Genomic DNA, 288358 nt, shown 5'->3' on the forward strand with positions numbered 1-288358 from the left:
GAATGTAAAGAGGAGGAAAGGGGAGACCTGCCCGGGACAGGAGCAACAGAAGGGGGGAGGAAGACAGACAGGCGGGGCAGAGGAGGAGGGAGGGCAGGGAGGAAGGGGGAGTTAAAAACTTGTAGCATGGAGGGAAGTGTGGCTATGAAGAAGATGAACAGACGTGGGTGCGGGGAATGCCACTGGAAGTGACGGATCTAGAGAGACCAAGAGTCCTCATTTTGGAGCTTGTTCATATGCAGAACTAGTCCATTGCCCTTTACTAAACGTTGTGAAGTGCCTGCTTGTTCGTGGCCTCCCAGAACCGAAATAATCACACAGAAACTGTATTAATTAAACCACTCCTTGGCCCATTAGCTCTAGCTTCTTATTGGCTGACTCTTTCTTTTTTTTTCTTTTTTTTTTCTTACATCTTAATGTAACCCATCTCTGTTCATCTGTGCATCACCACGAGGTCGTGGCCTGCCAGCAAAGTTTCATTATGTCTGTCTCAGGCAGCAACTCCACGGCTTCTCTCTGACTCGGCCCTTCTTTCTCCCAGCATTCAGTTTAGTTTTCCCTGCCTAGCTGTTCCCCTGTAGCTCTGTTATAGGCCCAAAGCAGTTCCTTTATTAACTAATGGTAATCACAGCATACAGAGGGAAATCCCACATCACACTGATTCGGAAATAACATTATTATAGGTCCACTTATTAGGTATGTGTGTGAGCCATTCTTGCTGAGTTGGTCAACTAGGCACTTTGGTAAAAATAAACAGAAGACAAAATACCTTAAAAGTAAAATAGAGTTTCAGCCATTAACTATTGTCTGATTTATTTAGAGGAAACTTTCAAAAACTAAATCTTGGGTCTGCGCAGGGAATAGAGGAAGGCAGGGGAAAACTAAGCTGAATGCTGTGAGAAAGAAGGTGGAGTCAGGGAGAAGCTATGTAGCCCCGCAGAAACAGAAGCCAGAACTTTAGCCAGTAAACCACAGCCTCGTAGTGATACACAGATTAATAGAAACAGGTTAAATTAAGATGTAAGACTTAGCCAATAAGAAGCTAGAGTTAATGAGCCAAGCAGTGGTTTAAATAATAAGGTTTCTGTGTGGTTATTTCTGGTCTGAGCTGCCGAGCAGCGGGGAAATGAACAAGCCGCTGCCCTCCAACATGGCAACAGTTGCAGTTCTAGTGGGTCAAACACTGCTGTTTCCAAATGCAGCTGCTGCAATGGGTCTTTAGGACTTGATTAAGACTCAGTGCCAGGAGAAATCCATTCCTCTGGCACCCACTGCAGTTCTTCCTGAGCCTTCTGTACAGCAGACAACAGCTGGGCACATGCATCTTGCAAGTTGTCGTTCACAATCACGTGATCAAAAAACTGGCCAAACTGACTCTCCATTTTTTGGGCTAAATCCTCCATCTCTTGTAGGTCTTCATCCTTCAGGAGAGATTTAGAAATAAGAATACAACAGGCAATAAGACACCAGGTTGTTAGCTGTGGTGGCACACGCCTTTACTCCCAGCACTCGGGAGGCAGAGGCAGGCAGATCTCTGTGGGTTCGAAGCCAGCCTGGTCTACAGAGTGAGTTCCAGGACAACCAAGGCTACACAAAGAAACCTTGTCTCTAAAATACATACATACATACATACATACATTCATTCATATATATATATATATATACACACACACACACACACACGTGTGTGTGTGTATATGTAGTAAAGCTATATATACACATATGTATAGTCAAGACTACTAAACTGTATACAAATTTCTAAAATTTATACATCTATTTACTCTGTGTGTGTGTGTGTGTTGGTATACTCATTACAGCATTTTTAAAAATAAGTAAAAATAATTCAAAAATACAAATATGCTTATAAACAATTTGTTTGGCTTTGCAAAATGTTGCTTATGAGTCCTTTTGTTAAGCTAGGAAAAAGCATCACAGAATTTATTAAATCTTATTTTAATATATGTAATTAATACCTAATAAAATTTGTTGGTGATTTCGGGGTGTTTTTTGGTTTGGTTTTTTGTTTTCATTTTTCAAGACAGGGTTTCTCTGGACATCCCTAGCTGTCCTGGAACTTGCTCCGTAGACCAGACTGGCCTTGAACTCAGGGATTCACCTGCCTCTGCTCCCAAGTGCTGGTAGAGTTAAAGGCATGTGTCACTACCATCTGGCTAAAAATGATAACTTGTAAAGACGTTACTCATTAAAACCTTCAAAGGATTCTGTAGAAATAACTAATTTTTTTAAAAAACCATTTTATTGATGTGCTCCTGAGGAGAAATTCCTCAGCCCAGCCTGACCATCTTCCACCTAGCCACTGAAAGTAATGCCAGGATTTCTACTTGATTTACCTTGAATTTCATGTCCACAAAGTAGTCAGTAATAATCTTAGCATTTTTCCGAGACTGTTTCATGAAACTCATGTTAGGTGGTTTAATAAATATGACATAGGGCTTCAGTTCGTGAGTCCGAGCCAACTGAATGTCCTACACAGAAAAATCAAGTGCACAGTTAGAAGACAAATGTGGGCCAGCAAGAAAGCTCAGCTGGCAGAAGCACCTGCCGTGCAAGCCTGCTGAACCCAGTCCAATCCCTGAAATCCACCATAGAATATAGAACTGATTCGTGAAAATCGTCCTCTGGCTTCCACACGGCACATCCAAATACACGGTATACGTTTTTAAAAGTTAAATCTAGAATTCCTAGCTTCCTGTAGTCGGTGTGATCATAGTCCCATGCATCCCTGTCCTCAATTATAAAATCAAAACAATTTAATAGTAAATATGGCTCTAGAATCAAAATTAAATTAGAATCCTAGCCTCTCCTCTTCCTAGCTATGACTAGCTATTGAATTATTGAAATAAATATTATACATGACAAAATGCTGTTTACTGAGAGTAGACTCCTTTGCATGACCTCACCTCCCTTTCCTCTAGCTAGCAGCTCTCAACGGACACCAAGTCTATCTTCATAACCCCCACCTCTGACTCAAGAAAGAACAAACGCTTTCCCCCCTGATTGCAAGTATATTGTTAAATAAGGAGAATGAAAGGATCAAAAAGCTGAGTCTCCACAAATACTCAGCTCTTTTTCACGCGTGGTTCAGGCGTGTAACACATTTATGCCAACACCGTTTAAAGCAATATCCTCCTCCACAAGAAGTTCCCTTGACAAGTTTGCGACCAGTGTCAAAGCAGGAAAGATCGGGACTGTTTTCTTAATGGCTGTCCACTCAGGTCCTGGTTCTGAGTGTGAGGAATAAGACTTCCTCTCCAACCAAAAGCAAAACGTTGCCAATTTACATTCCGAGGAACAACCTGACCCTGAGATGCAAGAGGTGGTCTTACTCTTAAAAGTCTATCTGAACAAAAGGTCTCAGTTACAGCCTGGGGCATGCGCACAACATAGATCACATGCATCTGTGCCTTTAGGGTGATGGGAAATATTCTACACAGACCCACCTGAGGCTCCAAATCCATGACACAGATCTTTCCTTCCGCAAGGACAGCGCGCACAGCATTCACGCTAGTTCCGTACAGGTGGCCTTTGTATTCACCATACTCCAGCATGCTGTAAACGCAAGACAGAGGAAACGATTCTCCACAAGTAAAATATTAGCGGTAGTACTCGGATCTGTGTTTGTTAGGTTTTGCTTTGTCAATTTGACTAAGCTAGAGTCACCTGGGAAGAGAATCTCAGTTGAGTGATGGCTTCCATCAGGTTACCTTTAGGCAAGTCTGGGAGGGTGTTTTCTAAATTAATAAACGACATAGGAGGGCCCAGCCTGCTACAGATGGCGTCACTCTGAGAACGTGGTCCTGGGTTGTGTAAGAACGAGGAGCAAGTCAGGAGGAGCAAGCCAGTAAGCAGCTCCATGGCTTTTCCTTTAGCTTCTGCCTCCTAGCCCATGTCTTGACTTCCTGTCCAGGCTTCCCTCAGTGGTTGGCCGGGACATGGATGTGTTAGCAAATAAACTCTTGCCTCCCCAACCTACTTTTGGTCATGGTGTTTCTCACAGCAATAGAAAGCTAAGTAGGACACAAACATGAGCCCCCATGGGATGCATGGATCTTGTCATCACAGAAAGAATGACTGGATATTCAGGAGAAAACAAAAAACAAAAAAAAAACAACAAGAACAAAACCACAGTAGACAAACAAGGACTTATCTACTTCTTCAAATCCACTGAAGCTCGCAGCTCAAGTCTGCCCCCTTCCCAAACCTGATCACATGGCTCTGGTAATTAATACATATTCCTTTCTCGCTTCTTCAGAAATGAGGGGTTACTGCCGACAGCTTTGGCTGATGCCTAAAAAACGGACTACTGTCCAATAACTGGAAGGAAGAATTGGCTTCTGAGCCTTACCTGTGTCCATACATGAGGCTTTCAAATGTTTCCCTTGACACGTAGTGATACTCACGTCCGTCCACTTCGTAACTCTTTGGGGAACGGGTGGTATCTACAAGGGAAGAGGATACAGCTTTTCAGAATCTTCTAAATATTTTGGTTTGTTCCCAAATGTATACTTGGATTGAGATTCCCAACTAAAACAAACAAACAAAAAAAAAACACAAATGCATAAACAGACAAGATGCTGGAACCAACGTGATAAGAATTGGTGAGATAAAGCAGGAGCCGCCATATCAAACTCCACCAATTACAAACCTTTATCAATTGCTCGTAGTGCGGGAAAGGATGTACCATATATATATATATATATATATATATATATATATATATATATATATATATATATATCAGCCAGGGAACACCTATTGCTATGTCAAAACAGGTAATGCTGACCCAAAAGCAAAGACATATCTGCTCCCTCACAGGGGTACCACCAGCATCTTCCGTTTAGATAGTGCACCGGTCGGCTCATGGTATCTCACACCGCTCTCTGGGTACATTACTATTTTACCGAGAAGTAACTGCAACTTTAGAAGACTAAGTAATTGCTCACATTCATCGACTAATGCTTCTTCTAGACTGCTTTCTATTACACCAGGTTGTCTCAGATTTGAAGGTGGAAGAAAACCCACGACATTCTGCAGTCTTGGCAATTCATTAATACCAACGTAGGAGGTTTCAAAGATACAGAGAGGGGAAAATAGCCAAGTCTGGGTTCGGTTTGATTCTTTGATGTGACCTCTGTAATTGAGACTCTGCAATTTTATCTTTCAGTGGCATCTGGTACAGAATACACAAGTTCTCCCAAATATGTAAAAGGGATTTATTTATTTGTTCAGCTAACACACACTGTGTGCCTACTTATTCCAGGTACTAGTCTGGGTTCTAGAACTCAAGAGTGATACACCATCATAATTCTGTACCCTACATGATGTAATGCATGTTGCTCTATGTTTTCTGCTACAACAAATTCCCCTCATCAATTAAGAAGAAATCTGTTCTTGCATTTGACAAAGTTTAAGGATAAACTAGAAAAGCAAAATGACACACAAGGAGCATGAACCCTAGTAGAAACACACAATGGTGGGGCTGGAGAGATGGCTGCTTCTTCCAGAGGACTCAGGTTCAATTCCCAGCACCCACATGGCTGCTCACAACTGTCTGTAACTCCAGTCCAAAGGGATTTGACACCCTCACACAGACATGCATGCAGGCAAAACGTCAATGCACATGAAATAAAGATAAATATATCATTAAAATACACAGTAACATATTAGTGTTGCAGTTTTCCAATGTATTAAAGATTAAACACGCGGGGCTGGAGAGATGGCTCAGAGGTTAAGAGCATTGCCTGCTCTTCCAAAGGTCCTGAGTTCGATTCCCAGCAACCACATGGTGGCTCACAACCATCTCTAATGGGGTCTGGTGCCGTCTTCTGGCGTGCAGGCATACACACAGACAGAATATTGTATACATAATAAATGAATAAATAAATATTAAAAAAAAGATTAAACACAGGCACATAGCCCTCCAGATGGAGGAAAGTCTGGAAGACTAGTTTTTAGAAGCTAGGGTGGACGTAAAGGAGTCACGAGCAAGAAAATAAGAAATGATTTGAAAAAGCCATAGGTATGTGATAACAGTGCTTAAAAATTTATATAAAATAATATCAAGCCGGCGGTGGTGGCGCACGCCTTTAATCCCAGCACTCGGGAGGCAGAAGCAGGCGGATCTCTGAGTTCGAGGCCAGCCTGGTCTACAAGAGCTAGTTCCAGGACAGGCTCTAGAAACTACAGGGAAACCCTGTCTCGAAAAACCAAAAAAAAAAAAAAAATCAAAATATTAAAAGCTTTAGATAAAAATAAATACCATAAAAGTCAAGCATAATGCCAGAAAGATAATAAATACTAGATGGATGTTGGCCATTATCATAAATAATATTTCTTATCTGAATATTTCTTATCTATATGACTGCTAGAAAAGGAAGGAAGAAAAGAGGCCGTGGGGATGGCTTAGTGGGTACAGACGCTTGCCACCAAGCCTGACCTGTTGGGGCTGCAGACCCTCAGACCCTTGACTTTCTGTGACTTTTTGCCTGCCGGTGTGAACAGAGCAAACAACTTATTTCCTTGTGCCTGCAGCTGCTCTGAGCACGAGACCCTCAGGAGTTCCTGATGGCAGGGGAGTGGTTTCTGGTGGGTTTACAGCTGAAAATCCCAAGAGCTGGGGCGTGGCTATCAGTTAAGAATCACTATATAAGCTTCTGGAGCACAATAAAGTTGGCACTCTTGTTTTTTTTTGTTTTTTTTTTTTTTTTTTGTTTTTGTTTTTCGAGACAGGGTTTCTCTGTAGCTTTGGAGCCTGTCCTGGAACTAGCTCTTGTAGACCAGGCTGGTCTCGAACTCACAGAGATCTGCCTGCCTCTGCCTCCCGAGTGCTGGGATCTTGTTTTAAGGACGACCCATCTCCTCTCTCCCTCTCCCTCTCCCTCTCCCTCCCTCCCTCCCTCCCTCCCTCTCCCTCTCTCTCTCTCTCTCTCTCTCTCTCTCTCCCTCTCTCTCTCTCTCTCTCTCTCTCTCTCTCTCTCTCTCTCTTCCCTCCCTCTCTCTCTCTCTCCCCCTCCCTCTCTCTCCCTCTCCCTCCCTCCCTCTCCCTCCCCTTCCCCCTCTCCCTCCCCCCTCTGCCCGACTCCAGCCCCTGCCCGGCTCACGAACCATCCAGTAGTACAGGCTCTACACTGACTGGGTTTGAATCTCAGAAGCCAATAGGGCAGAAGGAAAGAACTGACTCCCACAAGTTGCCCACTGACTTCCACTTAAAAAGAAAAGAAAAACCCATCTCTTGAAAGGCTAGCCTAGCGTGCATACTACATGCTAGTCAATCCCCACAGTTACTGAAACAAATATCGGTAGAACTACTGAAGGTCCAGTCCTTACACTTTTCCAACAAGGTGATACGGCATACTTAAGTGACATCAGTACAATCAGAGACAAAGGTTTTACCAAAACATGAGCCACCAGGAAAGAAACGTAACGTACGTGGCACGGGGCTTCGAAAACGGCTGGGATTAAGCCCGATGAGTTGTCTCCTCAGCTCGTTGACTCCAACACCAGACGGTCCTGAACACAGACGGAGCAGAGAGAATCAGAGGTGGGTACACGGGGTCGCATGCTACACCATCCCCCAGTCGGTCTGCAGCAGGCGCTTGAGAGCCAACGCCGGTCTAGGAAAATCTGCCGAAACCCTTCTTCTGAACTGGAACAAACCAGTGACCTGTGAAATGACTCAGACCACTCCAGGTACGGGGGTGAAATCACGGGGTCCGCTACTGTTGACGTCCTGAGACTTCAGCGGGCCCTTCTTTAGCTAAAGTCACAATCGGAATGCAGCGCTGTCCCGCACAGGTGCAGGGACATTTCTAACAGACGGTTGAGCAAGCACCCTCGTGTTGTCCTGGAGTTGGGACTGGCCGCACGGGCCGAGAGCCTGCACAGTTACACAGGGACCACCCTTAAAATAATACACTCTTGGAATAAGGTCCTGCTGTCCTACCCGAAACACAAAGGGCTTTATAATTTCTTTTTTTAATATTTATTTATTTTTATTATGTATACAATATTCTGTTTGCGTGTATGCCTGAAGGCCAGAAGAGGGCACCAGACCTCATTACAGATGGTTGTGAGCCACCATGTGGTTGCTGGGAATTGAACTCAGGATCTTTGGAAGAGCAGGCAATGCTCTTAACTGCTGAGCCATCTCTCCAGCCCAGGGCTTATAATTTCATTTCACAGTCAGCACCACCAGAGATGTAGCTGCCAGGCCCCTTCTGTCCTGCAAGGGCCTGACCTGCTCACAACTCAACAAGCCACGACGGCAGTGACATAATTTTTTTTTTTTTTGGCTGTGTCTATACCTACCAGGGTAATCTTTTTGTTGTTGTTGTTTTGTTTTTGTTTTTGTTTTTTTCGAGATAGGGTTTCCCTGTAGTTTCTAGAGCCTGTCCTGGAACTAGCTCTTGTAGACCAGGCTGGCCTCGAACTCAGAGATCAGCCTGCCTCTGCCTCCCGAGTGCTGGGATTAAAGGCGTGCGCCACCACCGCCCGGCAGTGACCTCATTCTCTACTTCTCTACGGAGACAGTTTTGCAGAGGTCTTGGTCACAAAGTCAGATCACCCAAGCCCTTTCATGTCAAAGTTACCCCCAGGAGATTTAGACACTTCCTAAAGAAAAAAAAAATGGCTAAACGTTTCTTAAAGAAATGGAATTGAAGATTATTTTTCTACTATGGAGTAGTGACCACCCATCCATGCTTCTAGAGAAAATTCTAAACAGATAAAAGTAAAACTCAGGGGGAACCTCATCATATGAGAACAGGATAATACACGGTTCTTACATATGATACGTTCATACCATGTTCAAATGTAGGTCAAAGGAGAAGAGGAGGCAGAGAAGGCAAAGAACGCCGGCCTTGGAAAGCTTCCTCATAAACACAAACAGGCTTTCAAAACACATCTACACAGAGGTCTACGAAGAGTCCCACTTTTACTGTTACTGCCAACACAAACATTAAATCTAGAAGGACAACCTCCCCGGCTGAGCAGCGCGCATTACAGGCCATACCCACGAGCACAATGAGGCGGTGCTTGTCTGCTGGCTGCCGCTGGTACCTGGCCACCTCCTCATAAGGGGCACCCACTGCGCCGTAGCAGCTGCAGGAGCAGCCGGTGCTGGCGTGCAGTCGGCTGAAGTGCGACTTCCTGCGGCACAGGCGCATGCTGCGGCGGAAACCGGCTAAAAAAATGGGAGGAAATGCACAAAATGTCAGAGGCGAGACAGCACAGAGACCCAGCTGGAAGGAGCAGTTAGCGAGCCGGGTGCAGGGGCGCATGCGTTTAATTCGGGCACTCGAGAGGCCGAGGCAGCAGGCGGGTCTCTGGGAATCCGAGGCCAGCCTGGTCTACACAGTGAGTTCCAGGACAGCCACTTGGTGAGACCTTGTCTCAATCAATCAGTCAACAAATAAAAATTAAAAGAATTAAAGTCAAACCAACCAACCAAACAAACAAATAAATAAAGCCAAACTAAACGAAACGGAAGAAGCAGATAGTACTGTTCCACAAAGTATCTGTGAGTGCCGGGACAGCCACATATTGAGACCTTGTCTCAATTAATTAATTAAAAATAAAAAAGCCAAGCTAAACAAGATGGAAGAAGCTGATAGTGACGTTCCACAAGGTATCTAACACCCACTGCTAGGTGCCAGGGATGTACTGAGCTGTGCCAGGCCACCATCGTCCAGAGTCCCTCCTGGCCCTGCTCAGGATCCTCAGTCCCCACCTTTGCACGGTCGCTCACTCTGCTCTCAGCCTTACTTAATGGCGTCGAGGTTGATAATTCTGGAAGCGAGGCACAAAGGCAGATTCTGCCAATGATCCCAAAGGGCACCCAGGCTTGGAGCCAACTTTCTAGAGTTTAGACTACAGCTCTGTGCCTCTCCCCTGCCTTGAGAAAAAGGGGGGCAGGTTTTAATCGGGGAGGCCTGCTCCTTTAGACAGCTCTGCCCAGGTGATAGATTCTAGAAATGTGGACATGAAAGATGGATTTTGCAGCCATGAAACTGATCTCTTGAGAGTAAGACAGAGAGGTTGTAGTATAGTCTGGGGGGGGGGGGGAATGAGCAGATGTATGTTTGACAAATAATTAAAAGATATTCAGTGAATTTAGATAAATAACAATGAGTTATAGATCAGATTATTGGCGAGGAAAAGCAGACAGAGGGAAGTCTGGTGTGGGATTCCCCTCTGTATGCTATGAATATATTTTATTACCATTGGTTAATAAAGAAGCTGCTTTGGCCTATAGCAGGGCAGAACATAAGCTGTCAGGAAAACTAAATTGAATGCAGGGAGAAAGAAGGTGGAGTCAGGCAGACACCGTGTAGCTACTGAAGGAGAAAGATGCCAGAATCTTACTGGTAAGCCACAGCCTCATGGTGATACACAAAGCAAAAGAAATGGGTTAATTTAAGATATAAGAGCTAGCTGGGAATATGCCTGAATCATTGGCCTGTGTTATAATTGATATAGTTTCTGTGTGATTATTTGGGTCTGGGCAACCAGGATACAGAAACACAATCTCTATTTACAGTAGTCAGAATAAGAAGCAGTTTGCAGAGTTCATCAGCAAGGGCAGCTTTCAAGAAGGTATCCAGATAGCAGGAATAGCGCTAACAAGCAACAAGCCCAAACCTCTTATCAACCATCACCTACCAATAAAGAACTTCTGTCCATTGCCGACAAACTCCTCTTTAGCTGGAACACAGAGAATGGAGAATTTGTGAGGGGACAGACAGGGATCCAGCAAGCAAGTGCATGGCCTCATCCTCTGGTTTCTAGAAATGCTTTCTGTAGGTCTCAGCCAGCTGATGTCACCCTAGGACATCTTGGAGTGTCCTCTGCCCTCTCCATCCCTCTGCCCTCACACAAGCATATACACATAAATAAAAATTAAAACAAATCTGAAAAAGAAGAAAGCAGCTTTATCAATCCCATCTCCTAGCGACATTTTTCTATGCTATGTAAACATATTCACAGGGAAATCTCACTAACATGGATTCATAAAGCTTAATGGCCTACATCTCGTTTAAAATGTTTTCTATGACACTGACTAGTTACTAGTCATCTGGCCTTTAGAAGTCATCTCTTCTTGAAAGTTATGCTGCCCCCTTGTGGCAGTGAAAGACCTTAGCTGTAGCCCTACGTGGTCTAGGCAGGAGATAAAAATAGACACTTACCTTCTGCAAGTTCCTCTGGATATTGGAGCAAGCACAGAGAGAAATGTGAAAAATCAATCTTTGCAAATATCAAGTTAAATGATTAAATAAATGTGAATGACATCGCAGGGAAGACATGTAGCCATTAGCAACAGCTCTAACTTGGCAAGGCAGATGAACACCACAAAGTTGGGGCTGAGAAACTTATTGGATCTGACTCTACTGTTGGGGCACAGTAATTTATCCTGCAAGTTGTGTGTCCAGACTGCCCGTGAAGCTGTTGTTCATCCATGAGGACTACTGATTGGCACAAAAAAAGGGGATGTAATGACTTGAAGCCTCTTTCCTCTCCCACAGCCGTATTGCCACATTCCTGAGAAGGGTGTTAGTTAGGCAGACGGGCAGACGCTACAACAGCCTGACATACACACACACTTTCTTCTCCAGCTGGTCCTGTGAAGACTGGGGTGGTGGGGTGGGGTGGGGGGACTGTCTGAACACAAGGCAAATTGTTTGGGTGTTTTTGCTTGTTGTTTTCTAAACATATTCAAGTGACTGGGTTTTCTGCTGCTGTGGTTACGTTGTTTTTCTAGTTAAATAGACTGTAGCATCACTGCCGCCCTGGAGAAATTCAAGAAGGTTACAATTCTATTTCACTCAGAGACAGAGATGAAAACTGACGAGCTCTAACGAGTCACTAAGCTGGCCAATCAACAGGAGCATCACCAACGACTGCCAAGGGTCATCTACTTAGCAAGCATGCCATCTGGGTACTAACTGTTCCTTAATTGAGCTCTTAAGAGAGCAGAGAAACTGGGAATCAAGTCAATAGCGTACCCAGACAGGTTGCCCATTTAAACACAGAAACCAACCACACTACAGGAATCTATTCTGCTACTAATGAAGTTAATGGTATTCGAATAACAATAGACCATAGAAACTGCCTTGATTATTACAAGTAATAAATTAACAAAAAGAAAGTGTGTTCTTCATAAACACTGGACTTCCATCTTATCTGCTGTCTATGTGGAGTAGAGAGTGTGGAAAATAAAGGCTTAAGTAACTACAAGGCGATGTCTTTATTACATCTTTCATCAGAATGACTGACTGCCTTCTTTGTGTGACTGTGTGTGGTGTGTGTGTGTGTGTGTGTGTGTACAGCCACACATTCTTGAGAGAGGGCAGGTATGCCACAGTCACGTGTGGAGGGATGATTACAGCGTGAGAGCTGTAGGTCCTCGCCTTCCACCCTGTTTGAAACGATCTCTCTGCTGTTCTCCATTGCCTGGGCCAGGCTGGCTGGGCTCCAAGCTCCTGGAGATTCTCTTGCCACTGCCTCCCATTTCAACCAAGCAACACTCTGATTACAGACACATGCCACTGTGCCTGGCTTTACATGAGCTATAGGGATTCACACTGAGGTCCTCACGCTCGCACGGCAAGTTCTTGGTCCATGGAGCCCTCTCCCCTGCCTTCTACACACGGGGATTATGAGAGTTCCCATCACTGCCATGTATTCAAGAGATACTTATTTATACCTGCCATTATTGCTGCCCATCCGGAACACATGAGGGTCTAGAAATAACCCTTTAAAGTATAGGCTGGTTGCACACACCACAGGACACTGGAGTTCCTAATCCTACCAGTTAGAGGATGTGGCTACTCTCAGTGAACGCAACCATCAAAAAGTGCCCCGCAGAAATCCAGCTGCACATCCATCCCTGGTACAGCCCTGGTCCTACGAGAAGCAACTAATTCAATGGAAATTAGAGTATCCCATAAATAAATCTAGTTTCAGTTCGCATCTGAAGTCTGCAGCGTATTTAGAGCCATGCATAGGCAATACAAAGTTACTGTAGTGAAATTAAATAAACCTAGCTGCCATATCACATGGTTTTAGATTTTCTATTATCTTCCTAATTTAAACAGTTGCCATGTTGTATCTCTAAATATGTTTACATTACATCAAAACATGGAATATATAGCTAAAAGTTAGTACTAAGTATGCATGTTTTAACTTACCAGATTCAAAGGTTTCTTCATCTGTGGTTTTCAGTGGAGGTGAAAAGCAAAATTACCATTACATGATTGTCCTCACCAAGTCTACATCCTAGCAGTGCAAGCCTGGCCCATGCTTCTACCCATACACTGCCTTTAAAATGCTTTTTATTAGATCAAATCGAGTCAGTGTTAGCTTTATGGCACGCGTAGGTCTTACATGAGATAGACAGCATTCAATCGTTGGGGCTAAGATCACCAAGAGAGAAGCAGCATTAAATAAAGAAATAAAATAATTGGGGAGAAGAAAATAAATTTACAAATTGGAACAGCATAAGAACCTCCTCCTGACCACTGGATGTGGCGCAGGGGACTGCCCCAAGGGTCATGGGGTAGGAGATGTGTATGCTACGTCTCGCAGCTAGAGGGCATACGAAGGAGGAATAAGTTAATGAATGTCTGGCTTGAGTGACCAACTGAGAGAAATGAGATAAACCAACTGTCAGCAATTAAAACAACTTTTGCTGTTCTCATAAACTTATTTATTTAGCACTGTATTGTGAGAGAGGGGAGAGACGAGGAGAGAGAGAGAGAGAGAGAGAGGAGGAGGAGGAGGAGGAGGAGGAGAGAGAGAGAGAGAGAGAGAGAGAGAGAGAGAGAGAGAGAGAGAGAGAGAGAGAGCGCACTGGCAAAGTATGTGTGCATCTGTTTGGGGAAAAGGAAGAAAATGACCCTCAAGCAAAAAAAAAAAAAAAAAAGATTATGGATCCTGTTTTGTTTTGTTTTGTTTTTAAGTGTTCACGTTATTCTCTGATTATTCACTGGTCTCAGAAATATATAAATGAATCTTTCAAAAGCATTTCTTTCCTTTCTAAACACTACAATAGCCCATAGCGTCAAGATAAAGTCACCCGTTAGAGCAGGGCATGATCCTTATAATCCATGCACTCAGAAGGCTGAGACATGAGGATCACTGAGTGTGAGAAGCGAGCTACCCTAGGTGGTGGGTACCAGGCCAGCCTGAGATACAGAGCGAGAGCCTGTCTCCAAAGAAAAACCAAACAAGCCCACCCATCAGGCCAATGCCTCTCCAACCTGTTTCCTCACAAAACCTAGTGGCTCATGAGCCAGTCCTGCTACCGCCGCAGAATTTACAAAAACCATTAAGTATAGAAATGGAACCCATTACTTTCTACCCTGACTAGAATCATTCAATATAATAACAAAAACATATTTTGCGTTTTCAGTATTTGGTATCGCCCTGTTTTTGTCTATTCCACAAGGAGCGTGGGCATTTCTGGCTGTGCCCCCACCTCACTGGCTAGCTCTGCATCTTGAGATAATTTCCAAAATGGAACCCTGGAGATTTGCAAAACCCCCAGCTTTGCTTCTCCTCCCAAGTGCAGAGCCACAATAGAGACCCACGGGTGGGCTCATTGCACACAGGTCTTCCAGAGGAAGGGGCCGGTAGCCCCTTGACACCTCCGCTTCTGGTCCTCTAGAGCTGAGGGGCTTCACGTTTCTCCTCATGGTGACTCTGTCGGGGGGAAATGTTACCTGCTTCCACCCAGGTCTCGTCAATCCTCATGTTCTCCTCTACAAAAGAGCACAGACAGGAGACCTAGAACTTAAGATGTGCCCGCGCTAAAAACAAAATCCTATTGAGGCTATGTCAGCCAAAATCAGAGCATCTTTGAGTCTTACCCTTCGAACTACTGCTTACTTGGAGAGAGGAGACAAATTCTACCGTATCAGAGGGGGAAATGCATGCTGCATGCTGTGAACAATAGGACATGAAACGCTACAGTTCAGGCAGCACTGGTTAGGGGTCACAGTGCCAGATAAATGCGCCTCCTGCTGGAAAAGGCGTGGACAGGATCGCCCAGCTGTGGATCCTGAATAGCACAGTACTGGCTGGCCAGGCAAGGGCCCCACTGCTACAACACCAGCAGCATTGCTTGGGGCTAGCCAATTACTTCCTGATTGGATTTGAAGCCAGTTCCAGGGAAAGAAACTCAAAACTGACAACCTGGACCAAAACCTATGGCTTGGATGTCATAGGCCCTAGGGCACAATTTGCTATTGATATGTGGCCTAACTACCTTCTAAATAGTTATTTTTGTACCCTGAGACTAGCGCTACTAGCCATCTTGGCCAGAGAAGCTTCGTGTGATGGGAAACACTTAATAGCGTCTCATCGCTGGTCAAAAGGCAAAAGCTACCTCCCTCCCTCATTGCAGCAGAGAAGGAGAGAGAGAGAGAGAGAGAGAGAGAGAGAGAGAGAGAGAGAGAGAGAGAGAGAGACAGAGAGAGACAGAGACACAAGAGAGACAGAGACAGAGAGACACAGAGAGAAAAATAAGAGATAGGAGAGAGAGGAGAGAGACAGAGAAATAAGAGAGAGGAGAGAGTCAGAGACGCACAGAGATCAATGAGAGATAGGACAGAGAGGAGAGAGACCGAGAATTAACATGCAGATGACTGAGCAAGAAGAATGCAAAGGTAATCCCCAAAGGTTCCATTTATCCCCAACATGGGGCCTCCAGATGGATGCTCAAATCTCTAGACTGTTTGTTTCCAATTTCACACAGCATCCTCTTCTTCTGAACCTCAGTTTTTCACACAGAGGTGAGAATAATAATTTCCTTATGATGTCAGGACCTTTGGATCCAACAGTTGAAACAAAACCTTGCACGTAACTCCCACTGAGCTCTGAGCCTGTGCTGTTAGCCGCTAAAGCTAGAGAACGTGATGAACAAGCCCCACGCCTCCGTCCTTGATGGCTCAGATCACGATAATCGCCTTTCTTGTGCCCTCCTGCTACCAGATGCGCAGGGAAAGCTTCCCATAGCCGAGTGAGCGGGAATGGTAAGGGTGTTTTCCTGAATCCTGTTTCTTACCTTCTTCCATAGAGAATGCTAGCGATGGGGAGAAAAAGGAATAGCGTTCAGTTTCTGGCTTTTTTTTTTTTTTTTCTCTCTTCAGGTTAACTTACAACAAGAAGAGCAAAGCGTCAACATTGCAATTAGTATTCTGGCATGCATGGGGCTCCTAATGATTGCCCTTCAGAAATGAATACGTGTTCACGAACGGCTGCACGTGGGATCTGCTTGCTTCTGGCAAATGTACTCCATGTCCTCTCAACATGCTCTGCAGGAGGCATGTTCTTCTCAAGACTGAGTTAGTGGAGCATATTGTAGGAACCCAGCTGTAGGATGGAAGGGAGGGAGGGAAGGAGAGAGGGAAGGGAAGGAGAGGGAGGGAAGGAGAGGGAGGGAAGGAGGGAGGGAGGGAAAAGGAGAGAGGGAAGGAGGAAAGGAGGGAGGGAGAGAAGAAAGGAAGGAGGGAGGGAGGGAGAGAGGGAAGGAGGGAGGGAGGGAAGGAGGGAGAGAGGGAGGGAGGGAGCGATGGCATGAACCAAGGATGACAATAAATGCACTATAGTAAACAAGTTTTTACTAATCGTGTATAATCTAACACAGGACTAGAATTTTCAAAAACTTGATTAATCAAATAGCCTATTCCTTTTCACTAGTAACCTGGCCGTGACACATGTTTCTACATGGTAAGATTTAAACAGAGGAGAGAGAACGTTTACCGCAGCATCGAGCATGACAGCCCAAAGAAATGGTCCAGTAGTTTGGATGCTGCGCCATCCAAAGCATTCCCTGAGAGACGTGATCTTACGAGTCAATGGCTCTGGCTTGCGGTTCCCAGACTCGGGTCTGGGCACCAACACTAACAGCGCCAGGCAAACAGCTTTCTACATGGACTTCTAAAAAGCATTATAAAGCGCACTTAGGGCCCACGGGCAGATTTCACGACAACGTCGGGTCACACTAGTTATCAGAGAGTAACTGGAAACCAATAGCATCTTCATGAGCCTTTGCAGAATGAGACAGGAAGGTGAACTAAAGGGTTAAATCAATCTATATCGGTTATTTTTCCAAAATAAAATAAAACATCACTAGGAAAAGTAGGCTGTGAAAATACTTCTGGAGAGAAATTAAGAAAAGAAAAAGTGTTATGAGAGGCTGTAAGCATGCAGACACGTGACTGCAAAGGAAAGATAAGTCAAGCGCCAGGAGAAGGTCCTGCATGAATGTTTTCTCTGTGAGCTGAGTGGGTGCACAATCATAATCCAACACCAGGAGGAGGAAGGAGGATCAGGAGTTAGAGTCACATAGCCAGTTCTAGGCCAGCTTGGGCTGCATGAGACACTGTCAAAAACAAACAAACAAAACAAAAAAAACAAACAAACAAAAAACCAAAAATCAAAAAACAAAAAAAAAAACCAAAAACCCCAATTTGTGTTCATTATGACATTTTCTTCAATACAAAATTAAAGGAAAATATAATCGTTGGCTTGAAAAATTGGAAAACAGTAAGTGGGAAGATTGCAGATCTGTGTTACTAGTGATGCTATTCTTCATGTCTGTCTGTGTCCCATCTCTCCCCTGCCTCAACCCTTATACGGCTGCCAGAGGGCCAATCTGAAGGGACCTCTCAACAGCTTTCTATCCTCTGTCACCCTTCCTGGGCCGCTGTCTCCCACTGTCAGAAGCTTTATGAAGAAGGCCTTACTTAGGTCGTTTGTAAGCCCAGGACTGGTGCTGGAGATGTTACCTAGTGGGAGAGTCTTATTTAGTGTGCATTAAGTCCTAGGTCCCATCTATAGCACAAAAAAAGACAAGAAGCAGGAGCTGGAGAGATGGCTTGTTTGTAAGGACACTGGCCACCCTTTCAGAGGACCTAGGCTTGGATCCCAGCACCCACATGGAGTCTAACAACTATCCGGCACTCAGTCCCAAGGATTCTGCCACCCTCTTCTGGCTTCCAGGGGCAGTACACGCATGTGGTAAGCAGACATTTGTGCAGGCGAAACACCCCTCCCCCGACATACAAACTAACAATAAGAAAATAAACCTTCACATTATAAAAAGACACAAACGGAGATTTGCACTAAACAGCCACAGGCATGATGTGTCCAGGTGTGACACCCACAGAGATGCGGGGGACTTGGGGGACTCGAACTGGTGTGGGGGTGTGGGTGTGTGTGTGTGTGTGGGTGGGGCGGGGGGGGGGGGACGACGACTCAAGCAGTCTTCACACTGAGGCCGTGTCTGGCTTGTGCTGGTTGGCTTTTGTTAACTTGACATAAACCTACACCTATCTGGGAGGAGGAACTCCTGTTGAGAAAATGCCTCCATCAGTCCGGCAAGTCTGTAGGGGGCAGGTCTTGATTAATGATTGACGGGGGAGGGGCCCAGCTCACTGTGGCTGGTACCATCCCTCGGCTAGTGGCCCTGGATTGTATAAGAAAGCATCCTAAACAAGCCATAAAGAGCCAACCAGTATGCAGAATTCCTTCTCTGCTTCGGTACCTGCCTCCAGGTGCCTATCTGACTTCCAGCGATAACGGACTGCGATGTGGAGCTACAAGCAAAATAACTCTTTCCTCCCCAAGCTGCTTCGGTCATGGTGTTTATCACAGCAATAAAAAGAAGCTAAGACTCCTTTTCATAAACTGAAAACTAAAGGAATGAGAGCCTATGGTAGGATTTCTGAGGGCTGGGTGCGGAGGGGATTATCTTGGGACGGTGAAACTCTTTAAGCCCCTCCCTCAGGCAGGAAGCGAGCCCGAGATCTGGAGCACCCTCCCCGGGATGTGCGTGCGTGCTGAGTCGGAAGTCTCTGCGCGCAATCGCGTACGCACATTCACATCGGGTGGACTTGAGGCAGGTGTCAGGCTGGTACGGCTGCGACCACCAGAATTCCCGCTGCTTCCTAGGCAGAAAGAAAGCAAAGACTGGTTGACTCCACAGGGCGGGTTCTCTCGGGGCCGTGATGCTGAGTCTGCCTTCAGAAGGCACAGAAAGACGTCATCTGGCTCCAGCTCACCATGGTGGCTCTAATCCACTGAGTCCGGGGCAGCAGGCTCACCATGGGTGGCTCTATTCCTCTGAGCCTGGGGCAGCAGCTATACCGGATTCCCACCATCATTTCCAGAACATTCTTCCTTTCCTTTAAGAGTCCCCCACTTAGAATGCCAATCCCCATTCTTCCTGGCTGTTCCCATGCGCTCAGCAGAAGTTGTAATTCTGGGCTTTTTAAGCAGGCAAATGTCCTTTCTAATACCTCTTGGGGCTTTGATCTTTTATCCAACAGCTTTGGGCTCATTCTACCTCTGCCCCACCTCCAACTGCCACGCCCTGGGGCCGCTTAGTGCAATAGCTACAAACTCTACAAGATTTCAATTTCTCACACATCTTATTCCTGCCAATACCCCCTTCATCGCAATCTCGATAATCTGCGGATGCTACAATCCATTAATCTCACTTCATGACCCAATCAGTTCCTAAAGGCCTTGACTTTTAGTGCTATTGCTTTGGGGATTGCATTCCATCACACAAATGAGGTATTGGGTCGATATTCAGACGACAAACATGTTTAGGTTTAATCTAGTCTCACGAGCGCTTCTCTCTCCCTTCCAGCTAATATAATGCTCCCGGCCCTTTAGCGTTTAAGAAGCTGTAAGTCTGTCCAAAAACTGACAGTTTGGTTTATAAACGTTGGTGTCTATGTTCTTCCATCTTGCTTGCGTCTTTATCAGACATTCAGAAAATCCACGTCCCAGGCACAGCCCCATGGTCTAATTCTGACGCCGAGAGCGACCTCCCTTACCTCTTCAGGAGTTGGTTAGAAGGAATTAGGCCTGCACAGATGGCAAGGTCTGAGATCTTCCGGGCCTGCCACCAGAGGGCGTCATTCTGGTCCACGATCTGTAGAATGTCTCCTTTCAGGAAAGGCAACCCAGCATCCGCGCAAGGGATGTCAGGATCCTCCTGGGGCCAGTAATCGATCATGGCGCGCACGTGAACCTGGCCGCAGGTGCATAATGGTACTATCAGCAGAATGCTCGCCCAGAAACCATCATCCCATACTCCTCTGCTTGTTGCTCTTATCCTTCTTTTCTACCCTAACCATAAGAGAGAGCCGCTCTTCTAAACTAAACGCCGGAGGGGGAGGGGTGCTGTTGGTGTCTCAGTCACAGGGCCTGGAGAAGTCAGACTGGACCCAGGCTGGAAGCTTCCTCCCTGCTAGCGAGCACTAGAAGGGACTACGCAGGCCGCTGAGGAGGACCTGTCACCAAGCTGTTCTTATCTGTGGACCCGTATATAGAAATACCAACCAGCCTGGCAAAGTGAGCTCTTTGGTCCAACAGTGGCCAGTTGGGTGTGATGGTCATTCCACAGAGAGAATCCACTTTCAGTGCTGCAAACACAGCCCAAAGTCTGAAGCTGGGGAGGTCATAGGCCCTCGTGGGAAGCCACTGATAATGTTTTGCTAAATGGGCATCATGTGCCCATCAAATCACTTTCCCAATAACTGTGCTGATACCCATAGATCAGCTCTGGTCAGAGACATTGCTTTTCGCAGTGGCCGGCGGTTACTGCAAAGACTCTTATGTGGTCAGAGGACAGAGACTAGATGATTAGCAAGTGAGTAATCATAGATGGGCTGTCTATATTATCCACTCCGTGGCTCAGAGACCATTGTAGAAGACGCAGGAGTAATGCAGGAGCGAGAGGAAGTGGGGAAAGAGCTGTGGATTCTGAGTAATGGGTGCGATGTAGCTGCTGCTCTCTGGAACTTGCAGCCCCTGCGATCACCTGCATGACTGGCCAGGTGGACACCCTGTGATAGAGCTCATGCAGTTCCACCCCCACCTCGAGATTTACAGACAGTCAAGTTGATGGGAAGATTGAGACGTTTTCTCCAGTTAATTAACAACTCCACTGATCTCAATGACACACACATGCATACACACATAGAGACACACATGCACTGCACAGACACACACACACATGCACACATACACAGAGACACACATGCACACAGATATAGAGACATGTACAGATACACAGACACATAGACACAGAGACACATACACACATACAGACAGACAGACACGGATATACACACAGACATGTACACTTACACAGAGACACACAGACACACACAAAGACACATAGACATGTAACACATACAGACAAACACATGTACACACACAGACACATAGACACACATAGGCACGCACACGAACATACGGACACATATACACACACAGACACACATGTATACACATAGACACACATACACAGACATACACAGAGATGCATAGATACAGATATGTACACACATACATACAGACATACATACACACAGAGAGACACACACATGCACACACACAGTGACTCATAGACACACAGACATGTACACACATACATACAGACACACAGACATACATACACACAGAGAGACACAGATACACAGACATGTACACACAGAGAGACACACACATGCACACACACAGCGACACATAGACACGTACACACAGAGGCACACACAGAGACACAGAGACACATAGACACATACACACACCAAGTACACACAGCTATGACGGTAAAATGACGCTAGCTGGGGAGATAGAAAAGATTAACGGGAGTGGGGATTGAGAGAGTATTGAAATAGATTAAATATGGTCGAAACACATTATAAATTATTGTAGGAAAATATCAGAGAAACCCATTATTGTATACATTAATATATGCTAATAAAATACTTTAAAGTGTTCTGTAGAACAGAATCCCTTAGTTCTGAAATATTTCTGTGCAAACTTCCACCGTTTTTGACGTTACGTCTTAAATACCACGGTGTCTCACTCCCTTTGCTCTGTTCCTTTACCCATCCTCTATTTCGGGTCATCAGCACTGAGAAACGTCTCGAAACGTGAGCTGTTGTCCAAAACAGTAGCGTGGAGAGGACTGTTATACATCACACTCAGTAACCGCCATGGGGTGGGAGGCCGCGAGAAGCTCTTACCGGCTTCTGGCTGCTCACAGGCGGGGCAGACACGGGCACCACCTTGAACACGATCGTACCGCAAGCCATTGCCTGGAAGACAAAGAAGGACCAAGTGTGGACTCCGCCGTGCAGAAGACAGAGCAGTATCTGACTGTCCAGGTCTCATGACGGCAGTCACCACAGCGACTGTCACAGCGGTCCGCAGCTAATTGTCACCACCCAGAAATGGAAACTGGGAAGCAGTTTATCCCCATCTGTCTCCTGGCAGGGCACCAGGGTCACCGGCTGCAGAAACACACATCGAGGTGGCCTCCCACACACCTTGGGGAAAAGACAGCATCTTTGCCATCTCTCCTACTCAGTGAACATTTCCCAGGCACTCGTTTCTAAGCCAGCTGCCCCAGCATGGTGGGAAAGATAAGGGGCTGCCCAGAGTCTTCTCAGAGAGCCCACAAGCTTCCAGACTAGAAGTGGAGAAGAAACCCTCCTACTTGATGTGAGCTACCAACCCCGTAACCCGTCTCAGATTAGCGAGATCTCATTCTTACTCCCGGCAGCTTCCCCAGCATCGTCCTGGCCACTCCACAGCTGGAGCCAGCCAGGAGGCCGAGGCACAGCCAGGAGGCCGAGCCAGGAGGCTGCCGATTGAAATCTAAGATGGATATACTTCGAATTCCCTTTAAGGAACCTTCCAGGCTGCGTGGAATCTTGAGGTAGTAGCTTACAAAATATTCATCTTATCACTCCGACCTCAGTCTCTTAGCCACCACTGTGAAAACCCAGAGTGGACCTAAGGGGTCCCTGCAGGGGGGGTGTATCTTGGGGAGAGCTGTAGCTGGGGAAGGGGCATTGCCATTCCTCTGTCGGGGAAACGTGCTGAATTATTGACACAGGGAAGATCCTGATAAGTGAGAGCAGGAACTGGAGATGATGCGTAGGCATACAGACACGGGGCCCACCTTGACACTTTGATTTCTGAAACTCCCAGCACCGGCCACCAAGGAACAGGAGCAGATACACACAAACATTATCCCTGCCCACGTGATGCCATTTGGTGACTCCTCTCTTCCCCCACCCCCACCCAAAGCTGCTCAGAGACAGATGACAGGCAGGCTGAAGCTGTATGAACGTATTAGGGAGGGAGGGACGTCTCAGGGAGCAGACGGTCTCCAAAACCTCACTCAGCCCGGGCTCAGTTTCCCACTGAACACAGGTAATGGGGGACTTGTGTGTGTGTGTGTGTGTGTGTGTGTGTGTGTGTGTCGGGGGACGGCTGATCCTATGGGGAAGAAGCATGTGAAGGGAAGTGTGCCAGCCTTTGCCAGGACTTCTGGGAGTTAAACATGAGGTTTGGTGAGTCGCACGGCAACAGACAAGGTACAGGGATGAAGACGGGAAGTTGCCCAAAGGGACTTAAGTGCACACACACCACGGAGCTTGGCATGACACTAGGTCAGTCACCAACCAAGAGCAGCAGTTACCAGGATGTGGATCACCTGCTCCGGCTCCAGGCCCTCTACCGAGACACCATTAACTTCCACCAGTTTGTCCCCAGCGTACAGCAGCCCTAAGGAACAGAAACACAAACAGAGGAGGGGGTCCAAAGGAATAAGACAGAGGCCACTATTAGTTCATGACCCCAAGTGTGTTTGAAAATTTTAAATAAAAAGAAGAATAAACTGTTTACGCTGACTTATATCGCCATAACTGTCTGTTATGTTATCTACCTCCTGGCCCACACCAAGAGTGATTTGGTACTTTTTCTACTCTGACTGTAAAATGGAACCAAAACACCCGTCAGAAGGACACTAAAGATACCAGGGTAGTGAGTAAATGACATATGAAAAGAAAAAGGAATGGACTATTCTTCAAAAGATCCAGTGTGGAGGAAGTTGGGGGATAAGAGGGAGTCTTGAACTAGGCATGGCGACACTTATCTATAATGCCACCTCCGGGGAGCCAGAAGCCTGGAGCAAGTGAGTTCAAGGTTCAAGGTCACAGCTCAGTGGTAGAGCACCTGCCTACCAGGTTCAAGACTTGAGTTTGGTCCCTAACAACACACACACACACACACACACACACACACACACACACACACGTATACACATGTACATATAAGCATACATATATACACATATAAAACACACGCAAACACATACATACATCTAAACATACACTAAAGAGATGGGAATTCGAGTTCCACACTTAATAATGCTTGGGTGGCCAGAACCTGAGAGCAGATAAGTCATGGGCCTAGGGCAAACCAAATACATTGCTCCACTAAATGAACACAGCAATAAAATGGCTCCTAACAACATCCTGCTATACCCGTACGTCAGTGCTGTGTTCAGCTATCAGCAGAGAAGCTTCCTCCTGCAGTAGATGGGAACACCAGAGACCCACAACTGCACAGTGTACAGGAAGCAAGAGACCGCGGAACACTCAGTCCTAAGCGGGATGTCTCCACCAAACCTCTCCTCTCTGGGATCCTCAGGGGAATCGAGGCAGAGGAGGGGGAAGAGTGTTAAGAATCAGAACATGGCTGATACTGAGGAAAGTGTCTTCCAGACACACCAGGACTGACACATCAACTCAGAGACCGTGGCAGCGTGCACAGGTACAATCCAGACAGGGTCTCGGCGTCGAGAGAGGAAAACAACAGGAGCCCTAAGAAAGACGGTAGCTCCAGGGCACAGCTACTGGCAAAGGAATGCGGTAGGAATTTTTACCGCCTGTAGCCTTTAAGTTACCCGCCCACTGGGGCGTGGCCTCTTATACTATTTAAGCCGATGTAAAGAATGCGTCCAGCCTCTTTTCCTGGGAAAACTTAGTTTTTTCCAATGGAGTCTCACGGGGTATACAAACCACACTTAAAGGCAAGCCCCACATCCAGCAGGAGATGAAACACCCAAAACAAACTCAAGGGTATTTTTGTAGTATTTTGTTTTGTTTTGTTTTGTTTTGTTTGGCGTTATAGTTCTTGGTGGGACATTTTCACCTCACTGGTCGATTGCTTATATATTGTGGTCTCCAGTTTTGTGTTTTATGAGTTGTGTGTGTGTGTGTGTGTGTATGTATGTGTTTCTCACGCCTTCTTTTTAAAATTTAATTCTGGTTTGTTTGTCATCTAAAGAAAGGAGAAGGAAAAAGAAGGCTTGGAGGTGGATCGGGGGAAGATGGGAGAGGGAAACTGTGATCAGAATATACTGCATGAAACAAAAATTATTTTCCACTTTAAAAAGAGAGACCAGCAGCATCTTGATCTATCACCACACGTTGTACGCGAGTTGTATTTTCACACTGTAGCTTGCTAATCCACACGACTATCATGTGTTGATATTTTTTAAAGCCTTGAGAACTATAAGGGGGAGGGTTAGGAGAGCTGAGACATTCTGAGAGAAATCAAGAATAATGATGGCCCTAAGAGTAAAAGAGGAAAGAAGGGGGCGGGATTAGCAGTGAGAGACTCCTTAGGATCTTCCAGCAGGTGTTAGGCTCCAGAGGGCAGAGGGGAGCAAGGACATGAGGCAGGTGTGGAATCACAGAGGCGAAGGAGAGCCGTCGCGGTCAGTGGGAAGCCTAAGGCAGATCAAGATGAACAAGAGCTCTGCCATCTTGGAGGCAGCAGGGTCAAAGGGCTGGGAAGACAGAATCAGGGACTCGAGTCCCAACTCAAACTGCCCCAACCCCAATCAAATTAATCACTAAAAACCTCCACGAGGCCCGGTTCTTCTGTCTGTAAAATATCATGATAATGCTTGCTTTGTCTGGTTGCCTTAAGAATGTTAACAAGACTGTACCTTGTGGAGTCTAGCGTGTAGGGTTTCTCTGAACACGAGGGGCTGGAGTCCCTTCAAACATTTGTCCTTGGTTTCTTTGCTACACAGCCAAGCAAAGCAACATCTGAAGGCCCTGACTCAAGTGCAGAAAGAGACTTCTTGCTTTTGGGGGGAAAAAATCACAGAGTCCAGCGTCCCCTTTGTCTGGCTTATACCATGCCACCACCCCCCCAGCTTACCGCTCCTCTCCACCAGCCCGCCATGGATGACCCTGGCTACCAGGATATCCCCTGTTAGCTCATGTCGCTTGATGGTGGCTCCCTGCAGAGAAAACACAGTGGGTCCTGGGCTTTCCTAACACAACTGGCTTTTTTGGCAGCTTCTCTCAGTCAGCACAGGGGTTTTCTTAATAGCTGGAAGGGGTCCCCATCGCTCTGTGGCCATCGGTCACATCATGCCGTCAAAAAGGAAAGTCCACCAGACCTTGGTCTCGGTAGGCCTCCATGTAATATACAGACATAAAATATTTAGAACCTTCTAAAAGTTAAGTGCCCATGATTGTAACCTAATGGAAAGAAGTGTCCATAGAGAATCAATTAATGTCTTACCCACCTCCTATTAGTAGAAGAGAAAGATGTAGGCCAGTGTATTAGAATTGAGTAAAATATACGAAAGACAAAATATATAACATAGATGTCTTGCTTTCACAAAACGTTTATCATATATATATATGCATATATATATATATACACACATCATATCTTGTCTTCTCATAAAAGAAATACACTAAACAGAAACCTTTTGGTCTTGAAAACATGACCAGCAGTGCATCTGAACCACAGGAAAGATTATGCTGACTATCACGCCACGATTTCCACTCTGTGTGTGACCGAGACAAAGCTGCCGTTCAAGTTAACTATCAGATATGACGTAGATCACCGTGAACCCCGGCACAACCCTAAACAAAACATGAAATGTTCTCCTTACCAGGGGCTGTTGGTTTTTCACCAAACAAACAATCCTCACGGCTTCTTCGCTGTCAGGGATGTTGTCGGGCAGCGGGGGGAGAAGGGGCTCAAAGTCTTTCTGAGCAACTGTATCGTGGGCACTGAGCAAAGCCTGGGGAGAGAAGGGGGAAGCTGAGCAAATGTCACGTGTAGCACACGTGCATCTCAAAGATGGTGACCGGATGCTGTATAAGATGTACAACCACAAATACACCTATGCGTCATGCACAATTCCAAGCAAATTCTCTGTCATAGTCAGGTGTACTCATTCTCCCTGTTTACAGATAGGGGGTCAGGGGATACAGAGGCTAAAAAGCATACAGTGACCTCTTTCAGGGGCTGGAGAGATGGTTCAGAGGTTAACAGATTAATAAAAAGCTTTTTCTCTTTCGGTGAGCCTGGATTCTGTTTCCAGCACCCACATCAGGAATCTTATAATTGCCTGTGGCTCCAGTTTCAAAGGCTCTGATGCCCCCTTCTGGTCTCTGCAGGCAACTGCACACATGTGGTGCACATAAACTCACAAAGACACATACATGTATATGCGGATAAATGTATATCCCAAATAATTTCATACCTCAAAATCTTCCCAATGTGGAGAGAAAGTATAGGGGTTATTTCTTTATAACCAGGAGCTACCCTGGATGGCTGCCCAGAATTCTAGAGGGATAGCATCCTTTTGGGAGAACAAGACACCCTGGAAAGTTCTGGGTGCCCCTTCATACATGCGATAGCAGTGGCTCGATGGTCAGTCAATCACAGGTGAGTCCCACATCTTCAAGTATAATCTGTTGGCCGCTCATGTACAGAAATGGAATATATATATTCATAGATAATGTTTTAAATCTTTTTTTATTTACTCTCCCCCACCTCTGTCACATGCCAGATGAGCAAACTCTGTCCATTTTAGCGAGTGCTTACCTTGCAGTGTGGAGCCTGAAGGACTTGTCTTAGCTCTTGGATCTCAGGAGAACTGGAGGCTTTGCGTAGTAGCTCCAAGACCTGATTCATGATGGAAGAAATACAGCATAAAGTATTTGTGGGGGTTTCAAGACATGAGTTTCTACATGCAACAGCCCTGAAACTAGCTGAAACTAGCTCTTGTAGACCAGGCTGGCCTCGAACTCACAGAGACCTGCCTGCCTCTGCCTCCCGAGTACTGGGATTAAAGGCACGCGCCACCATTGCCTGGCCAGTATAAAGTTGTTTTTTTTTTTTTTTTTTGATTTTTCGAGACAGGGTTTCCCTGTAGTTTCTAGAGCCTGTCCTGGAACTAGCTCTTGTAGACCAGGCTGGCCTCGAACTCAGAGATCCTCCTGCCTCTGCCTCCCGAGTGCTGGGAGTGCCACCGCCGCCCGGCTAGTATAAAGTATTTTTAAGCCAGGTGTCTTATACCTGCAATCCTAGCACTTGAGAGACTGAGTCATGAGGGTCACCTAAACTTTGAAGTTAGCTTAGCTACAAAGTGAGCCACAGAGCACCCTGGCCTACAGATGAGACCCTGTTCCCCAAAGGCAAAATGAAATGAAATCTTCATCACTTGGGGCTGGAGAGATAGCTTAGGGGTTATGAGAGCTTGCTGCTCTTCTAGAGGACTCAAGCCTGGTTCCCAGCATCCACTCAGGTGGGTCACAAATGCCCACAACTCCAGCTGGCCTCTGAGGTCACCCCTCACACACATAACATCCACTTACACAGACACATAGACATAAATAACAACAATCTTTAGCTCCTAGCTGACTCCTCACAGGCTGAAAAGTAGATGTGCTAACACGTGTTGATCTAAGAGACATTGTTACTGAAGCCTTCTTCTCGGTCTCCAGGGCGGGGCCTGGTGTCTTTTCTTAGTTATTCAACTTTTCTACTGCAGATAGAAGCCATGGCTCGAGGTAAATGGGGTTACAGAGAGTGAGACACCACGTGTATGTTATCCTGCAGACATCTGGGGATGGTTTGATTGCTGATTGCTGGAACAGAGGGTACAGTCTCTTCTCTTCTCTCTGTCTCTGTCTCTGTCTCTCTCCTCTCCTCTCTTTGACTTCTTTTATGGTTTTGAACACATTTTCATGTAACATATAAAAATTGTCAGCCTCCTGGCTAGGCAATCAATAAAACAGAAATGAACATTTTTAAATGTCTGACGTAAAGAGTTAAGAGGAAAAATAAACCAGGGAAGATGGCCAGGGAGAGTGCCAGGAAGGGGTCCAGTTTTAGATGAGTGGCCGGGAAAAACTTCTGGAAGGCGGCCTTGGAGGAGTAGATTAGGAAGATCAGGAGGATTCGGGAGCAAGGACACAGCAGCTTAGGGAAGGGCAGGGGCGGAGGGGCACAACGGGAGCTCATCAACCATCAGGCCAACACGGTTGGAGCAGAGAGAGCAGTGGAGGAAGAAAGAAGTGTGCAGCACCACCGGAGAGGCCCAGGCATGTACAAGAGTGTCGGAATCTTGGTATTTTTCAGAGATGGGAGGTCCTAGAGGACTGGGGCAGAGAAACTTCTTTGGCTTCTCTGTTGGAAGAAGACACGGAGGAGCAATGGGGGAGCTGGAAGAGTTGGAAGTGACACCCAGTTATTTGTGTAAGGCGTATCAACGGCTTCTACTGGATTGTGTTAGGTGGTCCAGGACCAGCGAGAGACCAGATTATTTGGAAGTGGAGCTGACAAGGTTTGTCACAAGGTTGGGTGAGATACCAGAGAGAGAAGAGACTCTCAGGTGACCTCAAAGATGCGGGCCTGACAATGGCACTGAGTGACAGAGCTGTCTGTCATTGACTGGGACAGGAACAGCTATGGGAGGAGGAGTTGAAGGGGTCATGCTGCAGACAGGCTAAGCTTGAGGTGTCCATCCAACATTGAGCAAAATGGGGAGGAAGGAATTGGAAAGCAAAGACGGGACTCCAAGCAAGGTCTGAGTGAGAGATAGGAACTAGAGAATCATCACTGCAGTGTTCTCTTGTGCACAAAGAGTGTAAAGGAAGGGGCCAAGGCAGAGATGGTCACGTGCTAAAAATATGCATACCCCCAATGTGCATATATGTGTGTGTGCATGTATGCAAGTGTGTGAGTTTGTATGCAAGCGTGTGAGTCTGTGTGTGCGCGCGTGTGCATTTATGTGTGTGATTTTGGGTTTTTTTGGTTTTTTTTTAAACATTTATTTATTTATTATGTATACAATATTCTGTCTGTGTGTATGCCTGCAGGCCAGAAGAGGGCACCAGACCCCGTTATAGATAGTTGTGAGCCACCATGTGGTTGCTGGGAATTGAACTCAGGACCTTTGCAAAGAAGAGCAGGCAATGCTCTTAACCTCTGAGCCATCTCTCCAGCCCTATGTGTGTAATTTTGGAAGACAATTTCTCCCTTATACTAAGCTCAGTTCAGAACATTTATTAAAATGTATGCTCCTTGATCAAGCCCTCCCAACAGAAACCTCCATTCATTTAAACAAACGCTCCAGGCCGGAGGGCAGCAGCAGCAAAGGCTCTACGGGTTTCCGGGTAGAGCCACCTCACCTCACATGATAAGATCTGTGCATGAGTTGTCACAGGAAGCAGTTTCCGTTCTTTGAACTTCTGAAGGCAGTCGTAGACCTGCGGAAAGGGGCAAAAGCGTGAGAGTGACCCTGATCCTGACACGTGACCAGGGACATTTCAGAGTAAAAGTCTCAAAGAAAGGAATGGCCGAGGTGGCTGAACACGTGACACTGAGTGACTCCAGCGGCTGAGTGGAGGTCCCAAGGCTTCAGGGGCCTCATTCCTGGCTGCCTCCAGGAGACTGATATCCCCAGAGCCCTTTCATTGATAAAAAGTATGCAATGTTTCCCTTGTTAAGGTGAGGGAGGCAAGAGAAGATGTCTGGCACTGACACCAACAGGGAGCTTCTCCAGGAGAGTCTATGGGGTTGAGACCCCTTAGGACCTCTGTGTGGTGATGTGGGAGTCCCCTCTGTGTGCTGTGAGTACCATTAATAAATAAAGAAACTGCCTTGGCCTGTTGATAGGGCAGAACTTAGGTAGGTGGGGAGGAATGAACTGAATGCCGGGAGAAAGAAGGGTGGAGTCAGAGAGATGCCATGGATTTGCTGCCAGTGATAGACATGCTGGAATTTTGCTGGTAAGCCACAAACTCGTGGTGATGCACAGATTAATGGAGATGGGTTAAATTAAGATGTAAAAGTCAGCCAAGAAGAAGTTAGAGCTAATGGGCCAAGCAATGATTTAATTAATACAGTTTCTGTGTGGCTATTTTGGATCTGGGCGGCCAGGATGAACAAGCAGGTCCCCCTCCTTGCAACAGTGCTGGACACGAATTGTGTGACTCACAACCTGTCAAGGGTTCCAGATAAGGAGCCAAACATTCTGAATGTGCTCGTGCTCATTCGTGCTCAGTGTGGATGTTTGAAGCTGTTCAGGTCTCCTTCCTCAGGCAAGTCTCCGGCGTGAATTCATTTGTGCAAATTCCAGCTTCACCTCCCCTGAATCCCTTGGGGATTCTTTTTCTGTACTGGGTGAGGAGTCAGGCTGGGTAAGCAAAGCTCACCCAGCTTCTCAGTGATTCCCGTCATCTTATTCTGGGGTCAGATTTCTCTCACAGATGGAGGAAAGAGGTCCAAGAGGCAGCTCAGCCTTCCCATCTACATCTGTGATGAGTGAGCTTCCTGCTGAACTGTAGGGCTGCTGGTACTCAAATGTACGTGGGAGTGGGATTGGGAGCACTGGACACAAAGAATCCATGCTCACCAAAGATGGTGAGCCGTGGGGGGGGGGGGGGGGGGAACATTTATAATGAAACCCAAACTCCAGGCCCTGGAGGGGAATGTGAGTGCAGGTGCTTGTGTGTATATGTGTGCATGTGTATGTGTGTTTGTGCTTGTATATGTGTATGTGTGTGTGTTGGAGAGATATTAGGGGTTAAGTGCTACCTAGGCATGGTCTATACAGTGAGTTCCAGCTAAGGCTTCAGCTTGTGAGATCTGGGATCCAGTGATTTAAAACAAGTGATGTTTATCTATGGTCATTCAGAAGCTGTGACCGCTTCAATTTTAAAGATGATCACATTAGTGCACATCCTAAGGCTGGCCATATTTCATGCCTATTTGGAAGAAACACCCATATGCCCAAAATAACTTCAAAAGGATGCTTCCTAAGAAAACTTGGTCAGAACATCTACTCTATATGGTGCACAAATTTTAATCAAATTGTAAAAGATTTTATCAGGGTAAGGAAATATTAAGAGTGTCAACCACATCCATGGATATTTTTGCAAAAGATTTTTGCAAAAGAGGAAGTTTTGTTTCTTGAGACAGGGCTCTACTATGTATTCCTTACTGCCTGAAACTTGCTATGTAGGTAAGGCTGCCTCACACAGACCTCTGCTTCTGCCTCCCATGTTCTGGGGCTAAAGGCATTCAACACTACACCTAGCCAGAAGTGGCTTTTCATAAAAGCATTTTTGTTTGTCCAGAGTTGGCCTTAAGGACCAAGGATTGTGGGGAGATGATATGGAGTTGCTGGTGACCATTGTGGTCACTGGTTTGTCATCATAAGGACCTCTAAAAAAGTAAGTTGGGGACAATAAAGAAAGGAGCAGACATAGTTTTTCATTCTTAAATGCTTCCAAAGCTAATAGGGTGTGTCTATGTATGTCTCTGTCTCTCTGTTTGTCTATCTCTCTCTTTCTCTATGTGTCTTCTCTCCCTACACACATACTTTTTTTTTCTTTCTGGAGACAGAGTCTCATTGATTTCGGGCTGGCTTCAAACTGACTTTGTAGCCATGAATGACCAACTTCTGATTATCCTGCCTCAGTTTCCTGAGTGCTGGAATTACAGGTGTATACTATCCTGCCTGGTGTGGTGGTTTGAAAGAGAATGGCTCTCACAGGCTCATATATTTGAATGTTTAGTCACTAGGGACTGGGATTGTCTGGGAAGGATTAGGAGGTGTAGTCTAGCTGGAGGAGGTGTGTTACTGGGATGAGCTTTGGAGTTTCAAAAGCCCATGCCAGGCTCAGTGTCTCCCTCTCTGTCAGCTGCCCATGGATCAGGATATAAAGTTCTCAGCTCCTGTTCCAATGATGTGCCCATATGCTTCCTGTCATGACGATCATGGATTAACCCTCTAAAAATGTAAGCAACCCCAAGTCAAACGTTTTCTTTTATAAGAGTTGCCTTGGGGCCGGGCGGTGGTGGCGCACGCCTTTAATCCCAGCACTCGGGAGGCAGAGGCAGGCGGATCTCTGTGAGTTCGAGGCCAGCCTGGTCTACAAGAGCTAGTTCCAGGCCAGGCTCTAAAAAAGCTGCAGAGAAACCCTGTCTGGAAAAACCAAAAAAAAAAAAAAAAAGAGTTGCCTTGGGTACGGTGTCTCTTTGTAGCAACAGAACAGCAACTAATGCACCTGTTTTACACAGTGCTGAGATCTAACCCAGGGCTTTGTGCAAGTCAGGCAGGCACTTTACGGAGCTGGCTGTACCCCCCAAAGTGATCCTTCACCTCACATGACACCAAGCAGAATAGAGAAGAGACTCAAGAAGGTGGTGAAGGAGGGGATGGGAAGAGCCAGGTCTCTGTGGACCAAGATGGTCTAGAGCTACCAGGAGGACATTGAAGAGAGTAAATCAAGTTTTGAGAATCTCTGTAAGATCACGAAGGAGATCTTTGACACTTCTTGGAGAAGGCGACAGTCTCGGATAGGCACGTGTCTTCACTCTGCTTGGTTATGAAGAGCACCTGTATCTGGCCAGCAAACACAGAACAGTTCAAGAAGGCTCAGGCACTGTGAGACAGCTCTCATGGTAAAAAAAAAAAAAAAAAAAAAAAAGGACCTGGAAAACAACCCGGACCACCTGGTTGTGGAGATCCTGCAGCAGCTGACCGGGACTGTCACAACAAGGCCATCAAGGAGCCTGTGGCATTGCTGTTAAAAGCTACATTTTGCCTTCTTGGCTTCCTACTTGCGGATCCTCAGAACAACTCCAACCATGACCACAGTTGGCTCCCAGATGCTGGCCTCCTAGGTGAGGATGCTGAGAGTCGAAGCACGATTAATAAAACTCAGAGAGAGAAGAATGGGGTTCAACCTGAAGGTCAGAAAAGGAAAGCAGCCAGCCACTGGCGCTTCCCTCTACCTCAGTCCGAAATGGCGATCCTGCCTCCAGGAATCTCAGAATGAGACTGTGTCTGAGAGCTCTCTTCCCTTTAGTTCTGGGATTAAAGGCGTGCACCACAGGGATTAAATGCATGCACCGCCCTGTTTCTATGGCAACTAGTGTGGCTACTGGGATTAAAGGAGTGTGTTATGGGGAGTCTCTCTTGGAAGCAGATTAGAGTACCCCCCCTGGGAAGACTGCTAGCTTTGCCTTGTTTTTCCTATGGCTCCTCCAGCAGCCATGACTGGCCTTCATCCATCCGGCTCTCTGCCCATTTCTTCTTTCCTGTCCTTGTTTCTCAAGACAGGAAAATCCTCCCCTCCCCTGACAGCAAGATCGAGTGTTGTGTATTGAGGTTTTATGGAGATTTTTGTTGCTGTTGCTGCTGTTTGTTTTTAGTTTTGTTTTTGCTCTGAAATTAAAAGTATGCAAGACAAAGACGATGCAGTTTTACTTTAAAAAAGCAAATACATAAACCAACACTTTTGGCATGCTTTTCCAGCAACCTGAACCGACCAAGGCATCGGCTTTTGCCAACCAGAGCCAGCAAAGGCTCCGCACTCACCTTTAGCAGAGCCTGCAGCCACGGGGAGTGGAGGAGGTCATACAAGAGATATACGCCATTCACATCTCGGCTGTAGAAAAGACTCAGCTCCTGCAGGAGGAGCCTCAGGATCCCAGAGAGGCCTAGGGGAGGAGGACAGAGGCCAGCAGGTGGGTAGAGGCGGCAAGGAAGACAGTGTGACCGCTGAAGCTGCTCACAACGCTGGGCTTGCCAGACACTCTATGGGTGGGAATAACGCTGGATTGAAGGCCTGAGGGTGGCTCCAAGCCCTATCCCATCATCTAGGCTGTAAATTTCAGAAGACCATGTGACTGTGTGGAAAAATTCCTTTTGGCAAACTGCCAATAAGCTAGCTTTCTCATAGGGCTGAAACTAACATCAGATGTGGCAACGTATAGACACACGATCCCATGAGAATAATGCGATCACGTTCCCCTCTAACCCCTGACCAGACAGGAATTTACCCCTAAACCCAGATCCAGTTGTTTTGGGGACCTTCTCTCCGTAATCAAACACAGTTGTCAATTTGCACCCTTTCTGAAAATACTTATTGAAAGTGTTACTGAGTACCTCTTCCATTAGACTTTAAAGTTTTAAAATTACATCGAGTTATTTATTTATTATTTATTTGTTTGTGTGGGGCAGGGGCATGAATGCCATAGCCTTTGTGTGGAAGCCGGAGTATAACTTGTAGAAATCAGGTCTCTCGTTAGGCCATGTGGGTCCCAAGGATTGAATTCATACCCTCAGTCTTAGCAGCAAGTTTATCTACCTACTGAGCCATCTGGCTGGCCTGCCCACTACAACATTTTCACAGTTATTTATTTATTTATTTGTTTATCGTGTGTGTGTGTGTGTGTGTGTGTGTGTGCGCATTTGTGGAGGTCAGGGTATGTGTGTATGCATGCATGTGTGTGTTCGTGTGTGCATTTGTGGAGATCAGGGGTTGTGTGCATGCATGCATGTGGGGGGGGCAGCTGTGGAGGTCAGGGTGTGTGTGTGTGTGTGTGCACGTGCATGCATGTGTGTGTGTACATCTGTGGAGATCAGTGTGTGTGTGTGTGTGCATCTGTGGAGGTCAGGGTGTACGTGTGTATGCGCGCGTGTGTGTGTATGCATGTGTGTGTGCATCTGTGGAGGTCAGGATGTGTGCATGCGTGTGTGTGTGTGTGTGTGTGCATCTGTGGAGATCAGTGTGTGTGTGTGTGTGTGTGTGTGTGAGTGTGTGTGTGTGCATCTGTGGAGGTCAGGGAACAATTTGGGGGAGTTGATTCTCTCCAACTCAGGCCGCCAGCTCTGATGACAAGCAGCCTGACTCAAAGCAACCTCGCCAGCCCCATCTAGGCTTCCTAACATAAATTTCAACATTCTGCAGAGTAAAGGAACTACATACATAGTAAATCTTCAATTTTTTTCATCATAAAAACAAAAATCTTTGAAGTGTTGCTCTGCGTGTGAACAACTGACCCAGTTCTGAGTTTATATAAAACAGGGTGGCCTGGCAGGGTGCTGACTCTCCCATGGCAACTGTCTGTCTTCTGACAGCCGCTCTCGTGATTATCAACAGTATTGCTGGCGGGCAAAGGCGCAGAATAAGCCCCCCGGGGAGGGTCACAGCGAGCATCCCAGTGTACTTGATTGCATACTCGGATATTACTATAAGTCTTCTCTCGTCTAGAAAAGGAATTCTGGGAGCACATACCATTCTCAGGACTGGGTACCGTGGAAACTGTCCCGTCCTTGCCGGCCAGCTCCGCTCCTTGGTCTGACTGTCTCATCCTCCCTGCTGGCGCTTGGAAGTCAGAAACAGGAAACGGACTGACAAAAGGCATATCGCCACTTGGGCCACAGCAGCCACACAGTGCTCAGCACACTGGAGTGTATTTTCAACAACAGATATTATTGTAAGCCACACACTAGGTAGGCCACACATACTGGGGTCCACATCAGATAAAACAGACCTTGCCCTGTGACACTTCCTCTCCAAATCAGCTGCTGCTAAGTGTGTGAAAAGAAAAACCAGTATTCCATAAACACTCCCCTCATCCATCTTTCCTAGGATTCTTTTAAATTATGTTTAAACACGCGCATGCACACACACTCATACGTGCATGGCTCAGCTCAGGTTTAGAGGTCAGAGGACAAGGTGTAGGGGTCAGTTCTCTTCCTCCATCACGTGGGTCGTGGGGACCAATCTCAGCTTGTCAACCTTGGTGGCGAGGGCCTTTATGCACTGAGCAGTCCCACAGTCCCGTTGTCTTTCCCAATATGACTGACAAGTCATATCCTGTCTACTTGCTTCCCGCCTGTTGGGTAACTCATCCTAGGTGAACGACCCACTGTTGAGAGCTCAGAGGGACTCCCTGTTTTGAGTGCACACTGAGGCTCCCTCTGGATCAGTTCTTCACTGATCTCGCTAAGCAGTTGCAGAATTCCTGTTAGAAGACAGAACTGAATCCTGCAACACAGATAACTGTCCTGGCACAGTCTTCTAACCTAGAGACAACGTAACAGTGGCTTGACTCCCCACCTCGGGCAACAGCCTTCCTGGTTCACGCTATAACTTGTCTAAGACCTAGACAAGAGTCCTCCGTAGATTTTGTGCAGGTTCGAACATGTGGCAAAACTCGTTATATCTTAGTCCCATCAGTTTCAATACTCATCTTTAACAACCAATTTGAACCGCTAATTTATATGTTTTTTTTTAAAAAAAAGATTTATTTCTTATGTATACAGTGTTCTGCCTTCATGTATGCCTGACAACCAGAACAGGGCATCAGATCTCATTACAGATGGTTATGAGCCACCACCATATGGTTGCTGGGAATTGAACTCAGGACCCCTGGAAGAGCAGTCAGTACTCTTAGCCATTCTTTAGCCTGAGTGGCTCAAGTCAACGTATTTTTTTTTTAACAGCATTGCTTTAGATATATTTACTTTCACAAAATAGAAATCCAAAATAACAGTGGCCTAGAAGGATAGAAGTTCCTGCGTTACTTATTTGACAATTTAGAAACAGAGACAATTCAGACTTGGTAGACTAGCCTCAGTCCATAAAGTACTGAGGTAAGGGGGTCCTACCAGCTCACTATCCCACCCCGGGGTGCATATGGCTCTTGTCTATCTGCTCCAATATGGCGGCATGGTTTCCAGCGATCACTTCTGCATTTCAGCCAGCAGGGTGACGAAAGAGTTAAGAAAACAACTTCAGGAAAGGTTTAGAGGAAGTTCTACTAACCCTGTAGAGGTTTGACAGGAAATGGCCCCCCAAAGAGAGCCGCACTATTAGGAGGTGTGGCCTTTCTGGAGGAAGTGTGTCACTGCGAAGGTGGGCTTTGAGGTCACATATATATACTCAAGATACCGCCCAGTAACTGAGACCACTTCCTGTTGCCTGCAGGATGTAGGATCCTCCGCTACGTCTCCAGTATTGTGCCTGCATGCCGCTGTTATGCCCAGATCACGAGTGCCCCCCAAACCAACTGGAAGACCAAGTCCTGTATGTAAAAGCAAAGAGCCTTGATTCTTACACAGGTTTGCAAACTGGACTCTCCATGTGTCCAACGTATTAGAGTGATTGGAGAGCCTCGCAGTCAGTTGGGCTGACCGCTGGGCAAAACTGACTTTCATCTAAACCGAGGATCACCAGACAGTGGACAGAACTGCTGGAATCGACAGCCTAGCTGCTCAGGTCAAGGTAGGCTTGCCTCCCTACAGATTTCTCAGCCCACAGAATCTTCTGGAGCCTGGCAGGCCCTGCACTAAACAGCAAAAGAAACATGTGCCCCTCAGCAACCATGGAGGACCCTAGGAGGAGCTCTAACGTGTGCACCTGTTATAAAGCCTTTAAAACAGCCATGGTGTCTCCTCACAGCAACAGAAACCCTAACTAAGACAATCACGGTGTCTGCAGAACTGGCAAGCATCTCACTGAAATCACATGTCACTGGAGAAACAAACCCAAACCAACCCTAGCATGATCTGAGCTTAGAACTCAGCTTTCTTCATAAACACAAAATAGTTTGCAATTTTGAAACGCATTAAATTTGGGCAAATGCTACCACCACGATTGGGGAATTAATTTAGTTCATTTCCACATTACGTCTTACCAAATAGTCCACCAAATCAGAAAATCATTTCATCAGTGGTACTAATGCGTGTGACCAGACAATCACTACAACACGCCATTCTTGGATGGCATCTGCACCTGCATTCCCAGCTGCTACATCCTTCCAGGGTTTTGTGAGTTTTCCACTGGGTGTTAAAGGTGATGTTCCACATCCACACATTGAAATACACATCTTATGATCCGATATTTCAGCTTGTTTTTGTTTTTGTTGTTGTTGGTTCGTTGGTTTCTTTTGTTTTGAAGCAGGGTCCCAGGTGGCCCATGCTGACCTCAAACTTGCTAGGGACCTAAGGAAAATCAGATGATTTTTTTAATTCCTCCTGCTGCCGTATCTCAAGGACTGAGATTACAGGTGTGTGACCACATCTGGTTTATGTAGTGCTACCCTAGGCAAGCACACTACCAAGCTATGTACCCAGTTTTGCTTTCTTTAACTTGTTCTTTTTATTATTAGTAGGATATTATGTGGATTTAAAAACTAACCTTATGTGTATAAGTGCCTTGGTTTAAGTATCCCCAGAATGAAGGATTCTAGACAGGTGTAATTTATAGGGTAAAGAGACAGGGACTATGAAAAAGCCATTAAGAGCTATTTTATCAAGCAAGTGATCCTTAGGAACACCTGGAACTTGAGAATTACCTTAAAAGTCAGCTTCGGGGCTTCAAGGTGGCTCAGCAGGGGAAGGCACCTGCCAAGCCTGATGACCCTGAACCCACAAAGCAGGAGAGAACTGTCTCCCGAAAGTTGTTCTCTGACTTCCAAACACTCTGCAGCACTAGGGCCCCCACAAACACCTATGTGAGCACACACACACACACACACACACACACACACACATACAATAAATGTAATTAAAATATTTTAAGTCAGCATTTCTGTCTGCTTTAAAAGACACACTAATTGCTATTCAAAGTTCTGACAACCTACACATTATGAGTACTTTCCAAACTACTTTCCAATATGGAGATCCTGGACAAAGCACACATATAAACATGAGCAAGGGCCTGCTGGCTTCCTCTTGCATCAAAGGACCCCAGAGAAGAAGGAGACAAAAACAGTGTTTCTCTTGAAGTCTGTGATAACTCACTGTGTAACCTGAGGCGTCTGAGAATCAACCACTTGAAAACAGACTACCCAAGATTCTGCTAAACTAAGCTGCTGGTGGTGCCTTCGGGAAATGTAGGATTGCAAGCTGTCTAGACAGTCTCTTACCTGTGAGGACGGAAACACGCAGTATCACCGGCCAAGAGAAAAGCAAGCAGAAACCCCCTGCAGCTGCCAGCTGGAGTCACCTGGAGGCTCTGGATAAAGACCCTGCACGTCCTTGGATTTAATCCTGACCTTGCAGCCTAACCAGTGACTCACGGGCCGTAAGCCTCCCCCGCCAATCCTCCCCCCCCTTGCTTTATCCTCCACCTCACCAGGGTTTTCTCTCACCCTGCTACCACACTCCGCTCCGAGCCGCTGGTATTTCTGCTCACAGTTTCAGGATAGCGATAACCTTTTTTTTTGGAGGGGAGGGGGGAATGGGTCTTCTGTAGCCCAGGTGGCCTTGGTTACTGTGTGTGTGTGTGTATGTGTGTGTAACCAAGGCTAACTTTGGATTCCTCGTTCTCCTGTCCCCGCCTTTTTTCCCCAAAGGCTGGATTACAAAAGTGTGCCACTACACTCATCTGAGTTTTTTTCCTTTAAACTTTTTCTTTTTTGTAACTGATCTCTATATTTTTCTCTGCTCCCCTCCCTGTCTCTCTCCTCCCCTCTCCAGCCCTCCCCCAAGGTCCCCATGCTCCCAATTTATTGAGGAGATCCTGTCTTTCTCTACTTCCCATGTAGATTAGATCTATGTAAGTCTCTCTTAGTGTCCTCATTGTTGTCTAAATTCTCTGGGATTATAGGCTGGTTTTCTTTGCTTTATGCTTAAAAACCACCTATGAGTGAGTACATGTGATAATTGTCTTTCTGTGTCTGGGTTACCTCATTCAAAATGATGTTTTCTAGCTCCATCCATTTGCCTGCAAAATTCAAGATGTCATTATTTTTTTCTGCTGTGTAGTACTCCACTGTGTAAATGTACTACATTTTCCTTATCTGTTGTTCTTCGGTCGAGGGGCATTTAGGTTGTGTTCCAGATACTTTTTTTTCAAGTCTTAATGCAGAAATCTGCTCTGAAGGGTCATCTGGCAAGAAAGAGCAGGGGCAAGCGGTTCCAGCTTGGATACAGAGCAAACCTCAGCTATTCACTGCTAAAAAATGGGGAGGCCTGGGATTGACACTTGTGACGGCCTCTGTGAGCATCCATTGGGATCTTTTCATGAGTTACATGGGTGCTAGGGCTCCTTGCAGTTAGAAGGAACCCTAGCGGTTAGGAGTCATCCTAGAAGCCTGAGTGCTTCACTAGGACTGAACTGGACGGAGCTGCAATGTGGTATCGGAGGGCACGCTGCCATCTGAGGGTTTCTCTGGTTCCATTCTCTGAGTTTTCACTCATTTCCACAGTGATCCCATCCTCTTCCTCAAGGAGCTAGATGTTTAACTACCTTGTCTTTACTAGCCAAGTGTGGCCTTTGTGTGTTGATCCACAGTGTCAAAAACAAAAAGGGAAATCCCCAGAAGGGAGTGAGCACTGGTCCCTTCCCACAGGGTGCGGGCTCATTCTGGCAGAAGGCAGCAGGTGGAAAGGTGGGGACAGCCTCCGATCCTCTCTACCCCTCCCTAAAGACAGAAAGGTATCCTAAAGACAAAGATAACTACCAAATGTCTTTTATTCAAGGAAACAGATTCCCCTTAAGACTCTCCTCCTTGGGTCATAGGGTCAGAGAGTTCTTCTCTGTGAGCAAATTGGCTGCAGTTAAAAGTGAGCTACAGAGCCTGCCCCCGCACCATTTCGAATAGTCACGGAACAACTTCACAGAGATGAATGTCTTTTATTATGAAAACTGCTGTTACATTACAGCCAACATCCCCAAACAGTATTTTAACAAACACTTGTCTTGATTATAAAGTAGCTCGGAAATCATGATCCTTTTGGAAGGTAATTAGTGCCTGCTGAGTCATCTCACATTGAGCAGGACACGGCTCACCAGGGAGCACAGCAGATGAGACTAGAGCACCTGTGTTACCCAAACCACACGCGGTCCTGCTACAGCCAGGGTTTGTAGAAGAGCAGACAGTAGAAACGTGGTGGGGTCACAATACTGTTGAGGTGGGGGCAGCCAAAGTGTGTTTTTCCTTTCTTCCCTTCTGAGTTCAGGGTGAGGTACTGGGAAGGCCACACGCTGGGCTGGGGACCCTTGCAATTCCCTTCTTCCTTCCTTCCACAAAGCCAGTCTTCCTTCTCCACACAGAGCCTGCACCAGCCTCCTGGGACCAGTGGGCTCTGTAGCAGCTCGGCATTAGAGTTTGGATTCCAGTGTATCCCTACGTCTTTTCTAGACAGCAGACGGGGGTTCCTATGAGGATGCATTCCATGTTAGGATCAGGATGTGGAGCCCCTCATGGGACCTCTCCCAGCACCAATACCTGGGGGGGGGGGGCTTATCAAAGCCTAAAGCTGCAGTTTAGGAATTCTTCCTCTTCCCCCGGTGAAGCAGCATGCTGCCCATGTGGCTGGAAGGGATCCTGGAAGGCAAGGTATGGCTGCTTCAGTCTCAAGTACAGCCCGCTCCTTGCCGGGGGACGTGGGGTAACCGCGGATGGATCCGGACAAACCAATAACTTAGGAACAGCCAGCAACTTCTTTCACGTAAGCAGCTTTCTTGGGAAATTTCCCTGCAACGTCATGGACCCCAGTGAGCCTTTCCCTATAGGAAAGGGGTAACCGGTTTCCTCTTCTAAGGAGGTGTGTGGATCTCAGCACAGGCCAAGACCAGCTAAGCGGATTCCTATTTCCTTTTCCGCTCTCCATCTGAACTATACAGTATGTTTTCTGCCCTGAGCTCAGGGCTCTAATTATTAGTAAGGCTCAGAAATAACACACAGTCCATTCCAGTTTCAACACGGTCTCTGCCACCACCGGGCGACTCCAGGTGGCGCGGCAGCCTCCACAGATAATCCAGCTCTCAAGCTGGCAGGTGACCTAGTTAAGCTTCTCACGCTGAATCTGGTAGTAACAAGCCTGAAAAAAATTCAAAATAAATTCAAATTTTCTTTTTAAGGCCAGTGAAAGAACAATCCATTATTAACACAGATTGTAATTAACAACAACAAAAGTGTACACATATCCTGTTTCAGCTGTGCCCTGTTCACAAGTCTGGAGGTACACAAGGAGTGTGTGATCACAGATCCCCGACACAGGACAAATCAGGGCTCCAAAGAACGCACTTCGGAGAAGCACGTTCAGCGGTCCCTCTGCCTGTGCTCAGGGTGACACCCGCTTTCCACTCTTGAAGTTGATTTCTTAGGATCAATCGCAAACACACCAACACCTTGCTGCTGTTGATCACGAAGGTAGTGATCTCGTCTAGTAACTGTTCACAGGAGAGCAGCCTAGCCACCGTCTACCCCACGGTCACCCACGTGGGGAAGTGACCTCACTACAAACGCACCGGCCCTGGGTAAAGCTAACCACGGTGCCGCTGGTATTCCAGGCACAAGCTTCAGTCTGGACTCCGGTGACTCTGAGCGTCTGTCCTCGTGTGCATTTCCCTATTTCCCTTTGGATCGCTGCATGCCCCCCACGGAGCACTAATAAGTAGTGTGTTGAAAAGTTAAGGCAGGCCACAAACCTGGCACTTGGTTCTAAGCTTTTGCACACTTTTGGGGTTCTGCCTGTCCTTCGCTCCTCCTTCTCGACAAACCCCACAGCACCCATACCTGCTGCCTCGGTCTACCCCCAAGACTGCTGCATGACAGCAATGCTTATTTTTACATTTATTAAATATCTTTAGCAGTTTTAGCTAGCTCCTTCTATTTCTAATGTGAAAATTTTATTACTATATTGTTAATATGAACACTGTCCTTTCCATTAGGGACTTTCTATTCATGTGACCATAACATAATATTTCATATTAAATATTATAATTTTATAAGATTTTATTACCTGGCAGTGTAGGTCTGATTTCTCCTAATTTAATGCATTATTTTGCTTTTAGTACCAACAACACATATTCTGAAGGTAGTCTACTCAGAAAGGCAACTCAGACCCAGAAAGAGAAATATGGTATGTGTTTGCTTATACGTAGATGGTGGCTGTAAAGTCATTGATAAGCAAGCTACAATCCATACAACTACAGAGATCAGGTACAAGTAAGGGACTGGGGGACAGACGGCTCTCTCTAGGAAGGGATGGGAGGATCAACAGGGAGGGGATTGGGAAGTGGGGAAAGACAGGCAAACTAAGGGCCATGCGAGGGGCATATGGGAACCTAAGACAATAGAAGCTTCCTAAATGAAAATGTACATATAAAGGCAATTTAAACGAAATCACCAAATAACGGGAGACACGGCTCCAAATGAAGCTTCCGTTACTGGGAATGGGTTATCTAACTGAGCTCTTGGCCAAGGGGCCCCACAGGAACCCCCAAACAACTCAGGTTACTGCCAAGGCTTTCAGCGGTTCTTCACAAGCCAGCGGTAAAGCCCTACCTCTTGCTGAACAGGGGAAGTCAAGCTGGTGCCCGCCTGGAACCTTCACCCCTAGGGACTAGTGTTCGGGGTACTAGAAGGTGCTTTGCACACGGCCAGAGGATGAAGATAAACATGAGCCCCCACAAGCCCAACACTCTGTAAGAGTGACCTGCCTTCAAGAACGCATTTTGGAGAAGCATCTTCAGTGGTCCCACAGGGCCGGCACGAAGATCGTGGGAGCAACTAACCAATATCTGATTAGAGTTAAGGCCCGTGTGGGGGTCTGAAAGAAAACGGCCCCCAAAGGGAGTGGCACTACCAGGAGGTGTGGTTGTTGGAAGACGTGTGTCACTGTGGAGGCGGGCTCTGAAGGTTCACACATATTCGGGCCACACCCAGTAAGAGCCAGGACCACAACGGTCGCCTTCTCCAGCACCACATCTGCCTGCCAGGACAAACTGTAAGCTGCCACCTCAGTTCAAGGCTTTTCTTTCCCAGAGTTGTGTGGCCACGGTGTCTCTTCGCAGCATGGAACCCTAACTAAGAAAGCCCACATCCAATGCTGCTTGGGTGGCCAAGACGCTGATACTAAATAGGCCAGGGACCTAAGGAAAAACCAAATCCTGCTGTTCCACTAAACAAACAACAAAATGACTCCTAATGACATCTGCTGTACTCGTGAACCTGGGCCTTGCTCAGCCATCACCAGAGAAGCTTCCTCCTGCAGCAGATGGGAACAAATACAGAGACCCAGACAGACATTATTCAGAGGGTGAGAGACCTTGAACACTCAGCTCTAAAGGGAAAGTCCCCATCAAATCCCTCCTCTCAGGGCTCGAGGACTCTGTAGAAGAGGAGCAGAAAGACTTTAAGAGGCCGGGGATGAAGACACCAAGAAATGAAGGTCTTCTAGACACAACAGGACGATGCACGTATGAACTCAGAGGCTGTGGCAGACACGGGGCCTGCACGGGTCTACCCCACGTGGGGTTCTAGCACTAAAGGAGACATGGACTCAGCCTCCACCCTAACCCAGAGGCCACCTCCAATTGAGAGTCACTTGTCAGTGAAACATTAGTTTTCTCCAAGGGAGAATCACTGGGAAAGCCATGACCAGCAGTGGAAGTCAATACAGAATGAACCCAAGAGAACCACTGGAGTTTCTTTGCCTCATGATGTTAGCAGGGCATTTTTTTTTTAAACCTACAGATCATTTCCATCTGTATTGTGGCTTCCAGTTTTATGTTTTTAGGGGATTCCTGTGTGTGAACAAGTGTGTCTCTGTGTCTATATGTGTTTCTTGTGCTTTTTCTTGTCTGGTTGTTTTGTCCTATTTCAATTTGCTTGTTTTTTATTTATTATATTGCATTTTATTATTATTCCCTAGAGGCCTGTCTGATTTCTAACAAGAGACAGAAAGGGTGGGGGTATGGATGCAAGGGTAGGTGGGAGCGGGGAGGATTATAGGGAGGGGAGGCCATAATCAGAATGTTATACTGCAAGTGCCATAATCAGGAAAAAAAATCTATTTTCAATAAAAGAAAAAAATAAAGTCTACCCTGAATTCTTCCATAAAGAAGACAGTGTGTCAGGCAAAGTGCTCAGCCTTGCATTGTAGCCTTTAGGAAGCACTGGCACAAAGGCCACTAAGAGCTCCAGGCTGGGCTGAGCTGTAGAGGAAGACCCTGTTCTCAAAACACCACTCCCCCCAAAGAAAGAAAGGAAAAGCAGCTACGGAATGGCAGACTGAAATTAAAACCTGCCTCCACTCACCTTCAGGGTGGTGAACATTATGCCTTGCTCGCCGTGCTGGAGATAGGGGTCCATCAGGTCCTCAATGAGGTGGACTTCAGAGCCTAAATTCCTAATCCTGGCCAGAGAGAAAGAGGTGGGAAGCTCATTCTGCTTCAAGTTCATTCTGATTCTTTGGAATCAACTAATAATGGCAGAGAATAACAGCCTAACACAAAGACAGGACCATAGGGCAGGGAAAGAAGAACCTAACACAGAGACAGGACCATAGGGCAGAGAAAGAACAACGTCACACAGAGACAGGACCATAGGGCAGAGAAAGAACAACCTCACACAGAGACAGGACCAGAGAGCAGGGAAAGAACAACCTCACACAGAGACAGGACCATAGGGCAGAGAAAGAACAACCTGAAACAGAGACAGGACCATAGGGCAGGGAAAGAACAACCTCACACAGAGACAGGACCATAGGGCAGAGAAAGAACAACCTCACACAGACACAGGACCACAGGACAGAGAAAGAACAACCTCACACAGAGACAGGACCATAGGGCAGAGAAAGAACAACCTCACACAGAGACAGGACCAGAGGGCAGAGGTTCTCAGCCTTCAGCACAGCTCCTGTCCTGGTGACCCCAACCATAAACTTATTTCATTGTTACTTCATAACTGTACTTTTGCTACTGTTATGAGTCAGAAGGTAACTCTTAGGAAAGGGTCGTTTGACGCCCACGGGGGTTGCGACCCCCAGGCTGACAAACACTGCCGGTGTGGCCTGGGTTAAGAGAAGTGGCATTCTCCTCTAGTGTGGCACCTGCTATCACCAGTTCAAGAGAAGCAAAGGGCAGACCTGGAAAACAACAAACGGAGCCAGACCACAATGCAACGACGTCAGAAAAGCCTGCATACCTGGCCCGTAGCACCACATACAAGAAGACGGGGAACAAGTCGTCCATGGACCACAGGAAGTCCTCCTGCAGGGAGGCCAGGACACTCTGGGAGATCTCCTCGAAGGTCTGCTGAATGACCTTGAGCTTGTCTGACGGAGTGAATGTTGTGCTGTTGTGGAGAGAAGTGTAGAGCATCCTAAGATTTTCCCAGGAAAGCCATCTCTAGTCATTTTTAAAAAATAGTTCCTCTTGGGTCTCGCATGCCTCGGATCAGACACAAGAGGCAACCACAGTGTGGTGGGGAGGCCTCTGTAATCCTAGTGTCTGGGCATGAGGCCTCCGGCTGTCGGGGAACCCGGACAGAATGTTTCCTCTGGCCCACGGGATCAAAGGAATCTCTTTTCTGAATTAAAAGTTGGTTAAGTTCCATTTGGCTGATGAGAGGGGTACACAGATATATCTCTCGACTCCTTGAAAACACAAGGACACTTTAGAGCAAAACAGCCCGGATGTTTACAAAGAGAGCTTGTGATCTTCACGAGAATTCTCACAACCTCAGGAGTGGAGAGGAAAATGACACAGCCAGGTCTTGTCTGGAAAAAATATTGGCGAGAAAGGGGTGGGGACATGTTCCTTTTCCTCGCTCTGACGGTGTGGCTCTTCAGCAATGCCGGGCATTACCTGATCTGCTGGAGGCATTCCACGGCAGAGGCAAAACAAGCATCCTTTGTGGTGGGCAAAACCTGCGTGAGGAGAATGACTGTCAGAAGAGAGGCATCTTCTGCACCGAGAAAACGAGGGATCCTGGGGGGGGGGGGCCAGTTTGCTGGGGAAAGCCGACATTAACATGACTATATGCATGTAAAATGGAACACCTCACAGCAAAGACAAGCATGTTTGGTGAGAAACTAAAATCGGCTTTACCTTTTTGCTCTCTCCAAGGATTGACAAGGTTGCTGGCCAAAATTTCCTACAATGAAAGCAAAAAATAAGTCATTTTGGTAGGTATACCCCCATTTTTAAAAGGGGGATCATTATCTTGGTTTCCCTGTTCCCATTAAAAATAACTTCTCTACAAATTGGTTCTGAGTTTCATGTTTTTATTTATGTTTTTCCTAGGTTTAGTAAAGAGTCTGGAAATGATTTAATAGTGTGAATGAAAGTTCCTGAAAAGAAGCTGTGCCTAGCTGTGGATAGTTTGCGGCTGCAGAGCCTGAGGGACTGACTGGATTTTGGTACTACAGAAACACTGAACTCTGGGGGTTCAGAGACCGATCACTTTATCCTGGACTAGTCTCAGCCTTCCGGAATAGCCATTTGTGGCCCTACTCTGTATCTGAAAAAGAAAACACCTTATGATAATAAATAAAAACCTCTTAGAAAGTATTAACTCAGAACAACGTGATAATAAGTAAAAAAAATCTCTTAGGTAGTATTAACTTAGCAGAATACTCTCTCTCCAACCCAAGAGCTAAGACTGTCACCAGACAGCATCTTGGGTCTACAGCATAGCACCCTCATCTCAACGTCCCTGCTCCCTGGGGCACCCACCAATGCATTTAAACTTGCCTTGACTTATGACTGTCTTTGTTACTCTGTAAAACTGCTTCCATGTTGGAAGACTGGGTTTGGGGTAACCTAATTAAATCTGTGTTCCCAGGCCACGGTCACTGTCTCTTATGTCCTGTAAGACGAGAGCTGTGGTTTTTACGTTGACAATGGCACCTACGATATCCCAAGAGCTTGGCATCTATAGCCCTGCGCCCTCACACTGCAGCCCGGGGAGAGCTCTGGTTTTTATGTTGACAACGGCACCTACGATATCCCAAGAGCTTGGCATCTGCATCCCTGTGCCCTCACACTGCAGCCCGGGAAGAGCTGTGGTTTTTATGTTGACAACGGCACCTACGATATCCCAAGAGCTTGGCATCTGCATCCCTGCGCCCTCACACTGCAGCCCCGGGTATTTCCTTCACCTGCTCTCATCGCATTTTTATTACCAAATCACTCAATTAAAACTGCTCAATAAAAGTGTGTGCACTTTTTTATATGATAATGAACACGTTCAAGATGGATAAGCAGCTTCATAACCATCTTGAGTGCTCTCTCTCTCTCTCTCTCTCTCTCTCTCTCACACACACACACACACACACACACACACACACACACACACACACACACGCGCCAAGAACTTCTCGGCAGTGCCCAAGGGTTTTCAGCTCGGTACCGACCTCTGCACCCCAAGGAAGCCCAGGAGAGGGAGGTCCGGCTGCTTGTTTAGTCGGAGCACACACTCCCAGTAAACGTCCTCCTCTCGGTCGTTGTCCAGGGCGTACAGCATGAAGAGAGGGGGGTAGAGGCGAGGCAGCAGCACAGGGAGCAGCAAGCCGGAACTGGTTACCACATACCTGCAAACAGAGAGGGAAGGCAGGGGCGTTAACGCAGGCGGAGACTGCACTTCCCTTCCTAGATGACACGGCTCCCAGGACCTGCTGAGTGCTGCTCTACACACATGGAGCTGACTGTCTCAGACCACGTGTCAATTCTACACACGTGGAGCTGACTGCCTCGGACCACGTGTCAATTCTATCGGATGTCTGGAAATCAAACTGAAGATCTCTTTTGCTTCCATCTTGAGGCTGCTTTTGTAGGGTCACCTAACTCAGCAGCCTTCATGCCTGGCTCTGTGTGGCTGCTCCTTCCTGGACAGTGGCCAGGAACCTTAGAGGGGCCACTGAAGAAATGTGGAGCTGGGAGTCACGCAGCCCTCACCCTAACCCTTCACCACCCCACTGAGCCCACTCACCCTGGCTCTGGGGACTCAGATCCGGAATCTGACCTCCCAGTGCAGAAGGACCTCCTTCCAGTAGGCTGAGGAGCAGACAGAGGAATTGTGCTGCCCTCTTCAGGAAGCTCAGGAAATAAGAACCTAAGCAATAATTGAAAACAGACCAGAAAATTCAATGTCCAGAACGGCCAGAAAGTAAATATCAATTTCAGTAGCTGAGCTATCTAAGGGCCTATGACATCAAAATCCACCATTAACCAACTCTTCTAGCCCCGAGACTCTCAAATGATGCTCCTTACAGACTGGGATGGGGTGGCTGTAAAGGGAACTCCTACACAGCGGGTCCCCTTCCAGACACACCCAAACACCCGTTTTCACAGAAAGATCCTTCCTAAAGCAGGGAAGGAAAGTTAAAGTGGCTGCTTTCTGATTCGGGCAGGAAAACAGCAGCAGATGACCTCACAGGTGTAAATTGTAAGAGAGAAAGGGGAGGTCTGTGTTAGAATGGGTTAGGGCGCAGAGGTGAAGGAGACAGAGGGTGAGGGAGAGAGGGGACAGACGTGAGGGTACAGAGATGACGGACACAGCGTGAAGGGGAAAGAAGGGACAGAGGACTGCCTCTGGAGAGGGGGCTGACGTGGCACACAGGCAAACGGCAGTTTATAAACCCATGTTAGGATGAGGTGTTTAATTTTAATTGGGCATGTTGATTAGGTGAACCAAAGGGGGCTTCTGACTGATGGACCTTAGTAGTCAGCCTCAAGAGGAGGAAGTGGCCCAAACGGGGAACAGACGCAGTGGGTGGGTTTAGGAATGGAATCTGATGGTTTTCTTACGGCAAGGGAATGGGGAGAAGAGCAAGACCTGCCAGAGCCATGTGTGAGCAGGCTGGTGTCCCTTCCCAGCAGCCCCCCGGGAGGGTTCAGCCAGAGGGATTCTCATCTACCCAGGACACACGTTTCTTACTGGCAAGTCTCATCTGAGGTCAATCTGCATCAGCTCTAACTGGAAACTCGCATTGACTCTAAACATCAGTTTCAGAACACAAGACAACTCCAGAAACCTCAACGTGAATCTCAGAAGTCTTTTCTAAAATGCACTTGTACTAAGTTAGTAGGGGTTTCCTAGTTCTGTTTTTCCTCTGTGCCTTGATCTTTTTTTTTTCTCTAACTCAGTGGTTCTCAGCCTATAGGTCGCGGCCCTGAACTGGTCCCAGGTCGGACATTTACATTATGATTCATATCAGTAGCAAAACTACAGTTACGAACTATCAACAAAACAATTTTATGGTTGGGGTCCCCACAACATAAGGAACTGTATTAAAAGGTCGCAGCATCAGGAAGGTTGAGAACCACTGGTATAGGCTGCCATCTTTGACTCCTGGTACGTTGGTGGGGTCTACCTTAAGTAAGTTTATTGCCCGGTTTATTTCAGAGGCTTAAATCTTGACCTATCAAAGGCAGCTTGTAATTTGCCTGTTTTTGTGGAGTTATGCTTTGCCACCCACCTCTGCTCTAATTTTATAGTTGGGATTACAGAGACACAAAGTAAAGAAGCTCCTTCCCATGGCACACACCTAGCTAAAGGTGGCACTGTAACACTCCCATGCAGTGATCCTGTCTAGACACCCAGCTCCCTCCACACCCACATGTTCCAAATGTGCTTGGCAACACAAGGAAGTTTCTGGGGCAAATTCCTAGGTGACTCAAATAGAGAACTCATTTGTTGGTTTAAAACCCAGCTTCCAAGCTCCAAGTTGCTGCTGTCTGAATCTGTCCCCTGGATGACAGTTACTGGTTCATCTAATCGCTTCTCTTGGTTCCTGCTCAGGCATCCAGAATCAGCCCCTCCTCTAGCCCAGCTCATCACCCTTCCTTAGTGTCCTTCGAGCGCTAATCTTGCTGGCACACCGCACGAGTTACCTACTCTTCCTCACCCGGGCTCGGAAGCCGAACGAAACCAGGGCCATTCCACTTTTCAGTCTTGGTTAGAGACCGGAGCACTCAGGACAGACGGAGCTGCTGTGAGGGTCCCAGTTTACAGTCAGCTGCCTGTCCTGTGCTTAGGTTGTGGAGATAGGCTTTAGCCTTCAAGTTCAATATGAATAACACTGCTATATTTTACACCAAATCAGACTTGGAAAACCAAACGTATATTTGTTTTCACCTTCAGTGACATCAATGAGTGAGAACACTAATGGGCAGGAATATCAAGGGCTAGGTTCATCTTTTTAAAATATGAGCATGAACACATCAGGAATGCACGAACACGTTAGAAATTTACTTCCATTATTTAATCTGCTGAAGAATTTGCGGCATAAAAACCATCTTCTCAGTGAACACTTCCTATGATAAAGGGGAAACAGGCATTGCATAATGCTGGGTTAGCAGAACAGGCCAGAGTTTTCAAACACCAGTGCAGGGCTCTCTTACCTCACAAGCTGGAAGATCCGCTTGAGATAGGACTTAATCTCCTTCACAGCTTCCTGCAGTAACCGGCGGTTGGCCCCCACGCCCACGTATGTCATTCTGTACACCGCCACCAAGGTCTCCACAAGCCTGCCCAGTGGGTGCAGCGGGGTGTCACAGGCCTGGGCAGCAGGAGCAAGGGCGCTGGTCAATAGGCAGCAAGGGCAACGGCAGCAGAAACCAGCCCACAATAAACCCATCACAAATGATAAACCATTTCTGCAACACCAGGAGTCGATTTGGGGTCAGGGAAAAGGAACTTTCTAACTATTGGGCCTATCTGAACTGTAGGGAGAACCCTAGGGAGCTATGGTTTGGGGTTTGAATACCCACCGCGACTGTGGGACAGGCCTCACACTGTGGCTTTCCTGCAGGGTAACATTCCACATACACTTTGTGACCTGTTTTACTTTTGCTTTTCTTTTTACGCATTAAAAAAAATTTTTTTAAAACTGTGTGTGTGTGTGTGTCTGAGTACAGTAGCTCACGGAGGCCAAAGCTGCAGAAGCCCTGGAGCCAGAGTTACAGGCAGTTGTGAGCTGCCAGATGTGGGCGTTGGGGACAGACTTGGGTTCTCTGCCCCTGAATGTTGAGCCATCCCTCCAGCACCTACTCAACACCTGTTTTGGACACAAGGTCTTGGTGTGTAGCTCAGGTTGGCCTCAAACTTATCCTCCTGCCTTAGCTTCTCAAGGGCTAAAATTAGAGAAATGTGTCACTGTGGCTGGCTGACTCTTGTTAGTTTAAAATGTTAAAACCCTTCTTGCAATAGTATTCCACATCAGGAATTTCATTTTGTCCTTTTTTATGGCTAAACAATTTTCTACTATGGAAAAATTAATGTTGGCATTTGTTACAGTGGGAGAATTATAGTTAACAATACGATACAGCTCAAAACAAACAGAAGAAAGGATTTGGATTTTCATCACAAAGATATCTAAGTGTCCTGAAATGATCACTATGTAATATATAAGTGTACTGAAAAAAAAATATGTGTACTGAAATATCATACTATTCCTACAAAAATGTAATTATCATGTGTTGATTACAAAACCAGTCAGAGGCAATAACCTATAGTGGCTAGAGCCTATAAGCTGGCGGAGGACTGCCCTGAGTTCAAGGTCAACCTGGGCTACGGTGAGACAATCTTTTCAAAAAGTCAAAGATTTAGCAAACAAAACAGAGAAAGTAAAACCAAGATTAGGTTAACATTTGAATGATGATTCTGTGTGTTTTGGAGGTGAAGTGGGGGTAAGAGGGCTTCATAGCTTAGGCTGGCTTCAGGTTAGCAGGCGGTCTTGTCTGGTCCTCCAGCGAGCGCGCTGAGGTTTCAGGACCACACCCAGCTGATCTACAGCCTTTCATGATTAACTCACAGAAGCGAGGTCGTTTGACTTGTTTACCTTGATTAAATACTTTCTGATGTCGTCATATTTCTCCACAGAGAAGGCGCCCACATGCTGGGGAATGTACTCCAGACTCTCTAGCGTCTGAGTCTGTGAACGGCTCAGGATTTCCGGACTGCGGAGAGAGGAGGAGAGCCCAGCATCTCACATGAGAAAGCAAAACATTGTAGAGTCGCCAACTGAGGAGGAAGGGGAGCATGTGGCACAGACCCATCTTGCTCAATGAGGCTGACCTGCTACTCTGACCCAGCACAGGCCTGATGCCCTCAATGTGGCTGGCCTGCTACTCTGAGAGTCCGCTGACCCAGCACAGGCTTAACACGCTCACCTATGGCAGTCGACCTGCTGTTACATAAATCTACTCGAGACAGCATTTGACATTACTTCATCGTTGTAAGAAACCGTGAAAACTGTACACTGTCCAACTGAAGACGCAGTGCCGGGAAATCCTTAACATGAACTTGAAATGAAAGCTGGTGCCAGTCTTGCCAATGAAAAGAAAATAAGGGAAGAGCTAAAAATAATAAATGAACGAGCAAAGAACGAGATGAAAATGGGGAGAGAAGCCAGGCCTCTGCCCACAGCAAGGAGCATGGGTAACTGCAGGGCCCCATCCGTGCAGGAAGCCCATGCAGCTCCACTCTCGTTTACCTTCCTCACATAAATACATAGTATCATTATATGATGAAAGTCAAAACTTGAATTCTCTTTAATCGTGGATATTGGAAAGCAACTAACAGATGCAAATGAAAAGTAGCACAAAACTAATTGTTGAAAGATCAAATGTGTGCGTTTATGTACGAAGATCAAAGCGAGCACTTTTTGATATTTCACAGCAAAGGAACCACACTAACGACTACCTGCAAGCAAGACTGCTTCAGGAACTAGAGATTCCGTTTAAATGCTCAGCAGTGCTTGTGGGCATTGGGAAAGAAGAAGAGAGGCGGATGGAGAAAGGGAGAAGAGGAAGGGGAAAGATGAACGAAAAGTTCATCTGCGATTTTCTTCCACTGTTTGGGAAATGCTGGGCTGCAGGCTCCTGCTAAGACTGAGCACACCCATAGCTCCTGTGGCGCCCTGCGTGTGATCCACTCTCTTCTCTAGCCCCGCCCGCGTGTGATCCACTCTCTTCTCTAGCCCTGCGTGTGATCCACTCTCTTCTCTAGCCCTGCGTGTGATCCACTCTCTTCTCTAGCCCCGTGTGATCCACTCTCTTCTCTAGCCCTGCGTGTGATCCACTCTCTTCTCTAGCCCCGCCCGTGTGTGATCCACTCTTCTCTAGCCCCACCCGCGTGTGATCCACTCTCTTCTCTAGCCCTGCGTGTGATCCATTCTCTTCTCTAGCCCCGTGTGATCCACGCTCTTCTCTAGCCCTGCATGTGATCCACTCTCTTCTCTAGCCCCGTGTGATCCACTCTCTTCTCTAGCCCCGTGTGATCCACTCTCTTCTCTAGCCCTGCGTGTGATCCACGCTCTTCTCTAGCCCTGTGTGTGATCCACTCTCTTCTCTAGTCCCGCGTGTGATCCACTCTCTTCTCTAGCCCCCTTCAAGATCTTTCTCTTTCACTATGAAAGTGATGTTTCTGAATGTGATTACCTCGGACTTCTCTTCCCAATAATTTGCTCAGCTCCTTAAATTTACATGTTCATGTCTTTCCAAACTACAAGCCAGAAGAGTCCACCAAGCCTGGCACCCCAGGGATTCCTGCCACCCACATTTCTCCCTGAGCTGGCAGGCCATACCATACCTTTCCCCAGAGAGCCTTCTATGATTCAGCCGTGACTGATAATGAACTTAGTTCCAAGTTCAAAATATAAAACACGCTTCCCTTCCTTCCAAATGGCATTCTTCTGCTAGGGACAGAGCAGACCAAGCTACCCACAATGCACTCTGTGTGGCAGTGCTGCCCCCTCCCACGGACTTTCAAACCATATTAGACATTACATTGGCAGCTGGATACACAAACCCGACTGCTGCCTGGTTTCGAGTCTCTGGCTTAACACGCTCTGCCACAGGCTCTGTCACGGGCTCTGCCACAGGCTGCCGGACATCTGCTCACCTGTCCCTGTGCTGGCGGCGACTGGTGGTCAGGGCCACGGCAATGTTATCCCACGCCTTCCACACCTCCCCTTGGCCTGGGCTCTCACAGCCCAGCTGGCGCCAGCACTCATCAAACACGGCTCTCCACTTCTCATCCGCGGCCACCGCCAAGTTTCCCAGCTTCCTGCTAACAAAGCCACACCAGCCTTTGCTTCACCAACGTTGGTGAAAAGTCATCCCCAAGAATAAAAACTACACACAATTCAAAATGCTTTGTGAGCCAAACTGCCAGTACACCAGAGGGAGTTCTATCTTAAAAACACTGGAGGAAGATTTAGAAGGGATTCACTTGAATAACTGTTTACTGGATACTAATGTACATGGATTGTTAGACATAACAGTATTTGCTGTGGGAGCACATTCCGCTCCTTCAGCCAATAGCATTTACAGCACGAGAGACCATGCCTAAGGGGCTAGTACCTTAAATACCAGTGGGAGTCCTTTTGTCTATGTTGCTTTATTGGTTAATGAATAAAGAACTGCTTTGAGCCTATGGCAGGGAAGAACTGAACTAGGCGGAGAAAGCTAAGCTGAATGCTGGGAGAAAGAGAGAGGACTCAGGAAGAAGCCATCAATTCGCTGCCAGAAACAGACGTGCTGAAACTTTACCCGGTAAACCACTGTCATGTGGCAATACGCAGATGAATGGAGATGGGTTAAATTAAGATGTAAGAGCTAACCAATAAGAAGCTAGAGCTAATGGGCCAAGCAGGGATTTAATTAATACAGTTTCTGTGATTATTCTGGGGCTAAGTGGCTGAGAACCAAATAAGAGGTCTCCTTACAACATGTATTGACTCTGATGTCCACAATTCTACAGAACTGACTTTGGGAAATAGACTCTTGATAAAACAATGGTTTTCTGTACTTCAAACATTTTACAAAAATTGTGAAATTTATTACATATGGGTTTCTAAAAATACAAATAAAACAAACAAAACAAAAAGTCAACATGGACAGAAAATGCAGGGAGTTCTCATTGGAACAGAGAATATGAAATGATACCAGAATGTGTGAACATGGCCCAAGAACGGGATCCTGTGAGAATTCTAAGTGCTGGTGAGGACACTCCAGGGGTAGGACCTCTGTGACCTCAGTTTCTCCCAAACGTGGTATCATTCCCAGAAGTGAGTGTCCTCCACACTGTGGTGGTTGTTTGTTTATAAGACTCTACGGTCTTCCCATGTGCAGCTGGTCTGTCCTTGTGACATACACTTTAGTCACGAAACTGTTCTGAACCCTCAGAATAGAAACCAGTGGTTCTCAGTCTTCCTAAGATGGTGACCCCAACCATAAAACTGTTTCTACTGCTACTTCATGACTGTAATTTGGCTACTGTTATGAGCTGTAACATTAATGTTTTTGGAGACAGAGGTTTTGATAAAGGTGTCGGGACGCAGGTTGAGAACCGCTGGTATGAACTGTCTGATATCTGAATAAAGGTGACTATTGCATGAGACTTTAGCCCGCCTCATTATCCCTTATTCATTCTCCCAGATCCCCGGCCTCGACAGCGGTAAACACCAACAACTGTGTGCAGTGCACAGCTGTCAGCCTAGTCCTCAGGAGTCTGAGGCAGGGGGACTGAGTCCAGGGCCAGCCAGGGATACACAGTAACACAGCCCAAAAAACAAGGAACCCAAAGCTTAAGATGAAATCAATAGGGAAAAGACAACCCAAAACTTAGATTCTGCCTTTTCCTCACTGATGCAGATTGTACTGGAGTGTGTGTGTGTGTGTGTGTGTGTGTGTGTGTGCATGTTTCCACACCTGCACCTCTGAACCACCTCTGCCTTCAGTCAGGACTACAGATGGCACTACCTCTACTGGAGGCAGTCGGTTTACAGAAGCCAGAGCTTGTTTAAAAAGGACAATGGTAACACTTGAATTTGCTTTACAATATTAACCCACTCTGGTGAAAGCAGGACAACTGAGAACGCCCAGGAACTACGCAGGGCGAGCACTCACAGGGCTTTGGGCTTGTCAGGACAACTGAGAACGCCCAGGAACTATGCAGGGCGAGCACTCACAGGGCTTTGGGCTTGTCTCTGTCACTCTCGTAGAGGCCAGGTTTGAAGTAGGTTCCGGTGATCTTTATCCCAGACCCCCATTCTCCACTAAAATAACCTTCAATGTAGTCTCCGTTTGGCATGGTCAGTGTGCCCTGGGTGAAGTGAAAGAGGAGTTAGAAAAGTGTTTGTTAAAACTACAAAATTAAGAGGAAAAATACTAAATACTTAACACTTTCCTTTTTAATTTGTTCTTTGCCAGTCTGATAAACAAAAGATGTGTGCATGTGCCTGCCCAGGGAGAATGTATGAAAACAACTCATGGGTAAAAGGGAGAAACTCCACAGGAATACGGGAAATTTCCTTAGTTGGGTGGAACGCACGGAATTCCACTCACAGGCTGCTGCTGAAGCCGTGGTCAAAGCCATGGCTGCTGATGTTTGTCTTAGAAAACTCTAAAGTCCCTAGCCTGAAATCTGATCTCAGAGAACTAGGATGGGGAGCGAATTAACCCTAACACGAGAGGGATCAGAACAGGCGTCAGCAAGAAATCAAGCACTGAGGGAACATACGTATGCACTACATCCAAGTGAAGCTGAGGATCACGGTGCACTCCCCAACATGCGAGATGGAGGAGGAGGAGGAGGGGCAGCAGCAGCATCAGCAGCTAAGTTTGTCCTTGACTCCTTAGGGAGTTTACAGCCAATGAGTTCTAACATTTAATGGGAAAAGGTGCTGAGGCAATTAGATATTAATGCACAAGAAGAAGTTTAGTCTCTTTAAAAAAATTTAAAAGAGCCTATGAAGAAAGAACCAGGCTGCTTCCTGACCTTTCCACTGAGGGTCCAGTCGTCGGAAAATTCCCCTTCGTAGACAGTGTCATCTTCTGAAAGCAAAACTCCATTTCCCTGCGTGGAGAAGCACAAGTCACAACACGGACCGCAGAAGGCCTCAGAGTGCACGCAGTCACGCCCCAAAGCCTCACAGCGCCAGACATCCCAGATCAGGAAGCAGAAGCAGTTTTTCCGTGAGCCCCAGGCCAGGCAGGCAGTTAAGTTATACAGTGACCCAGTTGGCCCGGGTTACAGAGTGAGACCTCATCTCAAAGCAGCCAAAACAAAGTCAAACAGTAACTGAAAGGCTTTAAAGGTCGGGGACGTGGGAGATTCTAAGAGTCAACGCGAACCACGCAGGCACATCCCACTCACCGCCATCTTATTCAGGTGGAAGTTGCCTTCATAATATAACCCAAACTGGGTAACTACCACCCCATTTCCTTGGCACACATCATCTTGCCACATTCCCATGTACTTCTCTCCCCTGTACAGGAATAAGAAAGAAAGATGACCATCAAATAAAAGGGCAGAATGGAGAAAAACCATTCTTACAGGGATCTGAGCTATGCCCCTGCTGCAGTTACTCCAGTCAGCGTGGTTCACGCCACCTCTTCAGACACAAGACGGTGCAAAAGACACCTCAGTCAGAGCAGTGTTCACGCTGTGTTCTACCCAACAGACTGAATACACTCTATACACTTCCTTGATAACACTAAAATACCCTATTAAATCAGGTGTGGTGGAGTGTACCTTAAAGCCCAAAACTCAGGAGGCAGAGGCAGGCAGATCTCTGAGAGATCAAGACTAGCCAGAGCCACACAGTGTGACCCTGTCTCAAAATAAAATATGCAATTAAAAAAGAACAGCACAAATTTAAACTATAATAGGATAAAACTTTAAATAATTTGTCATAAAAGGTTTTAACTTTCACCCACTTAAACTCAGAATATTCTTACTGGTGTATTTAAAAAAACTGGTGGGAAGGAGTCTTGACATAAATAGGGCTTACATGGGAGGTTTATTGGAGGGAGACAAGGGGCAGAAAAGGGGACAGAGACCGGTCTCTGGGGACAAGAGTGGCTGAAGACAGAGGCGGGAGGTGGGCACAGGAGGTGCTCTTAGTGGCTATAGCTGAAGATGTATCCTGGCCGGGTGGCTCGGGAGGCAGAGGAAGCGGATCTCTGTGAGCTCAAGGCCGGCCAGGTCTACAGAGTGAGTTCCAGGATAGCCAGGGCTACACAGAGAAACCCTCTTCAAAAAGAGGGAAAAAGGCCGGGCGGTGGTGGCGCACGCCTTTAATCCCAGCACTCGGGAGGCAGAGGCAGACGGATCTCTGTGAGTTCAAGACCAGCCTGGTCTACAAGAACTAGCTCCAGGACAGGCTCCAAAGCCACAGAGAAACTCTGTCTCGAAAAACCAAAAAGAGGGAAAAAGACTCCTGACAACTGTTCCCTTACGGTAAGCTCTTTTCCTTTTCTCTGGCATGGTAGGTGTCCTGCCTCAGCCTCCCTCAGCTGGGATCACAGACGACAGGCAGCACTAGGCCACCCCTCAAGCTGAAACGTCCCCTCAGTGTTGTCAAATCAGAGGCTTAAGTCAACTGCTTCTTGGTCTTCTGGCTAAGATCAGATGTAAAACGCTCAGGTCTTCATAAAAGCATCACGATTTGAGGGGCTGGAGAGACGGCTCAGCAATTAATTAATGCTCTCACAGAGGACCCAAGTTTGGCTCCCAGTGCCCACACCATCAGCTCACAACCACTGGTAACCCCACCCCCAGGGTATCCAACGCCCTCTCCTGTCCTCCCTTGGCAATAGATGGACACACACAGGTGCACGCGCATGCGTGTGCATACACACACACACACACACACACACACACACAATAAAAAACAAACGGCATGAGGGCAGTCTATAAGCACCGTCTTCTCACTGTGCACACGGAGGTGGAAGCGGAGCATGGTACCTGGTGATGTCATCAAAGACGCCGTATCCTGCCTTCTTATCCATCACCCACTGGCCAATGAACATGCTAGGAGAAGAAGAAGTCAGTTTCCCACTTCGGAGGAGACCATGGCCGTGGCGCATGTTATCCTGAAAGCAGCCTTCAAACACTTCACCGGAGGCGTAGCTGTGGGCGGTAGGGGCAAAAAGATAACATGTGCATTACAAACTGCAGGAAATACAATGCTGTGCTTTTATGGGTGGCTATAATTATTCATTTATATAAGCATAGAAAAACAATCCAAAACCCTCAGTTTGAAGGACTAAGCCTCAAACATTAAAGGTAATATAATTAATATTTTGCATTAACATGAAAAATTATGTGCTTAGTCCCTTATGGGAAATGAAATAATGAGCTAGAAAGAATGCAAAAAAAAAATTCTGTTCAAATTAGAGCCAAGCAAAAAATAAAGTTAGACTTACAGATGAGACTTGTATAGAAAGTCATGGTTTATTCAGCAGGTAAATGGAGACACAAGCCACATTTAATAATACTATCACACCGTAGACGAGGGCGCGCTTAAAGGAAGCTTTTCACACAGCTTTGGTGAAAAGGCAACACCAGATCCACAACCTTTCCCGTGCACACCATTACCTGTAGACCCCTTGGCCACACATTTTCCCTTCTTTCCAGTGGCCCACATAATGGTCTTCTTTGTTCAGGGCCTTGTTTGGGATTCTGTATTCACCATATCTGCCAAGGAGAAGGAAAAGCCTAAGAAGATGCAGAAGTGACGTGCTCACCTTTGGCATGCGATTACAAATGAGCATCTTAGCAAGGAGGACGGAGAAGATGGTACCTATAGGACCGGGGTGAGTGGGTCTTGGCTGAAGTCATATCTACCAGCTAAGCTGTGTGCAAAGGCTGGGGAGTGGGACCCAGGCCTGCTCCCTGGCCACCGAGAGATGCCCGACTCTAACGCAGCCTGTCTCCCTGGGGACGTCAGGGCACGCGCTGCTCATGCGTCTCTCTCGTGAGTGGGGTAAAACAGAGGGTCCAAGTCCTCCTTTCATCCTGAAGGGCCTGAGACCACAAACCGTGACACCCTCACTTTAAATTTCTTAACAGGACACAAAGTATTTAACTGAGTTCAGACCCTCAGTAGTCACAGAGCGGGAGGAGAGGACTGCTCAAGTTGTCCTCTGGCCACATGTGTGACACGGCACACATGCATCCACACGCGTGCATAATGGACGGACTCCGGAATGTGATGAAAAAAAACAGAACAAATTATCCAAAACCGCTGTCAGCAGAGTACCATTTCCACAACGCCCCTTCGTGATTTCCCTTTTAACAGAGAAATAAAAAAAGTAGTTTTGAATTCAAGACAGGGTTTCTCTGTAGCTCTGGAGCTTGTCCTGGAGCTCGCCCTTGTAGACCAGGCTGGTCCCGACGCGCGCTGGCCTGAGGCAGCAGCTCAGCAGCGGAGCACTTGTCCAGCCATCCCAAGGTCCTACAGTCCATCCTCAACACAGCAAGAGGGGAGAAAGCTATTTCTGCAGAAGTACTGAAAGTAACGTCTCTACGTCCTCTGTGCCCCAGTGACACTGCCGGGTCAGGTGACTCTCATAGATTCTGCCCCAGCTCATCTTCTGCAGGGATCCAAAGCACCCTAATGCCTACACAGCAGAAATCCACGGCTTGCTTGAAAAGCAACTGCCAACGGTCAATAGCTTGTGACCAGATTTCAATTCATCTTCTACTTTACACAATTTCCTTACCCATCTTCCAGGCCATTCCTGAACATGCCAGAATACACCTTTCCATCCGGCCACTTCAGAACACCCCTGGAAGGCATAAACAAAAAGAACAACCATCAAGTCATGGTTTGGATAAACAAGGCTTTCTCCACAATGTGACTGCCACCCCCTTCCCAGGAAAAGGACGGAGCGCCCTTCACCTGCCATGAGGCTTCCCCGAAAGCCAGCGCCCGTCGTAAGTGGCATCCTTCAGGCGAGGATCCTTGTAGAAAGTGTACTTGGCGCTTCTTGAGATGGGTGGTTCCTGCCTCTGAACACCGCTGCCACCTCCATAGAGTGGAAAATCGGATGTCCCCCTCAAAGCCTGATCCACGGCTTGGCTGATAGCCCGAAGCCACTTGGTCTAGAGGCAGAAAGTCCACATCAGGAAGCTCAGGGCAATAATCTGTCAAGTACTGAACTAAGTTTTGCTGGTTTTCTTGCTGTGCCTTTTCTGTCACCTATCACTTTTCTCATTGAGTGATGTGAATCAGCTCTTAGAATTTATTGCTATTGGTTTAAAACTGAGTCACACTTTATAAAGCAGGAAGGGCTTCTGTGAGAGTTTCAGGCCAGCCTGGACCATTCAGTGAGTTCCAGGTCAACCTGCACCACACAGTAAGATGCTACCTAAAAACAAAACAAAACAAAAAACAAATAAAAAGAATCACAAAGACCAGCCAGGCCTCATGGCACACTCCTACAGTCCCAGCACTTGAAAGGTTAAGGCAGAAAGAATTCGTGAGTTCTAAACTAGCCAGGGCTCACAGCAAGTCACTGTTTCAGGAAACAGAACAAAAGGGCAAAAATCTAGTTTTGATTTAAGGGTTATGAACGAAGCAGCTACGACGTGTGTTTCTTGTTTACGAACATAAAAGGCCAAGTTGAAAGGAAACGCCACGCAGAACTGACCTTTTCCTGGGGTGTTGATGAGATTAGCGTGAACTGCTCTTCAGGTGTGGTTATCTTCAAGCCGTTCCTGAAATACCCAAGGACGGAGACCAGCGCTAGGGCAGCCCGCCATCCCGACAGCAGCAGCAGCTAGAGCAGCTAGAGCAGCCTGCCATCCCAACCCACCATCCCGACAGCAGAACCCTCCCCACCCTCCCCATGAGCGCAGCTGCCCTGCTCTAGACTGAGCTCCACACAGGGAGGAGATCCAGAAGGGCAGGGCTGTGCCACCACAGCGGCCTGAGCAGTGAGGACGTCCACCACCGCTCACCGCGACCGTCACCAGTTTCCTATGTCCCCCCCCCCGCCCACCCCGCACTTTTTCCTGACCACCCCACTTGAGGAAAGAAGAGGAGCAGGAGAAGGAAGCACACGTACACGCTACCAGCTTCTTCGGAAAGAGGCTCTGCCCACAGTGTGGCCAAAGGGAACACGTGATGCGTGGAGAACTGGAATGGAGAACACAGGGCACATCTGTGAGGAGCCCACAGCAACCTTGGGTCTCTGCTAGGTCCCTTCCCATCACCAGCTCACGTGGGCCCCACGGCACAAACCCCTTGACTAGGTCCTTTCCTGTCACCATGGAACAACCCCCCCTCCCCAAGAGGATAAAGAGCAGGTGGTAGGACATCCCTGCTGCAATCCCCATTCCACAGCCAGCTATGCTGGGCCTTCCCACCCTGCACACACTGACACTCATTCTCAAGCTAGAAAATAAAATCTTGGCTATGGTGTAGCTTAATGGGAGAGGAGCTGTTTCATATTTAAGAGATCCTGAAGTCAGCCCCTAGCAAGAGAGAGAGAAACTCTCAAATGTAGCCAATACCCAAGGTAAACATTCTCTTTTATTCAATAATTACAAAGAAATCACAACAATGCTTAACCTAAATTGACAGTACAGATAGCCATGTACTACATGACAATGTATCTATGAGTCAATGACATAATCAACTCATAGACAACCTATGAGTCCCAAAAACAACAGAGCTGGCTGAAAAATATTCTTTTTGCCTAGTGATCTCATGGCTAACACTAACGCTTGTTACTCCTGTGTTACAGCTGCTAGCAGTGTTCCCTACAATAACCTGCTGTGTGCTCTGGGCCTGGCAGCACAGCCTGTACCAGACAGTCAGGGCATATCACAGGCAATCCCTTCCGGATCCTGTGAGCCCACCGGCATTCAGGGAACAGTGGAATTGCCCAACACCACATCTCTTGCAACATAGCCGGCCATGGCACGGCTCACAACTGCCCGCTAGGGATCCAGCCTACCTGAGCGTGGACCAGGGCGTCGTTGAAGAGGATGAACCAGTTCACGGAGAACCTGCCCGCGTGCTGCAGCGACAATGCCCGGTTACTGCTCTCACACAGCAGTCTGCGCTCCGGCTTCCGCAGGGAGTCCTGCGAGGAACCACGCGGGTGATGTGAGCCATCAACATCACACAGACGGACGCGCAAGGGAGGGCAAACTAGGCTCAAGGCACATTTAGGGAGACCTTCTGGTCAGAGCTTATCACAGCTTTATACCCTTCCTAAAGTCGGAGCCCAGAGGGGCCTGAAACAGCAGCAAGGGAACCCAGGCAGCGGAGTGTGCGGAGGACCCCGGGAACCAAGGGATGCACTGGGACTAGCAACACTCACTGCTCGGGTTCTCAGGGCACCATCCCACGCTGCCGCTAAAGGAATGGAGCAGCAGAGGGAGGCTGGCTGGTGGGACAGCGGCAGCGGGCAGGCTCACCGTCATTTTCCCGGGAAAAGTCTTCCAGAAGCCCAGCGTGTACTCTGCTTCCTTCCTCTTCCTGCCGAGATGGAGAGCAAGAGATTCATAACAAGAACTGGAATCCTGCAGCATCTGATATTCTGGAGATGCCTGGAGACCAATAAACAAGGGGGACGAGTACAAAACATTATCCACACACTGCAGCCTCGGTGCAGGTCAGGTGTGTTATAGCAGCAGGAAGAAAACTCAGCCTGAGGCCCATTGAAGGGGGGGGGGGGGGAACTGATGTCAGAGAACTCCACTACCATGCATGGGAGATGGGGTAGACCCTGGTAGTAGTCAGGAGAAGGGAGCTGCTGTGGGATAATGCTCCTGTATACTGCAAAGATCTGTCACTCATATTAATTTAATAAAACACTGACTGACCAGTAGCCAGGAAGGATAGGTAGGGCAACCAGACTAGGAAAATTCTGGGAAGAGGAAAGGCAGAGTCAGTCACCAGCCCGATGCAGAGGAAGCAAGATGAGATGTCTTACTGAGAAAAGGTACCAAGTCACATGGCTAAACACAGATAAGAATTATGGGCTAATTTGAGTTGTAAGAGCTAGTTAATAATAAGCCTGAGCTAAGAGGTCAAACAGTTTATAATTACTCTAAGCCTCTGTGTGTTTCTTTGGGCAGGACAGACAGTTCCCTCCACAGGGAGCCCTTCTCAGCTGTGCCTCCACTCCTCCACTCACTCATCTATAACGATTGCAGCTGCTCTCCAGGGTTGATGGTGGTTAAACAGAAACACAGAGCACGCTCACAACAGTGACTGAAAAGCCAGGCAGGCGCATTCTTTAATCCCAATGCTCAGAAGGCAGAGGCAGACAGATTTCTGAGTTCAAGGCCAGCCTGGTCTACAAAACAAGTTCCAGGACAGCCAGGACTAAACAGAGAAACGCTGTCTTGAAAGCCATGCCCCCCAAACCAAAAAAGGAAAGAACAGGGACAAGAATACGAAATGCACTTCTCTTCTTCTTCTTTTTCTCTTTGCCCCCTTTCCTCCTGCCCTTTCACCTCACTGTGGAACACCCCCTTCCCTAATAAACAACCTTTCCACGAAAAAAAACATATGAAATGCACTAAATCATGTGACTGAGACCTTCCTGAAGGAGCAGCAGTAGCAGCGGACACTCTAGTCTAGACGGCTTCACAAGGTGAAGGTCTGAAAATAAGGTCCGGAGTGGAAATGGAACCCACAGCTTGCTCTACCCTGCTTATCCTTTCTCCTTCTACTTTCTCATACAGAAGGAAATCTTAATTAGACATACGTAAGTATTAATTTAATGGGGCCCAACGTCTTATGGTTATTTCATGCAAACAACCTAGCCCCAGTATTCAAGGGGGCACGCAGGGGAACCTACCACTTCAAAGCAGGTGGCAAGCTTCAGCAAAACCTTGGCGTAATTATGAAGTCGCCTGACTGGCAAGAAAAACAGTGTGTTCAGTATTTCCATCAACTGGGTGTTCTCTTCATTCACTTCCGACAAATCTTGTAGGAGTTCTTGGTTTTTATTTAGGAAATCCCTGGAAGAGAGGAAACGAGATCCTGTGGATCATGTGGGATAAACAATATCAACGGTATTACATGGGAAGTCTCACGGCAACAACTGTTCAGAACGCATAGCCTTGGTGTTATGGAAATGAATACAGGCACAATAAAGTGACCCAGGTGTAAGGAACAGAATTATAATTGTTAACCTCTAAAATAGGACTTTAAAGTGCAGGATACAGCAATGGTAGCAACAGCAACTCTAATAAAAACGGTTGGTAACAGACTTTCCTCGTGTGTTTTGGGGATAAATGATAAACTGGCACCATTCCGTTACTTTCACAGCCCACTGACGGCTGTTGGGAGAAAGTCCACTTTACTCAGCCACACCCCATGGCAGGCCCCGTGAAGCAGCTGAACACAAAATTGTCCCCATGTTTCTTAATTTTTTTTTAAGAGAAAAAGAGATAAAACTGCATGAGTTTTGGGGAGAGGGATCGGAGAGGAGCTTGGGGAGGGCAAAGAATGCAATAAAAATATTCTGTATGACATTCTCAAGAAATAAACAAAAACCCCAAACGTGTGCTCTACGGCAGTTAGAAGGGTGAGTGGAAGGTGCTTACATGGCAGGCTTCGCGAGGAGCTGGAATCCTCCCATCACCAGGAAATTTGAGACTGATGTGCAGTACCTGGCGGAAAAGAAGACACACCAGTATTAGTAAATTAGCTCTGTGCAGTTTCAAATGCCTATCTAGACACTTTCTGAAATCTCACCCACAAATTTCAGAACTTTTGAGACATCAACGTAACAGATTCTTACCACAGGAGAAGAATGGGCAGGCGGGTGCCGCAGGGGCATGGTAGGAGCAGGGCAGTAGGAACGCTAACAGAAACAAGATTCACAAGCCTTGGGCCGAGCAGGTCTGCCAGGCGGGTGGCACTTACTAACCTAACAGGCTGGAGAAAACGTCGTTCAAACTGTAGGGTTTTTAATGCAAACTTAATCTTCGTTTAAAGTTCTCCAATTAAGTCTTCAGAAGGGAACCCAGAAGGCTAAGTAAACACTAGGAACTGTGTGGTGCTCCAGACGCTCCCAGCATTTCAGACTCCTGGGCTAGAAAGTGACTGACATTGCCAGGGGCGGGAAGTTCTTCCTAAACGGAGCCACAGTGGTAGAGGCTAAAAATGTAAATTACTGAGCCAGGTGGTGGCATACCCAGGAGCCAGAGGCAGGCAGATCTCTATGAGTTCAAGGCCAACCTCGCCTCCAAAGCAAGTTCCAGGACAGCCAGAACTGTTACAGAGAAATCCTGTCTCAACCTCCACCCACCAAAAGTAAATCAGTTTTATCCTACCTACAGAGATAACTACTGTGCTTTAAACAGTAGCTCAGGACATCAAAAACTTCATTTTAAAGCAAAAGGTCACGAGTAATCAAGCGGGGGTGGGGGAGTTGGGGGTGGTGGGGTAAATAAATACAAGACGAAAAAGGGGGGAACTGCACTAATAAAAGCTGAAACCTTCATACAAATAACAAAGTCTAATTTTTAAAATAAATCTGTGTCAAGTCCTATCATTGTTTTTCATGTCTGATGAGTTAGAAGAGTAATGTCAAGATAATTCTTCCTGGGCTGGAGAGATGGCTCAGTGGTTAAGAGCACTGCCTGCTCTTCCAAAGGTCCTGAGTTCAATTCCCAGCAACCACATGGTGGCTCACAACCATCTGTAATCAGGTCTGGTGCCCTCTTCTGGCCTTCAGGCAGAAAGAATATTGTATACATAATAAATAAATAAAATAATAAAAAAACAAAAAAGATAATTCTTCCTAGACAATAGCTTCTGATATACTTAATTTGCCTGGGGCTGAAGTCTGAAAGGGAAATAAATACTAGGTGATTGCAGGCTATTTCTGCTGGTGGGAAGGAGGGCAACCTTAAATATCCTTTTGATTAGCATTGCCAGCAGCTCTTGATAATAAACACACATCAGTCCTGGGGTTATTTATAGCCCAGGGAAAACACAGGCCAGACAGGAACTCCCTGGCAACAGGTGCTCCTCACTGGCCCCATTCTGTAACTCTGTGTAGTGCCTGGCACTTGGTGGCACAGAGTCAATTTCTGGCAGATAGATGGAGAACAAATAAGCTACGCATAAAAACAACACAACCTTGCAATCAACAGCGTTAACTGGTATACATTAAAATAACACTTAAATTATTGCCTCAAATCATATCAAAATACAAATCAAGAAAAAGCGAGAAATAGTTTAAGATTACAAATATACTTGGTCTGTTTTACTTATAAAACATTCTTGGTGTTATTCAGAAAACACCATTACGTTAAAAGTAACTAAAATGTCCTGTCACACAGCAGTAAAAAGCAGGCTCACACTTTACCTACTCTTTAAATACACTTCTTCATTTCCTCAAATTCTGGTCTAATTTACTTATGTTAAAAATAAATAAATAAATAACCAGATTTACAATGGGACATTGTATGTAAATAAAATGCGCTATCAATCTCTGTTGGGTACAGAAGGAAACTGAACTTCAGCACTGCGGAACTCTGGTCTGTGGCCAAGTGCACTCTCCCTGGGCACTCTCCTGAGGTGCGGCTCCCCTGCTCATCCCCGTGCTGAGACTGATACTTGCTCTGTGTAACTGTCCAAGAAAAGACTCGAGTGCTTCATGATGACCAGGCTCCTGGCTTCCTTCACGCCCTGCAGGAAGCTGCTAAGCGACGCCCCGTGCTGCCCAATGAGGTAACACAGCTTGCTGAACCGACTTGCGACTTCCTGCAACAGCTGGACAGTGGTCACAGTGCCCAAATTTTCTGCACCAAAAATGATAACAACATGAACACCAAGAGCTTTCCTATGGTGGCCCCCTTTCTGAAAACCCTCTCTCTGCTGAAACACTAATCTGTGGGACCCCAGTCACTACCACAAATGTTACAGAAACCTATAGACTGTGGGGTCCCTGGTTCTGTAGATTTGGTATTGCTATCTCTGAATGGGTGTTTCTTTAAAGGTTTCCCAGGTGATTTTTTAGTATCTCAGCCAAACTGCAGACCCGCTGAAGCTAACACTTGTGAAATTTTGAAAACAGTCCCTTCTCTTGCCTAAGTTCTGAGCCCACCCTCTGGAGGAGATGTTACACAGCTGGGGCTCGACACACTGTATTCACAGACACAGTTAAACTGGTCAGGAGGGGTGGTGCACGCCTGTAACCCCAGTAGTTGGGGAACGGTATGAGAAACAGGAGTGCAGAATCATCTTTAGCTACACAGAGAGTTGAAGAGTAACCAGGACTACACGAGACCATAACTCAAATCTAAAGAAACAAACTCCAAATAAATAAAAGTGAATTGCTAACAGCTGTTTAAAATAGGCATCTTTCCATTAGGAACAAGAAGCGCACCACACAAGCCAACATTCCCTCGATAGGGTAAAAGTCACGTGCTAGACTGCCAGCCTAACTTCTGAGTCCTAATTGTGGCCAGCGAGACAAAGAAAGAAAATCCCACCTCAAGTCATAAGTCAGGGAACGGCTGTTTGGCTGTTTGAGGTGGGGGCGGGGTATTGGTTTTGAGACAGGGTCTTACCATGTACTGCAGCTAATAGCTCCCAACCCTCACTTTGCAATCCTTGCTGATGTCCTAGAAACCCCAGATACATGGATACAGGCGTCCCAGTGGAGGCCATGGGAACTATCTCCTCTGTCTTACCGCCTCACTTCCAACTCCTTTTTGTGATTGAATAAACATTTGGTTAAGTCCTACTAATGGGGAGTGAGACCCTTCACACTCTGGTAGTGCTTTTAAGAGAATATAAATACAAATGAATATATGAATGAAAAAATAGAAATTTATGCCCTGGCAATGCTGAAGCATGCATGGGCAGCCCGTATATGGTGGCCATTGACTGCCGTGTATGTAGTGTATTTAAGCCTACATGGTGTTAATAAAGAGGGGCTTTGGTATCAGTGTTTAAAGGTCTGTGTGTCGGTCTGTCTCTGCGTGTGTATTCTCAACCTCCAGCCCCTTGCCCGAAGCTTGCAAACTGGGTTCTAGCGCACAGAGCGCAGACACGGGGGGGGGGGGGGGGGGGGGGGGGGGGCACGGTGTCATGGTCTAAGCAGATGAGGACTACTAACCAGGTCTCTTCCTCCAAATGAGCACACACACACACACACACACACACACACACACACGAGATACAATTCTAAGAACTATAAGGGGAAATAATCCCATGGAAGCTATACAGTATCTTAAGGATGAGGATGCAGAAGTACAATTGCTCAAGTCTAGTTTCGAGGATAACTTTTTCGAAGAATATACCTTTGTCTTTAGCCACATCTTCCCACAGCTCCGATTTCTATGAGTGCAGGAAGACGGTGGAGGTGAGGCAGCCTGGCTCCTGAGGAGCCGCAAGGAGCATGTGCACTGTTGAGTGTGCGTGTGGACGGGAGGGAGCAGGAGTAAACCATTAACATAAGCAGCTTTCTTAATGCAAGGCACAGAGATGCATGCTTAGAGACCCAGGTAATGCTGAGACAAGCATAAGAGGATTGTCTGAGCCCACAAGTTTGAGGTCAGCCTGGGTCTGAGAAATAAAATAACAACGATAAAACCCAGCAGGCATGGTAGGTGGACACCCTTAATCTCAGCAATTGGGTGATGGAGGCAAAAGGATCAAGAATTCAAGATCTTCCTCAGCTACACAGTGAGTTGTGCTCAGTCTGGGCTACTGGACACCCTATCTACACAACTAATCAACCAACCAAACGGGCTTCCTTTTAATACAGAAGAACAGCTAAAACGAGATGATGATCTAGGGGTGGGGGTGGTGGACGGTGACAGCTTACCTAAACTGAGAAGAGGCCGAAGTATCTGAGATTTGATTTCACTTAGTTTTGAGTAAAACCGTCTTTCCGTAGTAGCCAATTCATGGAGACTGGCGATATATCCCATGATGTTCTTGTCCACCAGGGCGAGATAACTATCTTTTCCTGCTGTTACTCTGCTTATATATCCGAGCTGAAAAGGGGAAAATAAAAAGATCACTGATAAAATGTAATGTATGAACAATGACCGGGTATGCTGCACGGGCTCATAGCAGCAGACGGGGGCTAAGGTTAAGATACCCAGGAGTTGGGAAGCAGGTTATTCAGCTCCACTGCCTTAACAGTGAAGATTTACAAATGCTGCGTATAGAACTCCTTTGTTTTGGAGTTGGTTTATGCACACACCACTGTTAAATGTGAGTAACTGTATATCCTTACTTGCATTTATTTCAAGATACCACAGGCATATTAAAGAGTCAACTGATAAGAATTACATATCTCAAGACTCACTCTGCATAAAATAAGATTAATGAGAACAAAGAGGGGCCCTGTGCCGTACCAGGGGTCTCTGTGTTACCTGGTCTCTTTTTTTTTTTTTTTTTTTTTTTGGTTTTTCGAGACAGGGTTTCTCTGCAGCTTTTTTAGAGCCTGTCCTGGAACTAGCTCTTGTAGACCAGGCTGGCCTCGAACTCACAGAGATCCGCCTGCCTCTGCCTCCCGAGTGCTGGGATTAAAGGCGTGCGCCACCACCGCCCGGCTTTACCTGGTCTCTTAAAAGTGCCAACATAAGGGGATTTTCTTTAAGAAAACACAGAGCCAATGTTTAATGCCTGTAATTCCAGCACTCAGAGACTGAAACAGGAGGCATGCTGGGAGTTCAAGGCCATCTTGGTTACACAGTGAGTTCCGGGTTAGTGTGGGCTACAGTATGTGAACCTGTATCCAAAACAGTGAGTTCTGGGTTAGTGTGGGCTACAGTATGTGAACCTGTATCCCAAAAAAAAAAAAAAAAAAAAAAAAAAAAATTGGCCAGTGCTGCCTCTGGCAATTTAAGGTCTTGTCTCAATACATTCAGAGCCTACTAACCAGACAGTCAAAGACTATGTGGTCCAAAACCACAGTTTTCAATGAGAATAGAAAATCTAGGATGTACCAGCACTGAGGGTTACATTCCCTGTTGACACGTCTCTCTTTGAGGACGTGCGTTGCTTTAACAGGAAAAGCAGAAACAAGCTTATGTCTCAGTGTATAAAGACAAGGCAGGAGGTGGAAAAGCAGACACTGATTTAGATCTTCAAAAGAGGAAGAAGTGGCTAAACCGACAGAGGAGCGGGGACTCAGCAGTTGGTTCTGCCTGTGGCTTGCTGGGACTTTCTCCGTGAGCACAGCTCAGGACCCTCAAGTTAGCAGGGTCCGAGGAGAGTTAGAAATGCGTCTGCCATAATTCACCCGAAGGCTCCAGGAAACCTCACTGTGGAGGGTGCTTTTCAATACTCCTGCATCGCAAAACAGAAATGAAATAAAAACAGCTCGGGGCTTAGCTCAGTGGGAGAGTTTTTGCTCAGTGCAGAGAGAGCCCCGAGTTCCAGCCCTAGCATCATGAAACAGAAGCACACAGAAGCACAGGTGTAGCCTTCCTCCATGAGAGCTCGCTCAACAACTGCTTCTAGACCTTGCGGTATGCAGGCGCTTGATCACAGGTGTCAGTAATCCCTGTTACTGGAGGCCTGTGCAGCAAGCCCCAGGCTACCCAGAGCTGCATGTTGATCGAGATCTTGCCGCAAAGAGATAATGAAACCAGCATGTGTGCTGTGCAGACACAGCAATGGATGAGGAAGTCAGAAAGCCCTACACACAGCAGAGAAGACCACAGCATCTGACGTGCCGACGGGTGTGTTAGGGAGAACAGAGTAGAGAGATAGGAAGGGGAGGAAGAGGAAGGGTTTGCGGTTTTACATGAAGCGGTCAGAGGACTTGCAGTTCAAAGGCTCCTGCAGCTACACAATGTGGGCTTTAGGCTCCAACTCCTATTCACCTTGTTACAGGAGAGAAGGACGGGAGTCTTGGTACCACCGGGATTCTCCGGAAGGGTGTCACCTTCTGCAGGGTCCTGTCGGCCACTGTAATACAGCCCAGGCTGGAAGTCTTTGGTGTCCACTAGAAACAAGGAGTAATCCTGGCCTGCGGCTACACTCCAGACTCCGTTTTCACTGCTAACCTGAAATGACAGAAAGACAGTGTCTGTCCGTCTGTCCAAAGCAATTGAGGAGAATCCAGTTGCAGGGAACAGATTACTTAAGCAGGCACAGGCAGTCAGCCATACCTTAGAGAGTGAACCAAACCCAGCAAGGTACCCAGTTACTACAGAACAGAGCAGAAGGAAAAAAACAGCAACCTGATGTTCAGCTTTTAAACTTGAATTGGATTTTTATAAAAATCTGAAAAAGTAGAATACGGAAAGGAAAAAGTATAGTTCTTGTTAGTTTTTAGTGTTATTTTTGTAGGTGTCTATAGGCAGCTTGTTTTACAGGGAGGAGGCTCTAGAGCCCTGCTCTGAAAGTCGCGCGTCAAGTGTACTCTGTCCGTCCACATTCAGCTGTGTGCCAAAGAAAACATCTAAAAAGGCTAAATCTCGACCGCTATCTCTTTTGACATGACACTGTTCTCAAAAATCAAGCCGTCCACATAACTGATTTCTAGTTCGTTGAGAGAAGAATGAACTACAATGCTTACAAGAATCGCCCCGGCTGCGTGTCTGAGACAGGGTCTCTGCTATGCGGCCTAGGCTGGCCAGGAGGTGGCACTCAAGTCCAACTACCAAGTCCCACAAGCAAGCAAGGTATTGACAACACAATCTCTAATCAAAACAAGTCCAGGGGCTGGAGATGGCTCAGTTGTTAGGAGCACTTGTTGCTTTTGCAGAGGACTTGGGTTCAATTCCCAGCACCCACATGATGGCTCACAACCATCTCTAACTCCAGATCCAGAGGATCTGAGACATGCATGCAATGCGCTTACATACATACCAGCAAAACATTCATACAGATAAAATAATAAGTAATTTTTAAAGAGACTCACAGAAGAGGGTCTGTGCCATGGTTCAGAGGACAAAGGTGCTTGCCTCTAAAGCCTGAGTTCACTGCCAAGAAACCACATTAAAAAACAAAAACAAACAAAAACCAGTTTCAGAACTGGGCATGGTGTGGCACACGCCACTAGTAGCCTCAATAGTCTGGAGGCTGAAGCAGGGGATCAAGAATTTAAAGCCAGCCTGGGTTTTAGAAAGAGAGAATGCCTCAAAAAACCAAAAATAAATAAATAAATAAATGAACAAAACTCTAACTCGAATCTCACTGGACTTTTAGCTTCCATAGATCAGCCAGGATGATTTCAAAGTCATCCGTGCTTGGGCTGTGCTGTGACTGGCGTGGGGCTGTGGCTCAGAGTTAAGGAAGGCCTTAGGTCTCATTTCCAGACCACGAGAAACAAATACATCCCAAGTGCTGTATTTCTGTATGCTGAGTTCGAGACTAACCGCCTGACAAGCCAGACTTTCGGGTTCTGACCCCAGGAGAGCGTTTCTTCTGCCAGACTTTTGGGTTCTGACCCCAGGAGAGCATTCCCTCTGGTAAGGGTTCCTTCTGTTTGCTTTTGGTCACTTTGTTTTTCAAATGCTGAGGACGGAACCCCAGCCTCGCACTTGCTGTGTGTGGTTATTCCCAGTGAGTCAGAGCCCTAACCCTTTCTGGAAGACTTTGAAACAGGGTTTTTCTGCATCGTTCTGGTTGACCTTGACCTTTCTCAGTGGCCCAGTCAGAGCCTGAGTTTCAATCCTCCTGCCTCGGCCTTCTCAGGAGCTGGGACTGCTGGTTTGAGCCACCAGGTCTGGCTTCCAAACCTTTCTTTCCCTCATATGAATAAGAGGGCTTTCCATTTTATTAAATTTAATAAGTTTATTAAAATGACAAGGATCAACCATTTGCTGTATGTTTGTGTTTCAGTAACAGGAACTGGGACAATGTTGAGGAAATGTTTTATGCTAAAGGCAGGGCTGGAATCATGGCTCAGCAGTGAATCACATGTAATGTCCTGACAGAGGACATCAGCTCCCAGCACCCATGTCAGACAGCTCCCAGTTATGTGAAATCCAAGCTCCAGGGAATCAGATGCTCCCTTCTTGACTCTGTGGGCACTCACACACCTTGATAATTAAGGTTTTCTTGAACTGTTTGCTTAATCCTTTAATCCCAGCAGTTGGGAGGCAGAGGCAGGCAGATCTCTATGAGTTTGACGTTAGCCTGGTCTACAGAGTGAGTTCCAGGACAGCCAGAACTGTTACACAGAGAAACCCTGTTTGGGGGGGATGGTAATTAAAGCTTAATTAAAAAAAATTACTACTAAAACTATAAGCAGCAACGTGATGGCGTTTTACAATGTTCTCTTCAGTCTTTTTGTTCAAGCAGCATCAAGCTCACCGAAGGGAGGCCACCAGCGTGGGTCTTGGGCATTGATGCTGTTCCCAGATTTAAGGCAGCTCCCCTCTTACTCTCTGTTACTCTCAGCAGAGGGCGTCTTGGGCAGGGGATGCAGCAGCATCAGCACCGTATCCCAACCCCCTGTGCCCCTTGCTCACACCACCCTCCTTCCAAACACCAGAGCAGGAATTAGCCCTACTGGCTGCGTTCTGGCATTCCTGAGACGTGTTAGGGCAAGGGAAAGGCTGGGAAACATATCAAGGATGAAACAGAAACGAAGAGAAGCTACTCTCTCAACAGTGTTATATAAATGAAAACCAATTTATAAGCCAGAGACGGGGTCATCTGAACCTGTAGTTTTGCTGCAGAAGAAGTGTTACAAAAGGTTTACTATGATGTAAGCTATAAACCATAACATCAGAAAATTAAGACTTTTCAAAACCAAATTTAAGAGCCAGAGTAGACATTGTTTGATGGTAACATAGCCCGGAACACACTAAAGGCATAAAATTTTGTATAAAAGAACCTTTTCTTTTCTTTTTCTTCTTTTTTTTTCTTTTGCTAAAAGAAGGCAGAAGTACTGTCAATATTCAACAAACAGACAAGGCTGTGAAGTAAAAACATTTTTGAAGAATTACACTTAGCTGGAAAAGGAGTGGCTTCATGATATGAAATCGTAATTTAATCAATGTTTTAGAAAAAGTATATTTATAAACTAAATTTGTCTACAAAACAATTTCCCTAGACACACAAAGTACTATAGCACAGAATTCTGGAATACACTGCTATTGTGTTCACAAGGTACCTTGGCGAGCCGAGGGACTGTGGTTGGAAAGTCAGAATGCCCAAGCTGACCGAAGGTGTTACTGCCCCACGAGTAGACCTATCAGAGACAACAGGAGCAAAGGTGAGACGTGTGCACTTGACCATGACTACGTCAGCTCCAGACCTTTATGAGACTATATCTATATAGGCACAAAGATCATTCACTCATTTTCTATACTTTAAAATAGCTGACATTAGCTGGACACGGAGGCTCACGTTGAAATCCCTGCACTCAGGAGAACAAGGTGGGAGACTCCCCTAGTCTGACCTACAAAGTGAGAGCCTGTCTCCTCCCATTTCGGAGGAGGAGGAGGAGGAGGAAAAAAGACAACAGAAGCGGAGGAGGAGTAAACAGAAATGAAACCTGGCATGGTGGCACAAGCTTATCATCAGAACACAGTCAGGAGGCTGAGGCAGGAGGATCTCGGGTTTGTGGCCAGTCCGCCTGCACAGGGTCTGCCAACACCCTGCCACAGATGAGGAGGAAGGCACGGTCCTCCCACGAACACCTTTCCTTCAGTGGTGCAGGCTCTCTAAGGTGCATGCGCTCCTGTAACAACCGGACGTACACGTAAGTACGTGCAGGAAGGAGGGACACTGGCTGTGAAGAGGGAGGGGACGAGTGGGGAGTTGGAGCAACGTGGTCCCTACAGTGAAAATGTCCTAAGACTCATTGTTATGTGGAATATATGCCAATATAACAGAAAACAAAACCAAACTCCATATATCAAGGAAATCATCACTATGTCTTTACTCCAGGACATTCTGACTCGGCATCCCAAGTACTGACATGTCCAGCTAAGTCAACGCTTTTGTGATAGCTCACCTGTAAGTCAGCACCCAAGAGGCTAAAGCCACAAGCTGCTGAGCCAGAAGTTAACCTGAGCTACAGGTAAAACTCATTTCAAAAACAAAAAATACAGCATGATTTTAATAGCTACAGAAAACTCCACTGTGGGTACGCCTTCACTAATTACCTGCTGGATTATTAGTGAGTTAACAGTTTTAAGTGATACTGAAACCCTTCAATGGGGCCGGTAAGATGACTCGAATCAGGAAAAGCATTGGGACAGGAGGAGCCTAGTAGCAGGATTTCCATCCTCAGGGCCAAGTCAAGGTGGACGGAAGCTGTTCTCCAACTTCCACATGTGCCGTAGCATGGGCAAAGCCCCACATCACACAGACATGCACATACAAACACCTACATATACATCATACAGACACATCACATAATACCTACACATACATCATATATACACATCACATACAAACACCTACACATACATCATATATACACATCACATACAAACACCTACACATACATCATATACAGACATCCACATCATACAAACACCTACACATACATCACACAGACATGCACATCACATACAAACACCTACACATACATCACAGACATGCACATCACATACAAACACCTACACATACATCATACAGACACATCACATACAAACACCTACACATACATCATACAGACATCCACATCATATACAAACACCTACACATACATCATACAGACATCCACATCATATACAAACACCTACACATACATCATACAGACATCCACATCATACAAACACCTATACATACATCATACAGACACATTATACACAAACACCTACACAAACATCATACACAGACACCCCCACATCATACGAACATCCCCCACATACACCATATACATATGCACAATAATAACACATTTTCTAAATTCTCGCCTATAGATATTTATAGATATATGTGTATCTCTGTCCTTAGGAACTTCCCCAGTCAGTGAAAACGCATATCATCTTCCATTGAGGTCCCACTCAGATTTCTGCCACTGCTCTTTTCTCCTGTCCCAAATAGCACATGAAAATAAATGCAGTGTCACCTATCAGGAGAAAATAGTTTTAAAATTGTTTGCTAAATTATCCTTTGGCATGGACCATTTCTATTTTGAAATTCTTCATTTGTTTGTTTTATTGTCTGGATGGGGGGCAGGTGCAACTCCACGGACAACTTGCAGAAGTAGGTCTCTCTGCCACCTTACGGGCGGGATCCAGGGAAAACTCAGGATTCAGGCCTGAGGACCAGCACCCCTACTGGCTTCTCTCCATCCCCTATCCTACTCCCCTACTCCTCAAGTTTACCATGCAACAAAGGATGGCCTGGGATGACAAGCTTGTGCCACTAGGCCTGGTTCATGTCTGGGGATGGAGCCAAAGGCCATGTGCGCACGTGGGTGTGTGCTAGGCTACAACCTCAGCCTGGCTGGCTCCTTTGAGACAGGCTGGGTACCTTCTCTTGCTTTCCTCTTCACCGCCACGTAAAAACTCAAAGCTCAAAGGAGACAGGCAGTGTTGTCTGACAGTACAGTGCTCAGAGACAGCGGAACACCTGACCTGACAGTAGTCGCCCAGAGACAGCGGAACACCTGACCTGACAGTACAGTGCTCAGAGACAGCGGAACACCTGACCTGACAGTACAGTCACTCAGAGACAGCAGAACACCTGACCTGACAGTACAGTGCTCAGAGACAGAGGAACACCTGACCTGACAGTACAGTCACTCAGAGACAGCAGAACACCTGACCTGACAGTACAGTGCTCAGAGACAGCAGAACACCTCACCAGGAGAGCTTCCCTCCAGTCAGTACAGGAGCTGCTGCACTCGAGTCTGCCCTTACCTGAGACTTCGCAGTAAGTGCAAGGGAGTGGGAGCCACCTGCCTCCAGGTGAATCACCTCTTTACCGTCCAGACACTTGACACACAGCGGCTGAAGCCTTGAAAGAAACAAACACAGGCGCACAACAGAGTCAACACACCTTCAGCAGAGTAACTTTCCCAAAGTAAAAAGAAAGTCAGGACTGTTAAATAAAAATGTCAAAAATAACGAGGATATGTCCGAACTACTAAACATTATACCTAATCTTCATTCGTTTTACTTGATCTGTCGTCATTAACCAACCCTTGTAATTTGGAATCGACTAAGATCCGCAGAGTTGAGCTGGAAGTGCTGCCCAGAGACAGGAGGATCCCCGCCAAGTCAGCCCAGTCCAGGTCACACGGTGTGACCCCGTCTCAAACGGAAGTAAAAGAGAAATGTAAAGACTGGACTAGATGGGACTCGGTAAAACGCAGAGGGCACGGGAAGTAAGGCAACTTTTATTCCAGTTCCCTTCACTCCGCTAGGATAGACAGTCTGTTTACACATCTTCGAGCTTCAGAAATCAAGCATGCTAACAGTCTGAGAATGCCTGTCAAAGAAAATGACCCTGATGTACGCATAGCCCAATGCTTTAGAGACAGTTGCTTTAGAGAGCACAGCTACATCTCTGGGGTCAGAAACCTGTGCTCCTCTTTGTAAATTAAGATGTAACTGTTCAAATGTTTCAATAAAATATCATCTTATCCCTAACACCATTTTCTGCATTCTAAGATGAACGCACATCAAAACAGAACGGACAAGTTACGCGGATGCTCCAGTCCTTTATTGGCTTGTGATTATTTGTTTTGAGACAGGATCTCTCTATGTACCCCTAGCTGGCCTGGAACTCATTATGTGGACCAGACTGGCCTCAGACTCATGGATCTGCTTGCCTCTCTCCTGAGCGCGAAGATTAAAGGCGCGCGCCTCCATTCACGCCTAGCCTCCAACCCTGGACTGTGAGGCACCGAGGACTAAGCCTTTAATCAGCACTAATGGTGCACAGTTACCTGCCCTGTTGGCTAAAATGGATGTGTGGAGACCCTAGGAAAAAAGCTACTGCCCAACCTGATCCCCATCAGCACCTGCTGGTGCCACTCACCTGGGCAGGACGTCACCGTGCCCCAGCTGTCCTTCCTTGCCTTTCCCCCAGGTCCACACCTCTGTTCTCAGGGACGGCAGGAGGGCATCGGCTTCTCCGCTGTATGTGGGAGTCAGGACCACGGTCCTGGTTTTCACCCTTGCAGCTTTCCTTAAGAGCCTGGGGGAAACTGGAAACAAGCAGGGAATTCAATGCTTTAACAGAGAGACTTTCTGAAGAAACACACTAACAGGCGTCTGTGAAACACCCTGCGGAGTGCTTGGCTGGTCAGCTGAGTCTGGGAAATGCTCCCTACTGTCTTGCGCCCTTGCCTCTCTCCCCTGCACGGCCTCACTCATTAGTCTGCAGATGATGCTCATGGACCTGCAAGCAGAAGTCCGGTTGAGTGTTTAATCTGCCATACTGCCGAAAACTTGGCTGCAGACCCTTCTCTGTGTAACGCTTATCAGCATCCTGGGGAACTCACAACGGAACGAGTATGATAATAAAGATGATAATAATGGGTGTTATAGCTCAGGCCCTGTGGCCTGTGGGCTGCCGGGAGCCTGAGGCCATCTTGGGCTGCAGTGTAAGACCCTGTCTCAAAACAAACAAACAAAAAACAGAATATACTAAAAATACCACAAAGTTGACAAATCTTTCCTATTTCAAAACATCGTTAAAAGCTAATACTTCCTAAGCCAAGCTTTAATTTCACATATATAACAAACAACTGTAAAAAAGGATTAATTTTAAGACATAAAATTTTAAAATTCTATGTCAGGAGGAAAGCTTTAAAAGGGGAGCATCAAAAATCTTTCACAGGGGCTGGAGATTAAGAGCACTGATTCCTCTACCAGAGGACCTGGGCTAAATTCCCAGTACCCACATGGTGGTTCACAACTATAATTCCAGTTCCAGGCAACCTGGCACCCTCCTCTGGCCTCCATGGGCACCAGGCTTGTGATAGTGCACAAACATACATGCAGGCAAAACACTCATACACAGAAAATAATTTCTTTTAAAAAAATTTTTTACGCACTTTGGGTAAATATAAAGGTCAGTGGTTTTTTTCTTTTTTCTTTTCTTTTTTTTGGTCTGGTTGGTTTGTTTCGCTTTGAGACAGGGTCTCATTGTGTAGCCTATGCTGTCCTATAACTCAGTACACAGACCAGGCTGTCCTCAAATTTGGAGATCTGCTTGCCTCTGTTTCCAGGGTGCTGGGGTTAGAAGTGTGGGTCACTATGCCTTGCTAGGTTAATGTTTTATTAAATTAAGTCTTTTGAAAGGATGTTACTAGCTTTTACTATGTTGATAACAATGTATAACACGAAGTAAATCTTATACATCAATTTGGTAGCAGGACAAACTTTGAATAAAGTCATTAAAAAAACTGAAGTTATATTCTGTAACTATTTCTGAGTCAGAGAAACAGGTAGTTTTCTCTTAAAGCCACCACTGTGTAAATTGCCATTACAGAAAGCTCAGGATCTGAATATGCCAATACTTTCAACAATTAGGAAAGTTAACTTACTATAACACAGCGTGTGAAGCTCACCTTGAGACAGCAGTCCCGGGAGGGAGAGTCTTCGGCTCCCTCCCTCTGCCTCTTCCTCTCTGATGTCCACCAGACTGGAGCTTTTCTTCCCTTGCATTGACTCCTGTTTCACCTGCTCTTCTCTGAGATCTTTCAGGCTTTCTGGGCCTGTGGGAGCGCTGCCCGACTGGGCTCCCGTCTCCCCAGGGGCAGTGCTGTAAAAGTTCATGACTTTCTTGAGAGACAAGGCCCCAGCCTCGTAGGTGGCGGCCACTCTCACACCAACAGCAGACGCACAGGAGACCACCAGGCTGTTGAGGGCTGAGGTGCTTGTGGTTGGTGGACTGTGAAGGTCAGGGCCAGCTTCCTCTACAGGAGGCTAAACAAACACACGGAATGTAAAAAACATGTAGTCACAGTCAATAGGAGCTGATGCTCACAGTTAACTGTGTAAAAAAATCCAAAACAGCCGGGCGATGGTGGCGCACGCCTTTAATCCCAGCACTCGGGAGGCAGAGGCAGGCGGATCTCTGTGAGTTCGAGACCAGCCTGGTCTACAAGAGCTAGTTCCAGGACAGGCTCTAAAGCCACAGAGAAACCCTGTCTCGAAAAACCAAAAAAAAAAAAAAAAAAAAAAAAAAAAAAAAAAAAAAAAAAAAAAAAAAAAAAAAAAATCCAAAACAGACCCAAGGAGGAGGTCCTGTCTGTAACCCTGGGCTACACAGCATAGCCAGGCCAGCGACAACAGATGGCTTGCCGTCAGCCTCAAACTGCCCCTCCTGGCTGTTAACATGGAATATGGAAATGGCACTGAAAACATAGCTCTTTCCCTGAGCACCTCCTCTTGCTGAGGGCATGTTAAAATGATCTCTAGCTGTTTTATAAGACCGAGCATGGGGAGAGGAGAGTGAGGACTGAGGGATGAGGGCCCTGGCTGCAGCCCTGGGAGGCTGAGGTAAGGGGAGCTCAGCGCAAAGCCAGCGCAGGCTTCACAGTGAGCCCCTGTTTCAAGCACTAAACAGGCAGAAAAAAGAAAAACACTGGGTTTAATACGAGGTGCTCTGGACAGAAGGGTGGAAAAACTCTAGTCTATTATTATTTGAATACATTCAGGAAAATTTATACTGATTGCTTGTTACTAAGAAATGGAAGAAGTAAGATTTTAAGAAAAGGAGGTGGTTTCTAAACATTTTATAATGAAAATGCAGAAGTAGGATATATAGGAGGAAATCTACACCTCTGACCGTCCCTCACACTACAGACTTATCTCCCATGACACAGTAGCTGGGCAGCTACAACCTTTGCTCTGATTACCAAAGAGGATAAAAGCGACAGGTTAATAATTAAATATATGGGGCAAGTGTTCTTAGCATGCTTCGTGGGAATATTTAAAAGATTAACAAAAAATTTCCAATTCCAATGAAAAGAAGGTTGAATTATCAAATACCACTGTTAACTAAAAGGGAAAAAAATCATTAAATATACCCAGTAGCACACAAAAAGTTTTTGATATAAGCATAGTTATGCTGAAAATTATTGCTTCTTATGGGGCTGGAGAGATAGCTTGGTGGTTAAGAGCACTTGCTGCTCTTGCAGAGGACCCAGGTTAAGTTCCCAGCACCCATGGCAGGCAACTCCAGCTCCCGGGGAACCAACACCTCCAGCCTCCGTGGGCACCTGCACTCACGCACGCACGCGCACACATACACACATGCAGCCGCAGGCCTTTAATCCCAGCACCCGAGAGGCAGAGGCAGGTGGATCTCTGTGAGTTCAAGGCCAGCCTGATCTACAGAGCAAGTTCCAGGACAGGCTCCAAAGCTACAAAGAAACTGTGTCTTGACCAAAAAAAAAAAAAAAAAAAAAAATTGCTTCTTATATTCAAAGATCCCAAAGATATGCACATTATTCCTTAATTTGTCCTGAATTCAGAACCAAACCCAGCAAAGCATGGTCTCAGGCCACCCTGGGCTATATGGTGAGATGTTGTCTCAAAAACAAAACAAACAAACAAAAGCAAATAGAAATAACATTGGCTCCTGATTTTTTTGAAATAATTCCTAGTGCCTAGCATAGTATCTGACATAGTATCAACACAAATTTAGAAGTTACTTCTGTGCAAATGAGTAATCTAATTAGTCAGCAGAGGCTTGAAAACTACTTACACTTCACGGCAAGAACTGTGGTGATTAGGTTCTCCTGACAACTGATTCGGTGTAAGACCGCGAGTTCTGACCTTTGCTGATGATGGCTCCTGACAGCATTTGAGAGGACGGCTTTGGGAAGCTCACACCATTAAACAGAGGAAAACATTGCCCATAATCTTAAACTACTATTCCCAACCTATTACATATACATGCATGGATGGATGAATGGATACTTCTAAATTCTTTATTTTGAGGTGCTGAAAGCCTCAAGCAGGCTAGGCAAGTAATCCACCACTGAGCTACATTCTAGCTATTTATTGTAGCTAAATGAATAAAGTAACAAAAAACTAATTACTAGTAATTTTGATTGAAGATATAATTTTAGAATTCATAGTCAACCAATGACAAAGAACAGCATATAAAATTTTCACTGTTGGATATAAGGTTGAAATGTTACTCACAAAAATTAAGTTAAATTTAGTAGGAACACACACTACCAAAACCAACATACATGATAAAAAAAAACTTCAGACATTTATCAAAAGTTCAAAGAAAATGCAATTCCTTTTGTTGATTTTTTTTTGGAATGCAGAATTTTAGAGGTGGCAATTTGATAGCCAAATGAGCTGTATCCAGCAAGCTTTTAGCTTTATATTTAATAGAGGAATGACTTTTAAAAGGATAAACTTGGTCTTCTGTGTTTGCTTTTGAGACAGGATCCATTCTATAGTCTGCAGTGGCCTCAGACTTGAGATCCAGCAAAGTCAAATGTTTTATAAGCATGTACAGTCTAGGAATTTTCTACAAACACTCTTGGTAGTTTAATGCTGCTTTGTTTGGATTTTTGTAATACTTTTTTATATAAACAGCTTACTTTTAATTGAAAAAAAAGTCAAATACCAACAAGTTCAGAGAGTATGCGGGAAGCAGGACTATTTCTAAAAATATCCCACGTTCTCACTCTGACAGAGTAGAATTGGGGATAAAGAACTGAAGACTCTCATGGCTTTAAAGACCCTGAGTTAAAAAGATAGCAGAGACAGTTCCTTTGGGATGAGACGCTTTGCTTTCGTTCCCCCACCCCACCCCACTTTAGCACAAAGGTAACCCCAAGGGAAAACCAGAAGCCGCTCTTTGGAACAATGTTTCCAACAACAGCGTCACTCATTTCCTATGTTTTTAAATGAGGATATTTTAAACAGGACAAAAGTACTTCCCCACCTCAAATAAGGCCCAGTCAAAACTGAAAACAAAACAAAACAAAACAAAAAAACTAAAAACCACAAATCCGAAACATAAGCCTTGTAGTTTTTTTTTTTTTCTCTCTCTCTCTCTCTCCCTTTTTTGTTTTCTTTTGTTTTGTCTTATGAGACAGTGTTAATTGTAGCCCTGGCTACCTGAATACTATGTAGCGTAGGCTAGCCTCAAACACAGCAATCCTCCTGCCTTGGCCTCCTGAATGTTGAGATTACATGCATGTACCACCTCATCTAGAAAGTAAATCATAGGCCGGGCGGTGGTAGCGCACGCCTTTAATCCCAGCACTGGGGAGGCAGAGGCAGGCGGATCTCTGAGTTCGAGGCCAGCCTGGTCTACAAGAGCTAGCTCCAGGACAGGCTCTAGAAACTACAGGGAAACCCTGTCTCGAAAAAAAAAAAAAAAAGAAAGTAAATCATTACACATTTGCCTTCAACTAAACATTCTGCAACCTGGTAAGGTCCCTAGACAGAAGGAAACAGTTTTACACAGCTCTGAGAGATGCAGTCCAGAGGCAGCTCGTGCTCAGGGTTACACCGAGCTGAGCCCCTCCGCGAACTCAGCCAGGCTGGTAAAAGAGCAGCAAGTAAGTAACACACAGGCCTGGGCCACTTCTCAAGCAAGCCCAGCATGACATCCTTCAACACTAAAAAGGGTCAGATCAAGAGCATTTCTGATTTAACACAGGCTCCTCCCTCCCTCGGCCTAGCAAAACAGAATTACAGCAGCCTGATGGGAAGAAAATAAAACCTGCTCCCAAGATTCAGGACTTTAGTTCCTAAAGAAACACAAATACTTTAACTCCAAAACACCTTTACGTTATACAATGCGGCAGCTACCTGGACCTGGGGTGGCTTTTCTTCCTGCTCGTGGTTCTCCGGCCCTGGCTGCTCTGACAGCTTCTGCAGGTACGCAGTTACTGCCTGGGTGTCGGGGTAGGAGGGAGCTGTTTTGGCTGAAGACACTTCGGCTGTCCCAGCCACGTTCTGCTGAGAGGGAACTGCATTGCCATTTGTGGCCTGAACGTTTCCCACGTTCAGTTCAGTTTCTACCAAAGCGTTCTCAAACACCTCTCCTGGACCGTCCAGTGCCTCCGTCTGAGGGCTGGTGGCAGTGCTGGTGTGATTTTCTGCTTGGGACTCAGACAGGGTCACCCCTAAGGGGCAGCAGTGGCTGTCTGATATTATCACATGGTCCTCTTTGTCCGTCATAGTGATGAGCAGCTGGCTGCACTGGTTGCATCTCTCCGGGACGGGCTTCAGATCCTGGGGAGGGAGGCACTGCACCAGTGCCAAGCTGTGGAACGCTCCACAGGCCACCTGGAGCACCACGCGCCCGGCAAGGTGTTCCACCTTCTGGGGCTTTGTCACTGGGAAGGTGGTGGTGATGAGACCCAGCTGACAGCCGGTGCCCCATGCCCAGATCTCTCTGCTGATTGACAAGGCCAGGGTGTGCTCCGCGCCACACGCCAACTGCAGAATCCTCACGGCTAACAAGGGGCTGGTCTCTGAGTCAGAAATGCTGACAGAACTTGGTTCTGGCACATACTGCTGGTTCGCTACTGCACACTGGCCGGCGGCGTTCTCCCCCCACATGTACACCGCCCCGCTTTCTGTCACCGCTCCGCTGTGGAAGCTCCCCGTGGCCACCGTGACAACATGATGCCCAACCAGGGCACTTTCTAGAAGGGGGCTGCTTGGACAGACTTCCGCTGACTCGCTTTTCCAGGGCAGGGTCCCAAAGCTGTAGACCTCACCATCTAAGGTTCCAAAGAGAAAACGGAGGTTAGTGAACCTTCGGAAGCATATCATAACGACTTGGAAAAGTGCAGAGCATTTTTGCATCTTTGGCATTCTGGAGAGCAGTGAGAATTTAAGATCCACGGGCCCACCGCCAGCAGACATCAGCATCACAAGCAGCTATGAAGCAGCCAACAAACACTGAGGTAAACCACAGCTAGCTGTGTGCCAGCTCCTCACCTGGAAAACACAGCTAGGAACACGGCACCTGCCATGAGATGAACGTTGCCTTTTCTCTTTTTTTCTTTTCAGCCTGGGTTCAACCCAGGGCCTTTCCTGCTAACCATGTGCTCTACCATTGAGCTCTATAGATCCCCAGCTGAGATGATCATCTGTCTTCTGTAATTTGGACACTTAATAGCATGATATTGCTTTAACATGAGAACAAGGAGAAGCTTTCCCACAACAACTATGCCAGCTTTTGTGAGATCGGGTCTCCCTCTGTAACCTAGGCTGGCTTGGAACTAATGCAACCCAGGCTAGCCTCAAACTTGTGGCAAACCTCCTGTTTCAGCCTCCTGAATGAGCTACCACATCTGGCTACAACTCTAGATTATTTTTCTATTAAAAACATTATTATTAGTGTGTACGTAAGATGTGGGGGAGGCTCAACCCACAACCTAAGGAGTTGGTTCTTTCCTTCTATCTCCGTGTGGATTAGGATGACCAAATGCAGGTCGTCAGGCTGATGTGCCCAGTGCCCTTACCTGCCGAGCCGTCTCAATGGCCTAGCTCTACATTTTAAAGGGACCGTGGTAGGGAAAGGCTTCCAAATATCCTTGTTGTTGTTGTTATTGTTGTTTTCAAGACAGGGTTTCTCTGTGTAACAATCCTGGCAGGCCTGGAACTCACAGAGCTCTGCCTGCCTCTGCCTCCTGGCTGGGGTTAAAGGCGTGCACCACCACCTCCCGGCATTTCCCAATTATCTTAATAAATGTTTTCAGGTATTTTAATTAACATATTCTAGATCTCTTATTTATAACAAAGGCTACTTCCAATAGCTCAGTGCTAGAGTTTTTGCTTAGCATACATGAGGCTCCAAGTTCAATCCTCAGTACTGCCAAAAGGAAAAAGAAAAAGACCACCAGAATGCTTCATATATCCTTGAGAATTATACGTTTTGAGATCCACAGAATAGATACTAAACTTATAGTTCACACTTGTCAAGTATTTCCTAAAATCTTAATATGTATCATAATAAAAGCAGTATTCTGATACACTAGAAAGAACTCTTAAATGGTCACGTTTATTTCATAAAACCTCTAGACAGAGGGTTAAGCAGTTTCCTAGAGTTTCTCTTCTCTTAGTTCCTACAATGAAAATGTAAAACATTATCAATACTTAAATGTCTCCTAAGCAGAAATTTAAAATTAGACATCAGTGGGAATCTTGACCCAAAATCATACTTTCTGGGACCAGCTGGTAAACGGCATCAAGAATGAGGGACTCGTGTGCTTCTACTTTAGAGCGCAGGTCGTCACTGGGCTTCTCGGAGCTGAGCTGCCGTTTCTGACCATGGAACACTGGACTGAGACGCCATGGCCGGTGGTTACGGGAGGGGGAGGGAGGCTCTGACAAGATGGAGCTCGGCTGGGATTCTGCACCCAGGCCCTTGCTTGTCCGAGAACAACGTGAGCGGCAGCGTGAGGCAGTGAGGTGAGGGAGCCTGCGGGTTGGTCCACGCACACTGTGTTAGCGAACCCAGCCCTTGCTGGTATTACTGCTCTGAAACGTCAGAACAGTCTATGAGGCTGTGTGTGTTCAGACGACTGTAAAAGCAAAGACTACAACACAGGGTCTAATTTAAGAACAGAAGGGTACAAGCGGCAATGCTTAGCAAGGGCCTGCGGTAGCCAGGAACCCTTCCCTGACCCAACGCAGCCACGAGCGGGGCTGTCCACATCACCAAGTCCCCTGTGAGATACCTTCAGTCAGAAGAACTCCGTGTTTCACACCCAGGGCTGCCTGAAGAACTGTCTTTCCTCCCCAGCCTGGCAACCTCTCCGGTGTTAGAGAAAAGGATCCTGCCTGCCAGACGTGGACCAGGCCTCTTTCTTTGGATCCTTCTGCCTCTGCTGAGCTACAAACATTTAAAGAGAAAACAATAATAATTATTCCCACAACTCAAATGGTTATCTCCTGCCCTCAAGAGACTTGTTTCTTCTATGTGTCTGGGTGTGTACTGGGGAAGGCAGGGCTGTGAATCAAGACAGCACCGTCTACCAGCACAGACGTGAGGGCGGCTGGGCCAGACAGTCCAGCATTCGCTTTACACTTTGGTTATGAATGACACCAGGACCAAGATAACAAACCTCTTTATATAAAGGGCTAGGAGAAAATCTAAGCCCACAAATTATTGGCCTCTGTGCAATAAGGTCTGAGACATTTTTATGGTTAATATTTGGCAGCACAAAACCATTCTAACTGATGAGAGAGATACCTACCAATCACAAATGCAACCATGCGCTCCCCTGTAATACTGCTGAAAAGAGAATCACACTAAACATTCCCTACAACCATGTGGAGCTGTCTGCAAGGAGAAGACGGTCTTACCTTTTCTTCTTCGAGTCCATCGGTCAGGAGGAATACTCCATCACCAAATCATTCTTGCCGCAGAAGTTCTATCAAGACCTAAACAGAAGACACCGCTCAGTAAATAATAAGCAGGAAGCACACGAGAAGAGAGGACGATGTGAATTCTCTGCGGGGGAGGGCGGACCTCTAACAAGTGCGCGGTCAGAGAAACTATTCCAACTATTCCAGAGCCTGCCTACCCACAGTCAGATGTCGTCAGGACTGAGCTTGCCCACTGAGCTTACAAAATGCAACGTCAAAGGCGGATGAGGAAGCCTGCAAGAAGTCAAACTCTCCCAGGCAACGGATGTTTTAGGTTTTAAGAAATTATTATAAAGGAGTCAATTCAATCTGAAAACCAACATATTCAGTACATAAAATACATATAGATTGTGGTAGATTGAATAAGACATCCCCCACCTATTTGAATACTTGGTTCCTACGTGGAGGAACTATTTGGGAAGGATTAGGAGGTGCGGCCTTGCTGGTAGTGTGTCACTGGGGCGGGCTGTGAGGTGTCAATCACCCAGCGGCATTCCCAGCGCACCCCCTGCCTCTGTCCGCAGCTGCAGAGCTCTCAGCTTTGTCCTAAGTTGCTGTAGCCATGGTGCTCTGTCAGCAGTAGAAATGTAACCAACACACATATTAAGGTTACTTTTTAACCTTAATAAAATTAAGGGACATAGAAAATTTAAATTCCAACTGGGAAAGGTTTTTTAAAATCTCAGTGATTTATCACATCCAAGTTATCCTAATTTTCAATAATGAACAAAAATTGATAATTATTAAATTACTTTATGTGCTTCACTAAAATACAACATTTTCCATATATTGGAACTTATGTGGTAATTTCCCCCAAATCAATCTCAATTCAAAGCTAACATGCTTCAAACTTGAAATGGCTAGGAAAAATCTGGATTTTAAATAAGGTGTTTCTGGGCCCACTACTTGCCATTTGATCTAGACAGAGGCCCTTCACCCTCACCAATCACCAGCTCAGAGTTTCTGGGATGTTACTTATGCCACAGCGTGCTAACTGGAGAAGGGACAAACTATCGGTCGGCACCTGTGCCACAAGCTGAGCCCTCGCCAGCACTCAGTGCAGCTCCTTCCCAACAGGGCTGTCCACTGAGAATGCCAATGATATAATTTAACTAGATGACCGAGCTCTTGTTCCTACAAAACCCGGAGTTCAATGCATCGGAAAGACTTCATAAGGACCACACACACACACACACACACACACACACACACACACACCAAGTTGAACTGATAAAGGAAAGACCAGAAAGAAAAAAAAAAGATCTTAATTACTCAGGGTAATTCCACACTCATACTGTTGGTGTCTTGAAGGTCCCATTTTAGTTTAATAAAACTAACCCTAAACCTGCTGGGGATGTCGTTATGTGGTGAGAGCATTTAGAGCACACTGGCTCTGGATGTAGTTATGTGGTAAGAGCAGTTAGAGCATACTGGCTCTGGTTTCATTCCCGAGTATTCCCCCTTAAGCAGCAAAATAAAATACAATCCTACACCCTGAACCCAGGCATAGTAGCAACTGACCATAACCCCAGTTCTTAAAAAGCTGAGGCAGGAGAGTGAAAAAGTTCAAAGCCAAGCCGGGCACGGTGGTACGTGCCTGTAGTCCTAGGACTAGCAAGGTAGAGAGCTAGATTATCATGAGTTCAAGGCCAGCCTGGGCTATGTGAACTGTACCTCAATAAATAAATACATTAATTAGTAATTAGCAAAGAAAAAGTTCAAGTTTAACGGAGTACATAACAAGTCCTTGTCTTAAAATATAAGACCAAAAAAATCATTCAATGGAAAAGAGCTAAATAAAGATTACTATACAAAAATAATGGCCCATTAGTTTTAAAAAAAAGAAAAAAACAAGCAAAGGTAATGTTGAATGCATTTCAATTTAAAAAGTCGTCTTAAAAGGCACCAAAATTCATTAAAAAAATACAAGCAATTAAGCCCCATTTCTGTGGACCTTATAATACAGGGACCAAATTTATAATTTTTTGCAGAGGGCACGGCATGATCACGGCTCTGCAAACAACCCGCACTGGCAGGGCAACCTAATGTCCATCTGTTTATTCCAGACTGCCTGGAGTTCTCACTACTTCCCATCTGTGTATCCGGAGGAAATTACTTTCTACTCTGTAAGAGCTTAATTTAGAATGGTTCTGGATCCTTCAAAGTTTGGACGAAAGGTACTATGCAAATAGACGGTAAATCTGAACATCGTAATGCTATTTGATCAACAGAACTATTAACTGTGACTAACTGTCTGAGACGGCAGCTAGCTTTGGTAAGACTTCCATTTTACGGTGTGCAGTGAACTATGTAGCCCAGGCTATCCTCATGTCTGAAGAAGTAGCCCTTGTCTCTGCTCAGAGAGCACAAGTACAGAATGTACCCCATCTCATGCTGCTTCTCTTCTCACGCTAGTTTAAAATGGGTCTTTGGGACCAGGAATATAATTCGGAAGCAGAACACTTGCCTAACGAGTCTGAGGCCAAGTGTTTGATCCCAAGCCCTGCAAAAGGTGTTTTGATTAAAATAATAGCAATGGTTGGGCACACAGGCCTTTAATCCCAGCACACAGGAGACAGAGTTCAAGGTCTACAGAGTGAGTTCCAGGACAGCCAAGGCTGTTACACAGCAAAACCCTATCTTGAAAAACAGAAAACAAACTATGTAGTAAACAGCAGGAAAAGTAATGACAATTAGTGATCAAAACCGAACAGGATCGGCGAGGTGGCTCAGTGAGTAAACTTGCCAGCAAACCCGATGACCTGCGTGGTGAAAGGAGAGCCGGCCCCAAGAGTTGTCCTCTGACCACCACGTGCTCATCATGATGTGAGCGCACCCACACACAGCTAAATAAGTAACATATGCAACTTTACACATTAAGATAGGAAGGTAAACTGTGTTGGGAACATTATTTTAAGTTGTGTTACTTTTATGTTGCATTTGTTTAACTCTGTGAAGCTGTGATACTTTGCCTGTCTAGAACACCTGGTGGTCCAATAAAGAGCTAAAGGCCAATGAATGGAGAGGCAGGAGAAAGGACAGGTGGGGCTGGCAGGCAGAGAGAATATACAGGAGAAAACTGCGAGAAGGGGTTTGGAGAAGAAATAGGCCAAGAAGGAGAAGGACACCAGGGGCCAGCCATCCAGCTACACAACAATCCACAGATTTACAGAAGTAAGAGAAAGGAAAAGCCAAGAGGCAAAAGGCAGAGGGGATAATAAAAATTAAGAAAAGCAGGCAAGAAACAAGCCAAGCTAAGGCCAGACATTTATAACTAAAAATAAGCCTCCAAGTGTGATTCCTTTGGGAGCTGGGTGGCGGGGCCCCCAAGAGTCCAACATCATACTACTACGAAACTCGGCATGGTGACACACTCCTTTAATCCCAGCAACACAGAAGGCAGAGGTGGGCAGATCAAAAATTAAAACCAGCCTCAGCTATACCAAGTTCAGGCCGCCCTGGGCTCCACGGGACTCCTGGCCTTGTTTCAAAAAAAATGTTAAAACCAGAAACAGGAAAGCAATAAAACAAAGGAGCAAAGTGTATCATAAACTCTGAAAGGAATTTACAGATTACCTAGCAGCACTAGTGACTCGAACACAAAATTATTAGATTTTCAAGTAGCCATCCACAATTTTTTTGTCTACACACACACACAAAAAATGTTAAAAAAAAAATGGAGTGAAGAGACAGAACTATAGTCCAGGTTGCTTTGAAATCTGCAATCCTCCTGCCTCAACCTTGTAAATTCTGAGATTACATGTATGAGCCACTGTACCTAGCCAGTGTTTTCCTTTTGAAGTCTTGAGTTGGCTGCAGTTTGTTATAATGTAATAAACCAGAGTTCACACTGAAGATACAGTAACTAGTGACTTAAGAGAGTCTGGTACACTACACGGGAAAATCCTGGAGTCCTGGTCACTGTGTTTGCATGTGGATCAAGGCATGCCTGGACGCCAACATCTACAATATCCCAGACGCCAACAACCGCTTCTTGATGCTGACAACCTTTAGCGGCCATGCAGGGCTGAGGACGGCAGACCTGCAAGGACTAATCAGCTGGAAACCTGTAATGGCCACTTCAAATTCTAACCTCCCACCCCAAAAACATTCTCTAAAATGGCTTAGAAAACTACTTACTACTTACAATTCTGCGCTAGCGGGAAACTGCCCTTACTCCATCTTCATTCATTTAAAGCTCCTGGAAGTCAGAAAGCATGAACTTTTTACATGCCTTGTGTCCAAACTAACCACTGCAAACAAGCTGACTAGATTTGAAGGACAGCCTACATGGAAGGCACAGCCCTTGACCTGAAGTTGCAGGGGGCAGACCCAATACTCAGTTTATAGTCTTTCTTTCCTTTTTACTTTTGCTAACTTTTAAAACATTATTTATTTGTTTAGTGTGTGGAGGTCAGAGGACAAATTCTGGAAACCAGTCTCCTTTCACCATGTGGGTCAAGGGGACTGAACGAATGTGGTCAGGCTTGGTACCTTTACCCTCTGAATCTTTCCCTACAGCCAACCCTTCTTTCAATGGCTTGCAGCTTTAACCCAGACCTACCAGACTCACTTCTGACTGTCAGAATCCTCTAAAAGTAAAGGTGTGTAGCCATGGCACCAGAAATGCCCATGAATGCTCATTTAGGTTCTTTCTGTACCTAATGCACAGTTTGAAATTTTGGGTTTTCCGAAATTAGTAAAATTCTCAGGAAATACTTTATAATATTGCCATAGCAATAAGAGGCATAAGTTGTTGCACTGTCTTGAAATTTGACATTTAATTGTTAGAATTAAAATATCTCAGGATAATACATTTATTAACTAATGTAACCAATTCAAAATAAGATGCTAATGACCTCATAAAATTTTGGTAGCTTCATAAGTCAGGCTATATCCAAATTCCTTCCAGAGCACTGTGGATAAATCTGCTCCCAGCACTTTAAGAGTTCAAGATGGGTTTGTGTTTGACTCTCCCGAGAACCCCTAGCATTCTGACTCCGCTGCAGGTTCCAAGTAGGGCTCACATCTCATTTCCTGACAGAGGAGAGCACGTCCCAAACAAGGGTCTGTTTCCTCTCCGCTGCCCTGGCACATTCCCGTCTTCCTGCAGGGAGACAGCGCTGCTTCAGACTCCACCACTCCTGAAGCCACAAAGTAAAATAAATTCTACGGGGGAAAAGTGCCCTGGCGGTAAACTTAAAAACTGTAAAGTGCAGTTTCACAAACCATCTTAGCCATACATAAAAATAAATATCAAACCTATGTCCTCACCACCTGGTTTTTAACAGATAATAACGTATTTCAAATTTGCTTGGCTCCACAGCCCAGGGTGGCCCTGAACTTGCAATCTCAGCCTCCCAGGTGTCTGCCGCTGCCCAGTTAGCTCGTTTTCACAGAAGAGAGTGACAGGTGGAGTTGCAGGCAGCCGCCCACTATCTCTAAAAGCACAGCTCGTGTACACTCTTCCCCTTTCTGTGCTCTCAGTAGCCACGTGCAGCTAAGTCAACAACACTATGTAAACACACGTCGTCGGCACGGGCTTCTTTCACTGGACATAAAGTGAGCGTGGACCTAGTTAATTCCCTTTTTCATCAGGGGATGAGGACATCCAACTGCAGGAATAAACTAGAGCATCTATTTTCCTACGGATGTGCTGTTGGACTGTCCTACTTCAGTTCTGTTTTAAAGAGCTCTACCATGATTCTTGTTACACGTTTGTTCAGAAAGCTGCCCTAGGTTTAAGCTAAGAAATTGGCTTGGGGACTGGAGAGATGGCTCAGTGGTTAAGAGCACTGCCTGCTCTTCCAAAGGTCCTGAGTTCAAGTCCCAGCAACCACTTGGTGGCTCACAACCATCAGTAATGAGATCCGGCGCCCTCTTCTGGCCTGCAAGCATATATGCAGGCAGAATACTGTATACATAAATAAATAAATCTTTTTAAAAAAATTGGCCGGGTAATATTTAGATGGTGGAAGGAAACACAGTGCTGAGTGAACACTCCAGATGCCCTCACTCCATCAACATCTTAACCCAGGGGTCACGTGAACAAGAAAAAATATAAACACTTGATAATTAAGAGAAAGATGAGTTTGTCAATTCAAGGACTTAAAGAAACTACTGCTAACCTTCCGTCTGGGTATAACTCACTGGCGGCAAAATGAACTGCCAAAAGTCCCATCTTTTACTTGTATCTTCTGCAAACTTACAAGAACTGCACAACTGCTCAGGAAAGTTCTCAACAGCTCACTGATTTCATTATTATTATTTTAGTCACGCATGGTGCTGCGTGCTTGCAGTCCTAGCACCTGGAGGGCTGAGGCAAGATCGTGAGTCCAGGGCAGCCTGGACTACATATCCAAAACCAAACAAGATCAAACTAAAGGCCTAAGCTAGACACACCACCACCATCACACATCCAGAGGAATCGGGGTCCTGACAGGGAATGAGTGTAACACCAAGAAGAAAATCCTCATGCTTTGGATGTTGCTGGTTACCATGATTTCCTTAAGGACTGACATTAAAAGCTGCCATTTTTTAATTACTAAAAAAATGAATGTTTGGTAATTAATTAAAGAGTTAGGAGTTAAAAAAAATTGGGCTTTCTAAAAAAAAAAAAAAGAAAAAAAGAAATGCCAGGCTGGGGAGACTGCTCCACATAGCGCCGACTGCACAAGGAGGAGCCCCAGTCTGGGTCCCCAACATCCACGTAAATCCAGGTCAGCAGCCTCTGTGTAGAACCCAGCTCTGGGGAGGAATGGTAGGAAAGACAGCAGGCCACGGGAGACAGGAGGCTCCCTGAGGAGGATCCCTGGAGCTTAATGGCTAGCCAGTCTAGCTGGAACAGTGAGCTCTAGAATCAAGGAAAGACCCTGTTGTGTACATAAATAAAAAAGGAGGGACAGCAGCAGACAGGTGTTGGCCTTTTAGCTTCCATACCTATGTACACGTGTAAACACGCCGCACATCCAAGCTAGGTGTGGGAGGCGGAAGCAGGATGATCAAGACTTCAAAGCTTTGGGGCTATAAAGACTAACGAACGAATGAACGAGAAAAAGAGAGGGGGAGGGACAGAGGGGGGATGGAGGGAGGGAGGGAGAAAGGAAGGAAGGAAGATCCTCCTACCAAGAAAAAAAAATCTGTCTTTAATACAGTTGGAATCTGTGATAAACATTATCCTGCAAAAGTTCTAAACAGAGCTATGGTCTGGCAGTTACTGAAGCGCTCACAACCCTCCTCCCAGCAACTGCAACAGAGTTCGGATGTCATCAGGACAGGCCGCTGTCCGGGCTACCACCCCCTACCTTCCTCCCTTATTCAGCTCACCCTGGCCAAGTCTCATATTAACAGAGTTAAATTTGGGGATTGGGTAGAGCAGTCTACGAATGCTTTATTGCTTACGCAGCTTGATGTCTAAAGGTCTTGTCTCCCAAATTCCTACTGAAAAATGGTTCTCCAGTCTCCAAGATCTCATGAGTCCCTGAGACCATCCATCCTTGTCAGAGCAGGATTTACAATCCTGTCCATATTAAGAAACGCTAGAGCCAGGCGGTGGTGGCACACGCCTTTAATCCCAGCACTCAGGAGGCAGAGGCAGGCGGATCTCTGTGAGTTCAAGGCCAGCCTGGTATGCAGAGTAAGTTCCAGGACAGGCTCCAAAGCTACAGAGAAACCCTGTCTCAAAAACAACAAAGGGCTAGAAAAAAAAAAAAAAACGGGAACTTCACGGTGAGAAAGCTGCTCAGTTGGCAGAGTGCTTGCCTAGCATGGTGGAAGGAGAGAAACTCTGGCTGGTTGTTCCCGAGCTCAACTTGCTGGCAAGCACAGCACACAGCCTAAATAAATACAATTTTGAAAATATTTAAAGCATGTGTCTAGATAGCCTTGTGCCTGTAGAAAGGATTGTTTTGACCTTTTTATATTACCAACTACTAACCTACACAATGCCCCATAAACCACTTTGTGATCTCATTTACCAAAGAAAAGTTCTTTAAATAAAGTATATGAAAATATAGAAATGTATATACTTAACTAAAAATCTTTTTTTTTTCTTTCAGATGTGGGACAGGGAAGTGGAGGTGGTCTTTTATAGCCCCAGGCTAGTCTAAAAGGGATGTGTAGCCAAGGATAACCTTGAATTCCTGACCCTCCTGATTCTTTGCTGAGCTTATAAGCATGCCTAAATTAATATTTTAAACCCTTTGAATACTGTAACTTCAAAAGTCACCAACATACACATGTGTGTGTTTTATATATATACTAATATATAACATACATATATTTTATAGAGAGAGAGGGGGAGAGAGGAAGAGGGTGAAAGGGGGGAGAGAGAGAGGGTGTTAAGACACTTAAACACACCCCTCTTAGGAAGCCTTTGTTTTGTTTTGTTTTCCCTTTGGCATGGGGATCTTACGTGCAGCTCAACTCGGGCCACGCTGCCCTAGAACTACATCACCCTGGCTGTTCTCCCACTTGAAATCTCCGACTCAGTCTCTGGAGTCGGCAAACAAGCATCACTGTGTGCCCAGGTGAGAAGCCATTCTCTCTCTCTCTCTCTCTCTCGTTTTTTGTGACAGGGTCTCACCATGTAGCTCTGGCTGTCCTGCAACTCACCACGTTGACCAGGATGGCCTTAAACTCACTAAGGTGTCTCCTTCATCACCTGTGCCTGATTCTTTAGCACTCAGGAGGCAGAGGCAGGCCAATCTATGAGTTCGAGGCCAGTGTGGTCTATAGAGTGAGTTCAAGGACAGCCAGGGCTACACAGAAAAACCCTGTCTCAAAAAATAAAACCAAAACAAACAAATCTTTTCTTGGGCAGGGTGTGGTGGTTCCTGCATGCAGTCCAGTCCTGAAAAAGTGGAGCCAGCCTGGTCTACAGAGTGAGTTCCAGGTTAGCCTGGGTAACGGTCAGGTTTTGTGATGGTGCCAGCCTTGGGTAGGTCTGAGGAGGTACAAGGAAGGCAGCTTTGGGTATGCCTGGCCCCATGGCTCCCACCTCTGGAGTGCTGTGGTCACAGGTCCTCACCTATCCACGCCACATCATCCCCTGTACGGATGTCACCAGCACAAAGCTCCTGATACAGTCCTTCCCCTGACTTCCCTCAAACAATGGGGTGATATGAGCCACATAAACCCTTTTCTCCCCAAACCGTGGTGCTTATCAGCCAGAGAAGCAAAGCAGGAGAGACTGTCACAAAGCAAACCATCCTTCTCTCAAGCACCACCTCTGCTCACTGGAAGAAAGAACTACAGAGAGTTCTTGTAAGCTGGTGGCATTCTTCAGAAATACTCTAGGAAGCAGTGATGGACAGATGGAGGCTGTGATCCCAGCACTCCAGACGGGACAACAGGACCAAGAGTTCAAGGCCAGCCCCAAAAACTCAACTGTACAGCACGTTTGAGGGGAGCCTAGGATACATAAGGCTACCCCCCCCCAAAAAAAAAAAAACTCAGGATCAGTTACTGTTGTTTTAAACTTATCTAATCACATAAAAACTAAAATCAGAACTCCAGCAATATGTCACTATACCCTTTACCCTGACAGTCCAACTGCCCAAGGTAGGGTATGTGTGGTAGCACACACATGTAATCTCAGCAGCCCAGAAAGTAGGGGTATGCGGTAGCACACATGTGTAATCCCAACAGCCCAGAAAGTAGGGATATAAGCGGTAGCACACATGTGTAATCCCAGCAGCCCAGAAGCTGAAGCAGGAGAATCAAGAACTCTAGACCAGCCTAAACTACAAATTGACCCTGTCTCAAAAAATAAATAAATGTGGTTTGTGAATACTATTCAAGTTTTCTTCCCAAATTACCTCGGGTTTATTTTTCAATTTAACACCAAATTACCTGTTGATACTATAGACACTATTTTCAAATTTTCAAGAAACTTATCATATTTACTTCTTAATTATTTTTCATGAGGACAACTCAAGGTTGTCAGCTCAGTCCTTTCATCGCTGGGTTTCAGGAATTAACTAAAGTCATCAGGTTTGATGACAAGTGCCTTTACCCACTGAGTCATCTCACTGGGCCATGTCTGCAAACTTTAAGATTATAAAACAGCTTTGAATTTTCTTATTTAACTATAAACTCTAAATCTACCAATACTAGTCATAATTTAGGAAGTAACAAGTATTGACTAGGTGTAGATTATATCAGCATATTTTCCATATTAAAATACCTTTATGAAATGCCAAAGTTACTGGAGGACAACTTGAAATCATTTTTTCCTCTACATAAAAATCATAAAATTATTTAAGATGAAGAATAGTTGTTTTATCAGAGACGGTCAATAGAGAAGCCTATGTCCTCATGTTCTCTTTAGGGTCCCATTATCTATTGGTGACTCTAGAGAGAGAAGCTTGTGCCCATCCTTAGATGTCCATGGCCCTTGCCCACTCTTTTAATGCCTGTGCTTAAATCTGTGTCTTCTTAATAATCTCCAATTTTGTTCCTTTCAAAATATTATTGCTCCTACCTCTTAGAAAACAAAGGTCACTAAGTAGCCTGACTCATGATGTACTAGATATTGGTCATTACTCATGGCCCGGGAACAGCAATCAATGATGCATGAGCCATACATGTAAAAGTACTAATACCAAGAAAGTCTAGGGTAGAGGCAAAGAGACTCAAAGACAGATGTGTTCAAGATATTCCAAAGCCTAGGACTCTTAACCATCATGCTTCTTTACTAAGGTTAAAATACTATATTTCACTCAGTGACCGCCTATAATCCCAAAATTCGGAATGCTGAGGCAGGAGGGGAGCCACAAGTTCTAGGCCAGACTGAGCTCCACAGCGAATCGCTGAATCAAAAATATGAAATAAAGAGCAAAATTTTCACTGATCTCAATGTATATGATAAACACACAAAAACCAGAAAAGTACGGCCTACGGCTTTGCTGCGTTTCTGTACCTGCTGAGAAAAAAAAAAAAAAACCTACATCACACAGCTTATCCTTAACAGCCATCTAAGAACGGTTAGAAATGTAAGAGCAACAAATAGACTAACAACCTGAATTTGGGTACAGCAGTTATTCCCCGCTTCCATCCTAAACCAAAAAGAAAGCGCTTCCTTGGCCACCCCAGTTCAACCAGTGTGCTTTTCCTCTCTGGTCACCACAGAAGTCCTATATAGTAGCTTGCTTCTACAGATCCACAGCTATCTGTCTGCAAAACAGCCTTGTTGCCTGGAGGACCAACATCAGTGTGAGGACCATTTCCTCCAGATCGCCCCTGTGTTCTTTTCCTGCCTTCAGGATGCTTATTCCCTCCTCTGGAGGATCACTGCATAGGATTTGGCCAAACTACCAATTACTAATATCAAAGTCCTTTTTTTGTTGTTGTTGTTTTAATTTTCCACAAACGCGGTTCCGAGCCACCAAAAGCCCCCGTCCACTTCTCACCGCGATCTGCATCCTGGGGGCAAACCCACCTCGGGCACTCAGCGAGGTTCAGCCGCTTGCCAGCTCCGCGCCCGCTGCGGGCAAACAAGAAACCTTCCCGAGCGAACGGGCGGAAAGCGGCGTGGGCGGAGGCGGGAAGAGGGGACACGGAGGAATCCCACAGCCGGACCACGGGCAGCAGCAGGGACCCGGGCCGAGCCACCGCGTCCGGGGCTCCTCCACAGACAATCGCGGTGCCCGCAGCCCAGCGCAGCGCCCGCTCGCACACCTCGGCCGACCGCCTTCCGACCCAGGGACGTCCCGGACCCGCGCCGGCTCACCTGACGCCGCCTCAGCTCCGCGCTCTCCGCCCGCCCGCCAGCCCGCCAGGCGCGACTCCGGACCGCACGGCGGGGGACGCCGGATCAGCTGATTCACGGGGGCGGGGCCTCCGGACAGGGGCGGGGCTGGAGGAGGCGGGCCCGCGGAGTGGGTGGAGCCAACGGGAGCGGGTGACGGCGTCCGGCAGGAATCAAGATTGCTTGGGACGCAGCCGCGCCTGCGGGCAAGAGAGTGAGCTAGGGCGGAACCAATGGTCCTAGGCCGCACTTTAGCAGCAACGGAAGACTTAGGGGACGGACCGGGCGGCCTCGCGTTTCCACGGTAACGGTAGGCCGCGGTAGGGGTTGGAGGCTTCTGCAAGTTTGGTTTCCTCCTCGAAACTGGAAAGATGCAAGAAAAAAGAAAGAAAAAGAAAAAAAGAAATGAACATCTTACCTCGTGGAGTATGACTGCACACGTCTGCAAGCCCAGCACTTGTGAGGCAGAGATCAGCCTGAGCTAGACGAGACCCTGTCTCAAGAAAAAAAAATCACAAAGAAAATGAAAACACGAACTATCTTCAAGCTTCGTTTATGGCCTGTTCCCTAACGATGATCGCTTCTCCCCCCCCCACCCCGCCCATGACGTCATGCCTCCACGAGTGTGCGTGTGCCGCGCGTCCACCCCAAAGGGTAGAACAAGGCGGGAAGGATTCCCTCGGGGCTCCTCAATATAATATACAACGCTAAAATGGTTTTGCCTGCCTCACAGTTCCGCAGCAATCCGTGCTTGTCCTGGTTCCAGCACTCTGCACCCGTCAGCCCTCCCTGGAACATTACCCGGGAACACAGCAAGAGCGAACTCTGCTGCTAGGCAGTGTGCATCGCTGGACCTACAAGCTGACGCTTACTCCATTTAAGATAGATACAGACTCCGGATCTAAAGCTCCTGTATACAGGGCCCTAACTGGTTCCTCCAATGTGACTACATTAGGAAGGAGAACCAAGGGCTCAGTCCCCTCCCCACCCTCACCACGAGGTTTAAATAAAAGGCAAGAGATATGCTCAGGATGGTATGCCCATCATAAACACACCATACCTCAGCTCTTGGTCTGTCCTGCAAAGCGGACTGACTAGTTGTCCGCTGTTCCCTCTGATTTCAACGGGAACCTCATCTTTTCCTTCCCCAACAAGAAACTGTTGAGGAAATTCTAACTCTTGGGTCCCGCTATCCTATTAGTTTAATAACCTAAAGGAGGGGCACAAGTGTCTCTCCTTAGAAAACCTCTCAGGATGGTCACACAGCTTCAACTGAAACATCCATGTGACCAAACTGTATTTCTGAGCCTAAAACAGTCCCATCTGTACACCGGCTCACACTATCTCCTGTTCCCTGCCCCAGGTAACCCCACCTTCACACGCCCTAACCTCTTCCTGAACTCTAGCCTACCCACCTCTTTCAATAAAAATAAATAAAAATAAAATCTTCATCTACATTTCTGAGGAAAGGGGACTCCTGAAGGTGAATTTCCTTCCCTTTCCCTAAGTACTGTTGAAAATCTCCCTGCAACTGAAGCCTTCCTTTCCCACTTCTGGAAAGAGATATTGGCTCCTCCCAAACTAATCCTTCCCCTGTGTAAAGGAATCCTTCTAATCCATTTAGAGACTCGCCCAATTTTTTAAATTCTTTTCTTCCATCTCTCAATTCCACTTCTCATTCTTTCTCTCCAATAAATGAACTGCTGTGTTTTCATTTTTAGTTATTTCTTTCTGCTTCATCTCCTGTGCAGCCTAAAGCTCTACCTACTTTTTGTTGTTGTTGTTGTTTTGCTTTGCTTTTCAAGACAAGGTTTCTCTGTGTTGCTCTGTGTTAGTATTCAGGCATTTGTATTGGTCTGCCCTTGGGATTCTGACAGGCTAGATCCTCAACTGCAGCCAGTAAGAGCACCTCCTGTGCACATTCACTATGCTCCCTTTTAAAAGGGCCCTGCCTACCTCCTCTCTCTCTCTCTCTCTCTCTCTCTCTCTCTCTCTCTCTCTCTCTCTCTCTCTCCTCTCCTCTCCTCTCCTCTCCTCTCCTCTCCTCTCCTCTCCTCTTCTCTTCTGCTGCTTCAGTCCCAAGGTCAGTCTCCTTCCCTATTTTTATGTTCCCTTTCCCCTAATAAAAAACCCTCCACGCGAACTCTGTCTAATGAAGTCTTACTCTCGCACACTGCTTTTTTTTTATTACAACACTCTGGATGTTATGGACCTCATTTTGTAGACAAAGCTAGCCTCCAACTCAGAGATCTGCCTCCCTCCCTCCCAAGTGTTGGAATTAAAGTCCTGCAACACCACCATCTGGCAAAATACTCCAGACTGTTACAGAAACGTAAAGGGGTTGGTTTGAGAGAATGGGGGAGGGCTGCTGTAGAGACTGTTCTGAGGACTCACCTCCCCTTTAAGACTGTATCAGTCTTAGATCTCTGGATGTTGTATTGTTCCTGTTTAATGCCACCTCTGCTTCCACTTTTTAATCTCACAGTCTTTGTCGTCACAATCTGCAATCTCTGTTCGTTCTGGTCTGCTGAAGGCAGAAGTCACCTACAGTCCTGCAACAGAACCATTCTGCGCAACCATTCAAAGAAAGAGGATAGGAGCCAGTCAGGGAGGCACCTTAATCCTAGCGCTCGGGAGGCAGAGGCAGGTTCAAGGCCATCCTGGTTCACAGAGCAAATTCCAGAACAGTCAGGGTTACACAAATAAACCCTGGGGGGGGAGAAAGAGAGAGAGAGAGAGAGAGAGAGAGAGAGAGAGAGAGAGAGAGAGAGAGAGAGGAGAGATAGCTCTGAGGTTAAGAGCACTGTCAGCTCACAACTGTCTGTAACTCCAATTCTGGGGGATTTGACACCCTCACACAGACATACAGGCAGGGGAAACACCAATGCAAATTAATGTGGGGGGGTGTGGGGGTGGGGGTGGGGGTGGGTGGGTGTGGGGGTGGGTGTGTACCCACCCCCACACACGGTGCAGAAGAGGAGACAGAGAGAATGTAAGAGTCTGAGGATGGGGAGGATTGCTGTGGAAAGGCTGTCCTTTTGAACGTATGACTACATAAAGTTTGAAGGGGTTGTCGAGGGGGCCAAGGGGAGTTGTAGAGGAGTGAGGGGTGAATATGATCAAAATACACTGAATACAAATAATAGATAAAATATTACGAAAAGGAATGATGGGGCAAGAGAGATGCTCAGGGGTTAACAGCGTTCACTGCTTTTGCAGAGGACCCAAGTTCAGTAACAAGCATCTGTGTGGAACAGCTCACAACTGCCTCTTCTGGCCTTCACGGGTACCTTCATACACATGTCATACATTCACAGAGATACATGCATGTACATAAATAAAAATAAACCTTTACAAAAAAAAAAAAGAATAGCCTCCCCTGAAGAAAATGACTGGACCCCTGGGAATAGGGGTGGAGGAAGAATTAACTTTTCTCATTCTTACACTTAGTCATGTGTTTTTTAAAAGACCTTTCTTCTGGGGATCTGTTGGTCAGTTTGGTTTTAGTTTCCTGAGACAGGGTCTCACGTAGCCCCGGGTGGCCTCAAACTTGCGGTGTAGCCAAGATTGTCCTTGAACTCCTGATCCTCCGGCTCCACCTCCAGAGTGATGTGGTTACAGGTGTTTTCCACCCCACCCTGATTCAAAGCTTGTGAACGTGAAAAAGAGCTGGAGATACAGTGCTTGTCTATTGTGCACAGGGCTCTGGTTTTGATCCCCAGCTGCTGTGTTCTGAAGAGACCTCACCATACTTTAAGTAGACAAGGAACAATGTGAAGAGGGAGACTCCAGGGAGGAGCCCTGACGTGCCAGGTATGGAGTGGAGCCTTCTGAGACCATTCATGCCAACCCAGGCCCCAGCTGAATGCAATAGAGGAACACCAGCCAATGGCAAGCGATCCCGATAAATAGCCTTGTCGAGCCGTGTCTGAATTACTGACCTGATTCCCCAGACAGACCTTGCTTCTCTAAGTCACTGCCTGTGGAATGTTTGGTTATGTAGCAATAATTGAAACAAAGGCAGAGTGATAGCTAATAAACAAATATAAAGTAGAGTAGTGACCAGGACTTCAGAAGTGGGCAGCAACTGTAGTCACATGCCTGATTTCAACCTCAGCACTGGACTCTGTGACCTTGACATGAGTCATGCTAACCTCTGTGTGCCTTGACCTCCTCGACCATAAAACAGGAATGGCAATAGGCCTAACCTATTGGTGAAGTGAGGATAAAATGGTTTTCTGTATATGGCATGCTTGAACCAAAGCTGCATGCGACCAGCTATAGTGGTACTAGCCTATAGTCATAGCATTAGGGAGAACAGAGGGGAGGATTACAGGTTTGAAACAAGTCTGGGCTATACAGCAAGACTTTCTCTCAAAAGGAGTGAGTGTAGTGGGAATGAATGAGCAACTAGGATACACACCTGTAATTCCAGCACTCAGGAGGCAGAGCGAGGAGGTCAGGAGGGTCACGCACATCACAATCACAAGTGGAGCTTAGTTCACATAGTGAGACCCTGTCTCAAAGGAGGGAGAAGAGAAGGAGCAGGAAAAAGTAAGACCAGGAGGAGGGAGGGAAAAGAGGCAGGTTGTTGATAAGGCCAGAACTATGTTCTTTCTCTTCCCAAACTTGGAAGTCAAACGGGGGGGGGGGGAAGGGGAGCACTTGCAGTGAAGGCAAATGTGGTAGTTTGAATGTAATTGAACCCCATAATCTCATACGGAGTAGCACTATAGGCAATGTGGCATTGTTGGAGTGGGTATGGCCTTGTTGGAGGAAGTGCATCACTGCAGGGGGCGTTTTAAGGTTTCCTATGCTCAGGATACCACCCAGAGTTTCAGTCAACTTCCTGTTGCCTGCAAGATATAGGACTCTCAGCTACTTCTTCAGAAACATGTCTGCTTGCACACTGCCCTGCTCCCCACCATGATGATAATGAACTGAACCTCTGAACTGTAAGTCACCCCCAATTAAATGTTTTCCTTTATAAGAGTTTCTGTGGTCATGGTGTCTCTTCACAGCAATAGAAACCCTAACTAAGACAGCAGAAGACTTGAGGAAATGCAGAAGGCCCCTGAAAGGGAGAAAGGAAAGATGTTTCCTTGGAGAAGTTTTGTTTTGAAGTACATATTTGTCAATAGGGCAGTAGTCACAGAGAGGGTGTGAGGTGAAAGTGTGGAATTTCCAGATTCCCAGGGCTGGGAGCATAGCTCAGTGGCAGAGAGCTTGCCTAGCGAGTGTGATGTTCCAGAGTGCAGGAAAACAATACCCCAAACCCAATACTAAAGAACCAAACCACGGCCAGGCAGTGGTGGTGCACACCTTTAATCCCAGCACTCGGGAGGTAGAAGTAGGCGGATCTCTGTGAATTCAAGGCCAGCCTGGTCTACAGAGCAAGTTCCAGGACAGTCAGTGCTGTTACACAAAGAAACCCTGTCTTGAAAAGCAAAACAAAACATCCACCAAATCACATACATTCTTAATCTACGTGTACGTGCATACATACAAACAGTTAAAAGTAACATGTACCATTGGGAGGGCAGGTGGCCAGGAAGACAAATGAGAGACAGTGCAGGGAGGGTAGATATGACAGAAGTATATTATATGCATATGTAGAAACAAAACTGTTTTCTACAACTAATGCACACTAGTAAAATAAAAAAAAAATGCTGTACTTTAAAAAGTCCCTGTACTTTAATCTGAAAGAAATAGCAGAGGAATGTTCTACCTGGCTGTCCAGGCTGTTTCCGTGAAAAGGCAGAGCTTTTGTTGACTGTTCCTCCCCCTAAAAGGCAACAGTCAGGATTCTCCCAGAAAGACGTGCAACCACTTCTTGTTGAATTTAAGGCCTCCGGTTGCTTTATGCTTCCGGAAGGAGAAAGGTTGCCACTGGCAACGCAGACACAGTGTTTCTTACACTTAGGAGTTACCTTCTTGATGTACTCTCTCAGACTCATTTGAGAGGTTTGTGGTTTTTCATTCTTGGAAATTGAAGCCAGGGCCTTTGAACTTATCGGACAAACACTCTACCATTGAACTGTATCCTCTTGGATGCAGATTTATGATGTTGTATCTATTGTGTATCAGTTTCTGGACCTTTTGTTTGCACAATAAAACTTCAATGTGGAGACAAAGTAACACGCGGAGGTCAGAAGACGATTTTGTGGGGTTGATGCTCTTCCACCCTTATGTGGGTTTCTGAGATCGAACTCAGGTTGTTAGGTTTGTGTGGGAAGCATCTTTACTGGCTGAACCATGCCACCAGCCTCGACGAGATGTTTTGGTCCATACTGTACTGAGCACGCTTTCCCTTTGACCTCAGGCTACCCGGGCACTGCTTCCCACCCTCTGGACTTCCTCCCTGCACAACACAGCTTCGAAGCTTCTGGGAAGCACCTCGTCTTGTCTTTTCCACCCCACTTTTCTCTAAGTACTATAGAATTCACGAAAAATGGCTGTTTCGCTAAAAAATATCGCAAAGCACTGCCTTCGGCGTAGAATGACAGCATAAATCAAAAACATTTCTAAGTTTGTCTGGGAATAAATCGTTATTTACCTCACTGTTCCAAGGGAAAACAATTTCCAGGTTTCAAATAAATCCACTTGCTGATAAATCTTTGAGATGTGTTTTTAGCTTGGAGCTTAATGCTTTAAAAATATTTCTGAAAGATTACATGTGAAATTTTTATAACTTCAGAATGCTAGGATAGACCATGATTGTCAGAAAAAAAAAACCTCTAAGACATGAAAATAATAAGAAAAAGAAGTAGTGCAGAATATAGAAAATATTCAGATATAAGACATTTTATTTAAGTTGAGATAGTTAAATGTTATTAAAAGATGCTATATCTAACTTTTAATGATGAATATGTCATAATGTAGGCCTTTTGAATCTATGACTCAAATCCTCTCATATAGCATGTACTTCCTCTAAAATAATATTAGCCTCTGCTTACCTATGTCCTGTTAGGTTTTGTTTTGAGGTAAGTATTAAGTCAGTCCTCACTTTTGCCATGTCACCTGTGGGTCTTTGTTTCTTATCTTAGCATCTTCCTGCAAAAAGTTTCATCCGTGAGGAAGTGCCCCCAGTGAGAAGTGGGTGCCCCTTGTCTAACGTCTCAGCCACTTACTGTCTTGGCATCTTTTTAAAATAACAGTCTAAGGGTTTTTTGTTTTTGTTTTTTTTTAAGATTTGTTTAGAGTTCACTTTCTGTTGCCTTTGGATGAAGATGTAGATTTCTCCAGCACCATTTCTCCTGCACCCTGCTGTGCTCCCAGCTGCCGTGATGCTAACGGACTAGAATTCTCCAGCACCATTTCTCCTGCACCCTGCTGTACTCCCAGCTGCCGTGATGCTGACGGACTAAACTTCTGAATCCATGAGATAGAGGAGGTGAAGGTTCTGCCAGGGTCATCCGGCCAGAGCTACAGAGTGTTGTCTCCAAGTCTGCTCTTTTTCTCTAGCAGACAGTCAAGTGGAAGGTAGAGAAGAAAAGCCGGTCATTCCTACTGTCTGGACCAGACAAGACCAACTTACAAATCACTCTCCAGACAAGGCCAACAACACCTTCACCAGCTCCTGGGACTTCACCATTGGTACCAAATCTCCTGGATCAAGGACACCTATCAACCAAAATCTGGTTTTCTCTGCTCTTGTGTCCCAATTATACACCCAGGCCTCACCTGTACAACCAGGGTCCTTCTCTGTCCCATTCTTCCTGGCAGTTAATGACTCGTCCCATGACTAACTCCATTCATAGGGCCAATAATAACAAAATATTTTTTCTCCTGGCCACCTGGCTTCTCATCTCCCTCAAGAAACAGCTGCCTGACGTCTCCAGGATGACAATAAACCGGATGCCTCTCCAGCCATACCTCTCGCTGAGCATGAGCCCTCCAACTCCGAGTTCTCCCCTCTCCCACGTTTCCCCATGCCTTCAGGAAGCAGCCAGACTTGAGCCGATGTCTCTTTATCCAAGGAGTCTAAAATGTTAGGTTGAGGAACTTCATTTCTGATTTTGAGCCACCATCTCTCCACTTGGCTACCACAGAAGACAGCTTCATGGAGGAGCAAACAGACTTGGGGGAGTTTAAGAGCTGGTAAGGACTGTATTTCTGAAGAGAGGACGTGAACTGAATGCTTTGCACAAAGATTTGAAATGCTTGATTTTTCAAGGTCATTGTTCACACCTGTACATTTCAGGCACTGCGGAGGGCAGCCGGGGTGGTGTGGCCATAGGCAAGCATCGCAGCCCCAGCTGTCTGAGACAATGCTAGCTGATGTCAGACTGAAGATAGGTGGGAGACTCAGAAAAAATTATGAACAACTGAATAACACAAAGAAAAAAATTAAAAACAGATGTGCGTAAAGGCGAGGAAAGGACTACCTGAGGTGGGATCAGGTCAGCTCTGAGCGGCAAAGCCTAAGGAAAACTGGGGCCTATGCCAAGACTTGGAGTTTCGAAGAAAAACTTGACCTAGTCAGTTCTCATCCCAGCCACCAGGTGGTGCTGTTGGTACAAGGCTGTCCTCGTCCCAGATCCAGGGTCCGAAGGGGCTCAGACACCCTGGGAATGGGACGGGAGTGAGAGCTTTGTGAGGTCTCACAAAGAGTTCCTGGTGATCAGATTTTACCTCACATTTATTTTGGCAATTTGCACTTATTTGTATTTACATTCCCACAACACATGCATCTTGGAAAGTAGTAATAACTTCCAGTGGGTATCTTAAATAACGCTCCTAACCCTACTTTTTAGACTGGAGTGTGCACCGCCGTGTTAAAGGACCAGGATCCAAGCTAGGCTATTCCACTAGGATGGAGCAGAAGCTATCGGGCAATGCTAAAGACAACGGGGATGTTTTAAAGCACAGAAATTAGCAATGTCTAGTGTACAAACGTATCAGCAGAACTGCTTTTTCTTTGTTTAAACATTGTTTACATTGTACGTCCATTCATTTAGTTAGCGTGTGCATGCATGAGCAAATTTGTACTGTTAGTGCTATCACACTGCCACACGAGACTGTGTACTTTCAAAGCTTATTGAAACCTGTTTGACAAAACCAGGTACTTACACAGGATAAAGTAAGGTTAAGTGACCAGTGTCTACCTGAGACGTAAATCCAAAGGTGTTACTAGCCTTTAGTCAGATCCGCAGACAGCTGCTCCTACAGGTTCGTGCAGGAGACGTGGTGCTTCCCAATACCAGACAAAGCATACCCTTGTGTCAGCAAAATCCACAGCAACCAGAGAGAAAAAACTCAAGTGTCTCTAAAACATATTCTTTCATTAACTGACAATTTTACACAGTATAAAATGTATCTTGATCATATCCACCTCCTACTCTCCTCCGGACTCCCTAAAACACGTGGCCCACCCATCTCCTCATCTCTATGAATTCGCTGAGTCCAGTGAGTCCCGACTGCCTGCTCATGGGTGTGGGGCTGTCCACCGGAGCGTGGTCAACCTACCAGAAGCCACACCCCTAAAGAAAACTGACTGTCTTCCCCAGCAACCACCAACCGCCGATAGTTTGGGTTTCATTTCATGAGATAGTGTCTTGCTGGGTAGCTCAGGCTAGCCTTGAAATTGAGACAATCCTCTTGTCTTACCCTCTATTAGGGGTGGGGCCTTGCGAGACCCTCCTCCTCACCCACGAAGGACCAAAAACTGGCTAGATCTTGTGCATGCAACCACATGTAGGTTCACGAGTGCAATAGCCGTGTCGTGTCCAGAAGACAGCATTTTCAGTACGCCTTCCTAACCTGGGACTCTGATATCCTTTCCGCCCTCTTCCCGGATGTTCCCTGAGCCTCGAGGGTGGGTATAGAAGTCCCATTTAGGGATGAACACTCAATAGTTAAGTATACTCATCTCTTTGGCCGGTTGTGAGTCGCTGTATTAGCCATTGAAAGACGCTTCTCTGATGAAGGTTGAGAGCAGCACTTACTCGTGGTAAAAAGTTAAGCCCTGGAAGATTTAGAGAGTAGCTTGATAACTTAAGCAATTAGCAAAACGATGGTTGCAGATTTCACCCTAGAAGCCAGGGCTTTGGACAAGGTTTACTGTACCAGGCATGAATTCCCCCATGTAGAGCAGGCCTCACATCCAATCAGAAAGCAGCTGCCCCCACCCCACCCACACTTCAAGCAGCAATGCATATCTTGACTGTCAGGTCTATATTGCAGCACGCAGGGTCTAATGCTGGACTGACGTCTTTTTCCTCCCAATGACCTTCACAAGGCCTTCCATCCTGTAAAAGTTAGTCAGAAGAAAGACAGTTTCCCGGTCTGTTCCCGGTTGATTTCTCCAACCTGCCCCAGCCCCTATCTTTCCCAAACACACAAAATAAATAAAAATGTAATTTAAAAAAAAAGTTAAAGCTGAGCACAGTGGTGAAAATCTTTAATCCCAACACTTGGGAGGTAAAGGCAGGTGGCTCTGTGAGTTTGAGGCCAGCCTGGTTTATGTAAAGAGATCTAGGCCAGCTATAGTGATGTAGTGAGATCTTGTCTCAAAAAATAAAAAAAGTAAAGCCTGAGCTGTTATGTTAAAAATGGAAAATTAAAATAAAATTGAAAAATTGTGGTATCCAGTTTCAGTGGGGACCACATCATCAATTGGTTTTTCGAATTTTCCCTTACTCTATCCAAAGGGGCAGGGATTAAACCAATTAAGTAACCATACATGCAGAGAATGGGGGAAAATGTCTGCTCTTTCGAAGGAAACATTGTTTTATTTTGTGAGCCTCACTCTGAAGCCCAGTTTAGCCTCCACGGGAGTCAATCCTCCTGCCTCTCCCCTGGCTCCCTATCACCATACAGGATTACAGGTGCGGGCCACTGTCGAGACTATGGTTTCAATTCATCTTTCTTACAGGGAAAAGGATGCCTTCCAATTTCCCTGTAACTACAGACGCACTGAGGATCCTTACAGCCTTAGCCGGGGGCTCCTGCAAAAGCACACTGTTGTGCAAGCCAAGCCATCTGCCGCAGGAACCCCTTGTAATCAGACTTTCCTGCCTGAGAAGTGGGTTTCGGGTCATTGCTTTCCAGTCACTCAGCATGTGGACCCACACATACGCCGTCCCTTGGCATTCCTGGGCACCCTGTTGTGGTTGAGTCTTGATCAACAACAGGTAAACTGCTCTTTTGGAGTTGAAGGCCGTGATGTGGAAAGAGCCAGAAACAAGGCAGGAGGAATCTATCTGTAATCAGGGCAAGGAACTTGGAACGTATTTTTCCTGTTCTACCCTTTGCTAGCCTAGTGCACGCTAAGTAAAGATCGATCGATCTATCTATCTATCTATCTATCTATCTATCTATCTATCTATCTATCTATCTATCTATCTATCAATCCCTCCAGACCCTGAGAAAATAGAATTTAAAGCTAGAAAACTAAACACAGTAAACACTGTGCAAGCAATGTTAAAATTCTGGATTTTGGAACATGGTCATCTTCTTCGCATATGCTCTTTATAAAGACCACCAGTTGCTCTCTCTTTAAGATAATGGGAATAAAAGTCACCATGGGAACTAATACCACCATCTTCACGATGGAAATTAAGCACAAGTAAACAGCACATTAATATGCAATAATAACACAATACACAAAGCACACGTGCAAGCAAAGGTACAAGGGAGACCTAGACACCGTGTGTGACATTCTTCTTTGATGTCAACTTGACTACATCTAGAATTAATTACAACTCAAGCAACTGATTGAGTTATTTGGAATGGTAAGACCCACCCCAAATCCAGATCATTTGAGGTGGGACGGTCCATCTCAAATCTGGGCCACACTTTCTATTGGTAGCTGTATAAATGACATGAAATAAGGAAACATTTGCTCTTTGCCTGCTCATCATTGCTCTTGCTTCATGGCTATTACAGTCTGCCTCTTTGGGATTCCAACATACACTGAAAACTAACGGAGGAATCCAGCCTCATGGATTGAACAACTGCTGGATTCTTGTATTATCTATTGTGAACATACTGGACCACAGTTTGTAAGCCACTCTAGTAAATCTCTCTCTCTCTCTCTCTCTCTCTCTCTCTCTCTCTCTCTCTCTCTCTCTCTCTCTCTCTCTCCCTCCCTCCCTCCCTCCCCCTCTCTCTCTCTCTCTCTCTCTCTCTCTCTCTCTCTCTCTCACACACACACACACACACCAGTTCTCTTCCTCTAGAGAACCCTGTACTCATAAACCATGTGTTTGCAATTCTGCTCCGTGTCAACACATAGAACGCTCCATCTTGCCGGTCCAAAATATACATCTTTTTACCAAAGATGATATCACATACCCCTGATTAATGAGACAGTTGCTTACCTATTCCTGCCCTATTAAGAATGTAATGAATCATTTAAGTTTAGGAATTATAATGAATAAGAAATACAACCAAACACAGATTTGTGTGTGTGTGAAAATATAGTTTATTAATGTCTTCTCATTAAATACATTTATAAAGTGTAATAGGTAGTCTTTGGAGAGTTTTATAAATTGTATTTTCTAAAATTTATTACGTTTGCACTGGACTGAGCTCCCAAAGTCCAGTTAAAGAGTGGGAGGAGTGAGAATATGAACAAAAAGGTCAAGATCATGTTGGGGACACCCACTGAAATAGTTTTTTAGTTTGTTTTTGATAGAATGCTGAGTCTCACTATATCACCAGAGCTGGCCTTAAGCTGGAAATCCCCCTGACTCAGCCTTCCTGCGTGTTACAAACTTGAACCACCAGCTCCTTTGTGTTGCTTCCCATCTCCCCCCCCCCAAGGTCTTGCTATTTCTCCAGGCTGCCACCGGTCTTGTGACAATCCTCCTGCCTCAGTTGCCTTCACTTAACGAGGTACAGTGACGATCAGTCACTTGGTCATTAAGTAAAGATCTTGTTCTAGTTCTGGGCATATTAGTATTCCATTCTGTGGCTGTTAGGGATTATTTTAACACTTCTGACCACATTTTTTTCATGTTAGTAGCGTGGAACATCTGTGATCACCCACATATTCAATAAAAATCATGAGACCCTATCCCCGCCTAAATTGTTAAATTTAATAAAAGCAGAATGGAAATGGAAGAAATACGCAAGCTCTCCAACAAACACAGTAATTTGAATCTACGACATCTGAGAGAGGAAAAGCAACTGCCAAAATATGATAGAGAAACTAAACTGAAATTATCGATAATCGACCATATATATATATATATTATATAGACTGTGTATGTACATATACACACATATATGTATACATACATATATATGCATATATATATGAGAGAGAGAGAGGAGAGAGAGAGAGAGAGAGAGAGAGCGCCTGGATATAGCCCACACACCTGTAATCCCAGCCACACTCAGGTGGAGGCAGGAGGACCAGGAATTCACCCGCATCCTTGGCTACATACCAAGTTCAAATCCAGTCTACGCTGCATGAGGCTTTGTCAAAACATCAAATCGATAGATAAATAAATAGTAAATGAAAGAACGAACAAACAGAGGCTACTACTGTTCCTAACCCAGCTTCCTGGGAAAGAAGACAAGAGAGAGGAGGAACAGTAAACGCGAGCCCAGGGTAACAGGAGGGGAAGGAAGAGGGCGACGCAGGCCGGGCTAAGCCACCCTGAGCTGGCCTGAGGGGTCTGACTGCACAGTTGAGCGCCCTGGCTCAGTCTGGGTCCGTCGGTTTAGCCAGCCACAGTGCGCATGCCTGGGGCGGGCTGGGCCTCCTCTGGGACATCCAGCAGACTGCAGAGGGCCTCAGGCTAGTCCGTCTGCAGCACAAACTGCTGTGGCGTACAGTTTGCCGGGAAATCATCGCAATCCCCGTCCTATTAGAAGTCTTTGGTAACAGAAATGATCGCTTTGGACACAGAGCTAGAAAACATTTTAAAAGGTCATCTGATGTTTTTCCTCGAACTTCAGCAAACCATGAATTATTTAATTTTTGGAAGTTCTGACGGATATTTTAGTTTCCCTTCAGTAGCGCTCTCTAGCACATAAACAGAATTTAAACCTAAGTAATCAGCCATCTACACCCCTCCAAACACATATATACAAAAAAATTAACAGAAAAAGTCAGATATTCTATTCAAGCGTATTTGTGAGCAAACACAAATGCTGGTCATTTAAAACATTTTTAAACTTATTTGGTAGGGTATGCCGCCTGTAATTCTGGAAATTGGAAGGCTGAGGCAGGAGGCTTGCCACAGGTTGGAGTACTGTGACCTACATAATGAGTTCCAGGCTAGCCAGGGCTACAGAGTAAAATACTCTCCAACCTACATACACACACCAACCTAAAATTTATGAAATTACCTTAACCCGTGCCTAGAACATAGGTTTTGTTTTGTTTTTTTAGTAAGGTCTTAATATGTAGTCCAGGCTGGCCTTAGACTCAGGATCCTCCTGCCTCAGGTTCCAAAGTCTGCCACAGACTCCAGGCCTGTATCCCCACATCCAGATAGGATGAAATTTGTCTGTGATAAAGTCCACAATCTTCTTTGAGGAAAGAGCTAGCATTTCTTTAATTTTTTTTTTTAATATTTCAGTGCCTTAATTAAGTGTATGCCATGGTGAGCTCAAAGGAAACTGGCCAAAGTCAGTTTGATCCAGATTCCTGGAAATACCGAGTACTAATATGGTATTTACATACACTAAACACTAACTATATGTATATGAAATGAAGAAAGGGATGGGCAAAATGAGAACATACCTTATGCACAAGCAAGTGTATACAGAGAGAGAGAGACAGAGAGAGACAGAGAGAGACAGAGAGAGACAGAGACAGAGAGACAGAGGCAGACAGAGAGAGAGACAGAGACAGAGAGAGACAGAGACAGAGACAGAGAGACAGAGACAGAGAGACAGAGACAGAGAGACAGAGAGAGAGACAGAGACAGACAGAGAGAGAGAGAGAGAGAAAGAGAGAGAGAGAGAGAGAGAGAGAGAGAGAGAGAGAGAGAGATTCTCTCTTCATTTGAAAAAGTCTACGTAGTCCAGGCTGGTCTTGAACTCGCCATCCTCCTACTTCATCCTACAAAGCACTGAGATTACAATTGTGCACTCACCTGGCTCAAACCGCTCTCTCTATCACTGATTCTCATCGCTGTTTGTGGCGTATTATCAACGTCAGTGTTTATTACATAGTGTCTGAATAGATGAGAGAATCCTGTAGCCTGTCAGACTAGGAGATGCACTTTAACTTGGAGGCAGAGATGGAGCAGGAAGCCTCAGCGTTCTTCCCATCCTTCCATTTTGTGGTTACTTTGACTCTAAAGGTTGCCTGGATGGCAAACTTCGTTTAATGTTAGAAAACAAGCCCAAGCCCTGTGACTCACATCTGCAATCCCGGAACTGGAGAGGCTGAGGCAGGAGGATTGCCTCAAGTTCAAAGATAGCTGGGCTCTTGTTGGAGACATTGCCTAAAAAGAAAAAAAAATTGAAAACCAAGAGGTTTTCAGATGAAAGGAAGGGATGAAATGTCCCTGAGCTGACCCCTTTAGGACAAAGGGAATCCAATAAACACGTCAATGCGAATTCCCGCAAAGCAAGTGCAGCCACAGCACTGACTCGAGGCCGGAGTAAATGCAGCCAATGTACCCAGTAGACTTCTCTCCAGGAAGAGCCCCCTTGTTTTCCGGTGTGCACATGCGAATGCCAGCCGCTGCGGTTTTGATGCGTAGCTCCTTGCGCTGATAAAAGCAAAAACTGCTGAAGTCATGAGGCTGCTCCAGACGGAGCCCTCGTGTGAGTCATGCTAAAGCTCCGCTCTGCTGACCTCTGGCAAAAAAAAAAAAAAAAAAAAAAAAAAAAAAAAAAAAAAAAAAAAAAAAAAAAAAAAAGGAGCGAAGGAGGACGGCAGAGGCGGATGGGGAGACGTTCAAGTGCGGGTTTTCTCCTTGAACCTGGACTATTATGGGTCAGGAGCTGTGTGCAAAGAGGCTACAGCAGGGATGCAGTTGCTACCACCGTTCGGAGGGAGGGGAAGCAGACAGCTGTCGGAGAAGCCAGCCTGGGAGCGCCGAGGCTGCTGCGTTCGAGGTATTTGTATCCCGGGAGGAGCATCTTTCTTTATTGGTAAACCAAGCAATTCAGACAGACGCTTCCTTCTGCAGCAGGGTCTGAGTCCTCTGTGGTAGGTCTAAACTCATAAAAAAGAGAATTCTATTAAAGTCACAGAGGATTTACGGCCGTAGTTATCAAGTTTTGGGGTGTGCTTGTAAACCAGAAGAGGGGAGTAATCTTTGGCTTTGGTCTCTTTTGACTTGAAACAGAGAAAGTGGTTCTTCTCTGGACATCTCTGAGCCACTAAATGGCAGGGCTGACCTGTAAGTGGGCAAGTTGCCATACTGGTAGGTCCACCGGGGATTCTCAGTTTCAGTAATTAGCTCTTGATTATTAGCAGCGTCTTACTAGATTATTCTAAGATATTACATTAAGTATGTAGGGAAGCAGTTGGGCATGGGGGAGACTGAGTTAAATGGGGAAATTTGGAAACACTCATCAAGGAGACTGAGTTAAATTATGCAGGTGGAGGAGAAATTTGGTATTTCAGTAATTGGTACCATGGTGGTCTCTAAGAAATCTGATTTTCAGGAGAGGAGCTTTTAGGGAGTGGAGGGAGCTTAGAGACAAACAAACAAAAACACAACAGGCAAACAAAACCAAGAAAAAGCTTCGCCAGCCACCAAAATTTGATTTTATACACACTTTGCTCCTGTACTTTCTTCTTCCTCTAGCTAACAGACAGAAAAGGAGCATCATGTTCCACGGCTTCATTTTACCCCATGGGACTCCAGGCTGTCGGTAGCCAGAAGCTGGAGAGGAAAAGGCCACGGAGCAACAGTGATTCTTTTCAGGAAGAGAATCTGAGGCAGGGGTTGCCATGGGTGAGTGAGCCACTGACAGTCATAGAGAAGGATTTTTAAGGGTGCTTGTCTAAGGGAAGCTGGCCCTCGCCTTCCCCGGATGCCTGTGTGGGTCCCCACCCCCTACTATTGTCTAATGCCCGTAGGGAAAAGACAAGTCAACATTATTTTCTGTCTCCCCACCTCTCACCCCACCCCGTAAGCAGAAGAAGAGCCTCCCCTTTGGGGCAGCCTCATCTTACTTGAACTTGGAGAAGCTGGGTGAAGGTTCTTACGCCACGGTTTACAAGGGGATTAGCAGGTGAGTCCCTTATCAAAGACTGTAGATGGGGGTGTCTCCTATTGCATTATAAATTTCCGTCGACATATCACAGAATTCATAACCTTTGGAGGTGTGTTGGGACATCTGGGCCAACGGGAAGGAGATGTGATTTTAACATCCCCGAAAACAGAACAAAACAAAAACAGCAACAATAACAACAATAGAAAACCCACAACAACACAGCTCTTGTCTAGCTAAAATCAACCGCTGGAGAAGGTAGACTTTCTCCTCTGTGGACTGAAAGAACAGTTGCCACCTATAGAGAAACCCAGCTGGTCAGGTGTCTCTAGAGAGTGTTTCTTGACCCTTCCTAAATCTCCAGTGTGGATATGCAAAAGCTTTGCCAGCATCTTCTGCACCTGTGAAATGTACAAAATTGCTGGGGAAAAGAAGGTTTATCCAAAGCCCAGGTACCGGTTCTAAGACAGAATTCTGGTCTTTCTGGTTGCCTTCTAGTAAGGGTAAGAAAGGTGAAAAACTTTATCCCTTAATTTATGGTATTCCAATAGAGAAAATAATGACTTAATGATAGTCTTATTTTAAAAGTACAAATCTCATAAAATTAAGTATGGTTATTTATCTTAGTATTTGTATATTTGTTGTTTTCTATGTTAAAGTAAAATTACTAGGAAAATACAATTTCAGATTTATTGTATAGAACCAGGATTTGATTCATGACTATAGATTACCCTAGGAACTAAGAAATTAAAAAGCGATATACACATAGGCCAGACTGTGGAGATAAAAACAAAACTAAGCTCTCCCTGATGAAGAGTTTGGCAAAGTGGCTTGGGCATCAACGGAAGAGTTTCCAAGGGGAAAACCTGCCAAAACCAGGGCACAAAATTAAGTGGTATTGAGTTATAACCCAAAGAATAAAATATCTATGAGTCGCTATTGCTACGAAGGAACGGCTCAATAAATTAATAAATAAGAGAGGAGAAATAAATCTCCCATGCAAAAGAATTCCAGACTTCTTACACAGGTCTACTCTGTCGGAAGAGGATCTCAGGGGGTCCATGCCCAAAGTGCACGTTACCCTTAGTGATGTCGATTCTAAGATAGTCACTTTGCAATAGACAGCTAACGAGTGCTACCTCAGACAGGCAGTTACAGTCAACATCCAAAGACCCAAGTCATGGCCAAAGAGAGCCCCCATGGTACAATATCATCAAGATGGTTCTTAACCGTCCCCAAATTCAGAATCCCAGCTTAGTCTTAAGAGAAACTTCAGGAAAAATGTCTAAGAGAGGATTACTGTACGAAGTTCTTAATCAGCGTGCCTCGGGACCATCAAGGTCACCAAACCCAAGGAAAATCTGGCAAAGTACACAGCCAAGAGGACCCTAGGGAGACACAGCAACTAAATGTAGTCCTGGATAGCATCTTAGGCAATAAGAAGGTCATGAAGTAAAAGCTGAAGGAATCCTAATGGGCTTTAATGACATTGCATAAATATTAGTTCATTAATTATTATCATTATTTTACACTAGTTTAGTGTTTTGTTTGTTTGTTTGCTTTGTTCTTTTTGTTGTTGTTGTTTGTTGTGTTTTAAAAAGACAGATTTTTAGTTCTGGCTGGCCTTTAAATGTAGCTGAGGATGACCTTAAACTCCTTGAGTCTCCTACCTCCATCTTCCAAGTGCTAGAATCACAGGTATGGACCATTGTGCCCAGCTTGGTTCATCAGTTGTAATAGCTTCGCCTTGCTAAAGTCAGAGTCAACAGTAGTAGAAACAGAGCATAAGGACATGGAAACTTTCTATACTATCTTCTCAATTTTTCTAGACTTCTAAAATTGTTCTCAAAAAAAATGAATTTTAGGGGCTGGAGAGATGGCTCAGAGGTTAAGAGCTGTGCCTGCTCTTCCAAAGGTCCTGAGTTCAATTCCCAGCAACCACATGGTGGCTCACAACCATCTGTAATGAGGTCTGGTGCCCCCTTCTGGCCTGCAGGCATACACGCAGACAGAATATTGTATACATAATAAATAAATAAATAAATAAATAAATAAATAAATAAATGGATGAATGAATGAATAAATGAATAAATGAATTTTAAAGCAAAAACCAAATAAAATGAAAAATTATCATGATAATTTCTGTAGCTAAATTTTTTCCTATAGCCCCCATGTTTCCTTAAGGGAAGCAGTCTCCAACTAGCCCAAGCTAGTCTCTGGAACTCACCACGTTGACCAGTCTGACATTGTAACAACCTTCCTCCTACCTCAGCCTCTCAAGGGCTAGGGTTACGACGGGAGCCACCATGCCTATCATGGTATTCTTAAAATAACCCCAAACTGTAATTTATAAGAATTTGGAATTGGCAGAACACACTGTGGTGTGTCTGTATGATAAAACACTATAACATTATTAAATATCCCATTGTGCAATAGTAAATAACAAAACCAGGCATGGTGGCTTCTGCCTATAATCCCAGGACTTGAAAAGTTGAGGCAGGAGGATTGTTATAAGTTCAAGGGTAGCTTGTTTATTAAAAACATCATGAACGATAAGAGAAAATATGAAACCGAGAGAGAACAGATTATTGAGAATTAATCTCTCTGTATCAGAAACAACATGGTCATAAAAACCTTCTTGGATATCCACACTTATCTAATATCAAAACAAAACTATAAATAAGTGGAGAGAAGATGGAGGGAGGAAGAGGAAAAGGAGAGAGAGAACGGTGAGACAGGTAAATCAAATGATACTTTGGAGAATACTACAGGCTATTAACAGGCTCATTCGGGAGAATTGAAAGTTAGAAGCCAGTCGGGACTACATTTCAAGACCCACATCTCCCTACCCTACACACACATACAACAACAACAAAAAAAGAAAAAGAAAAAGGAAGAGAATTTGGCTGTTGTCTGAAACAAAGTGCAGAGAAATACTAGATTTTGCAAAGTAAGTGACATGTTGACTTTTATTTGAAAAGTATGTCCCCAGGGACTCTACAGAGAGTGGACAGAAAAGAGCAAGGAGGCTGTTATGAAGCCACAGCCAAAGTTAGATGGCAGACAAGCCTGGCTTAAGTGTGCCACAGGGATCAGCAAACACCGGGAGGGCGGTGGCCTCTGACGCCTTCCTGCTTACTCTGAATGCCCTATAAAGAAAATCTACCACACGAGTAAAGAAAAGGCTACTGGGAAATATATATGCCACATGTTTTATGTGTAACGGGCTCGTTGTTTTGAGGAAATTGTAGGTTTATATTCTAGGGCTTGTGGAGGAACGCAAGCCTTTGTTCTAGCTTCTATGTGTGAGCTGTTGCCTTGGACCATCTCAGCGAGCGTGTGTGTGTCTGTCCTGTCCCTTCCTAGGATAAACGGACAACTGGTAGCTCTGAAAGTCATCAGCATGAACGCAGAAGAGGGCGTCCCTTTCACAGCCATACGGGAAGGTAAGACCAGGAAGAAGTGAACACCAGAGCTTGTTTTGATCGCTAGATGTGGAAAAACCCCTGTAAAGGATTCAGTCTGCCCACTCAGCGTGCGATCTCTGGTATTTCTAGATGTGATATAATTTCAAATTTTGATTTTGTTGCCAATTCCCCAAGATTATTTATTTACACTATCGTTTTAGTGTTTATTCCTGAAGACAACGTTCAAAACTGCTGTTCATATTATGACCTCTGTGAACGTTTACTAAATGTTTTCTGTATGCTTAGGTTCCTACTAAAACAACCCAGAGAGATTCATTCAAAAGAGAGAGAGAGTGTGTGTAACACCATAGTAATTCTTGGTGGGGGATTCACCTGATCATAGCTTATTTTCTTGTTTCATTTTTTTTTTTTCGAGACAGGGTTTCCCTGTAGTTTCTAGAGCCTGTCCTGGAGCTAGCTCTTGTAGACCAGGCTGGCCTCGAACTCAGAGATCCGCCTGCCTCTGCCTCCCGAGTGCTGGGATTAAAGGCGTGCGCCACCACCGCCCGGCTGCTTGTTTCATTTTTGTTTTTCCCACAGTACTTAGGGATTGAACCAAGGGTCCAGTGCGTGCGCACGCACGCGCACACACACACACATTTTTTTTTTGAGACAGAGTCTCACTAAATTTCCCAGACAGGCCTTGAACTTGCAATCCTTCTGCTTCAGCCTCCAGGGTAGAAGGCATGTTCTTTCAGCATTTTCTTTTTCTCCCTTCTTCTCTCTCTCCCTCTGGAGCTGTCTCTGTTTTGTTTGTCTGCCTACACAGCCTCAGACTTACTATGTAGCCCACTCTGACCTCAAGCTTGCCGTCCCCCTGCTGGCCTTACAGGAGTACCTTGACAAACCAAGCTTCCTGGGTTTTCTTTGCACCATGGGCAGCATCGCAAGGAGGTGAGGGGGTCCGGGCCTGCCTCATCTGGCTGCTAGGGGCTGATGATGTGGTTCTGGTTCATAGTTTCTCTAAGACTGGGTTCACCAAAGTGGCTGTTAACAGGACATGTTTCAGAGAGTGTTACAAAGACCAAATGAAGCCGGGCTGTGGTGGCACACGCCTTTAATCCCAGCACTTGGGAGGCAGAGGCAGGCGGATCTCTGTGAGTTCGAGGCCAGCCTGGTCTCCAAAGCCACAGAGAAACCCTGTCTCGAAAAAACAAAAACAAAAAATAAAATAAAGATCAAATGAGAGCACGTGACACTTATCTTTTCAGGGCTCAGTGGATAGTCACTGCTATCATTTTATTCTTCAATTTAATTTATTACTTTTTAATTACTGACCAATGAGAAGATGTATACCACAATATTTGCCACTAATAACTTATAAACTTAAAACCAACATAGTGAAACAAAAGAATACAATTTGCCAGCATTTCACCTAAGGTTGTTGTTTGTTTGGGGCAGGGCCTCCTAGAGCTCAGACTCACTGTGTAACCAAGGATGGCCTGGAACTCTTCATCCCCCTGCCTGTCCCTCCCAAGGGCTATGATGACAGACATGCCGCCACACTCAGTTTTACACTGCCTGCTGGGAAACAAATCTTGGGCCTCAAACATGCTCGGATATTAGTTATGTTCTGTTGTGGCAAAACGCCACAACCCAAGGAAGCAAGAGTTTACCTGGCTGACAGTTCCAAAGAGATAAGAGTCCATCATAGGCAGAGCAATAATAAACCTCCGTGGTAGCAGGAACAGGAAGCTAAGAGATGGCGCCTTCAAACATACAGACACACACAGACACACACACACACACACACACACACACACACGAAAGAGCAAACCGGAAGAGTGTGATGCTGAGTTCTCAAACCCCGAGTCTTCAGTCATGTGTTTCTTCCAACAAAAACCGCACTGTGCCCAGACAATGCAACCAACTAGGAATCAAACACTCAAAAACTCAAGCCTCTGGGTTGCATTTCTCATCCAAACCCCATTCTCATCAACGGAGCCCTTTGTATGACGGGATTACTGTCGGAGACATGGCCTTCCCTTCTTCTCCCAGCTCTGTGTCCTCCCTTCTTTCCTGAGTACACACTGGACACAAAGGATAGTGTTGAAAGCTTGAGCGGTGAGCAGAGAAAGCCCCGTCCTTCATTCTGTTGTTCTCAGTCTTAACAGAGCAGACAATTCAAGCATTAAGTGTGTAGAGGCCGTTGCAAGCTCAGACGACAATGAATCAGGATAACTTAACGGAGAGCAGGCAGACTTTGGGCTGAACTTAGAAGAATAGGTTATGCAAACAGGCATTTAAAAACAACAATCCAGAAAAGTGAGTTTATAACTCAATTTAATTCCATTTTCAAAAGCCTCTAATGCCCCTGGGAAACATTTTCAATTTAAGTAGAAGGGCAAAAGCCAAGAAACGAACAGTTTAAGTGGGGACTCATCCTGATAGGATCAGGTGCAATTTGGGGGGGACCCATGGTTTAAGTGTTTAACATAATGGAAGCCGCACTTACTGATGTACTTATGAGTCGTCCAAACGATCACATTTGGAGACCGACATGCGGCTAAGTGGAAGAGTATCTCTCAACACAGTAGAAGCGTCCCGGTCACTGGGCTAGCGGGGACTTTCTGTGTCAAAGCTCTCAACGTTCTCTGAGCATTGCCTTTGGTGAGCTGGAGTTCACTAATTGCTCATTGCTCACAATGCTTCCCTCGAGCTGAGTTCTCCAGGTCCACATCTGGCAGGCACAGTGAAACCCTGTTGCAGCAGGTTCTGCTAACAGATGCACAGATGTCTCGGCCTGGCTCAAAGCCCACCCTGCCCCCCCCCCACCCCCTGCCATGGATCGTTCTCTCTGCGCAATCATTTCTGAATCGATCGCAATCATTTCTGAATCGATCGTTTGCCCGGTGCCGCCCGCCACACAGGTGTTCACAATTACAGTTAGGGCTCAGCTGCGGACTCCTCGGTTTGTTTTATAGACTGCCCCTTACTGCAAAGCTTTGCTCTATGATATGAAAAACCACAAAAGGATTTTGACACATCGGAGGTGGTTTGACTTCCAGCTTCCAACAATGGCCGCTTCTTTTTCCTTCAGCGTGAAAGCTTGCAGCCTTGAAAGTGAGGCCCCACTTAAAGAACTTTGACACTGCTTCAATTTTCCCTGGTTAAGATCTCGATGGTGTGAGGCCAGAGAGACCCAGATTAAATGGGAAGGGATGGAAAGCAAGATAAGAACAGCTGGCGTTCATTAGTTAAAATCCAGGGTCACTGGCTAGAAAGGTAACAAGATGCCGTGTGCGGGAAAAACTCAGAGTAAGGCAGCCTTCTTTCCAAACCCTTGATGCAAGAATTCTTTGCCCGAGAAGTCTGCTTGCTCTGAGGGTGTGGCAGCCTGGGATTTATTGAGTAGAATTTTGCCACATGGACAGTCTCTCAGTAGGTAGAATGCATGTTTATGCTCGTGGGAATCTTCATATGTAACATGAAATGAACAGAAGTCTGAACAGCGCTAAGGGAAAATATTAATAAGCTTGCATGCACCCTTAACACCTTTAGAGACATTATATCATATGGTCAAACCAAACAATTCATAACCGTCATACATATACTCTTTCCTGAGATCCAGAAATGTGACACGCCTTTCTTCGCCATAGTCCTTATCAACCTCTTACACTAACAGCAGAAGTACAATATTATGGTATTTGTTGTTGTTATAGAAATGAAGGAGTCTGAACCTCAGAGAAGCTGGGAAATTTGTCTGGAGTCACAGCATTCCATTAGAACTGATGCCATTTATATTTAGATTTATATATTAGAACTCATGTCAGTTATATTTAAATTCTCTCTACTACATAAAACTGCAAAGGCTTGCTCGATTGACTCTCCTTCAGCAAGAGTAAAAGCGGAAAACAGAAACTCTGCTCTCTGATGCTGTCTGTGTAAAAATTAAGGCAGACTGGGAAGTAAGACTCCAGAAAACGGCCCCGATCGTGTGTGATCAGTGGCTCTCCAGTTTCTCCCACAGAACCCGGCAACGGCAGCATTTAAACTAGAAACAGTTGTGGCTGAAAACCCTTTGGATCATTGTACTTACTTCTAATCTATTTGTGAGAAAACTCACCAAAAAAAAAAAAGAGGTTCAGGAACCTTGCTGGGGGTCATCCAATAAGATCAACGAAGGGTCTGATTAAAATCTCACGTCAGCTGTTTCCACAGATAGAGGAGGGCATGCCTGGCTGACAGGAATTCTGCTGAGTCCGACCTGATCAAGGACATAACATATTCTTTGCATAGTTACGGCCTTATGAGAAGTAGTCCCAGGGTAATGGCATAGGAGAGGGATATTTTTAAAAGTTTAAAATTATTGTTATTAGCGTGCATCTGTGTTCACACACATGCCCATGCATGCACGCTCAAAGCCGTGCCATGATGCCTATGTGGAAATCAGAAGGCAACTTCGTGAAGTCATATTTTTTTGTCTTCTACCTATTTGCATGGGTTCCAGGACTGAACTCAAGATTGCCAGACTTATATGGCAAGCGCTTTCGTTGTTTCCATTGAGAAGTCAGGTGTGATTCTGACAGGTTTGCCTTTATATGTTACTTGGCCTTTTTCCTTTGCATTTCTTAATATTTTTTCTTTATTCTGTATGTTTAGTGTTTTGATTATTATACGGTGAGGAAACTTTTTTAATCTAGTCTATTTGGTATTCTGTAAGCTTCTTGTATCTTCATATGCATAATTTTCTTTAGGTTGGGAAAGGTTTTTTTTTTTCCTATGATTTGGTTGAATATATTTTCTGTGCTTTTAAGTTCTTCTGTCCCTATTATTCTTAGGTTTGGTCTTTTCATGGTGTCCCATATTTCCTGGATATTTTGGGTTAAGCTTTTGTTAGATTTAATGTTTTCTTAACTGATGAGTCTGTTTCCTCTATTGTATCTTCAGTGCTTGAGATTCTCTCTTCCATCTCTTGTACTCTGCTGTTCATGCTTGTGTTTGTGGTTCCTGATCATTTTCTCACAATTTCTGTTTCTATAATTTCCCTGGTTTGTGTTTTCTTCATTGTCTCTATTTCAGTTTTCAAATCTTGAATCATTTCTTTCATCTTTTTGATTGCTTTTTCTTCGTTTTCTTTGAGGGATTTGTTGATTTCTTCCAATATTTTTGTTTCTCTTTTCCTCCATTTCTCTGAGGGGATTTTTCATTTCCTCTTTAAGGGCCTCAAATGTTCTCTTAAAGTTATTTTTTAGGTCATTTTCTTCTGCTTCATCTATATTTGGGTGTTCAAGTCTTGCTGTTGTAGGGCCACTAGTTTTTGCTGGTGTCATGTTGCTCTTTGTGGTGTTGAGTGTGTTCTTACCTTGTCTACCCATCTTTTCTTCTGGTTGATGTAGCTGGGGCTGTGTCTCTGGGGATCAATCTTCCAGGTGCCAGTGGATCCAAGGCTCAGATGGTTGCTCCTCATGGTGCAGTCAGGGCCACGGTTCCAGTCACCTTGGAGGCCATTTGGTGTCCCCAGAAGTCACTCAGTGCTCCTGGGAATCACTCTGCAATCCAGGAAGTCATTTGGCCCTGCTCCCATGGAGGTTGCTTGCTTAGGGCTGCTCCTGTGGAGGTCACTGCCTTGGGCCTGCTCGTAGGTTGCTGATTTGTGCCCAACCCGCAGAGGTCTCTGCTTCCCCTGCAGTGACTCCCTTGTTCCCCTTGGTTTGGACCTGCTCCCACAGAGGTCCAGAGGTCTCTGACTTGGGCCTAGTCCCTCAGTGGTTGCTCCCTTGTACCTGCTCCTGTGGAGGTCGCTGCCTGGAGCCTCTTCCATCTCTTGCAATCTATTTTTTATTCTTGCTTCTGTAGTTCCTGATTGTTTACTCAGACTTTTCATTTCCAGAATTCCCTGGGTTTGTGCTTTCTTTATTGCCTCCATTTCAGTTTTCAAGTCTTGGACTGTTTCTTTCACCTGTTTGTTTGCCTTTTCTTGGTTTTCTTTAAAAGATTTGTTGATTTCTTCCTTTTTCTTTTTTTGTTCACCTTTCCCTCCACTTCTTTAAGGGAATTTTTCATTTCCTGGAATTTTTCATTTCCTCTTTCATAAAGTTATTCTTAAGGTTGTTTTGTTCTGCTTCATCTGCGTTGGGATGTTCATGTCTTGCTGTTGTAGAACCTCTAGTTTCTTTGGTGCTGTATTGCCCGGTTACCTACCCATCTCTTTCTCCAATCAGAACAGGGGGAGCCTGTATTTCAGGGGGGTCCCTTTTCCTCCAATTAGCATAGCTAGGGGCTGTGGCTCCATTAAATATCCTTCACATGTAAGCAGGGCAGAGACCTCGGTGATCATTCCTCCAGTTGCCTATGGGCCCAAGGCTCAGATGGTCCCTCCTCCAGGTTCAGGCAGGGCTGAGACTGAATCTCCAGTGGTCAGATCATTTCTGGAGGCCACTGCTGTCACTGCGGCCCGCCGTGCTGCTGAGGCTGCTCCCCCGGCCCCCATCTTCTACTTTCATGTTATTTTGTGTGGGATGAACTTATGCGCTCAATTAGGGTTATACACAGAAATATGAGCCAATTACCTGGGAAGAGATACCTTTGTCCCTTAGCAACTCTTCGCGACCTCAGGAAGGTAGGGAGGCTTGTGAGCGCCTCTCACCCATAACGGAATGTGGAGAGACCCAGTCTCTTGCAGGCTATCACAGAGCTGAGTGTTCAGAGGCAACGGCACGTCACGCCTTGGGACCGTATTCCACAGCGCGCTGCTCCTCCTTCCAGCTTTTCCATTATCTCCACGCTCTTGCTCTTTCGCGCTCTCTGAGCCTTGGAGGGGTCACACAGGCGTCTTGTTTAGGGATGAGCATCCCATGGGCGTTCATTCTTAGTCCTTTGGCCAATTAGGAGTCTCTTCAGTAACTGCTGCCCGCGACACACGCAGAAAGAAGCTTCTCTGCTCGAAGTCGACAGCATCATTAATCCATGGGTATAAACAGAAATAGCCAAAGGCCATTTAGCAGGGACGTCCTGTTCACTCAGCAAAACAGCAGTACTTTCCCAATGAGGGCCTTTCTAATGAGGAGCCTGAGCTCCAGACTCCTGACGGGGTTTGTAGTACCGGATGTGAATTCTGTGGAGCAGGACTCAAATTCAAGCCTGAAGTGATTGGTTACCCCCACCCCCAAAATATATGCCACTCTTGCACCAGAGGGCCCAATGCTATGGGGGTTAACTATCAAAGAAATCAGAACTACTTGTCTGACAGTCCTTGGTACTTACCAGACATTTCCCTACATTATACTGTTTCTTGGGATGCGTATCTTGACTCCTTATCTTGACTTGTGGCTCTCACGCCAGAGGAAAATGTAACGCTACAGACTGCAAATCCTTTATCGTTCCGTGTCTAACGGTGCTGGGTGGTGGCGGGGCTGGGGGGGCGGGCTCCATCTTATTGACTGCTACGTAGACTCATTAGAAGTGAGCTCGTCTATATTGATTCTCAAACGTTTATTGAGTGCCGCATGCCAGGCTTGTGTTAGTGCTGCAAATGCAAAGTCAAGGGTGGGGTCAGGCTGTGTCCTCCGGTAACCTATAGGCGCGGGCTCGAGAGACCCAGCATATACAGACACACTCTAGGACTCGGGGACAGACTTCTTCTGCCTGTGACTATTACCTTTGCCTTGGGTTCCGGGGATCCAAATTCAGGTGCTCGGGTGCCTGCAGCAAGGGCTCACCCACTGAGCCACGTCCATGGCTCTGAGTTTGCTCTTAATCCTCAGATCTCCACAGTAGGAAAGAGCTGGTGCAGGGGGCTCATCAATTAGAGACGTAAGCACAAAACAGAACCCTGATCTTGAGGGTCCCCCCCCCAATTATACCATTTTTCTTTCTTCAAAGGTTGACTTGTTTGTATATTTTATGTATGAGTGCTTTGTCTGCACGTATGCCTGCACACCAGAAGAAGACATTGGATCCCACTATAGACGGTTGTGAGCCACCTTATGGTTGCTGAGAACTAAACTCGGGAACCCCCGGAAGAGCAGAGCAGCTGGTGCTCTTAACCGCTGAGCCATCTCTCCAGCCCTAGCATTTCCCTTTGTTAGTTAATGTTTTCAGTTAGAGGGACAAAATAATGAATCTCACTGTGACCTTCTCACACCCATATAACTTTGTACCCCACTAGAATTTTCCTCCTTCCACCCCTCTGATGGTAGAGATACCGGGCGCTTAAAAGAAATATCGCACTGGCTCAGAACTGAGAGATAGACAGTTATTTATTGAGGGGGAAAACTTACAAACCAGGATTCTCTGGGCGGATGGAGATGAGATCTAAAACAATCCGAACTAGCCAAGCGGGAACCAGGGGGTCGAGAGGACGCACCTCCGCATCCCGGTAAATAGTCTATGAGGCCACGCCCCAGTAGGCGGTAGTTCCTAGCTGTAAACCTTCCCTCAGCACCGCTCTTTCCCAGCCCTCCCTCTGCAACACCAATCTCTTTCCTCCCACGTAATAGTCCCCGTTCTGCATATATACACATATGTCTGCGTTTGGAGGGAGGCAGGGTCCTCTCACTGACACGGCTGTTACTGGTTCAGCTAGTCTGTGTAGGCAGTTTGCCCCAGAGATCCGCTATGCCCACCTCCTGGCTTTCGTGTGAATGCTAGGCACCTGAGTTTCAGTCCTCAGACATACATAAAGGCAGAAACTTCACCTACTGGGCCATCTCCCCAGCTCTCTAAGGCTTTAAATCTCGACTCTGCATGTGAGAGAAAATATGGATTTTTTTTTTTTGTATCTCTGCTTCTCTGCCCTTTTGTGTTCTTTTCTCTCCCTCTAGAATATTTCTTCCCCCTCTCTATTCCTGACTCTACTTCTATGTATTAAGAATATATGTAGCTGGGCGGTGGTGGCGCATGCCTTTAATCCCAGCACTCAGGATCTCTGTGAGTTCAAGACCAGCCTGGTCTACAAGAGCTAGCTCCAGGACAGGCTCTAAAGCTGCAGAGAAACCCTGTCTCAAAAAACCAAAAAAAAAAAAAAAAAAAAAGAATATATGTATATGCTTTAATATTTATGATTTAAGTTTTATATTGTTCCATTCTTTTAAGTCTTTTGTTTATTTTGTTGTTGTTGTTTGCTTGTTTGCTTTTGAGACAGGGTCTCACTCTGTAGTCCAGGCTGCCTTTGAATTTGCAGAAATCCTCCAGCCTCAGTTGCCGGAATGCTGACATTACAGTGATAATCCATCATACCAGGCCTCATTTTTAGTCTTAAAGACCCGGTTTTCTTCATGATCGGATTTACCGTCTCTTTATGCCTACTTTGTTTTTGTCCTTCTGAAGTCGTGGGTCTTCCATCTCTCTGGAACGCCCAAAGATAGCCTTTCCTGGTCTTTTGTGGCAATCTCTCCTCTTTATTTGGGTGCCTTTATGGGGTAACAGTGAGGGCAGGTCACCGGTAAAATGTCTGAAGCAAGACCCTGGGCTTAATCTCCAGCATTAATTAGTTAGTTAGTTAATTAATTAATTAATCATACTATAAGTAAATAAATGGCTGCTTTTAGAAACCTAACAAGGGCTTGTGACTGAACAGGCATGAGGTAGCTGTCAGCATCCTGTTCTCTGAGGCTTCTCAAGCTCACTGTTCTCTTTTAAGAGCTTCATTTTCAGAGGGCCTCATAACATTCCCTCAAGAAGCCCTCGAACCAGACCAATGACTCTTTGCAACTAAAGAGATATGGATAAAACAGTTTACTGCGTGACTCACCGTGTCACACACAGTTTCCATGAGATTGATTTTTTTCCTTTTTTTCCTCTCTTTTTTTTCTCTTGGATTTTATTTTATTATTCTGTGGGGGTTGCAAAGGCAGAGGGCAGATACGAAGGGATGGGAAATGAGTGGGATCAAGATGCATGATGTGGAAGACACAAAGGATAGATAGAAAGAAGGAAATAGAAAAGAAAGAAAGGAAGGAAGAAAGGAAGGAAGAAATGAAGGAAGAAAGGAAGGAAGGAAGGAAGGAAGGAGATAAAGAAAGAAAGGGAGGGAGGAAGGAGCCACTATTCTTTACCCCCACACACCAGCCACATTTATCAGCCTTGTTGCCTGCTCCTTGGACTTTGTCTTTTAGAGCCTGACCACTCACTGCAAACTCCTGCCCAAAGAGGCGGGACAGCCAATTTCCTGCTTCTCCAATGACAGACCTGTGTGTCTCTGAGCCCAGGCTCTGCATCTGGGATGGTGAGAGTCCCAGAGGGGAGCCTCACAAAGTGCTCAGAGGAAGCTGATTAGATGGATGGAAGCCCTGTGTGCAGCCGTTGGACCTGTCAGAGAAGGCAGCTGCGGAAATGTGAAGGCCCGCCGTTTTCAAAACAGCAAAAGTCCTTTGTCACCTAAAACATTCTTACAGAAGAGATTCATTTCCAGCCATAAAAACCCAAGACTGCTTGATTTGAAATGCTTATAAAAAATAAAGATTGTCTACTAGGTTTAAAGGAACACTTTCTTATCAGTGATGGCGGTACCCTCTTGTTTAAATCTTCCTAGCCTCTCTCCTGAAGGGACTGAAGCACGCCAACATTGTCCTCCTGCACGACATTGTTCATACCAAGGAGACTCTGACATTCGTGTTTGAATACTTGGTGAGTTCTCTAGACTTTTCCAGCACAGAGGGGAAAAAGCCTGGTGCTTGTATAATGAACCTGTTAATATTTTATGGCATGATAAAACTTTCATTATGATGTGGAAGGTAGGATGGATTGTTGGGCTAGGCAGGGCCTTGCTGCTCTGGCCAGCAATTAGTCATACCTCTTTACCTGGATTTTGTCTGTCCCGTCCCCCCTTGCCACCAGGAATAGACTAGGATTCTGCATTTGCTTTCTCATAAAAGTCTGTGCTTTTAAAAGGCTGTTTTGGGCTGGAGAGATGGCTCAGAGGTTAAGAGCATTGCCTGCTCTTCCTGAGTTCAATTCCCAGCAACTACATGGTGGCTCACAGCCATCTATAATAAGATCTGGTGCCCTTTTCTGGCCTGCAGACATGCATGCAGGCAGAACACTATGCACATAATAAATAAATAAATCTTTTTTTTTTAAAGGCTGTTTTAATTACTTATAGAACCTGGTTTGTTTCTTTGGCAAAACAGAAAGATATTTAAAGGCCATATATAAGCCTACTAATGAAAGCCTCAATTTGTACTTTTGAAAGGGGGAAAAAAATTCAAATGAACAGAAAGAAATCCTGAGAGAAGTGTGCTTGACCTGCCTTCAAGGACATTTGAAAAGTGAAAGTTCCCTTTGCGTGTGTTCAGAACCAGTCACTCAAATGCCAAGAAAAGGACTCCGATGTGCCGGCAGCCAGCTAGAAAGACATGCTCTGTCTGCCTCACAGAAATCTGGCTATACTCCTTTTATACTTTACTCTAAACATCCGCGATTTTGTTGTGCCCCCTCGGGTACACGGTGTGATGCAGGATACTGTCCAAGCGCCGCTGACCTCTGTCCTCTTTCTCTGCCGTTCTGTTTAGCACACAGACCTGGCTCAGTACATGTCTCAGCATCCTGGAGGCCTTCATCCTCACAACGTCAGGGTGAGTACTTTAAGAGCCAGGCTCCCCTCTGGCCTGTGCACAGTAGAAGCATCTGTAAACAGACAACCGTCACAGAGGGAAGTCCGCGTTACAATAAAAGACGCTGGACTGGACGTAGTGGTTTACGCTTTTAATCCCAATGCCCTGGAGACTGAGGTGAAAGGATTATTGTGAGTTCAAGGCCAGCCTGGTCTACTTAGTGAGCTCTAGGTTGCCTAGGCTACAGTGTGAGACCCTGTCTCCCAACAACAGCTAAGTAAACGAAAAGCAGATAAACATTATGAATACTCTAGAAAAAGTAGTTGTTCTTCAAGATGCAAAGATGTGGACCTGGGCATCCTAACCCAACAGTGTGTCATTACATTAAATATAAGTATCAACCAATTAAATATAAGTATATTGAAGGGTGAGAGAGGCGAAGCCAGCATAAAATAGACCTTTTCCATGGCACGCTGATGTGGCCCACGATGAGGTTGACGCATGTCCTAGCAGGTCCTAGGACACACATGACACTAAATGCCATTTTCTTGTATATCAGAGTAGAAATCATAACTCATTAGCTAGCCACAATCCTATCTGTGATATATTTTTTAAAAAAAACCATCTGTGTTTCAAACTTCTCATTCCACAGGGTTTTGTTGGCAGCAACAAAATGATCCACTCTTAAAAGTAACTCTATGACAGAGTTGCATTTGATAACAGTAATTTTTATAAGTAATATTTATCTTTGTGTTTGTCTATTAAAGAAATACATAAACAGTACTTAGAGCTGCATTGAGTTCTGGTGATCTGATCATGAGGAGATCGTGTTTAACTTAATTTCAGTGAGTTAAAAGTGCAGTACAGACTTTACAAGGAAGTTAGGAGCACAGTGTTCAGTGCCTGGCTGTGTGGACAGGAATTCTGGGAGAATACTTAGCAAGCGAAGGTAGCCTGATCCTAGAAGCAAATCTTTAAGAAGGTTTGAGGAGGGCTGGAGAGATGGCTCAGAGGTTAAGAGCATTGCCTGCTCTTCCAAAGGTCCTGAGTTCAATTTCCAGCAACCCCATGGTGGCTCACAACCATCTGTAATGAGGTCTGGTGCCCTCTTCTGGCCTGCAGGCATATACACAGACAGAATATTATATACATAATAAATAAATATTTTTTTAAAAAGAAGGTTTGAGGACAAAGAATGGTGAAAAGTAATAAAAATTAAATAGTGGTGTGGAGACAGGCTGGAAAGCTAGACAAAGATGAACCGCGCGGCAGTGAACGCCTACAGCATCCAGGAAGTGGAAGCTGGAGGGTCTTGAGTTCAAGGTCAGCCTAGGCTACATACCAAGACCCAGAGACCTAGGCTACATACACACCCCCAAAAGAGGAAGGGGGATTCAGAAAGGAGGGAGCAAGAAAGAGAAGTAGGCAGGGAAACAAGGGGAAAAAAAAAGGACGTGCAGTAGTGGCAAGAACCCTCATGGGTACAAAACAATTACTATTAAATATAACACTATAACAAAACAATTACTAAATTGTCAGCAATTATTATTTATTATTGTTTTATTTATAGGTTTATTATTATTGTTTTAAAAGATTTATTTTTTTAAATTGTATGTCTGTGCGTACATGAGTAGAAACCAAAAAAGGGAATTTGATCCCCTCGTGTCGGAATTACAATGGTTGTGTGCTACTGTGTGGGCGCTGGGCACCCAGCTCTCGTCCTCTACAAGAGCAGCCGGGGCTCATAGCCAGTGAGCCGCCTTTGAGCAACACCACCTTTCCTTCTTAAACGTGGTAGCGTTCAACAGTTCTAACAGAGGAGGAGAGAAAGCAGGCGTTCTGAGCGATTCAGAGGTGGAGTTCTGTCAGACACGTGGAGGAAACCAAGAAGAGGCATTAGCGAGATGGCACTGGCGTCTAGACTGGGTCTAGCCTCAGGTTGCTGGGTGACGGTGAGCCGGGTGCCAAGGGGCGTGCCGGCTGCTAAATAGAACGCTCGGAGGAAGACCGACTTTGAGGCAGGAGGATCACACGTACCAGACACTGAAGGGCTGAGAAGGATGAAAACAAACAAACAAACAAACAAACAAGAGCTCAGTAAGGAGCTGGAGAGCTGGAGACGCGACTCAGTCAAAAAAAAAAAAAAAAAAAAAACAAAAACAAAAAGCACTTACAGCTCTTGCAGAAGACCTGGTTTGGTTCCTTAGCGCCCACATAGCAGAGGTCTGTAGCTCCAGTTCCACAGGGTCTACCACCCTCTTCTGGTCTCTGTGGGTACTGCATGCAACTGGGACACACGTACATAGAGGTAAAACGTTCATATACATAAAATAAAATGCTTTAAATTTCTAGTAAAAAGTCCTGTCCTGTAGCTATGCAAAAAAGTAAGTGTTTTCTTGCTTGTGCAATTATTTCTATTATATTTTGTTTTCAACTTTGAATTTAAGGCTTTAAGATAATTTATGAATACAATGGTTCCTTTATTTCTTTTTCTCAAACTTAAAAAGTAAACAAATAAGCATCGTGTGTGTGTGTGTGTGTGGAGAGAGAGAGGGGGGGGCAGCTTTGTGCAGTCGATTCTTTCCTCCCACCTTTATGTGGGTTCTGGGTATTGAACATAGGATTCCAGGCTTACACAGAAAGTATTTTACCTACTGATCCATCTTACCCCCACCCCTTTATTTCTTAATGCCATCTTTTGGTATCATAGATTTAAAAGAGTTCATATTGGAGCCTGGAAAAGCACAATTATAATAAACTCTAAACTATCATTTCCAAGTCAACTTTAACCTGACATACGAAGTCATCTGTAGGTAAAAAATGATATCTTTCACAGCTAAACCAGCTGCAAATGATTCTAAGGAGACCTCGGGGTTTCACTTTAGATTTTAAGGAAGGACAAATCTTTCAGTATCAAAGGAACAAGATTTTGGGAAATGCCAGAATCTCTTTGTTTGGGATGTAGTCTACTTGGATCCCTTGACCTTCCTCCTCTTTCTGAATGGCTCTCTCTCTCTCTCTCTCTCTCTCTCTCTCTCTCTCTCTCTCTCTCTCTCTCTCTCTCTCTCTCTCTCTCTCTCTCACCTCTGAAGAGACACGTTCACTATATTCTTTTAGAGGGCCATTTTTGACTTAGAGACGAAATCAGCACACTGCCGGTCCCGTGTCCTGAGGGATGGTGTTCATCTCTTACAGCTTTTCATGTTCCAGCTTCTGCGGGGCCTGGCGTACATCCACCACCAGCACGTTCTTCACAGAGACCTGAAACCTCAGAACCTGCTCATCAGTCACCTGGGAGAGCTCAAATTGGCTGATTTTGGTGAGTCGCCCTCAGGTCTCCTTCTGATCTATGAGCAATGAGTCTTTTGTCTGTATTTACTTGAAGCGTTGGGTAGGCTTGGCCTTTAAATACTAGAGCCCAAGAACGCGATGCTGTGTTGGATGTCAGACTGACATCCAGGAAACGTGAGGCAAGAGGGAGGGAGAGTGTGGAAGGTTTCTAGAATTCCATCAAGACATCTAGCCAGATACCTCAAATATTATCCCACCATCACTTTTGAGGTGGTGACATCCGTAGAAGAGACTGTACTTAGGAGATATTCCCATATCTAAGTGCTTAATGACAACTGTATCAGAATAGGTCACGGCTATCCCAGGATGGCAGAATAGAGAAGTTGATCCTAGAATGTAGCATGGACTCCTGCATAAATAGAAATGATACTTGGTTCTTCACCCTTCTTAAATGTCAACAACACCTTGACAATATTCCTAGCAAAGGATACAGACTTCCTCTATAACAGTGTCTTTCCTTTTATTCACAGATATGCAATATAGAATGCATAAACACATACATACATGTGTGTGTGTGTGATTTTAGATTTTATTCTCCTTTACAAGAAAGTAGTTAAGAGTCTGTTTTTGCTTATTGTTATATTCCTAGTATGGTACTAACTGTTCAGTAAAAGTTTTTTGAGACAGGGTCTCTCCATGTAGCTCTGGTTGACCTAGAACCCACTGTGTAGACCAGGCTGGCCTTGAACTGGCAGCCATCCTCCTGGTCTGTCTCCCAAGTATAGGAATTTCAAGTTAACATCAGCCAAGTTATTTCGCTGCTACTGTAGAGACCCACAGTACAATGGAAGAGTGTTCTAGAGACAACCATCCCTCAACACGGCAGTCAGAGCTGTCGTGGTAACCCCAGAGTGTCTTTCCCCAATCTTCACTTGGCATGTGGCTCACGGTCCTTCGGATATAGCCCAAGTGCCTACTTCAGTGTAGTTATCACCTCCAGCTCAACACAGCTCCGAGGGAATCTGAATCTACAACCCATCCACTAAGGGCTTGACCTGGAAGTTCAACATCACCTCTGTCCATACCAAGTAAGCAAGAACTTAGTCACCTGACCACACTTGGCTGCCTCACCTAGCTACACCAAAGGTCAAAATTAAGAACGCCTCTTGCTGCCGTACACGCAAACCTCAGGACGGTTGGAAGCTTCTGGTGAGAGCACCCACCACTGACACGTTATCTCTCGTGTTGTCTACTCTGCCGTGTGTTCTCCCCGTGCAGCGTGCCACCGTGCCTCCCAAAAAGACCAGGATGATGAGTGCTATCTCTATCCTCTTTGGACAGGTCTTGCTCGAGCCAAGTCCATTCCTAGCCAGACGTACTCTTCGGAAGTGGTGACACTCTGGTACCGGCCACCTGATGCCCTGCTGGGAGCCACCGAGTACTCCTCGGAGCTGGACATATGGTAAGAGCTACTGCCAAAAAAAAAAAAAAAAGGAAGAAGAAGAAGAAGAAGATACCCGTGATGATCACCTTACCATCTGTGGTTCATTTTGAAACATGAGGTGCTTTGTAATGCATGTCTCACCTGATTTTTGCATTCTATGGATTTTATGGTTAAAAAAGAAAGACTTGCCCAAGGCATCTTCTGTCCTCAGGTCTCTGTTCATCACACCCCTCCCCTTAGCTTCCCCCCAATTTCTTTGCCTTTTCCTCTCCTTTAGCCACCTGTCATCAGAGAAACAGACAGACATCTTCAAGCTATAGATAGGCAGACAGGTAAGCAAGCAGACAAGTATTCAGACAGACAGACTCAGGCACACACATGATAAAAACTATTATTAAAATAATCCCCTAGGGGGCTGGAGAGATGGCTCAGAGGTTAAGAGCCTTGCCTGCTCTTCCAAAGGTCCTGAGTTCAATTCCCAGCAACCACATGGTGGCTCACAACCATCTCTAATGGGGTCTGGTGCCCTCTTCTCGCCTGCAGGCATACACACAGACAGAATATTGTATACAGAATAAATAAATAAATTTAAAAAAAAATAATCCCCATCACGGGCTGAACGCGACCATAATTTGAGCCTGAGAACTGGAGGCTTGAAGATTCTTCGGGTACAGCGGCGAGCGGGTGTTCTCAGAATACAGCTTGCAGGAGTTGGTTTTCCCCTTCCGCTGTGTGGGTTCCGGGGACCGAAGTCAGGCTGGTAGGTTTGGCAGCCTTTACTCACTGAGTCATCTTGCCAGCCCTTGAGCAGAGTTCTTAATTTTAGCGCTGGTGATATCTTATTAATATCTTCCCTTATGCCTCCCCCTTTTATTTCTTGCTTTAAAAAGTCTTTCCCCAGCATAAGATTGATACGATCTAGTAAATCCTTTAAAAGATTTTTTTTTTTTCTTTTCAAGTTTTGGGGAGCTATTGTATTTTAACTGTGTGTCTGTGTGTATGCGCACAGGAACCAAGGTACCTGAGGAGGCCAGAAGAGGGCGCTTGATCCCCTGTAGGGGGCGCTAAAGGCAACTGTGAGCTGAGCTCAACACAGGTGCAGAGAACAGACCTCTGTTTCTCTGCAAGAGACGTGTGCTCTCTTACCTACCGAGCCATCTCCCCAGGATCCCTTCCAGATTTGATTAATTAATCGATTGATTTGATTGATGTTTTTGGCAGGGCCTTGCTATGCGGTCTTGATCAGTCTCTCGCTTTAGCAGCCTGATTTCTGACATTATAGGTGTCAGCCACCACGCCTGGGCTCAACTTCCGACACTGACTTTAATCCATGTTAACCACCTGTCTAATTCAGTTTCTTGTGCTGTCGTGCCAAATTTCTTTTTGTTTTAACAATATGATATTTTATTAATTACTTGAGAATGTCACGTGTGCACACAGTATGTTTTAATCATGTTCACACCCCCAGCTCTCCCTAACCACTACTCAGACCCACTTCCCCAACTTCCCTCCTCATCCCCTTTACTCTTTCAATAGCTCACCACGCCTAGTTCACGCTGCCTATGTACGTGGGTGTGGTTCTGTCCCCTGGACTAGGTCAACTCTAGGGCCACACCCTTAAAGAAGACTGGCTTTTCTTTCCCCAGCATCCATAAACTGGCACTAGATCCTCATCTGGGGTTGGAGGCTCACGAGCCCTACCCTCTCCCTCACTGGCTTAACCTCATACAAGTCCTGGACCTGTCAAATCTGTATCAAGTTTCCATAAACGCCCGGTCTGTTTCTAAGTTCTCTACTCTGTCGCACTGAGGTCAGATTTATCCATCCTCAGATCAGGGTATTAATCTCCATAGCTTTATAACAAGAATTCATAGTTCAACCCTCGAGAGTCTCTGAAGGGGCCAGGGAGAAGGCTTAGTGGGCACAGTGCTTGCTACATGAGCATGAGAATGTGAGTCTAGATCCCCAGAACACAAGTCAAACAAAGCAAAACGAAAATCCAGGCGTGAGAGCATGTGTCTGTAATCTCAGAGCTGTGGAGGCTGAGACGGGGCGGTGGGGGGGGATCCTGTGACTTGCTAGCTGAATTCAGAGGGCTTCAGGTTCTGTGAGGCCCTGTCTTAAAAAAAAAAATAAATTAGTTAAGCAATTAAGGAAGATGCTAGATACTGACTTCTGGGCTCTATGCATCCCCCTTCCCCTCCTCCTGGCATCCACCACCCCCTGGCAACACACACTCCTCACACATGTACACAAACACCACACATACCTGTCCTTTTCTGATTTTTTTTGGTATAATTTTAGAGTCAGTGTTTTTAGTTTCATAAAAATCCCTAATGGTAGCCGGGCGGTGGTGGCGCACGCCTTTAATTCCAGCACTCGGGAGGCAGAGGCAGGCGGATCTCTGTGAGTTCGAGACCAGCCTGGTCTACAAGAGCTAGTTCCAGGACAGGCCCTAGAAACTACAGGGAAACCCTGTCTCGAAAAACCAAAAAAAAAAAAAAAAAAAATGCTAGAAACACACACACACACACACACATATGTTTTTTAATTAAAATTGTAGCAATACAGTTTATACATCAGACAACATTATGATTTCATGATTTTATATCGTTTTGAGCAAAGAAAATGGCAAAAGTTTCAAGTTACAACCCCCTCCCCAACCCCAGAGGCTGGAGAGATGGCTCAGAGGTTAAGAGCACTGACTGTTCTTCCAGAGGTCCAGAGTTCAATTCCCAGCAACCACATGGTGGCTCACAGACATCTGTAACTCCAGTTCCAGGGGATCCGAAGCCCCTCTCTGGCCTCTGCAGGGATAGACATACATATGGTACACTGACATACGTGTAGGCAAAACACCCACATGTGTGTGTATGTACACACACACACACACATATATAAAAGATATGCGCCATCACTGCATAGCTGTTCAAAACACCTTTTTTAAGTCACATTTTTCTAAGTGGGCTACAGAGACAAATATATTCAGAGACATCATGTCTAACTCCTACTGCACCATAGGCAACGGATTTGAATGAAAGCCCAGTTCTCACAATCACTACCTCAAAGGAGTAACACACACACACACACACACGCACACACACATGCACACACACACACACACACATATATATATATAAAAGATGTGCGCCATCACTGCATAGCTGTTCAAAACACCTTTTTTAAGTCACATTTTTCTAAGTGGGCTACAGAGACAAATATATTCAGAGACATCATGTCTAACTCCTACTGCACCATAGGCAACGGATTTGAATGAAAGCCCAGTTCTCACAATCACTACCTCAAAGGAGTAACACACACACACGCACACGCACACGCACACACACACACACACACACACGCTGGATTCTTCTGGAGCACAACCTGGGAATGTTTTCCTTTAAGGCGTTTGTTAAGGGTGGGAAATGCAGTTCAGCTGGTAGAGAACTGGCTTAGCAGGGACAGAACCTTCAACCCCCAGCACAGGTGGTAGTCCTGTAAGCCCAGCTCTAGGGAGCGAGTAACAGGGGAGGGTCTGGAGTTCAAGGTCGGCTCCAGCAACTCAGCGAGTTTGAGGCCTTCCTGGGTGCTGGGAAACACCCCTAAATCCTCTGCAAGAGCTCTCCAAAGAAATTTTTTAAAATTTAATATCCTGTTTATTTATTTATTTGTGTATTTTATCAATATATCTTACCTAAGTGTTGGTCTACCATCTAGATCTTAAGTTCTTTATATCACTCCCTACTAAAAAAGAACTTTGGCTCTTGGAGGAATGATCTGATTTTAAGGTAGGAGCAGGGAAGGATAAAAGGGAACTTGAACCAAAATGTTTTCTTACAAAATGATACAAAATAAATGGAGACCCGTCCAAAGAGGAGCAGTCTGACGATGTTTCCTCTGCTCAAACCCGGAACACTTTTAACATCAAAGTAAATTACGAGGGAAATTAATTATAGCCTAGCGAGTAACGAGTCTATACTGAGGACAGCTGGTTAGTCCCACCCCATCCCATCCTACCCCCACAGCAGAATTCCAGCTAATGATGGAAGAAACAAGCAAACAAAAACCCCAATACAGTTAGCAAACCACTATCTCCCAACCAATACAGTAGCACTCGGTTGAAACAAGGTTCATTGCTGTTTACCTGAAAGGGAAAGAAATGTTCGCTGAGGAAGAGAGACATTTCCACGCCACAAAGCACTGCTTTACAGATTGCACGCCAACTATAAAGAGCTTGCAGTAACTTTATAAGGCAGAGAAACCTGGCAGGCCACACATTAACAGCAGCAATTAAAGGGACTCTAATGAATAATGGGAAGACTGACTTGTGCTTCCTACTAAGATATACTGAGAACCCAATGTCACTTACGCGGTATTGCTGGAAGAGAAAAGTCTACCCAGCTCCAACCAGGAGGAAGTATCAGCTAAATCCAATTTAAGGAACAGCCTACTGAAGCAACTGGCTTGTAATCTTTGGAAAAGTGAAGGTGAATTGTTTAGTTTTGTCCTTCCTTGGTTTCGATTATTTTTCTTGTGGTGGTGCTGGGACTCGAACCCTGCGCATGCCTTGTACGTGCTAGGCAGGCAGTCTACCAGCATTCCGTACCCAGCTCTGAAATCAGGGTTTTAGAAAGCAAAAGAGAAAGCCGGGCGGTGGTGGCGCACGCCTTTAATCCCAGCACTCTGGGAGGCAGAGGCAGGCGGATCTCTGTGAGTTCAAGGCCAGCCTGGTCTACAGAGCGAGTTCCAGGACAGGCTCCAGAGCTACAAAGGAGAAACCCTGTCTCAACAATCAACAAACAAACAAAACAGTGTTTAGCCATTTTAAACAGCAATTCAACAGCATCCAGTACATTTGCGTTGTGTGGCCACCATCTCTGTCCATCTCTAGAACCCCTCTCACGAGCCCCATATTGAAACTGTACTCACGACACAGTAAATGCCCACCGACTTTCCCATCAGCCCCTGGGACTCTTCCGAGTGCTTCACAGAACTGGCGCTGGGATCACACAATCCTTGCCCTTCCGCGTCTGGCTTCTTTCATTTAGCATCATGTTTTCAAGGTTTATCCTAGTCGGCTACCCTGAGGGTTTTGTTAATATTTGCTTTTATTTGTGTGTGGCACGTATGTGCGTATCCATGGAGACCAGAAGAGGATCTTGGATCCCCTGGCGCTGGCGTCCTTAGGGGTGATGAGCTGCCCAGTGTGGTTCTAGGAATAGAACTTGGGTCCTCTGTGAGAGCGGCCAGGGCTCTAACCACTGAGAAACCTCTACGGCTCCTAGCACACGGAGTTTTCAGGACGGCTTGATTTCGAACCACAAGGGCCTCTCTTTGGTGCAGACTTCGGGTGGCTGCTGGCTTTCCAACTACAGGAAGCCATCACTCCCTCATTCCCCACTGTCAGGTTCCTTGCCACAGACTTTCGAATACAAGATGCAGCGCAGGGAAAGTAACTGGAAATTCCGCGTGACCGCCACACATGATGTGGCTCCAAATTAACTTCAACAGTAGAAGATGAAGTACGGACTCATTTCTCCCAGCAGAATTTTTATATGCTATGCTCCTTGCATCTCTGGGAAGCTATAAAAAAAAATACTCTGAAGATGGTTTTCTTCCCCCAGGAGACTGCCTAAGGAATCTGAGGAATCTCTTCTGGAAGGAATTCATTCACTCTTAGAATAGAGAGAAAAAGATTCGGAAGATAGCCAGAAAATACAGAAAACATCGGAGCTGTTTGTTCTAGCTTGACTAAAGAACCACATTCGCAGCCACAAGCCTGACAGCTGCCAACTTGCCCTTCTAGGAGGATGCACTGTTTAAGGTCACCTGCTCTTGGTTTCTGGCTGCCACCTCCACCACAGGGGCTGCCACCCCCCCACTCCAGCCCCCAGAATCCCCATAGACTGAAAACCACCAGATAAGAAGGGGGGGTAAGGAGAGTCACAAACATAATGACCAAAAACAAAACCAAAGAATCAGAGGCAGTAGGAACTGGCTCCTTAGCCAGACCTGGATGTGGGGAAAATCTGGGGTGGGCAAAATAGCTAATAGTTTCAAGACCCGTTCTGTTTTGGTTTTTGTTTGTTTGTTTTGTTGGGCTTTTTGAGAAAGAGTTTCTCTGCGTAGACTTAGCTGTCCTGGAACTCACTCTGTAGACCAGGCTGGCCTTGAACTCAGAGATCTGCCTTGACTCTGCCTTCCAAGTGCTGGGATAAATGGCATGTGTCACCCCCGCCAGGTTTTTAAGACCCATGATCTTAAGCTTAAGAAAAAAATGAAAGCTAACATGATTATGAAAATCAAATTGCATAACAGGACAATGGCCTGGGTTGTTTTCAGAACAACAATTATACCCAGAAAAGCCTTTCATCTTTAAAACTTTTAACTCAAACTCACTAAGTACAATACTCGTAAAAGTATTTAAACGTTAGCCTCTTTGTTTTAAAGAAAGCATTAGATAAAATAATTAAATATTTATTCGAGTATGGATGGTACTTAATGGATCATCTGGCGCCGAAACATAATTGACTCAGGATTTTGTTTGTCTTGCGTTTGTAAAGCATGTATGAAAACATACATGTGTATATACATATTGCATACTTATGCATATAACTGTATATATACTATGTATGTGTATGAGTAGCCTTAGATTCTAGATTTGTTAGATAAAGGTTTCAAGCTGCCTTAACTTGCAAATGGAGAATTTTAATTAAACGCCAGCATTTTATCTCCTTAACACTGAGACCCTGTGCTATTTTGCAGTACCTGTATAGCGGCCCGCATGTTCTAGGTCGTGCCAAAGTGCACTTTATATAACTTTGTATGTCATCCCTATGTAAATTATAACGGATACCACGAAACTGTCTAACAGAAAGACTTCTTTCTTGGCTTCCCACAGTCACAAGTATGAAAAGCAGCACAGGTAATGAGGGGGGTGTGGTTCAGTGATCCAGTGCTTACTTAACATTTGAGAAGACCAGGTTTGGCTCCTAGACACCATGGAAAAGAGACATTTTGTTTCAGGCAATGAAAGTTTTCTTAGGAGGATGGGGGGAAAAAAAAGATGAATACAGGTTTACACCTAGAAATAACCGTATTGGGTTATTTTGTTATGGTGGTGGTAGATTTGGGGTAGGGGTTGAGAGTGGTTTTTGTTTGTTTGTTTGTTTGTTTGTGTTTGTGGTTTTTTTCAGTTCTCACTCCTCCAGAAGCCCCCAACATGTCCCTCCCAGCCTCTCATCCTCTCTGAGAGCAACCGCAATTTCACATCCAGGAAGCAGCACCACGCCATGCTCTTCCCTGTCCTCCAGCTCTGAGTTTCTTTCTGCCTCCTTCTCCTCCGTGTCCCTGGAGTCTTAGGGTGAGGGGGAGTTGGACACTGGTGTCCTGTTAAGAGCGGGCACATGAAGGCTGTTTGGTGATGTCAGCCAGTTGTGCTCCTCTTGCCTCAGCCCCTGCTGGACCAGCTAACAATGGTGTTAGCTACAGGCTTCCGTTACGTGTGTTCTCCTCTGTGTGCTGTTCTTTTACATCTGCTGTCTCAGGAGACAAGAAACAAAAAGAATATAAATCAATCTTTCTTTCCTTTTTTAAATTTGAGACAAGGTCTTACTCTGTACTCTAGGCTAGCCTGGAATGTATTATACAGCTGTGGCTGGACTTGAACTTGCAGTAATCCTCCAGTCTCAGCATCCCTAGTGCTGACCCCCCCAGCAAGAACAAGGATATTTAAACATAAATTAATAAGAAACTTTAAAATGACAATAATTCTAAAAACCCACTCGAAGGTGTTCTTTACCAGACATACAGCCTTCATTTGTCTGATCAAAATGTTTGATTCCATTTAAAATTTCTTCATATAAGCAAAAACTGATTTAGAAAATTTATTCTGATTTTTTTTCAATCAGAATAAAATAACCTATATCTGGAGCCCACAAAATCCTAAGAATGATCCAGTGAATTAAACCCAAACAAAGCAACAAGCCATAAAAGTAGCTTTAGTCTATGTAACTCAGATACAGTCACATTACATTACATTGTCTCCTAACCATCTCCTGTCCTCAGACAAAACACAACACAAGAATGAGTTTTAAATTTAGTTGTCAAGAAATATCATTAAAAAGCAAATTAAACAGACTGTGTCTAGAGTCTACAGAAAACATGAAAACGTGTGTATGGATAATACTTAAGACTAACTCAAATGAACCTTATAATCCATATTTAATACTATGATCATTTATAGTAAAATGTTTTACTTAAAGTGTCTCCCTTATTGGGCTGGAGAGATGGCTCAGATGTTAAGAGCACTGGCTGCTCTTCCAGAGGTCCTGAGTTCAGGAACCACATGGTGGCGCAGAACCACCTGTAATGAGATCTGGGGCCCTCTTCTGGTGTTCAGGCAGAACACTGTATACATAATAAATGAATAAATAATAAAAGAATTAAAAAAAAAAGTCTTCCTTGTTATGGCACACAAGAATGGCAGAATCAATAAGGGAGGAACTGGAGAGATGGCTCAGAGGTTTCAAGTGCATAGCGCTCTTTCAGGGGACTTGGGTTCCATCCCCAGACCAACATGGCAACTTACAACCATGTATAACTTCAATCCCAGGGGATCTGATGCGCGATTTCTTGCCTCCATGGGCACCAGGCACACACTTGGTGGACATACATCCATGCAGGTACTCCCACATACATATTTAAAAAAATCTTTAAAAAATGAAAACTTGCAGAATGAATGTCAGCAAGTGAAGGAAACCTACAAAGAGGAAGGTCTGCTTCATTTTAAACCCCTAGGAGCCAAATGGTTGAGAGAGTGAATCAGACATGCTTAGCAACATTCTTCCAGCAGGAGTCAAAAGCAAGCCAAGCCACTTAGGAGCCCAGCACGGACGACTCCTGGTTTCTTTATGGTGTATTTTAAGACTTGCTGCATTATCAGCCTCTTAATATAGAGGACGAAGCCATGGGTTAGCTCGTCAGAGAATCAGAGTCAAATTCTGACTCTGTAGAAGATTTAGGAGTGCCTAGACCTATTGATTTTGTTTACTGTTCCATATTTTCACATGTACAAGCAGGATATATTAGAAAGTAATCCATGCTTAATTAAATTTATAAGTACTCTTTCAGTAAGGAGGAAATATAGTTTGGCCACATCATAATAGGATTTGTAAAGCGTGTGTGTGTGTGTGTGTGTGTGTGTGTGTAGTGTGTGTGTGTAGTGTGTGTGTGCGTATAGTGTATGTGTGTGTAGTGTGTGTGTGTAGTGTGTGTGTGTGTGTGTGTATGAAAGAGTAAGAGAGAGTAAGGGCTGCAATATTTTCTCCTCCTGATACTGCCTCCCAATGACTAGAAGTATGGGTGTACACCCTTCAAACATGCTTAAGGTTTTAATTGACACAGAATAATTGTATGTAGTTATGAAGCAACACGCTTTTCTCCCTTAATGGTACATACACTAGCATCTTATGCTGATAGCATCTTAGGTTTAATGATTTAAATTGGGGATTCGGGGCTTTCCCACCTCACAGAACGGGGAGTCGGTGAACTTAGGTGACTTAAGGTTTGTAACTGGAACCTTCTCCTGAGCGTTGTTCCACTTTAACAGAATATCCGCTTTTACTATCCTCATTTAGAAACTCTCCTGGCTCTGGGTTTTTAGTAACACGTGGCCCCTATTTAAGAGTATCCCAAGTATTTCTCAGAAGGAGACGTTGTAGATGTTAGGTTTCATGTGAGCAGGCTCCTTATAAATATCTCGCTTCCTTTGCTAGGGGCGCAGGCTGCATCTTTATTGAAATGTTCCAGGGTCAGCCTTTGTTTCCTGGGGTTTCCAACATTCTGGAACAGCTGGAGAAGATCTGGGAGGTAAGACAAAAATTCCTTATAAGAAAATAAAAAAAAGAAGTACCCCCATTACAAACTTGGAGTCAGATTTGCCTTAGAGACGATTGAAAGAATCCATCTGCTCGGGACGCTGAGCTGTACTTAAGGAGGCAGAGACGATGTTTGCGACAGAACTGAACCGCTTCAGGATGGTTGCCGAGGGAACTCCCTGCCGTCTCACACCAACCTATAAGCTGCTCCACTGAAGACATTTGGGTCTCCTGCTTTCTGTTTTTAGTAGTATTTTCTCAGTTCTCAGCAGCATTTCCTGCCAGTATCACTTGGCTGTCCCGGCTCTGCTAGCCTTCACTTTAATTCTATCACAGATTTGGACTGAATCTTCACCAACAGGAGATAGGACACCGAATTTTCCTAGAACCTCATAAAACGCACTTCCCATGTTAGGTAAGGGAAGTATAGAATTTGTCATGCTCATGCCCAAGAGCATGATGCCTGAGATGCTAAAGACCGTGGTGTGTGCACACACATGTATGAATGTGCGTGTGAGCATGGGTGTGTATAGTGTGTGCATATGTGTGTGCGCATGTGCGTATGTATGTGCATGTACTCGCGTGTCTGTATGAATGTGTGTGCATGTGTGTATAAATATATGCATGCATGTCTGTATGAATGTGTATGCATGCGTGTGTATTGTATGAATGTATGTGTGCATATGTGTGTGCTTCCATTTATTTCTTTATTATTTTCTCTATTTGCACTCTGATTGCTTTGCTTTTCTTTGCTCTGTAGTTGGTGATATAGTCATACTGCCTATTTATCCCCTCTTTTTTATGATTTTTTTCTATTTTGGTAAAGTATACGTAAAATTTGCCAGGTTGGTCAATGTGTACCAAGTTACAAATAGATTTGATACGTTAAGTTGGGCCATCATCTGCCTAATAGATTGTAGGTAACCATAGAGTTCTGTATATTTTTTAAAGGCAAGAAAGGATATTAACTTTTTTTTATCACAAAGAAATGACCAATGTTAGCCAAGCAGGGGTGGCGCACACCGTTAATACCAGCACGTGAGAGGCAAAGGCCAGAAAATCTCTGAGTTCAGGACCAACCTGGTGTACAGAGCGAGTTTCATGATAGCCAGACCTACACAGAGAAACCCCATCTTGAAAAAAACAACGCAGGGGCTGGAGTGGTTAAGAGCATTGGCTGCTCTTTCAAAGGTCCTGAGTTCAGTTCCCAGCAACCACATGGTGGCTCACAACCATCTGTAATGGGGTCTGGTGCCCTCTTCTGGCCTGCAGGCATACACGCAGACAGAATATTGTATACATAATAAACAAATAAATATTTAAAAAAGAAAAAAACAATGCAGACTAACAGCAAGAAAAGAAATGACCGTTGTTTGAGAAGACAGATTAATGTATTCTGATATTAACAGCACACAGTGCAGCCTTCATCACCTCAGACTATAGGATGATTCTCTGGGTAAGGGCGATTGTTGCCAAACCTGAGAACCGTAGCTCCATCTCCCAACACCGTGAAGAGAGAACTCCCACAAATTGTCCTTTGACTTCCACACGTGTGCCAACCACAATGCATGCAATAAATAAATGGAATTTTAAGACAATCACATAACACCCAATAAGCACCATGGAACAAAGAAAATAAAACGAGATGGGAAATGTTACTGTTTTAGCCATTAAATGTTATACCATTCACTACAGTCAGCCCTGTGGCGCTGTGGGGCCAGCATCTCTGCGATCACTTCCAGCACTTTTGAATCATCCCAAGCAAAAGCTTTTCAGCCATAAGCACAGCCCTGTCTAGCCTGCCCAGCTCGGCCCCAGAGAATCTCTCGTCTACTTTCTGTCTCTATGAATTTATGGAATAGCTCACACCTTATACCACTGGACTCAGACAGCGTTAGGCTTTCTGGGTCTGGCTTATTTCACACAGTACGCTTTCAAGGCTCATTCATGCTGTATATACATCAAAGTACTTTACACTGGGGTTTTTATCAGTGCTAGGCTTGCTCCAGCTCTGTCTCCTGATGAAAATAAAAATGTATCACGAGTCACAAAGACATTGTAAATAAGTTAATCACTAATATTAAACTTTATTTTGGCCACCTGGAGGATATTTTGGAAAACCTAGGACAAAATAGGAAACATTTATTCACAAACAAACAAGTTGTTTTCAAGCCAAGGGACTTTTTTCTTTCTCTTTCTTCCTCTCATTCTTTTGTCCTTCCTTCCCCTTCCTTCCTTCCTTCCTTCCTTCCTTCCTTCCTTCCTTTCTTTTTTTTTTTAAATTTTTATGGGTTATTTAACTTTATTTTATGTGCATTGGTGTGAAGGTGTCAGATCCCCTAGAACTGGATTTTCAGACAGTTGTGAGCTGCCATGTGGGTGCTGGGAATTGAACCTGGGTCCTCGGGAAGAGCAGTCAGTGCTCTTAACCACTGAGCCATCTCTCCAGCCCCCTCTTTCTTTCTTTCTTTCTTTCTTTCTTTCTTTCTTTCTTTCTTTCTTTCTTTCTTTCTTCTTTCTGTGTTGTTGTTTTGCTTCGTTTTATTTTGAGATTTGAGACAGGGTTTCTCTGTGTAGCTTTGGTTGTCCTGGAACTTGTTCTGTAGTCCAGGCTGGCCTTGAACTCACAGAAATCCACCTGCCTCTGCCTTCAAAGTGCTGGGATTAAAAGTGTGTGCCGCCACCACGCAGGCAAAAGACTTTTTCTTAGGAAGAGAGATAAATGTTACTTTGAATCACACTATTCGATACTATAACATCATCTAAGCTGGAGGTGATTAATTCATGGTTTTTCTTGCCACTTATTAGATATGGATATGGACAAAGCTCAAATAGTACCTCTTAAGTTTTAGTTTTCTCATCTAGAAGATGAGGTTAATCATATGATTTTGTAACCTTGTTATGGGATTTATGTAAGATGAAATGTATAGCAAAACCAGAACACTGTTTTGTAAATATTTGTAGGACTGGAGAGATGGCTCTGTTGACAAGGCTGGAGGCCTGAGTTCAATCCCTGGGACTCACATGGTGGAGGAAGAGAGCTGACTCTTATGGGTTGTTTCTCTCTCTCCCTCTCTCTCTCATCTTTCTCCCTCCCTCCTTTTCTCTCTCCCTCCCTATCTCTTTCCCTCCCTCCCTCCCTCCCTCTCTCTCTCTCTCTCTCTCTCTCTCTCCCTCTCTCTCTCCCTCTCTCTATCTTTCTCCCTCCCTCCTTTTCTCTCTCCCTCCCTCCCTCCCTCCCTCCCTCCCTCCCTCTTTCTCTCTCTCTCTCTCCCTCTCTCTCCCTCTCTCTATCTTTCTCTCTCCCTATCTCTTTCCCTCCCTCCCTCTCTCCCTCCCTCCTTCCCTCCCTCTCTCTCTCCCTCTCTCTTTCTCCCTCCCTATCTCTTTCCCTCCCTCCCTCCCTCTCTCTCTCTCTCTCTCTCTCTCTCTCTCTCTGTGCTGTAACTCCTTGTCCATAACCAAGAGAGAACAAGTAGTATCGCTGGGCTTCACCCTGCAATGGCCCTTTACACATATGAAGGTTTATTTTTTTTTAACCTAGATACGTAATACTTATTGGACATTAACCATATATAAATATTCTTTGGTGACTAAGAGAACAAGCAACAAGGGACAGGAAAAAAAAGGGAATATAAAAAACATGTTTTGTAGTCAGAGCAGAGCGATGAACGACACCTCAGTGAAGCATATGTGGGCCATGTAAACTGAGTGCCTTGTAAAAGGGCGCATATGAAGATAGCTGATATAAACCATAGTGCTGAAGTGAGGCGTGCCATTAGAATGTTTGAGAAATATCCTATTTGAAAAGAATTTAAGTATATCCATAGGTGATATTGCTGTTTGGAGAACTGTCTATAAATTGAGGTTTTTTTTTTTGTAAAAAAAAAAAAAAAACATTTGGCGCCATTAAACAACCACACGCTTCAAAAACAATCGCTTTGCAATTCTTTGGATTTAGCACAGCACTCAGAAATCAGAGAAAGCATGTACTAAATGTTTCCCTGGCTCTTAGCTGTTGGTCCTCGGCGACCACCGCTGGCACATGAAGGATATTTCTGCAACATAATCATGCAAGAGGCTGTGCTTTGGACATAAGGCACCAAGAAACGAGAGCTGTGGTAAAACAAGTTAATGAATCAGCCCAGCATATCCTGCCCAGAAAACCTATCCATGCTTGTCTTCATCATCAGCATACTAAAGTATAAACCAGAGACTTTATCTTGACATTTATGACAACTTATTACAAATTTAAATCAAGTAAGCATATAAGAAAAAAAAATACTGGCCTGGAGTCAGAACTCTGCGTTCTGAACATAGCTCTAACTCCAGGTATAATGAAGAGTGTAGTGTGGAGCTGCGGGCCGCCTTCCCGCCGCCCCAGCTCCCGGCCACCGGCTAGCTTTACCCGAAATAACCACACGGAAACTGCACTCTTCCAAACACTGCCTGGCCCATTAATCTCAGACTCTTATTCACATCTTGCTCTAACCCATTTCTAACAATCTGTGTAGCACCACAAAGTGGTGCCTTACCAGGAAGTTTCTAGCGTACATCCATCTTGGGCTGGAGCTTCATCGCGTCTGGCCTCTCTCTCAGGAGAGGCACGGTGGTCTGACTAACTTAGGAGAGGCGTGGCATCTTACTGATCCTTCTACCTCACTTCCTCTTCCTGTTCTGTCTATTCCACCCACCTAAGGGGCGGTCTATCAAATAGGCCAGGCAGTTTCTTTATTAGCCAATGAAATCAACTCAAACAGAAGACTCTCCCACATCATTTCCCCTTTTTCTGTTTAAACAATAAAAAGAAGGCTTTAACTTTAACATAGCAAAATTACATATAACAAAACAGTTATCAAGCAAGAATTATAGTTACAATATTTATATCTACTTTATCTTTTATCATAACTAAGGAAAACTATAACTATCTATCCATTCTTCAACTCCATCAAAGACTCCAGAAGGATATAATATTACCTAGGTGAACAAGAAGTAAGCTACTTCCAAAACTCTAGAAATCACAGAGACATCTCGCTGCCTGGACAGTCACCCAAAGTTCCTCTGTACCGTTGGGGCATCCATCTTTGGCCTACAGGCCCATAGTTTCCAGCAGACGTTTCCATGAAGCAGGAAATTTCAAAGGCAGTTCAGTCAGTATCTGCTGTGTCCTGCAGAATGTCTCGCAGACTCTTTCATGAGTCAGGAACCCCAAAGAATCATCTCACCTTTAGGCAAGTTCAACAGTCCTCTCTCTGTGGGTTCTTTGTGTCCAGTTTCTGCAACAGTCCAGGCAAGAGCAGTTTCTTGCCCAAATTGCTACCAAACTCCATAAGGATCCTCTTCGATGCCCATCATCTTCTTGAAGTAGATTGGTGCTGCCAGGAGCAGACGTGTCTCATTGTCATGAAAAGCCTTAAGTTATTAAAACATTTAAGTGGAATATTCTGTAGTCTTTGAAAGATATGAAGAATGTCTATCTAACTGAAATATATCTCTATATATCTAGAAAATCTAACTAACATGACTATAAGCTTTACTATTATTGATGATTATCCATTAACAACCTATATTTCTTAACTATACATTACATTTTTAAAATGAACTACACAATCACAATACCTTAATCAGTATCAAAAATACGTATACATATAACAAAATTGACCTTAAAATCCATACCAATGCAAATTATTCCTATCTATATCATATCCCCCTTTAAATGTAAAAGAACATTTATAAACAATATTTGGGAATATGGGCGCAGTTATCTCTCTCCAAACTGCTTCCTGCTGAATGGGGACGCTGTTAATCAGATCTTTCATGGTGTAACCTGTGTTCCAGGTTCATCTCGGTCATCAGTTGGGTGAAGTAATTTTCTGAAAGTGTTCACGGCAACCTTTCAGGAGGTCGTGGTCTATCATACCATATTGGGATAGAAGCAATCCACATGGTCTCATTTTCTGTAAAAATAAAAGAAGAATCTCTTTTCCAAAGTATCATATCCTTAGATCCAAATTCTGAAGTCAAGGTATTTTCAAGATATCTTTCTTGGATTAGTTCAGCAGCATTTATAAACAAGTATCTTTTAGCAGCTGTTGCTCCTTCCTCAGCATTCAAACAATTCAAAGAGAGCATAATAGTATATAGTATCAAGATTCTCTGTGTATTTTCCATCTTTGTGCGGCTTTATTTTAACCTCTATTTTGTTTATTTTTTACTTTTACTTTTTGAGACAGGTTCTCTCTATATTTTTGTCCTGGAATAACTCTGTAGACCAGGTTGTCCTTGAACTCTCAGAGATCCGTCTGCCTCTGCCTCCCCAGTGCTGGGATTAAAGGTGTGTGCTGCAACACCTTGAACTCACAGAGATCTGTCTGTCTCTGCCTCCCAGGCATTGGGATTAAAGGTGTGTGCTGCCACACCTTGAAGTCACAGAGGTCAATCTACCTCTGCCTCCCAAGTGTTGGGATTAAAGGTGTGTACCACCACAACAAACTACTTCCTTTTTTTAAAGAACTTTAACCTTTAGCCTGCATATATTTTTAACACATCATAAACCATTTAGACATTTTCTTCGACTTTGAATCTTTCTTTTACTGTATATCTCTCTTTTTCTGACGACATGAGTCTTTAATTTACCAAACAATATCGGTAGGACTAAAGCCGTGACTTTGCCGGCTAGATCCAGCCCATTCCTTAGCTTTCCAGCCTCATGGCAGAGGTACTGCTGTAGCCATGTTTTTCACCACAACTCTGTGGTGGTTCAAGGTCCCTGCCAGCAAGCAAGCTGCAACAGTGTTAAACACAACACTCAAAAGCTCCATAGTCAGGACCGCCTGCTTGAAAGAGTTACAGTTTGCCCTGGCAGGACGGCCCAGAAAGCTGGCATTTTAAAACGACACAGCTTTTTTCCTGCTACAGCTGAAAACCGAAAAGCATGCGTTCAGCTTTTCATCAACACCGTTTAAGTGTTTTGTGGCAGGACCTCTTAATGAGCTGCAGGGTTTTGCAGCTAAAGCTGAGTCAGGAAGCTTCTCTTAGATGAGAGCACTTGCTAGCCTCTTGCAAGCAGAGCCAGACCCGAGAAATTGCTGCTACCAAGAAGCCATGCTTTACTCTATTTTTTCCCAAGCTTTCTCAAGCTTTCTGTGGATTCAGTTATCCACATTGGGCGCCATTCTGTAGTGTGGCGAGCAGCGGGCAGGCCTGTTTTTTGTCCCGCCCAGCTCCCACATGCTTAGCTTTACACCCAAAATAATTACACGGAAACTGTATTCTTTTAAATATTGCCTGGCCCATTATTTTCAGCCTCTTACTCACATCTTGACTAACCCATATCTAATAATCTGTTTAACACCACGAGCGGTGTCTTACCGGGAAAGATTCAGCATGTCTGACCGGGCTGCTGGCTTCATCGCATCTCTCTCTCTCTGAGGAGGCACGGTGGTCTGACTAACTTAGGAGAGGCGTGGCATCTTACTGATCCTTCTACCTCACTTCCTCTTCCTGTTCTGTCTATTCCACCCACCTAAGGGGCGGTCTATCAAATAGGCCAGGCAGTTTCTTTATTAGCCAATGAAATCAACTCAAACAGAAGACTCTCCCACATCAGAAGAGCAGTCTACGCAAAACTCTCTGAGTCTCACAGTGGGCTCTGTGCTCTGACTCTGGGAAGCTATGGGTCCTGCAGACAAAAGCCAAAGAGAATATTGTAGCCTCTGTCACCATCACCATCATTATTAAATATTGTTGTTGTTGCTTTGGTTTTTTGATAAAGGATTTCTCTGTGTCCTAGAACTCACTCTGCAGGCCAGGCTGGCCTCAAACTCACAGAGATCCGCCTGCTTCTGCCTCCCCAGTGCTGGGATTAAAGGCGTGCGCCACCACCACCAGGCTCTCCTATCATTTTTAAAAAAAGATTTGTCTGTGTGTGTGTGTGTGTGTGTGTGTGTGTGTACAGATATGTGCACGTGAGTGCCCGTGGAGGCCAGAAGACAGTGTCAGATGCCCCAGAGCTAGACAGAGCTGTGAACGTCCTAGTGCTGGTGCTGGGAATTGAACCCGTGTCCTCTGGAAGAGCAGCAAGCGCTCTTAACCACAGAGCTCTCTCCCTAGCCCCAGCTCCTACACTCTTAAATCATAACGTTCTCTGTACATTGGGCTTTTCCTTTTACTTAGTTACTTCTGGAGTCTGCATAGCCACATAGCTCACTGTTGGCTATGGCCCTGGCCCAGGAAGACAGACAGCTCCGCATGGCTTAGCAATGTGCTGTAGCCAGATTTGCTTAATTCAAGGAGATCTCCTATTGTATCCACCATTCCACATTCCGAGGGAAACTAGACAAAAGTGCCACCCCGGGTGACTTGGTTGTGGTGTGTGTGTGTGTGTGTGTGTGTGTGTGTGTTTGGGTAGGGAAGGTGCACCCCCACAATGTGCATGGGGTGGTCAGAGGACAGCCTGAAGGAGCCAGTTCTCTTCTACCAGGTGGGTCCCCAGGGACCAACTCAAGCCATCAAACTTGGAAGCCAGCTCCTTTACTTGCGGAGTCTTCTCCACGGCCCAACTTTGCTGTGTTATAACAGAACTACCTCTCCAGCAGTGGAGGCCTCCTTTTCCCTCAGAGCTGTACGTAATCAATGATAAATGCACAACAGTAATCACCGCATCTCAGTTTGGTCCCCTTGTGCAAAACACGGCTGTAATGGGTGTGTATTTGGGCAGGAAGGAAGTCTTTCGAGGGTGCGAGGACAGAGCAGATGTGAAAGGATCGAGTATTTTACTCTCTAAACTATCGCTTTTATTTATTTATTTACTGTGTATGTGTCCATCTGTGTGTGCGTCAGTGGGGTGCCATAACAGGTGTGTCGAGATCAGAGGAAAGCCTGTGGGAAACCCTTCCCAGCTTCTGTGATGTTGGTCCCAGGGTTCAAATTTGGATCAACAGGGCTTCCCAAACACTAGGCGAATTCTCTACCACTGAGCCATTCCTCAGCACCGATATGATGCTTTGTGCATACACGTTATAGAATGGCCGAACCAAGCCAATTAACACACGCATCACCTTACATACAAGCCTTCGTTGTCATGAAGATACTTTGTAAGGTATCCCGTGGTGTATGCGTGCTACGCTCCTGCTGCGGTAAATACAAGCCATCTCTTGGACATGCTAATTCCTTTCTTCTCCCCTACTTATGCAGTAGGATGGGTTAGATAGCAGCTTTCTGGGTAATTTCTGCCAATTTCCACCATGGTTGTGCGAATTGACAGTCTCACCAACAAAAGAGCCAAGGTCACCTTTTCTCCACATCCTAACCAACAAACACCCTTTTGTCCTGGAGTACGGCAGGGTGTTAAGATAAGGTCTTGAACTCCTGATCCTCCCAAGTGCTGGGACTACAGGCATGTGCTACCATACCTGGTTTAAGCTGTGTAGGGATTTGAGCCCAGGATCTTGCGTGTTCTACTAGCTGAATCATCCTGAGCCCTTACTGCGCTCTCTCTCTCTCTCTCTCTCTCTCTCTCTCTCTCTCTCTCTCTCTCTCTCTCTCTCTCTCTCCCTTCCAACAGACTCAGCGATGATAGTTTCATGGTCCTAACCATAGTTATGGTTGTCCTAACTTGCCCTTCTCTGACGATTAGGAATGTTAAACATTTTTCTCATGCCTTTGAGCCATTTGTGTGTATTCCTTTGAGAAGTGTCTGCTGGAGTTCTTTGCCCATTTTTTTTTGAACGAGGTGATTTGTTTACTTGCTATTGAGTTCTTTGAGTTCCTTGGACATGTTAGATATCAACCCCTAGCCAAATGTAGAGTTGGCTAATGTTTTCTACCACTCTGCAGCTTGTTTCTTCATTTCTGTTTCTTTTCCTAGAAGCTGTTTATTTTCTTGTGGTCCTGTCCACCTACTTTTGCTTTCATTTCCTGTGAGACAAGTTAGAAAATCAAACCGATTACGGAGTTCCTAAAGTTGTATCTTACTATTAGAAAATCAAACCAATTATGGAGTTCCTAAAGTTGTATCATCTTACTATTAGAAAATCAAACCGATTACGGAGTTCCTAAAGTTGTGTATCTTACTAAATGAATTTTTACTAAATAAATAATTGAATTTTTGCTTAAGCTTCTAGCATCTCAGTTTAATAAGGTTTTGGCATAAAAATTTCCAGAAAGTTTGGTATCCATCTGGCCTCAGTCAAATGTAATATAAACTAACCAAGAAGTCCGGTAACTTTCACCTTCCGGCAATTATGGATGTGGCCGCTGTTCATTTCTGGTGCTGTTTCCTCCTCCCTGGTGTTCGTTCCTCTCCACTGTGCTTTGCCAACCAGCAGAAGATGAATGGGTGCCCGTGAGTCACACCCACTCTGTCTACACATGCATTTGTACAAATACAGACGACAGAAGGCTGAGGGAGAAGAATGAGCCGCGCCTCCTCTGGGCTTCACCCACAAAAGGAGAATTAGTCTAGTTGGTTTTCCGAAATGGAATCCAGGCTCCTCGGTGTCCCCTCAGGCTTGGGTTGGTTGATAGGAAAAGCCTGTAATCCTCTCAGTCACTTTGTCTGGAGAATGGATCAAAGCTGAACGCTTTTACTGGGTGGCATGACTTTTCAAAACATACCACGGGAGGGAGAGCAGCACGTTAGCATCTTTTGTGTGAACGCAAACCTGATAGAGCCCACTTGCTTGCTTCTCCACCAGGGCCCGAGTCACCATACCAGTGGGTTGAAGGTCCTGCATTCCTCAATAATTATATTCAGCCGGGGAATTAGCTTCCTGTCGGGAAACCTGGGCCAGTGTCTGTATCCCGTGCTTCACAGAAACTTAGTATTGAGATATGCTATGAAGATGAGTCACACCAAGCAATGCAGAACAAACTACTAGGCCATCACCAGCTTACCACAAAAGCCATGCTGCCCAGATTCCCACACATACTGGCTATGGGACTTACGGCCATCTTCAGAGAACTGTAAGATGGTGTCTATAGAGGACTGTGGTCACCACACCATCCCAATTGTTTGGCTTTAGTCTCCAGAAGACCTCTGTTGTCAATGCTTCATCTCCACTAAAAACAAGAACTTTAATTTGGACGCCTAAAGCGTAGGTCAGGACCAGCAAGATGGCTCCGTGTGTAAAGGCTACACAAGCCTGAAGACCTGGATCTGATGCCCGGAACCCGCACAAAGATCAAGGAGAGACCCAGCTCCGCAGAGCTGTTCCCCGCCCTCCATACACGTCGTGACACACAAAGGCACACACAATTTTTTAAAAGTATAAGCCAGCTCTTTTTCACATGGTGTTACCATTGTAGTGTACCAGGGGAAAAACACATTGTATTCTAAGCTGCTGGACATGGAGAAACAAGAAAATGAGATGAATTTAGTAGAAAAGGCAAAGGTTGGAGCGGAGCCACTTTTAGCCAACATCACACCACCTAAAGGACAGTGATTTGAACCATGTTTAATTTGAGCACCCCCAGAAACATCTGACCATTCCTGCTGAGGCCCAGTCCAGACCAGCAGCTTCCCCTGCCCATCAGTTCATAGGACTTTAAGGAGAGGCATGGGCAGTTACTACTTTTGCTTCACATCCTTGACACTTGGCGATCACGCAGAGAAAGGTAGAGAGACACGCTCGGGTCTGTGGGGACATGGCACTTTGCACGATAAGCTCAAGAATGTTGAAACTACCAAAAATTCTCCCCCCTGGACATCAGCGGGTTCCATGTGACGTCGCTGAAGTTTTCATTCCTCCTGCTCTGTCCTTTGTGTCTCTGTGTCTGGTTCCATCCATCTGGCTTCTCCTGACCTTCATTTTGCTTTCTCTGCCTCTGTATAGGTCCTGGGGGTCCCTACGGAGGATACGTGGCCTGGCGTCTCCAAGCTGCCTAACTACAATCCAGGTAATATTGACCCTAAGCGTCTAAACGTTCCGGGAACTGGCAATGGCGGGCGAGTATTGGCCACAGAGTGTCCATCTGGCACTAGACCCACCAAAGATAGACTACTAAACTTGTATGTTTCCCAACAAATTCTTCTATTTATTTGTCTATTTATTTAAAACAGGGTCTGACTGTATAGCCCTAGTTGGCTTGAAATTTGTTGTGTAGACCAGGTTAGCCTCTACCTCCCACGTGCTGGGATTTCAGGCTTGTTACCACCACGCTCAGCTTAATCCTTTTATGAAAAAGACAGATGGTAAAGTACCAGCTGAGGTTAAATCAGTTCCCCGATGCTGTAAAACCTAGGCAGCAAGGTGAAAGCCATTGGAAAGGTCTGTTACCATGGTTGTATACACCCATTTCCAAGTCCACCACGGCTCCAAGGAACAGCATGCTTTGAATCATACAAGCAAGAAACCGTTTTCACTGCTGAGACGGTGACCATCCCTGAGGTTGTCTGCTACATGGTTGAACCTTGCATAAAAGGAAAGTTAAAGCAACAGAGGGAGCTAGACGCACGCGAGACTTAGGATGATCCAGGTAAGATGCCCCCAGAGTATCGTCTCTCTGACTGGCAGCTGGTCATGTCTGTCACACATGGCCCTTCACAAGGGACGGCCAGGGATAGATAAGGAAGCATCAGAAGTGTTGTCCACAGGGAGATTCTCTGAGTCGCGGTCAGATAAGCAAGAAGTCACTTCGTGGCGTTGAGACAGACGTGAGGAGACGGCCAATGAGGCAGAGGATGAAGATGGGCTCTCTGGAAGCCAGAGAAGCAAGCAGAGGCCTTGGCGATGCTAACCTCTTCCTGGCAGGGCTAAGGAGGTACACGTAAACAGATAAAGATATGCCTGGGATGTAAGTGTTCCAAGACAGATTATTTCCTCTTTCTTTTCTGACATTGTCCCATTACTAACCCCCAAATTTTACCGAAGTGTCATCGTAGACTTTGGCGTGAGGTTCTTCTGGAAGCGTTTCGTGAGAGCGAGAAATTGCAGGGAGACTTCAAAAGCGGTTAAGGAAGAAAACAAAAATCAGGGTGTGGTGCTATCAACCCATAATCCCAGCTCGGGAGACTAAAGCATGAGAAACTTAGGTCTAAAAAGCTCACTGTGTGTTTGTGTGTGTGTGTGTGTGTGTGTGTGTGTGAGAGAGAGAGAGAGAGAGAGAGAGAGAGAGAGAGAGAGAGAGAGAGAGAGAGAGAGAGAGAGAGAGAGAGAGAACCAAGAACAAGAGGAATAGACAACAGACAGGAGAAGGAGGCTTTCTCCTTTTTTAATCCTGCATCTATTATTTTTGTTCAAAAAGCTATATAGCCACCAGTCCTTTTAAACCTAAGTTTCTTATTAACTAACTCTTACATCTTAAATTAACCCAATTTTTATCATTTTATGTTTTACCATGAGGCTCGTGGTTTACTGACAAGGTTCCCGTTAGTGGCTTGCGTCTTTCTCCTTAGGCAGTTACATGGCGCCTCTCTGACTCCGCCTGCTGTCTCTCTGCATCTCTGTTCTGATTTCCTGCCTGGCTTTACTATGTTAAGCCATTGGCCGAAAGCAGCTTCTCTTTTTAACCAATGTCAATAAAATATATTCACAACATACAGAGGAGAATCCCACATCAATGGAAAGCTAAGGACTAACTGTAAAATCCTTTCAACTTCTTTGTGAATGAACATATTCCTTACTTAATGGCCTTAAAGTTATTTAGAAATGCTGCACTATTTCTATTTTTCAAGAGTTTGACCCTCTGGTCTTGAGGTGTAGCATAGTGTCTTCTCCTTTGGCGTGATGTGGAGGCAAGAAGAAAAGGCTGTGTACGGAGATCACGGTTCAGTCTGCATTAGCGCCTGGATCTGGTTGCCATGGTTTCCAGGAGACTCTCGGTCTTGTCATTTCCCGTCTAGCCCGTACTCCCTCCCCATCCATTCCTCTTTGCCTGGGTGAAAATGGACCCACTTACCATCCCTCTGCTCCCTAACATAGACACCGGCGGAAGTTTAGAATCAGAAAGCATTTAGGTACACGTGCACACACAGTTGCTGTGGCGAGCTTAGGCAGCTGCCCCAAATTTCAAATACTTGGTTTTCAGGTTAGTCTGTGCAATAACGAGATATCCCTATGACAGATGGTCATCAAAGCCAGACTCTTCCCTGACAGATTCCATGCTAGGAAGATAACCGGGTTCTGGGAAAACAGAGAGAAACATGCCACTCTATTCATATTGCCATTGTGTCAAAGTTGTGCGCAATTTTATTTAGAAAAAAAAGTTCTCCAGTTTCCAGTATCAGCAGAGCTTGACTTTTGTGCTATTGTCTACTTCGGCTTAATTCAGAGGAGTAAAACCATTCTGGGAATTTGCAACCTGCCAGACCCGTGCAAGGCGCTAGTCCCTGGATGGATGTGGTGTGTTCTTGAGTCTGCAGAGCATGGTTTGGACTCATTCCCTGATTCTCACTGTTACTGCAGTGTTTATTATGTTCCTATGGCTCTTGGGAGGCTTGTGGTTGTGGACCAGGCTGAGCATGGGGAAGGTAGTGTACCCTTAACCACAGCCAGGATTTCCAGCCCTGCCTTTGTAAATCTTGAGAGTCGAGAGTATCTTGGGCATGGGGTTGGCACTGTATTAATAACTCAATCGAAACGGAGCGTATTTTAAAGGGGTCATCAAGATCCTGTCCCAGGATCAAGTCTTATGAACGAGCAAGTCTCTCTTGAGGCACTGAGGAGGAAGTGGGTCCCAGAACATTGCGAGTTACCCCTCCTATCCGACTTCCCCCATTCCTATTAACCCCTCTCCACCCTCCCCTGCCCTGCCCGCTTCCCGGGCTCCGTCTCTGTCCTATGAGATCAACATTTACCTTTGGCATAGACCTGAGGAACTAGGAGCCGTGTGTCCTCCAGTTTCCTCCCTGCTACCAGAAATGACAGAATCCTATGGCTTCCGTGGGCACAGTATTCTGTTAGAGGCACACAACACCTTTCCTGCTGTTACAGGCACACAACACCTTTCCTGCTGTTACAGGCACACAACACCTTTCCTGCTGTTACAGGCACACAACACCTTTCCTGCTGTTACAGGCACACAACAACACCTTTCCTGCTGTTACAGGCACACAACACCTTTCCTGCTGTTACAGGCACACAACACCTTTCCTGCTGTTACAGGCACACAACACCTTTCCTGCTTCCCTTTTCACTTCAGCCGCCGCCTACCTTGGTGTAACCAGTGCCACAGCGAACGCCAAGTGTAACGGTGCGCACGACATAATCTGGCTTCAGTTGCTTTGGGTACACGCCCAGCAGTGAGACTGAAGGATCACAGGGTTTTTATTCCAGGCTTTCTTTTAAATAAATATCGGCGCTGCTTTCCTTAATGGCTGTACTCATTTACATTCCTACCAATGGTGAGAACAGGGAGAGGTTTTCCTTTTCCATATGCTTACCATCATCACCATCACCACCATCACCACCACCACCACCGCTATCACCACCATCACCATCACCATCACCACCACCACCATCACCACCACCACCACCACCACCATCACCATCACCACCACCACCATCACCACCACCACCATCACCACCACCACCACCACCATCACCATCACCACCACCACCATCACCACCACCACCATCACCACCACTACCACCACCACCACCATCACCACCATCACCACCACCACCATCACCACCACCACCACCACCATCACCATCACCACCACCACCACCATCACCACCACCACCATCACCACCATCACCATCATCACCACCACCACCATCACCACCACCACCATCACCACCACCACCACCACCACCACCACCACCATGACCACCACCCTAATTACCACCATTTATTGTTTGTGTGGGGGGGGGCTGCTTCTGTACTTTTTGAGCACAGGATCTGGAATTCTGGAATTCACTCCGTAGCCTGCGCTGGCCTCAAGCTCGCGGTGACCCTTCTACCTCTGCCTCCCAGCTGGCTCGTGCCACTGCACCCATCTCTCTGTGTCTTGTTGATAGTGTCTGCTCTGACACTGGATGCAGACTCTTGGTGTTGCCGCTCACTTCCCTGAGGATTACTGGTGACTGTTTCTTCGTGTGCTCCTTGGCTGTTTACATTTTTTTTTCTTTTTTAAGAGATATTCTTGCCGGTCATTCTCCCGTTTAGAAAAGCGTGTGCCGCTGAGTTAAATTCCTAGTACGCTCTTCACCCTGCGCGGCTGACGGTGCCTGACCTCTCTGAATACAAATGGACGGTCCAGTCTCCGTCCACTTGCTGCCTTCGCTAGGCCTTGTCTGGATTCTGTCTTGAGGAGCCAGACCGATTCTGACGGGGGTATAAAAAAAAATCACCTGGTGCTGACTCCAAGGAGTCCCAGTGTCCTCCCAGTTCTGGTGAGCAGTGCTTTAGGCTGTGGTTGGCTGTAGCCACTCATACCTGATTAAATCTGCAAGGTGAGAAGGGTGTATCATGTTCGAGACTGCCTCCTTGGCTCCTTCCTTCCTTCCTGTCCTTCCCCATTTCCCGCTTAAGCAAGCAGGGCTGAGAACTCTCCATCCTCCACTTCAAAGGGCCAGTTGTCTTATTTTGATGTGGGCAGATTGAGGAGCAGGCTTTGAAAAATAGCCCCCCCCCTTTTTTTGTTTAATCTTTTCTCCTGGGATGGCTTTCAGAGCTGTATATCCAAGTGTCAGAGAGGGGGTTCTGACGAGCCTGGATTCCCAGACTCTCAGCGGGATCGCCCTCTCACAGAAATATAAAAGTGAAATATTAAAAACCCTGGGACGTGAACCCCATCTGCTGAGTAGCCAGCGCCTTGCCTGCTTGTACCATGGGGGAAGAAAGATCTTGAAAAACGAGGAAGGGAAAAGGGGGCTTTGACTACAAGGTTTACAGAGTTAGTAGAGCATAGTAAGTTCCCCCTCAAAGGAGTGAGTGTTGCTCCGTGCCCCCCTAAAACGCTCAGCCTTTGACTGGGCCACCAGAACTCACCAGCCTCCTTCTGCAAGGCAACCCCCCCTTTTCACATGCTAACCGAGGTGCCTGTGATTGGTTGAACAATAAAGTGGTCACACTTGCTAAAGGACTGGTATCTTTCACACAATTAGCCAAGACACATTCATCAAACTGACGGGGGTGGGGGAGGGGAGAAATTTTGGTGACCCTTCCTCAAGCATCCCGAAGCCATGATAGAATCCTAAAAGAGATTCTTCTGCCCCAGTGTCTAAAGAGATTAAAGCCCCCACTGATGGACTATCTGGGATGCGGTGGGTTTGCAGCCCAGGGGATATCAGAGGCTGAGAGCAAACCAGACGCTCGTCTTGGCTAAGATTTGCTAATACAGACACTAGTGTGAATTTGAGCAGCAGACGCCCGTAGGTGTTTTCACAAAGACTTTGTACCTCCTCCTTCCATTCACAAGAAAATGCACTTCCAGTTTGCTCGAAACCTCAGGCATTCTGGGGCCAACTAAACAGAGGCTGTGCCCACCCACACAGTGTGGGCTTCCCCATCCAGATAGGAATAAAACTTATAGAAGAGGCGAAACACACTCGGTTAAGACAAGGAAGCAACCAGCGCCGTGTTTGTCCGAAGCACTTGGAGAGCAATAAAATGCAGTTCATTCGTGGGGAAAAGGAAATGCTTTGATCACAATGTTTTCTGATTTCTCTTTTCTGAATTCCCTTTGTCTGTATTTTCCAATGGCAACAGACGACACGCTCTTACCTTGGAGATCTGTTTGCTACAACATCTCGTAGGGCTTTTCAGAGAATCAACTAAATATTTAGACGTGGCTCTGTTAAAGTAAACGGAGGCTTGCTCCTCTGGAGGCTGTCCAGGCACCCTCTCATTAGCTGCAGAGATCTTGTGATAAAGAGGGACTTTTTTTCTTCGGCCCACATGATCGCAGCCCAGTTGTGGTTTTTAATCTGTCACTGATTGTTCTGTCCAACTCCTTTTGCTCCCCTGAAAAGGTCTGTCAGGGCTCTGTTTGCTTCCTTAAACACGGTTTTTGAAAGCTCTCACGCTGCGTGAGCTCAAATCCTAGCATTAATGCACTGCTGAGTTCATTTCAGCACACTCAAAAGCGCTGAGTTTAAATCCCTCTCAATTCCATTTGCGGCACCAGAAGACTTTATCCCTTCTCCACTAATGGTTCCAAGTTTACATCTAGATTCTGGGGGTCAAGGACAGGAGAGGATTTAGAAATAACAGTGCGTGACATTAGTCAATGCGTTTGCCAAATTGGCAATTAGTTCCCGATGTGCATGCAAAACACTTTACTCCTGTCTCTTTGATGCCTGTTCCCATAGAGCAGGGAGCGGCGCGTCCACTGAGGGCTTCCGACTTTTAAAGAGATATCTGCTGGAAAGCCCGCCCGGTGGGCCTCGTGAGCTCAGCCGCAGGGAAGCATCCGGGATTACGCTGATTTCCAGTCTCAGGAAAGAACACCTCATTCGGGGAGTTTTTCCGCTGGAGGAACCCAGGGGAAGTCAAAAGGCAAGAAAGCAGCCCCCACAGAAAGCCCCCAGGCACCCCAGTCTGCTCCCAATCGACAAGAGGGGAACCCGGCCTACAGGCCTGTCGGTTTTCGGTACGGCTTGCTTTTGCAACTTTTGACCACTAGGTGGAAGCAAGAAATAACCGAGGCGGATTACTGACAGCAGCTGTCTAGCCAAGTAGTAGTGGAGCCTTTGAATTCTCCTGACTTTAGAACTACTTTGAGATGTTTCCTGTATGTATATGTCTCAGGGCCGGTCATGCACATAGGTGACGTTATACAGACTAAGCATGTTGTAGTTGTATATTTAGGGATATGTATGTGTACATGTATATATGCATATACATACATTATGTATATGTATACACATATATATCTACATATATATGGAGAGAGAGCAAAAGGCAATGCATGGGATGGTTGGAGGAAGGAAAGGGAAGGGCAGTGTGATGTCATTATATTATATTATAATTTCAAACACACACACATACATAAGTGTATTTAGTAAAATAAAGATAGTGTAAGAATCGGCTGCATTTGAAACCACTGTGGGAGTCACGCGGGAGACAAAGACTGGGCTGAAAATGATCCTTGCCCTGAACGGGGTGATAAAGAGCCATTGTGCATTGAACTCAAAGAACTCCGGACAGATTGCCGTGAACTCAGTCTGGCTTTGCCTCTGCTCTGGCGTCAGCTCGACCCCTCGAGTTGTTTGCTGAGAGAGTCAGTCAGTGGCTGAACTCAGAGGGAAGGGGCTAGCTTTGAACCCAAAGTCCAACTTCCTCCATTTATTGTCTGGGAGATCTTGAGGGAATTATTTACTTCCCGTTCTCTGAGCCACAAAATGGAAGCTACCCTGTCTCTTAAAACATGCTCCCTGTGTAGGCAATCTACGTATGTGTACGCATACATGACAATATGTCTATACCGTGCATTACATATTATATACACTACACATAATTGCTAATCTCTGCTACTGCTTGCCTAGGTCATTCATTGTTGGAGAAGGTAGTAAGAAGGAAATTTTCTCCCAGAGAGGCGTTTCCTGGTCAGAAACTTTGCTCCCTTTCTGTTTATCGTGCTGTGTCCCCATCCCCTTCTGTGGCGTGGTGCTGAGAGATTGCTGAACTGCATCTGCCACAAGAGCCTAACTTTTCAGAAAAGAAAAAAAAAAAAAAAAAGACTTACTCCCATCCCCACACCATTCCCATTGTCTCTGTCCCAGCTTCGGCTGCTCAGTGGTTCACCGTGGTACAGACACCATGCGCCGTGGCACCAGGTCTGACTTTTGGGTTTGGCTTCTGTGGGTCTAAATGGTGCCTGATTCCCACATCGTGAGCGCTAACGCTCAGTTTCTAAGCACCTACCGACGTGCGTCTGAGTGCCCCTTTGAGGCTGTACCCATCACTCCCCGCATCTGGATTGCCATCAGACCCCCAACCACCCTGTGCCCACGGAGCCTTTCCCTGGGAGAACCCTTGTTATCCACCCACCACGGAACGCAGTAGGGCGACTAAATCAGCTGTGTTGGCGTCTTGGCGTCTTCGCTGCTTATTCTGCTCAAATATGTCCTAAGAGAAGGTTCTCTAGAATTTTCTAGAGGTCCTTCTAGTCGACTTTTACGCCCGCCCCTTAAGTGGCTCATACTATTAACCAATAGACATCTTACAGATAGTTAGCCGCCTTATCAAAGAGGAGCAATGGAAGCTGTGGCTTTAAGAGGTCTCCGTCCTAGGGTCACCTCGCCAGGAAGCAGTTGGCCCAGCGTTCCCGGAGGCATTGGACCCCAGGGTGGTCCTTATGATGGAATCCCACACTCCTTCATTGCCAAGCTGTAAATATCGTTTGGTAATTAAACAGTACCCCGCTCAGGGGACGAGCTAATCATATACTCTTCCAGGCCCATTTCCTGATAATGATGTCTTTCCACCCAGCCTTGGTTTCTGAAGCTGGGCTTGGCTTCTGGAATGTTCCCTTCCTTGGGACTCCGGCAGCACTCTCTTGCTGCCGCTAATGAAGCCACAGGCACTGGCGGGATCTAAGAGCTCGGACTGGACTCATTATGACATCACTTCAGGGGTGCTGCAGAAAGCTCCTGGGGAGTTTCTATTAACATCTTTATTAACCCGTCCCCCACACCAGTCGGTGAAATTAATTTAGATACACAGCCCACTTTGATCTTCATTAATAGTTTCTTCTAGTTTCCACATTTATTTTTGGTTTTCTCATCTTTTATTTATTTGGTAGCAATTATTAGTTTTTTTTATGGAATGGGGGAAAATGATCTTAAAGTAATTAAGGTTATGAAAATTACAAGTGAAAGCAGGTAAAATATTTCTAGCATAAAACCATGTGTGTATGCACGTGTGTGTGTGTGTATATATATACAATATTTTATTTATTTGTTTTGTTTTTCAAAATAGGGTCTGCTCTGTAACCCTGGGTAGCTTGCTACTCACTCTTTAGCCCAGATTGATCTTGAATTCATAATCCTCCTGCCTCAGCCCCTCAAGTGCTAGAATTACAGGAATATACCACCATGCCCAGATTACAATTTGTATTAATTGTTTTAATGAAATTAAATGTTGTCAAATGTTAAAAAAAAAAATAACAACACAAAGTTAAGTCCTGCCTTATTCCTTCCCAGTTCCAGGAAAGGTCTTAAAAACACTAAACGTCGGGGCTGGAGAAATGGCTCAGTGGTTAAGAGCATTGCCTGCTCTTCCAAAGGTCCTGAGTTCAATTCCCAGCAACCACATGGTGGCTCACAACCATCTGTAATCAGGTCTGGTGCCCTGTTCTGGTCTTCAGGCAGAGAGAATATTGCATACATAATAAATAAATATATTAAAAAAAACACTAAACGTCAAGGGGCAGTGGTGGTGCACGCCTTTAATCCCAGCACTCGGGAGGCAGAGGCAGGTGGATCTCTGTGAGTTCAAGGCCAGCCTGATCTACAAGAGCTAGTTCCAGGACAGGCTCCAAAGCTTCAGAGAAACCCTGTCTCGAAAAACAAGAACAAAAACAAAACAAAACAAAAACACTAAATGTCGTAGAAGTGGTTCAAACCAGAGGTTCCTTTCCCATCCTCATGGCCTAACACCATCTCCTAAAAGACAGAAATTAGACATGCAAATGAGTTTTGCAAGTAAGAGGTGGTACATTTATTTCATTTCTACTTTGTAATCCAAACACTAACTTTTCTCATTCATCCAGCAAGTATTTATTAAAGGTAGGCCTTAGGTCTGAAAAATCAATAACCATAGCATGGATTCTTGCTTTCCAGAAATATCGTCCAGGAAACGGGGAAGCGAGCCAGTTATATGGGAGAGCGTACGGCAGCAGGGTCACCTGGGGGTCTTTAGGAATTCTAGAAAAGGCACTCTTAATTTGAGGTACCTGAGAATGCTTTCCCGAGAAAGAGTATGGACGTAGTCTCTATAAGGATTAGAGAAAGGTGACAGAGGAAGGTTGCTTTTTTCAGGTGAGCAAGAACGGATGTGCCAGACCAAAGCTCCAGATGCTGGGAGCAGGAGGCAGATGGACTCAGCCGGTTGGCATGACGTCTAGAATGTTGGTTCCATGGAGGCTGAAGGGTGGATGGGGCCGTTTGGGAGGTACCTGTCAGTCACTAAGCCTGTGAACAAACAGAGGGCATAGGGCAGTTTCTTAGCAGGAGGTCGATACAGCAGGGATTAATTTATAAAAACAATTGCTTGGGAAACAAAATGCAGAATTGAATTCATGGTAGGTATGCGCAGAGGCAATGGTCTCTAAATCCTAGAAGACAAATTAGGTGTCAGCCCTAGATAGGTTTCAAGGAGTAAGGAGAGGAGGGCACCTCTGAAGACCTTCCAGAAGGAAGTCAGGAAGTTGGAATTAATCAGATCTGAATCGTGAAGGGGAAAAATCTGTCTCAATGGTGGGAGAAAGAGAGGCCCTCTCAGTGGAACAGCCGATAAATGGGGGCCAGGGAGGAACAGATTTCTAAACACTATCTTGAAAGACCCCAATCTAGAAATACAGATTAGGATAGGGCACGCTTAAAGAGGTACGGGAAGCCTAGAGACCGCCGTGGCTGACCCTAACCAGACAAGAAGCAGCTGGCCAAGGACAGGGAAGGGATTCTGGGAGCTAAGAGGGAAGAACCAGAGGGACTCGAGAGGACTAAGAGGTAATCATTAATAACAATGCCACAGAAGTCACATGACCATAGCTGGCTGGGGAATGCCAGGGAGTGGCAAATGTCCAAGGCCGCATCATCAAGTATGATACACACTGAGAAGTTTGATCAAGCTCAAACTGTCATTTGTGGGAGTGGATAGACAATAGCCAGAATCCTGACCCCCCCAAAGTATGGGGAGAGCCCTGACTACCAGGATTTCTTTGTGGGTTTCCAAGCCCAGGCGCCAGGCCTGGCTTCCCCTTCTTCCCCTTAGGAACAGACCTCAGAGGGTGGGGTCACTTTACAGTCCCAGAAGGTGTTGTTGCGGGGTTACGTGAAAGACCTACGAACTGGAGTGTGTGCCTCAAATGCCTGGGAGCCTCATTCACGTGTGCTCTGACTTTTAGAGCCTTTGAAGGTGTCTCCTCCCAGAGATCCCCGAAGCCTGATAAAAAGTCCTGGGGTCAAACGCTAAGCAAGTTTCCATGCCAGCTCCAGGAGGAAGAGTGAAACCCACAGCCCGCAGCCTGAGGATGTGGGGGAGGGGGTATCCAGGACGGGTGAGCAGGACAGGTGGAGGAGAGAGAACTACAGATTTTTACAGCGTACTCTGAACATTGCTACTTGAGATAGCGACATCAGGCTAGCAGTATTATCAACTATATAAATACGTGATATCTCAAGAATGCATTGTGTTCAGGAAATTCCAGGGGTGCAGTTCAGTAGACTGCACTCTAAGATAACCTTAGGGTGACCGCGGCAAGGCTCTAGGAACCAGAAAAGGTTTTACCCTGAGCAGAGGCTCAAAACAAGCAAGCGATGTTTTATCAATTGATCAACCAACAAATCTCTAGCGACTAAAGGTTGTGAAATGAGTTTCTATTAAACATTGATGAGAAAGCAAACAGCCGCTCCGCCCGCGTTTAAATCCAACTTCATTTGGAAGCTTAAACCTTCGACTTTTCCAGCTCACTTTTTGGAAACCAGGCATTGCTTTCCTGAGCTTGGATTCCAACTGAACTCAAACAAGAGCTTGCTCTCTTAAGAAAGCTGCTAAGAAAGGAGGTGGAGGAAGAGCTGTCCTAATGATTTACTTCATCTTTGGAAGGAGAAGGGAAGCATGCCGCCTCTAGACCTGTTATTTTTAGAAGCCAGTGAAGCCAGAGAAACAGGCCCTCTTAAAATGGTGCTGTGTACGATGCCTGTGTGTCTATGAACCTTTCTCTCATTGATTGCTCGGGACTTAATGGGAAAAATCAATGGCAGAAAGACGAGGTCATCCAGCACGTGAGCATCTGCGTCCAAGTGGGAGGGTAGGTCACCAACAGGCCGTGGACTTGGCTTTGCTGCCCAGCGGCTCCCCAGCTGACCCCGGCTGCTTTGCTGATGTAGCCATGGAATCGATGTGGGAGGAGTCATTTGTGCAGAACCAGAGAGTTCAAGTTCAAAATGTCTCCGTCCTGGGGTCCAAGGGCATCCATTTTAGAATTCCTGGGAGCCCCTTTTGCCCTGGTCACAATCTCTCTTTCTTGTTTTGAAAGAAACTTTCTAAGCAGGATTGTGAGGTTGCCTTCTGCAACCTTGCTGTACCCTGACTAACGGAATCCTCACTACGGCCTCTCTTGAATTGCCGTAGCCGAGGAAGTGAAGCTCAGGGAAGCATGTCCAGGTACTGGCAAGAGCTAGACCCTGCTTTCTTGGCTAGATCAGCAGTCCTCCAATCAGCCTCACTGGAAACATCTGGAGCCTATTAAAGACATAATAGCAGCACAACAACCAACCAGTGCGTGACCCGTCCCAGGACTGCTAAAGCAGACTCTCTAGGAGGTGGAACCAGGCTGCTTCCTTTTATAAGGTCTGCAGGTGAGGCTGCCCTACCCTGCTGGACCCTGACTCCTCTCCCAAAGGAACAAAAGGTTCAAGAGCAAAAGGAGGAAGGGGAGGAAAGGCAAGGAGACCAACAGCTTTTCGAGTCTGAATTACATGCCAGAGGCCTTATCTAATCTTTCCGGAAACTAAAAATGATTCCCGTTTACAGTTCTGGAAACTTTCTGTTGCTTCACTGGACACATTGAGCAATCCCCACTCCCCACCCTCAAGTCCCACAGCCCCTGAGTGGCAGAGAGATTTGAACTGGGATTTTGTGGTCATGTTGCTAAGCCACACAGTAAAGAAACAGACCTAGACCGGGAGAGATGGCTCAAGGGTTAAGAGCACTGACTGCTCTTCCAGAGGACCTGAGTTAGATTCCCAGCATCCACACGGCAGCTCACAACTGTCTGTAACTCCCTTTGCAGGGGATCCGATGCCCTTTTCTGGCCTTTGTGAGCACCAGTCATGCACACACAGTACACATACATACATGCAAGCAAAACACTCCTTTACATAAAATAAAAAAATAAAATAAAATAAACCCTCTGGGGCAGTGGGATGGCTCAGCAGATAAAACCAACCCGAGTTCAATCCCCAGACCTGGTGGAGGGAGAGAAGTAGCTCCCAAAAGTTGCTCTTTGATCGCCACACATGCATCATGATGTGCACACACAAATACATATACACATTTACAAACACACATACATACAGATACATACATACACACATACACACACCTACATACACATACACACATAAACATACATACACACATGCACGTATACACATGCACACATGCACGTATACACATGCACACATGCATATACATACACATACATGCATGCGCATACATGCATACACACACACATACACATACACACATTCACATACAAACCAAAAAACAAAAATAAAAACAACACCTCTTAACACTGAGCACACAAAACAAATCAAGGCGGAGGTGTAAGAGCGAGAGCCACAATTTCAGTGGATGGAAACAGGCCCAGGTGTCCAAAGAGAACACCAGGCCAGAGACGGCTGAGAGGAGGGGAGGGAGAGAAAGGGCCCCTGGGGAAGGAAAGAGGCTGAGGAGTGAACGGCCCAAGTCTCACAACGCATACAGCAGACACCATAACTGGGGGTCACCATGGTGACGGTTTAGACCCTGCCTCCTCCCCTGCCACCACGTTCCCCATCTGCCATGATGACCATGAACTCAAGCCCTCTGAAATCGTAAGCCCCCAGTAAACTCTCCTATAGGTTGCCTTGGTCACTGTGGCTTAGCACACCAATAGCAAAGCAGCTAAGATCACGTGGTTGAAATAACTCACCGGAAATCTCAATGACTTTGTTCTGTTGCCTGGAACCTGGGGTGTGATGGAACAAGGAACCATTTTCTCCCTTCCTGTCTTCCTTCCTTCCTTCCATTCCCATCCTTCCTTCCCTCTTTTCCTTCCTTCCTTCCTTCCTTCCTTCCTTCCTTCCTTCCTTCCTTCCTGTCTTCCTTCCTTTCTATTTATTTATTTTTTTCTGGGGAGAATAACAAACAGGTGGCAGGAAGTAGTTTGTAAATAAACACTATAGTCAAGACTCCAGATAGTCCCGTTTTCATCAGATATTTTGGGTGCAGGCGCAGCCTAGTAAATGGAATAACCTGACACATAAGTGACCCCTTGGTTCCCCTGCCAGGACCCCTAAAGTCCTGGCTGCAGGATCCCATTTGATCGCGCCTGATCTTGGGAACTCAGTTTCAAGAGCTTTCTTTAATCACTCTTACAACTCAGCACTATAAATGAACTTGTAATTGGACTTATTCTTGACATTAAAACTGCTACTGCCATCCCTTGGACGCCTCAGGACCTGAGTGCATCGCTTAACACGGCGTAAGTGCTGTGTGAACAATTGTTGGAGTATGTTGTTTAGCATTTCCTAATAATGATAAAAGTCTGAATGTGTTCACAACAATTGCCCTAGCGATTTACTTTTTAATTTGCTGTTTGAGACAAGAGTCTCACTAGGTAGCCCAGGCTGGCCCTGAATTATGTCAATCTCCTGTCTCAGGATTATAGGTTTGAGCCACTACGTCTGGCCCAGCAGTTAAAAATTATGTACATTTTTAATTCATCATTGATTGAATTCATGGGGAATTTTGTGGGTAGGAGCCTTCAGATATGGAAGGCTAACTGCATATGCTTTTTATTTAATCTTTTTTTTTTTTTGAGAAAATAAAGCCAGGTGTGGTGGTGCCCACCTTTAACCCCAGCACTCAGGAGGCAGAGGCAGAGGCAGAGGCAGGCGGATTTCTGTGAGTCTGAGGTCAGCCTGGTCTACAGAGTGAGTTCCAGGACAGCCAGGACTGCACAGAGAAACCCTGTCTAGAAAAATCAATGGTGTGTGTGTGTGTGTGTGTGTGTGTAGGGGGCGGGCATATAAATGTGAAGAAAGAGTGAACCTCTCTAACCCCAGTCACTTACAAGAAGTCTACTATGTCCTTCTGTGTACCTACCAACAGGCACATGCCAGGGTTATCCAACTGCTGTCTGCCTAAGGATGATGAAATTCTTAGCCAAGACACACAGTCTTGGTCTATTACGTTTATACAGAACCTGGGAGAGGAGATTTTAAAAACTGAAACAATCATACTTTAGGTCCAAGAAAAAGGAAGGGCCAGAGATACCATTTTAAATTAGACTTGAAGTGCCTGTCCTTAGCCTGGATCAGAAGTTGGAGGCTCGTCTGAGCTCCTTGTCTCGAGACAGAAAAGAGGAAGTGATGAGAAGCATCAGTTGACATCATCCGGTTTGTCTTGTGGTCCGTACATCCATGAGGGCTTTCAATCACTGTTTCTCAGCTTGCTTGTTTGTCTGGGTCCCGTAGGTCATCCAAACCAGCCTAGAACTTTCCATGTTCCTGCTCCTGCCTGCCAAGTGCAGGGACCGTAGGTAGGTGCCCACACCTAGAAGTCAATTATTAGTTCTTATTTGTTTGTTTGTTGAAACAGAGTCACCCTATATAGCCCTTGAACTTGGAGTGATCCTCCTGTCTCTGCCTCCTCCCAGAAGCGAGGAGAGCTAGGTGCTAACTCAGCCAACTTGAATTATTTCTAAAATTAAAAACTCCCCTTTCATTTTGGTTATAGTTGGGGTTGATACAAATGTCAGAACAAAGAAATTTGTGCATCCAAATATAAGTAGTATAGCATGCTCCAAGTAACATTCTATTTTTACCGAGCATCTTAGAATTTTAAAGCTTTAAAAAGATTTTTTTTAAAGTTGATTGTATTTTTTAAATTGTGTTGGGGGAATAATATGATTTTGTATTTTTTTAATTGTGTGTTTGTTGGGGGAGTAATGTGATTTTGTATTTTTTAATTGTGTGTTTGTTGGGGAAATAATGTGATTTTGTATCTTTTCAATTGTGTGTTTGTTGGGGGGAATAATGTGCTCATGGGTGCAGGTGTCTCTGACGGCCAGAAGAGGGCGCTAGACCCCCTGGTCTGGAGTCACAGGCACATGAGCTGTCTGGTCAGATCTCGCTTAACCTCTGAGCCATCCTGCCATCCCTAAAGATTTGCTTTTGTTATTTTGTGATTATGCAGGTATGTGTACGTTCGCGTGTTTAGGTGTCTCAGGGGTTCAGTGCCCAGCACCCGCCCTGGATGACTCACAAAGACTTGTTAACTCCAGCTCCAAGGGATCCAATGGGTCACCCGGTACATGTGCTGGGCACTGAACTCGGGTCCTCTGCAAAGGCTGCAATCACTCTTAACTGCTGAGCCATCTCTCTAGTGCTATCCCTTAGAAAATTTTATTTATTTGTGTGTGTGTGTGTGTGTTTGCACATGTGCGGAGGTCAAAGGGCACCTTTTGGGGAGTGGGTTTGGCTTTCCTCCTTCCTAGGCCAGGGACTCTCTGTTTCTGATGCCCTGTATACCCCAGGTTAGCTGGCCTGATAGCTTCTAAACCATTCTCCTGCCTCTGCTTTCCATCTTGCTGCAGGGCTGCCAGGATTACAGATGTGTACCACATCTATCTGTGACATGAATCCTTGGATAGAACATGAGCTGTCAGGCTTGCCTTTACCCGCCAAGGCATCTTCGGCTTGGCTCTGAATTATCTGAGCCAAGATTTGCTTCTATTGTCTCATGAATAGCGCATAAAATTATACATCCCTCCCCCTTACTTAAAAAAAAATTCTCAGGTTTGTTTGTTTTTAAGGTTTGTTTTTATTTTTTAATTATGTGTCTGTGTGTATCTATGTGTGGGTGTGTGCACATGAGTCCAGGTGCCTGCAGAGGCCAGAGGTATCAGATCGCCCCTGAGTTACCCTTACAGGAGGTTGACAGCCACCTGCTGTGGGCCTTGGGAGTCCAACGCGGGTCCTTTGAAAGATCAGTAGCCACGTCTAACGACCCAGTCTTCCTTTTAGTCCCCATATTTGAGTTTCGAGACTTTGCCCCATCTGTTGTTACATGTTTTGTTGTTGTTGTGATAATGGTGGTGGTAGCTGATTTCATTTCTGTTCGTTTGTTTGACACACGGACTCACTCTGTAGCACAGCCGCCTTCAAATTCATGGCAGTCCTCCTGCTTCAACCTGTCCAGTGTTCTGTGAAGCCGTCATGCCCAGCTGACTGGACTACTTTCCTCTGTGTGTGCGTGCGCGCGAGTGTGTGGGGGTGTGTGTGTGTGTGCACGTGCACTTGTGTGCCCCTATGTGTATGCATTTGTGCATGTGTGTGTGCTTGTACGTGTGTGTGCATGCGCGCTTGTGTACGTCCGTGTGTATGCGTTTGTGCATATTGTGCATGTGTGCTTGTGTGTGCGTGTGTTTGCATGTGTGCGCACTCGTGTGCATGCATCTGTGTATGTGTGCATGTCTTTTTATTTTCCGAGGTGAACTGTAAGCTCCGGAAGGGTAAGGGAGTTCCTTTTAATTTCTTGTATTCTCTAGCCCTTGGCACACACTCTACACACAATATGTTATATGTCTGTTAATTCAAGTGACAATTTTAGCCACATTGGTTTGTGAAAGCTGCCATACTAAACAACCACAAGCTGAGACCCTCAAATAACAGAAATGCCGCGTTGCCTGCTCCAGTCTGGGAGTCTGCAAGGTCTTTCTAAGGACGGAGGCAGAACCTCTCCAGGAGTCTACCCTTGGCTTGGAGATAGCTATTCTCATATTGCATTGTGTCAGCTTCTGTAATAGATCGCTTTTCCTCCAAATGTTCCCTTTTCATGAGGATACCATAATTCTATTAGGACCCACCCTAACTAGAATGTTACATGGGCTCCCTTTCCACACAACGTCCTATTGTATGACACTCCGTGTTAGGACTTTAACACAGGAATCTGGAGGACACAAAATTCATACTTAATAGTAGCTTTCGGCGACGCATAAATGTTCCGAGAGGAGACCTTAAAAGTCAGTTTGCCTGATTCTAGAACCCTCTTTTACTCCAAGCCAAGAAGAGTATTTGGAATTTTAATAATACTTCTGGCAACCGATTGGCGGGTTGTTCTCGGCTTTAATGCTTCTCTGTGTGCTCTGCAGAATGGTTCCCGCTGCTTAAGCCTCAGAGACTGCAGATTGTGTGGAGCAGGTAAGCACTCGCTCTCTTTCCTGTAGAGGCAGAGAAGAGAGAGGCTTCTCTGTACCTCAGCGCACTGCGCGCCAGCCCCCAGCACCTCCGTCTGAGCCCCAGAAAGATGCCTCTGGGGAAAGCCAGCCCCCCTGGGAGGGTGTTAGTTTTTCTTTATGAACCATTTTACTTTCAGTGAGTTTGGTCATTAAAACTGTTCTGTGCCCCTCAGCCATGCCCTGGGCCCTGAGAGCAGGAGTGTTGGCCTCCAAGAAAACCTAGTGGGTTTATTATTCTCTGACAGACAGAAACCAAATAACATCACTGAGTGGCCGTTGGAGGGGGAGCTTGATTCATGGAGGTCATGCTTTCCCAGGCCCTCTCAACATGGTCTCAGCTCAGACCAGGGCAGCTTTCAACAAATCCCTAGTTTCTTTTGCAAAGTAAAACAGATAATAGAGACATTCCGGGAATAACTAGCTAACTATGCCGAGCCAGGCAGCTTCTGGGCGAAGAAGAACTCAGTGTTTTCGGACAATGACCAATCACAATAACCAGCATTATTTGATCTGAGAGTAATTAGCAGAGGCTCTGTTCTTTTTTCTTTTCTTTTTTTTTTTTTTTTTTTTTTTTTTTTTTTTTGCTCCAGTGAGGAGGCAAAAAAGGCAGCGAGGGAAACATCAGAGGCCGGGGGAAAGGAGCTCGGATGTCAAAGAAAAACACTCTCGCAGGTGGGGAGAGCTAAGAGTTTCCCAGCCAAGATCCCAACTGAACCCTGGAATGCTGGTCTTTGAATATGGAGAGTGGTTTAATCTAACCAAATGTGGCTTGATTATCCCAAACGTAGAATTTTTTGTATGCTTTTAAAAGTTTAAAGTGAAAAACGGGGTACAAAGAATAAACATAGAGCCACAGACTACCAGGGGATCTCTTATTGCAAAACGCAAGGCCCCCGAAGTGCCCACATGTTCTGTATCCAAAGCCCAGAATGCCTTAAAACCCCATTGTTTTACGAGGCATGATCCCAGGAGCTGTTGTTTGTAATAGCCCTTGGGGTGTGCAAACTGCAGTCACAATTATGCTGAGCAAACACAACAGACTGTCGATTGATCGAGTTATCGTGACGTTTTATCTTAATTTTTTTTGTTTGTTTGCTGTTTTGTTGTTGCTGTTGTTTGAATCAAGGTTTCTCTGTGTAGCCCTGGCTATCCCGGAACTCGCTCTGTAGACCAGGCTGAGCTCAAACTCAGAGATCCATCTGCCTCTGCCTCCCAAGTGCTGAGATTAAAGGCGTGAGCCACCACACCCAGCCAAGTTATCTTTACTGAAAGCCATTTAATTGAGTGGCATTGGCAGATAAAAATAGCAAATAAAAACACACTATTTTTTATTTCATTGTTTTTAGGTTTAGGTATCACTGACTTTAAGGTATTCATTCAGAAACTATGTCAAAGCTGGCAGGAATTTTGATCTAACCTTGAGTGCTCCTTGGAGTCCCTAGAATATCAATGACGTGTTTTTGAGACCCTAAGTAGGAGTTGGGTCAGCTCCATTTTCTAAGCGGGGTAGTGCCATTTTTCATTGTCTCAACTTTAAGATTGAAATCAATTTAATCTTGCTAAAACACTAACAGCAAAAAGTACAGCCATCCTCTTGTGGACACGTTGGCCCCCTAACCCTAGCCTAGAGATACTTGGATCTCCATGCTGCTCCATAGCTCCCCTCCCTTCCAAGACTGACTTTTTAAAAATACTTCAAACCACAAAGCGGCTTAATACTCTATGCTGCTGCGGTTGCCGCCGTCACAATTCTGCCACCGGCTTCCCGCTGCCACATATCCTTCCCCGTCTCTTTCTTTTAGCTCTGAGCAGGACAAGAATTCTCTGTGTCACATGACTCTCCTGGCCACAAGTCGCCTACTGTCTCTGACCATTCCTGCACTTCTGGCCTTTGCTCAGACTTGCCTTTTCTCTGCTTGGTTCCTGGAGCAAGAAGTAATACCTGGAGCATTGCTAATCCAGTCTCCATTAGCCGTGTACAGCTCTTACACGGAAACTGCTCCAAACTGAACGTAAAGTCCAGTTGTTCAGTGACACTACCCATATTCTTTTTTTTTTTTTTAGATTTTATTTATTTATTATGTACACAGTGTTCAGCCTCCATGTATGCCCTCAGGCCAGAAGAGGGCACCAGATCTCATTACAGATGGTTGTGAGCCACCATGTGGTTGCTGGGAATCGAACTCAGGACCTCCGGAAGAGCAGTCAGTGCTCTTAACCTCTGAGCCATCTCTCTAGCCCCACTACCCATATTCTTAGGGCTCAGCAACCACGTAGGGACAGTGACTACCGTATCGGACTGAGTAAAAAATAAACGATTCCCATTGTTGTGGAAAATTCTACTGGACAGTGCTGGCCTGTGTTAGCACATGAGAGAATCCCTAGCTCTGTGGAGAATGGACTTTACATCGGGTAGGTGCCCACCGTATGCTTCTGGGGGCTACATATTAGTACATCCCTTCTTAATGTGGCATTCTGGTGTCAAATAGGAAGGAACTGAGGCTTAGAGAAACTAGGTTACCTGGCCCAGGGCCAGCCAGAAGGCAAGTGGAGGAACCAGGATCCATCTGCTGTTTCAACAGACTCAGGCGCGAGTCTGGTGAATCGAGAAGAGCTGAGGTATCTCCAGCCTTTCTGTGCAGTTCCTACAGAGGCGGGATGGAATTGGGCAGGGGGCTAGAAATAGACCTTGCTGTGGGATTAACGGGAATCGCTTTGCTGTGATTGACAGACAAGGCTAGGACAACTTTCTGAATGATTGTTTCTTGCTGCCGATGGATGTTTCTTACCGTGGGTGTCTACCACATCCTCAAGGGAGAGCGTTAGAAAAGTGTCCCCTCTAGTCTTACATTTCCCCCTCTCTATGGATGTAGGGGAAGCACAGTACCCAGATGAGCTTATGGTAGGCAGTCTCATCCCCTACCGTGAGGGTCAGTAGCAACAAGGGGCGTAGGAGAGCCTTAGACCCAGAGGCAGGGTGTGCTAGGCCACTAAACCTTGTCTCACTCCTCTGAGAAGAACCATGCATTGCGTGTGTTGGGTGATGGGTCAGTAGCTACTGTCTTATGCAGCCACAAAGCCTGGGCAAAGCATGTGGACCTACCGGTCCTCCTTCATGCCCACTACCCTGGGATTTCCAAATGTATTTATCTTGTCTGTGGACTTAGAGACCAACAACCCATTTGCAGAAACAGATTTATGCTGTAGTAATCAGACACCCGGACGTTTCTTATGCAAATCTCTTGCAGAAATTAGGCAAACCAAAACCACAGGACAGGCACTCCCTGTATCATGCCTGTCCAAGAGGGCACATGCTCCTCCTTCCTCCATGCTGATGTGTGGCTTTGACATTAAGCAAACCCCTCTAGGTTTTGTTTGACCCATGCATTTGTGGCCGTGCAACTAGACGCAGAAGGTTGGGCACCAGTCCCGACCACGTCCTCCTGTCCCAGGTCAGGGATGAAGGCCGTTAGAATAAACAGTAATTTTTAGATGGGTAATTCAGCCTGGGATGACAAAATACTTTGGATAATTTAAAACCAACAAGAACATTCCAGAGGCCGGGAAGTCTGAGACGAGGGCACCAGCAGATTTAACATCTGATGAGGGCTCTGTGCTTCATGCCTCCTCGGTATGTCTTCACGTGGTAGAAGAAACATAGAGCTCCCCAAAGCCCACTTGGTGAGGGTACCCCAAAGCCAGTGGTGCAGGCTTCTCCTCCGTAACCGAATCATCTCCCCAAGGCCAGACCTTCTGACGCCCAGAATTCAAACCTGCAGACTAGAGGAGGGACTTTTCCTTCACTGTCGTATCTATGCCTGTGTGTGACAGCTTGGGGAGTGTCTGCTAGGGGTCACTTTTGCCTCGTGCTGCCCAGAGCCATCTGTTCAGAGCCATCTGCGAGAGCTGCCCAGTAAACACAGCCGCTCATCTTGAGGATGAGTCACTTCTGCAAAACTTGGGTGCCCAGCTCCGTCTCAAGAGGCATCAAGGAAACAGCTTAGCTGATAACCCTGGGGCTGAGCTTCAGAATCCCTGGTAATAGGATTGATAATAAGACAGTCTCCAGAATGTCCCACCCCTACCCCTACCCCAGAACTCCACGCTTCCTGTCTTTGGTATCCAGAGCCTGGAACATCCAGCCAACTAGGCCTTTCTGCTTGGCGGAGCTATAGTCCCCTCCAAGAAGAAGGCTTCATTGTGTTTGCTTCTGCAATCACCAATCTGTGTCCTTCGTGAGGACGTATGCCCAGTGACGCGGTGGAGGGGAAGGTTGACATTGTCTCCCTTCCTCCTAGCGGCCCAGGAAGTGCCTGTTTGAGACGTGTTAAGCTTTTTCACTTACTCTTCAGTTTTTATCCTCTCCCCCCACCCACAAATAGCAGCCTTTAAAGAAACTCCGATTCTTCCTTCTACTTTTCTAGGCTGAGTGGAGTTCCTGAAGCTGAAGACTTGGCCTCCCAGATGCTAAAAGGCTTCCCTAGGGACCGTGTCTCGGCACAGGAAGCACTTACGCACGATTATTTCCGTGTCCTGCCATCCCAGCTGTACCAGCTTCCTGACGGTAAGCGCGCACGCGCACACGCACATAGGCATCAACCCTCATCCTTACATGCTTTTCCCCAATGCTGGAGTATCATAGAGTTTGCAAAGCAGAAGTGAAATCAGAGGTTAAATTTGCTTCCCAGAGAGCAAGAAGCAAGGGGACGCAGTCTGCACCGAGGTTCGTGTAAGATTTTCTAAAACCCAGAAGCACGGGTGGAGAAAGGCGACAGGGACCTCCTTGCAGCGATTGCAAACCGTTCCCACGAGCAAGCTTCTGCTTGGAAGCTGGCAGAGATGAAAGTTGCCTCTGAGGTGTTTGCTTCAGTGAGCATCTGCCAGGAGAAGCCAAACCAAAGTTTCTAACAAGCTGCTTCTCCCTTCCAGAGAGTAAGACAAGAGGTGACATGATATGTCAGGAAGGAGAGATGGGCCCTTCTTGATTGGTAACGGGATGCCGCAGAAGGAAGCTGGGAGGTTGGGCGCTGGGGGAAGGGAGGTACCCTCCCAGGCTGGGCTAACACGGGTTACCCTGAAACCAGCCTTGGCCGCCTGCGCCTGAAGTCATCTTCCAAATCTGAAATCTGCCGAGGGGGGTCACATGGCAGGAGCCCTACTTGGGTTTCTCAGAATGTGGCCAGGAAGGGCCAGGAGGAGGATGTGGGCGGTGTGCGGTCAAGGCCTGGGCTGTTTAGGGCGGGTTGGGGAAGAGTATCCTTAGGTGAGGTTTCTTTGAAAATATCCACATTCAATGGAAAACTGTCGTTTGAAGTCCTAAGCCAAAGAAAAGAAAGCTAAGCAGGAAGGCCTGAGGGTCAGGCTGGGAAGAGGGGACGGGGAAAGTGGGGTGATGGTGGGGATGGGGTGCACTGGGGTGCACTGGGGTGCAGAGCTAATGGCCCAGAGGCATAGGTACAGCCTGGCCCAACTGCCAGACTTTGTAAACGCAGCTTCCCCAAATCTTAGACATTGCTGTGAAACAGCACAAATTTCTTAGTTTGGGATTATTGAGGAACTTTATTATTAAAGTCACTTAAGATCTCTAAAAATAACCATCACCATGCAGGCGAGGTTAATATCTTACTTAACCCTGTAAGGAGAGGCAGCCATTAGAATTTATTAAGCTGCCGTTAAGTGTCAAGAACACATGAATTGCTATTAAAAAAAAAAAAAAAAGTTGAGGAAAACAAGAGACTTGTCCTTGGCCTGGAGGATCTTACGGAGTGGGAGGAAGAGAAGGTGATGAAGAGGAAATGGGGCACCCTGTACACATATTAGCACAAATCATATCAGAACAGCTCAGATCTGCTGTAATCAGCCACAGATGTGTAGAGCTGTCTGTGCTGAAGGCGACTCTGGAGAAACAAGGATAATTCACGAGAGGCGGATGGGACTGGCCGTGAATCTGCGGAGGGTTTTGCAAGGAGGCTGAGAGATGGGTCAGACCAAGGACACTTTAGGAGGCCCACAGCACCCACCTCTTTCCTGGCACCTATATGTCCACGCTGCCTGACTCATTCTGCCCCGTTTTCAATCTGGGCCTACAATCTTTCCTTCTCAATGCCTGACTCATACATGCGCGTGTTTGGCCGCACACACTCCCACTCCCATCTTTCTCCTTAAAGAAATGCTCCCCGTTAGCTTCCTGTGGAGTTTGTTATGCTGAACACCAGAGAACGGCTGGCATCTTCAAGCCTTTATGGGCACCATCTTTTTAATGAAGAAGCAGCCATCACTGTCCAAACTGGCGTGCCCCTAGGAACTTGGGTTTTGATTCTCCCCAGAAATCTGAAGCAAAGTTATCAACCACTCTGGAGCATACACTATCTAAAGATGTGTGTGTGTGTGTGTGTGTGTGTGTGTGTGTATGTCTGTGTGTGTGCATGTGTGTGTGTCTGTGTCTGTGTGTGTCTGTGTGTGTCGTGTCTGTGTGTCTGTGTGTGTCTATGTGTGTGTCTGTCTGTGTGTGTGTGTGTGTTTGTGTGTGTGTGTGTGTGTGTGTGTGCGCGCGCATGCATGCATGCATGCATCCACATGGGCAAGAAAGAACAATCTGTATTCCTTCTCTGTTCACCCTGCTGCAGAGCCCAAATCTACTCTGACACTTTGAGAAAAATGAAAAGATAGAATCTTGCGGGAGCCCGCCTGTGCTGGGGGAGATGAGGAGTGCTCGCAGCAGGAGGGAAGTTGACTTTTCTTTATACATATAGGGGTTTTTCCATGCAGAGTTTAAATTATGCCTGATAAAAGGAGCTTCGTGGATGTTTCAGTTCTTTCAAATTCTCCTGGCTTCCTCCCAATTAAATGAGGTTTGTCAAAGCCACGGGGCTCTGCTGGCTGCTGCCTCGGCGGACAAGCACTTCCTGCAGCGACATCTCGAATCCCTGAGGGAGAAGATGAAAGGGCCAGCACTAAGAGACAGGGAAGAGGGGTGCCACCGTGTGTGTGTGCGTGCGTGCGTGTGTGTGTGTGTGTGTGTGTGTGTGTGTGTGTGCGCGCGTGCGTGCGTGCGTGCGTGTATGTGTATGTGTGCTTAGGGCAGGTATAGAAATACTCACAGACAGATCGACATTAGGATGTGAGGCAAGCAGGCAGGAAGAGCAAAGGAATTGGGAAATTGAAGAGGAGAATGGATAGAAGTCCCCAAGCACTCTGTATCCCTTCACCACAGTGGCCCTGACTAAGGGCGCATCCTCCACTAAGGGCTGCATTCCCTGAGCAAGGCACCGCCTCAGCCTGCTTTTTCATTGCCCCTGGCAAAGAGCCATTGTTAACAGCCCCGCTCTACAGACAGAATCCCAGCGGATAAGCCCAGCTCCCAACCTGCGGGGACAGAAAATTCTCCTTTGCTGGGATGGGCTGCCGCAGGCACGAGAATTGTGCAGAAAATAAGATGCGTTCTTCCAAGCGGTGTGTGAGAAGAATTGCTGTGTTGTAATTAGAGAGACTTTGCTCTCTGGAAGCATTTCAGCATGGACTTGTTTAGGGACTTATATTTACATCAGTCTATTCTGCTTTTATTCTGGTCACAGGATAAGAGAGTTGTCACCTTACAATATATTCTGTTTCCCCTTTGATCTGGAAGATGCCAGCTCTTATTGTCTGGCCTCTGAAGAAGACAATTAAGCATGAAACCTGTAAGTGGAGCACAGAGGACAGCCCAAATCCCCACAGAAGGTTCCTGTGAAACTCCCCACAAAATCAAAGGCCGGCTCCCATCAATCTATGCCGATTTTCATCAAGTCGGGGCTCCAGCCACACTTTCCCTGGGTTGTGGCAGTATGTTTAGAGTCCTAGGAAATGGATCAAAGGTGATTTGTCATGGAAACCCAGGAATTCCAGGATTAGCTCCCAGGTGGAGATCCCTGCTAAGGGGGGGTGGTGTCAATGTGAGAATGGTTGAGCCTGTGGGAATGTCTGCCAAGTCCCTCCTTGACTCTTGAACACCTGAAGAAACATTTGTTGAAGGAGAAATTATTGGTAGTCCCTCTCTAAAAACACACCCATTGGCAAGCTAATTGCTTCTGCAGATGGCTGGGGAGCAGTTCTCCCCAGTCGGCACCAGCTCATGGCCGTGCTTGTGGTCCCCATGGCCAAGCCAGCAGGCCGTCAGCTGGGGCAGCGAGGGCCTAAAATTAGGCCCTTGGCAGTTCTCTAATCTTAGCTGCAGGTTCAGCCTCTTTGCTTAATTCCCTTTGCCCTCAGCGTGAACTTGGGCTCTGGGGAAGAAACACCAGTTAGTGATTTGGGGGGTGGAGGGGTAGAAAACCATTAAGCTGGCCCTTCTAGAAATGCTCCATCTGTCCATTCTTACAGGAAGCCTTCCAAACATTACCCTTAAAAAAGTGAAGGCTGATTTTGGAAGCCCGCCATTCTTAGTGCACATGCTGATCCACAAGAGTGTTTTTTATCTAGGCCAGTAAATGCCACATGATTTAAGAGTCTGGTCCTTAAGCCAGGGCTCTTGATCGTCAAGACATCAAAGGTTCTCTCTCTCTCTCTCTCTCTCTCTCTCTCTCTCTCTCTCTCTCTCTCTCTCTCTCTCTCTCTCTCTGTGTGTGTGTGTGTGTCTCTCTCCCTCCCTCCCTCCTTCCCTCTCTCTCTCTTTCCCTCTCCCTCTCCCTCCCTCTCTCTTCTCTCTGTCTGATTTTCTATTCTAATCCAGGTTTGAATCAGCCTCTACCATTCCTTCCTGGACTAAATCCCCTTCTCTCTTTTAAAATAGATCTTGGCATCTTAGAAAAAAAAAAAATCCAGAAGTTTAAAAGCGTACCGTGTTTCACATGCTTTGGTAGATACAATATGCTATGGGCTGCACAGGGGTGGAAGAGCCTGGAGCAGTTAGCTCTGCCTTCCCTACCCTTCCCTACCTCCTCTCCCACTGCCCTGCTCCTGAGAGCCCAGTACTCTCTCTTCCTGCCCCCCATTAGCACTGGACTCATATTTTGCTCCGCTGAAAAACAATTGACTTCTCTTTTAACGTGATATCTCTACACATTTGATGACTCTGTGATGTCCAATCATTTCTGTAGTCTAGGTTTCTGTAATTATTATTAGTTATTTTGAATGTGTGTGTGTATCATGACTGTAAGGAAACTGACCTGGGAGTCATTCCTTGGGATCTTGTCAACCTTGGTTTTTGAGTCGGTAGATAGGAGCATCTCACCGGGATTTGGGGCTCACAGGTTAGGCAAGCAGTCAAGTTCCAGGGATCCGCCTATTCTATCCCATCTCCAGTACTGGTGTTACAAGTTCTCACCACCACATTTTCACAGGGATGGATGCTGAGGCTCAAACCCAAGTCCTCATGATTGCACAGAGAATATTTACCCTCTGAGGTGGAGCTCCAGCTCCTTCCTCCTCCTCCTCTTTCTCTTCCCCACCACCCCATACTGGGGATTGAACCCAGAACCTCACACATGCTTGGCAAGTGCTCGACCCCCAAGCCTTAGCCTTCTTTAACTGCCTCCCACCACATACACAGCAAATATAATTTCATTCCTCCAGCTTTTTTTTTTTTTAAGTCATTGAGTCTTATTGTTGAATTCTGAAATTCTTCCAATTTTTGTCTTGAAGACTCTGGACCCAGCACAGAGTCCGGTTTCTCACAAAGTGGGCAAATTATGTTCCAGTTCATCCATTGAATATTTACCGAGTGTCTATTAGGTGTGATGCCGAAGAACGGAGTGAAGAATGAGGCGGGGACTTTATCCTCCAAGCCGTACAGACCTTAAATTAATGAGGCTGGTCCGCGGACAGCTACAGGTCCACAGGCATATGCAAAGTGCCCTGAGAGTTCGGAGAACCTGAGCTTAAGTGAGGTCACTGTAGAGAACCAGGATAAGTGCAAGTGGATCTTGAATGATAATGAGTTGGGGGATGGGAGGGCATGAGGAGAAGGCTCAATGGGCAGGAGACTTTCTGTGTAAAAATGAAAACCTGAGTTTAGATCCCTAACACTCAGTTGGGCAGTGGTGGTGCACACCTTTCATCCCAGCACTTTGGGAGGCAGAGGCAGGCGGATCTCTGTGAGTCCGAGGCCAGCCTGCTCTACAGAGAGAGTTCCAGGACAGCCAGAGCTACATAAAGAAACCCTGTCTCGATGGGGGGGGGGGAATCCCAGCCTGCGTAAAAGTGGGCACAGTCATCATGGAGACAGTGGATCACAGAAGATCACTGGCCAGCCAGCCTAGTCAAATGCTTCAGGTTCAATGAGAGACTGTCCTCAAAACTAAGGTGGAGAGAATTGACCAGGACACCAGCATCCTTTGCGTGCACAGGCACACACACACACACACACATACCACACACACACAAAGCAAAGATGATGTGTCCGGGTGGTTAGGACCAAAAGGGAATTAAAGGAGACAAATGTGGTATAATGGGGTGGGGGAGGCAGAGTCATATGTACCACAGGCTAGCCTTCAATTTACTGTATAAGAATGACTTTGAGCTTCTGATCCTCCAAATTCTAGGCAGGTCTGCCACACACAGTTTATACGGTGCTGGGACATGCTCGGGAAACACTGATTATTACCTGTGCCCCAAGCCCTGGCATGCCTCTCAAGATTTTTCAGTGCCATTCTAGGGTTGCCCTCTTTAGAGACACTGGCAGGATCTCGAAGCAGATCCATCACAGATTTTACTTTCTTCATTGTATACGTTCTTGCAACAGTTTAAACATTTTAAGTATTCACCAAGGAAGCTCGTCGTAGCCTTCTGTATGACTTCAAGCTGCTTCTGTTTATTGCTTTGTTTAAAAAAATATTTATTCTATGGGTATGAGTGTTTTGCCAGCATGCCTGTATGCTCCATGTGTGCCTGGTGTCCACACAAGCCCAGAAGAGGCCACTGGATCTTCTGGGGATAGAGTTACAGACTGTCCTTTGGAGAACAGGAAGTTCTTACAACCACTGTGCCATTTCTCCAGCCCGTTGGTTACTTTTGTATCTAGTGTACTTAACGTGTAGCTAGACTATGTTTGAGCCCAGGTTTCAAAGTCTGAAGATGTAGAGAAGTAGGAAGCGAGAGTCTAAGCCAGGCTTGCTTCTCTACCCATTTCCCATTTATTTAATTATTTTTATATCTCTGTCTGTCTATCTGTCTGTCTGTCTATCTCTATTTTTCCTGAGGTGGGGTCTTGCTGTGTAGCTTTGGCTGACCTAAAATTTACTATGTAAACTAGGCTGTGTGCGCCACCACAGCAGGACCTGAAACAGTGAATATATACTATTCTCTCTACCACTTACTTATTTATTCTAAATGTATGTATGTGTGTGTGTGTGTGTGTATGTATGTATGTGAACACTGTGGGTAGGTGTGTGTGTGTGTGTGTGTATGTATGTGAACACTGTGGGTAGGTGTGTATGTGTGTGTGTATGTGTGTTATTCCTCATGATAGCTGTTCACCTTACATTTTGAGGCAGGGTCTTTCACTGAGACTTGGGCCTCACAGATAAGGCTAGACTGGTTGACCAGCAAGCCTCAAGCATCCCCTTTTCTCTGCTTCCTCAGGGCTGGGATTACAGTCCTTTACCACCATGCCTGACTTTGATGTGAGTTCTGGGGATCAAACTTGGGTCCTCATGCTCACATAGCAAGCTCATCACAGACTGAATCATTTTCCCAGCCACTGATCCACTCTTCACACTGTTTACTGAGCAATATTCTTAAAGCAATCAGCCAAGAAGCAAAACTAAGGGCCAATGACATGGTTCAGAGAGTAAGGGTGCTTCCTGCCAAGCCTGACGACCTAAAATACAATCCCTGGTGGAATCCATGGTGGAAGAAGAGAACTGGCTTCTTCGAGTTGTCCTCTGACCCCCACACACGCGCTGTGGTACAAGCACATCCACCCTCACACACCCTTCGGGAACATGTATGCAAAATAAATAAATGTAATAAAAAACTGGGGAAAAAACCCCTTAAAATCAGCAAATAAGGAAGAGTCCAGTGTAACACATTCAGTCCCTCTCTGCCTTAAACATTGTCCCCAACACATTCCCAGAGGGACGTGGCTTACAGTATTGCATAGATTTGTGTTGCCAGGGGGTATATCAATCCACCAACCCCTCCATCCTACCAAACCTTTAAATTGGTTAAATTTTCCGGCATCACAGGCTCAGAGTCTCTAAGCAAAGATAAATCATTCGGGAAAGAGTAAGACCTGGGACAGGGAAAGGACCCTCCAGGGGTCCCACACGGTCACAGAGAAATGTCTGACGCTGGAGAAGCATCACAAGGGTCCCCTGCGTGGCCTAGGCTGGAAGTACTATTCTCATAGTGTAGATTAGAAAACCAGGACTACCAAGGTCTGGTGGGGCATACCTGTGACCTCAGTACTCAAGAGGCTGAGGCAGGAGGATTGCATGTGTGAGACTCGTCTGGCCTACCTGGAAGACTAAGAGTGAAGTCACACAGCTGTAAGTGGCAGAGCCAAGGTTTTGACCTCACACGAGACTCCCAGCCCCCGCTCATTCCCAAAATTCATTTGCTACCCAGACCTCACGAGGATGTTATAGCAAAACGGTCTAAGAATCAAGGTCCATTTCCAGTGCCTGTTGCGGCTCTGTTTGCTGTAAAGCCTGACTGGGAAAGGCCCCACAGTTCCCAAGTTGCATGTTTCATACCTCAGCTCAGTATGTTATTGATATGATAGAAATTTACACCCCACTACCACCTTCCTCTGTACAGCGAGGTTCAAGTATCTGCTATTTTTACCCAATCTTCCCTTTTGGTGCTAACACCCACAAACACCCTTGGGTCCTGAGATTTCTTACTCGTTGATGGTTACTGGTTTTGTTTCACTCTCTGTTTGGCAAGAAAAAACAAGAATCAGATGAAAATGGGGGGAAGGACATAAAATAGCAGTTTACTCCAGAGGAAACCAAAAAAGCATACCCATCGCGTAAAGGATAGCTTTGGGGGCTAAACAAAACCAAATAACTGTTAAGTTAGGGGGTTTTTGTTTTGTTTTCCTTTAGCCCAGTGACCCCCAGAGAAGGAGATGTGGCAATCAAAGGATTCTCTGCTGCCAGGAGTGTAGATCAGCTGACTGAGGCTTCCATCAATATCAGATCCAACTAACCTTACGTATCAGGAGCTACACAAAACTGTTCATAATCAAGATACTTTTATTCCCTGAAATGACCTGGCTAAACAATCGAGCAGCTTAAAACATAACCAAGTAAGCCAGGCGGTGGTGGCGCACGCCTTTAATCTCAGCACCTGTGGGGCAGAGGCAGGCAGATCTCTGAGCTTGAGGCCAGCCTGGTTTACAGAGCAAGTTCCAGGATAGCCGGGGCTACACAGAGAAACCCTGTCTCAAAAAACAAACAAACAAAAACCTAGATGTATGATGGTATATAATGGTTTAAAAGTTACAAAGTAAAAATGAACAGTTTTAAAGCTGAGCCCTAGAGAACCTGATTGGGTAAATATCAGTGTGTCGACTGAACACACAGTGCTGTGTACTCCACTTAAAACGGCTCATGGCAGTGTGCAGTGGGATGGAACCACTTCTGCCGGGACATGAGATACATAAAACCAGAAAAGTGAGCCAGAGCATATGTGACCTCAATCCCAAATCTGAGAGGCAGACTGTATGTTTGGCGGCGACCTGGGTCACATAGCGATGGCATCTTTTAAAACGGGAGAGAGGGAGAGATGAACAAATAGAGAAGGAGGAGGAGAAGAAGAAATAGGAAAAAGAGGAAAGCCAACTGGCATGGTGGCATGTGCCTTGAACTCTAGCACTCAGAAGACAGAGGCAGGTGGTTCTCCGTGAATCCAAGGCCAGCCTACGGAGCAAATTTCAGACCATCCAAAAGTACGCCATGAGACACTGCCTCAGAAACCAAAACCAAAAGCATGAATACAGAATGGCACGTTATAACCAACTTGCAAAAGTTATGTGCATATAAGCAAAACTGGAAGTTAAATACAGAGAATAAAAATGTTCTAGATCGCTTTCCCTCCTTTTCAGAATTTTCTATAATGGTGATGATTTATCTTTTGTTTTAAGAATGAGTTAGAACAAAGGGGTACAAAGGTTCTGAGCTCAGGACTGAGAATTAAGGCCTGTGTTTTCTTGTTCTTTTTTTTTCCTTTTCCAAATGCCAGATGCATCACTGGCCTTCATAAGCCTTGAGTTTTCCATCGGAATGTGGGCTAGCACTAGTTTCTTCTATCCCAGAATGAACTGAACATTCGTGAAACCTTCAGCTCGCTGAATATGAGGGTGTGTATGAGTCTGCTTGTGTAATGTGCCCCTAGTCTGAGTCATGAGTGTGCTCTGGGTTAGTTAGCAACTTCAGTTAAAGGTACTCTTGTAGTCCCTTGGGCTGTGAAGACACAAAGCTGCCACACACACACACACACACACACACACACACACACACACGAGCCAGGATCTGGCTTTCTTGCGCAGAAGTGTGCACTCCGAATCCCACGCAATATGCAGATTTAGTGGCTGGACTGATTATGTGTCAGAACAACACAGCACCCACAGGACGGGAGGGGAGAGATCAAGACGTTTTGCAAGGCTGGTTTAATCTCCAAGTTCTTTGTGACTCCTTTACCTTCTAGTACAGACAAGGGAGATTGGATTATCTTGTTTCCTGGGAAGGTTGCTCAGCGCCCCAATCCCATTAAGTCACTTTCTCTACACTCCAGTGCACTGGCCTTCCCCAGGTTATCAGAGAGGGAAGAGTAAACGGAGACGCAGGGATCCGATTTCTAAGGAGGAAAGTCAAAGCGGAGCCTGAAAGGGGTGACAGCCAGCGGCCAGGAGCGGAGGAACTCAATTAGACGGAGAGACAACTATCTCATTATCTCCTCTGAACCGATCTAAACACGCAAGACTCTAGAAGTTTTAAGTAAACGTGTCTTCCCAGCCGTCTAGATGACTGAATTTCCTTCTCAGAGAACTTTTGAGCGCCCACTTTTGTATTTATTTATTCTAAGCGCAAAGCAGCTGAGGTAATTACGCTGTCAGATTTGCTAAGCTAATGAGCAAGTCACCGAGTGGAAGGGCTTGCCTTGCTGAGATCACTGAGGGAGAGCCTTCCCTCTCTCCCTTCCCTTCCCATCTTCTTCCCTGCCTTTTCATTTTCTTTTACAGTGTGTTAGGAAAGAGAGTCCGGCAGTCTACGGCCGACTTGAATCCTTTTGATTAGACTCTCAGTCTTTCAATCTCTCTCTCTCTTTCTCTCTCTCTCCCTTCCTTTCTCCCTCCCTCCCTCCCTCTTTCTCTTCCTCCCTCTATCTCCTTCCTCCTTCTCCCTTTTACTTCCCCTCTCTCTCTCCCTGCCTCTCTCTCCTCTCCTCTCTCTTCCTTCTCCCCTCCCCCAACTCCTCCTCCTCCTCATCCCTACTTTTGTGGGGCAGGGAAGCCTCAGAGAACCCCAAGCTTTTCATGCCACTGTCTCCAAGGTGAGAAGGGGTCTCCTAAATCGGCTCCTATTTGAGACTACAGAGTCGGCTGCGAAATATAGACACTGTTTATTTTAGCACATTAACTGTTTATGCTGTAATGCAAACTAAAGGAGACCACAAAAGGGCACATTACAGCATCCCTGTGAAAAATGTCTTATCCGGATCAGCAAAAACTTATTCTCCTCCCCATCCCAGCCTACCAAATCTCTAATTCCAAAGCAAAGATGTCCAAAGCACAGATTTCCCACATCGTTGAAGCAGAGATGTCCAGGCACAGCCAGGCAGGGCCAACAGCGCAGCTTTTTTCTTCCCTCTGGGTGTAAACAGTTCCGAGCAAACAATGTCATTAAGACATTATGTGCCTTTGGTGTGTCAAACACAGGAGTCTGTCTCTGACACATACTGAATTCTTTGGAGCAACCTGTCCCGCAGACCATGAGCCTGGAAAAGCAATACCTGAGTTCCCACTATAAACAAGTTCTGTGCCCATGCCTGGGTGAGCCCAGGCTCCTGAGCTGCCCGGCTCTTGACCCCAGCAATGGCAACTGTTTGGCACCCACTGAATGTCAGAAACTGTGGAAGGCGGCTCGCACGCATTCAGCTTTTGGTTTTGTTTTTTAACTCGTGACAGTCTGCTGGGAAGTTTTGTTCTACTCTCAGGCAGATGAGCCTCTTAACTTTGGAAGAACTTGGCCCATCAGTCTGTTGAACCCACTCAGAGACACAGGCATCTGTGGAACTGCAAACTGCCAGGGTGCCCAGTCAGTCAAAATCAGACTGTCTCTGATGGGCAATGTTTTCATTGAAGACTTGTTTCAATGTTAGAATGGAGTGATGGCCACAGGCACTCAGTAGGAACCACAGAATGGGCCTTCCATGCCCATGGGTCCCCCACTATAGAGTCTATGCGTTTTGGATTCAGACAACCCCACATATTCAGGGGCCTGCGTCTGGCCTCCACATGGGCCAACTCTTCTCTGATCATTATTTCCTTTAAGATGCTGTATAACTGTTTATACAGCATGTACCACATTAGGTTTGGTGAAGTAATCTAGAGACAACTTAAAGGACACAATGTGTGTGTGTGTGTGTGTGTGTGTGTGTGTGTAATATGCACACAGGGATCTGCTTTACATGAGAGACTCAGCATCTTTTGGTACACGCAGGAACCAGAGCACAAGGGATGACTTCATTTCAATTTTTGATCTTTTGGGGGTCTAGTGATGCACCTTCTCCTCACTGGGTGGCGGCAGACTGATATACCTGCTCAGTCTCACAGTTGCTAGGGTAAACAACCAGCTCTATCATGTTTTGCTAAGAGCTAGTGTTCCATAGGTTAGGTGTGTTAAATGCTTGTTGTTGTTGTTATCGTCGTTTTGAGATAGGGTCTTATTAAATACATTTCTGTATTTGTTTATATACGTGGGTATTTTGTCTGCGTGTATTCCTGCACACCAGAAGAGGGCATCGGATCCTGTGGGACTATAGTATAAACCATTGTAAGGCACCAGGTGGGTACTAGAAATCAAAGTCAAGACATCTGAAAAAAACAGCCGCTGATTTTAGCCGCTGAGTCATCGTTCCAGCCCCTTGAAAAGCATTTTTGATGGAGATTCCGAGATGGCTCAATGGTTTAAAGTAACAGCTGTTCTTCCAGAGGACCAATTCCTAGGTTCAATTCCCAGCACCCTTGCCACGGTACATGACTGTCTGTACATCCAATCCCAAGGGATCAAGTGACCCATTCTGGCCTCCTCAGGGACTGCATGTATAGTGCACAAACATACATGCAGGTAAAACACATAAAATAAAGGATACATTTTGGATGTGTGAATACCTGTTATCTTTCTTTTGTGCTGGGAATTGAACCCAAGGACTTACACTGGTTTTCCAGGATATACCTCATGGGAAGTCAAGGAACAGCTATTTATGTACATGGATAAAGGTACTACAAAAAGATATTTCAAAATAGCCTTTCTTTTTTCATTTATCAAATCCATGCCTTAGAGTCTGTCTGAAGTCTTTAGAGCAAGCTTCCTAATTCCGCAACCCTTTAATATAGCTCCTCGTGTTGTGATGACCCCCAACCATAAAAATTACCTCGTTGCTACTTCATAACTGTAATTTTGCTACTGTTACGAATTGCAATATAAATGTCTGATATGCAGGATATCTGATATGCAGTTTATCTGGTATGCAACCCCCCAAAAGAGTCGCGACCCACAGACTGAGGACCAGTGTTCTAGAGACTAACTGTATCTGACAGGTTTTTGAATCTTCCACAGTCTATTTAACCCCACGCAATGTTCTTTGCCTGCCCTTGTTGGGACTTCAGTCTGGACACCTGGGCGTGACGTTCTAACTCTTCACTTAGGGTTCCGGATCCTTCCCCAATTTCACCCGCTAATGCTCCCTTGGCTGATATGCACTGAACTGAACTAAATAGGGAGCACTTGACAACTATTAGAGATTCAGTAAAGGAAGTCACCCCCGAGTCAGTATAAGTTATTAGTCAGTGCTGGGCGGTGGTGGCGCACGCCGTTAATCCCAGCACTCGGGAGGCAGAGGCAGACAGATCTTTGTGAGTTCGAGGCCAGCCTGGTCTACAAGAGCTAGTTCCAGGACAGGCTCCAAAACCACAGAGAAACTCTGTCTCGAAAAACAAAAAACAAACAAACAAACAAACGAAAGTTATTAGTCAGTCTGCCTATTTTGACCTCTCCTTGGGTAACAGATGTTACGACAGGCAGACAAGATAAATATCCTGTGGAAGAGCTCAGGAAATCACAGGTTGATATGTTCCTCTTTTCGTCCCTACAGAGGAGTCTTTGTTTGCAGTTTCGGGAGTGAAGCTGAAGCCAGAAATGTGTGACCTTTCGGCCTCCTACCGGAAGGGTCACTACCTAGCCGGCTTTAACAAATGCTGGTGAAAAGAAAAGGTCATCCCCATCTCTCAGGTAAATGGTTCCAGAGTCAGCACGGGATCACTGCCGGCTGGAGGGAACCCTGTTCACCTCCGTCCTGGGTCTCCCCCTCCTTGGACGGCCTCTTCAGAGCTCCATTTCCTAAGCCGGGGATGAGGTGAGGATGTCGATGGCTACTTCTTCCACCCTTGGTGCTGCAGTCGGCTCCCGAGTCACATCTCGGGGGGATTTGTGCCAACACTGGTTGCCTGTTTTTCTTAACTAGGTAGACCTATCTGTTAGCTGGCAAGGGGCATCAGGGCTCACACTGACCAACGAGCCCACTTTCCCCAAAGCCTGAGAGGTCTCCTGGGTGCTGAGGTAACGTGGCTCCTGCTTTGCCACCTTTTTTGCCGTCTGGTGGTGAATCATCTTCCCAGGCATTCTCAGATCCACCTAGAAGGGTTCTGCTAAGCCTGGTGGAACACTCCCCAAAGCCAAGTACAGACACCCCCAGGCCTCTCAGGAACACTCCCTACACCGAGCCTCTGCCCCGAGTGGAAGGGACAGTAACCTAGACAGAGTTAAGCCAAGCCACGCGCAGGGCCAGCCAGCCTTTTAGGTGTCCATGGCCAGATTCCAAACCATAATGACTATTCCGTGATTGGGTCACCCCGTTGGCAACCACAGATTGGCTATGTCTCCTTGGGCCCTGCATGTATGTGGTGCACAGATGGAAAACATGTAACAACTCATGTGCATAACAATAAATAATATTTAATGGATATTTTAAGATGATGTAATCCTATATCATCACCTTTTTAAAATCCAGACTATGGAATTCCATCAGTAACTGCAGTAGTCTTAGTGAATTTTCTTTGCTCAATCTGTAAACTCTCTCACTTATTTCTCCATTCCCTTTCAGGGCTGTGGCCATGCTATTACTTTGTGTCCGCTTACTATGAAGCGTCACGCTGCCCTGCTCCTTTCTGGACGAGAGATCTTCATTCTCTCTCCGGTTGCCTGGAATATTTAAAATAGGATGCGCAAGGCCACGGTCTAACACGCGCAGAGAAGGCGATGGAAGGTTATCGCTATTTTTTATTGCCTAAGCAAAGGGGCGCAAACTGAGGCGGTGTGAAAAGAGCCCCTCAGAACAGTTTCAACCATTTGGATGATTCCCTGGGCCGAAAGCTCCTTTTCTCGACGGGACAGATTGAGAGACAACTGGAGAGCTCTGGAGCCAGAGCCGGTGCTTGCTGAGGCTCTGCCATACTTGGGTTCCTGTGACAGGAGAGGATTAGCGTGGCTTAGAGAGGTCTCCAGGAAACGTGGTCTCTTGGATAAAATTGTCAGCAAATGGACCTGCTCGGGACTATTTGTGATGACCCCCCCAGGGATGCATCCTTCCCCCTTCACGGGCTATCAGGATGTATTACTGCTTCAGTCCACCGGGATTGTAAGCGTTCACACTGAGCTGCTGACCAGAGTTGAGTTTCAGCCTATCACCTGCTACTGAATCTTAACTGTCAGCGTTGACCGCAAAGGCAATGAGGAGTCTAAGCTCCCATTGATGGTGGAGATACTGGAGCCTCGGAGATGGAACCCAAACTCTGTGGCACCGTCAGACACACATGTGCGCACACAGCACCCTCAGCAGGGACACTACTGACATTTGTGCCTCCTAAAGCAAGCCCGGAAAACTCAAATTACTTCATCAAGGAGACCTCTTGTGAAATATAGTAGCCTCGAAACCAGAGACCACTGGGTATCCTTTAGAAGAAGGAACCAATTAAGAGAGAATTTTAAAATGGTAACTGTCCACCCAGTGACTGAGATGAAAGAAGGAGAAAAAGATCTCCCCACCCCCAAAAGCTGCCTTTGTATATATTAGCAAGCAACTGGACAAAGTCTGCCCACTGCACCTGCAAGATCAAACAGTGTGGGCTGGACAGGGCAGGCAAGGTGTGTGTGTGCAAATAACAGATCTTATTCAACCTAGGAAAATGCCAGCGCTGGAATGGTAAAGGATTCAGACTTCAGTCCCGTTCTAGTCCCGGATTTCTATTGAATAAATCAGAGAAAATACATAACTTACTCAGACAACCCACTGAAAAAAATTCTACTATTATTATTCCACTGTAAACGTGGAAACTAGGCCTGGCACGGTTAAGTAATTTCTCGAAGGTGGTTGCTGGAAAACTCCGGATCTCACTGTGTCACGTGAGATCATTCTGGCAATCACGTTTATAGACCATTCTGCTATTGAAGAGTTAGCGGATGCTTCACGTTGGCTAGCGATTCAGAGGACTCGGCCCTGGTGAATTAGCAGCAAGTCAAAACAATACTTACTCCTGTCGGTTTTTATCTGATTTAAATTCTTACACGTTGGCCTTAAAATGCCTACAACTTACGTAAGGCTGCGACTTTAGTGGGAAGGGGCCCTTTTAAGTACAAGATGAATTAATTATATAATCCAGCCGGCCCCCAACAGATAATGCTAATCCCTTCAGGCTACAGAAATGAAAGAGTAAACCGGTGCCCCCACAAGAAGAATGTAGCTTAGTCTCTGATCTGGGCACGTTTAAATCATTAAGCTCGGCTCCTCGTATCACATCCCACACTCTAAAAGAAGCATTCTATGAAATAGATGTTTACTGTACACCGTCAGTTTTCCCATCTAATCTTGCATAATCTTCTTGACAATACTAAGACGTAGAGTTTACAGAGAACACTAAGAATCAGGTAGATCTAAGGGGCTAGGATATGATGCCCAAACTCTGTCCCCGAAGCCTGGGCTTTCCCCAGCACACCTCCAGCTTGGTGCTGCTGCATTCTCTAAGGTATCAGGACAAGCCACACAGAGGGACAGCTGCAGTAAGAGAAAACCCAGGAGCCAAAGACATTGCTTCCAGGGGTAGAGGCTGTCACAAAGCAAAGGGGCTGGCCCGCTGCTGGGGTACAGCAGGGTCAGCCAGACTGCAGCTGCTATGGGGGAGGGGATCGGAAGACTCACCTGAGCAGGCTCACCTGTCCAGGAGCACGAACTAAGTCCCCTGAGCTGGCTCACCTGCCCACGAACATGGACTAAGTCCCCTGAGCTGGCTCACCTGTCCATGAACACGGACTGGGTCCCCTGAGCTGGCTCACCTGCCCATGAACACGGACTGAGTCCCCTGAGCTGGCTCACCTGCCCATGAACACGGACTGAGTCCCCTGAGCTGGCTCACCTGCCCATGAACACGGACTGAGTCCCCTGAAGCTAGCTCACCTGCCCATGAACACGGACTGAGTCCCCTGAGCTGGCTCACCTGTCCACGAGCACAGACTGGGTCCCCTGAGCTGGCTCACCTGTCCACGAGCACAAACTGGGTCCCCTGAGCTGGCTCACCTGCCCACAAGCACAGACTGGGTCCCCACCACAGTGATAGCTTCCTCTGCCTCCTGGATGATACAGAGAGCAATAGCTAAGATTCCTAGTTGGATTCTCACACGCTGGGGTTTCTGTAAGATCCTGTTGCTGCAAAAATAGGTAGATTTGTTTTATTTTCTATGAAAGCATTTTTCCCCATTAAATTAGCAAAATCATCCTCTTTGGCCAGGTAGTAGTTTCTCACGTCTTTAATCCCAGCATTCAGGAGGCAGAGACAGGTGGATCTCTGTGAGTTTGAGGTCAGCCTGGTCTACAAAGTGAGTTCCAGGACAGCCAGGGCTGTTACACCAAGAATCTCTGTCTCTAAAAAGAAAAAAAAAAAATCCTCTTTAATTCTAAGTGGAAAATAATGTTTGTGCTTTTTTTCTCCTTTAGCAGAAAGATTAATAAAAATCAATCAGCTCTAGAACATACAAATTTTCCTTCATTCCTTGATTTTGTAAAATGAGCATTTCTGCTGTTTGTGAGTTTTTCCTCCCCTGTTTTTGCTGATTCCTTTGCTAGAGACACACTCGGCTTAAAAGAACATAATTAAAGAACATAATTATCATAATTATTTGTTTAACAACACTTAACCATTACCATTGTTCCTCTGTGAGTTCTGTCTCCAGGTTACCCTGATCATAGGGCACTTCCTGCCTTAGCAGATGGAGAGGAGAACAGGATTTGCTCTACCAAAGCGAGGGGTGCGGTGAGCATCATCTCCGAGCCAAGCGTTCCCTGGATTTTACCAGATTTGCTTTGTTTTGTTGTTTGCTGTCACAGGAGCCAGAAGCACTCAAGACGAGTCAGGGATGGGAGGAGATAGGACAGTGTTCCCAAGTGACACACAATGGGAGAGAGACATAGAACATTCTACTTGGACTGGAGAGATGGGTTGGTGGGTGGAAGCTCACACGGCTCTCGTAGAGGAACCACACTCGGTTTCTAGTGGCTTCCAGCACCCACATCAGGCCTCTCGCAACTGCTTGTAGCCCCAGCTCCAGGGACTCCAATCCCCTTGGACCGCTGAGGACACTTGCACCCCCACAGGCACATACCCCTCCCCTCAGACACATAAAACAAAAAAACCTTCTTCCTATTTGTGCCACTAATATCTTGGAGTGGTTACTAAGTATAACATCTTTCCTGACCAGAAATGGGTGCATGAAACATAGACCTAGATTGCTTTATATTTCGGTCTATCTTCTTTGTTTTTCTTTTTTTTCTTTTTTCTTTTTCTTTTTTTTTTTTTTTTTTTTTGCTGTTCTTGTTGGTTCTGGGGATTGAATCTCGGGCCTTGTGTATGTTAGGCAGGTTCTTTACCACTGCAAGGCTATAACCCTAGTCCTTCTGCTTCAGATAAGTGATTAAATCTTGAACACCATCCCCTCATACTCACAACAATTGTGGGGCACAGCAGCCACGTGTGGTTAATGCCTCCCATACGCAGACAAAGTACAGTTCCATGTCATCGGAAGTTCTGTCAGACAATGCCGGCAGTGTTGGGGCTTTTATGAAAGCTGATAATGACACCTGCTAAGATATCTTAATGTTTTAGGTACCTGCATCTTACAACACTTTAGGGAGTAGTCTTTACACTTTGACCATTTTAAAAGTGAGCTCTCTGGGAGAAAGCAATGGTGTTTACCTTCGAGAAGAAAACCTATCATCCTGAGCAATTAGGTTTCCTAGAACTAAGCAGCTCAAGAAGGTATTTTCCTGAAGGTAATGTTGACATCTTTTTGTTCCTCTTGACTCCTTTCATAAATGAATCCCCAAGCTAACTGTGATTTCAATCCATGCCCTCCGAGCCTCACGGTTTGTACTTGTAACTCTCCTCTGTCTCTAGAGAGACAGTGTATACTGAGAATCCCTGATGTGTGCAGTGTGTACCGAGAAGCCCTGATGTGTGCAGTGTGTACCGAGAAGAGCCAATGTGTACAGTGTGTACCGAGAAGAGCCAATGTGTGCAGTGTGTACCGAAAAGACCTGATGTGTGCAGTGTATACCAAGAAGAGCCAATGTGTGCAGTGTGTACCGAGAAGAGCCAATGTGTGCAGTGTGTACCAAGAAGACCTGATGTGTGTAGTGTGTACTGAGAAGAGCCAATGTATGCAGTGTGTACTGAGAAGACCTGATGTGTGCAGTGTGTACTGAGAAGAGCCAGTGTGTGCAGTGTGTACCGAGAAGACCTGATGTGTGCAGTGTGTACTGAGAAGAGCCAATGTGTGCAGTGTGTACCGAGAAGACCTGATGTGTGCAGTGTGTACCGAGAAGACCTGATGTGTGCAGTGTGTACCGAGAAGACCTGATGTGTGCAGTGTGCACCGAGAAGACCTGATGTGTGCAGTGTTGAACTAACTGGTTCGTTATCAGTATTGTCAATATTATCACTGGCTATTACAGGAAGGAATTGTGGGAGTCCAAAATGAACCAGATATGAAAGTATTCATCCAAATCTGTTTCTGGACTCATTCAAAAATCTGAGAATTAGAAAAACAAAACAGTTAACGTTCCTCTCAAGGGGACTTGCTTTGGTAGCACATATGTTAAAACTGAAATAATACAGAGAAGAAATAAGATGGACCCTGAACAAGAGTGATAAACCTCAATTGTGTGTGTGTCTGTGTGTCTGTCTGTCTGTCTGTCTGTCTGTCTGTCTGCAGCACTGGTGATCCATCCCAGGACAAGCACTTTTCCACTGAGCAGCTACGTCCCCAGCACCTTCATGTCCACATCCTGAAGGTGGACTGGGGGTGTCACTGGAACCTCTTTATGATCCTTCTCCCAATGCGCCAACCAACTGTGTCTCTCTGTGTTGTTGGATATTTGTACACTGTGTGAGGTTATGTTGCTGCGATTGGTTTAATAAAGAGCTGAGTGGCCAGTAGCTAGGCAGGAGGTCTAGGCGGGGCTTCCGGGCAGAGAGGGGAAATAGAGGCTCAGATGAGATAGATACGCCAGGAGACGCAGAGAGGAAACAAGAGGTGCAAGATGGAAGAGAGAAAATGCCACATGATAGAATGTAGATTAATATAAACGGGTTAATTTAAGTTATAAGAGCTAGTTAAGAACAAGCCTAAGCTATAGGCCAAGGTTTCATAATTAATAAGAAGTCTCCATGTCATTATTTGGTAGCCTCCTGGCGAGACTGAAGACTCGTTATCTCTCTCTCTCTCTCTCTCTGTCTCTCTCTCTCTCTGTCTGTCTCCCTCTCTCTCTCTCTCTCTGTCTCTCATCTCTCTCTGTCTCTCCGTTAGATAGATAGAATACTCATATGGTTTGGTGGCAGCAGAGCTCGGGGAGATGGTGGTGAACCTTCTCCTGAGCAAATTCTCAAGGCAGGCGGTTGAAAGAGAAGACAACCCTGCACAAGGGACACACAGAAGAGGATGCTTCTGTCTAAGTGAAAGCTGGAACTCAACAGTCTAGCCCGCGACCATGTCGTTTCCCGTAGGAGTTCAGAATGGGGCTGGGAACATAGCTCAGTGACCAAAGAGCTTTGCTGGCAAGCCTGGAGACCAGAGTTCAATCCCTAAGCCTCGTTTGATGGAAGAACCAACTCCTGTGGACTTCCTTCTGACCTACACACACACCATGCACAGCACGCATGCACTACCCCCATATAAAATAAATCAACATTTTAAAGTCAATTAATGGGACTTAATAAGTGGGTCAACAACACAAGAACACACTTCCTTCCCCTCTGCATCTTTAGCAAGTGCTCCGCGGTGCCCTGGGCCTCAGGCTGGTCCCCATCACTGTCCTAAGATTCCAGCACATTCCCAAATGGTAACAGGGGCATCTTTGCCCAGTGGGACAAGACGGTATCTTTTCCATTGGAATAAAATAAAGGTTAAAAAAAATGTAAAAACTAGCCCGGGCGGTGGTGGCGCACGCCTTTAATCCCAGCACTCGGGAGGCAGAGGCAGGCGGATCTCTGTGAGTTCGAGGCCAGCCTGGTCTACAAGAGCGAGTTCCAGGCCAGGCTCTAAAAAAGCTGCAGAGAAACCCTGTCTCGAAAAACCAAAAAAAAAAAAAAAAATGTAAAAACTACAAGAGAAAGCCGGGCGGTGGTGGCGCACGCCTGTAGTCCCAGCACTCGGGAGGCAGAGGCAGGCGGATCTCTGCGAGTTCGAGGCCAGCCTGGTCTACAAGAGCTAGTTCCAGGACAGGCTCTAGAAACTACAGGGAAACCCTGTCTCGAAAAAACCAAAAAAAAAAAAAAAAACTACAAGAGAGTGTGCTTTTATGTGTTCCCCATTGTGTATGTTTTTTAAAAAAATAAACCAGAGTGAAATACAAAAGGCCACGACATGTTGGCTACTGTCCCCTGGTAATTCATAGGGGAGCTGCCTCCATTTGTAGAAAACCCTGACAGGTTAAAGAGAGTTGGCCAGACAACAGAACTAGACCATTTCAGAAACGCTCCCCTAAAAGGACGGGGGAGATAGAAAAGCAGCAGAGAGAGCAAAGGCCGTGCGGGTCCTCATTTTGTTTAGCACCTGAGAGATGATGCTCTTTAACAGGCGGAAGGAAGCTGACAGCACCGGGAGCCGGTGTGAGACAAGCCGCTCTGTATCTGGCTCCTTGTGGCCATACTCCTGCCTAAACCTTCCCTGGGATTACAGGCCTGAGCCCACGTCTGCTCCCAGCCTCTTTTGTAAACTGCAGATAAAGACTATATCTCTCAGCAGCTGCCTGAGAGCTCGAGAGCTTCCACCCTGGAGTTATTTTAAACAGTACCTGGTTCACAGTCAGTGGTCTAAGAACTGCCCGTGGTAACGGTTGTACCGATGGTTCCGGGGACCCAGTAGAGAGAAAGAACACACAGAAGGAAGTGTGCCAAGGACCACATGGAAGGAAGGCAAGAAGGCAGTAAGAAACCCCGGCTCCAGAGTTAGGCTCAGCTCGGGGTGGGGGGTACCATCGCCCGCTCTGCCTCTACAGCGACGGCCTGGCGAGGTGTGGTTATGAGGCAGACACGAGACACTCACTGCCTGAACTCCTGCTCTGATAAAGAGATTTAAAATTGATGACTGGCGTTTCAGAATACAGACAGACGGCAATCCCTGCGAACTCACGGGAAATGTAAGAATGGCAGTGGTTTCTCCCTCCTCCCGCCAGACCTTTTCTGGGTTTCTTTTGAGTTTTATCATTTAGTATGTTTAAGCACATTTGGGGAATCCAAGAGATTCTGACAGTGCCCACTACAATGGCTGCTAAGGGCCACAAGGCTCTGGAAAAGACAATTCCCCAAAAGGTGCCTGGGGGAGGCAGATAAAAGACCTAAGTTGGGTCATGTGACAGGTGTCACTTGAGGAAGCTACTGAGGCCAGAGATAAAAGCCCACTCCTTCTGGTCACATGATACAGCTTCATTACGCTCCCGGCAGGGGGCCGGAGAGGCTGGATGCCATTTTTTTAAACTTATTTATTTATTTGTGTTTTTTTCTTCTCATTCTGTGATAATGAGAAAATGTTTAAACTCCCATCTCTGTGTTTAAACATTTCTTCCTGCTGACAGCCGCAGGATGCCCTTGATCAGCTGTCAGATCGGGAAGTGCAATTTTTCCGGAAAGTAAACAAGGTGTTAGCTGGTGGGAAATAATTCTCTGTTTATTGGTAGCTGTGAGCCTAGGAGTGACTGAGCCCGGTGACAGCCCTTGTCAAGCCAAGACGAAGAAACAAGTTTGGAAAAACCTTCAAGACATCTCCGACAGTAGGGTCTCGCTACTTTCTGATAGAAATGTACTCAGAGAAAGTTAAATTAAGCCCAGCCCTCACCCCCCCCAACCCAAAACAAACTTTCCCAGTATTACTGACTTATAGAGATCCTGTGGCAAAACCTGCACGGAATCAGAGCGTCAGCTGTCAGTGCGTCCTTCACGGTCGCTGGACTCATCAGCTTGCTTTGCCACGGGGAACTAAGGCCAAGGTACAGGCCTTCTCACCAGTAAGAGGAAAACATAGTGGCTGAAATAACAGAGAAATAAGACAGCTTTCTTTTTAAAGTCATGTATGGAGCAGCCCAATGTGAGAAGCCTGCACAGCCCCTCGAGGCCATGGTGATGTCTGGGACATGGAAGAGCTGGCAGACTGACCAACTCAACTACCATCCAGGTCCAGATCCTGGGCTCTGAGTGGGCCCACCCCAACATCTTCCCCATCTGTGAGCTGCTGGAGTGTATGAGGGACCGGTCCCCTGGAAACCACAGCTACAGGATCTCCATGACTACATACATGACTCAGGGCTACAGTAGGATATCCAAGCATCGCTATGAAGGTCGTGCTAGTGTAGCAGAAGCCAGAGACCTTGAACTAGACTTATGACTCATTGCAATGAACATTCGAAAGTAAAGTTTTTTTGGGCAAAAGGGTATATTGCCGTGACGGTATGAATCTAGTTGACCCCCATAATGTCATAGGAAGTGGCACTATTAGGAAGTGTAGCCTTGCTGGAGGAGGTGTGGTCCTGCTGGAGGAAGTGTGTCATTGCGAAGGGCTTTGAGGTCACATGTATGCGCAAGATACCACCCAGTAACTGAGACCACTTCCTGATGGCGGCAAGATGTAGGACTCTCAGCTACTTCTCCAGCTCCATGTCTGCCTAGCCACTGCCGTGTCCCACCGTGATGATGATGGACTGAACCTCTGAACTATCATCCAGCCATCCCAATTAAGAGATATTTTTTTGTACGCATTGCTGTGGTCATGGTGTCTCTTCACAGCTCTGTTGCTGTCTAACCCAGTCTGAGGCCACTGCTGCTGCACTGACACAGCAAACAAAAACGTGGCGTAGAGGCGGGAGAGACGTGGCCGTGGAATGGTACCTGCACAGAAGGCTGAGACTGATGGTGGGGCGGGAGGTTGACCAGATAGCCTTTCGTTTTGTGGTTGTTGCTGCTATTTGACTGATTGGTTGGTTGATTTCTTTCTTTTCTTTTCCAATTTTTATTTTTATATTTTTATTTGCTTTCACGGAGAAGTTACAAGGGTAAAGGGTGGACCTGGGAGGACTGGAAAATGTATGGGATTGGGGTATATGACGTCAAGCTTCCAGAGATTCAATTAAAAATTATGCTAAAAAGTAAAAAGTCAATGTGTGAGGATCGATGGAAGAATTGGGGAAGGGGCAGTTTAAAATTGTGACCTAAATATACTCAACAATAGTCAGTGGGGTGTGTGTGTGTGTGTGGTGTGTAACAGACAGAGAGAGGGGAAGTATAAATAATACACAGCCGGGTGGTGGTGGCGCACGCCTTTAATCCCAGCACTTGGGAGGCAGAGGCAGGCAGATCTCTGTGATTTTGAGGCCAGCCTGGTCTACAAGAGCTAGCTCCAGAAGAGGCTCTAAAACTACAGCGAAACCCTGTCTCAAAAAACAACAAATAAATAAGCATATAAATAAATAAATAAATAAATAAAATGCAGTATGATATATTTTTATATATAATATATTACAGTGGCTAAAAAGGCATCATTATAGTCTTTTACTGATTAAATACATCAGAACGAAGTTCCTAACAAAAGGTAATATGTAATCCCAAACTATATCCTGTCTGCCAGACCATGCCCAGCTGCGGTAGAGCAATCGTGAAGGTTTGACTAGGCAAGCAAATGGACTTTGAGCTGGGGTTAGAGTCAGGCATCCCAGAGCAGGACAGTCCCGAATAAGGAGGCTCACCTCCACAAGTGACAGACCGAGACAGGTCCTGTCTTTGTTGGCCTTCTTCTGAGCTTATCACAGGGTTGGTACCAGCCGCTCTCCAAGGTGATGGTTCAGACCCATTCTCCATCAGCCAGCAGCTTGCCCAAGACAGACTAGCGCCGAGCAAATTAAATTTTAATAGTAATAATAAGTAAAAATGAATAAAAAGGAAGTTGGACTGAATGGTGCGCCTGTTTATATGTCTTTCTCCCCTTCCAGATTGTCAGCTCCTCAATGGCGTTCCCTGCTGGGATACAGCAGGCATTTATCAGAGAATTCAGCCACTCATTCAACAAGCATTTATTATGTTAATGAAAGAAGTAAATAAATTTGGGTTAGGATAGAGGCTAGTGGTTTGGGGGGAAATAAAAGACTCACACATTTGACACTCTTAGGAATCATACCCACTGGCAGCTGGGTAGACCTTTAGAGACCTTCCTTAAAGAGTCTCATGTACTAGTGAGGGTGTGAGCTAGGCTTAGACCACCTTATTTTTAACAATGCAAAATTTCTGATCCAGTGTGGTAGCGGTATTCCAGAACTTCAAGAGTCAAAGGAAAGAGGACGTAAGAGCCAAGCCAGCTTGTGCTATGCAGTGGACCCTGTCTCTAAAACAACAGTGTCTGTAGACAGAATTATTTATCTGAATTTAAAAGGGCTGGTTAATTTATCTTATGTGTATGAGTGTTTTCTCTGAATATACGTCACCGTGTACCACAAACGTGCCCAGGAACATCAGAAGAGGGCATCAGATCGCCTGGAATTGGACTAGGGAATGGTTGTGAGCCATCCTGTGAGCTCTGGGAATCGTGCCTGGGTCCTCACTCATAACTACTGGGCCAACTCTCTAGCCCCTATTTTTATTATTTTTTTTCAGCTCTGATTTTTGGTTTATTCTTTGAGATTGTGTCTCACATATCCTAGGCTGGTCTTGAACTGGAAGTGGTGTTTTCTAGCCACTTGATGCATGCTGGGAATTGAACCCAGGACTTTGTGCAAGCTAAGCAAGCATTCTACACTTGAGCAACATCCCCAGCTCTGCTTCCTTTGTTTTGAGCAAAAGTCTCACGTAGCACAAGCTAGCCTTGAACTGCATAGGTAGCTACGGCTACCATATTTCTTAGTTAGAGGCTGGTGCTGCAAAGCCCTAACTCTGGGTCTGTAAAACGTGGCACTGAAAATAATGTAAGGGGGGGCGGTGACACAACCGGGGAGCCCCTGGATTTTCACATGAGAACTTGGGAGAGGAAGACAAATTCAGGATGAAAGATCCTGGAGGCACCAGGGAATACTATCAATTCCAGACTGGGCAATTCCTTGCGCACCTTGTATCTAAGATGCATTGACATTTCTGAAGCTCTGCTTCAGGTAGCCATCAACAGGTGTAATTCCAACAATAGTGAAGGACAAATAAATGTGCCCACGTAGATAAATCTCTTCAAAAACCAATGCCCTCAATAGACACATCCTGAAGATCCGAGTCATTCCCAGGTGATCTGAAGGCTACCTCCAGAACAGCGCAGCACCAAACCACCTTGGGAACAGATGAAAGAGAAACGAATACACACAAGAAAATAAATCCTTGCCGGGTGGTGGTGGCGCACGCCTTTAATCCCAGCACTCGGGAGGCAGAGGCAGGTGGATCTCTGTGAGTTTGAGACCAGCCTGGTCTACAAGAACTAGTTCCAGGACAGGCGCCAAAGCTACAGAGAAACCCTGTCTTGGAAAAAAAAAAAAAAAAAGAAAGAAAGAAAGAAAGAAAGAAAGAAAGAAAGAAAGAAAGAAAGAAAAGAAAAGAAAATTAATTCGAACCAGCCAGACACCAAACTCCAAACCCTGTTAGGCTTCCTCCGGCTATTCAGACTTAACATGGCAACGTGAGAAAGTCCTATGAGGGAGATTGTCCCAGGTTGGCGTGGAGGTCAGCAGGCAACCCCAGCCTCAGATAACACGGCGCTCTTCAGGAACGTGTGTCAGGAAAAGTGCGTGATCATAGTGTCAACTTGTAGGCTGAGGAGCAGCATAAAGTGTTCTTGTCTGTCACCTCCTCCACTCGCAGTGGAATTCAGCCACGATCTGATAGGGACACTTTGCCTGCTTTTAGGAGAACTCTTTGCTATCAGGGAGGCTGTGTTTCATACTTAGGTTATCACCAAAGGCTTTCAGAACAGCCTGGAACGCTATCTCCCAGCACCAGCAGGGTGTGTGTGCCTCGGGAGGAGGTGGTAGATGACCCAAAGCATGCTGCAGGCTCCAGTTATGACTCAGGTTTTCAATCTCATTTGGTTTCAGCTGAGCCCAAGAATCAGCTCTGTGCTACACGCGGCTCGTCACCTTCTCGGTAGGAGTCACGGTCACAGCAAGCCTATGGGACTCCACTCTCTACACTGGAAGCCTTCCAACAAGACATCAAGAGCCTGTGTGGAAAGACCTAAGGCACCAATAGCTTCATGGCTGGCTGCCTTTGAATAGGTTAGTCCTAAACTTCTTCACCTGTAAATATGGAAATATGGGCCCGATAATAGCGCCCACTTCTAAGGGCTTCCCGTGATACTTGAGAGGAGCAGAGCCATCAAGGGGATCCGGTTGGCAGGTGTTATTAAGACCACAGACCACAAATACAGTCTATATCATGGCTAGGTGCGTATACACACTGTGACCAGGAGGAAAAACAATAACCACTATTGACTGCACTTTCTACATATCGTGTAATATATAGACCGGGTACTTTACCCGTGTGGCCGTCTGCTTTACACGGATGACTTTATGTATCACATGCAGCCGTCCTGTGATGCGGTGAATGTGACAATCTTCCTTTTCAGACAGCGACGGTGATGGGCAACTCAGCTAGGCAGCTTGCGTGGAGATGCATATTCCAGGGCTGACTCGGAAGCTTCTGCTTCCAAGCGCTCTGAGACAGAGCACCTCTGAGAGGACAGCTTTTCGAAAGAAATAAATTCTAAAACTCGCTACTTTCACGCATGTAAAGAAAAATTGCTTCGGGACCTACCAGTTCGTCCTAGCAAAGCCTCTGTTGTCCCCGCTCTTTGGTCCCCACAAACCTCCTATGAAGAAAGTTCTATTCAAATTTTACCATCTTCATCACTTACTCCAAAATGGTAATTCCTCAACTTGATTGTACACCTAAATTCCCAGGCTTTGATCTGAATGAATTTTGGCTGCTGTTAAAAATCAAATCCGTCTTCAAAGGGCAGATACGGGCTCTCATCAGGATACGCCAAAGAATTCACTGCAGTGTCTAAAAGGAGAGCAACCAGGGGCTTTTTAAACAACATCTCTGGGCTAAGCGATTCGTCTTCCGAGGAGACGGCTTTGAAGGGAGGGTCCTGTGGGGTGGACGCCGTCTGGTATGTTTATTTAAAACATACCTTCCGTGTCCTTACATAGATTCACAAGGAACTTCTCTGGTGCCTCCGGCACTCTCTTCTGCTGAGGCAGAGGGATTGATGAGGTCCCCATGTCCTTTGGAATTGTGTCTGGCCTGCACTTTTGAACTTTTATCCGGTACTATAAACACAAGTGAAAGGACCAGGGATGTAACTCGGTGGTAGAACGTTTGCCTAGCATGTGCAAGACTCCAGGTTCAACCCCCAATACTGCACTATAATTAATTAATTAATTTAATTAATTAAGAAAATAATCATGAGCAAGAAGCTCCCCTGCGGAAAGGGACCTGTTTGGACCAAGATGCTTCGCATGCATACGTACTGTCCCTTCTCTGTTCCCCAATGCTGAACCCAAGCTGGAAATAAAGGTTCCCTGGGGCTCCAAGGGATTAAGCATTAGCTGCGGCCTTTCTCGAGGAAGCCATACATCTCCATGCATCCACTCAGCTTGATAAAACGTCTCTCACTTGCTAGAAACCTAGTGTGACGTCCTAGCCCAGACAATGCCGGATAACTTCTGCTAAAAGCTGTCAGCTTTTCCATGTATTTTTAATGTGGCCAGACATCCATCTATCTACCTATCTATTTTTGAGACAAGCATTTCATGTAGCCCAGGCTAGCCTAGAACTGTCTCTGTAGCCAACACTGCCTTGAACTCTGGTCCTTGTGCCTTTGTCTCCCAAGTGCTGGGATTTCGAGCATGTGTGACCACACGTGATTACAATGTACGAAGGTCTAGGTTTCAAACCCAGGATTCCCTGCATGCTAAGCTACCAACAGAGCTATACCTTCAGGCCACATTCATCAGTTTAATGTCAGACACACATAACCACTATCTCAAAATCGCAGCTCTGAACACACAGTGAGTTAGGCAGAGTGTTGGCTAAGCTAGCCTATGGATGTTTTCACTGGGTTTGGGCCCTATCTCAGGGCCCCTGTGGTCATTTACCCTAGTATGGCCCTGCTTTTGGTAGTTACATGACATCTTGACACTTCTGCTTTCTTGGCCGTTGTCACTTGGTTTTATTTACTTGGTTTGTCTCATTGGTTAATTTTTAGATTTCTCTTAGTGTGAAAGCTAAGGGCACCCAAAGATGCCCACATCTTAATCCTAGACATCCGTGTTACATTATCTGACCAGGAGAAATTTGTTGAAATGACAGGAAGGGGCTAGAGAGATGTCTCCGCAGTTACGAGCACTGGCTGCCCTTCCAGAAGACCCAGGTTCAGTTCCCAGCACCCACATGGCAGCTCACTACTGTCTGTTACTCCAGTTCCAACACCCACGCACATGCATACATGGAAGCAAAACACCAATGTACAAAAATAAAAACAAATAATCCCATTTTAATTAAGGTTGGAGATAGAACTATGATTGTCCATCAGTTAAGATGAAAAGGAGGGAGAGGGTCCCAGGCCACCCACCTGGGCCTCTTGTCACAGTCCCTTGAAGTGTCCATGGGAAGCAGATGAGGCAGGCAGAATATTCTCAGGGAAACTGATCCCTGCTCTTGCAGGCCATGAGGCTGGAGGAGGATTGCCAAGAGTCGCGGATGTGGTGTCCGTTAGATGCCAGAGAAGGTAAGGAAACAGGTCCCTCTCTTACCCTCAGAACACAAGGAAGAGTCCTTGATTTTAGCTCAAGTGAAGCCTACTTAGACTTACTTTACAATGATAACATGGCAAATATATATTGTTTTAATCCATTAAAATGTGTGATAAATTGCTACAGCAGCAAGCAGAAATAAGAAACGGTTCATTAAATCTAAACAACCAGAAGTGATATTTATCACCATTCTTGAAACATTCTAATTCTACTTTATAATCAGAATGAGTATAAGTTACATGTGTGGCGGGGGTGCCCCAGAAACCAGAAATTGGGTATTGGGTCACGTGGAGTGGGAGTTATGAGTGATTGTGAGCTGCTTGACACGGGCACCGGGAACCAAACTTGGGTCCTCTAGAAAAGCTTACACATTCTTAACCACTGAGTCATCTTTCCAAGCCTTTACCAACAGTTTTTATATGTATCCCTTGGAGAAATGATCAAATGTCAAGAAAAAATGAAATCGGCAATTCCCCTTAAGGAACAGCTTAGACTGGATTCTCAACCAGATGCTGACCCAGCAGGCTGAGGCCACAGGCCTCCTGGACGGAATATTAAACCCAACAGAGGGGGACATCTGCCCGCAGAGCGGTCATCTGAGGCTGGAGCTGGCTTACAGGATGGTGTAGTTCCTCCTACTTGCTCCAAAGCAAGAAAAGGGGTTGTCCTTCCTTGTCCAGTTTGGGGCAGGCATAACCTCTTACGAGGCCGTGTTTGGTGGCCAAGAGCAGCGCACAGGGTTAGCACAGCTGTGAGCTATCAGCACTTGGTATTCCCAGCTGCAGGGGGATGAATGGGTCAGCCGTGAGCTGGGGCGACGCATGGGAACTAAAGCATTTGCTGCAAGCCATTGGTATTTCTAGGCTATGTCCCGACATGTTATACTGTGCTCTCCTTCTGTCTAGATATGAAAATAACAGAAATCTTTGGTCTAGGGCTTCCTGAAGAGCACACACTAGCTAGGGAGTTTACACTCCCCAGTCCCAGTCCCAGACAAGTGGTCGCTGCTAGCTCCATTTCACAGATGAGTTCACTAGGGCTTACAGAGCTCTGGCTGGTGGAGCAGTTTCTCCGAGGCCACCCAGCTAGCGAAGAGGCAGGGCAGGTTTCAACATCAAAGCCGGCCCATTGACTCTGCAGTTCAGCAGAGCGAGCGTACAGGGGCCAGCTTCAAACATCAGTTGGACGCTGCAAGATTTTCAGTCCTGGGAGAGAGATAAGATTATATTTGGTAAACTCAACTTCCTAAATAGGAAAAGGGGCCCGAGACCAGCTGATAAGATATTACATAAGGGTTGAAATGAAAAAGAACTTCCAGGGGCCAGGAGCGAGGATGGAGGGTGGGGCTGGGGAGGGGCGGTTGTTCAAGAAGATCAGGGCTTGCACTGCACACTGTAAATCAAAGTTAATTACATTTTACTCCATATTACATATGAAGAAGTGAGTCATAATTTTTACTTATGCCTCAGTATTCTCTCTCCAAATAGAAGCTCCGAAGGGGAAAGTGTCAAGTGTTTTAGCTTTTCCTTGGCTAGCTCCAAGCACTATGTCAACCCAGGACAGCACGTAATAAATACCATTTGATGACTTTTTCCCTCGCAGCCATGCCCTCAAACCCCAACTAACAGCCCACAGTGCAGTATCTTTTACCCTAGCCTTCTCCCTGTGGGGCTGACTCCAAAAAATAAAATAAAATACCGTGCCCTGGGAAACGCTGTAAATGTTCTTTTCTTTAATAAGGGTCCTGGTGTCCTGTGATGGATCCTATAAAATCTTGGACCGGCTGGTGCGTTCGTAGCCATGCGGGTCCATTAACAGCGTCTGGTTCTGGGGGTAACATGCTTCCTATCCAAAGTGCAAAAGCAAAAGCATTTATTATAAAGAACACTGGGTGACCTGGAGTAAAGACAGCTGTGCCCTGGTGCTGTCTTGCCCGTGGTGCTCCCTCGGTAGATTAAAGAAATCTATGTTTTATGGGGCCATCACTTACTCTGTGTATACACAGAAGGCTGGTTGGCGGGCAGCCCCCAGGACTGCTGTGTGTGTAAGGCTTCAGGCCCAGGAACAGGAGGAGGCAACAGAGGTTCTGCTAGAACACTTATTCTAGCATGTTCTAATGTCTTCAAAAGGGGACGAGAGGTGGTTTCTGTTCTCTCCTAACAGACTTACGCATAACCCTACGCATAGCCGCCCTCTGGTTTCTCACTGAAATCCTCCAGGTGTTTCTCGTCAGCTTCTCGGCTGATGACATACATGAGCAAAGAGTCTTTTAGGGAAGGCCTGTCGCTGATTGGCTGTGCAGTTTGGGGCTCTTCCTTTAACTCATTGAATATTCATTTTCTTCATTGTTACCTGAGAGAAAATGAGCTGGACTTCCTGGGATCTGGGCTCAGTTTCATAGTTGGCCCTTTAACAAGGGGTTACAGAGAGAGGGAGTGGTAACACAGACTGAGACCCAACAAAAAGAAGGTGTGTAATTCTACCAGGCAAGAGCCTGAGTTCAGAGGACTGAGAGTTCCAGAGCAGCCTGGGCTGCACTGAGCCACACATCAGACCTGGTCTCAAAAGAAGGAAAAGGGAAAAGGACTCCTAAAAGCTGCTTGAAAAAGAGGTTTTTTTGTTTTTGTTTTTGTTTTTTTTTTTTTTTTTTTGGTTTTTTCGAGACAGGGTTTCTCTGTGGCTTTGGAGCCTGTCCTGGAACTAGCTCTTGTAGACCAGGCTGGTCTCGAACTCACAGAGATCCGCCTGCCTCTGCCTCCCAAGTGCTGGGACCAAAGGCGTGCGCCACCACCGCCCGGCTTGAAAAAGAGTTTTAATGTTGGTGCTTTACTTGATTTTATCTCAACATTAATAAGCATAAGCTTTTTAAAATACATCAGTCTAAAATCAAGCAAAGGTTATGCATTCCTATTAGTTGTGCAGGTACTTAAATATCCCTCACGCCCGCAGGTTCAGTATCAGTGGATTCAAATAATTTCAGATTGAGAATATTTCTCTTAAATAATCTGAGGAGTGGGATATAGTTAGCTGGGTGATAGAGTACTTATTAAGTATATACATACCTCTGGGTTCAATCTCAGTAGTACACACACACACACATGCACACACGCATATGCACACACATACACACATGCACCCACACGCTCACGCACACATGCACAGACATGCACACAAACACGCACGCACGCACGCATGCACACAGACAGTCTGGCTTACCTTGCTGTCAATTTTAGAATATTTTTATCAACTACCCCTCTACCCGCTTCAGTCTTCTCCAACCACTAACCCTCTTTCTGCCTTCGTAGATTTGCCTACTCTGGACATCTTATAGTTGTGAAGTACAATGTGTGGTCTTTTGAATCCGAATTCCTTCACTGAGTGTATTTTCAAGGGTGACCCGTGTGGTCGAATGTACGAAACTTTATCATTTTCTGTGGCTGACTATTATTCCATCGTGTGGCTTTTCTTTTATTGATTTGTGAGTCAGGGTCCTGCTATGTAACCTGCACTGGTTTAGAGTGCTCCATTCTCTTGCCTTAGCCTCTGCTAAGGTGCTAGGGTTACAGGCATAGCATCGCTCCTGGCTACAATCTTGATCTGTTGATCGGCTGTTGAATTTCCAGGCTCTTTCTGTGAGCCTTCATTTCTCTTTGGTATAAAATCCCTAGGAATGGACTTTCTGGTCATATGGAATGCCTATATTTAACATTCTGAGGAACTGACATGGTCCCATGGTACCATTTTATACACCCATAGGAGTGTGCAAAGATCCTATTAATTTTCATCCCAAATTCACACCATATTTTTTTCCTTTGACATATCAATATTTGCCTCTTCCCCCCAGAAAAGAACCAGGAAGTGGTCACAACAGTGGTGATGTGGGGTTCCCCTTCTGTATGCTGTGAATATCATTGGTTAATAAGGAAGCTGCTTTCGGCCAATGGTGTAACAGAATATAGCCAGGCTGGAAGAGATAGACAGAGAGTAGGCGGGGTCAGAGGTCGTGTAGCCACAGGAGGAGACAGACACTGGAACTTTGCCCAGTAAACCACATACACACAGTGACACACAGATTAATAGAAATGGGTTAATTTAAGATGTAAGAGTGAGCTAGAAATATGCATAAGCTAATAGGCCAAGCCATATTGTAATTAATATAGCTTTCTGAGTGATTATTTGAGGTCTGGGAGGCCGGGAAACAAATGAGTGACCTCCATCTACACAGTGGTCACAACTTTTAGTCTTGATTAGAACGTGGAGTAGCTGGGCCAAACCTTTTTTTTTTCCAGGCAGATTCATCCTCTGGAGTATTGGAATATAATACTTATTTTCTTGTCTTGTATGAGTGTTTTAAGGAGAGAACTTCATTGGGATCTCTGGAATGGGAAAGCAGAGTCTTATGACGTCTGTTGATGGTGGTTTCCACAACAAAATAAATAGCTATAATACTTTAAATTGTTGCGTTAGCCCTGGAAGAAATAGTAAAGGCCTTATAAACCAGGTGTGGGAACTGATAGAGGTTCCAAAGACCATCAGCTCAGATGTAGGTACTTATGACTACACAGCTCTAGACAGGCTCAGGAAAAGAAGTCGAATTGATTAGCAATGTCTGCAGAAACAGTGGGAGAGCAGCCATGGCAGCCCATCTAGTACCTGCTCGAGCCCCCTCATTGACGCCAGTCAGAAAACTGCCAAGGAAACAGACGACCTAGCGCCCAAAGTCACACAACTGCCTCATGACAAAGATAGACTGGGAAGCCATTCAGAGGTTGTGTTTCTGTGTCGTATTGATCGGTTCTGAGGAGCGAAGAGTAACCTGATCAGAAGCTCAGTTTCTATCCTGCTAAGGTCAGACACTTTTCATCTACACATGCGGGACTTGCTCCACTAGGGTAACTAGTTCGTGATTACGGAGGCTTATTGAATGCTCACTGACATGGGAGGGCTAGTTCCATTTGCCATATCGCCCCATCTCCAGCACCCATGTGGCTAACCCTTTGAAGTCCACAGACTTTGCACATTGCTACAGTCATTCTTGAGAAGGATAGGTTTGGACCAAAGAGGAACGTAGTGTTGGCCCTTCCTGCTCTGAAGGGAATGACTTTAGGGTGTGTTTTCCACCTGAGCAAAGAGAGAGTGAGATCTGGACTTGGACTATAGATCAATCAAACCCCATTTTCCAGAAACAGTAAGAACTGGATTTATTCTAGGTGGAGAAAAATGACTTTTCTATAGGAAGGAGATGAATATTGCCTATACAAGATAGCCATTAATAGATACATTATCAATGTTCTTTATAACAATGACCTGAAAGTGGTTAAAATGTCAAAAAAAAATGTTATTATATTTTACCGTAGCAACTGTATCAGAATCTTGCTGTGTGTCCAGGCTGACCTCAGACTTCTGAGTAACTGGGAACCGTAGGCAGGCAGCACCATGTCTAGTGTGCAGCAATTTTTTTCAATTCTTCAGATCTCTTTGAATCTATTTATCATGTAAAATGTGTCTGAGCTTTTCCTTGTCTGTCTTATGAACAAGTTAACCTATACAGTAACACTAACAAAAGCATAGAACTGATAACTCCATGTAACCCACTCTTTGAGGTTTTGAAAGGCCATGCTATTCCCAGTTAGCATGCTGCTCATTTTCTCTCTGTCTCTGTCTGTCTGTCTGTCTCTCTGTGTGTCTCTTTGTCTCTGTCTCTCTGTCTCTCTCTGTCTCTCTCTCTGTGTGTATGTGTGTCTCTGTCTCTCTCTCTCTCTCTCTCTCTCTCTCTCTCTCTCTCTCTCTCTTTCTCATGTGAATCAAATGTAAGCTCCAAAACCACGCCCAAATGCCTGCTGCATGTTTCCTGACAAGATGGCTATGGGCTAACATTCTGGAATTGTGAATCCCCCAAATTAAATGCTTTCTTTTACAAATTGCCTGGGTCACAGTCACAGCAATAGAACAGTGACTAAGAGAAGCTCTGATCCCCTTCCTAATATACTGGTATCTACAGAATTGGTCAAGTTTAGGGTAAAGCTTGAACTGTTCTGGAGTTTCTTCCCTGTAGTGACATGGGAAAGAAAAGACCAAGTGAGGTACTTACCATGACCAAAAGACCTAAGCAGTTCTTCCTCACCTGGGTGTCTTCCAGTATCCAAGACTGAGGGAGGGCAGTGGAATAAAGGTGCTGTGTTATTGGGCCGTGGTAGCAAGCCTGTGGGTAGGGAATGCCTGGTCTACACAGCAACCACCTACCTACTCTGTGCCCATCACTCTATGTCCCGCCCCTGGTTCATCCCCATCCTTGTGGAGGAGAAAGCCATAGACTCAGAGACAGAAATACCCACCTTCTCTCCCATAACAGCATAAGGCAGATGACGGTGAGTCCCAGACCGGCCTGAGTCAGGCCACCAGCCCCATGATCTGGAGCCCAGATGCTGGCACAGGAGGCAGTGAGGGATTGGCACCGTTTGCCCCTACATCCACTCCACATCATTCGGTGACCTTCGACACCAGCACCTGGCCCAGCACAGCGGAGCAGCTGTTGCTGCTGCTATTTTGGAGGCGATCATATATTTTTAATGACCCTGCAAAATCTCCCCCTGAGAAGGGAGGGAAGAGTTGAAATTACAGCCAAGCAATTTGCATTGCGAATCAAGTGGCCCTCCCTCCTGCCCTCCAAGAATATGCAGAGAGAAATAAATGCCTCCTAATGAACCCTGGGGCTGGGGGGGAGGGACTGAGGCTTTGATATGAATTCTGTGAGAAGGGTAAAGAGTTCTAGCCAGCCTGAGACCCAGCAGGGAAGTTGGAGCAGGAGGACCAAGACAGTCAGTCCTCTTCCAGCCACGGAGGAAGGAAACTGGATTATCTTGCTAACAGTCTTACTAGCAGATGAGCGCCTCTCAGAGAGAGACTCAGATTCAGTGGTACCTAACCAACCTGCTCCTTGCCCTGCAGTACCTTCTGCACACACTGACTTCGCTTACCAATGCAGCAATCCCAGCCAGACACCCAGACCCTCACCAGGCACTCCAAAGCTTTTTCTCTTTTCCAAGGTTTAAGAAAATCTGTCATAAGCCGGGTATAATGGCACACAACTTTAACTCCAGCACTCGAGAGGTAGAGGCAGGTGGATCTCTGTAAATTCAAGGCCAGCCTGGTCTACAGAGTGAGTTCCAGGACAACCAGGACTACACAATGAGACCCTGTCTTGAAAATATGAAAAAGAAAATCTGTCAAATCTGTATGGATGGATGGATGGATGGATGGATGGATGGGTGGGTGGGTGGATGAATGGGTGGGTGGGTGGGTGGATGGATGGGTGGGTGGGTGAATGGGTGGGTGGGTGGATGGGTGGGTGGGTGGATGGATGGATGGATGGATGGATGGATGGATGGATAATGAACAGCCTTCCACTTGTAGTCGGTAGCCTTTTGTAGTGACCGCCACCAAGACAAACACAGCCTTCCTTCCTCTTCCTACCCTACATTCTAAAGGGTCTAGAGCAATGGTTCTCAACCTATGGATCATGATCCCTTTAGGGGCTCAAGCAACCCTTTCACAGGGGTCACCCAAGATTTTTGGAAAACACAGATATTTACATTACGATTCATAACAACAGCAAAATTACAGTTATGAAGTAGCAACAAAAATAATTTTATGTTGGGGGTCACCACAACAGGAGGAACTGAATTAAAGGGTCACAACATTAGGAAGGTTGGGAACCATCTGATCTAGAGTCTAGAGTCTGAGTTGATTCAGCACAGGAAAGGGTGTGTGCATGCATGTGTGTGTGTGTGTGTGCTTGTAGGAGTGCTTACTAGTGGGGCTGGCGTATTAGCCAAGCAGCTGTGTTGAATGTGTGCCATGAATCTGAGGACATGTGGACATGGTATTTGTGTAGGGTTGACAGTGCGTTGTAATCAAGGTTTGTGTAGACTTCTGACAAGAGAAAGGAGGGGAGGCCTGTTCACTGCCTTCCTTCTGGATAACAGCAAGGCCAGCTCAGACAAAGGGACTCCACAGATGCTCACAAGGTCCCTGGAGGCCTCTCCCCTCAACTTCTTCCTGGTCACAATCTTTTCCCAGGACTGAAGGCATCTTCTGCTCAGCCTTCCCCGGAAGGGTCCCTTGAGAGGAATCTGGAGACCTCAGGAGGCCCCTGGCAGGAAGTGAAAACTTACTGGCTAGGCAAGAGCCAGCCAAGGTTAGACAAGTAGATGTGGTCTTCGGATAGCTGGTACCCAGTCCCACTCACCAGGATGAGAAGTAACAACTGTCTGCCCGTTTCCTTATTGTTGTAAGGAACCACTTGTTCGTCCTGGCCACCCAGAACCAAAATAATCACATGGAAACTGTATTAATTAAATCACTGCTTGGCCCATTAGCTCTAGCTTCTTATTGGCTAACTCTTACATATTAATTTAACCCATCTCCATTAATCTGTGCATCACCATGAGGTCGTGGCCTACCAGCAAAGTTTCAGCGTGTCTATCTCCACAGCGGGTGGTTCCATGGCATCCCCTGACTCCGCCCTTCTTTCTCCCAGCATTCAGTCCAGTCCTTCCCACCTACCTAAGTTCTGCCCTATCAACAGGCCAAGGCAGTTTCTTTGCTCATTAATGGTACTCACAGCACACAGTAGGGACTCCCACATCACCTCATTTATAAAGTAAAGACCACAGAGAGCAGATCCCACCACCTCATGGTAAACACAGGAGTGGATAGGTAACCACTCAGTGCCCTGGGACTGTACAACCAGTTTGGGCTAAGATGATTTGGTCTCCTTACAGAATCCCTAGGGACGACACACACACACACACACACACACACACACACACACACACACAGGACTGTGGGCTAGGGCACTGTCAGCGAGAATAACCCCTCCCAGGATCAGGGTATTTTCTGCTCATAAGTCTTTCAGGGATTTCTTTATTGCTGAAGACCCAGTGAACACACATTTTTGGAACATCTGCCTCAAGATGACCCTGGAAGCAAGGGAGAAATAAAAAGGAGAAAAGGGAAATTTTATTATTATTATTAGTAGTAGTAGTAGTAGTATTATAAAATCATATGAATCATCATATTAAATAAATGTAACTGGCAAATGACTGGTTTGTTTGTTTGTTTAGACCAAACTTTGTAGCCAGGTCCTCAAACCCATGTTCCTGCTCCCCACCTCCTCAGTGCAGGGACTAAAGGGTTACAGCTCCATGTAATTATGGGACTTTGACTTAAATTAATTAAATGCAAGAAGACATTTGTTAGTCAACCAGGAAATTTTAGACACTGGGTAGAAATATCAGATAACATTCAGGAATGATAGTTCGGTGGTTATGAAAAGTCCAGACAGCCTTCATTGTTTAGAAAACACTGTGAAAAACCCATGGGTTAAATGAATACCTCAAATAATCTCAGTAGGGTGTCAATTTGGGAAGCAGTGGTAAGTGTGTCAAATACAACTGGCAGGTGACAGTTTATAAAGGGTTTTGTTGTTGTTTTCTGTTTGTTTATTTTTTTCCAGACAGAGTTTCTCCATGTACTCCTGGCTGTTCCAGAACTCACTCTGTAAACCAGGCTGACCTCAAACTCAGATCCAACTGCCTTTGCCTCCCCAGTGCTGGGATTAAAGGTGTTCACCACCACTGTCTGACTTATAAAGGGTTTTATCATATCATTTTTTAATTTTTTTTGGTTTGGATATTTCCATAATAAGAATTTTAAAAAGAAAAGAGAAACCCCTCTGGAAATGCCTCTTGTGGGGTGCCTTTCTCCTGCCACCGTATCACCAGGGCAACGATGATTCACAGGGGATCTTGGACAAATGAGGAGGGCCACAGTTGAGCAACATTCCCTGAGCCTATAAATCAGCAAGTACAGCTGAAGCCATTTAGTAAGAAGCTTGTTAATCAGAAAAATCTGTTCTAAATGGGTCATTTTATTGGCACAGGGAAGAGACGATGATGAACACCCCTGGCAGGGAGGGGGTTCCTAAAGAATGCCAAGTTCTCCCTCAGAGAAGCCAGAGTTGAGTGGCGCTCTCTCTGAGGCCACCTCAAACCTTTTCCAGAAAGAGACAGACTCCAAAGTAGAGGGAAAGGAGTAGGGGCAGAACCCTGGGCGGGGGGGATCTCCTATTGTTACCCATCCACCCTAAATGTTAAGTCCTTCCAGGTTGAGCTGGGATTTTCAGTGCCAGAGGCTGCATCTGGCCTGATGAATGGATTCTCCTGAATGGTCTGGGGCAGAAGACCTGGGGAGAAAGACAAACCTAGTCAAGAGGTGGCGCTCGCTGTAGCAGCTTTGGCTTAGGTGTGGTGGTGCTCCTGGCAGAAACAGGCAGGTGTCTGAGTTCAAGGCCAACCTGATCTAAGTATCAAGTTTTAGGCCAGTCAGGGCTACGCTATGAAACCCTGTCTCAAGTTTTACTTTTTTATTTTTATTTTTGACTTAAAACAGGAAAGGATGGGGCCGATGAGGTGGCTCAAGCAATAAAGACCTGAAAACTGGGATCATCCATGAAGGTAGAAGAGAGAACCTATTCACAGACGTCCATATATGTGCCACAACAGAGAGTGCCTGCACAATCACACACTCACACATATACACACCCATCACACACATAGATACATACATACATACACATCACACATTAACGTCTCTCACACACACATCACATACCCATCATACACCCACACACATACATATCGCACACACACATCACACAATCACACACTCACACATATACACACCCATCACACACATACAAACACATCACACATTAACGTCTCACACACACATCACATACCCATCATACACCCACACACATACATATCGCACACACATCACACACACATATACACACTCACACATATACACACCCATCACACACATACATACACATCACACATTAACGTCTCTCTCTCTCACACACCACACACACACAGAACATGGTGACACACGCCCATCATCCTCGTCCTGGAGAGGCTGGGGCAGTAAGATCACAGTTTGAGGCTAGCCTGGTCTACAAAGCGAAACTTAAAAGCGGAAGGGCATCCTGAAGGTGGTTTTAATACAAGACTTTTCCTCTGAAAACCCCCTCTCGCTTGGTGGCTAACTGCTGCAGAAAAGTACAGAACACTGAACTTGGTGTCAAAAGGCCCAAATTCGGGTTCTAACTTTGCCTTTTCCTAGGGATAAAACAAACAGTCCAGCTCACACAACCTCCGTCTCCCTGCTAGCTAAGGGGACGAGCACCTTCCTTCCCACAAGGCTCGGTGGCCAAATGGGCCAGAAATCCTACGGGCGGAAGGTTATTGTTAATCTCATGTTTGACTGAGTAGCTTAGGAAAACTTTTTTTTTAACCATGAGTAATGATTTAAATGCCAAGAATCTTCACACTGAATCATAACAACGGCGGGAGCAAAACTGAGCCTGCCCGGGTTGTTTATGGGGATCCATACTGACCTTGAGGTAAGAAAGAGTGCACATAGGTCATCTAGCACAGTGTGACACAGCTCTTACCCCTTCTCCCACATTTGTTCTTGGCTCCTCCCACGCAGTAACACCCACCTCTCCCCTGGCTCTGGTCTCCAGCCTGGCTGGTTCCCAACCCTCCCATGGAGCAGGAGGCCACCCCTGTGGAGCAGGGGATGTTTTCCTTCCCGTCTGCCCCTCGGTCCCCTTATGGTAGACGCCTCGGGTGTGAAACTGCACACCCGTCGTGTTGGCCTTCTGGTTCTGGAGGCCTCAGGAGGAAAACAGCCGTCCCTCTACTTCCTGGGGACGGAGGAAGTCACACTTGCCGGATGGCTGAGCGCTAAATGAACGTGTAACATCAAATCAAGGCTGGGCTGAGTTTAAAAATAGATGTCTGGGCCTCCAAAGTGCATGTCTCCTTCCAGTCCCACATCCACTCCCCTCTTGCTTCTTTTGGGGAGGGAGAGCCAAAGGGGTTAATCCCTCCTGAGTGGGCCCTTGCACCCCACTCACCCTGCTTGTGTCCTGTGGTCTTTCTTTTCCCTCTTCTCCCGTGTGAGTTGATTAAAAGCTCTTTGAGTTTGAAGAGGTTTGTGTCATGACAGTTCCGCTGGCTGGGTGCCATGCAGTGTGCAGGTACACACAGTATTGAAAAGGAAGGGAATGGCCCACGGCCTGGAAGGATCAGAGGCCTTTCGACATGGAGATGAGGTGCCGCTGGCTTCTTCAGCCACTAATTACTGATGTTGGAATATTAGGACTTCTCAACCAGGCATAGTGATGCAGGCCTTTAATCCCAGCATTTGGGAGACAGAGGCAGGTGGATCTCTCTCAACCTGAGGCCAGCCTGGTCTACCAATTGAGTTCCAGGACAGTAAGTGTTAAGAAAAAAAATAAGAAAGGGGCAGCTCTGCCAGCACAAGAAATCCAATTAGGTCAAATCAAACCAAATCAAAATGCCCATTGTTTTATTAAGAATGGTGCTCTTGGGTGGCCGGCTCCTGGCAGGGAGACAGGAAAGCAGGGAGCCCATGCAGACCTGAAAATCACGTGTTTCTCCTCTAGGAGATCACTTAAATACCTTTTGGGAGTGGTCCTGACCCTCCCCAGGGAGGGGTCAGAACCTGGCATGCTGGGATTTGGAGTCCAGACCAAAGCAACTCCCAGGTCAGGGAGGCTGGGGTGGATACCAGGGACTGGGGGCTATACTCCTAACAGTAAGGGCTACACAGAGAAACCCTGTCAAAAGAGAGAGAGAGAGAGAGAGAGAGACAGAGAGAGACAGAGACACACAGAGAGAGACAGAGAGAGACAGAGAGAAATATTTCAATTTCTGTTACAACCACTAATGTACCAAGCTTTGGGATAGCATCACACATAAGAATGGCCACTTCTCATTTGAGATCTACAAGCCCTCCCAATGAAAAACTTGCACATCCCAGCATGTTAGCTGTCTCTGTAAACAGAGTTGGAAGTGCTGGGGACCTGTTTGCCTCCTGTTTAAACCAGGACTTCATGATGAAGATTTTTAGGGTGTCCTATGTGAAAAGCTTACATGGAAGCAAAGACCAAGAACTTGGACCCCTGGGTCTTCCAGCTTCAATTTAAGTCTTAGCTCTGCCCATCGGTGCTGGGTAATCTTGGACCCTTACATGGCCTCTCTGGCATCCTCCTCGTAAAGAAAAACAATAACAAAGAGTGTGGGGATGACATCACCACTATCAGGTTGATGTGAAGACTCGAAGGCAGGTCCTTAGCTCAGTACTGAGTCTCCAGCCAGGGATCCTGAATGAAAGATGTTACATTATCTGACATCCTGCATGAACAGAACCATCCATACACAGAGCCCCCGAGACACACCAGACATACTGACGTCCTCTGAGAACTAATTAGGTTTACACCTCTCTGCTGGCCCTAGGTCTAGGAACTCGTGGCAGAGACCAAAGTAACAGCAGTGACCAACTCTGGCCTTCTCTTCCGGTTTGTAAAGATGGACAGCCTGATACTTTATCCTCAGATTCAGCAGTGAGCACAGCATCTCTTTGTGCTGTTTGTTTTCTGGAGAAGAAAAGAAAGGAGGCACATCAGTCGTGGTAGACCAGGTTGAGGTGGGTTGTCCTTCTGTATATGTGTTGCTTTTATTGGTTGATAAATGGCTTAGCAGAGTAAAAGCCAGGTGGGAAATCTGAACAGAGATAGAGAGAGGGAGGGGGGAGGACTCGAGGAGACACCATGTCATTGCTGAAGGAAAAAGATGCCAGAATATAACCGGTAAGCTGCAGCCTCGTGGTGATACAGAGACTAACAGAAATGGGTTAATTTAAGATGTAATATGAATGTAATAGGAATATGCCTGAGCCACTGGCCAAACAGTGTTGTAATTAACACATCTTTTGTGTGATTATTCGGGTCTGGGTGGCCAGGAAACTAAAGCGCAGCCTCGTGCTACACCAGGTGCCCAAAGGCGGACGATTTACAAATGGAAAATCAAGTTTAAAGCTTTTCTTTCTCACTCCAAAGTCCCTATTGCCCAGTTCCCAGCACATGAGGATCTGGGAAGCATTGTTCTCCTACAACTCCCCTCCCCATTTCTTTCCCCAGGGTTCAGCTATCTGAGAGGGAATTCCCTACTGTACCTATGATAATACAGAAACTGCCATCAAGGGTTTACCCATCCCAGAGCAAATAATAATATAATAATAATCCCCATGTTAATAGATATCTTCTGCCGACTGTCGACTGGTTTTCCTCCACGGGAATCACTGCAGTAGGGACTGCCAAAAAAACAAATGACAATAATTCAGCTTAAAGATGATTGGCTTTGTTTCTTAGTGTAAGATTGAGTAACACTTTCTTTCACAAAGCAGAATGAATGTTCTCTGAGCTGAGCAGAGGAGGCTAGCTCTCCCTGCAGAAAAGGGCTGAAGGAAGGAGCAACTGAAAGCAAACAAGAGATTGGTCACTTCAAAGTTACTTGCCTTGTAAGGCAGGGCAGGGAGACAGAACACTAGAAGAGACTGTTCCATCAGGCAGGTTACCTGAGGTTAGTGGTAGGATTACAGTGGAGGGAATCTGCTTAACGTGCCAGTTGAAACTGGTTCCATGTAGGAAATCCAGCTGTTATCTCCTCATCCTGATTTCTCAAAGGTGAAATAAACGGCGTAGTTCCATCTTTGGTGGCACAGTACCTCAGCATGAAGTGTTAGCCTGGTCTTCTGGGTTAAGCACGCAAGCTTAGCCTGGAACACTGGCCTCCTGGAAATGGGACTTAGTGCTTTGAAGTCTTGCATTGTCTCAATGGGACCAAGATAATGCATCTTTTTCTTCCACATACATTGAAGCCGTGACGTAAAGTAAAGGGGAGGTGGCAAGGTTAGGGGTCACAACACTCCTTAACTCCATAGGAAGTAGCCCACCAGTGGGTGGCTGTATCCTAAACTCAGTCCCACCTCTAAGCCAGCTAGAGTCAGTCATTTTGTTCCACTTAACCTTACCCCCGATCTTGTTTGTGTGAGTGTGTGTGTGTGCACGCATGTGTGCACTGAGGATTAAAGCCAAGGTCTCATACACAATAGGCTTAAGTGTCCTACCACCGAGCTACAGCCCCAACTCTAAGCCTGGTTTGATCTTAGCACCATCCTATGAGTCTCTGTGAGACGGTTGCTGTCCTTACCAAAGGGTCCACTGAGATGCCCAAAGTGCCGGGCCAGCCTGCAGTGTACGAGACCTATCTCATCCTTCCTGAAGGGCACCTCTTCTTCCTGTAGATCTGCGTGTCCCGGATGATGAACAGAAAAGTCATGTTTCTGTTTCCAGAATCCAGAAGGCCAGACACTGGCCAAATCCGTGACTCTACAGATCGGAACAGTGAACAGTGAACAGTGGCAACTATAGAATCCACAGAGACAACACTGCATTTCAGAGGTTGTTGTAGAAATTACTTTAGCTATGTGAAGCTGTGTTACATTTGTTTTATGCTGCAGAATATTGCTGTGTATAAAGGTGTGCTTCATTTGGTTATGCTGTGTCTCTTTAACAATGTAAAGATGTGTGTTTAATTATGTGTGGATGGTGTTGCTGTCTCACCTTGCCTGCCTAAGGTGCACGACTGGTCTAATCAAGAGCTGAACAACATCATACATGGGTGCACACGTACACGCATACACAACAAATAGATATAGCTAGGTAAATAAATAAATCTAAACCATAGCAGGAAGGCTCTGAGCAGACATTAGAAGGGAGTTTCTGATCATGAAAACCAGGAAGACTAAAAGGAGAGAAGGCTGTATTTTCAGAGATGTGTAGAGAAAAGCTCAGCTGCTATGAACTGGGGGAATGGTGGCTCGTACTAAATTCCCAGCACTCAGAAACTGGAGCAAGAGGAACATCACTGAGGCCAGCCTGGGCTATAGGACGAGACCCTGTTTCAAAAACAAACCAAGTGACAAAATGATTAGCTGCTGAGCGGGCCAGCGTAGAGTGCTGTGGAGACGGGGATGAAGACCAGGGTTAGTTGACCTCCCTTTGAGCCTCTAGCTAAGGGAAAATACATAAACACAAAGTGGAACTAACTTATTTTTAATTGAATAACCATTGCTTACAATTTGGGATGATTTCAACAATGCTTCTTGTATTTCTATTTTGGCTCTCTAGGGCAAATTTGAAGTTTCCTGGTAATTTATAATTTTAACCACAGGTTTCCTGAGGCAGTAAGTTTATATGGGAAAATACTTCACTCTGAATCTTAAAAAAAAATTCCTATGGTATAATTTGCCAATCACACTAAACACACATGTCATTATCTCATAAGCTCATAATTGCTGACTCCTTTAACCCCGACATCTCAGAACAGGTAGTTCTCATTCAAGGAACGGATCATGGCCTTCCCTGCACCAAACCAGCTTCCCTGGATGACAGGTGGAGACAGTTGAAGAGGAACTCACCCTCCATTTCAGGTTCTGTGGCTCAAAGCCTTGATGCCTTCTTTAGAATGTCTTTATTTTTTTGTTTGTGGAGACAGGGTCTCAATGTGCAGTCTGTATTGTCTGGGCCGGTCTTGAACTCTGGATTCTCCTGCTTCAGCCTCGTGAATAGTGAGTTGGGACGACATATGGGTACCAACACTCCCGGCTCTCTTATTGGGTTAGATGCTGTTGTCTTTTTCTTTCTTTCTTTTTTTTTTTTTTTTAGTTATTTTACGTGTGTGTGGTGTGTGGTGTGTGTGTGTGTGTGTGTGTGTGTGTGTGTGTGTGTGTTGATGTATTTATAGGCAGGCTCATCACAGCTTGTGTAGAGAGATCAGAAGACAGTTTTCAGAAGTTGGTTCTGTTTTTCCAAAGTAGTTTCCAGGAATCAGCTTCAGGTCCTCAGGCTGGAATGGCAAATGTGTTTTTTCCTGCTGAGCCATCATCTCTCTGACCCAAGCCTGATCTTTTGTATACACATGGAGCCACTGACTTACTCCCAGATGCAAACTTTGGAAGCCTTTCTGGTAGATGACGGATTTGCGTGTTATCTGGATGCACTCTGGTCTTCTCTATGTTTATGAGACAAAGAGGTAGATCTGGGAGGCTAAGTCACTACCCTGTAGATACTTCATCTTAAGCTGGCCAGATGGCAGAGTGCAGAAACAGATTTCATCAGTATCAAGACTGGATCACAGAATAGGACTTCGGTTATGGCAGAATGTGGCTGGTCGGAAGGACCTCTGAATTCGAAATGCTTCGATGTTAAGTTTGGGCACTGTAGCTCTTACTCCTTACCTCAGGTCCCTCACACGTGGTAATGGTGCTAATTCATAGTACCTACTTAAAGGACCTGACCTGAAGACCAAATGAGCCAACCCGTGTCCCGTGCTTAGAAAAACCAGCATGGAGCAACCCTGGCTGCGTGACAGTTGCTGCTACGGCTGCATTAGCTGGGGGCCAACGGTATCTCACTCCAAATCCGAAGCTCGCTCTAACCCTTCTTCCTTGCGTACCCGCCCCCACACACACACACCCCTAATGTGGCTGTGAATCCTAACAGGAACCGGGAAGAGGGAACTGGTCTTAAAGTCAGAGATTCACACTCCAGTTCCCCTTCTCTCACCCTACAATGCACAAGTCCATAAGCCACCTCACTACTCAGGCCTTTAAGATTCTCCTGGGTTGACCAGATGACTGAGAGGTGTTCCGCTCCAAAATGTTATAATTGTTATGGTGTAGAAGTGCCTGTGTGTAGAGCGCTCTCTCTCTCTCTCCTCTCTCTACCCCCCTCTCTCCTCTCTCTCCCCCCTCTCTTTCTCCTCTCTCTCCTCTTTCTCTCTCCTCTCTCTCCTCTCTCTTGCCTCTCTCTTGCCTCTCTCTCCCCCTTTCTCTCCCCCCTCTCTCCCCTCTCTCTTTCCCCCTCTCTCTCCTCTCTCCTCTCCTCTCTCTCCTCTCTCTCTCTCTTGTATGTGTGTGAGTTATTTGCAGTCTCTGTCTCTCTCTGTGTGTGTGTGTGTGTGTGTGTATGCACACAGCAGAAGCTCAGGGACGATTAACACCAAACAAGTTGGTGCTTTTTGTTTCCTGTGAATCAAAACCCTGCAACATGCCCCCACCTGCAGTAAGAACACACCTTCCATTTGCAGATCCTGCCCTCCAACAACGGAATTCTAAATTGGAGCCATTTCTGCTACCTCAAGAATAAATCCATAAGTCTATCTCCTAGGCAACGCCTTGTTAGCTTTGCTGCTCAAAGCTCTTAAAAATAATAAAACCACACTTTTTTTTTTTAAGTAAACAGTAATTCAGGTGTCTCACTTAAGGCTCCCACTTAATTAGTGTGAATCGCCAGAGCGTGCTGCTCACTTCCACCCATATGAAGACTGCAAACTTACACACGCCCATCAAAAATACATTTAAAAATTATACTTCCCAGTATCTCGGGTTATTCCTCCTAGCTCTATTTAGAGGTAGTTAGAACATGCACATCCTTCTCGCTATTAAAAATTGATGCTAGCTCACACTGTCACCCAAAAATAACACCCACAGCAACATCTCAATTTAATCCTGATCCCAGCAAGAAGTCCCTTCTACTTTCACAGTTTAAGCAGAATTTTCTTTTCCCTCTCCTCTGTCCCCTAGAGGGGAGGATTCTCTGAAGCCATCTGTCACTCCTCTGAGAGAGAGAACTGTGTTGCTTGTGCAGAGTCCCAAGAGACTGTCCTGGCACAATGAAGGCACCCAGGCAGCGCTGTGGAGTCCATGGGATCTGGCTGAACAAGGCTCCAGCCTGCAGGACACCATGCTTACTGTTTTCATTGACATAATGCCCTTCTGCGGTGGAGCCCGGACAGGCGGTGTGAGAAAGACCTTCCTGGAGTTTGGATACCTACCACAGGCTCAAATGACTGCCCATCCCACATAGCAAGGAGAGAAATGATTTTAAAGACTCAGAGAGAGGTCCTTTTCCCTTCCTGGGAATGGATGGAGCAAAGCCAAGTCCAACAACTCTAAGAGCTCACCAGCTTCGTGTGTGCAACTGAAGGCTATTCCAGGGCAAGCAGCAGTATTGTGCCTGAACCTACATCCTAGAGAAGGAAAGATAAACGTGGCCAGGACTTTTATTGCTCTCTGCCTTTGACAAATGGCCGTGGTTGGCGGAACGAGTCCACTAACAACAAAAACAACTCACAGCCAGTCAAGGAACCCTTTGAAGAAAAGTGTATTTTGACATCTCTAGGGGCATAGCCATCACCAAAGCAAAGGAAAATAGGCTCCTGAGTACGTCTTGGACCAACTAGGCTTCCCCATGACTTGCAGCAGTCATGGGGAAGGCTCTATAACGCCGCCCAATGACACTCAGGTACTAATCCCCGGAGGCTGGAACGCTACCTCTGATGACAGAAGGGATTTGGGCAAACGTCACTGTGTCGAGGATCTTGACGATGTATTCATTCCTATCTTGTTAAGGACAGAAGGGTTTATTTTGGCTCACAGGTGTAAGCACAGTCCACGCTGGCAGGGAAGGTCCAGCGGAGGAGTGTGAGGTGGATGGTCACCCGGTATCTTCAGCCAGGAAGCAGAGTCTGTTCAGCTTGCTTCTCTTCTCTTTTTCAGTCTAAGACTCCAGCCCACAGATGGTGCTACCCACATTTAGGGTGGGTCTTCCTTCCTCCCTTTACCCAGTCTAGAAAAACCCTCTCACTGACTTGTTCAGAGCTTTGTCTCCTAAGTGGTTCTAGACCCCGTCAAGAGAAAGAAAGGTGGGAGGGACTAGGATGTGGGCGTGGCTAGGACAGTGGGAGTGGCTAGGACAGTGGGAGGGGTTAGGACAGTGGGAGTGGCTAGGGGTTAGAACTGTGCCTCAGGTAGCCTAAACTGGCCTCAAATTCATTATACGACTGTGTTAGTCAGGGTTCTCTAGAGTTACAGAATGAATCTCATTCTCTCTCTCTCTCTCTCTCTCTCTCTCTCTCTCTCTCTCTCTCTCTCTCTCTCTCTCTCTCTCTCTCTCTCATGTGGGGGACCTTATTGGAATGACTTATAGGGCGCCTGTCATCCTGTCTCAAGATCCAGATCAAAAGCATGTTGTCTTCTTGCCTCAAGATTCAGATCACAAGCATGATCCATTCCTGGACTGTAGTGTGTTCCAGATACAGTCAAGCTGACCACCAAGAACAGCCATCCCAGCACCCAAGGCTGGCCTTGAACTGCTGGCCCTCCTGCTTTTGCTCTCCCAAGTGCTGTGATTACAGGCATGCACCTCCACCTCAGCTCCACCATCAATATTAACCATCACAGACGGGTAGATGATTGCTAAATTAATCTGTGTGGACTACATATGATCATAATGCAAACATCCTTAGTAGAAAAACTAACTACGGAAAGACTAGAGACAAAAGACCTAAAGCAGAGTTTAGAATGATGTGCTTTGGAAATGGAGAGGCTACGAGGCAAAGAATCTAGGCAGCCTTTAAAAGTCAAGGACAGATCTCCTCTGTGGCCCCCAGGAAAACCAGTCCTGACAGCTTGGTCTAAGCCAGGTGAAGCTGATCTCACAAGCCTGGACATTCTTTCAAACTGTTAAGGCACACATTGCTGCTCGTGCTGGTTTGTTGTCTGTTGCTGGAACCAAAACACTGATCAACACCAGCTTGAGGAGGAAAGGGTTTACTTCAGCTCACAGCTCACACTCCATCATGAAGGGACGTCAGGGTAGGAATCAGGGAAGGAACCTGTAGCCAGGAACTGAAGCAGACACCGTGGAGGGGTGCTGCTTACTGGCTTGCTCCCTGGGATTTCTTATGTCACTCAGGACTGCGTGCCTCCAGAGGGCTGGACCCTCTCACATCAATCATTAATCAAGATGTACCTACATAGACTTACAACCATAGACTTACCTACACCAATCAGAAGGAAGCATTTTCTCAATAAGGGTTCCTCTTCCAAGATAATCCTACCTTGGGTAAAGGTGACCAAAAACTAACTATCACCACAGCGCAGTCATTTGTTAGGAAGACTCCTACACTTTCCAAGTACAAGAGAGGCTTCAGTTGCACGCCTCCCTTTGTGGCAGAGGCAAGCCTAGAAGACCAGAAGAACATCCATTCTCCTCTGAGCAGATACTGCGACAGACCGTGCTCCACTGACCAACACTGACGGCACTTACAGAGCTGAGATGGGTGAGGGATAGAGACTCCACGGAGAAATTTCACGCTTCGCGGGTCGTGTGTTCCAATTTAGCCCTTAAACCTTGTATGGCAGATACAAACACTCCTCTCTCTCTCTCTCTCTCTCTCTCTCTCTCTTTCTCGGCTATCCTGGGGGGCGTGTGCTTATTAAGCAACTATTCCACCAACTGGGCTACATTCCCAACTGCTAGTTATTTCTGACCAGGTGCTTTCAGTTACAAATAATGGAAACTTCCACGCAAATGGACACAAGATACTTTATAGAGGTATTTTATAAAATTGAGACATTCGGGGCAGCTCAGTTTCTGAAGACAATTGCTGCAAAGCCCGAGTTCAGTTCCCAGGATCTACATAGTAGGAAGAAAGAACCAACTCCTGAAAGTTGTCTTCCAACCTCCATATGTGCACCAAGGTGCTCCCGTGCAGATAGGCACACACAATAAATGGAGAGCGGGCAGGTTATCAGCTTTCATTAAACTAGGTTTTGAAGTGGGGTTGACTTCGGTCTTCGAGGGAGGACTGTTCTTTTGACCTAAACAATGCAACCAGGGAGGGTTGTTTTGTTTTCTCTCCATTTCTCAGCTCTGTCTCAGGAGGCTGTCTCTCCCCATATCAGGTCCTCTTCTAATGACCCTAACAATGCCATTGGGATAGGTGATGGTCCCAACCCAGAACCAATTGAGAAACAACCAATAGAGAAGGGGCAGGGCAATTCAAGTGTTGATTGACTTATGGCAATCACGTGCTCCCCACCTAGCACGAAACTCAGAATCACCTATTCTATATCCTAGAAGAACATAACAGAAGATGGGAGGGAGAGAAATTCCTCACAGAAAATTGGAAATATTAGGAAGAAGAGGGGAGAATGGATATGGATTATGGGCATAGGACGGATTCGGCGAGCCAACAAATGAAAGCTTGCAAATCGGACGAGGTTTTATTGTCAATGGCTTTTTCGAGCTGAAATGAGCAAATTTTCTACCCTCCTTTATATTTATTTCCTGGAGAGAATAACCTTACAAGGGCTGCTTGCTTAATTGGATCTGTACGATAGCTCGGACTCCTAAGCCCTCCTGGGAACAGGGCTCTTCATTAAGCCTCCAGGGGTTTGAGATGCCAGTTCTTGCCTGTGTTTCTTGTCTGTAATTCCTGGAAAGAAACAGAGCCACAGGGCCGCCCTTGATGAATCCCAGGCCAATTGTCTAGGCTGTAGATTATCACTGCCCCTCCTTTTACTTACCACTGCTACCTACCCTGTAGCCATCCCCTTGTAGCTTGTTAATAGGCTTGCCCAGAAGGAGAAGGAAGAAGGAAGGGACGGACTGGGGGGGGGGGGGGGGGAAGGAAGGAAAGCAGGCAGTCAAGCCCAAAACAGCCAGTTTAACCATTAACCAATCCTGGGAGATTTTTCAAGAAAGAAGGTTAAAAGGAGATATGACTTGTGGGTATTTTGAATTTCCACAATCTGTGAGATCTGTGATAACTCTATCCCTCCCCTGTCTTCCTTCCAGATCTCCAGACAGCTGAACCCAGAAAAGCATCTGTTGAGGAATCCCAAGGAATCCAGGGCAGTTCCCTTAGGCAACCAGACTTTTCCAGTAGCTTCATTTGCTGGGTGTCTCAAGTCACTGACAAAGCCGGGGCTCAGGAATCACTGCCACAAAGCGTGGATGAATGAGCCAGGCTGGACCCAGCTGATGTTGCCTCCTGGGTGCTGCATTCCCTCAGCTCGGAGGTACAGGCTCTTTCCTGGATTCTGGACCCGTGAACCTCCTTCGGGTGTGTTCACAGAGCCCCACAGGTTCATGTAGAATTCTAGAAGAGAATCCACTGCCTGCAATCCAACAGGTTCCCAAATGAAGGAGCAGAGTGGAATCCGCATCAGCCGAGCACGGAGACTGAGGCTTAATTGCCCTGCAAGCAGCTTGTTAGACGCTGCGCTGGCGGATGAGGAGAACGGCAATAGAATCAGCCAATTAAGCAGCCAATGGTGCTGAACTAAATGTGACCTCCGACTTAATTGTGGATGTCGTTTCTCACCAGTCAAGATTTGGGGGGAAGAAAGGAAGGGTGAGGGGAGAGTGAGCAGGAAGGGGTCTCACTGGCTCTCCTTTGTTTGTAAGGGGACAGTAGCATCAAGGATTCTGGGATTTCCAGTAAAGTTGGAGAAAGTGGCGTGTCTCCCTGCTGTAGCCCCAGGCAACTGGCAGGAAGAAATCCCAGGCTTAGAATAAAAATGGACCTGGCCTTATCTGTTAAAGGAAGTATTTCTAAACAGGCCTGAGGCTCAGTCTCGGGGGCACATTTCTGAGGAGGAGACAATAGCAGGGCCAGCCTGGGCTGCATTTTTCTGGCTCGCCTGTGGAATGGAAACTTCTCTTTCCTCTGGGCTCACAACGCTAGCTTAGTGCAGATTCCCCCTTCGGTACCCTCCACATATCAGGAAGGCACCTGAGGTCCCGCACGTCCAGAATCATGTGAACCTGGGAACAGTGGGGTTACGGGTTCAAGATGGGAAGAGCTGGCGCAGTCTCCTAGTGGGTCTAGTGGGAATTGCCAATTTGGCTGCCTCTGCCCTGCTGTGGGGCAGCCGAGGAGGCATGGTGCTTAGATTAACCTACAAGAAACAGTGTGCCCATCAGCTGAAGGGGCACAGCCTCTATGCTGCAGCACCCTCAAAATCAACCCTAGTTCGGAGGCCAAGCGTCCCTGGAGAGCTTCAGCAAGGTCCAAGCATGGCAGAGTCCTAGGGGTTGGCTAGTCTGCCAGTGGGAAGCCCGCCTGGGCAATCTTGACACCAGAGCTGCCGTGCTGGTATCTGAGACTGTCGTTGTTCTGAGGCTCTTCCTAACCAACTCCGCCTCCTAACCATAGAAATTTATAGTTACTAAGTAGCAACAAAATAATTTTATGGTTGGGAGTCATCACAACATGAGGAACTGTACTAAGGAGTAGCAGCGTTAGAAAGGTTGAGAACCAGCTTGGTGCATACCAGACTGGCTGGCCTGGAGCTCACAATCCCTCTGCCTCCATAAGAATATAACCACCAAGAGCTGGGGAAACAGCTCATCAGTTAAGAGCACTGGCTGCTCTTTCAGAGGACCCAGGCTCAATTCCCAGCATCTACATGGCAGCTCACAACTGTAACTCCAGTTCCAGGGGGTCTGATACCCTCACACAGACAAATGTACACATAAAATAAAAACAAATAAAATATTTTTAAAAATACACCACCAAGCCTAAGCTTATTTATTTCTTCATTTATTTAGTCTGCCTGCCCCCCTCCCATTCTCTCTCTCGTGTGTGTGTGTGTACGCACACGTGTGTGTGAGAGTATGTGAATGTGTGTGTATATGTGAGTGTGTGTGCACGTGCGTGTGTGTGTGTGTGTGTGTGTGTGTGTGCCACAGAACTCATGTGAAGGTCAGAGAACAAACTTGAACTTGAAGGGGTTCGGACAACTTTACCCAGCAAGCCATAGCTCCACCCTCTACTCCCGCCATCTTGGTACCATATTACTTTCTGTCCCTTCCAGCCAGGACTTTAGGACATGCTCCCCCAAAATAAGCCATCTTGTCATTTGAGAAAACCTGAAACAGCCGTTGTCACCCCTGCTTTTCCACTCTGCAGGAAAGCTACATCTTCATCTCTCCAGCCTGGCTTGGTCTGGAATTTGTTCCCACTGTAGACCAGACTGGCCTTGAACTTCCATGGCTCCTCTGCTCCACCTGCCAAGCCAGCACTGAAGTCACCCGTGCGTACCACCATGCCTGATTTATTTTTTTTAAAGACAGAGTCTTAACTGGGTGGCAGCACTCATGCCTTTAATCCCAGCACTTGGGAGGTAGAGGCAGATAGGCAGATAGATCTTTGTGAGTTCGAAGCCAGCCTGGTCCACGCCAAGAAACCCTGTCTCAAAAAAATCAAAGGGAGGCGGAGGAGGAAAAGAAAAGAAGACAAGCTGCCCTGGAGCACCTTAGTTTCCTCTTGCTTTTACTGATGTATTGAAGAATATTGCTCATTTTCATCCTGTGAGTGTGTGTGTGTATGAGTGTATGTGTGAGTGTGTGTGCACGCGCACGTGTGTGTGAGTATGTGTGCGCGCACACGTGTGTGAGTGTGTGTGCACGTGTGAGTGTGCTGCGTGTGTATGTGTGTGCACACACGTGTGTGAGTGTGTATGTGTATGTGAGTGCGCACATGTGTGTATGAGTGTATGTGTGAGTGTGTGCACGTACACGTGTGTGTGAGTATGTGAATGTGTGTGTATGTGTGAGTGTGTGTGCACACGCATGTGTGCGTTGCATGTGTATGTGTGTGTGCACACGTGTGTGAGTGTGTGTATGTGAGTGCGCACGTGTGTGTATGAGTGTATGTGTGAGTGTGTGTGAGCGCATGTGTGTTGCATGTGTGTGCACACGTGTGTGAGTATGTGAATGTGTGTGCACGTGCACGTGTGTGAGTGTGTTGCGTGTGTATGTGTGTGTTCAGGCGCATGTATGTGAGTGTGTTGCATGTGTGTGTGCACACGTGTGTGAGTGTGTGTATGTGAGTGCGCACGTGTGTGTATGAGTGTATGTGTGAGTGTGTGTGCACGTGCGCATGAAGGACCTACAGGGGACAGATTTGTGCCATTGGTCCCCTTCTTCCACCAACATCAAACTCAGGTCAAGAGCTGGCAGTAGACACCTTTACCTGCCACATCATCTTGCCTTCCCCTAAGAGTGAGGGAAGATTTATTTATTTATTTATTATGCATACAGTGTTCTGCTTGCATGTCTGCCTGCAGGTCAGAAGAGGGCACCAGATCTCACTACAGATGGTTGTGAGCCACCATGTGGTTGCTGGGAATTGAACTCAGGACCTCTGGAAGAACAGCCAGTGCTCTTAACTGCCTAGTCATTTCTTCAGCTCCAAACGAGGACTTCTTCAAGCTGCTGACTTTTTAGGAACACGGGACATGAACAACACTAAGCATTGCTATAAGGAATGCATGCTTTCATGGCACAGAAATGCTAGCCAGAGTGCACCTAACCCTCAGCAAACATGGAAACTTTCCCAAAGTATCTTTGCTTAAAGTTGTAGGAATCTAATTGTTACTTACGAGAAACAAACACTCAAAAGATTGAAGATATGTATTTTAAAGAGAAAGTGTTATCATATGTGGGCTAATTTGTTTTTATTCTCCTAGCCATTTTGGGTGGTTTGAAAATCGTGGCTCTCTTACAGATGAAAACATTTTTAACAAAGCTTGATAGGACCCACATCATCTTTTAGGTCATATTTCTTACTATGTCTCTATAACTTCTTTTTCATTTTTCCTTTTATTGGGATGATGTAGTGAGTAGCTCAGTCTGATCCTGGAATTCATTATATAACCTCCAACTTGCAGTAATCCTCCTGCCTCAGCCTCCCAAGTTCTAGGAGTATAGGCATAAGTCACTACATCAAGGTAGCTTGTTTTTTTTGGGGGGGGGTTGTATGTTTGTTTTTCTAACTGTAAACCTTTCCAAAGGGCAATCTTTTTATGGGGGTGTATTACAAAAATGGCCCCAAGCTAATGAAGAATTCTGCGAACCTTCTTCATCTCTCCCTACACTGTATTTTAGGAGTCATAGAGGTGTGCCCTGGGGGAGTGGCATATCCAGTCCGAGCTTCACGACCATGATTAGGAAAAACCTGCCTTTGTGTCTGAACATTGGCCAGCAGGATGTCCCATATCTGGTGCACAGTTGGGGTCTCCATTATAGAGAACTCAGCGCTGGTAGCCGCTGGGCTTCCGGGGCCCCTGCTCCCCAGTTTCTGCAGCAGGCCTGAACCTGTGCCCGGCCACTAGTCCTGGGGCCTTGTCCCCTCGGAGCCCGGCTGGAGGGCCACTGCCTTTGAAATCAGACGAGGGCGGCAAGTGGCAGCTGTGTTTGTTTCTTAAATTAAAGGTTGAATCATTAAAATTACTGTTTTCCTGGGAATAAAGAGATTTAAACAGGCCCCCTTTCTCCCCCGCTGCCTCTCTCCTCTTTTTCTAATTTGTCTCCCAAGGATTCCAGCTCTGCGTTAAATAGCAAAGGATTATCTGTGTTTCCATCTTGGGACCTGTGCAGCTCCACAACAATCCCAGGCCTTATCTGAGCCCGCCTGGGGGGCAGCGGCCACTGGGGCTGAATTCTTTCCAGTATTAACCGACATTCAGATGGAGAGAGGAACAAAATTGAGCCCGGTCCTTTAGTGTGGGGGCCCTCGTGGTGGTCTCAGACCTTTCTTAGGTATTTTTCCTCGGCATCTTCTGTGGAAGGAAGAAAGATTAGGTAACTTGGGAACTTGAGTCTTTACTATAGAGAGGAGGGGGAGCCTGTAAAATGAGCATTGTGAAAAGTGCTTAGGAGAGCACAGTACTAGGTAACTAGTCAAAGCACAGAAGGTACTCAGTTAGTTAGTTACCTAGTCAAAGTACAGAGGGTACTCAGTTAATTAGTTACCTAGTCAAAGCACAGTGTGTACTCATAACTAACATTAGTTACCTAGTCAAAGCACAGAAGATACTCAGTTAGTTACCTGGTCAAAGCACAGAAGATACTCAGTTAATTAGTTACCTAGTCAAAGCACAGAAAGTACTCAGTTAATTAGTTACCTAGTCAAAGCACAGTGTGTACTCATAACTAACATTAGTTACCTAGTCAAAGCACAGAAGATAGTTAGTTACCTGGTCAAAGCACAGAGGGTACTCAGTTAATTAGTTACCTAGTCAAAGCATAGAAGGTACTCAGTTAGTTAGTTACCTAGTCAAAGTACAGAAGGTACTCAGTTAGTTGGCTACCTAGTCAAAGCACAGTGTATACTCATAACTAACATTAGTTACCTGGTCAAAGCACAGAAGGTACTCAGTTAGTTACCTGGTCAAAGCACAAAAGGTACTCAGCTAGTTAGTTACCTAGTCAAAGTACAGTGCATAGTTAGTTAGTTACCTGGTCAAAGCACAGTGTGTACTTAGTTAGTTAGTTACCTAATCAAAGCACAGTAGGTACGCAGCTAGCTAGTTACCTAGTCAAAGCACAGTAGGTACTCAGCTAGTTAGTTACTAGTCAAAGTACAGTATGTACTCAGCTAGTTACTTGGTCACTGGTATATACAAGGCCTATGAAGATGTTGGCGTGGAGAGTCAAACATTTCTAGAGAATGGTGCAATTGGAGGCTTGGATGGAGAGCTGGTTCTGGGAGCATTTACAAACTAGCAGGGCCTCATACCACGCACACACAGCATGACATCAAGTGGTACCCAACAAGCGTCTAAAATGATAGTACAGTTGCCTTACCTGTGCCTGTGTCCTGTGACCTCGCCTGTAGCTGTTTTTTCCATTCTCCATTTGCAGGAAAACAAAGAAGTCCCTGGCTATCCAGCTAGTAAAAGCCCAAATGGTTGTGACTCCTTAGCTAGCTCCAAGATGTCAAAGGAGGGCCCCCTCTACTGCTGTGCACACAGTGCTATCACGATGGTGCCCAGGTGAGGCCGGTTGTTAGCAGTCATACCCTCCATTTGTAATGGTCTGAAGGCAGAATTCACATCTTCTTATGTGTGCCCCTAGAGTAGCTAGTATAGACCCTGCCGAGGAGGACATTCAACTAAAAGTTCTTAAATACCCGAAGAGAATTCCAGCTGTCTGTACCCCAAATTCCTTGTGTCAGTCCTGTTGACTGACGGTCACGCCCTGTTTTCTCTTCTGCGGCAAGAGGGTGAACCTGTTGTCTATTTTACGAAAACATCCTGGACAGTTAGTCACCCATTGCTAAGCGCATGGAGAATTCAAAACCACATCTAATATAGTCCCATTGGCGCCTTGATCTCTGTAACAAATCAAGAGGTTTTTTTTCTTTCTTTCTTTCTTTTTTCAGTAGGACAATCATGCTTTCAAATCAGCATGGAGGGCAGACCCCATGAAAAAAAGTGCTAAACGGCCCAGGAGGTCAAAGCTGAAGAGGAAATGTAGGCCTAGAAGTATCTCGGGATAATCTATCAGGACGGGAGAATTGACCCTGTGCCTAAGGAAGACTTCCACAGTTGAAGAATACATCATCACTCTTCATCTACCAGAGTGAGGAGGAGGAGAAGGAGGAGGGGAAAGAGAGGAAGAGGAGGAGGAGGAAAAAGAAATAACAGCAGTGTTTACTTTTTGAAAACTAGTGATCGGGGCTGGCTGGATGGCCATGGATAAGGGAATCTGTCCAGCTCTGAGGACCTGATTCCAAACTCCGGAACCCACGTCACGGGAGGATAGAACTGACTTCTCCAAGTTGTCCTCTGTTCTTCACACATGCAGGGTGGCCTACGCACATACATGAACCAAATAGATGATAGACAGACAGACAGACAGACAGACAGATGACAAATGGGTGGATGGATAGATAGATGATAGATGGATAGATAGATAGATAGATAGATAGATAGATAGATAGATAGATAGATAGATGGATAGATAGATAGATAGATATAAAACAGATATTAAAACATTTAAAATTGATACTAAACCTTATAACAGGGGCAAGGAACAAAAGAAAATGAACTCTCCCAACCAAGGCTAAAAAACAAGTGGACTCTGAATTGTCCACTAAAAAATTTGTAAATTGGGCGGTGGTGGCGCACACCTATAATCCCAGCACTGGGGGGGCTGAGGCAGGTGGATCTCTGTGAGTTCAAGGCCAGTCTGGTCTACCTAGTGAGTGCTAGGACAGCCAGGGCTACACAGGAAAACCCTGCCTCAAAAAAAAATAAAAGAGAGAGAGAGAAGAAAAGAAAATCCCTAGACAGAAATTTGAGTCAGGAAAACGACCAGTCTGACTTCATCCACCCACAAGGTCAGACAACAAACAGTCAGGCTCTGCGTCTTAAAGTGAAGTGGGCAGCTATAATCCTAGCCCTCAAAAGACTGAGGCAGGAGGATCATCAGTTCAAAGCCATCTTAGCAAACATAGAAAGTCCCCATTTAAACAAACAAACAACAAAATAAAGGTACAACGTAGACCCCATGTGAACAACCAAGCAGCTTCCCCGGCATGCGGAGCTGAGCTGGAAGGAGGCAGCTGGTGCCAGACAGACATGCCCTTCTTGCTTTCCGCCTGACATTTGATACCCCACCCCCACAAGCCTATATTATTTAATGATGTGGAACTGCCCTTTCCTCTAAAACCGAGATCCAATGAGCTGTTCATTCCTGGTTCCCACAGGTGTGTGCTGGTTTGAGCCACTCTGGTGGCTGAGAAGCTGCAGGTGGAAACTTAAAGAGAGAAGGGTGGGCCTCTCTGGGTCAAAGAGACTGGGGGAACAGCTGCCATTGAGGGGTGTCTGTTGCAGCCTCCCGGTCTGACAGAAACCAGTTGCACAAAATAAGATCGGTTTTAGTTGAGCATTGTGTGTGGTGCATGTGTGTGTGTGCACACATGTGGAGGCCCAGGACTGGTCAGGTGTCATTGCGTGTAGTGCATGTGTGTGCATACATGTGGAGGCCCAGAACTGAAGTCAGGTGTCATTGCATATAGTACATGTGTGTGCACACATGTGGAGGCCCAGGACTGGTCAGGTGTCATTGCATGTAGTACATGTGTATGCACACATGTGGAGGCCCAGGACTGAAGTCAGGTGTCATTGTGTGTGGTGTAATTGTGTGTGTGTGTGTGTGTGTGCGTGTGTGTGCGCACATGTGGAGGCCCAGGACTGAAGTCAGGTGTCATCCTCCATCTCTCTCCATCTCTCTGTTTGAGACAGAGTGGACCTGAAGCTTCCCGATTCAGCAAAGCTGACTGGTCAGTGAGCTCCAGAGCTCCGCTTCGCTCTGCCTCCCCAGGGCTAGGAGGACAGACCTAGATGACCACACATAGCTGGTAATTCCACCATGGAGGCTGGAGTCCAAGCTCAGGACCTGGTGATTGCCCAGGAAGAGCCATCCGTCCCCCAAACCAGCGTTCCCCTACTCTCTGCTTCCTGTTCGGCCAGGAAGTGATCAGCACCGTGATGCTCTGTCCCACACCAAACCAAGCCAGCATTGAACTGAACCCTTTAAACCCTGGGAACCGCTACTCCAAGCAAGCCCTGCTTCAAGATGTTTCTCTCGGGTATTTGATGAGAAAAGTCACCGTCCAACAGCTTACTCAGGAATGGTCACACTTGCTTTACCTCTTCTTCCATCTTGACTGAAGTTTGTTATTTAAAGAACATAGACATGTCGCCTCAACCCCCTAGACCTCAATATACATCTTACTAAAAATGGACCTTTCCTTTTAGCATCCATACTATTATCCTGCTTCCCAGAGGTGGAAATAATTTCTTCACATTCACCTCCTCTTTGGGTAAAGAGGACAGTTTCTCAGGGTTAGAATCAGATCAAGGAAGAGCCTCCTCTGCTGCTGGGTAATGGACTAAAAGCTGCCCACCCAGGTCCTGAGCTTCCGTCAGAGCCCGGGTCTGGATTAGAAAGGATGGAGATTTCCCATAACCCCCTGCCTCAGTGTCTCGTGGAAGCGTGGGGGTTCCTCCGCCATCAGCACCAAGGCAGCCGCGAAGGCAGGAGAGTGTGGGTATTTCAGCTACAAGCGTGGTCTCAAACCCCACAGGAGATCAGACCCGCCTGGCAGCGTCTTACTGTATACGTTTCTGGGCCGGCCAGATGGTTCAGTAGATAAAGGGGCTTGCTGCCAAGCTGACTGAGTTTGACTCCCAGAACCTACATTACCGAAAGAGAGAACTGACCTATGTCTTGACGTCCCCTCAACCCATTTCTAACTCAGCATCTCTGAGGCTGGTTTGAAAATCTGCATTTCTAACAAGTCTGCAGATGAAAAGGAGTTTGCTAGTCCCGGGCCACACTTTGGGGGGGCTACAATAGACCCCACAGGTGGATCTATTTTAAGACAGATCTGATGCCTGTGCCCCTGAGCCCAGTGAATGGATGCCTGGGGTTTCAGCAGCCTCATGCTGGGGGTCATCTTTGTGTCGGCGAGAATGGAGTTGTTTTTGAAGGCTGGCACACTTGAGCCTTGGTTGATCCGTTCTTACAAACAGATCACTGTTGTTCGCTTGTTCCTGTAGCTCGGCTGTGCTCCGACAGAACACGATCGTATGGCATGGTGATCAACGGAGCGAGCAGAGCAAGCAACTGGCTGAAGCAGACGGGGGCCTGGCAAGGCACCTTTGTGTGAATTAAAAAAAGATGGGTCTCTGAGCGGAAAGTGGGAAGGGACATCTCCTCACAGCTGTACGGGAGGCCCCCCAGGAGAAGAGAAGAAAGCCAGCCAAGCCCTGGGACAAGCCACAGTTCCTCTGACTTAGGGCACCATTCTAAAGGTCAGGGTTGGTTGTTTTTGAGTGAAATCATCCATATGATCCAGGCTGCCCATTCTCTTTTTTAAATTGTGCGATGGTGGGGGTGTGAGTGTGTGTGTGTATGTGTGCGTGTGCACACATGTATGTGTGTGGTGTGTGTAGTGTGTGTGTATTGTGTGGTATATGTGTGTGGTGTATGTGTGTTATGTATACAGTGTGTGTGGGGTATGCTATGTGTATGATGTGTGTATGTGTGTGTGGGTATGCTATGTATATGATGTGTGTATGTGTGTATGATGTGTGGTATGTGTGCATATGTTATGTGTAAGATGTGCATATGTTATGTGTATGGTGTGTGCATGTGCATGAGTATGTTATATGTATGATGTATGTGTCTATGTGTATGGTGTGTGTGCATGTGCGTATGTTATGTGTATGGTGTGTGTATGATGTATGGTGTGTGTATATATGTGTGTGGTATGTGTATGGTGTGTGTGTCTATGTTATGTATTTGGTGTGTGTATGTGTGTATGATGTGTGGTGTGTGTGCATGTGTGTATGCATATGTTATGTGTATGGTGTGTGTGTGGTGTGTATACGTATGTTATGTGTGTGGGGTGTGTGTGTGTGTGTGTGTGTGTGTGTGTGTGCATAAGAAGAAAACTTCCAGGAATCAGTTCTCTGCATCCACCATGTGGATTTCAGGGATTAAACTCAGGTTGGCAGGCTTCCAAGGCACAGAGCTTTACCTGCTGAGCCCTCTTGAGGGCCCTGCTCCTTCTCTTTATCCTTCTCCCTCGGTTTCCCAGGTTCTGGGACCACAGGCAAGTACCACCAGGCTCAGCTCCCAGAGGACCAGATTTATGTCATTTAATCTCTGCCTCCCAGTGAGAGTTGCACAGGGGTCCTTGGCTGTCCCAGGGCTTGGCTGGCTTTCTTCTCTTCTCCTCGAGGCCTCCCGTACAGCTGTGAGGAGATGTCCCTTCCCATACTCCGCTCGGAGACGCATCTTTTTCTAATTCACACAAAGGTGCTGTGCCAGGCCCCCGTCTGCTTCAGCCAATTGCTTGCTCCATTCATTCCTGAGTTGAAGGAGTTCCACTCGGCTCTCACTCCAATCTTCCTCCCGCCCCCCAATTCCCTACCCTAGCCTTTCTCCTCTCTCCTCCCACCCCAGCCCTGGGCTGAGCCTGTACTCTCAGCTTGTCCCTTGCCAGCCTGGCCTCCACCAGAACTGCCCGTTTCTGGTTCTGTCAAGGCTCAGACCTACACCAGCTGGTTTTCCTGAAAAGCCATATCCCCATCTCCTTCCTGGATATGAGACCAGCAGAAACTTGAGGGAGCTGACTGAAACCATATACACCTGCTTACTTCAGAATTGTAAGTACATTCAAGCGTCCAGGGGTCATTTAAAATTAAACCTCGTGCATGGACCAAGTGGACCCTCTCGAGAAAGTTCTTCCTAGATTGTAAAACCTGATTCAGGGCACAGCCTTGCCTCAAAAACACTGGGTTTGTTTCTCAATGAAGCTGCATCCCAGAACTCATGCTGGCCTGCCCTTCATCTCAGTCAGGTCTCTCTTAGAATTTGTATTCCTATCTATGACAAAGATGGTCAGCCAGGGAGCCAAAGTCACTAAACTAACGGAGGTAGCCATGTGTAAGAGGGAGGATTAGATACCTCTCTCTCTCTCTCTCTCTTTCTCTCTCTCTCTCTCTCTCTCTCTCTCTCTCTCTCTCTCTCTCTCTCTCTCTCTCTCTCTCTCTCTCTCTCTCTCTGTTTTTTGAGAAAGGGTTTTTCTGTGTAGCTTTGGAGCCTGTCCTGGAACTCACTCTGTAGACCAGGCTGGCCTCGAACTCACAGAGATCCACCTGCCTCTGCCTCCCGAGTGCTGGGATTAAAGGCGTGCACCACCACCACTTGGCTCCCACATTTTAATTTAATCCATTTCTATTCATCTCTGTATTGCCCCTTGTCTTACCGGCCAAAGTTCCAGTGTCTGTCTCCGGTGGGGGGCTACATGGCTTCTCTATGACTCTGCCTCCTTTCTCCCAGCATTCAGTTTAGTTTTTCCAGCCTAGCTCTGTTCCCCTATAGCTCTGCTATAGGCCCAAAGCAGTTCCTTTACTAACCAAACTGATATTCACAGCATACAGAAGGGAATCCCACATCAGCTGCTGGAAAGAATGGCAGGTGGCTGCACCCGAGCTGGGGCATCAGTGCCACCCTGGCTCGTGACAAATGTGTGGGCATCGAAGAGAACCCGGCAGTTTGCACAACAGGAAGCAGCTCCTTTGTTCTTCTCCCTTTGGCCACAGGTTGTGTTCCCAGTCCCAGAGGCTCCTTCCCTTGGTAGTCAAAGGCTTTCCTGCCAGTGCCGATGGCCACACAAGCAGGAGGGACAGGGACAGGGGAGGCTGCCGAGACTACCAAGGAACAAATGGCCACTCCTCTCTGGAGGAAAAAACAAATAGATTCGTTTTCTCTTCCTTTTGAGTCCTGTGTTCACTGTGTCAGACCTGCAGATGAGCCCAGGGGCCTCCTTCACCAATTGGTTCTTTTATAGGTCTCAGCAACTGTGGTGTGTGTGTGTTTGTGTGTGTTATATGTGTGTGCATGCGTGCATGTGTATATGTGTGTGCACACGTGCATTTGTTTGTGTTATATGTGTGTGGTGTGTGGTGGGTGTGAGTGGGTGTAAGACGTGTATGCATGGGTGTATGGGTGTGGCGTGTGTGTGTGTAAGAGTGGAGAGGTGTGTGTGCACATGTGCATGTGTTATATGTGTGTAGTGTGTGAGTGAGATGTGTGTGCATATGTGTGGCGTGTGTAAGAGTGAGAGGTGTGAAATATGTGTGCACGTGTGTATGGGTGTGGCATGTGTGTGCAAGAGTGGAGAGGTGCACGTGCGAACGGGTGTAGTATGTGCATGTGTCTGTGTATGTATGTATTTGTATGTGTAATCCCTCCACCACCACACTCCTGTTCTTATTCCTATCCAGCAGGGCCTAAATATCCCACTCTTGCTTTCTTAGAGGCTCCCGACTCCCCCACTGTCCCACAGGATCCAGCAAAAGCCCATTCTGCTGCCAGGCCAGGTCGGAGCAGCCTCGCGGTCCCCTCTCCGACGCCCAAGCCTGCAGGTGCCAGGCCACTGCTTCACAGCGCCCTCCCCATTAAAGCTGCCGAAAGGAAGAGTGTCCAGTCCGCGCTGTTTGGTCCCGCCAGTCAAATCTTCACCATCTGCCCGGCTTCCCGCCTCTGCATCACCGCTGGTTCCCGTCCCTGGTTATCATCCTTGGTGACCTCAAGCCTCATGTCAGTGACCTAACCGGTCCCCTGACTTCCCCCTTCGGTACCCTCCTCCACTCTGGTGACCTTTGGTCCATGGAGCTGCTCCCACAGCTGGGCCACATTACACGGTTCTGCTTCCCCTTTAAGACCTGGAGCCAGGGTGGACTCTGCAGCCTCGACCTCCTAACCTGCCACATCCCTCATGCCTCCCTCCTCAGCCAGTCCTTGGTCTCCTTGGCTTCTCTCATTTTTTCTGACGCTTTTTAATGCACAAATATCCATCTTTGGCCTATATTTATTTGATTGGGTAATTTATTGGGAGTTTTTTTCAAAAATATCTCACTCTATAGCTGGGACTGAACTAGAACTCACAGCTATTCTCCTGCCTCAGTTTCTCAAATGGTATTACAGGAATGAGCCACCGCACCCGGCCAGTGTGTTTCACACACACACACACACACACACACACACACACACGAGCATATCTTTCTTCTGGGTCTTATTCCTCCCCAACAATTACCAACTACTGAGCTGAAGGAAGGAAATATTTGAAAATGACCTCCTCTCCTAAGATGATAACTGTATCTATTATTTATTTACTTACCGGAGGCTCCATACTTCTCAATACTTGGTATGAGCTGCCTCTGATACCAGACATAATGTCCCAGTTATTATGGAAATAAAAACCAAATCTAAATCAGTAACTCTCAGGCAAAAGTTTTAATTGAAGGGAAAAAAATGGATTGAGGCAGGGGACCGCACAGACCTCGGGAGCCTCGGGCTGCCACTGACAGAGAACAGGCAAGTGTCTTATCCGGATGTCAGGAGTAGTCTGAGCTGGGTGATCTTTGCTAGTCATGAAGATGGCATTTTTAAAGAAATCTCTTCCTCAAAGTTTAAGGGAATTTTTCTCGTATATGATACAGATCAGTGGCTAGCTCATCCTTGGAGACATCTTGGCTTTCTCCAGGATCTCGAGAGAGGGTGTTGTTTCTCCCTCTCTGTCTCTTGATAAGATAATGGATAAGGGGAGGAGGAAGGGCCACATTTCAATCACTATTGACAAGGAAGGAGAGATTGCTGGTGGTTAGCAGGTTTTATGGATCAAGGGTGTGAGAACCTGAATCTTTTGTTCCCACAAAGGTCCCTTTGTCTGTTTCACCTTCCCTAAGCCTCACAAGAACCAGGAGACAGATATGATTATTAATCCCATTTTGGCATATGAAGAAACCCAATGAACAGAAAGAGAAAGTCATTTATTTGCCCAAGGTCACATAGTTAACGACCGGATTCAAACCCAGAACCTACCAGGCTTTACTCTCAGTGAAGAGACAGAGGGAGGAAAAAAAAGAAGGAAGGAAGAAAAGCTTCCAGGATCTTCTAGAGACAAGATTGAGAAATGTGGGGAACGATGTAAGAAATTACACGGGTCAGCGCATTTGGGATAGGATCGTCACTGTGAGTGCATCATTGAAATGAAGGGAAGGAGCCCTTGGAGCGGTAGATCATGAGGCAGAGATCATACTCCAGAGCTTCTGGTGGCTGAAGTTTTGGCAAAACTCAACAGTCTCCCTTGTCACTTAAGAACAGATGTCTTATGGGTGTCACACGTCTGAAGGTAATTAACTGATACAAATCACTGAGTCCCTCAGCTGCTTGGCAATCAACAAACGCTTCCCAGAAGAACTGCAGCAGAGGACAATGAAAAACAGGAGAGGATGTGGGGAGACCGGCTTTCCCACCCATTGCCGGGGAATGTGGCCGCCACAACATTTTTGGCAAGAGTCAGTCATGCAGCATGAAACTAAATCCCTACCTCTCATGATACACAACAATCAACTCAAAAGGATCAAGGTCTTAAACAAAGCCCCAAAACTCTGAACTTACTGGAAGGAAACAGGGGAAATGCTCTAAGACATGGGATAGGAGTGGATATTTGTGGACAAGACTTCGAAAACACAGACGAAAGTAAAAGCACACATGACGGATTATATCCAACTAAGACCCTTCTACACAGCAAAGGAAACAGTTAACAGGGTGCGGGGATGACCATGTGAGGAGATACACAGACTGCCCACCCGCAAAGGCCATGTATCAGATATCCTAAGGAACTGAAACAATGTCACAGTGAAAGCCATCCAATCAAAAGTAGGCAAATGCCTGGAGGTGGTGGCTTACTCCTGTGATCCCAACACTCAAGAGGCAGACGCAGGCAGATCGCTGTGAGTTCGAGGCCAGCCTGATCTACAAGAGCTAATTCCAGGAGAACAAAAGATACACACACACACACACACACACACACAAACCATCTCGGGAAGAAAGAAAAAAATAGTGGGCAAATGACCTGAATGGACCTTCTCAGAAGACATAAATGACCCTGCGTTAGATTAAAAGGCTCAATATCGCTAAGCAAAGTTGCAAACAAAGGCACTATGAGCCGTTGCCTCAACCTAGTCAGAACAGCCATTATTCAAGGACTAAGTAACAAATGTTGGTAAGAGCACAGAGAGACAAACACTTATACGTGGGTGGTGGGACGGCTACTGTGGAATACAGGTTGGCGCCTGTCAGCTTGACACAAACCTCGATACATCTGGGAAGAGGGACTCTTAACTGAGAAAAATGCCTCGATAGGACTGGCCTGCAGGCATATCTGGAGAACTGTCTTGACTAATGATGGACATGAGGAAGACCAGCTCAAGGTGGGTGGGACCAGCCCTGGGCAGGTGCTCACAGGTTGTATGAAAATGTCTTTAATCCCAGCACTCCAGGGGTGGAGGCAGGAAGTGGTAAAGAGGGACGGAGACAGGACCTCAACCCTTTAGGATATGGAATGAGACAGGTAGAAACTAGCCGCTGCTCCCAATTCTCTGACTTCCAAGTTCTTCCAAGTTTTTACCCCATATCTGACTTCCGGATCTTTATTGATTAAGATTAATTAGATTAACGCTTCGTCTGGTGTTGGGATTAAAGGCGCATACCGCCACTGCCCAGTTTCTATGGTTAACTAGTGGCTAGCTCCACCCACTGATCTCCAAGCAGATTTTATTTGTCAGAACACAAACAAAATATCACACAACCCTCTAGTCCAGTCCTGGTTCCCACGAGACACATGTTGCACAGACATGCATGTAGGCAAAACGCCCATACCATGTAGGTAAAAATAAATACCTCTAAAAAGGTGAAATAAAAGTAAGAAGCAAAATCTCTTGGCAAATAGAAATATTTGAGAAGACAGAAATCCTTATTTTGCCCTGATTTGCTCACTACACATTGTGTGCGAATATTTTTATTTGATTATTTATATTTATTTATCTCATAAAGATGTATAATATATTTCTTTTATCTCATATATATATATATATATATATTTTAAAAGTTAAGTGAAAATTTTATCCAGGGTTGACGGCACATGTCTGTAATCCTAGTACTGGAGAGGCTGAGGCTGGAGGATTGCTGCAAATTCAAGGCCAGCCTGGACTGCATAGCAAGTACCAGTCAGCCAGGCCTATGCAGTGAGAGGCAGGTGTTCTTGCCTTCAGTGGGATTCTCTTAGATGTCCTGGCTTGTGACACATTGCTGAGACCGTCCCTCTGCAGCCATCACCACGCGGCATTATGGCATCGACTCCCCAGCCAAGCGTTTTCTCTAAGTGCACAGCCACAAGGGTCACTTGACCTTGGGAACTGTGACCCTTTGCTGGCCTTTCTCTGGCCTCTCCCTTCAACTCCCCAGACTTCTGTGACCTATGATGTTCCACAGGTTGGAAACGCTCAGTCTATTTTCAACTTAAAATATGTTCAACTTACGATGAACCCGGACCACGACAGGATTTACAAGGCAGAACTCCATTGTAAGTCGAAAAGAATCTGTGCTCCGCAAAAAATAATCATGGGGACTCCCGCTGGACAAAAATCTTCCCCGTGTGCCCGAATTCCTCATGATCCTAACACGATGTTAGGGGGTGAGGTGATCATGTGTTCTAGAAAGAAAAAGATACCTCAATTCCACTTTGGGGTCAGGGAGATCCCCCAGGTCCATTATGGTCCTCAGCTCCCTGAGGCTCCATTATCTACGGGGACAATGAGATCCAGTTACTCAGGAGTCTGTAGGTTTCACTGAAATTACCCGTGGGCCTCCCTGCAAGATGTTCTCAGGCAGAGAAGAAAGGGCACTGTAGATTGTGCACAGCGGACCCAAGCCAGGGTGGGAGAGGGGACAGGTGGTTCGGGAACCCTTCGTGCGTGCGCGCGTGCGCGCGTGCGCGCCTGCGCTCGTCTCACCTCCCTGCTCCTTTTTTCAGCCACGAAAGGCAGCAGGTCAGGGGACAGGGGACGGCAGCAAGGAAACGGGAGCACAGGGCATGGGGGATTCTCCTCCGCCCGAGTTGCATGCTGACAGCTCAACTCCCCTGTCCCACAACTCCCCAACTGGTCCCACGACCTGGGCCTCTGTCCGTGCGGCCCCCCCTTCAATAGTCCGCATTGTTCGAGGAATCTCTTCCCTTTGTTTTTCCATCCATTTATTCCTCGGCTCGTTTGTTTTCCATTCTTGGGAGCAACTCGTCTGTTCTTGGGCCCCACAGTGTCTTTCTTCCCTTGATTCCTGAACAAGATGCTTGGACAGGCCCATTGTCTTAACAGCGGCAACCAACCCCATTTAGTAAAACGTTGTGTTTTAAAGGGAGAAGCCCAGGGATTCCAGTTTTTAGCCATGGTAACTTCTGGGAGGCTTGGCAGTGGTACTGTGGCCGTGTGGCCTGGGCTTTATCCTCTTGTCTTCATTTAGAGGCTAAGGTAAGAAAAACCTAAGTTCCACCAGGAAACAGGCAAAAAGTCTCTGTAATTCCCCCCTGTACATCTCTGCTCCTCTGGGCATGGCAAAATTATATTGCATGGGAGAACAAAGGTAATCCAGGGTGTCTCTGTCCCATTGAAAAATAGATCTGAGGAAGAAAGGGAAGAGCCAGCGAGGCCAGAGCAGTTAGACCCCAGGCAGACCGTATCTGGTAGGGGCAGAGGCTCTCAACACAAAACAACAACCAAAATGGTACCCCGGGCTAGGTGTGGTGACACATGCTTTTAATCCCAGCACTCAGGAGGCAGGGGCAGGTGTATCTCTGAGTGGAGGCCAGCCTGGTCTATGAAGTGAGTTCCAGGACAACCAGAGCTGTTACACAGAGAAACCCAGTCTCAAAACAAACAGAAAAGTTCCCTGGAAGCCCCAGAAAGGACCCTTGGACATCATCTTAGGTGTGTGTTTTCTCTTGGGCTTTGCTCGGGACATGCTGGGATCATTGTGGGAGCAATTAGACGGGTTATTACTGTGCCGCTAAAGGTGGAAAGGAAGGACGTGGCCGACTCCCCTCAGCTCCCAGGCTTCAGGGTCTGATTTGCTGACAGCACAGAAGGCCCCTTAGTGAGCCCCCAAAACAACAAAATAACCGCATCTCTTGCCCCCACCCAACCCTCAGAGACTGGCACAGAATGACAGGTGGAAGGCAGACCACTAAAGGAGTGGCATAAGATTTGGACACGCTGGATCTCCTTGTACCAGAAGTAAACGAAATAAACCCAGGAAGTAGGAGAAAGACGCCATTCAAAATGGAACTACTTTCCTTAAAGGTGTGTTACGAGCGAGTATTTCCAAGCAAAATTCAGGGCAACGTAGAATAGATCAAACTCTTTGTCTTCCATATTAACCTTGGGTTTCATGATGTGTGTATGTGTTTGTGTGTGTGTGTGTGTGTGTGTGTTTGTGTGTATGTGTGTGTGCATATACACACTTGCACACCCTTAAATGTGGCCACTGTGCACAGAAGGAATGATGGGAAATCCTGCAGGTCTCACAGATGCAGGGGGAGTCCTCTTTTGGAGCTGACTGCACAGAGCTGTCCCTTCAACATGGCGGCCGCTCAGCACTCTTGGCAGAAACACTTGGCTCCAGCAGAAAAATCTCAGCAGGGCGGCTTGTTTCTGCTCATCAAACACCAGTAGCTTTCACGGAGAGCAGCAGAAAAAAAAAAAAAAAATGGGAGAGATGTGTCTGATCGCTTTTGGGCCGTGTGTCAGCATTTTTCGGAGGCACAGTTAGCTCAGCTCTGATTTTGAAAGAAAAGTTGTGGCTGTCTTCTGTCCCGAAGACTCAGCCAAGGGAACAGTTGGCAGGGATTCACCTGCACCCCAGATGCCTTCATCAAGTCCCTGGGAAGACCCGAGAGGCCCATTACTGGAGGCTAATCAGAGAGTTCACCTTGTTCCTGCTAAGTACGGGCTGCAGGCAATGCTCTAGAAAGGAAGCACCAGAAACAAATTGCTGGATTCCTTTTGTGGCTTCTCTGAAGCCATCCCCACCTATAGCTTCCCGTCCATTTCATGCCTGTTCCCACCAGCAGCGGCGCAGGGAGGAGAACGTAGGGTGTAGACTTAATGCAGCTTACACCTGCTCAGCCTCCAGGAGAAATACTCTGTGAATCCCCAGTAGAGGGGAGACCCAAGGACCTTCCCAACAAGGAGCTGGTTGGATGAAGGCCGCTTGGCCCAGCTGCTCAGCCCCAAAATAACCACACAGAAACTATATTATTTACATCACTGCTGGGCCCATTAGCTCTAGCTTCTTATTGGCTAACTCTTACGTCTTAATTTAACCCATTTCTATTAATCTGTGTATGGCCACATGGCTGTGGCTTGCCGGCTAAAGTTCCGACGGCCCCATGTGGTCTCTCTCACTCTGCCTTCCTTCTCCCAGCATTTGGTTCCATCTTCCCCACCTACCTGAGTGCTGCCCTATCAACAGGCAGTTTCTTTATTCATTAACGGTAATCACAGCACACTGCGGGGACTCTCACATCAGGTGCTTCCCATAACCAAAAGACCAGCATGTCTTCCCTTCCAAGAGACTCAAGGGGTAGAACGAGATATCTCGGTACAACTTCATGACCAGACTAAAGAAAGGAGGGCAAATCGGGGGGATTCGCTCTTAGAGGTTCACCTCAAAAGCTCAAAGGGACTTCTGTGAAGGGTATGAAGCCACATACTACCCAGAATGCTTAGGGTCAAAACTCTTCAGAAAAGTGAAATTAAACAGATTACTAATAAATACAACACTTGATACACAGTAGTATCTCCATCGGCAGGTTGATTTCCCATGGTTTTGGTCATTATAGTCAACCGTAGCCTTGAAATAATATGTAGTCCAGAGGAGAAAGCGCACACTGTTCCAAGTAGCAATGCTACTCTCCTGGATCACTAAATCAACCCTTAGGTCAGTGTATCGACCTTACATTTGCTACCTACCCATTAGTCACCCCAGAACCATCTCAGTTACAGACTGATTATCCCAGGAACACAGAGCTTAGTTTCAAGGAACCCTTATTTTACTTAACGACGATCCCAAAGTGCAGGAGTATTAGTGTAAACGAGGCACTAGGGCGTAAAACCCCAAGAACAGATGAACTCTGAGGCCATGCTGCAGGACATATGGACAAAATTAGACGCACATACAAGGTCAGGGAAGGCCTGCAGTTGCGTTCATCCCGGAGGGACCTGAATTGTATCCCTTGTGGAATAACACATTCCTTATTACTGCACGAATGTATCCTAAACCCCAGAGCAGTCTTGAAATCCATCACAAGAGATTTAGTTGGAGTAGGGTGACACACTGTCCCTGGGGACACCGCCTTGTCTAGGTGGCCTGTTTGTTTTATAAGCTCTACTTGCCATCGAGATGCAGACATTAAAGTACACAACACTTGGATTGATGTCATGATAAATTTTTACAGCAGCATCTACCGCCCCAACCGAGCCATAAAGCATTAAGGGCAGCCCAGGAAGTCCCTCACACCCTTTCCAAGTCAATATCAAGCAAGTAATTACTCTTAGACTTAGGCCTTTGTGAATTAGTCAGGCTGCTCTAAGTGGCTATATAAACACCGTCACGCTTTGGTCTCTTTCCCTCTGGTTTTTTGCCCTGTGCCTCTCAACTCACTTCTGAATGGAAGAGTTGTCCAGATGTTCCCACTGCTGAACTGTCTTCTGCTGTATGAAAAGCCACGCTTGGCTGTGGTCTCTTTGGTCACAAGCACCTCTGGCAAGAGGGACCTCCGTGGGCTTGGTACCTCTGCTGTGCTGGCAGGGGTGAGGGCCACAATGGAGGCCTGAGGAAGACAGAGGGAACGAGGTAGGCTGGCTGCAGCATCCTCACTGAGAGAGGAAGGTGGAGACAATTTGCTAGGTGCTCTGCTAAAGAAAACATCACCCCACCCTCTTCCCCAACCCCTGGGGACGATTGACAGCTCTTGGGTCGCCCCCTTGTCCGATATGGGTGCCCAAGGAGACTGAGAACCCAGAACTCTCAAGGCTGTTGCCTAAACTGGTTTGAGAAAAGACCCTTCCTTTCCTGGAGCCTCTGGCTTACTGGCCAAACCAGTCGGGCATAACAACGGCCACTGATGTTGGCCCGAGCATCCAATCTCCTTCTGTTTCTCTCTTGCTTCCTCTGGGCACTCAGGATTCTCTCCACTTCTCTCTCCTAATCACGGTTATCTGCTTTTAACAGGACTCTAAGTGACAGTGGCTAAAACAGCCCCAGGCAACACTCACAGGAAGCCACCAGGGCCCAGCCTCAGCCGCAACTCCAGGTCCCTGGGCAATAATTTAAAAGCAGCTGGCTCTGTCAGGATTGTCTCTCCCGTGTGTTGAGCAGGCCCCTGGCTACCTTTAGGATTGCCCCCAGGGCCTGACACTCCCTCTAACTACCGGCCCACCTCACCTCTGATTTCCATAAACAAAGACAACTGCCAGGTCTCGGCTTCCACACGTCCGGGGCCGGAGAGAGTCACCAGGTGGGGGCCTTCCAAGCCAGCTCCGATCTTAATGAACTCCAGTCTGTGAAAGGGACTGAACAAGAGACCAAAGAATCATCACCCACTGTCCAGTCTCCCTGTTCTTTTCTGCCCCAAGCTACAGGTTCTGGATCTCGGAGTCCTCCTCCCAACACCAAGTTCTCCTCAGCTCTCTGCCTGAGGCCCCCCTACTGCTGCCCGTGAGGCCACAGCTTACTTCTGACTTCAGCCTCTCCACTCAAGCAGAAGCAGGGTGACTGAGTGTGAGATATTTACTGCACATGGACTTGCAGAAGCAGAGGCTGTCCTGACCGATGTCTTACACTCCACTTAACGGAGGACTCAGTGCCTCCTGAAAACAGTTTCCTACGTCGGTGAAATGAGCTTGCTCACATCCTCCTAACTGATGATGTGACACTGTCCGTCAGGACAAAGCGATGCCTCTTCGTTGTGACGGATTCCAAGATTCCTGGTCACCAGCCACTGAGTTGGGGGGTGTGAGTCTGCACTCATCATAAACGGCTGCTTCCTCTGTACGTTGTGTTTAAGTGCTCGTGCCTATCCAAGGACACTCTCTGACTGCTCAGGAAGAACCGTCAAGTTCACATATCTAGAACTTACTTCGTGCCAGACCCCACACCAGGCAATGACATCCTTGTCTCATTTAATTCTCATAAAAAATTACTGGAGGATTAATCTCACTGGATACAGGAAGAAACAGAGGCTCAGCGAAGCTAAGTAACCGGCCTAAGAGGGAGGAACGGGTAAGATGTGAAGGAGCCAAGATGTAACTGATAAGTTCTGCTGCCCAGAGGTGGCATTGCCTCCTGTATCAATAAAGAAAATGCCCCCACAGACATGCTCATAGGCCAGTCTAACAGAAGAAATCTCTTTCCTGAGGTTCTGTCCTCCCAGGTAACGTTAGCTTGTATGGAGTGGACAAAAACTAAATAGTACAACAGCTCTTGTGGAAAGAGAGAAGGAGGAAGGAGGGGGGGGGGGGGAAACAAGGTACTCAGGCTAGAAGTAGAAGGCAGATCTACCTGCCTCAGCAGATGGGGGAGTAGGCGGAGCTTATCTCTTAAAAGGACAGGACAGACCATCACACTGTGAGCACAGAACCATAGACAAGATCTGGGTTGTCTGGAGGGGAATGTATGCACCAAATCATGGAAGCTGAACGACTTACAAGTTCCCAGAGTCTAAGCCGGGCAGTGGTGGCGCACGCCTTTAATCCCAGCACTCGGGAAGCAGAGGCAGGCGGATCTCTGTGAGTTCGAGACCAGCCTGGTCTACAAGAGCTAGTTCCAGGACAGGCTCCAAAGCCACAGAGAAACCCTGTCTCGAAAAACCAAAAAAAAAAAAAAAAAAAGTTCCCAGAGTCTGAATATTCTTAAATGGTTTGAGGTTTTCCCACAGAGTGTTTTTAATTAAATACTGTATATACTAGTCTGCTCCATGTTCACAGCTCCAAGATGACCCAATTATTAAACTTTCTTCTTTCCCGTCTTGTGGGAAAGCCCTCTCATGATAACCACCCGAGGACCACATCATCTTCTTCACCTCCATAACAAAGCATTAGACATCTGTAAAGGAACCTCTAGACCACTGCCAGTGGGGTGGACAGAGTAACACGGTGGCAAGGACATCCACTCTGCCCCTGTGTGAAAGCTCGTACGTACTTTAAGACAGAACTACGGGAAAGTGGGAGGTTTGAAGAGACCTTGAAGACCCATCATTGACCAAATGAGATAACCAAAAAGTTTAAAACGTGAACGCTTGTGTGAAGAGCTACCATGATCATTGTCCCCATTTCCAGCATTTGAGAAACTGGATTCCGTGGCCCACGGATAGATCCCTCTTCTCGGAGTCTTCTCTAGGAGATGGCCATTCTCCTCTATGTAGAGTCTCTATAAATCCCTCCTGGCTGTTGGGGGAGGAAGTACTGTTGGAGGAAGGAGCTGCTTGTTTGTCCTGGCTGCCTAGAACCAAAATAACCACACAGAAGATATATTAATTAAAGCACTGTTTGACTCACTAGCTCTAACTTCTTTTTGGCTAACTCTTATATTAATTTAACCAATTTCTATTAATCTGTATATCGCCACATGGCAGTGGCTTACTGGCAAAATTCGGCAAGTCTGACTCTGGAGGCTCCATGGCCTCTCTCTCTCTTTCTCTCTCTCTCTCTCTCTCTCTCTCTCTGCCTTCCTTCTCCCAGTGTTCAGTTCCTCCCTCCCCACCTACCTAAGTTCTGCCCTATCAACAGGCCAAGGCAGTTTCTTTATTCATTAATGGTAATCACAGCTCACAGAGGGGACTCTCACATTAGTATACTGTTCTGAATGTGTGTGTTCCACAAACACACACACACCCAGTTCATATGCTAAGTTGAATGTGTTAGCAGTAGAAGGCAGGCATTTGGAAGTTCAGGAGAGTAGAGTCCTCCTGAGTGAGATTGGTGCCCTTAAAAAAGAGACCAGATGAAGCATGTTTGCCTTTCAACCATGAGGATGCAGACCCAAGGTGCAAGTTAGGAAACCAAAGGCCTTCACTGAATAAGGAACCTTTTGATTCCTCCATCTTGGATTTCTCAGCCTCCAGCGAGATGTACGCTGCTGTTGTCCATGTATTGCACAGTCTGATGGTCTTTGGTATAGTTTCCCCAACTGTCTAAGACAGGGAGGGGGCAGAATCTTAAAGTTAAGGGAGACCTAGTATTCTGAGGGTCCTGGAGGTATGCACAGGAGCCCGGCTCTGGGAAAGGAAGGCTGAGTCTTTGGGAATTCTGATTCTTCACAGAGCACCCACAGGGCTCTCTCTGACAGAGCTAACTACGGTCATCTTCGTTATCTGGCATCCCCAGTGCTGGCAACAGAGTATTTCATGTGGTTTTCCCATCAACCTGTCAAAAAGGCAAGAAGACAAAGGTATGAAATAGGACAAGCCACTGACTTCTTGGCCTGGGATGCTGTCTGGAGTCTGAGTCCAGTTTCTGACCGGGGGCACATGATACCAGATCCCGTTTTCCCACACCACGTCTCTGAGGTTTCAAAGAAGGTAACATCTGTTTCTTTACAACCTCCCCCTCCATTGGCACACTATATTCCTGGAGAGAGACATCTAGAAAGAAGAGGAGGGGTGTGTGTGTGTGTGTGTGTGTGTGTGTGCGCGCGCTTGTATTGGGGGTGCCCTCTTGGGCACTCCCTAAGGGATGGTAAAGATGGTGTTGGTATTGACAACAGTCAGGGCAGTGAGAGACTAAATATTAGGGACAGGCAGAACACACTAAGACTGTAGTTTACTAAACCCTATACCAAAATCCTTGCCAGCCACAGAATTGCTATGTTCCTGCCTGCCTTTGCATCCTAACTGAGCTGTCTGTGAAGTCACGCTGGGGCCTTCCCCAGATCCTGGGTGAAGAGAAGCCGTCAGTGGCACCAGCTCCCCTCACACCCCAGAATGCTACTGTCTAGAGCAAAGACATGGGCTCATCTGGAGACACCAGGCTGCCCAGAGGGGCTCTCAGCTGCCCCCACCCCTCGGATGGATTTCCAGCTTTAGATAACTTGCTTGTCAAAACACCTTGAAACTGCCAGGCTAGGAACAATCTAAACATTCGTGTAGTTACATGATAATAATTACACCTTCCATGTACATAACACCTTTCTCCCCCAGAGCAGCCGAATTCTACATTATCTCATTAATCCTCCCACCCCTGGGAGGCAGGGAGGACCCACCCGTTCATAGATGGAAGAGAAGGAAGAGGAAGGAAAGCAAACGGGGGGGGGGGGGGGGGGGGGAGGAAGGAGCTGCCCGGCTCACACTTTAGTTACAGGGTTAGATGCAGTCTAGCTGGGGACCTGGGTAGAAAACGGAAAAGTACTACAGCGCCCCCCCCCCCCCACCACACACACACACCACCACACTGAGCACTTGAGTCTTTAGGTCTCTGTTCTGCAGATAGGGAAAGCGAGCACGGAAAAGTGTGGCCGTCCCCACCCTCCCTGGAAGAGCCTGCACCCCAGCGGGTACCCGGAGCAATACCAGGTAGAGGAAGGCAGAGCGAGGTTTAGCAGGGGAGGGGTTGGCCCCTCCTCGGCCCCCAGAGGTCAGAGGTAGCTGAGTAAAAGCTGCTCATTATGTAGCCCTTATGGAATCTATAGAAAAGGCCTAATTCACTGAGAGCAGCACCCCACCCCCACGCTTCCTCCCTTGCTAGTTGCGTTTTCTGGCGCATCCTTTTGACACGGGGACAATTGCCACTATTGATTGCCGCCCCGAGGCCACCTGCCACTGGTCCTTTCTCATGCACACAGCTAAAAAGCAGCCACAAAGCAGGCCGAGCTGTGATTCCCACCAGACCTGGGAAGGGACCTCCGTGCACCCTCCGCCCCCACCAGAGCACTGGAGCGTGAGGCCTCTAGAATTTCTGCAGTCCGAAGGGGACTGGAAGACTCCGGCCAGAGCGGGAGATTGTCAGGCCTGGCTGCTCACTGACTTCTCGAATCTCTGGGAGGTTTGACAGGAAATTAAGCCATTGCGATGAAGGTGAGGTGAGGGGGCTCTCAGTATACACCGATTTTGGGGTCCCAGGTCCTGACCCTCACTCACAGTGTGTAGCTGGAGCTGGCGGCTATGTATTCAGAAATTCTGTAAACTGCTTAGTGGCAATTACATTGGAAGTTTAAAGCAAGCTCTGGCGGGCCTCTGCCATGCAAACGGGCAAATGCTGCCACTTTTCTCAACCACGACCTTTCCTCCACCCCTGCTCTCCCACCCTTACCTCACAGCCAGCTGTTAAACCTTTACCAGCCTAGTCACCTTCCAGGAACATCAGGCACAGTCTGTAGACCCAAGCCAAGCTTTCAGGCCAGGGTTGAGCAAGTCGTCCACCCCTAGCCAGAAGCACGGTCCTCTGTGTTGTGTGTCTGGGCATTCCCTGACATTAGAGAGACACTGTGTCCTAAGTTCCTTCTTCAAAATGCTGTTATTTGGACCCAAATAATAGATTTTCTGCCTACACAGTGACTCTTGGCTCTTTGGCACCAGTTCCTAAACTGCCAAGCCAATACCTTCAAATCAATGCTTGCAAATATTGACTAGATTAGATTGGACTGTTTTTTGTTTTTTGTTTGTTTGGTTTTGGGGTCTTGGGGTTTTTTGCTTTTTTGGGGGGGTTTCAAGACAGGGTTCTCTGTGTAGCTTTGGAGACTGTCCTGGAACTCACTCTGTAGACCAGGCTGGCCACGAATTTACAGAGACTTGTCTGCCTCTGCCTCCCAAGTGCTGGGACTGAAGGCATGCGCCACCACCACCCGGTTTATTTTGGGTTTGTTTGTTTGTTTGTATTTTGATTTTTGAATTTTTTGGAGACAGTGTTTCTCTTGGTAGCCCTGCCTGTCCTGGACCTCAATTTGTTGGCCTCCAACTCATACAGGTCTGCTTGCCTCTGCCTCTGGAGTGCTAGGATTAAGGGCCTTTGCCAGCAAACTTTTTTTTTAAACAAAGCTCATTTGTCATAGTTAAACCCTCTATAGGTGCTAAGGTTGATATATTATACAGAAAGGTCTATTTGATTCATATAAACTTATGTTGCTTAATAGTGACCCCTTGGCAGGCTCTAAGCTGACCTAGGACACAAGGCTCTGAGGGGTTGTCTAGATTAGGTACACAGGTGAGAAGACCCACCTTGGCTGTAGGCAACATTGTTTCATAGGCTGAATAAAAAGAAGAAAGCCAAGCTGAGCACTAGAATCCCTGGCTTTCTGTTTGCAGACTACAGCACCTCAAGTTCCCCACAGCCACACCTTCCCCTCAGGACGGACAAAAGCTGTGCTGTAGGCTGTAACCAGCTCTTCCTTCCTTCAGCTGGTTTTGTTTTCCTCCAGTATTTTGCTGTAGCCACGAGGCACACAGTTGCTAGAACATAGATGGCCGTCTTTAAAGGGTGGACTGGCAAGGCCCAATGAAATCGTCTATCCTTTCAAGTTACCCGAAGGCAAGAGAGAACCCTGCTCTAAACCAGGAGGTGTTTAGAAGCTGGGTACTGACACAGTCATCTTTTCAACCATTTCTGCAGGGGTGTTGCTTTCTGTTGAGCACAGTGTAAAGTAGTGGTTCTCAACCTGCCGAAGACTTCAACCCTCTAATACAGCTGCTTGTGTGTATGTGTGAGGGTGTGAGATCTTGGGGGCTACAACAGTTGTGAGCTGCCGTGTGGATGCTGGGAATTGAACCCGGGTCCTCTGGAAGAGCAGTCAGTGCTCTTAACCACTGGTCCATCTCTCCAGCCCCCTTATCTGTGTTTTCATATGATCTCAGGCAACCCCTGTGAAAGGGTTGTTCGACCCCCTAAGGAGATCACAAGCCACAGGTTGAGAATCGCTGCTGTAAAGAATGCATAAACAAGCTATCGGTGAAGCCTCCAACTGCTGTCCACTGAACGGTTGTGAGTACCGTCTCCTGGAAGTCATTATTATACCTTGTTTATTATGCACTCTGAACCTCACCCCTGTAGACTTCTAAATCCCCTACACAAACCCCACAGGTCCCTGCCAGTCCCCGCCCCTGTGGTGATAGACAGGAGCAACTCTGATCTTCACCAGGTTTTTCTCAACAACGCTTCAAGCTCCCCACTTGAGCCCTTTCTCCAGGCTACATATGCGAGCATTCTTACCTCTTGCGGTGTTGGAAGGGAATTGCATCAAATCCAGGGCCTGGCACACGCCAGTACTCTACCACCAAGCTAAATTGCTCTCCCATCTTTATCTTTTCAACTAGGAAGAGGGGGCATAAAACACTCTTCATCTATGCACCAATGTTACTGTTCACCATCATGCATGGACCATCAAAGAAAGAGAAGGTGGGGTTATCCTGCCCTCCCAGAGACAGACGGGTATACAGAAAATCTGAGGCACATCCAAGAGGACCTTCCACCCCACACTCATATCAACCACGGCCTTCCAGTTCAGCTAGGAACCCGAGGGGTACTTAGAAAATTATCACATTGGGGTGATGGAGGCGGGTCTTCTATCAGTCTGTTGATTTCATTGGTTAATTAATAAAGAAAACTGCTTGGCCTAATAGGTTAGAACATAGGTGGGTGGAGTAGACAGAACAGGAAGAAGGAAGTGAGGTAGATGGCTCAGTCAGATGCCACTCCTCTCCTAAGTTAGACAGACCGCCCTGCCTCTCCTCAGGAAGAGATGCGATGAAGCCAGCCACCAGGTCAGATGTGCTGAATCTTTCCCGGTAAGACACCGATCGTGGTGCTACACAGATTATTAGATATGGGTTAGTCAAGATGTGAGTAAGAGGCTGAAAATAATGGGCCAGGCAGTATTTAAAAGAATACAATTTGTGTGTTGTTATTTCGGGTTTTAAGTTAACCGTGCAGGAGCCTGGCGGCCAGGAGCTGGGCGGCGGGAAGTGGCCCAACAGCTCCTCACTACGTTGGGGAATCAAAAAAAAAATTGTTTTCTGAAAAGATCCTCCCCAGACAGTATGGAAAACCATCTGTGTAACAAATGCAATACTGAGTGTCTTTCCAAATGCCTACATAGTAAAGGCTTGGTCCTCAGGCTGACACTATTGAGGTGTGGCCCTGTGAGAGGTGAGGTTGAAGAGGAGTGTTCCTCAAAGAAGCTCACAGGACGCAAGCATCTCCCTCCTTTCTCTTCTCTTTGCGTCTGGGGTAACATAAGGTAAGGGTTTCCTTTCCACTCACCTCCACTGTGATGTACTGCCTCGCTGCAGCCCCCCAAAATCACAGGCCACCCGACAACCAGATGTACTGCCTCGCTGCAGCCCCCAAAATCACAGGCCACCTGACAACCAGGGACTGAAAACTCCAACACAGACAGCCCCCCCCCCAAAAAAAAAAAACCACACACACAATCTGGCAGTGGTGGCGCACATCTTTAATCCCAGCCCTTGGAAGGCAGAGGCAGGCGGATCTCTGTGAGGTCTGCTTGGTCTACACAGCAAGTTCCAGCATAGAGCTAACTTGCTACACTTCAGGCTCCACGGTGTGAGTCATAACTACTCAGTTCTGCCTTTTGTAGCACAGACGGTCATGGCAGTGTTCCAATAAAATCTGATCCATGGATTTTGAAATCTAAATTCTTTTTTTTGTTTGTTTGGTTTTTTTTTGTTTTGTTTTGTTTTGTTTTGTTTTTTTTTTTGAGACTGGGAGACAGGGTTTCTCTGTAGCTTTGGAGCCTGTCCTGGAACTAGCTCTTGTAGACCAGGCTGGCCTTGAACTCACAGAGATCCCCCCCCACCTCTACCTCCCCAGGTGCTGGGATTAAAGGCGTGTGCTGCCACTACCCGGCTGAAATTTAAATTCTTATCATCTTCAGTTGTCATAAAATATGATCTTTTTTTTTTTTTCACAATTTAAACGTGCTCAAAGTCACTTTCAGCTCCAAATCAGATTGGCCTCATAGGCACTGGTCTCCTGCCCCCTGATTGGAAGAAGGATATTGGAGGAGGTAGGCCTGGGCTTCAGGATTTTTAGGCTGCGGGATGACCCGGAGGTACCCAAAGGATGAATCTTGATGGAGTTTCGTGTGCCCTGTAAAGGAATTCGGACTTCCCTATGTATGCATGACGGGTTTTTAGTGGAACACTCATTTCTTAAAACAATTTTTTTGGTTTTTTTTTTTTTTGCATTGAGATTTTCTTTATTTGTGACCATTTCTTGGGGTGGGGGGTGAGTCAGTTTTGTTCTGTTTTATGTGTTGGCAGAACAATCATGAAAGAATACTGCTGACTCTAATTCATACATTTATATAACAATGAAAATTCCCCTAAATTTAATGTACCTGCAGAGATTTCACAGTCACTAAGTGGGCCACATCAGCCTCTGTCGATCCAACAGAGGTCAGCTGTTGGCAGCTGTTCTGGGTCACTAGCTGGAATCTAGCTCCTTGGGGGGTTAGCAAAGATCACTCCTCAACTGCGGCGTTTTGTGGCTGGCTGCTTTGCTGACTTCCAAGCAGAGCCTATGGTTGTCTAGATGAAGTATAAGAGCCTGGTTTTGGAGTCTCCTGCCTACCTCTCCTGCACTCAGCTGCCCTGAAGCACTCGCCATTGCTTCATTGTTGCGGCTTCGACACCGTCTGGAGCAGACCGCAGTGATGGAAACAATGTATCACTGTGAGTTTCTGCCCACAGAAGTGTTGTAGACTGTTTATTTGTTTACACTGTGTGACGATGTGTCTCTGTGGTTGGGTTAATAAAGAGCTGGAAGGCTGATAGCTAAGCAGAAGAGAATAGAGGGGACTTCTGGGGGAGGGAGGGAGGGAGGGAGGGAGGGAGGGAGGGAGGGAGAGAGAGAGAGAGAGAGAGAGAGAGAGAGAGAGAGAGAGAGAGAGAGAGAGAGAAGGCAGGAGTGAGAACTCTGGGAAGAAGACAGGTGGAGAGACTCCAGGGAGATGCAGAACAAGTTGGACATACAAAATGGAAGAGAGATTAAAAAGCCTTGTGGCAGAACATAGATTACTAAAAGCATGTTAATTTAAGTTATAGGAGCAAGTAGGAGATCAGCCTAAGATAAAGGCCAAGCTTTCAGAATTAATAATAAGTCTCCATGTCATTATTTGGGGCCTGGTGATCCAATGATAGTCGGACAAGAAGCCTTGCTACAGGTTCCCAGAAAGAAACAAGAGTCCAGGGCAGCAGGACGAGACTGCACCTTTGACCTTCTATCCTGAGCTCCCTTGGGCCGTCGGTCTTCTCTTAATCCCAGTAAGAAATAGCTGGGGAAACAGCTCAATGGTAGAGGCTGGCTTTCTAGCTGTTCAGGGCCCTACAGTCAATAACCATAGTAACACTTAAAAAAAAAAATTCTTGCTACAAACACCTGCCAGCCAGCGAGCCTTTAGTTATTCAGAACAGCCACGGAAACTGTGGTCTAAATATAACCCAGCTGAGGACTTTACGGGCTTAGCCACAAAGCCTCTCCAACAACCTCAACAACCTCAGGACCAGAGTGAAGGTAGGTTCCGCTGAGTTACCTGGGGATAGGACTCAGAGGAACCGCCCCCCCCCCACCCCTCCAACCTGCAACAGGCGTGGAGGCAGCGCTACTGCTGCGGGGGCGGGGCTTCCAAGGCACTGCAGCTGCAGTTCTTACCAAGTAGGTAAGTCACTTCTCTATGCTACAATCTTTTTACCTATAAGATAGGAATAGGATATAGCTCAGTGACAGAGTGCTTGCCTAGCGTGCAACAAGGCTCTCGGTTGGAAAGAAAGGAAAGAAACGGGATAAAAGAGCTTCTTGAGGGGGTTCTAAGTATTATTAAATTAAATAATTCACATAAAGCAACCAAAGCAGTGTCTGGTATATATACTCGGTCTACACAATTGTGAGCTATTCTATGTTATTATCACAGTCATAGCATCTGATATTAATTTAGCAAAGTTTGATCAGCTCTTTCATTTTTTTGCATATTTTATGTGCACAGGGGTTGCCCAGTGGCAGGGCCTTCATCAATTCACCATCATCTTCATCAGGTTACACCAGGGTGCTTGTACCCAAAGCTCTCACTGTGAGCTCCTCATCTTGCTTCCTAGTACTGAGCCTGACAGCTGGGCCCAGCCTGGCATCAAGAGCCTTTGAGATCGTAAAAAGGTCAGAGAGGAGAGCAATGGGGGCCAACTCTCTATCTCTTTCTGTTAGGAAGGCTGTGGCAGGCAGGGAACACCAATGGCTGGGACTTTGGCAGGAGGAGTAAAGTCCCTAGGCAAAGAATAACTGGCCAAGCATGAGAGAGTCCGGCTTTCCTTCTGTCACTGATAACTCTCCCCCCCCCCCCCAAGCCAGGCCTGGTGGTACAGGCCTGAAAATCAGCTACTCAATAGACTGAGACATGACCACAGCAAGTTCAAGGCCTGCCTGGGCTACAGAATGAATTCAAGGCCAGCCTGGGCAACCTCATCTCAAAATAAAAATTAAAAGAAAGCTGGGGCCGGGCAGTGGTGGCGCACGCCTTTAATCCCAGCACTCGGGAGGCAGAGGCAGGCGGATCTCTGAGTTCGAGGTCAGCCTGGTCTACAAGAGCTAGCTCCAGGACAGGCTCTAGAAACTACAGGGAAACCCTGTCTCGAAAAAAAAAAAAAAAAAAAAAAAAAAAAAAAGAAAGCTGGGTGGTAAGATGATGATGATTGCTGGTATGGGCAAGGTCCCAGGTTAAATCTTTACTACCCAAAATAAAATAAAATAAAATGCATTCACAACACTGCATAGCAGTGCACAGCACCTCAACACAGAGTCAACATAACACCACACACACAAACACACACAGAGACACACACACAGATGCACACACAGACACACAGATACAGAAACACACAGACACACACAGACACACACACACAAGCACACACATACACACACACAGACACAGAAACACACGGACACACACACACCGACACACACAGATACACAGACACAGACATGCACATGTGCGCGCGCACACACACACACACACACACACACACACACACACACACACACACACAGGGCCAAGCTGCCCTGACTTCTATGTCCTTTCTCTCTAGAGCAGACTGGTAGAATTCTCTCCAGTCTGCCACAAGCTAAACAAGGTGTCAGGACAGTCGGCATACACAGTTGGGAGGGCTGTGAGAGTCTAGGCTCACCATGTCCCAGGTGTGGATTTGGCAAAAGTTGAGCTCCTCACGGCAATGCAGGCCCACTGCTGGGACCAGAGAGTGAGGAGAAAGCAGTCAGGGCCGTGCCTGGGGTGCAGTCACTACAGTCACTGTCCTTGGACAGCTGATTCATCACTGCTCAAGGTTCCTACTAATGCTGAGACCACAGAAGGCAGCGATAGGGTGGGGGGGGGTGCGGGATGGGGACTCCATGACCCAGAAGAAAGTCAGTAAGTACAGTACCCTGTGTCCTCTCGTTAAACCTCTGAGCATCTGCAGTGCAATGTATCTGCCACCACCTCCGAGGCACTTCCATTAGCAAGCGTATTAATTAGAGTCGTTTTGCCAGCCCAGATCACTTATCTGCATGGAAGACTCCTTGGGTCTTTGTCCTCAGGGCCAGAATGCAGTGTGGTCAAGTCACTTGTGTTCAGATGTGTGTTCTCACACAGCCATAACTCCTGACAGAGTCCTGGGTGGAATCCTGGCACAATCACTCCATTTGGGACACTCATCCTGTTTCGTCCTGGTCTACACTGTCTTGGATCATCTTCTTCTCTGAACGTGACTCTTTCCCACTAGGGGGTCCCAGGACCTTGGGACGAGTTTACTGGTGCTCACACATAGCTCCGGCTTGAGAGTGGTATGGTTCTTAGATCGCTTCCAGGCAGTTTAGGCACATGGGAGCCTGCCTCCTTCCAGGCTGTACCCTGCAGAGGTGATTGGAGTTTGGAGAGTTCTTCCACCTGGTGGCCTGTGCAAAGTCAGCTTGTTAAAAGCTTCCCTACGGCCCAAGGCTTTGTTGGAGCTCCGTGCTCTGGCGGTGAACCCACCAAGGCTCAGGCCACAGGAGTTACAGGGGTTTGTCTTCCTCTGCATAATTCTTTTTTAGGTTGGCTAGACGCCCACATTTCTGAAGAAAAACGAAGAAACAAAGCCCAGAAAACAAAACAAGGCCAACTCCTCAACATTCTACCGTGAGACAGTATGTGGCCTTGACCCGAACTTTAGAGAGGAAGGGTGTCTTCCTCCACGCTGCAGCCACAGAGGGTGGCCGGCAAGAAGAGCTGCCGTGAGCTGGGAATGCCAACAGCCTGACCACCGTTTTTCTTGTGTAGGAATGGAGCGCTGCTGTACCCACTTTCTTTTTTCTTTTAATAATTTTATTTTATTTATTTTTTTTTTTTTTTGGTCTTTCGAGACAGGGTTTCCCTGTAGTTTCTAGAGCCTGTCCTGGAACTAGCTCTTGTAGACCAGGCTGGCCTCGAACTCAGAGATCCGCCTGCCTCTGCCTCCCGAGTGCTGGGATTAAAGGCGTGCGCCACCACCGCCCGGCTCTTTTAATAATTTTAATTTTTTAAAAAAGATTTATTTATTATGTATACAGTGTTCTGTCTGTATGTATGCCTGAAGGTCAGAAGAGGGCACCAGATCTCATTACAGATGGTGGTGAGCCACCATGTAGTTTCTGGGAATTGAACTCAGGATCCCTGGAAGGAGAGCCCATGTTCTTAACCTCTGAGCTATCTCTCCAGCCCCCCACTTTATGATAAACAAATAGGCACACTGAAGAAATCAATTGGCCACGATACCAGTTCGAGAGAGCTAGGGGCAGCAATGAGCAATCTTCACTGTTTAACTTCCTAGGTGGATTTAGAACCACCTAGGAGACTGGAGTGCAGAAGACCCACCCTGTACGTGAGTGATAGACCCTATGGGCTGGGCTGAAGAGCAGAATAATAGAAGAAACCCAGCCAAGGGCCAGCAGCTCCTTCTGTTTCTTGTCTGCCCCGAAGGTCCTCTGTCACACATTCCCGTCCTCATGACACCCCGTCTAAGGGAACAGCGTCAAGTAGCCATGGAAACATGAGCAAGACAAAAACTAATCATCCTTCCTTTCAAATTGTTAGGTGCTCTGGTCACAGAGAAGAGAAAAGGGACTAACACAGAAAGGTCCAAACCCGGGCAGTCCTGGCCGAGAACCCAACCTGCTGGTTTAATGACCACCACACCTCTGACACTAACTGCCTCTATACTGTTGTGTTGGAAAGAGGGAACGGATGACAGGAGAAGAAGAAGCTTTCCCACAGTGCTCACCTCTGGCAGCCTCTCTGATGATGTCACACTGCCAACGGACCAGAACCTGGGAATGGTGAGCTTGGTTCCCATACACCCTCCGGTCTCTTCTGCATACAAGCCACAGGTCTAAGAGAGCACCAGGGCATTACCTCATTCCAAAGCGCTCACCTAGACACTCTAGCCAGAGTTTCTGTACTTTCAGACTTGGGCCGTGGGACCTCACCCCTGGCTATAGGCCAGTTCCTTTGCAGCATCCAAACTGTCCAGAATAAAACAACACCAGGACACTTTCATCTGGGTCGCATGAATTGAGATGCAACTTTCTATCTAAGGACTAAAACTTGAGTTGAAAGTAGGTGTTACTAGCCAGCTGTGGTGGTGCACACCTTTAATCCCAGCGCTTGGGAGGCAAAGGTGGGTGGATCTCTGAGTTCAAGGCCAGTCTGGTCTAAAGAACTATTCCAGGACAGCCAACCCTGCAAAAAGAAACCTTATCTCAGAAGAGAGAGAGAGAGGGAGAGCGAGAGAGAGGGAGAGAGAGAGAGAGAGAGAGAGAGAGAGAGAGAGAGAGAGAGAGAGGGAGGGAGGGAGGGAGGGAGGGAGGGAAGGAGGGAGAGAAGGAGGGAGGAAGGGGCTAGTTATTATGCTTAAAGTCACTAGTCCCTATAAACGACCTAAGTACAATTTCTTGTCCAAAATGCTTGCCATGACGAAGCAGAAGCAGCATGCAGAGGCCCAACAGTGAACTTCACACGGCTGCTAACAATTCCAGGGACAGAAACAGGATCATAGCTTGGAACAAAATCACCACATATACCCTGCACTGCTAGTGGCAGCTCCCCCTCCACAGTGCTCCAAGGAGCCCTTCCAGACTGACCCACCGTACCACCCTCACGCTAGCTATGTGAGAGCTGCGTGGAAACAAAGCCAGTCATCGTCTCCATCCTGTGACCTGGGAGACACGATTTGATTTCTTCCCATAGGTCCGACCGTCACGGTCTGTGCCATTTGAGGACGGTTTCTTCTGAAGGGCCAACATGAGGACGGTGTGAAGGTCTGAACGGAGGAGCATGGAGGTCATCCTTCTTCCTCTGGAGAATGAGACAACCAGAAATTAAAATCCCATCATTTTGTTGATCGATTGAGAGGGTCCTGTGACTAGAGACAGAGCCTTAGACCTCCATTTCCTTCGCTGCGGAAGGGAACCGCAGGCCCCATCTGACAGGATGAAGTAAGCGTGACCTGGGGCTCTACAGCAGGCAGGAAGGCTGGCCCCGCATCCCTCTACCTCACACCACTCTGGTTTTTTTTTTTTCTCCGTTAAAAAGAGGAGGAAAAGCAACGGCATGTGCTGGGAATAGTCTTGCTGAATTCATGCTTGCAGGGGTAAGTTCTTTTTTTTTTTTTTTTCTGCCTCGGGATGGAGGAGAGATTGGTTTGGCCTCCCCAGTTTCCAGACCCACATGTAAATGCTATCAGAGAACAAAACCCGAAGGGAGGAGAGGAGGAAAATAAATCTTTTGTTTTTGAAGCTAAATAGCCCAAAAATGCAGCTAGAAGAGTTCCATCAAGTTTCAGCTTTCACCAGCGGAGCAGAGACAAAGCTGACCCCGCCCCTCACCGTGCCCTCTGACCCCACTGTGGAGCAGACTGTTCAGTCAGCTTCAGGGTTTCCCGGAGAGGGCTGGCTGCCTTTGGGGGTTGGGAAGGGAAAGTTTTAGCACCAGACCCGAGTTCCAAATGGCAGGGAGAAATTGCTGATGAATATTCACGAGCATAGTTTTGTGTCCGATGCAGTTTTCATGCAAGGAAGGTTTAGAGAGGAATATATTATAGAAATTACCCTCCTGCCACCCCCTTTGGAAATACAGGACTCAAATTGTAAATATTTAGCAGGGTGAACCCCTTTTCCTCTGACTTTAGTGTCACCCTGTATACATTAAACTCATTCTTCCCATTTAACAAGGCCCACTGTGTTTCCTCCAGCTCCGTTCAGTTGGGACTACGGTTCTGTGTCCACAGAGACACACAGAATGTCCATAAATCCCCCTGGTCCCTAGAACACAATTGATAGTAAGTCTATGTAGTTCAAATGGCTACTGTCCACAGCCCTGGGGCTGGGAAAGGCTTGTGTCTGCTCTCTCAGTCAGACCTACCTCACAACAGAAGGGGGCAAGAATCTGAGACGGTCTCATTCATGGGGGAGGTATGCATTCTTTCCCACAGCCAGCACAAACGTAGCTGGAATATTTGAACTGGCTGCAGGTGGAGGCAGAAAGGGCTCAGAGACTAGAAGCAGAGACCAGGGTTTTAAGGGCTATCTTTGACCGGTCTTCTCTCTCATCAACTTTAGCAAAATGGAAAAATGATTCATCCTCTAGACAGACAAGGAATGTGAGATTGGAAGGCGCCCATCCAGCAGTGTGCGGGAACTACACAGCCTGAACTGGGATGTCTCTGTGAAGTTGTGGGGCTTGCGGGCCAGCATAATAAAGCAGAGTTGAGATAAACGAAGGTGGAGACAATCACACTGTGTGGCACATCTTGTCTCTGTAGCAGGCTTTCTTCAGGCCCACCAACCAGTTCCCAAATCATGATGTGGAGACTTCTTCTTAAATATCAATGCTCAACCTTAGCGTAGGCCTATTTCTGGCTAGCTTTTTTTCTTTAACTTAAATTAGCCTGTTGATGGGGAATCTTTGTCAGCCGAAGAAGAAGAAGAAGAAGAAGAAGAAGAAGAAGAAGAAGAAGAAGAAGAAGAAGAAGAAGAAGAAGAAGAAGAAGAAGAAGAAGAAGAAGAAGAAGGAGAAGAGGAGGAGGAGGAGGAGGAGAAAAGAAAAAAGAAAATAAATTAAATGGGATAATAGATAATTTAATGTAAACTTATTCACATTATTCACACTAAGAATAATAGTGGGTAATAGAGTGAATACTTGTGAGCTATTATTTATGGACCATTTACATTGGCATAGTTTTTGTATATTGATACAAGTCTAAATTATATTTGTTATTTCTGTTTAGAATATTTGTGCACTTATGCAAAGTTATTTTGTCAGATTGTATATGTAATGGTCTGTTCTGTCCCTTTAAGAGACAATCCTTACCCATTCCCTCCCCTGTCCACCCCTGAGGCAGGCAGATCTTCCTTCCTGCTTGCAGCCTGAGCCTTTTCCTTTCCATCTCTCCCCCAAAGAGGTAGCTGCTGCCCTGGCTCCTCTCCCCACGCCCCTCTGGCTCTCTCTCTCTCTCTCTCTCTCTCTCTCTCTCTCTCTCTCTCTCTCTCTCTGCCTCTCTCTGTTTTTCCCCCTTCCCCTTCTCCCGTTCCCTTCTATAACCCACTAAATAAATATCTAACCTCACTCTGCATGGCGTGCCTATCCATCTCAGTCTATCACCTGCCCCATGGCTCCCTGCCTGGGACCCTGCTGCCTTCATGGCCTGCCGTGGTCTTGGGACCCTCTGCCTGCCACTGCTCCGGGACCTGCGGTGTGGTCTCATGGTCCACTGCCCACTGTCACCACTTGGGGACCTGCAATGTTTCTGCCGCTGCGCCTCTCAGTGAACCTTTAGCATTTTACTTAAACCTAACAGTATACATGCATGTATACTGTTTAGGACATTTTGTATATTGATACAATTTTTAGAATATATTTTCATATTGCATTATATATTATTCCTACCTCTGATCAAGATACTTATATATTGTTTACATTTTGAGGTCATTGTCCTCATTTGCTGCATATTTGTTTACAGATTATTTAATATTCTGACATGAAGTCTTAGTCTTTAAGTTATACAGGCATTAAGTATTATAGGTCAATAGTTATTTATGTTTGTTATACATAGTCAGATTAACTAGGTTCTTTAGATACATAGAGATTGTATTCCACCTAGATAGGTAATCTTCAACCATTTCAATGATCTGTTGAACATGGCATTTAAATAACTTAGGGTTCTGTTGATGTGAGACATGATTGTTCCTGGAAGTACTGATCTATTCCCAAGAAAATGTTGAGCACCAAAGACACTCCACTTTGAGTTTGTTTTCTTCTTGGCAAAACTGGCCTTTAGGCAAAGAAATGCCCATGCCTCAACCACTGACAGAGTACATGGTGTCCAGACAGGACAAGCGGGACACAAGGAAAAAGACTGCCAAACCTTGCCCAGACAGGGTAAAATGGCTCTAAAAATTTTCCTGCCTCTAAAAATGGTCTGTCAGTTACTCAAGCCTTAGCCAAAGTTGGTTGCTTCATCATTGCAATTGAGACTTTGGGTGATTGCTCTGTCATATTCTGCTCACTTTGGAAGCTGCTTGATTTCACTTCCTGACTACTCAAATAATATTATCTCCCTTCTCAGGCCTTCGATGGGGTTGAAGATTAGATAGTTGCAGTTACCTTCCTCTTATGATCTAGCCAAGCCAATTTCCAATGCAAGACTCAGACTCTTTTAAACAGAATGTTTATTAAAACATTTATCATGTTTCCTTGCTTAGTATCTGTTCCTATTGTATATAGTTTTGTATTGGGTTTGGATGGCTCTTATTTAGACAAAAGGGGGAAATGATGGGGAATTTTTGTCAGCCAGTGATCAGGTTAAGGCGTGACTTTCTGAGTACCCAGAGAAAAACGCCGGGTGGGCCAAGATTCAGTCTCTCTCTGTGGTTCCTGCACTACACCACTGAGCTTGGATTTCTCGTTCCTGTTTCGTGAGTTTGCCCCTTATAATAAAGAAAATTACAATTGGTCTGTCTTTTAGCTAGCCTGGTTTTTTTCTCGACCCGAGATAATTCAACGACCTGTTTCTCTTCATCTCTATGTTTTACCTTGGGCTTTTTACCTTTCTTTCGTTCGGCCTGTCCTATTCAATGTCTGGTGTCGGGGCCAGCTTTGACAAGTACACCACTTACCGGGGTAGGGGCAGGAGGATTAGAACACTGTTAAGTAGGAGGAAGGGCAACTCCACGAATACTGAAGGCTGATTCATTCTTTTTTATTTTCCATACAATTTATACCCCAATACAGAAAGGGGAAGAAGACAGACAACTGCTTTAAAATGATAAAAAGGACATTTAGAACAGTTATTGCTTCAATACTTGGAGCCATCAAGTCCTTAATCCATGAGGAAAGCATTCTGTTGTTTAGGCAGTGAACCCACCCTAGACCGAGTATCCTGAAGGCAGCCCCTCCCTAGGTCAAACCTCTTAATTCAAAAACGGGAGCAGAAGTATGCTTGAAGTTCCTGACCTTTGATCAGGATGGAGTGGATTTACCTGTGTGGGCCATCTTGATGTCAGAAAGACCAAGTAACCACCCCCTAGGTCAAACTGTGCAGCCATAATTGTTGTCAATAATTTTGAGCAACCTCAAACTCTCTGACCTTCAAACAAGGTGGAACTTCGTTCATTTTTGGACCTCCACAGTCTGGCTGGCAGCTGCCTGGCTGACCCCAAGCATCTCCCTCTCTTTCTCCTTTCTTCTTCTTCTCTTCTCTTCTCTCTTTTTTTAAATATTTATTTATTTATTATGTATACAGTATTCTGTCTACTTGTATGCCTGCAGGCCAGAAGAGGGCACCAGACCTCATTACAGATGGCTGTGAGCCACCATGTGGTTGCTGGGAATTGAACTCGGGACCTTTGGAAGAGCAGGCAATGCTCTTAACCACTGAGCCATCTCTCCAGCCCTCTTCTCTTCTCTTCTCTTCTCTTCTCTTCTCTTCTCTTCTCTTCTCTTCTCTTCTCTTCTCTTCTCTTCTCTTCTCTTCTCTTCTCTTCTCTTCTCTTCTCCTCTCCTCTCCCCTCCCCTCCCCTCCCCTCCCCTCCTCTCCTCTCCTCTCCTCTCCCCTCCCCTCCCCTCCCCTCCCCTCCCCTCCCCTCCCCTCCCCTCCCCTCCCCTCCTCTCCTCTCCTCTCCTCTCCTCTCCTCTTCTCTCTAGCCTTGATTCCTCCTATTATTTATTCTCCACCTGCCAGCCCTGCCTATCCCTCCTCTGCCTAGCTATTGGCCATTCAGCTTTTTATTAGACCGGTCGGGTGCCTTAGATAGACGAGGTGCAACTGTGATCATTTATAAAGAGGTGGCGAGGAGCGGTGGGTCCCCTGAGAGGCTTCAGTGGGTCCCCTGGCAGGTGGTCTGAGGCCTCGGCGGGAGAGAGATAGATACACCATGCAGAGAGAATTTGGGTATAGAGTTTATTTAATGGATTATGGAGGGGAAAGGGAAGGAGAAGGAAAGGGGAAGGGGCCAGTGTCTCTTATCAGTCACAGCAGGATCTCAGCCTGTTGAGTCAGCTCATAGAAGGAGCTCATAGAAGGAGCATTGAGCAATGGAGCAGGCCAGAGGGACCTGGCTTTTTCTAAGCAGAGGAATTACCCTCCCAGACACCCAGACTCTCTGGCTCTGTGGGAAAAGCCAGAAGAAAAGCCACTCTGCAGTCTGGTTGCAGACAGCATCTGTGACATCCTGCCAGCCTCGTGCCCACACCCCTCAATCAGCTCATTCTCCTTGCATCTTCCTCAGAGTGCTGCTCTATTTCTCTCACAAGCTCTACAGAAAGGAAGCTGGGTGAGAGCAGACTGGGGCAACTTAGCTGTCTAGTGATCTCCCTAAAAGACAATTTAAAAGGCTTGATTCTGTGGGAGTGGCTGAGGATACACCAAAACCAGAATGGCCTCAGAGACTCCAGAGTGATTTCCTGTCTCATCTTCACTCCCGGGGCCACCAGCTTCTCCCAAAATATGAGACGCAGGTAATCCTCAAAGCCCTGCTGACATGGGAGATTACATCCCGAGAGAGGCAGACACATACAACTGCCATTAGAGGAAGGGACTCAGCCTCTGAACCTCCCAGGGACGCTTCACCAACTCTCTGCCTCGGTTTCCTCCAAAGTAAAAATGAGGTCCAGCCTAGCGTGCGCCCAGCTTGGCTGTGGGAGGGGCATGGTGGCTTAAACCCTTAAAACGGGAATCCCCAGACCTAAATTTCTACAAGATAAAATGCTTTTCTGATCCCGTGTCCAGAGAGCGGCTGTCATAGTCCGTAATCAGCAGTTTATTGGTCCAACTTAGAGAGACTGGTCCTTTTTAAAAAGATTTATCTTTATGTGTCTGTGTCGGGTACGTGCCGGTGAGTGCGGCTGCCATCAGAGGCCTGAAAAGGGCATCAGATGCCCAGGCACTGGCGTTAGAAGAGGTTGTGATGCTGAGAGCGGCACTTGGGTCTTCTAGAAGAGAGTACAACGTACTCTTAAACCCTGAGCCATCTCTCCGGGCTCCTGGTCTCCTACTTAACACCTCTACAGAACCTGTGCCCTGCAACAGCTGGCAAATGGACTGCATGGGAAATATTGATGGGGGTGACCGAGACCCTAAGGACCCAGTTATGGAGAGCCAAGGGAAAAGCCACGTCTCCACCTACAGCCCAAGCAACAACCGGTTAGTTGCTCAGATACTTCCAAGCCAAAGACTTTCAGCAGTCGGGTCTCCCTTATAGGTGATACAGAAACGCCCCTCTGAAGACCGAGGGAGAACTGAACCCTAGGGTGTGTCTTCCAGTTCTCACAATGACATCTTGCTATCACCTTTCCGTTAACCCTGGGCAGGAAAGCCAATGGCCAGGTAGAAGCCAGAACTTACTGGTACTATTTATCTGGGGCGGGGGGGGGGGGTGCGGGGAATGTTCCCTGGGCTTAAGGGTGGCTGCAGTTCAAGCAATGGGGCCTTGAATCACGTGGCCTAGCTATGCTTCACTTCGCTCCGCCCACTTAGCTCCTTTGAATGGAAGAGATACTGGTGCAAGCTGGCTTTGGGCAATGAGGAAAAAACCCGACTGAGGGTTTCTTACGTATTCTTTTGATTAAATATGCTTACATTTACTTATTTATGGAAATAGGACACGCACGCCCTGGTGTGTATGGAGGTCAGAAAACAACTTTTGGAAGCTGGTTCTCTTCACCATGTGGATTTCAGATATCAAACTCAGGTCATGAGGCTTGGTGACAAACGCCTTTACCTGCTGAGCCACGCGGCCAGCTGTCTCTCCCTTTAAAAAAGAAAAGTCATTGTTTCATATGTATGGGTGTTTTTGCCTGCATGTATAACTGTATATACACATAGGTATGCCACATACGTGCCTGGTGCCTATGGAGACCAGACGGAGGTGCTGGGTCCTTTGGATTAGAGTTGCAGGGGAACTGCCTTATGGGTGCTGGGAATTGAACCCGGGTCCTCTACAGGAGCAGTCAATTCATGAGTCATGTCTCCAGCCCAGTACCACCCTTTTGGAAAAAAATGTATTTTATAAATTTATTTAGATTTCAGAGATTTTTTTAAGTTGATTTGATTTCATAACTGAGAGGAAAAAAATATGGTTTGTGCTTACTGGCCTTTACCTCTAGGCCCAGAGAGCTTCACAGACCAAACTGGGAGACTAACACCCACTTATCACATTATTGTAATTACACCTTTCCCTTAATAAGACCTAGCAGCTGACTGGAGGGTTTTCAAGGCCATGGTCACGACTGGACTTTCTTCGTAACCTCCACGGGAGGCTACAGTCACGTTGGGCCAGGGAAGGTAAGTCAGTATGAACCCACGGGAGGCTACAGTCACGTTGGGCCAGGGAAGGTAAGTCAGTATGAACCCACGGGAGGCTACAGTCAGTCACGTTGGGCCAGGGAAGGTAAGTCAGTATGAACCCACAGACTTGAAGATGGAGCAAAACCGAAGCCGACCTGCTCACCTGGGGCAGAGACCTGTGACCCCAGGCATATCAGGACTATGACCAACTGAGTAGCATCTTCCTACATTAAGACTAATAGTTCCAGACGTGATGAACCACCCCTTCAGCCGTTAGATAACGCCAGTTAGCCGCCTACAACTTGCCTAGCTCTTTAATTTTTAATTTCATGAATTTGTAGCAACTCTCTATATAAATGTATTTTAAGAGTTTTTTTCTTTTATAGCCTAAAATTATGTCTACATTAAAAACACAGTGTCAATGCCCAGTGTCTTAATGCGTTTTAATTTAATGTTAAAAATAGTGTTTCCTTGTATTTTATATCAGGTCAACCTGACAGGGTGGTATACACTTATAATCCCAGCCCACATGAGGCAAAGACAGGAGTTCAGGGCCAGTTGAAGGCCAGCCTGGCATCTGTAAGATCCTAGATTTGTGTGTGTGTATGTGTGTGTGTTTGTTTATTTTTGTGATTTTCTTTCTCTCTCTCTCTCTCTCTCTCTCTCTCTCTCTCTCTCTCTCTCTCTCTCTCCCTTTCTTTCTTTCTTTCTTTTATTTTGACCAAACAAAATACCAAAACTCAAAACAAAATAGGAAAGGAAATTTCTTAGGTTAACTAGGTTTTTATTTAAACTAAAAGTTTATTTAAACTCTGTAGGATTATTTTTTTTTTCCACTAGATTTTACTCATTTCTCAATCCTGGCCTTTAGACATAGTGTGACAACTTAAGCTTAATTTTCGACTCGGATCATACTGTCTTTGGCAGTGTCTCTTAGATGCTAGGGCTTAGATGCCATCAGCTATTTCACCACGGGTTGTCCCCATTCTCTGCTTGCTACTTGGAGACAAGTAGGCTAGATACTTAATCGGTCTAGAGAAACCTATCACAGTCTGTGAAAACGAAGAAAGTATAAAACAATAACGGGAGTTGCAGTACAAGGAGTATGTGTTTTTCCTAGTAACAAAAATATGAGAAAATGCCTCTTTTTATGTTATTTAAACACACGAAGGGCAAATCCATAGAGTCTCAGAATCTAGACAGAACAAGCAAAAAGCTAACAAACACACAAATAAAAGACTTCACAACTTGATTCCCGACGTCACCATGAATTATCCTCTCTGTCATCTCCACCCACAGAGTAATGACAGACAAATTACATGCCTGAGGTCACCCTCTGGGCTGAGGTCTAGACCGCCTCTTCTTCTGTTCCCAGGCCAGACGCTATTGAACCAACATGAGTCGAGAGGAAACTAAGTAGGATGGAAATAATTCTCTAGGAGTGCAAATATTGTGTTTGCCTTCTTTAATGCAGCATGCAGCATCCTGCACTTTCTACAGGTGCGACACAATTTGGATATCAGTGGTTACAAGAGATCTGATTTTTTTTTTCCTGCTTGGAACCAGTCTATGGAAGATAAATAAGAACACTGAGGGCTGGAGAGATGGCTCAGAGGTTAAGAGCACTGACTGCTCTTCCAGAGGTCCTGAGTTCAATTCCCAGCACCCACATGGTGGCTCACAGCCATCTATAATGAGATCTGGTGTCCTCTTCTGGCATGCAAACATATATGGAAGGAATGTTGTATACATAATAAATAAATAAATATTTAAAAAAAAATAAGAACACTGAGATCCCTGGCCCAGATTTAAGATAGTTAATAACTGTTAAATTCAGGCAAGACCAGAAGGCAGCAGAAAGCAGAGCTGACTTATCCTGGTGCAATACTAGTCATGAGCTTGCCTGGCTCGTTCATCTGGTGAGGATCTCAGCACCCCAGAATATAATAACCATGATCAATAGCAACTAATAACTAATATAACTAGTATGAGTAATGATTCTTCTTCTTCTTCTTCTTCCTCCTCCTCCTCCTCCTCCTCCTCTTCCTCCTCCTCCTCCTCCTCTTCCTCCTCTTCCTCCTCTTCCTCCTCTTCCTCTTCCTCCTCCTCTTCCTCTTCCTCTTCCTCTTCTCCTTCTTTTTCTTGCTTTTCAAGACAGGGTTTCTCTTTCTCTGTGTATCTCTAGTTGTCCTGGAACTCAAACTCAGTCTCAAACTCAGAGTTCTGCCTGCCTCTGCCTCCTGAGTGCTAAAAGTAAAGGCATGCACTGCCACTACCTGGCTTGTTTTTAATCTTTATTCCTAGTCCCAGGGGTTCCCCTACACACACACACACAATCTTCTTCCCTTTGTTTATTCAATACTATCCATCAAATATAAACACCACATAATGAGTAATCATGGCCCCAAATAGTTTTGGCTTATGTTAAGAAGAGTTATGGGTAAATTATGAAGTTGCTGGGGTTAGGGGTCAATTTTTGGGTAAAAGGGAAAGCAGAGAAATATTTGGAGGAGGCTATGATATGAATGCTTGTCCCCATGTTCACAAGTTTATAGCCTTACGTCCATGGTAGTGGTGGGTCTGTGGGAGTCGGCTAGGACGTACGGTGCCCTAAAAATGTGGGATTTCACCTCTAGAAACCTGAGAAATCAACTTCTTTTGCTTTAAGCCATTCAGTCTGTGGTATTTTTGTTTGCTTGTTTTGTTTTTGTTTTTTATCTCTCTGTCTATGGGGGGTACTTGTGCATGTGTGTACACATGGATGTTAGAGGGGAGGACTCATCATGCATGTGTGTATACATAAAGACTAAAGGGGAGGACTCATGCATGTGTGTACACATGGATACTAGAGGGGAGGACTCATGCATGTGTGTACACATGGATACTAGAGGGGAGGACTCATGCATGTGTGTACACATGGATACTAGAGGGGAGGACTCATGCATGTGTGTATACATGAAGACTAAAGGGGAGGACTCATGCATGTGTGTACACATGGATACTAGAGGGGAGGACTCATGCATGTGTGTACACATGGAGACTAGAGGGGAGGACACATGCATGTGTGTACACATGGAGACTAGAGGGGAGGACAGGGCCCCCATACTGAGAGGAAAGCAATAGACTGTATCTTGCTGTCTAGCGAGCCTCAATTGTCTGGTAGGACAAATTTCCCAACTGAAGAAAGAACATGGGCAAAGTAGACCATATCACTTGACAGTCTTTTGTCTTTTTAAAATTTATTTAGATGGTTGTGAGCCACCATGGGTTGCTGGGAATTAAACTCAGGACCTCTGGGGGAGTAGTCAATGCTCTTAACCTCTGAGCCATCTCTTTATCACACCATTAAAGCCAGAAGGAACCAAACAACAGCTGAAGAAAGAGCATGTCAGTAGACCACGTCGATTGACAGTCTTAAAGTAAGAGGGATGGGAATTCTGACCCGAGGCAGTGAAATCCAAAAGGAATTGGTCTTTATGTAGAAAAGCTCCCTGGTGGTACCTGTGAGATCGGTTGGTATTGAGAGATGGGCAAGTCAGGAAAACAAGGGCCTCTGGACACCAACAACAGAATGTTATTTCAGCGACAGCATCGACAGCAGAAGCCAGGCTGCTCTGGCAAACACTCTAGGAACTGGGTGATGCCAAGCGTTGGCAGGGGCAGGAGATACAAGGACCCTTGTACATGCTGATGGGGCTGTGAACCATTTCAGCAATTCCGGGGAACAACTGTGACACTTGGTGAAACTAAGTAGAAGAAGAATTTACAGCAAGTGATTTTACTCTAGGCTGTAAATCTAAAACGTTTTCTCACTGGCAATAACGTTGATCGATTGGGAAGCTGGAGGGCATCCAAGAGTCAATCACTGGGAGATTGGGTAAGTACAGTAAACACGCATCATGGAACGTGGCACAAAGTTAGAAGCAATAAATTAAATATGCTCCTAACAGCTTGGAGGGAATCTTTAAAATGTGGTGCTAAGCAAAAATAACAAAAAGGCAAAAATAAGTTGCAATGCCATTCATGCAAATAAAAAATACAGGCACTGAAACTTTAGCATAGCAAGTGGTCCAACCTTCTCCACTGCGGTAAGCATTCATTGCTTTCCTGTCCTAAATTATTTTTCCTACAGCACTTACCACCTTCCATCCTATTGATAATTTTCTTTTGTAAGGAGGTAAGGGGAACAGTCAGGGAATAGCTCACTACGTAGCCCTGGCTGATCTGCAACTCTATCTTGCAACCCAGCTGGCCTCAAACCTGCAGTGACCCCCTCGCCTCTGTCTCCTGGGGGCTAAGACTATAGGTATGTGCCATCACATCCAGCACCCATGCTAAACATTTTCTTTCCCTTCTTCTGTTTGTTTTTCTCCATGTACTGGGCACTGAGCCCAGAGCCTTGAGCCTGCAGAGCAGACACTACCACTAAGCCTTTATCATCATTTTCTTCTGCTCCTTAGCAGAGTCTAAGGTATCTTAAGTCAGTCTCAACCTGTATGTTGCTGAGAATGGCTTTGGATTTGAACTTGACCTTCTGGTGCCCTGCCTCCACTTCCTGAGTGTCAGGATTACAGGTGTGTGCTGACGTAGTCACTTATGTGGTACTGGGGATAAAACCCAGTGCTTTGCCTATGTTAGAGTAGATCTACCAACTGAGCTATACCCCTGGCCCCTGCAGCCCTGTTTTTCTTACTTTTATTCTTATAGATAAATGTTTATCATCCTGTTAGAACATATGGGCTATGAGAGCAGGAGTCCTTGTCAGGTTTCTTGTGACCCGGAAAGTTCTGCCACAAAGCAGGTAACTCAAGTAATATTTGTTGAATGAATTGATGGCCAATGTTGTGCCTAAGTCCTCAGACCCCCAAGAAGACCACCATGGAGCCACCCTTCCGAATGCAAAAGCAAAGTTTTGTTTATTAAGTATGTAGCACAGGTCCTCTGCCTCACATTCTGACACAGCAGATGGAGGGAGAAGGACCCCATCTACTATTGTAAGGGGTTTATAAGGACAGAAACCACAAAGCAGTCCCAAGGTTACAGTCTCAAAGTACAAAATTACGTATCCTATATCATACTCGGCTAAAGATTCGGTAAAGCTTAGCTGTTATTCTCTGATAGGCTGTCATTGCCTAGGGGGTTTGTTCACCCACAGCAACTGTCCCCTGGTCATGTCCTCGGGACATCTGCTGACCCTTTGCTAACCACAGGGGCTGCTTGGAAACTTATCTGATCGGTCCCTTGTTACTCAACAGATGGGGGAAGTTAGGTGGTCAGCATCTTCCCAGCTGCTTTGTGTGACTTGGGTTTTTCCCATTAGCTAATATTTCCCCCAGAAGGGGGCTAGCAACCCTAGGGTTTTCTCAAGGGTGTGTGTGGGGGGGGTGAAGTTCGAAGTCCCACAAGGTCCCAGCACCAAAATGGAATCTCCTCCAGCCTCACAGCCAAGATACAAAACACACTGTGCGAGGACACTTAACAGGCTAAAGGGATTCATTTTAAAGAAATCGAACGTGCCTAGAGAGTGAAAAGTACCCAGAAAAGGAAAGAAGAGAAATCATAAGAAAGCAGAAGAGGGTGTTGAGGCAAAAATGGGAATGGAAGAGGTAGTTGATCAGGGAGGGTGTGGGAACAAGGCAGGAACCCGTCTTTTTTTTTTTTTTTTTTTTTTTTTTTTTTTTGTTTTTTCGAGACAGGGTTTCTCTGTGGCTTTGGAGCCTGTCCTGGAACTAGCTCTTGTAGACCAGGCTGGTCTCGAACTCACAGAGATCCGCCTGCCTCTGCCTCCCGAGTGCTGGGATTAAAGGCGTGAGCCACCACCGCCCGGCTAGGAACCCGTCTTTTGAAGCTGTGCAGAACATTCTGGGCTTGGGTAGGTAGGTGGCTTCCTCCTTTGCCTCCCCGCCTCAGCACTGGGCCAGCAATCAGCCACGCCTTTCTAAGGCATCAGATCTTGAAAACAGGAGCCCAAGGCTACGCCGTGACAACCGGCTACTCTTATAAGGGGAACATTTAATCGAGGTGGCAGCTTACAGTTCAGAGGTTCAGTCCATTATTATATAGGGAGCGTGGCAGCGTGCAGGCAGACACGGTGCTGGCTACGTCTTGATCAGGAGGCAATAGGAAGTGGTCTTAGCATAACACTGAGAGAAGCTTGAACACAAGAGATCTCAAAGCCCCCCCCGCCACACACACACACACACACACACACACACACACACACACACACACACGCAGAGATCCACTTCCTCCAATAAGGCCACACCTATTTCAACAAAGCCTAATAGTGTCCCTCTCTTTAGGGCCATTTTCTTTCAACCACCAAACAATCCTCAATTCCCTAAAGATACCCGTGGGTCTGTGAAACTGTAGTGTGTGGTTTTTTGATTCTCCAGGTAGTTGTGGCCTAACTTGGACCGAAGTCACTTCCATCCCCAAAGTGGACGGGCATTATATGAGTTTCTACTTAGCTCTCCTCTGGGGGATGCAGTCATTCCCTGGGACAGGGTTGCTGGTCGGAGCTTCAGAAGCCAATGCAACGAGAACGCTGGATGCAAGCCGGCAGACAAGGCGCCCAAACACCCCCTCAGTCCTGCTCTAGCATCAACATTCCGGGCCCACCCACCTGGGCCCTTGGTCACCAGGCGACCTCACGTGCGTGTGCGCACAGGCTATAACCTGCCCTGCACTCAGATCGGCTGCTCTTCCCAAGCGACTCTCAGCTTGCTGGAAACAAAGGCGATTGTTCTCTTAGGAATGCTCCGCGGGGAGGTGGATGTCTGTCCATCCTTTCTCTCTCTCCCAATCCCTTCCTGCCTTTAATCCCCAGGAGAGGTGTTTGAAATAGGGCCGCCCTTGGCACCTCTCCCGGTCCAACTGGGAAGCCACTGCTGGTGCGCCTGTTTGGTTACTGGTCCCCAATCCCCCCCACTCCGGGTGGGCGCCCTCCGGCAGTCAGAGGCACATATTCCACCCTGAAGGCTGAGGTGCGAGCAGAGGAAAGGATTTTTTTTTTTTTTTAAAACACACACTTGGAGATGCCAAGCTTCCTGTGGGAATCATCCTATTATTGAAAGGAGGGCTGTGTCTGTCCCTGCCCCCACTTGATGAAGCAATAAATTGTAACGAGAGAATCTGGCTGAACAAGTTTCTGGTTCCTTCGCTATCTTGCGGACAAAGAACTCTTTGAATATGGTTTCTGTGTTTGGCTTCCAGTGACGGAGTGGAAAGCGATGTTTTCACTATTGCTGGAATTTTCTCCCTTCGGCAACGTCCAATAACGGCCATTCACAAGGAAAGCGGCGTTGGGTCCCATGGGGGCAGGGAGGCCACGTGGCAAGAGAGCTGTGACCAGACCATTTCCTGCTAATTAACCTGTGAATATTGATAATATTTCTCTCTGGGAAGCTGCTGTAGATAAGGTGTCTGCTTCTTGCTGGTCACCAAATCATCAATAAGCAGACGTGTCCCCCCCCCCCTTTTTTTTAGCAGGGTCCATAATTCAAACATGCTGGAGATGAGCGATGGATAGGACGCACCCGTTTTAAAAGGAGTTCAAATCTAAACAGAATGTGTCTGGCTACTAACAAAATTAAATTACCCTCTGCTGAAGGAACTTCCCTTCCAGTGAAAACAAACTCAGAGTTGCAGATAAAATAGAAATTTGGGCATAAATTCTTGGCGGCTCCTAAGAACAAGCAAATGACATTGTCAAATTTATGAGCTTAATTTTATTTTGTATTTGTTCCCACTTTGATATATTTTGTCAGCGAGAAATAACTTTTTTTTTCTTCTGTATTTGAAGGGTCAAAGTCTAATAGACTGGTCCAAAGTACCCAGAGGCCCAGGTTTTATTTAACTTTCTTCTCTGGGCTGTTCTGGGAAATAATTCTTTTTTATTTTATTTTTTTTTCTTAGAAACATGATAAGCAGGCTGCTGAGAAGGACTAGGTATGGATTCTTCCTGGCTGGGATGCTCTCAGGCATCTCAGTCTTGGGATCCTGTAGGTACAGATGAGTCTACACGGAAACCAATGTGCTCACAAGTAAAACAGACAGATGCCAAGTGAGAAGGAAATGGTCTCTGGATCTAAAATGCTCCGATGTCTAGGGAGGTTGCAGTGAACTCTCCAGAGAATGGATGAAGCCTTGACTCAATCCAGGGCTAACCCACAAGAGACATTCCCAAAGCACCACTAAGCCCTAAACGCTGAGCCTCCAGGTGCTGCTGATCAAAGAGCCCAGAAGTTCCACGCTGCGGACTTGGTTTATTAAGTGTTCCGCTGAAATGAGGTCTCCTCATGAAACCCAGGCTTTAACAGTGACTCTCTTTTCTCGTCTTTGAAGTCGGTTTCAAAAATCTCTTCCCTGACAGAGAAACTTTATCTGCCACATACATCCTCAGCTCCCCTCTTAGTTACATCATGAATATGGGGTCAGTGAGTCCAGGTAGGCCCTGCATAAGCTCTATTTCAGACTGAGACACGCCATCTAAAGTGGCTTCGTGCTAGGGGAAATTTTGCTTTTTATTTTACTTTGCGTGAATGTGCTACAATGTTCCGTTACGGAAGGTGTCTCCAAGTCCAAACTGGGTGGGTTTTCAGGGGAGTACCGGGCAA

General features: G+C 46.2%; 3 protein-coding genes and 2 long non-coding RNA genes across 13 annotated transcripts; 2 read left to right on the forward strand and 3 right to left on the reverse strand.

Annotated features, from left to right (window-relative positions):
- Positions 1-1061: 1061 nt before the first annotated feature.
- On the reverse strand, positions 1062-36330 carry Mpp4 (membrane palmitoylated protein 4). The gene is made up of 21 exons (XM_038315530.1): positions 36249-36330; positions 34547-34668; positions 30348-30425; positions 27757-27837; positions 26816-26947; positions 26068-26149; positions 23531-23616; positions 22068-22139; positions 19866-20062; positions 18904-18968; positions 16082-16099; positions 14739-14777; positions 13206-13226; positions 11205-11219; positions 10681-10722; positions 9032-9202; positions 7450-7530; positions 4367-4460; positions 3462-3570; positions 2352-2486; positions 1062-1421 (listed from the first exon to the last, which is right to left on the reverse strand). Exons 1-21 carry the CDS (start codon positions 36322-36324, stop codon positions 1230-1232), a joined length of 1908 nt encoding a protein of 635 aa, XP_038171458.1. The 5' UTR covers positions 36325-36330; the 3' UTR covers positions 1062-1229.
- A 5250-nt stretch (positions 36331-41580) lies between these two features.
- Als2 (alsin Rho guanine nucleotide exchange factor ALS2) lies at positions 41581-101560 on the reverse strand. Of its 7 annotated transcripts, none has more exons than XM_038315191.1 (34): positions 101462-101560; positions 89668-89745; positions 89040-89194; positions 86155-87074; positions 81933-82290; positions 80396-80564; positions 79273-79369; positions 76566-76643; positions 73321-73503; positions 71307-71478; positions 69093-69273; positions 67066-67131; positions 66315-66477; positions 64924-65055; positions 64458-64586; positions 63564-63634; positions 63147-63213; positions 62396-62598; positions 62217-62282; positions 61090-61188; positions 60457-60621; positions 58864-58975; positions 58486-58563; positions 57677-57810; positions 55606-55773; positions 53543-53660; positions 52104-52261; positions 49690-49812; positions 49115-49291; positions 47808-47853; positions 47565-47626; positions 46903-47052; positions 46015-46111; positions 41581-42790 (listed from the first exon to the last, which is right to left on the reverse strand). In XM_038315191.1, exons 2-34 carry the CDS (start codon positions 89685-89687, stop codon positions 42752-42754), a joined length of 4956 nt encoding a protein of 1651 aa, XP_038171119.1. In that variant the 5' UTR covers positions 89688-89745; positions 101462-101560; the 3' UTR covers positions 41581-42751. The 7 variants fall into 7 exon arrangements, 6 of the variants coding, with proteins under 6 accessions (XP_038171119.1, XP_038171122.1, XP_038171124.1 ...); XM_038315194.1 differs by lacking the exon at positions 101462-101560 and adding an exon at positions 101171-101189; XM_038315196.1 differs by lacking the exon at positions 101462-101560 and adding an exon at positions 93878-94031 and having other exon boundaries at positions 55606-55770.
- Positions 101561-117382: 15822 nt separating this feature from the next.
- On the forward strand, positions 117383-196718 carry Cdk15 (cyclin dependent kinase 15). 2 transcript variants are annotated; one of them, XM_038315526.1, is made up of 13 exons: positions 117383-117508; positions 118207-118356; positions 118542-118636; positions 121982-122061; positions 132557-132651; positions 133536-133598; positions 136773-136896; positions 138210-138330; positions 148089-148182; positions 160025-160088; positions 178225-178273; positions 182736-182875; positions 196609-196718. In XM_038315526.1, the coding sequence occupies exons 1-13, from the start codon at positions 117383-117385 to the stop codon at positions 196716-196718; spliced, it is 1311 nt and encodes a 436-aa protein (XP_038171454.1). The 2 variants fall into 2 exon arrangements, with proteins under 2 accessions (XP_038171454.1, XP_038171455.1); XM_038315527.1 differs by having other exon boundaries at positions 118545-118636.
- Positions 196719-251836: 55118 nt separating this feature from the next.
- Positions 251837-262621, reverse strand: LOC119803939. 2 transcript variants are annotated; one of them, XR_005283763.2, is made up of 4 exons: positions 262192-262621; positions 257333-257460; positions 256550-256764; positions 251837-254850 (listed from the first exon to the last, which is right to left on the reverse strand). It is a non-coding gene; the product is annotated as an uncharacterized LOC119803939 (long non-coding RNA). The 2 variants fall into 2 exon arrangements; XR_005283762.2 differs by having other exon boundaries at positions 256550-256718; positions 262192-262619.
- LOC119803940 lies at positions 261697-272450 on the forward strand. The gene is made up of 3 exons (XR_005283764.1): positions 261697-261956; positions 270995-271236; positions 272147-272450. It is a non-coding gene; the product is annotated as an uncharacterized LOC119803940 (long non-coding RNA).
- The last annotated feature ends 15908 nt before the right edge of the window (positions 272451-288358 follow it).

This window comes from Arvicola amphibius, chromosome 18 (genome assembly GCF_903992535.2).
Source record: "Arvicola amphibius chromosome 18, mArvAmp1.2, whole genome shotgun sequence".
Lineage (NCBI taxonomy): Eukaryota > Metazoa > Chordata > Mammalia > Rodentia > Cricetidae > Arvicola > Arvicola amphibius.

What these genes read in the sequence shown, in the direction of transcription:
- Mpp4 (XM_038315530.1), bottom strand. Translation starts at nt 36,324, where the DNA reads ATGAGACAGTCAGACCAAGGAGCGGAGCTGGCCGGCAAGGACGGGACA. An exon ending in CCGCCTCATTGTGCTCGTGG is followed by an intron (nt 7,531 to 9,031) that starts GTATGGCCTGTA and finishes GTCTGTGTTCAG; the next exon opens with GACCGTCTGGTGTTGGAGTC. An exon ending in TCATGGATTTGGAGCCTCAG is followed by an intron (nt 2,487 to 3,461) that starts GTGGGTCTGTGT and finishes TTTTCTGTGTAG; the next exon opens with GACATTCAGTTGGCTCGGAC.
- Als2 (XM_038315191.1), bottom strand. Translation starts at nt 89,687, where the DNA reads ATGGACTCGAAGAAGAAAAG. An exon ending in TCCACCTGAATAAGATGGCG is followed by an intron (nt 58,564 to 58,863) that starts GTGAGTGGGATG and finishes TTCTCCACGCAG; the next exon opens with GGAAATGGAGTTTTGCTTTC. An exon ending in CGCCGCCAGCACAGGGACAG is followed by an intron (nt 53,661 to 55,605) that starts GTGAGCAGATGT and finishes CTCTCTCCGCAG; the next exon opens with TCCGGAAATCCTGAGCCGTT.
- Cdk15 (XM_038315526.1), top strand. Translation starts at nt 117,383, where the DNA reads ATGGGTCAGGAGCTGTGTGCAAAGAGGCTACAGCAGGGATGCAGTTGC. An exon ending in CATTCGTGTTTGAATACTTG is followed by an intron (nt 132,652 to 133,535) that starts GTGAGTTCTCTA and finishes CGTTCTGTTTAG; the next exon opens with CACACAGACCTGGCTCAGTA. An exon ending in GCTCAAATTGGCTGATTTTG is followed by an intron (nt 136,897 to 138,209) that starts GTGAGTCGCCCT and finishes CTCTTTGGACAG; the next exon opens with GTCTTGCTCGAGCCAAGTCC.